At 43.7% G+C, this 288,358-nt stretch overlaps 3 protein-coding genes and 3 long non-coding RNA genes across 16 annotated transcripts in view; 2 read left to right on the top strand and 4 right to left on the bottom strand.

The window, feature by feature from the left end:
• Positions 1-73,107, bottom strand: part of zgc:172136 (uncharacterized protein LOC566376 homolog) — a 93,638-nt gene extending 20,531 nt beyond the window's left edge. For 2 of the 9 annotated variants that reach the window (XM_059986508.1, XM_059986506.1), the window contains exons 1-10: positions 72,924-73,107; positions 24,324-24,414; positions 21,073-21,152; positions 18,266-18,342; positions 12,183-12,369; positions 9,824-9,979; positions 6,607-6,672; positions 5,995-6,063; positions 4,081-4,255; positions 1,493-1,837 (exon numbers count right to left, since the gene is read on the bottom strand). In XM_059986508.1, the coding sequence (XP_059842491.1) occupies positions 1,493-1,837; positions 4,081-4,255; positions 5,995-6,063; positions 6,607-6,672; positions 9,824-9,979; positions 12,183-12,369; positions 18,266-18,342; positions 21,073-21,152; positions 24,324-24,414; positions 72,924-73,064 (1,387 nt within the window). In that variant the 5' untranslated portion in view covers positions 73,065-73,107. Of the gene's footprint in view, positions 1-1,492; positions 1,838-4,080; positions 4,256-5,994; positions 6,064-6,606; positions 6,673-9,823; positions 9,980-12,182; positions 12,370-18,265; positions 18,343-21,072; positions 21,153-24,323; positions 24,415-39,888; positions 40,097-72,559; positions 72,697-72,783 lie in introns of those variants that run through there. The other 7 variants (XM_059986509.1, XM_059986507.1, XM_059986510.1 and 4 more) reach the window with 6 other exon arrangements.
• LOC132403166 (uncharacterized) lies at positions 72,902-89,668 on the top strand. Of its 3 annotated transcripts, XR_009515198.1 has the most exons (4): positions 72,902-73,035; positions 73,638-73,727; positions 89,080-89,157; positions 89,534-89,668. It is a non-coding gene; the product is annotated as an uncharacterized LOC132403166 (long non-coding RNA). The 3 variants fall into 3 exon arrangements; XR_009515197.1 differs by lacking the exons at positions 89,080-89,157; positions 89,534-89,668 and adding an exon at positions 78,912-80,850; XR_009515196.1 differs by lacking the exons at positions 72,902-73,035; positions 89,080-89,157; positions 89,534-89,668 and adding exons at positions 73,173-73,376; positions 78,912-80,850.
• An 8,759-nt stretch (positions 89,669-98,427) lies between these two features.
• LOC132403164 (uncharacterized) lies at positions 98,428-139,606 on the bottom strand. The gene is made up of 3 exons (XR_009515195.1): positions 139,492-139,606; positions 133,530-133,634; positions 98,428-103,363 (listed from the first exon to the last, which is right to left on the bottom strand). It is a non-coding gene; the product is annotated as an uncharacterized LOC132403164 (long non-coding RNA).
• A 2,992-nt stretch (positions 139,607-142,598) lies between these two features.
• Positions 142,599-184,314, bottom strand: LOC132403163 (uncharacterized). Its single transcript, XR_009515194.1, has 3 exons — positions 184,113-184,314; positions 177,565-177,740; positions 142,599-144,955 (listed from the first exon to the last, which is right to left on the bottom strand). It is a non-coding gene; the product is annotated as an uncharacterized LOC132403163 (long non-coding RNA).
• Positions 184,315-184,343: 29 nt separating this feature from the next.
• Positions 184,344-193,810, top strand: LOC132403161 (cytochrome c oxidase assembly factor 6 homolog). Its single transcript, XM_059986505.1, has 3 exons — positions 184,344-184,544; positions 188,895-189,039; positions 190,136-193,810. The coding sequence occupies exons 1-3, from the start codon at positions 184,495-184,497 to the stop codon at positions 190,229-190,231; spliced, it is 291 nt and encodes a 96-aa protein (XP_059842488.1). The 5' UTR covers positions 184,344-184,494; the 3' UTR covers positions 190,232-193,810.
• Positions 193,811-204,709: 10,899 nt separating this feature from the next.
• On the bottom strand, positions 204,710-237,240 carry LOC132403160 (alpha-2B adrenergic receptor). Its single transcript, XM_059986504.1, has 2 exons — positions 237,169-237,240; positions 204,710-209,672 (listed from the first exon to the last, which is right to left on the bottom strand). The coding sequence occupies exons 1-2, from the start codon at positions 237,223-237,225 to the stop codon at positions 208,356-208,358; spliced, it is 1,374 nt and encodes a 457-aa protein (XP_059842487.1). The 5' UTR covers positions 237,226-237,240; the 3' UTR covers positions 204,710-208,355.
• Between the last annotated feature and the right edge of the window lie 51,118 nt (positions 237,241-288,358).

Genomic DNA, 288,358 nt, shown 5'->3' with positions numbered 1-288,358 from the left:
ATTGAGCTCATTATATCCTCAAAGAACTCCAGTAAGTTTGTCAAACAGGACCTGCTTTTGCTGAATTCATGCTGCATCTGCTAGATGGGTCCATTTATTTCCAGATATCTCGCTATTTCTTCTTTAATGGCAGCTTCAAGCATTTTCCCAACTACAGATATTAAACTAACTGGCCTATAGTTACCTGCCTTTTGCCTACATCTGTTTTTGAACAGTGTGTAACATTCGCTGTCTTACAATCCATTCAAACCTGCTTAGAGTCCAGAGACTTCTGGTAAATTATCACCAAAGTCTCTACTATAACTTATGCCATTTCTTTCAGTACCCTGGGATGCATTCCATCAGGACCAGGGGACTTGTCTATCTTCAGGCCCACAAGTTTGCTCAGCACTACCTCTTTAGTGATAGCTATTGCTTTTTAAAGTTTTCCCAATCTTCCAGCTTCCACAATCTTGTATGCATGAGCTTTTAGTTTGATGCCTTCCTTTATTTCCTTAGTTATCGATGGTGGGCTTCCCCACCCTTACTGTCCTTGCTTTTAACTACTTTGATTGAACACCGTGAAAAATCTCTTTGAAAGTCTTCCACTGTTCCTCAACTGTCCGACCATATAGCCTGTGTTCCCAGTCAACCCTTTACAACTCCTCCCTTATACCGTTGTAGTCTCCCTTGTTTAGGCATAATACACTGGCTTTAGACTGAACTATTGCACCCTCTATTTGTATGAGAAACTCAATCATACTATGACCACTCTTTCTAAGAGCATCCCTCACTACAAGATCACTAATTTTACCAGTCTTATTCAACAGAACCAGATCTAAGAAACCATGTTCCTTTATAGCTCAGTTCTGAAAGTTTATAGTTGCTGTTCAAGAAAGCTATCACCTATGCATTCCATGAAGTCCTCCTCAAGATTGCCTTGACCAACTTGATTCACCTAATCTACATACAAGTTAAAGTCCACCACGATAACTGCTGTTCCATTCTTACATGCTTTCAGATATTTCTCGGTTTATTGCTCGTGCCACTGTAATTTATTATTCAGTGGCCAATAGATAACTCCCACCAGTGATTTCCCCCCTTACTATTCCTAATCTCAAACCAGATTCAACATTCTGCTCCTGAGATCTTATATATTGTCTCACTATCACCCTGATCTCATCCTTAATTAAGAGAGCTTCCCCACCTCCCTTACCTTCCTTATTACCTGATGTCATGAGATATTTAATTCCCAGTCCTCTCCACCCTGCAACTACATTTCTGTAATGGCCACTAAATCATACTCCTTTTACTGATAATGATTTTTGCCACAAGTCCACTGACCTTGTTTCAAATACTATGGGCATTCAAATAAAGTGTCCTTACACTCATTGTGCTCTTAAAATCTAATAATCTTTGTCTCTTTTGCCCTTGACTTTTCTGCACTTCACCCTTACTTTTTTCTTTTTTAACTTATGCTTTTACTCTATCCACACTTTGCTGAACTTCTCACCAATGTCCGTACCATTATTCTCTGTCCGATATTTGTTGTTGCTCTCAATTCCTGATGTATGGGAGCTTCCACGGCTTATCATGGAACTACAAGATTGAGCCATACTGTGCACAGCTTCGCTGGACAATGGCTCATCCACTGCCATTTCTGCAGACATTCTGTATCTTGAATCTGCCTCAATTCCAGAGGTGTGTGAACTGCTGTGGCTGACCGTTGACTGACGAGAGGGACATTTCTTCCTTTCGCTTCCCTGGCTGCTCCCACTGCCATGGGAATGTGCATCTAGTCGTCCGAGATCCATCTCAAAGGTATCACTGATGTACGATTCTCTGTAGCGCTTTTTATCTGTAGAGTGAAGAATTACCTTTCATATTAATGCACAAACCATACTTCCCCAAAAGAAATGCACAATAAGTTAGTTAGGTTATTCACTGTCACAGATGATTAAAAGAGTAAACTGACAAACTTTGGAGCTGATATGTCTAATACTGAACTGATCACTGAACACAACCTAAGAGCTCACCTTCAATGACTCTACAACTCATATTCTCAGTATTATTTATTTACTTATCAATATTATTATTTTGTATTTTCACAGTTTGTCTTCTTTTGCACAGTGGTTGCTTGTCAGTTTTTCATTGATTCTATTGTATTTCTTTGTTCCACAGTGAATGCCTGCCAGAAAAATGAATCTCAGGGTTGTATATGGTGACATATACCTACTTTGATAATAAATTTACTTTGAACTTTAATTCCATGCTTTGTAAGTGGGATTACTAAATGAAACAATGGGTTCTTTGTTGCTCATTGACAGTTTATTCCTCTCCATTGATCACAGGTTCCCAGCCTGGTGACCACTGACCCCTCAGTTAATGGTAGGGGTCCATGGCATAAAAAAAAGTTGAGAACCCCTGCCATAGAAGCTGCCTGGCCTGCTGAGTTCTTCCAGCATTTTGTGTGTATTCTTTATTACTCAAGCTTTTGCTGTACTAGTTTCTTAAGAAAACAAGATAAATACACTATTATTGGCATTTGTATATTGGCTAGTTCATTGGAGATTGAAGAATTGTGTGAATTACAAGTATTACAATCATGTTACAATCAGAGAAATATACATAGCAATCAACACAAAATTCTGGAGGAACTCAGCAAGTCAGGCAGCATTTATGGAGGGGAATAAGTAGTTTCAGGTGAGACTCTTCATCAGGGCTGGAAAGGAAGATGCTGGAAGCCAGAAAATGAAGGTGGGGGGGAAGAGGGGAAAGAGATCAAAAGTTCAAAGTAAATATATGTCGCCATATACAGCCTAGAGATTCATTTTCTTGTGGGCATAATCAAAAATTCCATGATAGAATAATAACAATAATAGAATCAATGAAATATTGGTTGAAACAAGAAATAATTAACAGCAGTTTATATTCCTATCACAAGATGGCAGCAGGAGCTCAGTCAATTACGAATACTCGGTGTGGCACCATGTCACAATGATGTACAACCCAGGATTTCCATTAATGGATAACTGAAGGTTTTCGTTTTGAGTTTATAATGAAAAGGCCTGAACTATTTCATTCAGGTTTCCATTTTCAGTCCGAATACCTGGGAAATCTAGTCTTACAAAGAACAGTTTTGGTTGGACCTTTCTGTGGCTCTCTGCTTTTATTGCTGCATGCTGACCAGTCTGTCCTTGAATCTGACACTGTCCTTTGGATCTACGCCACACAGGAAAACTGAATAGCCCAAAATCAGCAGCTGAGTGGAAAAGTTACTAGAGATGCTGCCAGTGAGGTGGGTTCAGTCTTGACCTCGGTGCATTAAGTGTGGAGTTTTCATGTTCTCCCTGTGATTGTGTGGGTTTCCTCCCACAGCTCGTGTTAGTCGATTAACTGGCCATTGTAAATCACCTCTACAGTGTCTGCATAAAAGATAGTAGCTAACGTGGGTTGGAGTGGAACATGGAAACATTGAACACTACATCATACTACAGAGCCTTCTGTCCACAATGTTATGCTGAACTTCTAACCAATTCTAAGATCACTCTAATCCATCCTTCCTACATAGCCCACAATCTATGTGCTTATCTGTAAGTTACTTAAATGTTCCTAACAAATCTTCTGCCACCCAACACTCTAATCTCAGTGACCCTCTAATATCCCCCCCATACTTCCCTCCAATAACCTTAGAATGATAAACACAATAGGTAGTGCAGATGCTGGAAATCCAGAGCAATACACACAAATGCTGGAGGAACTCAGTAGGTCAGGCAGCATCTATGGAAAAGAATAAAGATTTGGCTTGAAATGTCAGCTGTTTGTTCCTCTCCATAGGTGCTGTCTGACCTGCCTAATTCCTCTAGCATTTTCTATGTGTTCACCTTAAAATTATGCCTCCTGTATTAGCCTCTTCTGCCCACAGATAAAGATTCGGGATATCCACTCTATCTATGCTCCATTTCATCTTGCACACCTCTATAAGTCACCTCTCACATTTAAATGTTAAAAATTAACCTTTTTAAGTGAGAAGCGCTCCCTACATTGTGGATCTTAATGTTGTGTTTCTCCACGCACATAATTCATCTGTTATGTTCTCACCTTCTGTTTCTTCCATTTTCCGGATCTGTTTGAGCACAGGCTGAATGTTCATATAGAGCCGGTGACTATTGCTGAGGAGCTGCAGGAGATGCTTGGATCGGAATGGACAGCCTGTGTAATAGATCAACTTTCGAGCCGAGGGCAAACCATCTGGCTGGATCTCAAATTTCTTTCCCTGGAACAAAAAAGGTATCCAAGTGTTAACTCACATACAAATCCTCTGAAATTCTGCTTTATCTCCTACTCAATTTCACGTAGGGCAGCAGGGTAGCGTAGTGCTATTAGGAGTTAGACTAACCACTATAACTTTACGGTGAACACACACTGACACTTTGGTACAAGTCTCAGGGTTTGATGGATCTAGATGGCCAGTAGTAATATTCACTTCTGGTTTAATACTTCATTGGCAGCCTTGGGCTTTCATGGAAATTTCTTCCTTAGTAACTGGTTTAATCACACCCAACAGCAACCACCTGTCTCACGTCACCATAGCAAAATGACCAAGAGCTGGATATTTGGAAAAGCTCTCAGCACACCTGGGCTTTGTTGGCAAATGAACAATGGAGGATCGGGGTTCAATTAGTTTCTACGTCTCTCTTCAGTTTCCTTTGGGTGCTCCGGTTTCATCCCACATTTTAAAGATGAACAAGTTAGTAAGCATTAGTAAGTTGTGGGCATGCTATGTTGGCTATCACTCCACCTCTGCCCATGGCTATCACTCCCTCTCTGGTCATCATTCTGCCCATATCTCAAATGGATTCATTCAGAAAACAGCTTTTAACTGTTAGAAAATGGTGAAAGGGGTGCCACAATAGAGTAGTGGTTTGCGTGATGCTACTACAGCTCAGGGCATCGGAGGTCGGAGTTCAATTCCAGCATCCTCTGTAAGCAAGTTTGTATGTTCCTTCCCATGTGCCTGTGGGTTTCCGCCCACAGTCCAAAGGTCCAAAGACATTAGTCAGTTAATTGGTTACTGTAAATTGGGGTCATCCCCAATTGTAAATGTACTGTAAATTGTATCATCAGGGTCTCTCTTCCCGCCGTTACAGACATTTACACCACACACTGCATCTGCAAAGCTAACAGCATTATGAAGGACTCCACGCACCCTTCATACAAACTCTTCTCCCTCCTGCCATCTGGCAAAAGGTACTGAAACATTCGGGCTCTCACGACCAGACTGTGTAACGGTTTCTTCCCCAAGCCTTTAGACTCCTCAATTCCCTGAGTCTAGTCTGACACCAACTTACATACACACATTCTCACAACTGAACACCCTTTGCATTTTTTGCTTATTTCTTTCTCAATTCCTGCTAAAACATTGTTTACATTTACATCATTTATTATTATATTGTAATTTGCCCTTTACAGTGCTTATTATCTTGTTCATTAATGATTGTACTATCTTGCACTGTTTTGTGCACTTTATGTAGTTCCATGTAGGTCTGAAGTCTAATCTTTGTGTTGTTTCACGTAGTCAGGTGTAGTTTTGTGTTGTTTCATGTAGCACCATGGTTCTGGAGGAACGTTGCTTCGTTTTTACTGTGTACTACAGTAGTTATGATTGAAATGACAATAAAAGTGACTTGTCCTGTGATTAGTAGGGTTAAATCAGTGGGTTACTGGTGGTGCAGCTTGAAACACTTTATCTCTAAATTAAATAAATTAATGAAGTACACTACAGAATAACAAAACCATTTAAATAAGGGAAGAAAACATTGCAAGTTTATAGTGTACTGTATACTCTTACCACAAAGGAAGAAGATTCTGGTATTTTTATTTTGCAAAGTAAAACATTTTGGAGTTATATCAAAAGAAACCACACAATGCAGGGCATTCTCTCGAGAGGTATCTCCCTGTTTAAACCAGACTTGCAGGATTCCAGCACTGGCAATACTGCATTCCTACACCTACCAGAAAGGTTAGCTTGCCAATATTTGACCAGGGAAAGTCGTACAACAAATGTCGGACATTGTGAATCTCCTGTAAACACAGTGCAAAGAGGAAGTATGTAATAAGAAGTAAATATTATGCCACAACCACATAAACATTTATGACTTCTCTAACTTCTGGTAATTTCCTCCAACCTACTACCATTCTGTACTCTGGCCTCTTACCTCTTCTCATCAACTACCTATCACCTCCCACTGGTGCCCCTCTTCCTTTCCTTTCTCCCATGAAATCCTTCTTCTTCAGCCCCTTTACCTTTTCCACCTAGCACCTCCCAGCCTCTGACTTCACCCCCCCACCTGACTTCACCTATCTAGCTCGTCCTCCTTCCACTCCCCCAACTTCTTATTCCTTATTTTGGCTTCTTCTCCCTTCCTTCCCAGTGCTGATAAAGGGTCTTGAAGCCCAAAACATGGACTCTTTATTCCTTTCCAGAGGAATGAACAGTCCTTTTCAGAGCCTGCCCTGCTGAGTTCCTCCAGCATTTTCTGTTAACTCAAAACTTATGATGTTGATTATTAGATGATTTCTAGAAGCAGTTGCATACTCAATATTAATCAACCCAGAAATTTTTACCTGATAGATATGCATGCCTTTCAAAGTGAGTCCAAGCACAACTGAGGGATGCTCTTCCTTTTTGTCCTGTAATACAATAAATTGTCAACTTAAACCAATGCAAAATGATATCTATCATTTAAAGTTGTAAAACATGCTGCAGGAAGGATACGGAGACTTTAGAGAGGGTGCAAGAAAGCTCTACCAGGATGATGTCTGGATTGGAGCGGATTAGCAATAAGGAGTGTTTGGACTAATTTAGATTGTTTTCTCTGTGTTGGAGTCTGTATGTAAAATTATCAGAGGCATAAATAATGTAAATTGAGCTTTTCCCCTAGGATAGTAATGTCAAATACTAAGGGGCATACAGTAGGTTTAAAATGAGAGGCCAAAGTTTAAAGGAGGCTTTCACGGAATGTTTTTTATACACCGAGAATGGTTAAGCACTCTGGAATGTGTTGCCAGAGTGGTAGAAGCAGATGCAATGGCAATATTTCAGTGGTATCTAGACAGGCACAGGAACAGGCAGGGAATGGAGAGATATGGACCATGTGCAGGCAGATAGAGTTAGTTTGGATTGACATGATAGTCAGCGAGACATGGTGGGCTGAATGGTAAAATGATTCTAAACAACCTTGAATCATTTCCTGTGCTGTACTATTCTATCTCCCAACATAAATTTAAGCAGCACACTAGAAAATTTCAGGAAATCTGTGCTAATCATATACATGTAGGCAAAATAAAATAATTCCATGACGCACAAGTTTTTGTAACATGTCATCATTCTCAAACCTACAGAAATTCATTTGATAAAAATTCTGTTTACATTGCATAGAAAGTATGGTAAACCAACTTTGTTTTTGCCTTGGGAAAGTTAGCTGCACCCATGTTACTGTTGATATTGAAATATTGGAATTTATCTATCTATCTATCTATCTATCTACGTACTTACTCACTTACAGATACAGCACAGAATAGGGGAATGAGTCACACCACCCATCAAGCCACTTAGGCTAGTCACAGGACAATTTACAATGACAAATTAACTGGTCCATCTTTGGACTGTGAGGGGAAACCAGAGCATCCACAGGAAACCTATGTGGTCACGGGGAGAACGTACAAACTCCTTACAGTCAGTGCCAGAAATGAACTCTGAATGCTTATGCCCGAGCTGTCATACTGAGCATTTCATTACAGTGGTGTCACCATGCTGAGTATTATATGGTATAGGTAGTTCTGTAATGCAATAATCACTTTCCCAATAAACCTCACGTTATAGAAAGTCACGATAAATCAGAATGTTCTGCAGTTGCCTTTAAAGCACACAGTTCAACGGGTTTTTCACAATCACAATTGTGCTGTAACCACTGGGGCTTATGTAATGCAAGTAATATTTCTTAATCCATCAATTACATTATAACTAACTCATGTTGTTGAAACACAGGAGCAGAACTACCTGTACCAGTCCAACCAGCCACATGCCCATCTAGATCGGTCATAATCTTTATGGTGTATAGTTATTTCCAATTGAACCCCAAATAATGAACGCCAATAATGAGCCAAAATGATTTTAAAAAAGACAATTCTGGAAAGGCATCTATGGAAAGAAAATGTAGATCTTTCATTTGAACTAGTGCTGAATTGTAAAGGATCTTCTGCTATGACTTAGGGTTTCATCCAGTTTTTACTAATAGAACATAGAACTGTACAGGCATTTTGACCAAATATACCAAATTTCAAATCTACTCTAAGATCAATCTACTCTCCCCTGCCCCAGAGCCTTCCATTTTGCTTTCATTTATTTTCAACTATTATTTAACCTACCTCAGTTCTTTTCTTTAGACATCAGGCTATTTTTAAACTTCAATTTTATCTCAAGCTCAGTTCCACCAATCCCAGACCTATATACCTAAACATATCCACCAGTGTGTATAGACATATATACTGGACCTATATACCTAAACATATCCACCAGATGCATAGACATATATACTGGACCTATATACCTAAACATATCCACCAGTGTGTATAGACATATATACTGGACCTATATACCTAAACATATCCACCAGATGCATAGACATATATACTGGACCTATATACCTAAACATATCCACCAGGGTGCATAGACATATATACTGGACCTATATACCTAAACATATCCACCAGTGTGTATAGACATATATACCAGACCTATATACCTAAACATATCCACCAGATGCATAGACATATATACTGGACCTATATACCTAAACATATCCACCAGTGTGTATAGACATATATACTGGACCTATATACCTAAACATATCCACCAGATGCATAGACATATATACTGGACCTATATACCTAAACATATCCACCAGTGTGTATAGACATTTATACTGGACCTATATACCTAAACATATCCACCAGTGTGTATAGACATATATACTGGACCTGTATACCTAAACATATCCACCAGTGTGTATAGACATATATACCAGACCTATATACCTAAACATATCCACCAGTGTGCATAGACATATATACTCAGTGGTCACAGATACCTGTACACCCACTTGTTTTATGCAAATATCTAATCAGCCAATCACATGGCAACAACCCAATGCATAAAAACATGCAGACATGATCAAGAGGTTCAGTTGTTGTTCAAACCAAACATCAGGATGGGAAAAGAAATGTGACCTAAGTGACTTTGACCATGGAGTGATTGTTGGTGCCCAACAAAGTGGTTGAACTACCTCAGAAACTGCATATTTCCTGGGATTTTCACATACAACAGTCTCTAGAATGGTGCAGTAAACAAAAAGGACATCCAGTGAGTGGCTGTTCTGTGGGTGTTAACTGAGAATAATGAGAGAGCTCAGAGGAGAATGGCCAGACTGCTTCAAGCTGACAGGAAAGCGACGGTAACTCAATAACCACATGTTACAACAGTGGTGTGCAAATGAGCATCTCTAAATACAGAACACATCGGACCTTGAAGTAGATGGGCTACAGCAGCAGAAGACCATGAATGTGCACTCAGTGGCCACTTTATTAGGTACTGGAGGTAGCTAATAAAGTGGCCACTGAGTGTATACTGCGTTTACTGAACTATACAACTGCTAGCGGAGAAAAATAATATATTTTCTTTAAAGCTTTGGTACAGATGAAATGTATTTTAATAGTAACCACTTCTCCTCCCAGTTCAGCAGTTTATTAAGACAGAATGAAATTTTAAAAAATGTTTCCTTACTTTCTGAAGCCGGTAGTAATGAACAGGCACATCCTCTAAAAGACAAGCCTCTTTAATAAACCTCAGCATCGCCTCCTTTGAAGTCAATCCACGCTGCTCTCTGTGCATTTTTGGCACGTGCTTCAAAATATACTCACAGCCCCTTTTTCTAATTACCTACATACAAGAAAGTAAACAGTATTACAATAAAAACACAAAATGCTGGCAGAACTCAGCAGGCCAGACAGCATCTATGGGAGGAGGTAGTGATGACGTTTCGGGCTGAAACCCTTCATCAGGAGTGAAGTAACATGGGATGGTGGAGAGGGGATAAGAAGTGGGGGGAGGGATGAAGTAGAGAGCTGGGAAGTGATGGGCTGAAGGGAAATGGGCTGGGGGAAGGTGGAGAATTATGGGAAATAAAAGAGAAAGAAAGGTAGAGCTGGGGGAAGATTATAGTGAGGGGGGAAAAAAGAGAGATAAAGTGAACCTGACTAAAATAATAGATAGGGATGGGGGTAAGGGGGGCAGGGGTATCAACGGAGATCTGTGAGTTGGATGTTCATGCCAGCAGGTAGGAGGCTACCTAGGCGGGAGATAAGGTATTGCTCCATCGACCTGCGTGTGGCCTCATCTTGACAGTAGAGGAGGCCATGGACAGACATGTTGGAGTGGGAGTGGTCTGTGGAATTGAAGTGTGTAGCCACAGGGAGATCCCACCACTGCTGGAGGACTGAGCGCCGGTGTTCGGCAAAACGGTCTCCCAGTCTGCGTTGGGTCTCCCCAATGTATAAATGGCCACATCGGGAGCTTTATATGGTCACAGTATATCACCCCAGTTGACTCGCAGGTGAAGTGGTGCCTCACCTGAAAGGACTGTCTGGGGCCTGGGATGGTGGTGAGGGAAGAAGTGTGGGGACAGGTGTAGCACTTCTTCCGTTTGCAGGGATGAGTGCCCGGAGGGAGGTCGGTGGGGAGGGATGGGGGGGATGAATGGACAAGGGAGTCGCGTAGGGAGCGATCCCTGCGGAAAGCTGAGAGTGGGGGGGAGGGGAAGACATGGCCGGTGGTGGGATCACGTAGGAGGTGGCGGAAGTTACGGAGGATTATACATTGAGTATTACAATATTTTATTTAAAGCTCTGAACACTACAATTAATGTGGGCAATAATAAAATAGAAAAGCTAGAGACAATCACAGGTCAGGCAACATCTGTGGAGAAAGACACAAAATTTAGGTTTTAGGTTACTGGCTCCTCATCAGCACTGGTAAAAGTTACAGACAAGAAAGGTTAAAGTTATTGGAAAACAAGCAGCTGCAGCGTTTGCTTTTGAGTTTTTATACATTGTACGCAGTATCGTAGCGTAGCGAGTACCAATTGGGTTTCCTCTCACACTCACAAAGGACATATGGGTTAGGGTAAGTGAGTTGTGGGCACACTGTGTTGGCACCAGAAGCATGCGGGCTGCCACCAACACGTCCTCAGACTGATGTATTTCACTGTATGTTTTGCTATATGCCGATAAAGCTAATTTTTTCTCCTTTGTTTGCACTAGTGAAAATATATAAAATAAAATAGAACAATGAATGCAGTTTGCTTCACTTTAAATAAGTTATTTAATTGTTTATTTGCACAAGTTCCAAAACACAAAACCTATATTGGATGCACTTTTGCCATTGGTTGTTTGTCCTTGTCCACATTGGATATTTGTTAGTATTATGTATAGTTTTCATAAATTCTATTGCATTTCTTTATTTTCCCTCAGTAACTCATATCCATAAAGATTATGGAGAGAAGTCTATCATTCAGAAACTTTAAGTACACGTATGAGCTCTCTACATACATACAACCATAAGACATAGGAGCAGAATTAGGCCATTCAGCCCATCAAGTCTGCCCCACCATTCTATCATGGCTGATTTATTTTACCTCTCAACCCCATTTTCAGTAGCATAGTGGTTAGTACAAAGCTTTATAGTACCAGTGACGTGGACTCAATTCCCACCAGGGTCTGTAAGGAGTTGGTACTTTCTCCTTGTGACCATGTGAGTTTCTTCCAAGTGCTTAGGTTGCCTCACATAGTCCAAAGACATACCGGTTGGTAGGTTAATTGGTCATTGTAAATTCTCCCATGATCAGGCTAGGGCCAAATAGGGGTTTGCTGGGTGGCGCAGCTTGAGGGCCTATCCTATTCTGTGCTGTATCTCAATAAATAAATAAATCGGTCCTCTGCCTTCTCCCCATAACCTTGATGTCCTTACTAATCAACAACTTATCAATCTCCACTTTAAATATACCCATTGACTCGTAGATGCGATGAACATTTGCACTGCTAATCATCAAACACTGACAATAATCAACCAGATGAATTATTCTTACCCATTCAGGGAAATAACACCGAGGTTCAAAGTAGCTCCCAGTGTGCACATTCTTTTTGTAATTTCCCATGTCAGCCTGCAATGCATACGCCGTAAGCAAAAAATAGGCTTCTTCTTTGCTTGTGCAGCTAGAGTTCAAGACTTGCTCTTTGAGTTGGCAATAATAGAAGTGCCTTGCCTTCTTGTCACTGTAGAAACATGGAACATCTTACCATGGTTAGTTAACAAAGTAAATAGTTGCTGATAAACTAATATTGATAGTGGTTATCTGCAGGTTAAGAAGATTTTAAATAGCAAAGATAAAACTTAGCTTTATTTGTCACGTACAGCGAAACATATAGTAAAAACTATCTTTTGTGGCAAATCAAATCAGCTAGGATTCCGCTGGCCAGCCTGTAAGTGTCGTCACACTTCTGTCACCAACATAGCTTGCCCACAACACACTAACACATCTTTGAAATGTGGGAAGAAACTGGAGCACTTGGACATGGTCATGGGATGAATGTACAAATACCTTCCAGACTGAACCTTAACTGGTTACCTATGGTGGGTGGGGACCAATTAGACAAGCTTTTCTTGTCCAGTACAATCTTCAACCTTCCTGCATGATACTTTCTGGATATCAGATAACCAATGAACATGACAGTGGCATAGCCAACAATTAGTATTATTTTTAATGGAGGAGCAGAGTTAGGCCATTTGGCCCTTCAAATCTACTTTGCCATTTCATCATGGCTGATCCATTTTGCTCTAAACCCCAATTTTCTGTCTTCTCCCCAAAGCCCTTCATGCCCTGACTAATCAAGAATCTAACAATCTCTGCTCCTGCCTTCTTTCTGTTTCCCTTCATACCCTGACTAATCAAGAACTTATCAACCTTTGCCTTGAATACTCCCAATGATTTGGTCTCCACTGCCTCCTGGAACAATAAATTCCACAGATTCACCACTCTCTGGCTAAAGAAATTCCTCCTCATCTCGATTCAAAAGGATGTCCCTCTGCTCTAAGGTTGTGTCCCCTGGTTTTAGACTCTCCTATCATAGGAAACATCCTGTCCTCATCCATAGGTTTCAATGAGGTCAGCCCTCCTTCTGAATTCCAGCAAGTTTAGGCCAAAGCCATCAAATACTCCTCATATGACAAGTCCTTCAATCCTGGAATCATTCTCCTTTGAGCTCTCTTCAAAGTCAGCACAACCTTTCTTAGATAAAGGGCCCAAAACTGCTCACAATACTCCAAGTGAGGCCTCACCAGTGCTTTATAAAGCCTCTACATTAACTCTTTGCTTTTAAATCCTTGTCCTCTTGACCATCACACTGAGCACGGGGGGCCCCCCAGGGCTGTGTGCTCAGTCCACTGCTGTTCACCCTGCTGACCCATGACTGTGCTGCAACACACAGCTCAAACCACATCATCAAGTTCGCTGATGACACGACTGTGGTGGGTCTCATCAGCAAGAACGATGAGTCAGCTTACAGAGAGGAGGTGCAGTGGCTAACGGACTGGTGCAGAGCCAACAACCTGTCTCTGAACGTGAACAAAACAAAAGAGATGGTTGTTGACTTCAGGAGGGCACGGAGCGACCACTCCCTGCTGAACATCGACAGCTCCTCGGTAGAGATGGTTAAGAGCACCAAATTTCTTGGTGTTCACCTGGCAGAGAATCTCACCTGGTCCCTCAAAACCAGTTCCATAGCAAAGAAAGCCCAGCAGCGTCTCTACATTCTGCGAAGGCTGAGGAAAGTCCATCTCCCACCCCCCCACCCTCATCACAATCTACAGGGGTTGTATTGAGAGCATCCTGAGCAGCTGCATCACTGCCTGGTTTGGAAATTGCACCATCTCAGATCGAATGACCTTGCAGCGGATAGTGAGGTCAGCTGAGAAGATCATCGGGGTCTCGCTTCCCTCCATTACAGACATTTACACTACACGCTGCATCCACAAAGCAAACAGCATTATGAAGGACCCCACGCACCCTCATACAAACTCTTCTCCCTCCTGCCATCTGGGAAAAGGCACTGAAGCATTTGGGCTCTCATGACCAGACTATGTAACAGTTTCTTCTCCCAAGCCAGGGTATTGAGGGTATTGACTCCTCAATACCCAGACACCAACTGACACCAACTTACCGCTCTCTACTGTGCCTATTGTCCGGTTTATTATTTATTGTAATGCCTGCACTGTTTTGTGCATTTTATGCAGTCCTGGGTAGGTCTGTAGTCTAGTTTTTTTCTGTGTTGTTTTTACGTAGTTCAGTATAGTTTTTGTACTGTTTCATGTAGCACCATGGTCCTGAAAAACATTGTCTCGTTTTTACTGTGTACTGTACCAGCAGTTATGGTCAAAGTGACAATAAAGAGTCACTTGACTTGATAAATACTAACTGCATTTGCCGCCTTCACCACTGACTCAACCTTCATGTTAACCTTTAATGAATCTTGCACAAGGACCCCAAAGCCCCTTTGCATCTCAGATTTTTTGAATTTTCTTTCCATTTAGAAAAATCTGCATTTTTACTTCTCCTACCAAAGCATGGCCATACAATTCCCGGCAATGTACAGTCCAGGCAGTCCTCGGGTCACGTACAAGTTCTGTTCCTGAGTCCGTCTTTAAGTCGTAACAAGTACATCCGGTATTATTTAGCATTAGTTAGTCAAACGTTTGTCTTAGTATATAGTATATATTTTACCTTTCCATGCATATAAAACTTAAGAAATGTATGTATTCCAATAATTAAACCACTGTGTTGTTTAGTAATAATTGTAGCTTTCATTGGGGCAGGGCCTTTCACATGCTCCATTATTCTCACTTTATCCGTTATCCTTTAAAATTGTTCCGATCGTTGACCGACTGTAGCCTAATGATTTTCCAATGACAGATGGCATTTCACCACTTTCTAAACACTTTATTATTTCCACTTTATTTTCAATTGCTTCCCGTCAATGGATCAGAAACACTGTGGGCGGCGGGTCCCGAGCTCTGCTGGCTCCTGAGGTCCGCTGGGTCCTAAGGACCACCGCACTGAATTCCCTGGGTCTGCACTGAGATAGGTTAAATGGGACAAGTGGGGTCTTGGTGGGTTTGGGTATTTGATCCTCCACAATATTCCACGTAGAAATTTAAACTGGAGGTGGCAGTGTTTTTTTAACAAGGTCAAGTTGCAGTCTGTCACTAGATTGAACTCGGGAACCACCATTCTCCAGCCCGGTGCTGACCTCACTGCGCACCAGCCGACCAGAACGGGGTGGGGGGGGGGGTGGTCTGGGTGAATCTTTCTAAGAAAAATTTAAGCCAAATACAAAGTTAAACACTCAATACAGTGTCAATGGCAATGACTTAAAATGGTGGACGGCGTCGTGATCTGACTTAAAATGGTGGGCAGCGTTTTCCTTCCTCGGTTCGCAAGTACGAGTTGTCTGTAAGTTGGGTGTTCGTAACTCAGGGACTACCTGTATTCCACCTGCCACTTATTTGCCCAATCTCCTAAACTGTCTGAGTCTTTCTTTAGCCTCCCTGTTTCCTCAACACTACCTGCCCCTCTACCTAATTTTTGTATCATCTGCAAACCTGGCCATAAAGCCATCAACTCCATCATCCAAATCATTGACTATGTTGTAAAAAGAAACAGTCCCAACATGGACCATTGTGGAACATCACTATTCACCACCAGTCAACCAGAAAGGGCTCCCTTTTTTCCCCACTCTTTGCCTCCTGCCAATCAGCCAATGTGCTATCCATCCACCTATCTTTCCTGCTATAACATGTTAAATAACCTCATTCTGTGGCACCTTGTTAGAGGCCTTCTGAAAAGCCAAGTACACAACATCCACCAAATCTCCTTTGTCTATCCTACTCGTTATTGCCTCAAAGAATTCCAACAGATATGTCAGGCAGGATTTTCCCTTAAAGAAACCATGCTGACTACAGTCTAAACACATGTGCCCCCATGCACCCCAAAACCAAATCTTAACAATCAACTTCAACATCTTCCCAACTACTGAGGTCAGGCTAACTTGGGGGACCGCTTTGTTGAGAACATCCACACCACCTGCCACAAGCAGGACTTCCCGGTGGCCAAACATTTTAATTGCAATTCCCATGTGCCAAGATAAGGTCACCCTCAGAGTGGAGGGGAAACACCCTATATTCAGTCTAGGTAGCCTCTAACCTGATGGTATGAAACTCAATTTACCTTTCCAGTAAACAAATTCTCCGCATCCTCTTTATTCCCCCTCTGACATTTTACCTTTTCTCACCTGCCTATTACTTTAACCAGAGTCCCTTCCTCCTTTCCTTTCTCCTATTGTCCACTCCTCTCCTATCGGATTCCTTCTTCTCCAGCCCTTGACTTTTCCCACACACCTGGCTTCACCTATCGCCTTCCAGGTAGCCTCTTTAGTTGCCTTCTGTTGGCTTTTGAAAACTTTCCAATCCTCTCACTTTGCACTAATTTTTGTATGTCCTCTCTTTGGCTTTTATGTTGGCGTTGACTTCTCCTGTCAGCCATGGTTGTGTCATCCTGCCTTTAGAATATTTCATCTTCTTTGTGATATATCTATCCTCCACTTTCTGAATCTCTCCCAGGAATTCCAGCCGTCACCGCTCTGCCATCATCCAGGCTAGTGTTCCTTTCCAATCAGATCTGGCCAGCTCCTCTCTCATACCTCCGTAATATCCTTTACTCCACTGTAATACTGACTTTAGCTTCTCCTTCTCAAACTGGATGGTGAATTTTATAATATTATGATCACTGGCCCACTACGGGTTCTTTGACCTTAAGCTCTCTGATCAATTCTTGTACATTGCGCAATACCCAATCCAGAATAGCTGATTCCCTAGTGGGCTCAACCATGAACTGCTCTAAAAAGCCATCTCGCAGGCGTTCTAGAAACTCACCCTCCTGGAATCCAGCTCCAATCTGATTTTCTTAATCTACCTGCATACTGAAATACCCCATGATTATTGTAACATTGCCCCTTTGGCATGCATTTTGTATCTCTTGTTGTAATTTGTAGGCCACATCTTTACTACTCTTTAGGGATCTGTATACACCATTTGATATGGAGGGTCACTGCACAGTACCAGAAAAAAACTGCAGAAAGCTGCAAACTCAGCAGCAAGGACATCTTCAAAAGGCGAGAACTCAAAGAGGCAGCATCCATCATTAAGGACTCCCACCACCCAGAACATGCCCTCTTCTCATTGCTACCATAAGGGAGGAGGTACAGGAGCCTGGAGACACCCGCTCAACATTTCAGCAACAGTTTCTTTCCCTCCGCCATTATACTTCTGAATAAACAATTAACCCATGTACAGCACATCACCATTTTTCCTTCTTTTTTGCTCTCTTTTTGCATTACTAATTTTATGTATACTTGTTTGTTGGTTATGTGCTGTGTCGTATGACATGAGCAATCGTCGTCTTTTCATGACCATAACTGTTCTTGGCAAATTTTTCTGCAGAAGCAGTTTGCCATTGCCTTCTTCTGGGCAGTGTGTTTACAAGCGACTCCAGCCATTATCAGTACCCTTCACAGATTGTCTGCCTGGTGTCAGTGGTCACATAACCTTGACTTGTGATATGCACCAGCTGCTCATATGATCATCCTCCACCTGCTCCCATGGCTTCACATGACCCTGATTGGGGGGCTAAGCATGCGCTACACCTTGCCCAAGGGTGACCTGCAGACCAGTGGAAGGAAGGAATGCTTTACACCTTCTTCGGTGGAGATGTATCTCCACTTCCACCCGCTACTCTTTATACATACGCTGTAAATATAAATTATATATTTTATTGTAATTTATTGGTTTTTATTAGGTATTGCAATGACCTGCTGTCACAAAACAACAAAGTTCATAACCTATGCCAGTTCTGAACCCTAAAATGTGATCCTTCCCCACCAAGCCAATTAGTCCCAAACCCTACTTTGCTTGCAACAGGTACCTGCCTCAAATTTTCAGATTTCTACTTTTATAAAACACTTAATTTGCTCTATGTTTGTTATAAGTATAAAAACAGACCCAGAAGGTAATTGTTTTTTATTTATATTTGCAAATCTGTTAAATATAGGAAGTCAATACCTTATTACTTTTCCATTTTCTACATAGTACTGCACTCTTAAACAAACGACAAATGGAGAGCCAACCTTTTCATCGTTCTGTTGGAAAAGAGGAGATGACAGAAGGAAGTGAGATTACTAGAATTTAAAATATGCCAAAATTAAAGGCTTCTTGCATTCTAACCCTCCAGAATGAGAATAGGGAGGCTGGGGCTGAAGAACCATTCTACAAAATGGTGGGTTGTCGAGATATGTTCAAGGGCAAACTATTCAACAAAACCATTGCTTCCTGGCTTGATTTAAGGACTGGTAAGGGAATGCTACAATGAGTGCTGCTGGAATGAAGCAGCATCAATCATCATGGACTCTGATCATCCAGGCCAAATTCTCTTCTCACTGCTACCATCAGGAGCGGCCTTAGGATCCATACCACCAGGTTTAGGAATCAGGAACAGTTATTACCCTTCGACCAACAGGCTCCTGACCCACAGTGGATATTTTCACTCACCTCAACACTGAACAAGTTCCATAACCAATGGCCTCACTTTCAAGGACTTTACAAACTCACGTTCTCAATATTATTAATATTTTTATTATTATTATTTGTTTTGTATCTGCACATTTCTTTTCACACACTCGTTGCCTGTCCATCTTTGTATGTAGATGTTCATTGATTCTATAGTATTTCTTTGTTCTACTGTCAATACTGGCAAGAAAATGAATTCAGGGTGATATATGGTGACATACAGTATATGTACCTTGATAATATAATAAATTTACTTTGAACTTTCACAAACAATTCACCAAAACAAGAAGTTTCTTAACTTGATTCGAAATAATCCGAGTTTAAATAATGCATGCTACGTACATAGTTTTAACACTTTACTGGCTTGTATTGATTTTCAGCCTACAGGCCTCTATGCTGTAGTCAAAAAATGATGCATCTGAACATCTCCCCTGCTGCTTGGCTCAGGAGTGGACAACAAACATGATGAGCCAGTCCCTTGTTTATACTTTGAGGATGACTGAGAAATGTGCTGCAATTTTTCAGCTGATTGGGCTGCTGACCTTGAATGACCCTTTTTTCACAATTGAGGGATGAGTGTTTGGATCAAGCTGTCAGAGAAGGCAGTGGAGGCAGATACAATGCAGGCAAATTTTGTGAAGTTTGGTTAAGTACCTTGATGGGAGGGGTACGAAGGGTTATGGTCCAGGTACAGGTCAATGGGACTAGGCAGAATAACAGTTTGGCACTGAATAGATGGGCTGAAGGGACTGTTTCTGTGCTGAGGTGCTCTATGAAATGAAGCTAGCATAGATAGGCATGAATAAGTTAGGTTGAAAGGACACACTTCTGTGCTGTACAATTCTATCATTCTATGAAATGGTAATCCCAGGGAAGTAGCCTAATTTTACTTTTAATTTACTTGATAGTTTTAATTTCTTTTTCTAGTAAATTTAGTAAATTCATTATTTTTCAGAGTTTTCATTAATATTTTGAACAATTTTAAGTGAAAAACTGTTCAGAGGTCTTTGATGGTTGAGCAGCCTCACTTAAGGACCTCAGCACCTGCCACATGGGGACCAATTAATTTCCTCAGCCAGAGGCCAGTGAACCTGTGGAATTCATTGCCACAGACTGCAGTGGCAACCAAGTCATTGGGTGTATTTAAAGTGGAGGTTGATAGGTTCTTGATTAGTCAGGGTGTCAAAGGTTACGGGGAGAAGATAGGAGAATGAAGTTGAGAGGGATAGTAAATCACCCATGATGGAATGGCAGAGCACATTGATGGGCAGAGTGGCCTCATCCTGCTTCTCTGACGTGTGGTCTTATGAACTATTTGACTTTCCCAGCTCTGCTCTGCAGGATAAGTGTAACATCCAGGGTTACAGTTCACCTAGCCATGTAAGGTCATGAAAAGTGCAATCTTTGTGATATGAGTGGTGAGATTCAGTCAGAATGGGAGGATCACTGTGTACATAATCAAAGGTGTTGTCAAAGTGAAGAATACACTCAGTGGCCACTTTATTATTACCTTGTGCACCTGGTAAAATAGCCACTGAGTGCACGTTTATGGTCTTTTGTTGCTGTAGCCCATCCACTTCAAGATTTGAGATACTCTTCTACACAGCACTATTACAACGGTGGTTATTTGAGTTACTATTGCCTTCCTGTCACCTTGAACCAGTCTGGTTGTTCTTCTCTGACCCCTCTCATTACAAGTTGTTTTTGCCCACCGAACTGTCACCCACTGGATATATTTTGTTTTTCACATCATTCTCTGTGAACTCTGGGGCAGAGGTTCTTAACTTGGGGTCCACGGATCCTCAGGGGTCTGTGATAGACTCCAAGAGGTCCATGAACTTGGATGGGAAAAAATTACATCTTTATTTTCACTAACCTCGAACTGAAATTTAGCATTTCCTTCACAGATGACCATAGGCAACAAACCACAGTAGTAGCAGTCCCTGTGACTTTGTTACTTCTGTAATCCCATGAATTACATTTTCTATATTTAAATACATTATTCTGAGAAGAGTCCATAGTCTTCACCAGACTGCCAAAGGGGTCCATGACATAGAAAAGGATAAGAACCCCTGACCTAGAGGTACATAATGAAGTGGATGGAGCATAGGTGCTCGGCGAAGCCATCTCCCAATCTATGTCGGGTCACACCAACACACACACAGACACTCAAAGTCACATGCAAAGGCATATTTGTAGATCTGTTATTTTATAAAATGAACAATGAAGGATTGTACACCAGGACACCTGAAATGCTTGAACATTTGTTGCCAAGAATGTATCAGAAAGTAAGTAAGACTTACTTTGCTTGTTTCTTTCTTCCATTCCTTGGGAAAATATTTGTTTAGCTTCTGCTCCAAGTCCATGAAAATGTGTTCATTGTCTAAAAAACATGGATGTAGTGATTAGTTATTCACTTTTAGAGTAGTTTACTGTAGATTATTTATAACAAAATCAATGGAAAATATGACCTGCATTTCACTCTGAGTTATGCAGTTTCAGATAGTACTGTGTCTGTGCTGTCAGGGCATGCCCTCTATTCACTGCTACCATCAGGAAGGAGGTACAGGAGCCTAAAGGCACACACTGAGTAGTGATTCAGGAACAGCTTCTTTTCCCTCTGCTATCCGATTTCTGAATGTGCATTGAACCCATGAAAACTACCTCACTACTTTTTTATATCTTTTTGCACTGCTGATTTAATACATATATTTACTTACTGTAATTCACAGATTTTTTTCCTCTTTATTATTTTGTGTGGAATGCTCTGCCACAGACAGCTAAGGAGGCCAAGTCCATGGCTATATTTAAAGCAGAAGTTGATAGTTTCCTGATTGGTCAGGGCATCAAAGGTTATGGGAAAAAGGCAGGTGTATGGGGTTGAGTGGGATCTGGGATAGGCCATGGTGGAATAGTGGAGCAGACTCAATGGGCTGAACAGCCTAATAATGCTTGTAGGTCTTATGTATTGTATTGTACTGCTGCCTCAGAGTTAACAAATTTCCCAACATATGCTGGTGATGTTAAACCCAAATCTGATTCTGATTGTAAAGGATGCCATTTAGTTCTCTGCTCTCTCTACAGAGCCTACAAGTTATTTTTACTCAATTATCGCACTAATTTTCTTTTGAAAATCCTGACTGACTGTTTCTGTGACCCTTACACACAATGATTCCCAGATTATAACCTCTCTGTGTATTAAACAATTTTTACTCACATCATCTGTTTCCTTTACCTAGCACTTTTGAATTATGATCCTGTTCTTGAATCAAGTGGTATTCATCCTTATAGACACTTTACTGTCCTAAACTTTCTTTTACTTTACTAAAAGCATAGCAGTTAGCACAACTTTACAGTAGCAACTGTAAGATTGGAGTTCGATTCCCACCACTGTCTGTGAGGACTTTGGACATTTCTCTCCATGACTGGCTGAGTCTCTATTCCTCCCACATTCCGAAGACATTCAGGTTAGGATTAGTGAGCTGTGGCCATGTTATGTTAGAGTTGGAGGAGTGGTGACACTTGCAGACTGCCCCCAGTACAATGCTCACACAAATGGTACATACAGTATACACATGACAAACTTTAAACTTTAACCTTTGCACTATAAGCATAATCTTGCTGATGACATGGGGCTTCATCACATGACCCTACAATATGAGGTGGAATCATCAATATGTTAATGAAGGCATTCAATTTGAACAGCATATTTCATTGGCAAATATCAACAAACTAATAAACCACAAACTGATCAGAATGTTGATGCACAGAGAACCATTCTTTTCATTTCTTTGCATTCTGAATTCCTCTGAGATCTGGAAGTTTAACCAACATTTCTTACTATCCCTGTGAAAAGATGTGGGGAGACATTTTCTTGAACCACTGCAGTCTTTGCAGTCAATGTACTCGCACAGTTCTGTTGTCAAGGAAGTTCCTGAATTTCAACCCAGCAATTATGAAGTGTTGATATATTTCCAAACCAAGATAAAGATTAAAGAGATTCAGCTTTCATTTATCACTTGTGCATTGAAACGTACAGTTAAATGCATTGTTGTGTTAAATCAAATCAGCTGGGGTTGTGCTGGGCACCCCACAAGTGTCACCACACTTCCAGTGTCAACACAGCATGCCCACAACTTACCAACACTAACCATACATATTGGACTGTGAGAAGAAACTGGCACACCTGGAGGAAACCCACGTGGTCACAGGAGAACATACAAACTCCTTACCTTGAACCCCAGTCGGTGAAAGCTGGTTCTGCAAAGCAATTGTGCTGACAAGATAGTAGTATTTCTGTATACCCCCCCCCCCCCCGCAGCATTTGCTCTTTCACAGAAACCATTGGTTTGGAAGACGCAGCTGAAATAACCCAGGTGAGTAAGTGCAGTGCATTTGGAGATGCATCATTGTATTGCAGTGAAGGAAAAGCATGTTTCGGGCCATGCAGAGGGTACCAAACAACAGGCTGTTTTATCCTGGATAGTGTTGATTTACACTGGTCGAGGCAAGTGGACAGCATTCCTACGTAGTTCTGGAGTTGTGCCTTGTCGTTGGTAGAAAGATTTGACATGTCAACGAGCGAATCACTTACCACAGGATTCTTACCAGGTCTTCTATCCCTAGTCTGTACATGTGGCTGGCTCATTAATCTGTTAGATAATAGTGACCCAGAGACAGTGACAGTGTCGTTTGCCCAGGAGACTTTTAAAAATTTCATTGCTAATGGAACCATAATGCACAGAAGACCATAAAGCCATAAGTCCCAAGAATTAGGCCATTTGGTCCAATGAGTCTACTCTGCCATTCCTCCATGGCTGATTTATTATCCCTCTCAACCCCATTCTCCAGCCCTCTCCCCGTAGCCTTTGATACCCTGACTAATCAAGAACCTATCAACCTCTGTCTTAAATATACTCAATGACTTGGCCTCTATAACTGTAGCAACAGATTCACCACCCTCTAGCTAAAGAAATTTCTCCTCTTAACTGAAAATAAAATGAAAAGACATTTTACGTTAAGATAAGGTGAATCCCAATTCTACCTGAACACTTAATTTTTCTTCTTGCTTAAGAGTATTGTAGAGGTCAAAGGTTGCATAGCAGATAGCATAATGCTTAACAGCACCAACAATCAGGATTCAATTCCCGCCCTGTCTGCAGGAAGTTTGTACTTTCTCCCCAGGTCCTTCCAATTTCATGGGTTTCCTCCCAGTTTCCAAAGACGTACGGGTTAGTGGTGGGCAAGCTGTGTTGGTGTCAGAAAGGTGGTGATACTTGTCAGCTGCACCCTCACATCCTTAGACTGTGTTGGTCGTTGAGGTAAATGACACATCTTTCAATGTACATGTGACAAAGCTAATCGTTAATCTTCAAAATGGAAGTTTCACACACATGCTTCTCTACAAAGTTATTTAAGATAAAGTGTTTCGAGATGGCCTGTTTCCCTGCTGTAATTGTCATATGGTTATATGGTTTGACAAGAACCATCACTTAGCTACCCCTTTCACTGGAAGTCTTCTCACAAAACAAAGGCTAACACTATTGCAACTTACTCTGTACCACACTCAGTCCCAAGAAGTGATCATCTCGGATCTTTAGTATGTCACAAACTTGATTGTAGAGTTGTTGAACTGTATCTTTTACCTGTAAATAAACAAGTCAGAAAAAGGAAGGCACAACACAACATTCAGCAGTTCAAAGGGTAAGCAGTATCAAGTTCCTGGGTGTTAGCATCTCTGGCCCAAGAACAGTTATATTTCATTAGAAGTTTGAGGACAACTGGTTTTGTTACCAAAGATGCAAATTACTACAGATGTGCCACAGTGAGCATTCTAACTGGTTGTATCACCATCTGGTATTCGGGGGGGGGGGGGCACTACAAAGGATCAGAAAAAACTGCAGTAAGTTGTAAACTCAACCAGCTATATCACAGGTACTAACTTCCTCAGCATCCAGAATACTTTCAAAAGGCAAAGCCTTAAAAAGGAAGCATCATCCTTAACAACTTAACGACCCAAATCACCCAGGACATGCCCTCTACTCACAGCTACCATCAGGGAGGAGGTACAGGAGCATGAAGGCACACACTCAACTTTACAGAACAGCTTCTTCCCCTCTAAATGGACAATGAATCCATGAACACTTCCTCACTATACTTCCTTCTCTTTTTTGTACTACATGTTTATTTTTTTAACATTTATAGTATTTCTTACTGTAATTTATAGATTTTATTATCATGTATTGCAATATACTGCTGCTACAAAACAATAAATTTCACAACATAGTTGGGAGATGTATGGATGGCTATGGGCCAGGTGCCGGTCGATGGGAATTGGCAGTTTAAATGTTTTGGCATGGACTAGATGGGCCAAAGGGCCTATCTCCATACTGTACTTCTCCATGACTCTGTGACATATGCTGGTGGTATTAAACCTGATTCTGATTCTGAACATTTCAAACAAGTATCCTGGACTGCCTGCTTCATGTTTAAAGTAATAATAATAGAAAATGCACAGAGCAACTGAGAAAACCTCAGTTGATAGGTTCTTGATTAGTCAGGACATCAACGGTTATGGGGAGAAGGCAGGAAAATGGGCTTGAGAGCAATAAGTCTGACAGAATCAAATGGCAGATCATACTTGATGGGCCAAATGGCCTAATTCTGCTCCCATGTCTTATTATCTTGATTAGTAAGGGCATCAAATGTTATGAGAAGCAGGAAGGATAATGGAGCTGACAAGGATAATAACTCAGCCATGATCAAATGATGGTGCAGACTCAATGGGCGAAATGGCCTATTTTGATCCATATGGTGTTATTTTGTGTGTGTGGCTCAAAATTTTCAGCATCTGCAGAAACTCTTGTGTCTGTTAAATATTGAAATTTCATGGATACCATAAATGTACCTGAAGATTGTTAAATATAGAGTAACATTATTTGATACAAATGAATTGAAGTCATAAGAGATATACAATATGGAAACCAGTCCTACAGCCAAACTTATCCATGCCAACCAAGGAGCCTTCATGAGCTCGACCTATAGGGCCTATATCCCTCTAAAACAGGGCTTCCCACCCTGGGGTCCCCAGGCCTTTTGCTTAATAGTATTGGTCCATAGCATAAAAAAAGGTTGGAAACCCCTAATTTAAAGCTTTCATATCTACGAGCTGTCCAAATGTCTTTTAAACATAATTGTACCCACCTACATCACTTTCCCTGGAAGCCTTACATTTACCACCATCTCAGTTTTACACTTGCGCACGCTAAGAATCCACTTTATTTATAACTTCCATGATTTTATAAACTCTGTTAATCTCCTTTGTTCCATAGAAAATAGTCCCAGCCTATTCAGTCTCTCCTGATAACTCAAGCTCTCCAGTACCAGCAACATCCTTGTGAATGTTTTCTGCACCCTGTCTAGGTTAATCTTTGTTCCACCTTCTTTACCACTCTCTCTATATGTGTCACCACTTTCAAGTAAAAACGTGCTTGTACCCCAATGTCTCACTGTTCCACAACATCCCCCAGGGCCCTGTGATTTACTGTATGAGTTTTTGCCCTGTTTTAACTTTCCAAACTGAAAGCAGTGTAAAGGAACAAGTGCAGCAGGGGCGGGAGCAATGGGGTAATTTTGACAAGAAGGATACACCGGGAGACACTTCCCCTCTACTGTCTTTGTCTCTACTATTAAACATTAACGAGGAAATCTGAATCACTACACTATTACCTTTCATGGGGAAATGTTTAAATCATGCTATTAAAATTAAAACTGGAATGGAATTTACTGATGGATTTGAAACAAGTGAATTAATTGCTAGTCAAGAATTAATGATAATAAGTAATGAATCTGATCATTTTTACATTGAAATTTGGTGCAGTGAACTTGGGTGATAAAACAAAACTGTATTGTTTGGCTCAAAGATGAGAAGATCTGCAAATGCTGGAAATCCAAGCCACACACACACTAAATGCTGGAGGACCTCATCAGGCCAGGCAGCATCTGTGGAAAAGAGTACAGTCAACATTTTGGGCCAAGATCCTTCATCAGGACTGGAAAAATATGTGTGTATTATATGGCAGCCCCTTGTCTGAACAGCTGTGATCCTTAGATTCAGTAATTAAGGAGCAGAAAGGTATTGAATCAATGTATTTATTCCTTACCTTGCCTGAGGGAAGGAGACAGTGAGAGAAGAGTTCCACTGAGGTTGATGACACTGAGGTGGGAATTTGTCCCATCATGCCTGGACTGGTCAAAGCCACAGCTCATTTGGTTTCCCTTTCCCAGCTTGGTCTAGGGACCTGCAGCTTACAGCTCGCCAACCCCTCTTTCCAGTTCTTTTTAAATGTGGTGAAGTCTTCTGCCTCAACCACCCTTCCAGGCAACAATTTGTAACTTCCATCTAACCCTTCCAATTAATGTAAATCTTTGGACCCTTGTAGCGGGGTGGTAGAGTTTCAATCCCCACCGATGTCTGTCTGTAAGGGGTTTGCATGTTCTCCCCATGACCATATGAGTTTCTCTGGGTGATCTGTTTTCCTCCCACATTCCAGAGATGCAAGGTTAATAAGTTTGGGCATGCTATGTTGATGCTTTTCTTTTCTTTTTCAATCTTTTTATTAGTTTTTTAAAAAAAAGAACATAACATAATATTATATTAAATAGGTTATGAATACAATAGATTTGAAATTAAATTAGTAACAAGATAACAATATCTTATTAAACTATCAGCGAAAAAGGATCATACAATATCAATCTAATCTATATTGATTATACATGAAAAGATTAAAAATAGTCATCAAAAGAAAAAAAAGTGTAAAATATAAGAAAAAATGTAAATTTAAGGAAATAATAAAAACAAATAAACCTAAACTACCATGGGCAGTAATAATAGTTTATAAGTATATGATAGTGTCAAAAACTCTGGAACTCCATACCAGAACAAGAATAATAAGAGTAAAGGTCTGGAAGAAGTCAAATTAATTCATATGGAAGTGTCGAATGAACGGTCCCCAAGTTTCTTCAAATTTAATTGATGAATCAAAAATAGTACTTCTAATTTTTTCTAAACTTAAACAAGAAATATTTTGAGAGAACCACTGAAATGTGGTAGGAGGATTTACTTCTTTCCAATTTTGTAATATAGATCTCCTGGCCATTAATGTTACAAAGGCAATCATTCGTCTAATTGGAGGGGAGAATCGACTATCATCTTCATTTGGTGTACCAAAAATTGCAGTGATAAAATGAGGTTGTAAATCAATATTCCAAATTGAGGAAATGGTAGCAAATATGTCCTTCCAATAATTATGTAAAGTAGGACATGACCAAGACATGTGGGTCAATGAAGCCACATCTAAATGACATCTGTCACATTGAGGATTAACATGAGAATAAATAAAACCGAGCAAGCTTATCTTTAGACATATGAGCTCTATGTACAACCTTAAATTGTATTAAAGCATGTTTAGCACATATAGAAGAAGAATTAACCATTTGTAAAAATTTTTCCCATTTTTCCGTTGAAATATTGTATTGGAGTTCTTTTTCCCATTCCTGTTTAATTCTACCTGATATCTCTGGTTGTATCTTCATAATCATATTATAAATAAGAGCCACTAATCTCTTCTGACAGGGATTTAAAGTAAAAATCATATCTGAAAAATCTATCAAAGTTGAATTAGGAAAGGATGGTAAAACTTTATACAAGAAGTTTCTAATTTGTAAATATCTAAAAAAATTAGATTTAGGTAATTTAAATTTGTTAGAAAGTTGATCAAAAGACATCAAACTACCTTCAGAAAAAAGATCGCGGAAGCATATTATACCTTTCCTTTTCCATATACTAAAAGCTTGATCTGTTAAAGAGGGTTTAAAGAAAAAATTAAGTTAGGGCTATCAAGAACGAAGTTTTTTAGAGTAAAAAATTTATGAAATTGAAACCAAATTCGTAATGTATGTTTGACAATAGGGTTAGATATCTGTTTATTAAGTTTAACTAAATCAACAGGGAGAGAAGAGCCAAGAACAGAAAATAAAGAATATCCTTGTGTACCATTACATTCTAAATTTACCCACTGTGGGCACAATGGTAAATCTAATTTCCAGTATAATAAATTCCGAATATTATTCGCCCAATAGTAAAATCTAAAATTGTGTAAAGCTAAACCACCATCTTTTTTAGATTTCTGTAACTGTCTTTTTCTTAATCTGGGGTTTTTATTTTGCCACACAAATGAGGAAATTTTTGAATCAATGCTATCAAAAAAAGACTTAGGAATAAAAATTGGTAAGGCTTGAAATAAATATAAAAATTTCGGTAAAATCATCATTTTAACAGCATTGATCCGACCAACCAATGATAAGGATAAAGGAGACCATCTAGTAGTAAGTTGTTGAATTTGATGAAGCATAGGTAAAAAATTCAATCTGAATAAATCTTTATATTTCTTGGTAATTTTTATACCTAAATAAATAAAATTATCAGTAACAATTTTAAATGGTATCCTGTCATTCAGTAAAGTTTGTGCATTTAAAGGGAAGAGTTCACTCTTATCCAAATTTAATTTGTAACCAGAAAAACTACCAAATTGAACCAACAAGGATAGAATAGCGGGAATAGAATTATCAGGATCAGAAATATATAACAACAAGTCATCAGCATAGAGCGATAACTTGTATAATTTCTCATTACGGGTAATACCAAAAATATTAGGAGATTCACGAATAGCAATGGCTAAAGGTTCTAATGCGATATTAAATAATAAAGGACTTAAGGGACAACCTTGTCTCGTACCACGAGATAATTGAAAAAAAGAGGATCTATAATTATTCGTAAGAACAGAAGCAACAGGTTTATAATATATTAATTTAATCCATGATATAAAATTAGAACTAAAATTAAAATTCTTCAAGGCATTAAATAAGTATGTCCATTCAACTCTATCAAAAGCTTTTTCAGCATTTAATGAAATAACACATTCTGGGGTTGTGGGTGAGGAAGTGTAAATTATATTAATCAATTTTCTAACATTAACAAAGGAGTATCGGTTCCTAATGAAACCAGTTTGATCTCCTGAAATAATCTGTGATAGTACCTTTTCTAACCTAATAGCTAAAATTTTTGTAAGAATCTTAGAGTCTACATTTAGTAATGATATAGGGCGATAGGCTGCACATAAAGTAGGGTCTTTATCTTTTTTAAGAATTAAAGAAATAGTAGCTTCATAAAAGGACTGGGGTAGTCTCTTCTTAATAAATGCATCATTAAAGATTTCACATAGCCAAGGGGAAAGCAAAGAAGAAAAAGTTTTAAAAAATTCTATAATATAACCATCAGGGCCAGGAGCTTTCCCTGAATTCATCGATGAAATAGCCTCTCGTACCTCAGCCATAGAAATAGGAGCATCAAATAAACTTCGATCTTCATCTGTCAGTTTGGGAATATTCAAATTGTTAAAAAAATTATCCACCATAGACAGATCACCATCAAATTCTGATTGATATAAAGATTTATAAAAATCTTGGAAAGTATTATTAATTTCTTTATGATCAGTAGTCAGATTACCGTCTTGTTTACGAATTTTAATAATTTGTCGCTTAGTCGAAATAGCTTTTAATTGATTAGCTAACAATTTACCAGTTCGATCACTATGGATATAAAATTGAGCCCTGGTCCTAATTAATTGATTCTCAATTGAAGAAGATAACAGTAAGCTATGTTCCATTTGCAGTTCAACTCTCTTCTTATAAAGTTCCTTGGTAGGAGTAATGGAATAAATCTTATCAATTTCTTTAATTTTATCCACCAATAAAGCTATATCTAAATATCTTTGTTTTCTTTTACCAGCAGAATATGAGATAATTCGTCCACGAATAAAAGCCTTAAAAGAGTCCCAAAGTATTCCTCTGTCAATCTCTTCGGTATAGTTTGTTGAAAAAAATAAGTCAATTTGCTGTTTTATGAAGGTAATAAATTCTGGATCTTGAAGCAAAGTAGCGTTGAGTCTCCAAGATCTAGTATTAATGAAAGAGTCCGAAATCTTGATAGATAACTTCAAAGGTGCATGATCCGAAATAGCAATAGAATCATATTTACAATCAATAACATCTGCTAATAAACGATGATCAATAAGAAAATAATCAATTCTAGAATAAATATGATATACATGTGAAAAAAATGAAAATTCTTTATCTTTAGGGTTCAAAAACCGCCATATTTCAGTAATTCCCTAATCAACCATAAACGAGTTAATAAGTAAAGCTGATCTATTCGGAAGAGTTCGAATAGGTTTAGATCTATCCATCAAAGGATTCAAACAACAATTGAAATCTCCACCCATTATCAACATATATTCATTTAGATTAGGAAGGGCAGTAAATAAACGTTTAAAAAAATCAGGGCAGTCAAAATTTGGAGCGTAAATATTAACTAAAGCCACTTTTCGGTTAAAAAGTGAACCAGTAATCAACAAAAATCTGCCCTGTGGATCAGATATAATTTCATGATGTATAAACGAAATTGAGGGGTCTATAAAAATAGACACACCCCTAATTTTAGCAGTACAATTCGAATGGAATTGTTGACCCACCAGAACCTAAAAAAGTGTTGATTATCCTCCCTCCTAATATGGGTCTCCTGTACAAAGATAATATTAGCATTTAGTCTATGGAATACTTTAAATATTTTTTTTACTTTTAATCGGATGATTTAAACCATTAGTATTCCAAGAAATAAAATTAATAGACTTATCCATCATGCTAATATTAATTGTATATATCATGAAAGGTTAAAAAAAAACACATAACCCATAATTCAGGAAGAAGGAAAAATAATACAGGAGCAACCGGAGAACATGACACCTCACCAATATTAATAATTTGAAGTCGGCCCATGAACTAAAAGCAAAAAAATAAAAAGCAAAAGCGTGAAAAAAGATCCCTCCCCCCTCCCCCCACCCCTCGAAAGAAAGCCAAGCGGCAGGCGCATAAACTAACACTAATATTACCCCCATTTCAAGATGGCAGCTCCATAAAAAGATTTTAAAAAAAACTATATAACACCCAGATTTAAATATAGGGTTGCAAAGAGAGAATATATATCAATCAGAATGAAAAAAAATAATATAATAAAACAAACGATCATTAATAAAAAAGTATAAACATTAAAATTTGAAAGTGTAATATACCTTTAAAAAAAATTCCATGTTCAAATACAAGAAAAATGACGTTTCAAAAGCAAAGACTCATGGGAAGAAGAAACGACATTTTGAAAAAGCCATATTACAAAATATAAATGTAAGTTCAGCAATCTATTAAAAAATTTAATAAAAAAAGTTATCAAAATAGGATTAAAAAAGATTTAATAGACACTACAATATATATAAAAAAAGACCAAAAAATCCAAAACATTCGTCCCATTTCCAAGTGCAGGCAAACAAATAAATGCTTACAGAAAGCAAAGTCTTATGGGAAGAAGAAACGACATCTTAAAAAAAGTAAATCCTTATTACAAAATATAAACGTGTATATCCGAAACAGAAAAAAGAATAATAAAAAAAGAGATATTATAAAAAATTAAAAGAGCATCTATAAACGATGATGATAGTAAAAAAAAAGAAACCAGACCCGTAGATCAGGATAAGAAGTTATAACCCAGCTTCATAGGTTAAAACTTAAAATAAAATGGCATCTTCTCTCCAAAAAATCTTCAGCATAACACATAGTTCAACTTGCACTAGAAGATCGATAATCTTCAACGAATTTCCTCGCTTCTTCCAGAGTATTAAAAAATTGCTGACTATTGTTGTTCAACGTAATTCTAAGATTCGCTGGATATCTTAAAGCTTGTTTAAGTCCAATCGAATGAATCTCTGCCATCACTGGTTTAAAAGCGATTCTCGCTCTCATTACTTCGAATGAATAATCTTCAACAATTCGAAATGTGTTGCTATTGTGAGAAATCATACCTTTTTTACGAGCTAATCGAATTAAAAGCTCTTTCTCCCGAGGATAATGAAGGCGAACAATCACAGCTCGTGGTTTGCCACTCGCAGCCGAAAACCTCGCAACTCTGTGAGCGCGGTCGATAACAGGTTTAGTATGCAAACCTTCACCACCGAAAATTTCCCACAATAATTTAGAGAAAAATTCAGTTAAATCACCGGACTCAACTTTTTCGGGGAACCCGATAATTCGCAAATTCTGTCTGCGAGATCGGTTTTCGAGATCAGTAATTTTAAACTTATACTGATCTATTGTTTTAGCAGTCGAATGTACCTTCTTCTCCAGCGCTTCAATTGTACGTACTTTTACACAAATTAATTTTTCAAGAGTCGTAATCTTATCTTCATGCCGCTGAATATCTGATGCCTGCGATTGAAGCTTAGTATCAAGCGATCTAACAACTCCTTCGAGTTCAGATATTTTCGTGGTAAGCTTATTTTCCAAACTTGCCAGTTTACTTTCCAATTTACTTTCTAGCCTGCTTTCCAAAGTTGCAAGTTTAGCATCCAGAAGATGAGAAATTGCGTCGATAGATAAAGGATCCTTAGACAATTTCTTGCTTGTAGCCATTTTAAGTTTGACAAGATTAAATCAAATATTGTTTTAGGAAAAAAAAGTTAATCAAAAGTATCAACTCATATGATTAGGTTCAAAAAGATTTGATTAAAGGATGATTATAGTTGAAAAAATGAAGAGCGCCTAAGAGGCAGATGCTTATGTCGCCATCTTTAAACTCCACCCCCTATGTTGGTAACACTAGCCCCCAGCACATCCTTGATCTGTGCTGGTCATCAATGCAAACAACAGATTTCACTGTATGTATCAATGTCTCATATACATGTGGAAAATAAAGCTAATCTCTAATTCATTGCTCTTGGTTTACCCTGTCTAGACCCCCTATAGTCAAGTCTTTACTCTGCTTCGGTGAAGATTGCTATTTCTTGCACTTTAAACTATTTTGAATCTTTACATTCCAGTCAAAATTATATTCAAGTTCAGATTTATCATCACCTGACTGTACATATATACAACCCTGCAGCTTGCTTACCAGGCACACACTGGAGTCGAGGACACCATTATCTTCCTGCTTCAATGGGCTTACACCCATCTGAATGAGCCAGGCAGCACTGTGAGAATCACGTTCTTTGACTTCTCCAGTGCCCTTAACACCACATAACCTGCTTTACTAGGGAGTAAGCTCACGGAGATGCAGGTGAATGTCCTCTAGTATCCTGGATTACAGACTACCTATCCAGATGGCCACCAGATGTGAGATTGCAGAGCTGTGTATCAGATACTGTGGTCAGCAGCACAGGGGCACCTCAGGAGACTGTCCTGTCCCCCTTCCTGTTCACCGTCTACACTTCAGACTTCAGATGCATCTTAGAGCCCTGTCACCTGCAGAAGTTTTCAAATGATTCGGCAGTTGTGGGCTGTATCAGCCGGGGTCAAGAGACTGAGTACAGAAGAGTGATGGACAACTTTGTTGAGTGGTGTGGGCTGAATCACCTGCAGCTCAACATCACTAAGACAAAGAAGTTGGTGGTGGACTTCAGGAAGGTGACAGCACAGTGCATTCCCACCTCCATCAAGGGAACGGATGTGGAAGTTGTCCGGGACTACAAATACCTGGGAACTTATCTGGACAATAAACTGGACTGGAGTGAAAATCCAGGGGCTCTGTACAAAAAGGGACAAAACCGACCATACTTTCAGAGGAGGCTCCGGTCTGTGGTACTATGCTGCAGATGTTCTACAACTAAGTGGTGGCCAGCATACTATTCTACACTGCAGTCTGCTGGGGCAGCAGGGTGAGAGCAGCTGATGCCGAGAAGATCGATACACTCATCAGGGAGGCTGGTTCTGTTCGGGTAGTAGGACTGGATTCCCTAGTGGTTGTGTTTGAGAGAAGGATGCCACAGATCTTTGGGCACAGCGCTCGGAAAAAGCAATGCAACTGACTTTTAACATCATAAACCAGTGAGTTATTTGTTATGTCTCCCCTCTCGCTGTGAAACAGGGACACCTCTTTCTCTCTTATTGGGGGAGAGAGAGAGCCTGTGGTATGTCGGACAAGCAGCCTCTGGGGTAACTGTAAGTCTGTGTCCTTACTGTTGCTTTGCTCACACTTGAGTGCTCGGTGGTGGGTGCCAATGCTTTTTTTTTGCCGGGGGGGGGTCGTTGCTTGCTGCCGCTTATGCATGGGAGGGAGGGGAGCTGGGGGGGGGTTACTTTGGGGTTCTAACATTTAACTGTCATTCATCCTTTGAGTGCACTCCTCTGATTTCCCCACAGAGGTGCACCTTTAATAACAGACTGATTCCACAGAGGTGCACCACTGAACACAACAGGAGATCCTTTCTCCTCATGGCTATATGACTCTACAACTCCTCCTCCTTAACTATATAAGTACATGGTTTCATTGCACATCTGTATTTTGCACTAGTACTTTTTAATGCACATTTTGTATTTTTGTAAACACAGAGTACACTGCAGATGCTGTGGTCAAATCAACATGTACAAACAGGCTGAATGAACTCAGCTGGTTGGCCCGAAACATTGACTGCTCATTTCAACGGATGTTGCCTGACCTGCTGAGTTCATCCAGCTTGTTTGTACGTGTTGTATTTTTGTAAGTTTTATCTTATCCAGGGGAAAACCATGCAGTCACAGGGAGAACACACTCACTCCTTACAGGCAGCGGCGGCAATTGGACCCCGACCACTGGTGTTGTACAGTTTTTGCAGGGAGTTGCATACTTGGAGTAAGCTGCCAAGTAGTTAAGTAGTTATGCCCACGCACAGTAGAGACACTTGCATAGATAGACGGTTTGGAGGCCTATGTTCAATGTTTGTGACAGGCCAAAGGCCTTAACTTCCATCACTTAACATATGTTTGATAGGAAAGGTTGCAAGATTTAGAGGCCAAATTCAGGTGAATGTAACTAGCTCAGAACCCACCTTACCTCTGTCAACCGAAGGGCCTTTTTTGTGCTGTTTGACAGACTGACAGACATTTGCAGGAAAATTGGACCTGGAGTGATAATGGTATGGTACAGATAAAGAACTAAATAAATAAATAAACAAACAAACAAACACAGCCAGTGACTGTTTTCCAGAGCAGAAATGGCTGATACGAGGGGGCATAATATTCAGCTGATTGCAGGGAAGTTTCAAGGTATAAGTGTCAGAGGTGTGTTCTTTCCCTCTGTGCCTTTGAACCCATGTACACTACTTCACTTTCTCTTCTTTTCTGTGTTCTTTTTGCACCAATTAATTAATTTAACTTATGTATCTATTTCTTATTGTAATTTATATGGGTTGCAATATTCTGATGCCACAAAACAACAAATTTCACAATATACATCAGTGATATTAAACCTGATTCTGATACACAGAGAGTGGTGGGTGCGTGGAGGGGTGCTGGTAAAGGCAGATACATTGGGGGCATGTAAGAATCTCTTAGTCAGGCACATAGATGATTGAAAAAAAAGAAAGGATATGTAAGAGGAAAGGGTTAGATTGATACTAGAGTTGATTATAAGATCAGCACAATATTGTGGGCTGAAGGGTCTGTAATGTTTCATGTTCTAAATAAATAAAGAGCTCTTTGAAATTATTGTGGGAGCTCACAGCATTTGATGCATAATATATACGTATCAGTATCAAACCGAAAGAACAAGATTACAGAGGACAACGGGCAGGCAAATCATTTACAGATTAAGCAAGTTATTACATGCTCAGCGAGATTTGTGGATTCTTGTAAACACACAAGGAATTGAAAGGCAACTAGTAAGTTCTCCTGATTTGCAAAAGGGCTGGGGAACAGGACAATGGAAGTCTTGCATTTGCAAAAGAGCTGGGGAACAGGACAAGGTTGCAGCTGGAATACAGTTAACACTACATACTTCTTTTGGCTGGTGTGCTCTGAGGATTCCCTGAGCTGAAAGAATATTCTTAGATCAAGATCAAGATCTGGGCTGCTTTTTAAAAAATGTTATTATTTTATTAATTGAGATAGTGTTGATTAGGCCATTTCTGCCCTTCAAGTCAGACTGCCTAGCAACCTCCCCCCCCCCCCCGCCCCAATTTAACCCTAACCTATCACAGGACAATTTACAATGACCAATTAACCTACCAACCGGTACATCTTTGGACTGTGGGAGGAAACTAGAGAAAACCCACGCGGTCATGGGGAGAACATACAAACTCCTTACCGGCAGTGACAGGAATTGAACCTGGGTTACTCTACAGTAAAGCGTTGTGCTAACCACTAGGCTGCCCTTTTTTGTTGGTCTCCAGTACACAAGAAAATAATTGTTAGTCCAGATCCAATGCAGCATAAAAGTATAATAAGCATAAAGGACACAGATATAATAAACATAATAATTATCAATGCAATTACATAGACTGACTGACTGTACATAAAGTGACTCTGGGCACAGGAGTGTCTGTGCTTAAGGTGACTGACAGGAAATGATAAAGTAGTGGTGGTGGGGAGTGTGATGGGGTGGGTTAACGGGAGGAGATGTTAATCAGCCTGATGGCTTGTGGCAAATAACTGCTTTTGAGTCTGGTGGTCCTGGTATCAATGCTGCGTAGCCTCTTCCCTGACAGGGGTGGGTGGGATCCTTGGTGATATTGTTAGGAGAGGAGATTGAGACTATACTGGCAGGCATTCTCTCAATGAACAGACTAACTTCTCAGAGGCATTGACTAGGTAACTCAGAGAAGTCATTTACCCTGCAATTAAGAGTGGTATTTTCTGGATAAGGGATTTACAGTTTAGGACTGAGCTGGGAAGCAACTTCTTAAAGGATTGTGAATGATTGGACACAATGCTTGGTGTCTGTACATATTCAAGACTGTCAAGTCTTTGCACCAAAGCATTCCAGAAGAAAAAGCAGTTGACATTAAGGTTCATTTATGATCTCCCTAAAAGTTAGAGCAGGCTTGAGAGGCTGTACAAGCCACTCCGAATCATGTTTGCTTTGCTTTTAGCCTGATACAAATTAATTATGTAATAGTTAACCTTTGCAAGTGGCGAAGTTAATTGGCTAACTAATGTTCCCCGAAAACATTTTACCTTTCACCATTAACCCATGAAAAGCCAAGGAAATGGTATATAAGGCAGCAAAAGGGAGTGGGACGTTGGATGATTGGGAAGCTTTTAAAATCCACCAAAAGCTATAAGGGAAAAGATGAAATATGAGGGCAAACTAGCCAATAATATAAAGCAGGACATCAAAAGTTTTTTCAGTTATATAAAGAGTAAAGGGGAGCTGAGGGTTGATATTGGAGCACAAAAATGATGCTGGTGAGGTAGTAATTAATGGGGGACAAAGAAATGGCAGATGAACTTTATAAGTATTTTGCATCAATAGTCACTGTGGAAGACTTTAGCAGCGTGCTTGAGGTCTGTGAGTGTCAGGGAGCAGGAGTGAGTGTCATTGCTACTACAAAGGAAAAAGTGCTAGGCAGACTCAAAGGTCTTACGGTGGATAAGTCACCTGGACAAGATGGACTACATCCCAGAGTCCTGAGAGAGGCTGCTGAAGAGATAACAGATGCAGTGACCATGATCTTTCAAGAATCACTTGATTCTGGCATGGTCTCAGAGGATTGGAAGATTGAAAATGTCACTCCACTCTTTAAGAAGGGAGGGAGGCAAAAGGAAGGAAATTATAGGCCAGTTAGCCTAACCTCAGTGGTTGGGACAGTGTTGGAGTCTATTTTTAAGGATGAGTTTTCGGGGTACTTGGAGACTAATCGAAGTCAGCATGGGAAACCTGTGAAGGGAAATCTTGCCTGACAAATCTGTTAGATTTCTTAAAGGAAGTAACAAGCAGGGTGGACAAAGGAGAGGCAGTGGATGTCAGTGGATGATAAGGTGCTACACACGAGATTGCATAACAAGATAAAATCCTGTGGCGTTACAGGAAAGATACTGGCATGGATAGAGGAATGGCTGGCAGGCAGGAGGTAGCAAGTGGGAATAAAGGAGGCTTTTTCTGGTTGGCCGTCAGTGACTAGTAGTGTTCCTCAGGAGTCAGTATTGAGACCTCTACTTTTCACATTGTTTGTCAATGATTTGGATAATGGAATTCATGGCTTTCTGGCAAAGTCTGTGGATGATACAAAGATAGATGGAGGGGTTGATAGTGCTGAGGAAGCAATGCGATTGCAGCAGGACTTCAGTGTTGGGAAATGTACGATAATGCATTTTGGTAAAGGAAACAATAGTGCAAACTATTATCTAATTGGGGAGAAGGTTCAAACACCAGAGGTGCAGAGGGATATAGGAGTCCTCGTTCAAGACTCTCAGAAGGTTAGTTTACAGGTTGAGTCTGTGGCAAAGAAGGCAGATGTAATGTCATTTATTTCAAGGTGAATAGAATATAAAAACAGGGAGATGATGCTGAGGCTTTATGAAACACTAGTCAGGCCACATTTGGAGTACTGTCAACAGTTTGGGCCTCACATCTCAGAAAGGATATGTTCCCATTGGACAGAGATCAGAGAAGGTTCACAAAGATTAATCTGGGAATGAAGGGGTCAACATATGAGGAGCGTCTGGCAGCTTTGTGCCTGTACTGACTAGAATTTAGAAGAATGTGGGGAGATCTCATTGAAACCTACTGAATGTTGAACAGACTAGGTAAAGTGAATGTGGAGAGGACGTTTCCTATGGTAGTGGTATCCAGAACTGGAAGGCACAGCCTCAAAACTGGCGGCAGCCTTTTAGAACAGAGGTAAGGAGGAATTCTTTGAGCCAGAGAGTAGTGAAAATCTGTGGATTGCTCTGCCACAGACATGGGTATATCTAAGTCAGAAGTTGATCATTTCCTGATCAGTTGGGGCATCAAAGGAAATGGTGAGAAGGCAGGTGTATGGGGTTGAGTGATATCCGTGATCAGCCACGATGGAAAGGTGAAGCAGACTTGATGGGCTGAATGGCCTGATTCTGCCTGTGGTCTTGTGACTTCTAGTTCTGGTCTCCGTGTGATTAATCAATTTATTGTGATGTGTGCCATTTCAAAATCTCAGATGATGATAATGACAGAGAATGTCTTTTTGCATAAAGCTCTTTGTGGCCAGAGAGAAATTTCTACTCACCCCAACCAGGACTTCAAGTTGTTCATTGTTTGGCAGAAGCACGGAAACAATGCGTTGGTCTGGCATCATTTTATTCCCGGACAGTTGTCTGCTCATCAGAGGCCTGTGAGAAGTCTTTGGTTGATTTAATCTCTATCTGGTTCTATGTTGTCCTCCACAAGTTCTCCTTACCGAATGTCGAACTGCATCCAGCCTGCACTCATCTAGTCTGTCAAATAACATGTTTCAGTGTTAATTAATGTAAACAGCCTGTGGACGTGTGGGACCAAACTCAATTAAAGAATCTTGACCACAGATGACGTACATCTTGCAAGTGTTACACACAGATGTAGATGCGTCTATGACCTCCAGAAAATGAAGGGATGTGGGCGTCTTTACCAGAGTTCTGGGAACAATATCAGCACAAATCTTATCCAAAGTACAGCATCATAGAGGCCAAAACAGTCAATTATTTTTCTAAAACAAAATGTAGATAATATTGCTGCCAATTTTGAAGAAACTGCAAGCCACCATGTAATACTGAACAGTGAGATGTGAGTGGTTCCAATGGCTCCTGAGTTAATGCTCTGTAAATTGTTTTATTTCATCTCAGCTACAGAACGAAGTTCATGACAGGTATAACCATATAACAATTACAGCATGGAAACAGGCCATCTCAGCCCTTCTAGTCCATGCTGAACGAAAGATATGAAACTCTGCTAATCAGGTGTGGATATGTGCAGCTTGTGCTCCAATTTATGGCAAATAATCCCAATTGCACTTTAGTCAAACACGCCATTCAGCAACTCTGAGAGTGATGGAGTGACAATATGTTGAGTTCCAACAGCAGATTGTTTGCTGCTCCAGATTCTGGTATCTGCAGCCTCTCATGCCTTCACAAGCTTGAAGAATTCTTGGTATGTTCCTACCTTTGCAGATGTCAAATTCCGTTTCACCCAATCGCTGCAGTATTTACTGCCGTCTGCCCATGGTGTTGCCTCCTGCTATGGGCTTGGTCTTTGTGGCACTTTATTATTTACCACACTACAGTTTTTCTGTAGTTTTTACACTTTATTTTGCATTGTTATTATTTTACCCTATTCTATGCACTGACCTGTACCTAATAAAGTGGCCTCTGAGTGTATGTTCTGCTGCTGTAGCCCATCCACTTCAAGATTCAATGTGTAGCTCTTCTGGACATGACTGTTGTAATGTGTGGTTATTTGAGTTACTCTCACCTTCCTGTCAGCTTGTACCAGTGTGGCCATTCTTCTCTGACCTCTCTCATTAACAAGGTATACCATTCACTGTATGTTTTTGCTTTTTCTTTGCTCCATTCTCTACAAACTCCGAAGACTGTTGTGTATGAAAATCCCAGGAGATCAGCTGTTTCTGAGATACTCAAACCACCCCATCTGGCACCAACAATCATTCCACGGACAAAGTCAATGCAATCACATTTCTTCCTCATTCTGAAGTTTGCTCTGAAGAACAACTCAACCTCTTGACCATGTCTGCATGCTTTTATGCATTGAATTGCTAACATACGATTGTTTGATTAGACATTTGCATTAACAAGCAGGTATATAGGTGTACCTAATAAAGTGGCTACTGTGTGTAGCTCAATGCACTATGTAATGATTTTATCAGTATAAACCATATGGAAGACAAGCTTCTTGCTGTATCCTGTTGCATGTGACAGTAATAAACCAATACTAATTCCAATTCTTTATTCCCAGTGAACATTAAGAAATGAAATACTTGAGGAAAGACCCAGGATAGGACTAGAGAAATATAGAGAGTTTGCAAATGCAGGCAAAGCAATATCAGAAAGTTATGGAAACACAATGCAAAATAATTTTTTTTTAATTTTGAGATTTTCAAAGCATACTAATTTATGTTGTTATCAGATAGAGATGGTGATTCGTAATTCACTCTTACTTTTCTTGGCATCACGCCATCTAGCTCTTGTACTGCACGTCAACTACATAACAAGTCCTAACTTAAGATTTGCATTCACAGGCCAAATTCCATTCTTGCTGTTCCTACAGCCTCCTCCAGCGCTGAAGTCCCAAGAGTCCCATGTCCTCCCCAATCCAGACCTTGCCATTGACCCATTCTCAGTACAGTGACAGAGTACTGGAGCATGGAAACAGACCCTTCTTGTCCATGCCATACCTGGTGCCCCCTGAACTAGTCCCAGTTACCTGTGTTTGGCCTTACGTGTACTTATCAACATTACATCTTAGTTTTTTTACATGGACCAACCATTGTTCTGAGCAGGAAATTTTTTACGTGGCCTGAAACTGAATGGCACTATAAATGTTTTTCTTTTGGAGTACGCACATCAAATGAATGCAAACCTCAACTTACAACACAAGTAAATGATGCCAGGTAGTCAAAACAACTAACAGGCACAATTGCAAAAATAAAATGATTGGATTAGATGGTGTTAGTGGATTGTTAGCAATGGACTTCCACTCCGTGTTTATTGTTACAATTTGTAACTGTGTTGTAACTTGGAAAACTGACAATGTAAATACGTTGAAGCTCTAAAATTTTGTGGTAAATGTATTATTTAGAAAATTTATATATTCAATAACACAATTAATTACAGGGTATTTCACAATTATATTAAAATCATTTTGACAGTATATCAACAGTATATAAAAGAAAATTACAGCTGTATGGCAGGAAAGGCTATGTGCATGGGAGCATTTCAGTTACTGCGTGGCCATGCATCCATACAGCTTAGAGGGAACAGCGGTACTTATCCAAATGTCTTTTAAGCATTGTTACTGTACCTGCCTGAATTACTTTCTCTTGCTTCATATATACATCAGCCTCTGCATGAAGACATTATGTCTCGGGTTCCTTATAAATCTTACCTCCTCACCCTTGATCTATGCCCCCTAGATTCTTGATGAAAAAGACTGTGCATTCACCTCATCTTTGTACGTGGAATTTCCTCCCTGAATCTCTCCATTTCCCTACCCATTTCTACGCTTTGGCATTGCTCCTTAAACCCCTCCTCTTTTATCAAGTTTCTGGCCCTCTCTCCCAATGTCTCCTTATGATATTTGCTACTATATAATACCTGTTTTTTAATTTCAAAAGTAAACTTTATTCATAACATAAAAAAATAGAGTGCACCACTTTTGCATTCAATAGTGCTCCAGTAGTAGTAATGCCATATGAATAAATCACAGGAAGCAGTCGTTCTACAAAAGCTAAAACATTGCTTTTTTCTGCAGAATGCAATACCTTCAAGCACACAAGTAGTTGAACAAACTGCCCCAATTTACTTTCTAACTCTTGTGACAATGTTTGTATGGTACAATTCCCCTGAGCGTGTTTTTTAACACTATGAGTCCTAATACATATTTAAAAGTTAATTCAGAAAGGCAATCCAGTAATCGACACACTCAGTTACAAGCAGATGTTGCCCATTTAATGACCACATCACACGGCCCAACTGGTCTATTCCAATTGCCCATGTTCAATCAATAACACTTCAAAGCCTTCCCCTCCATGTACCTAACCAAATGTCTCTTAAACACTGCAACTATGCCTGCCTCAACCACTTCCTCGTCAGCTCATTCAAGGTACTCACTAGCTTCTGTGTAAAGAAGTTGTCCCTCGGTTATCTTAAATCTTACTTCTTGTATCTTGTACCTGTACCCTCAGTTTTGGACTCGCCAAGTCTAAGTAAAAGACAAAGTACACTGCAGATGCTGTGGTCAAATCAAGACGTACAAGAAAGCTGGATGAACTCAGCAGGTCCGGCAGCATCCGTTGAAAGGAGAAGTCAAAGTTGCGGGTCGAGACCCTTCGTCAGGACTAAAGAAGGAGGGGTCAGGGGCCCTATAAAGAAGGTGGGGGGAGGGTGGAAAACCAATCAGAGGAAAGATCAAGGGGTGGGGGAGGGGAAGCAGGGAGGGGATAGGCAGGAGAGGTGAAGGAGGAATCTAAGGAGAAAGGTAATTTCCTCCCTTTCCCTTCCCCCATCCCACTTTCACTCTGTCTCCTCTTCTAGCTGCCTATCACCTCTCATGACTCTGCCTTCTTCTACTACCCATTATGCTTCCCCCTCCCCCACCCCTTGATCTTTCCTCTGATTGGTTTTCCACCCTCCCCCCTCCTTCTTTAGTCCTGACGAAGGGTCTCAACCCGAAATGTTGACTGCTTCTTTCAACAGATGCTGCCCAACCTGCTGAGTTCATCCAGCTTGTTTGTACGTCTAAGTAAAAGACTATGTCCAATTTATCCATTCATCTCATGATTTTATAAACTTCCACAAGAGGTCACCCCTCATTCTCCTACACTCTAAGGAATAAAGATCCAGTTTGACCAACTTCTCCCTAAACTCAGGCTCTCTAGTCCAGACAGCATCCTCAAAAATCTCTTTTTCACCCTCTCCAGCCCGACAATGCCTTTCCTATAACAGAGTGACTAAAATTGTACACAATACTCCAAGTGGAGCCTCAACCAAAGCTTATATAACTGCAGCATAATGCCCCTACATCTAAACTCTATGCTCACTGTCATATGGGCATTCTCTTTGTTCTATCCATTTCTCTTCCTAATCCTCTACCACTTAAACTAGACCTGTTTGTGATGAAGGGACACTGACTTTTAGGAAGAGGAAGCTGGGGAAACACACACCAGTCCTCACTGAAGGGTCAGTAGTGAGCAACTTAAAGGCATTAGTATCTTGGAGGATCTGTCCTGTGCCCAACACAGGCCTGAGATTATACTTCGCTAGGAGCTTTGGTATGTCACTGAAGACTCTTGCAAATTTCTATGCATTTGTGGTGGAGAGCATTCTGACTGGTATGGAAACTCCAATGCAAAGACTAAAGGAGGCTGCAGTGGATTACAGATTCAACCAGCTTATCACAGACACAACCCTCACCACTACTGAAGACGTTTTCAAAGAACTGCCACCCTCATTGAGGACTCTTACAATCCAGAACATGCCCTTTTCTCATTCCTACCATCAGGAAGATGGTATGGAAGATGTTAAAGACCCACGCTCAAGGATTCAGAAACAGCCTCATCCCTTCCACCATCAGACTTGTGAAGAGTCCATAAACATCCCCTTGTAGTTCATTCTTATTACACTATTTATATATTCTTGTAATGTATAGTAGTTTTATGTCTTTGCACTTTACTGATGCCACAAAACAATAAATTTCAAATTTCATGTAATCTATCTAGTGAGAGGTAATAATACACACAAGAGAATCTACAGATGCTGGAAGTCCAGAGCAATACACAAAAAATGCTGGAGGAGCTCAGCAGGTCAGGCAGCATCTAACAAAAGTCAATGTTTCATCAGTACTGGTAAGGAAAGGGGTTCAACACCAGAATAAAAAGACAGGGAAAGGGAAAAGAAGACAAGCTAGAAGGAGATAGGTGAAGACAGGTAGGTGGGAAAAGGGGAATCTGCTAAGAGAGGAGAGTGACTAGGGGAGAAAGAAGAAATAGGGGCAGCTAGTGGACGTGATAAGAGAAGAGGCCAGTGTGGGGAATAGAAGAGGGAAGGTGGTGGAGGGGGGGGGGGGGCAATTGAAAACAATATTACCAGAAGGGAAATTGATGCTCATGCCATCAGATTGAAGGCTGCACAGACTGAACACAAGGTGTTGCTGCTCCTTCACCCTAAGAGTGGCCTCATCATGGCAAAGGAGGAGGCCATGGGCTGACGTATTGGAGTGGGTATCAGGAGAGGAATTAAAATGGTTGGCCACGGAAAATTCCACTTTTGCTAGGTGGAGCAGAAGTGCCTGATCTCCTGGGATTTTCATACACACATCTGGTTTAATATCATGTGGCAGCAATACATAATAATAAAACAAATGAATTACAGTATATATATATATAATTAGATAAGTAGTGCAAGAAAACTGAGGTAGAATTAATAATTTTCCATTCACAAATCTGATAGTAGAGGGGAAGAAGTGCCCATGATGGAGCTGACTGAGTTCACAACTTTCTATAGCTTATATCGACATTGCGCAATGCCACCAACACCCCCCCCCCCGCCCCCCCATACTAGTTGATGATGCAGCCAGTTAGAACGCTCTCCAGGGTACATCTGTAGAAATTTGCTAGTGTCTTTGGTGACAAACCAAATCTCCTCAAGCTCCTAATGAAGTATAGCCACTGTTGTGCCTTCTTTGTAATTTTATTAATATGTTGGGCCCAGGATTGATCCTCAGAGATATTGATCCTCAGAGATATTGATACCCAGGAACTTGAAATTGCTCCCTCCACTTCTGTTTCCTTGATGAGGATTGTTGTGTGTTCCCTTGTCTTACCCTTCCTGGAGTCCACAATCAATTCTTTGGTCTTACTGATGTTGAGTGCAAGGTTGTTTTTGCAATACCACTCAACCAGCTGATCTATCTTGCTGCTGTATGCCTCCTCATCACCATCTGAAATTCTGCCAATAACGCAAATTTATAGATGGCATTTGAGCTGTGCCTTACCACACAGTCATGTGTGTAGAGAGAGTAGAGCAGTGAGATAAGCACCCTTCATACAAACTCTTCTCCCTCCTGCCGTCTGGGAAAAGGCTCTGAAGCATTCGGGCTCTCACGACCAGACTATGTAACAGTTTCTTCCCCCAAGCTATCAGACTCCTCAATACCCGAAGCCTGGACTGACACCTTGCCCTACTGTCCTGTTTATTATTTATTGTAATGTCTGCACAGTTTTTGTGCACTTTATGCAATTCAGTGTGGGTCTGTAGTCTAGTGTAGCTTTCACTGTGTTTATTTTTATTACGCAATTCAGTCTAGTTTTTTTGTACTGTGTCATGTAACACCATGGTCCTGAAAAACGTTGTCTCATTTTTACTATGCACTGTACCAGCAGTTATGGTCGAAATGACAATAAAAATTGACTTGACTTGACATCCCTGTGGTATGCCAATGTTGATTGTCAGCAAGGCGGAGATGTAGCTTCCAATCCACACAGATCGTGGTCTTCCGCTAAGGAAGTACAGGATCCAGTTGCAGAAGGAGGTACAGAAACCCAGGTTTTGGTGTTTTTCTATCAGACCTTTAGGACTGATTGCATTAAAAGCTGAGCTGTAGTTAATAAACAGCATCCTGACATAAGTATTAGTATTGTCCAGGTGATCCAAGGCCAACGAGACCACATCCACTGCAGACCTATTGTGGCCATAGGCAAATTGCAGTGGGTCCAGGTCCTTGCTCAGGCAGGAGATGATTCTAGCCATAACCAACCTCTTCATCACCGTAGATGTGAGTGCTATTGAACAACAGTCGTTAAGGCAGCTCACCCTGCTCTTAATGGGCACTGGTATAAACTGGAGCTGGGAAACTGACTGTCGCAATGAAAGACTGAAAATATATTTGAACACACCCAGTTGATTGGCGCAGGTTTTCAGAGCCCTACCAGCCCTCCCATCATGACCTTGAAAGGGTTCACCCTCTTGAAAGACAGCCTGAATTCAACCTCTGAAACAGAGATCACAGGGTCACCAGATGCTGCAGGGATCCTCGTAACTGTGGTTTTATTCTCCCTTTCAAAGCGAGCATAAAATATGTTGGGCTCATCGAGAAGTGAAGCATCACTGACAATCATCATGTTGGGTTTTGTTTTGTAGGCAGTAAAGGCCCGCAAGCCCTGCCTGCCAGATTTAACGTGCATCCCACTCTGCCTCTGACCTCATTCAGAGTTGTTCCTTTGCTCTTGAGGTAGCCTTCCATAGTTAGTACCTGGTCTCCTTGTATGGTCCTGGATCACCAGACCTGAATGCCACGGATCTAGCCCTCAGCAGACGTCAAACCTCCTGGTTCATCCACGGCTTTTGATTTGGGTATGTACAGTAAGTTCTCATAGGGACATACTCATCCACACAAGTTTAAAGAAGTCAGTGAGAGCTGTGGTGTACTTATTCAGACTCGAAGATGAATCCCTGAATACAGTCCAGTCCACTGACTCAAGGCAGTCATGTGCCTCTCTTCTTCGTCCCCGCTACTGGTGCTGCAGTCTTCAGTCTCTGCCGATACTCAGGGAGTAGAAGCACAGCCAGCTGATCGACTTTCTGAAGTGAGGGTGTGGAATAGCACTGTAAGCATACTTGATGGTGGTGTAGCAATGGTCCAACATGTTGTTTCCTCTGGTAGTACAAGTGATGTGTTGGTAGTAATTACTTAGAGACTTTTTCCACACTGGCCTGAATTAAATCCCCCCCCCCCTCCCAAATGATGGGGAAGGACTCAGGTGCACTGTTTCATGCCCGTTGATTACGTCGTTCAGTTTGCCTGTTTTACACTGAGGTACACTGCTACCAAGAGGATGGCTGGAAACTCCTGTGTCAAATAAAATGGACGACACTTGACCACGAGGTGTTCCAGGTTGGGTGAGTAGTACCACTCCATTTGTATACCACAGTGAGTTTATCATAATGCATAGTCCATGTCCTCTGCCTTGGAAATATTAAGCAATCCTTTCTTGGTGGTGAATTCTGAAGCCAACAAGCTGTGTCGCTGCATCTGGAATGGTGGGAGATAGCCAAGTCTCCATAAAACAAAAAAATACAACAGGTCCTAATGTCTCTCTGATACAGCAATCTCGCTCTGCAATTTTCGATTTTGTTTACCAGAGACTGTATGTTTCCCAGCTGAACAGTCAGTAGTGGGAATCAGAATCCTCATCTCCTTAAACGAAATTTTAAACCAGCATGACATCCTTTCTTCCACTATCTTAAAAGGGAACTGCATTTGCAACCAGAGACTTCCATTCAAGATTCGTCGACCTTGAGCAGCTTAAAACGATATTACTTACTGTATAGTCCATGGCTGTAGCCGTGGATTTCGGCTGTAGCAGTATAAAACAGGAGGATTTGATGATTTCCATCTGAACTGTTCACACGAGTTGCCTTTTCAATGGTGCCCCAGAAGTGAAAAAAATCTCTAGAACTTACAGTGAATGGTGCAAGAAACAAAAACCATCCAGAGAGCAGCAGTTCTGTGGGCAAAAATGCTTTGTTAATGAGAGAGATCACAGGAGATGGTCAAATTGGTTCAAACTGACAGGAAAGAGACAGTAACTCAAATAACCACACGTTACCCTGAAGTGGATGGGCTGAATGGAATGCAGCAGCAGACTATCACACTGGGCTCTACTCTTATACCACATAAAGTGACCACCGAGTGTCTTCCTCCCAACGAAATCTGACATTTCATGTACAAACTCCACAGAAAACAGTGTCTGGTCAAAAAGTCAGACGGGTTCTCTCCTTACAGAACAACTCTGGATTTAGTTTCCAACCAGCTGCTTACTTCAAAGTTGTTTTGTTTTGTGAGCAATTAAATTTAACAGGGTTTTTAAAGAACCGGAAGAAGCCCACATGTGTAAACACTGCATCTCTAGTTTCTTCAGAGTTTACAGCCACACCTGCCCAACTACTCACTGTGACCAACATCACACCACGTTAGATAAAAAGGTTGGGTTGTAGGAAAGGACAGAGATATAGAGTCAGATTTAATACCAATGACACATGTTGTGAAATTTGTTGATTTTTTCCGGCAGCAGTACAGTGCCATCATAAAAATGTAATATTCATTACAAAAGATATATGTATAAAAATATTAAATGAGGAAGTGAAAAAGACAGTAAATACACTGGGGTAGTGTTCATGGGTTCATTGTCCATTCAGAAATCTGATGGCAGAGGGGAAGAAGCTGTTCCCAAACCTTTGAGTACATTCTTCAGGCTCCTGTACCTCCTTTCTACTGACAGCATGTCCTGGGTAACAGGGGCCCTTACTGACGGATACTATCTTCTTGAGGCATCACCATAATGAATCACCTGATTAAGGAACAACAGGAATATTTCCCAAATGCATGGTCTTCAGAACCAAAAGGATTTAGAACTAAAGGTGATTTGGACTTGCTATGTTTGTTCTGCCTAATAGGGTAATGGTGCTGTAGATAGTACAACTTTGACCTCCAGTGCTGTGTTGAGTATATATATATGGTGGGGGGGGGGGAGTTGCTGGAATGGGGCAGATCAAGGGGCTGATAGGGCCAACTCTGCACTGTATCACTAAATAAATAAAATCATCAATGAGATAAAATGTGAAGCAGAGTACTAGGGAACTACTTAATTGTCTTATAACAGTGAATGACTTTCTGCTGCCTTATTCCATATTTTGCCTGCAAACAGCAGATCAGTAAGGGTTATTCAGGTCTGAGAATGGATATCAAAGTGCCCTGATCAGGTTCCACTTGGTTTCTGGTTAGTGACCAGGAGCAAAAGTTCAACTTTGTCTCTACTCTCTGGCCCAGAGAACCACAGTTTGTTGTTGAAACCCCACACAGCACCCCTCCCCAACCACCTATTCCAGGTTTTCAGTAATTAACCTCTTCTGCGGTGAAGAATGTCAGGAATGCCTAACTTGTTGGTAGACATCTCAAGATCCAAAGAATATCTATAAAAGGCTCATGTAATAAACAGTGGTGCCTACTTCAATAAACCTTTTATTTACCTTGATCACAAAACCAAATTAAGTCAGTAAACCTAAACTCAAAGGCTGCATTAATTAAGATAGCAGAGCGAACATTAAACTGCAAAGATCATTACTCCCAAGTTACAGCATATTGACCAATTTATCATGATTTCACTGATCCAAAACGCAGGAATTCACTGTAACCAAATCCCATTTGGTGTCTACCAGATGTTTGAGATTTTCATCCCTGTTCTCAGAGACAATTAATTATTTGGAGCAGGCGTCCCCAGGCTGCTGGCTTCAAGAGTATAAAGCAGTTGTGTTTGTGTCAATGAAGTTTAATAATCAGTAGATAACTTGCACTTGTTATATACTGTAAGCCTAAAGCTATCTTGGTAGTTTTGTGTGTGTACAACATGCATCAAAAGCTGGAAGAACTCAGGTCAGGCAGCATCTATGACAATGAATGAACAGTTGACATTTCAGGCTGAGACCCTACGTCAGAACGGCAGAACAGTACAGCATGGGAGCAGGCCCTTTGGCCCATGATATCTGGGCTTAACTCAATGCCAACTGAAACAAACTCCTCTATATCCCTCCATTCCCTGCATATTTACATGCCCAAGAGCCTCTTAAATGTCACTGTCATACTTGCTTCAACCATGTTTGTGGCAGCCCATTTAAGAATCAGGTTTAATAGCACTGGCGTATGTTGTACAGCAGCAGTACAAAATAATAAAACCTGTAAATTACAGCAAGTATATACTTTAAAAATTAAATTAAGTTACATTTTAGAAAGTTCAGTCACCTCCACTCCGAGTAAAAAATCTTGTTTGACACATCTCTTTTAAACCGACATTTGACATTTCTACCTTGGGAGAAACATTCTGTCTACCACATCCAAACCTCTCATAATCTTATAAATTTCTATCTGGTCTCCCATGATTTTACCATGCTCTACAATGAAACCTTTCCTTAAGAGTCTATACCCAGTCTATAGCCTCCTCTTCTGAACCCTTTCCAAAGCCTCCATCCACACACTCCCGGTAATGTGGCGACCAGAACTGCATGTGCACTGAGGTAGGACTATGTATCACCTCAGAAAATAAAGTGCCAAATCTACAGAGAAAGCACAGTACAGAAATGAGTTCAAGGTGAGTTTACTTTGTCACATGCATAGAAAGATACAGTTAAATGGATTGTTTGTGTTAATGATCAACACAATCTGAGAATGTGCATAGGGCATGATTCGCCATGATTCCAGTGACAATACAGCGTGCCCACAACTGACTAACTCTAACTCACAGCCTGCCCACAACTGACTAACTCTCACAGAGTGCCCACAATTGACTAAATCTAACTCACAGCGTGCCCACAACTGACTAACTCTAACTCACAGCATGCCCACAACTGACTAACTCACAGCGTGCCCACAACTGACTAACTAACTCACAGCGTGCCCACAACTGACTAACTCTAACTCACAGCGTGCCCACAACTGACTAAATCTAACTCACAGCCCTTTGGAGGCAACATCTTTTGAAGATGTATTTGATGGTGCAGAGGCTGGTACCCATGATGGAGCTGACTGAGATGATAACTTTCTGCAGCTTTTTCCGATCCTGTGCAATACCAGACAGTTATGCAGCCAGTTAGAATGTCCTCCACAGTGTATCTACAGATTCCATCTTCTTCAGTCCCACATGACTTCCACCTGTCACTTCCCAGTGTCTTACATCATTTCTACTCTCCCCTCCTCCCTCACCTGCCTATCAACTCCATTCCTGAATCCATCTATCAACTGCCAGCTCCTGCTCCATCCGCCCCCCACCATTTTACACAGGCTACCTCCCTTCATTTTTTCCCAATCCTGATGAAAGGTCTCAACTCAAGACATTGTCCATTTCGCTCCAAAACACTGCCTGACACGCTGAGTTCCTCCAGCTTCTTTACATTTGTTTTAGATTTATTATAACAGACTTACACACAGTAGCCACTTTCTGAGGTACAGGAGTGTAAGCCAGCGAGGTCTTAGCCCATCCACTTTGAGCTTTGACATGTTGTGCATTCAGAGATGCTCTCCTGCACACCGCTGTTGTAATGCATGCTTATTTGAATTACTGTCGCCTTCCCGTCAGCTTGAACCAGTCCGGCCATTCTCCCCGACCTCTCATTAACGAGGTATTTTTGCCCACAGAACTGCCACTCACTGGATGTTTTTTCTTCTCTCTGCACAATACTTTATAAACTCTAGAGATCGTTGTAAATGAAAATCCCACAAAATCAGCAGTTTCTGAGATACTCAAACCAGCCCGTCTGGCACCAACAATCATCCACAATCAATTACTTAGATCATATTTGTTCCCCTTTCTGATGTTTGGTCTGAAAAACAACTGAATATCTTGACCATGCCTGCATGTTTTTGTGCATTTACTTGCTGTCAAATGATTGGCTGGTATGATACTTACATTAACAAGGTGGCCACTGAGTGTATGGTGTGAAATTTGTTTTTTTACAGCAGCAGTATAGTTTTCGAATTGGCTTCACACCATAATGCAAATCTCACTGAAAGTATCTGACACACCAGCACTTGACTGAGGACATAAATATTTCTGTAAGCACAATGTCTTCGTCGATATTGAGGTCTTGCCCAGAATACGGGAGTTTCTATCCCATTTTATAGCCCATTATTATGCCAGATTCATACGAAACCACCTTTGCTACTTTGCAATTTGTCCAATTTCAGCACAGAAACTTGAAACGTTTGCACACCAAGGTGTGGAATGGAAGGCTGCAAAGGGTTACATGTAGCGAGGCGACATTAGCAATAAATACATTTAAAGTGACCAGCCACTCAAATCTTTTACAAAAAAGGCTCGCCTCTTGCACCCTGTAACATTCTCTGCATCACAGGCCTTATTCTGGAAGAAACAGTAAGACCAGAACTCACAGGGACAGAATTAGGCCATTTGGCCCATTCTGTCACGGCTGATTCAGTTACTCTCTCAGCCCAATTCTCCTGCCTTTTCCCCCTAACCTTTGACACTCTTGTTTGCCACACTGCCATCAAGTATCTATCAACCTCTAGTTTGAATATTCTCACTTACTTGGCCTCTACAGCCACCTGTGGCAATGAATTTCCAGATTCACCATCCTCTGGCTCAAGAAATTGCTCCTCAACTCCATTCTAGAGGATTCTGAGGCTGTGTCCTCTGGTCCTAGACTCTTGCATGCTTCCTAGAGGAAACACCCTCTCCACAGCAACTCCACTGAGGCCTTTCAATATTCAAAAAGTTTCAATGAGAACCCCCTCCACTGCCCCAGCCCCGGTGAGTACAGGCCCAGAGCCATCAAATACTACCCATGCATTAACCCTTTCATCCGTGGGTTCATTGTCATAAAACTATTCTGGACACTCTCCAATTTCAGCACATACTTTCTTAAATATGGGTCCCAAAACCTCTCTTGGTAACACTAGAGGAGAGAAACTTGAAATATTCAAATGACCAAAACATGGTTTTGCATAGAAGCTGTAACTGAAACTGGTATTCCCCCCCCCCCCACCCAATCAGGTTGTGCTGTTTAACTTCCAGAGGTCCAAATTCCATGCCTCGCTTATAACCTTTTCTTTTTATTCCCCTTTCCTTAATCCACCTAAATCCTGTGATGTTGCTCTAATCTTTGCCACAGTGGTTGCTTCCCAAAATGCATTCCACAGCCTTGTAATCCTTTGATTTGCCTTCTTTCAGCCAGCTCTCCAAATCTTTTCTTAAATGTTGACATAGCCTCTGCCTCGGGCAATAATTTACACACCTTACTATCAAAACCCGTGCATTTAAACCCTGTATCTCCCAAGCCAAATCATCGCCCCCCCCCCACCCCTGTAAACAGCTGGTGCAAACATGAACAAACAATTGGTTAAATGGCAAGTTACAACAGCAGGAAAGGAATGAACTGTTCGATCAGTAGACGAGACAAGCTTTTCACTGTATCTCAGTACACATGACAAGAGTAAACCACCATCAATACTAGGAACACACATAAAGTGCTGGTGGAACGCAGCAGGCCAGGCAGCATCTATAGGAAGAAGCACTGTCAATGTTTCGGGCCGAGACCCTTCATCAGGACTAACTGAAAGGAAAGATAGTAAGAGATTTGAAAGTAGGAGGGGGAGGGGGAAATGCGAAACGATAGGAGAAGACCGGGTGGGGTGAAGCTAAGAGCTGGAAAGGTGATTGGCAAAAGGGATACAGAGCTGGAGAAGGGAAAGGATCATGGGACAGGAGGCCTAGGGAGAAAGAAAGGGGGAGGGGAGCACCAGAGGGAAATGGAGAACGGGCAGAGTGATGGGCAGAGAGAGGAAAAGAAAGAGGATGGGGGGAAAAAAACTAAATATATCAGGGTTGGGGTAAGAAGGGGTGAAGGGGCATTGCTTGAATTTCCAGCATCTGCAGATTTCTTCCTGTTTGCTTTTTGACCAATACCAGGAATGTGTTTGTGAGCCCATTTCCATTTAATCTTTTAAGATTAAGTTTAGCTTTAATTGCCACATGTACATTGGAACACAGTGAAATGCATCATTTGCATCAAAAGTCGCTTACTGTACCAAAATGGTGTGCCCTCTATTTATTAACCTTGACCCTCTCATTTTTGGAACATGGGAGGAAATTAGAGGACCTGGAAAAATCCCACATGGTCACCGGGAGAACCTACAAGTTCCTTACAGACGGTGGTGGGAATCAAGCCTTAGTTGTACAGACAGTGGTGCGAACCAAACCTTGGTTTTTCAGATAGTGTGATAACACTAACTGCTCCACCTCTTCCTCAGCATAAGGCAACTCTAATCTTATTCCACTGAAAAATATTTCAGCTTCCTCCAAGTCCAGGAGAGTTCCAGAGAACCCAGACCACAGAACTTGATTTTAAATTGTGATATCTCTCACTGGCTCATTCCATGAAACAAACTAAAACTGTGCAGAGATCTAATCTGGATCACTTGCCCAAAACCAATTGTACGGCTCTAAATTAGCCTCAGCACAATTATCCCTGCCTACCAGAAAGGGCTAATCAAAACTCTTTCGATTATCACAGACCCTGTTTGACTTTTCATTTCCTGTTTGACAGCATTTTCCTACAGAGTAAATTTAAATGGAAAGGAATCCAAGTAACATATTCCCAAGGACTCTGCACAATAAATCCATGCTGGAACATAATATCTTTTATAAAGAAAGAGTAACTGAAATTTGTAAACTTCTCTAACACATTAAGCAAACCTTCTGGACAAACCAGACTTTTTTTGAAATAGTCTCATATGGATACTTAAAAAAAAAATATATATATATACATACTCTATTCATTTTCTGTTCTGTACAAGAGTTAGTTTGTTAAAGGGTTGTGTCATTTTGTAATTTTTAGAATTGATTTTAAAGTTCTCCTAATTGTTTTTAAAGCTCTCAGTGGTCTGGGACCAGAGAACATGACAGAATCATCAAACACGAGGAAATCTGCAGATGCTGGAAATTCAAACAACACACACAAAATGCTGGTGGAACACAGCAGGCCAGGCAGCATCTATAGGGAGAAGCACTGTTGAGTCTCGGCCAAAACGTTGACAGTGCTTTTTCTTATAGATGCTGCCTGGCCTGCTGTGTTCCACCAGCATTTTGTGTGTGATGACAGAATCATTTTTATTTTATAAACTTGTTCCAGCTCTCAGGTCTTTTTCCACTGATCTCTTTAATTTAAACAATTTCCCTCAAAAGGTAATTGGCAGGCCAGCTTTTCCGAATTACGCTCCTAAACTGTGGAACTCAACACCTAAAACTCTAAGGGAGACAGACTCGTCGTTGGTAAACACCAACTCCATACCTATTATTGAATCTTGCTTTTAACTAAATTTTTTTTGTCTTTTATTTGCACTGTCCCTTGTAAAGCACCTTCAACTATGTTACTGATATGAAAAGTGCTGTATGAATAAGTTACTTTTATCTTCACAACACATCGAGGCTGGGTAATGGGGAAGCAGACCCCCCTCAGCACTTTAGAGGCCAAGAAGTCACATTTTCACTGCCGGTTTCAAATGAGCTGAACAGGTGGCCTTGATCAGGAGGCCTACTCCTAACTGATGGCGACTTTTAATTAGACAGAGGTCAACTAGTTCAACTGGAGAAAGAGCTTGCTACTGACCCACTCAGGTCAAAGATGCCAGCAACTCCCAGGATGTGCCAAACTAACAGATTGCACCAGAGCAATGATAAAGATTAGCTTTATTTGTCACAAGCACATCAAAATATAAAATGATTCTATTGTGTCAAATTAATTCAGTGAAGATTGCGCTGGGCAGCCTGCAAATGTTGCCATCCTTCCAGCACCAACTCACAACCCACTAACCTTTGGAATATGGGAAGAAACCAGAGCACCACACGGTCACGTAGAGAGGCATCAGCAGCAGCGGAAGACAGGCAGTGCACCATCAAACGTGGTGAGTTCCTTCTCCTTGCGTGGGGGGTGTCTTATTTTTTAAACCACAAAAGAGAGATGGGTCTAGCAGAGTGGCCATTGTCGGAGTGGGGCTGGAGTCAGAGTGGGAACTTAGAGGCTTTGAATCGAGAAGCTTCAACGAGAAGAGGCTGAATCCAAAGAAGCAGGTAAGAAGGGTAGGATTTTCCTCTTGTTATTGCTGATTTGGTCTTGGTTGCCCATTGTACAGTGCAGGCAGGATGGCTGATATGGCAGTGGAATGCTCCTCCTGTAGGATGTGGGAATTCATGGAACCTGATGGTCTCCCTGATGACTACACCTGCAGGAAGTTCATCCAACTCCAGCTCCTGAAAGACCGCATTAAGGAGCTGGAGCTGGATGAACTAAGGATCATGCGGGAGGATGAACAATTGATAGATACGACTTTTGAGCAGGTGGTTGCACCCAGAGTGCAGAATTCAGTGAGTAGATGGGTGAACACAGAGAGACATAAAGGGAGAGAGAGAAGTCAATACAGGGCCCCCTGTGGCCATTCCCCTCAGTAACAGGTATACCACTTTGGATACTGATGAGGGGGATGACTTGTCTGGGCAAGGCAGCAGCAGCCAGACCAATAACACTGTGGTCAACTCTGAGCCTCACAAGGTTAGGGTGAAGTCAAGCAGAGCAATAGTCATAGGGGACTCAGTAGTTAGGGGGACAGATAGGAGATTCGGCAGCAGCAAAAGAGACACCAGGATAGTGTGTTGTCCCCCGGGTGTTAGGGTCTCAGATGTCTCCAATCAGTTGCGGAATATTCTTGAAGGGGAGGGTGAGCAGCTGGAGGTTGTGGCACATGTTGGTACCAATGACATAGGTAGGAGAGGGGTAGATGTCCTGTGCAGTAAGCTTAGGTAGTTAGAAAGAAGGCTGAAGAGCAGAACCTCCAGGGTGGTAATCCCCAGATTACTCCTGGTGCAAATTACTAGGGAAGGTCAGAGCTGGAAGATAGAGCAGACGAATGAGTGGCTGAGGAGATGGTGCAGGGGGCAGGGTTTTAAGTTCTTTGGAACCTTTTCTGGAGAAGAGGTGACCTGTACAAATGGGATCGGTTGCACCTGAACTGGAGGGGAACCAATATCTTGGTTGGGAGGTTCACTAATGCTGTTGGGGAGGGTTTAAGATAGATTTTCAGGGGAGTGCGAACTGAAGTGAAGAGGCAGAGGATGGGGCGGTTGGTGCACAAATAGAGACAGCTTATAGAGAGTTTGGGAGGAAGGACAAGCAGATGATAGAGCAAAGGACTCAACCAGATGGTTTGAGATGTGTCTACTTTAATGCAAGGAGTATCATAAACAAGGCGGATGAACTTAGAGCGTGGATCAATATGTGGAACTACGATGTTGTCATTACAGAGACTTGGATGTCTCGAGCAGGAATGGCTGATGAGTGTGCCAGGCTTCAGATGTTTCAGAAAGGACAGGGAGGGAGGCAAAAGATGTGTGGAGTGTCATTGCTAATCAGGGATAGTATCACAGCTGCAGGAAAGGAGGAAGTCATGGTGGGATTGTCTATTGAGCCTCTACTGGGTGTTTTTATAGACCACCAATTAGTTACAGGAACATCGAGGGAGACAGAGGAGACAAATTCTAGAACGGTGCAATAATATCAGGGTTGATGGGTGATTTTGAATTTCCTAATATTGACTGACATCTCCCTAGAGCAGTGGTTCCCAACGTGGGGCGTACACTCCACAGGGGGGTAATTTGATTTTTAAGGGGGGCAATTCGAGAATGAGTTATTAACAGTGAATTTTTTCTAGTAAGTCTGTGTGAGTATGAGTGTGTGTGCGAGTTAATACATATGTGTATATACAGTATGCATACATAAAAATACTTGTGTGTATGTACATGTGTAATTGCATATGTACTGTATATATAGTGTATCACCATCATTACAACCATCAAATGGCTTTCATAATTAACTTAATGAATTGACTGATGTAGGAAGGAACAAATGAACAAGCCCAAACGCGTAAGAAACTCATACGAGGTCGCGCCAATGCTGCTTTTTGCAGTAGCTTTCGGTTCTTGGTGGTGTGAAGGTGTGTACATTGCGTCATCTCTTTTGAACGGTGTATCTGTCCTTGCTGTAGAAACGAATCGGCATTGTTTTATTTATTTATTATTATTATTATTATTTTAATATCACTTAATGTTCTTTTTTTTTTACAATTTCTTAGTAATTTCTTCCTCAGAACTTTAACAGTTCTTTGGTTCTTTTATTTTTCTCTTTCATGAATGCCATGTTCTTTGGAAGCTTGTTTAAACCAAGTTAATGATCTTTTAGGCTTCCTCCAGGTGAATAGGAGTTCACTTTTTGAATAATAAGAATTATATATCACCACAGGGGGCATCAGGATTTTAGAGATGATTAGGTGGGGCATGGCCAAAAAAAGGTTGGGAACCACTGCCCTAGAGCAAGGGGTTTAGATGGGGTGGAGTTTGTTAGGTGTGTTCAGGAAGGTTTCTTGACACAATATGTAGATAAGCCTACAAGAGGAGAAGCTGTACTTGATCTGGTATTGGGAAATGAACTTGGTCAGGTGTCAGATCTCTCAGTGGGAGAGCATTTTGGAGATAGTGATGATAATTCTATCACCTTTACTATAGCATTGGAGAGAGATAGGAACAGACAAGTTAGGAAAGCATTTAATTCGAGTAAGGGGAAATATGAAGCTATCAGGCAGGAACTTGCAATCATAAATTGGGACAGATGTTCTCAGGGAAATGTATGGCAGAAATGTGGCAAATCTTCAGGGGAAATTTGCGTGGGGTTCTGCATAGTTACGGTCCAATGAGACAGGGAAAGGACAGTAGGGTACAGGAACAGTGGTGTACAAAAACTGTTGAAAATCTAGTCAAGAAGAAAAGCTTACGAAAGGTTCAAAAAACTAGGTAATGATAGTGATCTATTAGATTATAAGGATAGCAGGAAGGAATTTAAGAATTAAATTAGGAGACCCAGAAGGGGCCATGAGAAGGCCTTGGAGAGCAGGATTAAGGAAAACCCCAAGGCAATCTACAAATGTGAAGAGTAAGAAGATAAAACGTGAGAGAACAGGATCATTCAAGTGTGACTGTGGAAAAGTGTGTATGGAACCGGAGAATATGGGTGAGGTACTTAATGAATACTTTGCTTCAGTATTCACTATGGAAAAGCATCTTGACAATTGTAGGGATGACTTGTAGTGGACTGAAAAGCTTGAGCATGTAGACATTAACGAACAGGATGTGCTGGAGCTTTTGGAAAATATCAAGTTGGGTAAGTCTCCAGGACTGGACGAGATGTACCCCAGGCTACTGTGGGAGGTGAGGGGGCAGATTGTGGAGCCTCTGTCAATGATCTCTGCATCATCAATGGGGACAGGGGAAGTTCCAGAGGATTGGAGGGTTGCAGATGTTGTTCCCTTATTCAATAAAGGGAATAGAGATAACCCAGGAAATTACAGACCAGTGAATCTTACTTCAGTAGTTGGTAAGTCGATGGAGAAGATCCTGAGAGGTAGGATCTATGAACGTTTGGAGAGACAAAATTTTATTAGGGTTAGTCAGCATGACTTTGTCAAACGCAGGTCGTGCCTTACGAGACTGATTGAATTTTTTGAGGATGTGACTAAACACATTGATGAAGGAAGAGCAGCAGATGTAGTGTATATGGATTTCAGCAAGGCATTTGACAAGGTACCCCATGCAAGGCTTCTTGAGAAAGTAAGGAGCCATGGGATCTATGGAGACATTGCTTTGTGGATCCAGAACTGACTTGCCCACAGAAGGCAAAGAGTGGCTGTAGACGGGTCATATTCTGCATGGAGGTCGATGACCAGTGGTGTACCTCAGGGATCTGTTCTGCGACCCTTACTCTTTGTGATTTTTATAAATGACCTGGACAAGGAAGTGGACAAAGGTTAGTAAATTTGCTGATGACACAAAGGTTGGGGGTGTTGTGGATAGTGTGGAGGGCTGTCAGAGATTACAGCAGGACATTGATAGGATGCAAAAACTGGGCTGAGGAGTGGCAGATGGAGTTCAACCCAGATAGTGTGAGGTGGTTCATTTTGGTAGGTCAAATATGATGGCAGAATATAAGAATGGTAAGATTCTTGATAGTGTGGAGGAGCAGAGAGACCTTGAGGTCCATGTCAATAGGACACTCAAAGCTGCTGTGCTGATTGACAGTGTTGTTGAGAAGCTGTATGGCCTTCATCAGGTGTGGGATTGAGTTTAAGATCCATAAGGTAATGTTGCAGCTATATAGGACGCTGGTCAGACCCCACTTGGAGTACTGTGTTCAGTTCTGGTCACCTCACTACAGGAAGGGTATGGATGCTATAGAGAAAGTGTAGAGGAGATTTACAAGGATGTTGCCTGGATGGGGGAAGCATACCTTATGAGGATAGATTGAGTGAACTTAGCCTTTTCTCCTTGGAGCCATGGAGGATGAGAGGTGACCTGAAAGAGGCTTTTTCCAGGGCTGAAATGGCTAACACAAGGGGGCTTTGTTTTAAAGTACTTGGAAGTAGGTACAAGGGGGATGTCAGAGTTTTGGGTGCATGGAATGCACTGCCAGTGACAATGGTGGAAGCGGATCCAATAGGGTCTTTTAAGAGCCTCTTAGATAGGTATATGGAGCTTAGAAAAATAGAGGATTATGCGGTAGGGAAATTCTAGACAGTTTCTAGAGTAGGTTATATGGTCGGCACAACATTGTGGGCCGAAGGGTCTGTAATGTGCTGTAGGTTTCTATGTTCTATGTACCAACTCCTCAGAGACAGTGGAAGGAACTGAACCCCAATCTGTGTTGGGCTGACTACAGCGCTAGTGGAGGCCAACCAATATAATTGCCTTCCAAGTCCCTAGACGAGGAATATGAGGAAGGAAATGGCAAGAATTCAAACTTCCAAAAGATCCTCAGTGACTCATTGCACCCATAAGAGAAGAAGTGCATTGCAATGCACTGAAGAGTGGACAGCTGGTAATAACATGTCCTGGTAAGAGAAGAGGAGCATTGTGGTGTGGTGAAGAGCAGTGGACCAGTGCTGCCATCATAGACTTTGCATGTTGTCACTGGGACTGTGTGGGTTTCCTCTTAATGCTTATTTCCTCCCCCATCCCAAAGACCTGAAGATTGGTTGGTTAATTGGGCTGTAAGCTGCTCCTCAAGTAGGTGGGACTTAAAGGGTGGGTGGTGGGTGAGTTGATTGGATTGTGGGGAGAATAGGTTACAGGGAAAATTACTGGGGCAAAATTGCATTGCTCTAAGAGTCGGCATAAGACCGATGGAGCAAATGGCCTTTGATGTTCTGAGGAAGGAGGGCTATAGCATAGAAACAGGCTATTTGTCCCAGCTGGTCTGTGCCAAACTTTATCTACCTAGTTCTCTACCTATTGCATCTAGACTATAGCCCTCGATATTCATGTGCCATCTCTAAACCTCTGCTAGACAGTTGTTATCGACTTGCATCTACCAGCACTAACTACCTGTCAGTAATGGCTCTCAGGTAAAGACCACAATCATGCCCTGGGATCAGGAAAGGGGCAAATGCATGCTTTAGATTCTGAGTAACACACACACAAAATGCTAGAGCATCTCAGCAGGTCAGGCAGCATCTATGGAGAGGAAGAAAGAGTCAACATTTTGGGCTGAGAGGAATACAGAGTGTCAGCACAAAACACTGACTCTTTCTTCCTCTCCATAAATGCTGCCTGGCCTGCTGAGTGCCTCCAGCGTTTTGTGTGTGTTGCTCTGGATTCCAGTGCCTGCACAATCTGTTGATTATGATTCGATTCTGAGAAATGACAGCAGAGAAGGCAGTCTGGAAAAGCAGGAAGATAGGAGAAGCTCAGAAGATTGTGACTGCACCAAAGTGGTGAACTGATTGGCATGCAAACAAGGCTTTTCACTGTAATTCAGTGCATGTGACAATAATAAACCAATTTACCAATTTGCATTCATTATCTCCCACTGCACATGGGCAATGCTGGATGCCTGTGAGAAGAATTACGAGGCCGAGAGATAATATAGGCTCAAAGGGCAAGATATAAGATTAGCTTACAGGTGGGCAACTCACAAGCTGTCAGACTGTGTTACAGAATTACAGAAACATCATGGGTTGTGCATCGAGTTAAAAACAGCATGTGAGAAATACAAGGCGGTCTGTGCAACAAGTATACAGATCGAAACCTTAGAGACAATATACTTTGTGAAAGACGAAATAGTTTCACAACTAAAACTGAAATGCAATCATGTATAAGCGGCAGATGCTGGAACCTGGAGCAACAATCTACCAGAGAAAATCAGTAGCTCGAGCATCATCCGTGGGCAGAAAAGAATCATCTACGTTTCTGGTCAAAATCAGTCAGGACTGATACAGGCTTTAGGCCCAAAACATTCACAATTCCGACCCCCACCCCTAAAAGATGCTGGGTTCCTCCAGCACATTGTGGCGTTACTATCATACAATGTTCCCTTACTGCAGAAACAGATTCCAGTGAGTACACATTCGACAATATTTTCAAGTCCTGAAAGCAAACCATCCATTTATGGACGTTTCCGGGATATAAACATCACTGCCAATGTTGAAATTTATTGCCCATCCCCAACTTCACTTAGCTAGAGGCTGTTAGATCTTCGACTCTTAGATCTACCACACTGGTAGATCCAAGAGTCTTGCAAGGGTGGGATTGGCAGATGGCCTTCCGCGAGGAATCTGGCAAACTAGCTGGATTTAACAACTACATGATAGTTTAATGCAAACTGAAACTAATTATATTTTTTAAAACACTCAGATCTAATGAATTTCTGAATTTAAATTCCTCAGGTGCAATATGGGATTTGAACTTGTGTCTAATACACTCCAAAACTCTGGCTGTAAGTAACACAATCCTGTGAAAAGTATTAAAACTACTCCAAATCAAAAACAAATTCATTGGAACACTACAATTCCACCAAGCAGACATGTTGATGTAACTGCTTTTTCAGAACAGGGCCTCCCATGGACCAAAGCCATTAAGCAAGGGGTCTGCATGCTTCAGGTTGGGACCCCTGATTTAGAACATTGTTTTCTCTCTCTCATTGTGTGAGTCTGTTACCTGCATTTATGGAGGGCTGTCCTGGTGTACATATTCTGAGATTCCTTTCAAGTTTCCAAGGGAATTCCTGCAGAGTGGTGTGTTGGTTAGCAATATGCGAATACAGAGCCAGTTAAAGGATGAGGGATCGATTCACACCGCTGTCTGTCTGTACGTAGGTTCTCCCCATGACATTCCCAAGACCTACAGGTTAGCGTTAGTAAGTTGTGGGTATGTCTTACAAGCCTGATGACACTCAGCACAATCCTTGCTGATTTGATTTGATCCTAACAATGCATTTCACTGTATGCTTTGATGTACATGTGACAAATAAAGCTAATATTTAACCTTTCTTTTGAACTCTTAGTACAGATTCTCTTCCAATAAGTGCAGGTTACTTGTCCGATGGCAAAGTATACACATACAAAATATGGGTTCTACGGTAGCGTAGCAGTCAACGTGATGCCGTTACAGCACGAAGCATTGGAGTTCAGAGTTCAGTTTCAATATTAGCTGTAAGGAGTTCGTAAATCCTCCCTGCGGAATATGTGACTTTCCTCCAATTTCCTCCCCCAGTCCAAAGACAAACGGGTTAATCGGTGAAATGGCCGTTGTAAATTTTTCTGTGATTAGGCTCGGGTTCATGGGGAGGGGGTGCTCAAAGAGCTGGAATGGCCTATTTCCTGCTGTATCTCAGTTCATCTTGTCCCCCTCCCCCCCAAAAAACAGCTGTGCGTGAACACAAAGGAAGGTCCTGGAAACATAACATATGCACTGATTAGCTGAAGTGTGTTGACCGAGACGGAGCCCAGCGTCATTTGAACAGCAGAAGAATGTGGGTGAGCAACTGGTCCCGCTGACGTCTGCACTCAAGGTCTGTTATAAAGGCTGGGTCTCCAAACCTTGAAGGGGAAACCAGAATATCTTGGATAAATGAATGCTGTTGGTGCTGGGCTGGGAGGTAGTTCAGCTGCAAAATAAAACACGTCATCCTCCTGTTTTGCCCTGTGAACCTTATGTTCAGCAACTTGTTTACTTCATGCAACCAGTTACTTCAGCATTTCAGCAAGGGAAGGCTCGGGCCCCCAAATATGACCAAACTTCTCAGGGGGAGGGGAAACAATCCCAACCCTCCAAACACTATCTGTACTAATCTGTAATAAAGAAGATCATTGCTAACCGATGTTACCTAGGGCTCACATATGTTCACGATGAACACGACATATAGACAGTAACAACTCTGAGGGCAGCTGGTGTGTTTTGGATCTGTACAGATGGCAAGTTGTGTGTTTTGGACCTGTTCAGAGGGTACTGTCTTTTTGATTCCACTTCTGAGTTATTTCTTGAATTTAAATTCAAGAGGCTTCAGTGAGAAGAGCGAGGACAAGCTTACTCCCAGTGAGGTAAGGCTGGGTAAGTTTCTTTAATTAATTTAATTAACTTAGGAGTTGGTACTGGAGGCAGTAGATAGGGCAGTCCATTGCTCTGATTGTAGTATGTGGGAAGTCAGGGACAGCACAATTGTCCCTGACTACACCTGCAAAAGGTGCATCCAGTTGCAGCTCCTGTCAATCCGTGTTAGGGAACTGGAACTGGAGCTAGATGAACTTTGGATCATTTGGGAGGCAGTGGCAGTAATAGATCGGAGTTTCAGGGAGATAGTCACCCCTAAAAGTCAGGAGACAGGTAGTTGGGTGTCTGCCAGGAGAGGGAAGGGGAATAGACAGGAAGAGCAGAGCACTCCTGTGGCCATTCCCATCAACAAGAAGTATACTGTTTTTGATACCATTGGTGGGGACGACCTACCAAGGACAAATTGTAGTGGTTGTGTCTCTGGCACCGAGACTGGACACTCAGCTCAGAAAGGAAGGAGGGAAAAGAGGAGAGCAGTAGTGATAGGGGATTCAATAGTTAGGGGGACAGGTAAGAGGTTCTGTGGGAGTGTTTGAGTATCCCGGATGGTCTGTTACCTCCCTGGTGCCAGGGTCCGCGATATCTCAGATCGCGTTCTCAGTATTCTCAGGAGAGAGGGTGAGCAGCCAGATGTCGTGGTCCACATGGGGACCAATGACATAGATAAGAGTAGGGATGAGGTCCTGAAGAAGGAAAGTAGGGAGTTAGGAAAGAAGCTAAAAAGTAGGACCTCAAGGGTGGTAACCTCAGGATTCTGTCTGTGCCACGAGACAGAGAGGGTAGGAACAGGAAGTTATGGTAGATGAATGCATGGCTGAAGAGTTGGTACAAGGGGCAGTGGTTCAGATTTCTGGATATTTGGGATCTCTTCTGGGGAAGGTCTGACCTGTACAAAAAGGACAGGCTGCACCTGAACTGGAAGGGAACAAATATCCTGCAAGGCAGGTTTGCTAGAGCTGCTGGGGTAGGTTTAAACTAGTTTGGCAGGGGGGTGGGTATCAGAATGTGAGTGCAGAGATTAGGGTAGAAGGACAAGGGCATGGTGCTATCTGTTGGTGAGGAAGGACAGGCAGGGAACGAAACATAAATGTAGCCAGTTAGAGGGGTTGAAATGTGTCTATTTCAATGCCAGGAGTATTAGGAACAAAGGGGATAAGTTTAGAGCATGGATCAGTACGTGGAACTACTATGTTGTGGCCGTTACTGAAACTTGGCTGGAGTAAGGGCAGGATTGGCTGATACAGGTACCGAAGTTTAGGTGTTTTAAAAGGAATAGGATGGGAGGTAGAAAGTGGGGGGTGGGGGAGTAGCATTACTGGTCAGGGATAGCATCACAGCTGTAGAAATAGGAAGGGATCAATCACTGTGCTGGGAGTAGTCTATAGGTCCCCAAATACCCCTCAGGACACTGAGGAGCAGATAAGCAGGCAAATTTTAGAATGGTACAGGAAATATAGGGTTGTAATTATGGGTGATTTCAACTTCCCTCATATTGACTGGAACCTCCTGACTGAAAGAGAGATAGACGGGGTTGAATTTGTCAGGTGTGTTCAAGAAGGATTCCTGACAGAGTACGCATCAGAGTACGGCTGACGAGAGCAGAGGCCATACTGGATCTAGTTCTGGGTAATGAACCTGGTCAGGCGACAGACCTTTTGATAGGGAAGCATTTTGGTGAGAGTGACCACAACTCCCTTAGCTTCAGCATAGCTATGGATAAGGATAAAAACAGACAAAATGGGAAAGTGATTAACTGGGGAAGGGCTAACTATGAAGGTTTGAGGCAGGAACTAGAGAGAGTAAATTGGAAACAGATGTTCAAGGGTGAAAGCACAACAGTGTTGTGGAGGAAATTTAGGGACCACTTGTGCTTTGTCCCAGGATAGCTTTGTTCCACTGAGACAAGGAAAAAATGGTAGGTAAAGGGAACTGTGGCTGACAAAACATATGAGGCAACTCGTCGAGAAGAAAAAAGAAGCATATGTTAGATATAAGAAGCAGGAAGTAGCAGGGGCTCATGAGAAATATAGGGTAGCCAGGAAGGAGCTAAAGAAAGGACTTAGGAGAGCTCGAAGGGGGCATAAGAAGGCCTTGGCATGTAGGATTAAGGAGAACGCCAAGGCCTTCTATGCATATGTGAAGAACAGTAGGATGACAAGAATGAAAGTGGGACCACTAAAGGATAAAGAAGGCAACATGTGCCTGGAGGCGGAGAAGGTTGGGGAGGTCCTAAATGAATACTTTGCTTCAATATTCACAGGAGAAAAGGACCTTGATCAGGGTGAGGTCAAAATAGGACAGACCTGTGTGCTGGACAATGTGGAGATTAAGTAAGAAGTGTTGGATCTTCTTAAAAACATCAAGATTGATAGGTCCCCAGGGTCAGACGTGATATACCCCAGGTTGCTGTGGGAAGTGAGAGAAGAGATCGCTGGAGCAGCAGCTATGATCTTTGAATCTTCTTTGGCTGCAGGGGAGGTGCCAGAGGATTGGAGAATGGCAAATGTAGTTCATTTGTTTAAAATAGGTAATAGGGAGAATCCTGGGAACTATAGTGAGTCTTATGTCAGTGGTCTGCAAACTATTGGAAAGGATTCTTAAGGATAGGATCTACAAGCATTTGGAGAAGTACAGTCTACTCATGGATAGTCAACATGGCTTTGTGAAGGGAAGGTCATTCCTCACGAGCCTAATTGAGTTTTTTGAAGAGGTAACAAAAGAAATTGATGAGGGTAAAGCGGTAGATGTGGTCTACATGGAATTTAGCAAGGCATTTGACAAGGTCCCCCATGAGAGACTCATCCAGAAAGTCATGAGGCATAGGATCAGTGGAACCTTGGCTGTTTGGATAAAAAAAATTGGCTTACAGGAAGAAAGCAGAGGGTAGTTGTGGAAGGAAAGTATTCTGCCTGGAGGTCGGTGACTAGTGGAGTGCCGCAAGAATCTGACCTGGGACCCCTGCTATTTGTGATTTTTATAAATGGCCTGGATGTAGAGGTGGAAGGATGGGTGAGTAAGTCTGCAGATGACACGAAGATTGGAGGAGTTGTGGATGGAACTGTAGGTTGTCGAAGGTTACAAGAGGACATAGACAGGATGCAGAATTGGACAGAAAAGTGGCAGATGGAGTTCAATCCGGACAAGTGTGAGGTGATGCATTTTGGAAGGACAAACCAGAAGACTGATTAATGGTCAGTTACTTAAGAGTGTGGATGAACAGAGGGACCTTGGGGTTCAAATCCATACATCCCTCAAGGTCCTTGCACAGGTTGATATGATAGTTAAGAAGGCCTATGGGATGCCAGGCTTCATTAATAGGGGGATTAAGTTCAAGAGTAGAGAGGTCAAGTTGCAACTCTACAAGTCTGGTGAAACCACACCTAAGAGTTCAGTTCTAGTCATTTCATTAAAGGAAGGATCTGGAAGCTATGGAGAGGGTGCAGAGGAGATTTTCCAGGATGTTGCCTGGATTGGAAAACAAGTCTTATGAGGCAAGGTTAGCAGAGCTGGGACTTTTCTCTTTGGCGCGCAGAAGGATGAGAGGATGAGAGGATAGAGGTCTACAAGATTTTGAGAGGCAGAGATAGGGTGGATAGCCGGTACCTGTTTCCCAGGGCATGAATAGCAAACACCAGAGGGCATATGTACAAAGTTAATGGAGGGAAGCTTAGGGAAGACATCAGGGTTAAGTTTTTTTTTTACACAGAGGGTTGTGGGTGCCTGGAATGACTTGCCAGGGATGGTGGTGGAGGCTAAACTATTCAGGGTATTTAAGAGCCTCTTGGACAGGCACATGGATGAAAGAAAAATAGAAGGTTACAGGGTAGTGTGGGTTTCGTACTTTTTTAAAAGGATATATGGGTTGGCACAACATCGAGGGCTGAATGGCCTTACTGTGCTGTAGTATTCTAGTGTTCTAGTATTTGTGATGTTGGATTTGAATGTCGCTCTAAATGACCCTCATTGTATTAAGACCATATGACATAGAAGAAGAATTAGACTGTTTGGTCCATCAAGTCTGCTCAGCCATTCTATCATAGCTGATTTATTATCCCTCTCAAACCCACTCGCCTGCCTTCTCCCTGTAACTCCGAGGCTGAAAGGTGAAATATTTAAGGGGAGCGTTTGATGACCTGACTAATCAAGAACCTATCAATCTCTGCTTTAAATTCACGCAATGACTTGGCCTCCACAGACGTCTATATTAATGAATTCCACAAATTGACCACCATCTGCCAAAAGAAATTCCTCCTTATCTCCGTTCTAATGGGACATCCTTGTATTCTGAGGCTGTTCCCTCTAGTCCTAGAATCCTCCATTATAGGAAAATGGTAGAAAAGTCCTCTACAAGTTCACTCTATCTAGGCTTTTCAATATTCCATAGGTTTCAATGAGACCCTTCCTCATTCTCCAGTGATTCAAACATACACCCTTGAATTGTCAAGATTGTTCCTGTGAACCTCCTCTGGACCCTCCCCAATGCCAGCACATCAGTTTTGGACCCCTTATCTTAGACAAAGGGTTGAAAATTGCTCATATTGCTTGGAAATTAAAAGAATGTTGACTTTATACAATCATATAGTATAGATGTTGAGCTGTTTCCTGTAAAAAAGAGATATGAAAAGTGGCCAGGCATTTAATATGGAGGAGCATGGGTGTGTCTATCCTCAAAGGTTTCCAAATCTAGAATTCTCTCCCTCCGAGTAAAGGGGGCCAGCAAGAACAGTCATGAACTGAACATGAGAGAGTAAAGGGGGCCAGCAAGAACGGTCATGAACTGAACACATGAGAGTAAAGGGGGCCAGCAAGAACGGTCATGAACTGAACACAAGAGAGTAAAGGGGGCCAGCAAGAACAGTCATGAACTGAACACATGAGAGTAAAGGGGGCCAGCAAGAACGGTCATGAACTGAACACATGAGAGTAAAGGGGGCCAGCAAGAACGGTCATGAACTGAACACATGAGAGTAAAGGGGGCCAGCAAGAACGGTCATGAACTGAACACGAGAGAGTAAAGGGGGCCAGCAAGAACGGTCATGAACTGAACACATGAGAGTAAAGGGGGCCAGCAAGAACGGTCATGAACTGAACACGAGAGAGTAAAGGGGGCCAGCAAGAACGGTCATGAACTGAACACGAGAGAGTAAAGGGGGCCAGCAAGAACGGTCATGAACTGAACACGAGAGAGTAAAGGGGGCCAGCAAGAACGGTCATGAACTGAACACATGAGAGTAAAGGGGGCCAGCAAGAACGGTCATGAACTGAACACAAGAGAGTAAAGGGGGCCAGCAAGAACAGTCATGAACTGAACACATGAGAGTAAAGGGGGCCAGCAAGAACGGTCATGAACTGAACACATGAGAGTAAAGGGGGCCAGCAAGAACGGTCATGAACTGAACACATGAGAGTAAAGGGGGCCAGCAAGAACGGTCATGAACTGAACACGAGAGAGTAAAGGGGGCCAGCAAGAACGGTCATGAACTGAACACATGAGAGTAAAGGGGGCCAGCAAGAACGGTCATGAACTGAACACGAGAGAGTAAAGGGGGCCAGCAAGAACGGTCATGAACTGAACACAAGAGAGTAAAGGGGGCCAGCAAGAACGGTCATGAACTGAACACGAGAGAGTAAAGGGGGCCAGCAAGAACGGTCATGAACTGAACATGTGAAAGTAAAGGGGGCCAGCAAGAACGGTCATGAACTGAACACATGAGAGTAAAGGGGGCCAGCAAGAACGGTCATGAACTGAACATGAGAGAGTAAAGGGGGCCAGCAAGAACGGTCATGAACTGAACATGTAAAGGCTCCTAATAGGAAATTTTTACACAGCCTGAAAACTGCACAGCACTTTTACAGTTTTTGGTAATATACATACAGCACTATTAATATTTGGAATGAAAATTGAAAAATCATATTTTATTTATGAATTGAAGGGTATAATGAAATAGAGTCCAACAAAGAAAATCTTTCACCTTTCCTATACATTTTCTCATCTGTTTTTATTCCAGCTGTACATTAACAAAAGCTATGTGCGCGAGAGTATTTCAGTTACTGCGCGGCCGTACTCCCGCGCAGTATAGGGGGAAAAATGCCCCCTGCTCCAATTTGGAATTGGTTTGTTATCGTTGCATGTTCCGCGGTGTAGTGAAAAGACGGTCTTGCACACTGTTTATGCAGCTCAGATACACCGAGCATTGAGGCAATAACAATGTGGTAAAACCCGATACACTGCTCATTCCAGCGGAATTCACGCAGTTCACAGCCTTACCCGAGTTTCTGGTTGAGTAATGCCAGCACTACAGGCACCTTTGCCAACAACACGCGCCAGCGAGCGGAGCAAGCCATTGGAGAATGGGTCGAGCCTCCGCCGCCCGGACCCTGCCCAGCGAAATTAACCCTCGTACTGCCGAAGTCTCGTTTCTCATCCTTTACCACAACTGTAGAGTTACGACCAAATACATTTCTGTTTCAGCCAATAAATTATACCAAAGCTGAACGCAATAGTTCCAATAATTATAAGCGTGCTGGTCCTTGCACAGGGAATGGATCAGTTTTCTGAGTCGGGACACTGCAGTCTGCGAACATTCCAATGTTTCTTTAATCCGCAAACAAATATATAATTTTTACCTCGTTAGAGGAAGTGTTAAGCGTTCCAGAGCGTGGCATTCCATTTACATTTTTATTGACAGGAATAAGATTACAAAAAAAAACAAAAAATGTTGCAAAGATTACTCCGGGAATAACAAACAGTGACTGCAGACAATACGCGCCAGCAATCACGTTGTCGACTCATGAAGCCTTTTTTCTGAAAACCCTAATAATCTTAAACCCGACATCATCGCAAATTAAATCGACCATGTTTCGCCCCTGACGGGCTCTATACTCTGAGCCCGAACAAGTACAGTCCTAGGCAGTCAACCAAAACTTTGGGAATCGCAATCGCCGTCTCTCAACATACAATGTACGGAAATCCCACAGTCAAGATGCACTAAGTATCCTAGAGTAACATTTGCGATATCTACACCTAGTCTCACTAAGATTTCCGTTTGTATAATCACACGAATAAAAGCAAAAAAAATTCAGAACATAAATAATTTCCTCGCCTTACGGCAACAATTATCAGTTCCACCAACACAAAAAAATTAGAAATCAGTACAAATGAAAAAAGCAAATGTAAAATCGAATTAATTGCAAAACCCACCGGGTTAGCTGGGCGCACTGGCGGCAAGAGCAGTCACTGCACTAACGCTGACTTCAGCTGTGAATGCAGCCAGTGTGAAAGGTTTGACATTCACAACGCCCACCACTCCCGTTCCACTCTCAAACACGGAACACAGAGCTCGCTTACCCTTTGGATCTTAAACCCTGACGGACTCTCATTCCCCTCAATAAAATGCGTCATGCCCGGTAGAATAAGGTTTTTACCTTTTCCATAGGCGATGCCGCTGAAACCGACCACCCACTATTTATGAGGGCAGCGAGAGGATAGGAGCACGCCTCGCCCAACTCCGCTCAGTGGAAGTGCACAAATATCTCTGCGCAAATGTCAGTGTAATCTGACTCACGCGAGAGCGATCCCTGCCACTAATCCTTGGCTGCCTTGTAGAAATAGTTGCCGTCCTGCCGCAACCGGCAAGAAGCTGGGAACTTCCTGGCAGAAGAAGCGAGTTGCGACAGGTGAGATTCCAAGCTGCAGTCCCAGGCATTCCGTGTGACGAACGCTTCCTTGGCCCTTGCTGGGCACGCGCAGCAGCAGGGGCGGGGGCGCGCGTGCGCGCCCGCGGCGGCAGGACACCCGTAGCTGGATCGTGCGCGTGCACAGAGCTGAAAAATGCTCGCAAAGCGACGGAGGAGATTCAGCTAGTCTCGGTCTGAAATGTCGACTGTTCTTTGCTGCCTGACCCGCTGAATTCCTCCAGCAAGCTGGAAAGGACACAAACAAAAGGGACGTAGCCTCAGGATTCGGGGGGAGCGGATTCAGGATGGAGATGAGGAGGAACTGCTTTTCCCAAAGACGGGTGAATCTGGAATTCTCTGCCCAATGAAGCAGTGGAGGCTACCTCAGTAGATATATTTAAGACAAGGTTGGATAGATTTTTGCACAGTAGGGGAATTAAGGGTTATGGGGGAAAGGCAGGTAGGTGGAGATGAGTCCGTGGCCAGATCACCAGATCAGCCATGATCTTATTGAATGGCGGAACAGGCTGGGTGGGGGGAGGAGTGCTACTCCTGCTCCTATTTCTTAATTCTTATGCTAGCAATGTTTTCTTTAAACCTAGGGGAGACCTTTACAAAGGGACACTTCAAGGCCACACAGCATCTACGAAGAGACAGAGTAACACAGACGTGATGGTGGAGGAACTCAGCAGGTCAGGCAGCATCTATGGAGGTGGATAAACAGGGGAGGAGGGGGAGGTGAGCGAGGTAGGTGAGAGGAGGGAGGGCCACTGCACAGGATTGTAAAAGAAGAAACATGAAAATCCATCTGACTCCATCATGGGCGCCAGCCCTCTCCCCCCCCCCCCCCCCCCACCCAACATCCAGGTCACCACCTAAAGGCGATGCTCAAAAAGGTGGCATCTATCATTAAGTACCCTCATCACCCAGGACATCAGGGAGGAGAGACAGGAGCCTTAAGGCATACTCTCAACATTTTAATGGCTTCTTCCCCTTCACCATCAGAATTATGAATGGACAATGAACCTGTGACACTGCCTCACTATTTTCCCTCTCTTTTTGCACTACTTATTTAATTTATTTAGATATCCTTCTTATAGTCATTTATAGTTTATTACTGTATATTGCAACAGACTGCTGCCACAAAACAGCACATTTCATAATATATGCTGGTGATATTAAACCAGTTTCTGACTCTGATTGTGAGGATTTCAAACAATTTCTATCTGTTTTTGAATGCTGACTTAGGCAATGTTTTACTTCTGGTATTTTGAAAATAATACTGAGTTCAAGATTTGGGGTCCAGCCTGATATTTAGAAACATAGAAAAACTATGGCACAATAGAGGCCCTTCAGCCCACAATGGTGTGCCAAACATGCACTTACCTTGGAAATTACCTATAGCCCTCTATTTTTCTAAGCTTCATGTACCTATCCAGGAGACTCTTAAAAGACCCTATCGTATCCCTGTCCACCACTGTTGCTGGCAGCTTATTCCAAGCACTCACCACTCTCTGTGTAAAAAAAAACTTACCCCTGACATCTCCTCTGTACCTGCTTTCAAGCACCTTAAAACTGTGCCCTCTTATACTAGCCATTCTAGCCCTGGGAAAAAGCCTCTGACTTGATAAATGCCTCTCATTATCTTATACACATCTATCAGGTCACCTCTTGTCCTCCATCACTCCAAGGAGAAAAGGTCGAGTTCACTCAGCCTGTTCTCATAAGACATGCTCCCCAATCCAGGCAACATCCTTGTAAATCTCCTCTGAACCCTTTCTATAGTTTCCACATCCTTCCTGTAGTGAGGTGACCAGAACTGAGTACAGTACTCCAAGTGGGGTCTGACCAGGGTCCTATACAGCTGTAACATTACCTCTGGGCTCTTAAACTCAGTCCCATGGTTGATGAAGGCCAATGCAATAAGTATGCTTTCTTAACCACAGCTTTGAGTGTCCTATGTACTCAGACCCCGATCCCTCTGATCCTCCACACTGCCAAGAGTCTTACCATTAATACTATATTCTGCCATTATATTTGACCTACCAAAATGAACCACCTCATACTTATCTGGGTTGAGCTCCATCTGCCAATTCTCAGTCCAGTTTTGCATCCTATCAATATCTCACTGTAACCTTTGACAGCCCTCCACACTATCCATCACACCCCCAACCTTTGTGTCATCAGCAAATTTACTAACCCATCCCTCTACTTCCTCATCCAGGTCATTTATAAAAATCACGAAGAGAAGGGGTCCCAGAATAGATCCCTGAGGCACACCACTGGTCACTGACCTCCATGCAGAATATGACCCATCTGCAACCACTCTTTGCCTTCTGTGGGCAAGACAGTTCTGGATCCACAAAGCAAGGTCCCCTTGGATCTCATGCTTACTTACTTTCACAATAAGCCTTGCATGGGGTACCTTATCAAATGCCTTGCTGAACTCCATATACACTACACTTACTGCTCTACATTCATCAATGTGGTTAGTCACATCCTCAAAAAATTCTATCATGCTTGTAAGGCACGACCTGTCTTTGACAAAGCTAGGCTGACTATTCCTAATCATATTATGCCTCTCCAAATGTTCATAAATCCTGCCTCTCAGTATCTTTTCAATCACCTTACCAACCACTGAAGTAAGACTCACTGGTCTATAATTTCATGGGCTATCTCTACTCACTTTATTGAATAAGGGAACAACATCTGCAACCCTCCAATCCTCCGGAACTTGCCTCGTCCCCACTGATGATGCAAAAGTCATCGCCAGAGGCTCGGCAATCTCCTCCCTCGCCTCCCACAGTAGCCTGGGGTACATCTCATCCAGTCCTGGAGACTTATCCAACTTGATGTTTTTCAATAGCTCCAGCACATCCTCTTTCTTAATGTCTATATGCTCAAGCTCTTCAGTCCACTGCAAGTCATCTCTACAATTGCCAAGTTCCTTTTCGGTAGTGAATACTGAAGCAAAGTATTCATTAAGTACCTCAGCTATTTCTTCCGGTTCCATACACACTTTTACACTGTCACACTTGATTGGTCCTATTCTCTCACGTTTTATCCTCTTACTCTTCACATATTTGTAGAATTCCTTGGGGTTTTCCTTCATCCTGCTCCCCAAGGCCTTATCATGGCCCCTTCTGGTTCTCCTAATTTCATTGTTAAATTCCTTCCTACTAGCCTTATAATCTTCTAAATCGCTATCATTACCTAGTTTTTTGAACCTTTCGTAATATTTTCTTTTCTTCTTGACTAAATTTCCAACAGCCTTTGTACACCATGGTTCCTGTACCCTACTATCCTTTCCCTGTCTCATTGGAATGTATCCATGCAGAACACCAATCCCCTGAACATCTGCCACATTTCTGCCATATATTTCCTTGAGAACATCTGTCCCAATTTATGCTTCCAAGTTCCTGTCTGATAGCTTCATATTTCCCCTTACTCAAATTAAATGTTTTCCGAACTTGTCTGTTCCTATTCCTCTCCAGTGCTATGGTAAAGGAGATAGAATTGTCATCACTATCTCCAAAATGTTCTCCCACTGAGTGATCTGACACCTGACCAGGTTCATTTCCCAATACCAGATCAAGTACAGCCTCTCCTCTTGTAGGCTTATCTACATATTGTGTCAAGAAACCTTCCTGAACACACTTAACAAACTCCACCCCATCTAAACCCCTTGCTCTAGGAGATGCCAATCAATATTTGGGAAATTAAAATCTCCCACCATTACAACCCTGTTATTATTATACCCTTTCAGAAACTGTCTCCCTATCTGCTCCTTGATGTCCTTGTTACTATTGGGAGGTCTATAAAAAACACCCAGTCGAGTTATTGACCCCTTCCTGTTTCTAACTTCCACCCACTGAGACTCAGTAGACATTCCTGCATGATTTCCTCCTTTTCTGTAGCCATGACACTATCTCTGATCAGATGTGCCACGCCCCCACCTCTTTTGCGTCCTTCTCTGTCCTTTTTGAAATATCTAAAGCCTGGCACTATCGGCACCCATTTCTGCCCCTGAGCCATCCAAGTCTCTGTAATGGCCACAACATCGTAGTTTCAAGTACTGATCCACACTCTAAGCTCTTCTGCTTTGTTCATGATGCTTCTTTCATTAAAATAGACACATCTCAAACCATCTGTCTGAGCGCATCCCTTCCCTATCACCTGCCTATCCTCCCTCTCCAATCTGTCGCTGTCTCCAATCTTTCTCTATTTGTGAGCCAACAACCCCTTCCTCCGTCTCTTCAGTTCAGTTCCCACCCCCCCAGCAATTCTAGTTTAAACTCTCCCCTATAGTCTTTGAAACCTCCCCGCCAGGATATTGGTCTCCCTCAAGTGCAACCCGTAATGGGGGGTGGGGGGGTGGTGGTTCAGAACCAAGCCCAAACAGAAAACACGCTTGGCTGATGAAGGCATCTTAAAGACCAGTTCCATTCTAGATGTCAGCACACAAGGGCCATCACTGTGACCACCAGAAAACGATAATAAAATAAAACTTGTAATCTGAAACAGAAACACTCAACATGTCACGCAGCCTCTGTGGAAAGAGACCAGATTTACAGGACACCAGAGTTAGCAGGTGCAACTAGTAAAGTTGCTGCTTCATAGCTCCAGTGAGCCAGCTTCAATCCTGAACTGTCTATATGGTGTTTACACATTTTTCCTGTGATCTTCAGGGGCCCCATATCCCAGCAATATGGAGGTTGGCAAGTTATTTTGCTGCTGTAAACGGTGTGGTAGAGCAGATAAGAAGGAGGGGAGAATATAATAGACTAGCGTCACTGTCATTGAATTGCCCAGCATGGAAAGCAAGCCCTTTAGCCCAGTAGACAGAGTCGTAGAAGGCTGCAGCATAGAAACAGGTCCTTCAGCCTATCTAGTCTGTGCCAGCCTGGTTTTCTGCCTAATGCCATCTAGGTGCACTCAGACCATAGCTTTCCACACCTTTCTCATCCATGTACCTATACGAACTTCAATGTTACAACTGAACCCACATCTACCACTTCCTGTGGCAGCTCATTCCACACTCACACCACCCTCTGAGTGAAGAAGCTCCCCCTTCAGATTCCCCTTCAGTTTTCTCCCTAACCCCATAACCTCTAGTTCTTGTCTCGCCTAACCTGAGAGGAAAAAGCATTTTCCCTATCTATGCGCCTCATAATTTTGTATACAGTACCTCTATAAGATCTGTCCTCGTTCTCCTGTGCTTCAAGGAATAAAATCCTAACCTATTCAGCCTTTCCCTGTAACTCAGAGGCAATGTTGACTAAATTTCCTGAGTTAGTCCAATTTTCCTGAGCATGTTCCATATCACTCTAAACATTTCCCATCCATGGACAGGAAATGTCTTCTAAGTGTCATAATTGTACCCTTCTCAACTATTTCCTTGGGCAGCTCACTCCATGTATCAACCACCCTCAATGAGAAAAGTGTGGTAGATATGTGTTTCTTTGAAGGATTTGTCCTCTCACTTTAAACCTATGCTCTCTAGTTTTGGACTCCCCTATTTTGGGATAAAAGGTTTGTGGTTATTCACAGTTATCTGTGCTCCTTATGATTTTATAGGCGTAAATGGGAGCTTGAAGTCTGCGCAGATATGGTGAGTGTCAGGCCTGCTCTTGCCAACACCTCCCAGTATCCACCCAGCTGATTTACCTGCTTCTCATTCCAGACTCATCACCTGCAGCCTCAGTTCTCATCCACAGTCCTTGTTCACTCATTGAACTAGGTGGCCTCAGCCAGCTGCTCCTAGCCTTCATGCTCTCCCTCTGTTTTGTGGACCCTCACGGCTTATTAATATTATTATTATTATTATTAAAGTTATTGTTCACTGCTAATTCATCTGCTTTTACATTTCCTGATAGCGGGCACCTGAATCATGAAGGCCAGCACATCATACACATTCTGAACGTGTGTAAGCTTGTGTAGCATCTTTAATGGACTTTGACCTAAAGATCCCCTTGGTTTCAAAGCACTGCAAAGAGTCCTGCCATTAGCCTTAGACACCACCATCAAGTTCAAAAGTTTGTTTTGATTTCCCCAGGTGGATGTCATTAGCATGTCCAATATTTTTGCCGAAATGCCCCTTGAATTTAAGGATCAAGAATCAACTGTATTTGCCATATACAGAACATGTGTGAGGAATTTGCTGTGGTGTGTTGGTCAGGGTGTTACATGGAACAAAAAACAACAATGTTCAACAATTATAAAGAATTATACACATGTTGGCATTCACCTCTCATTTTGGCAGTCTGTGGTACTCACCTGCTTCAAGCAGGCTTCAATTATACTGGTGCCTGTAAAGAACATGGTAACCTGCCTCAAAGACTATTGTCCAGTAGCACTTACATGCACAGTGATGATGTGTTTTGAAAGGTTGGTGATGAAACATATCAACTCCAGCCTGAGGAGCAATTTAGATCCATTTCAATTTACTGTGCCTACCAGCGCAATGACTCCACAGCAGATGCCATCTCATTGGCTGCTCATTCAACCCTGGAACATCTGGACAGTAAAGATGCCATCTCATTGGCTGCTCATTCAACCCTGGAACATCTGGACAGTAAAGATGCCATCTCATTGGCTGCTCATTCAACCCTGGAACATCTGGACAGGATGCTCTTCATTGACTGCAGCTCTGCATTCAACACCATCATCCCTTCAAACTAATAAGTTTCAAGACCTTGGCCTCAATACCTCCTTGTGCAATTGGATCCTCTATTTCCTCACAAGCAAATCGGATTGGGAGCAACATCTTGTGCATAATGTCTATCAGCCAGGTACACCACTAGGCTGAGTGCTTAGCCCCCTGCTCTACTCACATTATGCCTATGACTGTAAGGCTAAAAGCTGATTTATACTTCTGCGTAGTAGCCTGTGCTGTTGTAACCATTTATGCCTGTGCGTCGGTGTGTCTGCGTCGCTCTGCAATTCACCGCCAAAACGCTAGTTGACAGTGGGATTTCTGATGGCAACTGAGTGCATCATGTTGGAGTTGGAGCTAATAAATGTTGAACAAGGGTTACTGCAAATTACTGCAACGCAGAAAAGAGAGAAGATGTCAGAGGAGATTATATGTATGACCATTGAACAGATTGAGGCAGAAGGAGGGTGAATTTTCTGTGCTTGTCTGGCCACTGAGAGACATGGACGAGGAAATGCATTTCAAATATTTTCGGATGTGGGCAGGTAGATTTGACGATTTGGTTCATTGTCTCCAACTGTTTATTTCTCATCAGTGTACATCGAAAGGAGGAAATGCAATGTTACCAAGCGGACCAATCACAGTTGTTGCGGTCTGCATTGCCGCAACGCGCAGTTACATTTTTGGAGAGGTGCGCGTCAGGCTATGGTGTAGGGTACAGTGTAGGTTACGCGGCTACGCCATACCTACAGCATTCATTTGACGCAGAAGTATAAATCAGCCTTAAGCACAGCTCCAATGTCATATTTAAGTTGGGTGTGGTCTTTCATTGATTCTATTATATTTCTTGGATTTACAGAGTATACACGCAAGAAAGCAAATCTTGTGTTGAATATGGTGACATTTATGTACGTTGGTAATAAACTTACTTTGTACTTGCTATAAAAATCAAATAAAGTTAGAGGTTAAAGGATGGTTATGTAATAAAATGTGCATAAATAAATAATAGCCAGCATGTATTTAGCATTATAAAAGTGGTCTTAAGTGTCCACATGCAGTGCAGTGACGATGGTCCTCCAGGCCATTCCAATCAGCAACTGAGCATTGATTCCATTTTTGTCAGACTGGAGTCACATTCCAGCCAGATGGTGTAACAATTACCTGAGGATACTGATTAAATCTGTGTATTTTCCTGAGATGTTGTAATCAGAAAGTTACACCTGAAATTATGTTCAGTTATGCACACTTTTGCTGGGTTTACACATACAGGGGTGATGCCAACAGGTTCAATAAATTGATTAGAAAGACTGGCTCTGTTATAGGAGTCAAATTAGACACACGGGAGGCTGTGGTAGAACAAAGGACCCTCTGGAAAATCCTTGCAATTCCAGACAATGTTCTCACCCTCTGCATGTCATCTTGGCTGAACAGAGGAACACTTTTAGTAATAGACTACTTCAACTGCGCTGTTCCAAAGAGCACCATATGAGGTTATTCTTACCCCCGGCCATTAGGCTCTATAATGAGTCAACCTATAAATGGGGAAGTGATTACCCCTTCCTGTTAGACTGTTTGAGGTAACTTATTTTATTCTTTCTGTGTCACTTCTAATATTTATATCTATGCACGTGATGCTGTGACACCAATTTCTTTTGGGATCAATAAGGTATATCTATCTATCTACTTTTTCTATCAATTGTATTTAAAAGGCTTATTTCTGCAATTGCAGACCATAAGACATAGGAGCAGAATTAGGCAATTCATCCCATCAAGTCTGCTTCACCATTCTATCATGGCTGATTTATTATCCCTCTCAATCCCAAACTCCTGCCTTCTCTCTGTAATAATCAAGAACTTATCAACCACTCCTTTAAATATACCAAATAACCTGATTTCCACAGCAATGAATTCCACAGATTCACCACCCTCAGATAAAGAAATTCCTCCTTATCTGTTCTAATGGACATCCCTCTGTTTTGAGGCTGTGCCCTTTGGTCCTAGACTCCCCCACTATAGGAAACATCCTCTTCATGTCCACTCTCTCCGGGCATTCAATGTAAGGTTTCAATGACATCCCCCCTCTCCTCCACCATTCTTCTAAAATCCAACAAGGACAGGCTCTTAGCCATCAAACACTCCTCATATGTTAATCTTTTCATGCCTGTAATTATTCTTGTGAATGTTCCTGAACCCTCTCTAATGCCAGCACAAGCTCTCTTAGAAAAGGGACCCAAATCTACTACAATACTGTACTGCCTTTGCAGGCTGACCAATCCTTACAAAGCCTTAGTGAAATTGAACATTTAAACAAAATATTATGTATGCTCAGAGGGTCAGAGCATCTGTGTAAAGGCAAAGGGCTTCTATCTCTACAGATGCTGTCTGACGTGTTGTGTGTTTTGGCTTTTATTTTAGGCTTCTGGGTTTTTTGTGTGAAATTGGGTTGGGCATGCAGTAAGAATGTTGTGGACTCCCGTAAGTCACCCCAACATAGTGCAATGGCATTCTGGGGCTCCAGTTTCACTGCATTTATGGTCAATGTTATTAGAAAGCTGTAATCTCAGAAATAACGTTAGATTGTGACAATCATAGTAAGGTACCAGGTGATATCAAATGGCATACAGGAAGCACATTGAACTGATGGTGATGGTGACTGATAGACTGATGATGATCTAACTGAGTGTAGTACTGACTGGTCATAGTAAGGTACCAGGTGATATCAAATGGCACGTGGGAAGCACATTGAACCCATTGCCACCTCAATCTTGTAATGAACAAACAATAGACAATAGGTGCAGAAGTAGACCATTCAGCCCTTCGAGCCTGCACCACCATTCTGAGATCATGGCTGATCATCTACTATCAATACCCGGTTCCTGCCTTGTCCCCATGATTCCCCTATCCATAAGATACCTATCTAGCTCCTTCTTGAAAGCATCCAGAGAACTGGCCTCCACTGCCTTCCGAGGCAGTGCATTCCAGACCCCCACAACTCTCTGGGAGAAGAAATTTTTCCTTAACTCTGTTCTAAATGACCTACCCCTTATTCTCAAACCATGCCCTCCGGTACTGGACTCTCCCAGCATCTGGAACATATTTCCTGCCTCTATCTTGTCCAATCCCTTAATAATCTTATATGTTGCAATCAGATCCCTTCTCAGTCTCCTTAATTCCAGCGTGTACAAGCCCAGTCTCTCTAACCTCTCTGCGTAAGACAGTCCGGACATCCCAGAAATTAACCTCGTGAATTTACGCTGCATTTCCTCTATGGCTAGAATGTCCTTCCTTAACCTTGGAGACCAAAACTGTACACAATACTCCAGGTGTGGTCTCACCAGGGCTCTGTACAAATGCAAAAGGATTTCCTTGCTCTTGTACTCAATTCCCTTTGTAATAAAGGCCAACATTCCATTAGCCTTCTTCACTGCCTGCTGCACTTGCTCATTCACCTTCAGTGACTGATGAACAAGGACTCCTAGATCTCTTTGTATTTCTCCCTTACCTAATTCTACACCATTCAGATAATAATCTGTCTTCCTGTTCTTACTCCCAAAGTGGATAACCTCACACTTATTCACATTAAATGTCATCTGCCAAGTATCTGCCCACTCACTCAGCCTATCCAAATCATCCTGAATTCTCCTAACATCTTCATCACATGTCACACGGCCACCCAGCTTAGTATCATCAGCAAACTTGCTGATGTTATTCTCAATGCCTTCATCTAAATCGTTGATGTAAATCGTAAACAGCTGTGACCACACTTGGTCTAATTATGCAAGGGAATGAGTTGTTATTTTTTGATAGATTCACGCAGTTTTATGGTACTGAAACGTATCAAGTTCATCACCTGATAGATCAGCTGAGCATTTTTATAGGCGTAATTCGGTTCGACCTTTAAACCTGTTCCCCAGTGCAATTTAAACAGGGCTAACTTGCACTTTAACTCACTGTTGAAAGGAAGACATGCTGCTACCAGAAGCTCACTCTAAAATCAATACAAGCTGATAATCATCAAAGATGCGCAGGTGATTAGAAGGAAATTACAACTGACAATTTGACATTTAGTGTCCGGTTGCATAACTTACTTTTTATTTAACTTCGCCTTACCCACTGTCTTACTATAATCTGTACTTACACAGTGCCACTGTTTGACAAAAGATTGAAATGCATTGCTCAACACCATTGGAATGTCGGCATGCACCATGACTAATTGTAGTGTCACAGTTCATTTTGAAATCCAGCGTAGATTTATTGGTTAACTATTAACCCTTTTAATTGCATAAATCTATATCCAGGCTGGACTGACGTACATTCCAAATAAGGTCAGATCAAAGAGAGTGGATAGTGGAGAAGGCCAATGGAAACCAGGAAGCACTTGTAGTTCCAGTTACCCAGCTGGTTGCTTAGCAACTGGACCATCAGAGGAGTTTGCTTGTTCGGACGGGTTGTCTGCACATCATTCACTGTGCACAGTTGTGGTATCTTCAGGCTAACTTGAACAGTCCATGTACATGCACTGGTGTCACTTTTTACATCTGGTGATCCCATTGTGGCCTCCTTTACATCAGTGATGTCCGAAGGTCAATTTGTTGAGCACCTTCAATCTGTCTGCTGTAACCAGGATGATCTGATGGCCAATCATTTTAACTCCACACCTACATGTGCCCACAGCCTCCTCAATGAGGCACACACAGCACTGATCGCCCCTCCCTGCCTTCTCCATCTTCCCATCACCCGTACATTCCTCCCTCCTCACCTCCATATAACCATACAACAATTACAGCACAGAAATGGGCCATCTCGGCCCTTCTAGTCCGTGCTGAATGCTTACTCTCACCTCGACCCACTGACCTGCACTCAGCCCATAACCCTCCATTCCTGTCCTGTCCATATACCTATCCAATTTATTCTTTTTGAAAATGACAAAATTGAACCTGCCTCTACAGCTTCTACTGGAAGCTTGTTCCACACAGCTACCACTTTCTGAGTAAAGAAGTTCCCCCTCGTGTTACCCCTAAACTTTTGCCCCCTAACTCTCAACTCATGTCCTCTTGTTTGAATCTCCCCTACTCTCAATGGAAAAAGCCTATCCACGTTAACTCTATCTACCCCCTCATAATTTTAAATACCTCTATCGTCCCCCCTCAACCTTCTATGCTCCAAAGAATTAAGATCTAACTTGTTCAACCTTTCTCTGTAACTTAGGTGCTGAAACCCAGGTAACATTCCAGTAAATCTCCTCTGTATTCGCTCTAATTTGTTGACATCTTTCCTATAATTTGGTGACCAGAACTGTACATAATACTCCAAATTTGAATTCACCAATGCCTTGTACAATTTTAACATTACATCCCAACTCCTATACTCAATGCTCTGATTTATAAAGGCCAGCATACCAAAAGCTTTCTTCACCACCCTATCCACATGAGATTCCACCTTCAGGAAACTATGCACCATTATTCCTAGATCACTCTGTTCTACTACATTCCTCAATGCCCTACCATTTACCATGTATGTCCTATTTTGATTATTCATAGTCACACTTATCAGCATTAAACTCCATCTGCCATCTTTCAGTCCACTCTTCTAACTGGCCTAAATCTCTCTGCAAGCTTTGAAAACCTACTTCTTTATCCACAATGCCACCTATCTTAGTATCATCTGCATACTTACTAATCCAATTTATCGCCCCATCATCCAGATCATTAATGTATATGACAAACAACATTGGACCCAGTACAGATCCCAGAGGCACACCAATAGTCACCGGCCTCCAACCTGACAAACAGTTATCCACCACTACTCTCTGGCATCTCTCATCCAGCCACTGTTGAATACATTTTACTACTTCAATATTAATACCTAACGATTGAACCTTCCTAACTAACCTTCCATGTGGAACCTTGTCAAAGGCCTTACTGAAGTCCATATAGACAACATCCACTGCTTTACCCTCATCAACTTTCCAAGTAACATCTTCAAAAAATTCAATATTTGTCAAATATGACCTTCCACGCACAAATCCATGTTGAATGCTCCTAATCAGACCCAGATAATTTTTTATATATATGTATACCACCTCTAAGAATACTTTCCATTAATTTACCCACCACTGACATCAAACTTACAGCCTGATAATTGCTAGGTTTACTCTTAGAACCATTCTTAAACAATGGAACCACATGAGCAATATGCCAATCCTCTGGCACCAACCCCGCTTCTAATGACATTTGAAATATTTCTGTCAGAGCCTCTGCTATTTCTACACTAACTTCCCTCAAGGTCCAAGGTAATATCCTGTCAGGACCCGGAGACTTATCCACTTTTATATTCTTTAAATGCGCCAGTACTTCCTCTTCTTTAATCATCATAGTTTCCATAACTCTTCTACTTGTTTCCCTTACCTGACACAATTCAATATCCTTCTCCTTAGTGAATACCGAAGAAAAGAAATTGTTCAAAATCTCCCCCATCTCTTTCGACTCCACACATAGCTGTCCACTCTGATTCTCTGAGGGACCAATTTTATCCCTCACTATCCTTTTGCTATCAATATAACTGTAGAAACCCTTTGCATTTATTTTCACCTTACTTGCCAAAGCAACCTCCTATCTTCTTTTAGCTTTTCTAATTTCTTTAAGATTCTTTTTACATTCTTTATATTCCTCGAGCACCTCATTTACTCCATGCTGCATATATTTATTGTAGATCTCTCTCTTTTTCCAAACCAAGTTTCCAATATTCCTTGAAAACCATGGCTCTCTCAAACTTCCCTTTCAATCTAACAGGAACATAAAGATTTTGTACCCTCAGAATTTCACCTTTAAATGACCTCCATTTCTCCATTACATTCTTCCCATAAAACAAATTGTCCCAATCCATTCCTTCTAAATCCTTTCCCATCTCCTCAAAGTTAGCCTTTCTCCAATCAAAAATCTCAACCCTGGGTCCAGACCTATCCTTCTGCATAATTATATTGAAACTAATGGCATTGTGATCACTGGACCCGAAGTGCTCCCCAACACATTCCTCTGTCACCTGACCTATTTCATTCCCTAACAGAAGATCCAACACTGTTCTCTAGTTGGTACCTCTATGTATTGCTACAAAAAAACTATCCTGCACACATTTTACCTCCTCCTCTTTATTCCATGATCCACTGACTTCTTCTATCAGATTCCGTCTTCTTCGGCTGTTAGTCACCTCCACCTATCCACCAACCACCTTCCAGCTTCTTACATCATTCTCATTCACTGCTCTCTCAGTGGTCTATCATCCCTCTTCATCCAGATCTACCCATCTCCTGCCAGATCTTGTTGCACCCTTCCCTTCACTAGTTTAGACCATCTCATCCCTTTCTTTCATGTGCCAGTGAAAGATCTCAACCCGAAGTTAGCTGTCCATATGCCTCTATCGATGGAGCTTGATTGCTTGACTCCTTTGTGCATTGAGCAGAGAGAGAGGTTGCTTCAGGAGGGCCACTTTAATCCTTGCAGTGGGAAGTGCCTATCAACAACTCTTTGAGGTATCTTATACAAGTTGTCCTAGCCCACCACTGTTGCCTCACAATCATCAGTAGTCAGTGTGAGAGAGCATTGTATGTCCAAGTAGCTTGAGTGAGACTCTCTGTGAATGGTTGATAGACCGGACACAAGTTATATGTGGTTTAAGAGCAAGTTTAACTATTTAAAAAGGTGGGTCATTTATTTGTATATTTCATGACTTTGGCCATTGTAAATTGTCTCCAGTTTAGGTGGATAGGAGGGGAACTAAAGAAATTCCATGGGCAGTGTGAGAGAAAGGATTACAGGTAAAGTAGGGACTGACAGGATCGCAGAGAGCCAGCATAGATTCAAAGGCCTAAGCAGCCTTCTATGTAATGAAGGAAATGAAATGTCTTGAGAAGGGGGCTATGGGGAAAAAAAAAGATGAGAGGAATCAGAGAAGGAAGAATGTAGGGGAGACTAGAAACAAAGACGAGAACTTTAAACTAATTGTTGTTTAACAAGGGGACATACAAGATGAATGGGTGTCAATGTGGATTCGGAGATTGGCTTCTACTTGCCTTGGACCAGAAATGTAACGGCACCTGCCATTCAGGGACATATCTAGTAATTGGATGGAGTGTAAGTCAATGATATTAATTAAGTCTCTGATTCTGATTGTCATCGTCAATATTCCATGATTTGATTAATTAGAAGGGCAAAGGCAGTTTGCTGTTCCTAGTGAAAATTCCAACAGCATCAAGATATACTTCTTTCATTCTTAAAGAATATTGATCTGTAGTATGCTGATTGCTGGCAGACAGCTTTGCATTTACTCAGAGACTGCACTAGATAGATTACAATCTTCTTCATTCATTTCTTTTCAATTTTTGTATGATATTGCTTGGTTTAACAAATAATGCTCATGTTCTCAATAGATTATTATTTATTTACTTATTTCATCATTATTATTTGTTTTTGCACATTGGTTGTTTGTCCTTCACATGTAGATTTTAACTGATAATATTCTGTTACTCTTTCCTACTATGACTTTCCGTAAGGAAATGAATCTCAAGGTACAATATTCTCACTGTTGAGTATGCTCCACGTCTTGTGGTGCAGGTCAGATCAGGTGGCAACCTTGCCATTTCTTTGGCATTTTGTTTATTTTTACGAGGCTGAGTTGCTGGCTGAACACTCAGCCCAGCGCAGATGGAAAGCACACAAGGAGCCAACCTGATTCAAACTGGGTCAACTCGCCTCCAAGTACAGTTCAGATGCCACTACTCCACTGGTCAGCTGACATAGATGTATTTTGATAATAAATTTACTTTGAACTTTGTAATATTGCATATATCTCTGTGCTCTGAGTCTCTAGACCAGGTGTTCCTAACCATGGACCCCTTGGTTAATGGTAGTGGTTGGGAACTCCACGCTGGACAATGTGTGCCAGTGGAGATTTACAGCATTTCACAAAACAATTCTATTTCAAGTTTTTCTCTCCAGGTTTCTTCCTTTCCTTTCCTTTCCTTTCCTGAGGCCACAGACTGATTGTCCAGTTACCAGTCACCTCTGGGTTACATATTCAAGTCAAGTCAACCTTACCAGTGAGTTTCCCCCAGCAGACCAACTTCATTCATTCAGCTACAATTGTTCAAAACAGAACTATCCCAGCATGCCATTATATTCCTTCTGGGCAGAAGATACAAATGCCTGACTGCTCGTACCACCAGGATCAAGGGCAGCTTCGATCCCCTGTTATTTATTGATATGCAGTACGGTGTAGACCCTTCCAGACCCTCAAGCCACGCGTCTCAGCAATCCCCCGATTTAATCCTATCCTAATCTCAGACAATTTACAATGACCCGTTAACCTACCAACCGGTACGTCTTTGCACCAAGGAAAGAAACTGGAGCACCCAGAGGAAACCCAGGCAGCCATGAAGACAATGTATGAGCAGCGGCGGAAAGTGAACTCAGGTAAAGAGTTGTGCTAACCGCGACATACCAGGCAGATTTTTAGAAGACTATTCAATCTTTTCTTCATATGATAAAATGGGCCCTTGTCCGTAAATTCCACCTCGTTATGACATTGCACTTCATTGTCTACCTGCACTGCACTTTCTCTGTAGCTGTTACATTTTATTCTGCATTGTTATTGTCTTATCCTCAATGCAAAGTGTAATGAATTGATCTGTATCAATAGTCTGCAAGACAATATCTCATTGACAATAATAAATCAATTCCAATTTCAATATTTGCACGATGTCATCAGCATGAAACATTTTATTTTCTATAGTTTCTCCTTCCATAGATGCTGCCTGACCTGTTGAGTTTTTCTGTTTTTTTATTATAGGAACTGTGCCTAACAACATGAGGGCCAATAACTAGAAGGCAGAGATTCAAACAGGATCAATGAAAGGTTAACACAAAGACTGACAAGCAACAAATGTGCAAAGGAAGACTATATAAATGCATAAATAAATAACATTCATCATAGAGTCTTTGAAAATGAGTTCATAGATAAGAAACATAGAAAACCTACAGCATAATACAGGCCCTTCGGCCCACAAAGTTGTGCTGAACATGTCCGTACCTTAGAAATAACTAGGCAATAACTTAGAAATTACCTTAGAAATTGTGGAATCAGTTCAGTGTTGAGGTGAGTGAAGTTATCCATGCTGTTTCAAGAGTCTGATAGTTGAGGGATAATAACTGTACCTGAACCTGGTGGGGAGATGAGATAAAATATTGTTGATTTCTACAAGTTAGTATGATCAGAAATGCACTGTTTTAAAGAATGATGGAGCAGATTCAATTTTAACTCAGCAAAAGTCATTAGAGTCACCAAGTCATGGAAAAATACAACCCAGAAACAGGCCCTTCAGCCCATCCAGTATGTGCTGAACCATTTAAACTACCTACTACCATTGACCTGCACTCGGACCATAACCCTCCATACCATGTACCCATCCAAACTTCTCTTAAAGTTGAAATCAAGCTCACATGCACCAACACACACAAAATGCTAGTGGAACACAGCAGGCCAGGCAGCATCTATAGGGAGAAGCGCTGTCGACATTTCGGGCTGAGACCTTTCAACAGGGTCCTGTGTTCCACCAGCATTTTGTGTGTGTTGCTTGAATTCCCAGCATCTGCAGATTTCCTCGTGTTTACTTTTCAAATTCACATGCACCATTTGTGCTGGCAGCTCGATCCACACTCTCATGACCCTCTGAGTGAAGAAAATACCTTTCATGTTCCCCTTACACTTTTCACCTTTCACCTTCAACTCATGACCTCTAGTTGTAGCCCTAGCCAACCTCAGTTGAAAATCATTCAGATTAGTTCTTGAAGGAAAAGAATTGAAAGTTAATAGGAAAGAAGATAGAGTGTTACTAATTGGATGGCCCTTTCAGGCTAAGTGGCTATCTTCTGAACTACGCGATGCTCATGTCAGACGAGCCAATCCAAAACTGAAGTTGGATTTTCTTCCGCTATGAGACCCATTCCAATATCCCAGGTGTGTCTCACTGAGCAATAAATATTATTGTACTAGTTGCAATGCATCACCATTTTCACTTTATGAGGCAAGGCCATTTAAATTGCACTTTAATACTTGACTCTCACAAGTATGTGATAATCACTGCATGCAACATTACGGTTATACATTTCCAGATTGTAACAATACCATTATACAGTTCTAGCATGTAACATTTACAGTTATACAGTTCTAGACTGCAACATTACAGTTATACAGTTCCAGCATGTAATGTTACGGTTATATGTTTCCAGATTGTAACAATACCATTATACAGTTCTAGCATGTAACATTACAGTTATATAGTTCCATATTGTAACGATACTATTGTACAGTTCCAGATTGTAATGTTACAGTTATACAGTTAAAGCACATAACATTACCATTGTACAGTTCCAGATTGTAACTCTACCTTCATACAGTTTCAGCATCTACTATTACCATTACAGTAATACAGTTCCAGCATGTACCATAATGCCATAAGACATAACAGCAGAATTAGGCCATTTGGCCTATCGAGTCTGCTCTGCCATTCAATCATGGCTGATCCTTTTTTCCCTTCCCCGGCCTTTCCCATAATCTTTGATGCCACGACCAATCAAGAACCCATCAAGCTCAGCCTTAAATACATCCAAAGGCCTCCACACCTGCCTGTGGTAACAAATTCACCAGCCTCTGGCTAAAGAAATTTCTCCACATCTCTATTTAAATGGACACTCCTCTATCCTGAGGCTGTGCTCTCTTGTCCTAGAATCCCCCACTATGGGAAACATTTTTCCCACAGCTACTCTGTCTAGGCCTTTCAATATTTTCGAAAGGTTTCAGTGAGATCCCTCTCATCCTTATGAATTCCAGCAAATACAGACCCAGAGCCTTCAAATGTTCCTTATATGACAACCCTTTCATTCCCAGAATCATCCTTGTGAATCTCCTCCGAACCCTCTCCAATGCCAGGACATCTTTTCTTAGGTGAGGAGCACAAAACAGTTCACAATACTCAAGGTAAGGCCTCACCAGTGCCTTCTGAGGCCTCAGCATCACATCCCTGCTCTTGTATTTTAGACCTCTTGAAATGAAAGCTAACATGGCATTTGCCTTCCTCACCACTGACTCTACCTGCAAGTTATGTCATAAGGTTGGTGGCAGACCCAAATGCAAGACAGAGTGAAGCACTAGGAACAGGACTAGGTGGATCAAGAAAGCAAGGGAACTCAGGAAGAAATGATACTGGACATTGACCCACAGGCCCTGGATGAGACTAAGATTCAGGGCCAGGGCTAGGACTAAGACTAGGAAAGCGGGACCGGGACAAGGAACTTGGAACTAGATGCCTGGGCTAGGACTCCGAGCCAGAGACTGGACAGGGACCTTGAACCTGGGTCTTGACTTGGGCTCAGACCCCAGATCTAGGCGAGGATGAGACGTGGCTACAGGACTGGACGTGGAATTCTTGCACAGGACAAGACACACAGACAGGACGAGAACACAAAGCTAGGACTTGGCTTGGACAGGACGAGGGAAATCCAGCACCGGGCTGGGCGAGGAATCTCCAGCACAGGACAAGGCTCTTGAACTAGATTTGGCTCGGCTCTTGGACTCAGCTTGGTTAGGCTCTTGGGTATGGAGCCGGGTCCCTTCCTAGGACACAGGGCCAGGATGACTGCCAAGGATTCATATGGGGACAATCCAGCACTGGGCAGGCAAGGCTTCAGAAGGAAAGGAAGGGAACAGTCCAGCATGGAATTCTTGGTTTGAAAGGTATTTATGTGCCAGCCCACAATGAGAATCAGGTGCCTCAATTAAGGCACCCAACAGAACAAGGGAGAAAACAGGAAAACCCGGAACAAGGATCGATGTACTGGACCAAGAACCAGAATGCAGACTTTACAGACCAGACCATGACTAGTTAACCTTTAGGGTGTTCTGTACAAGGGTACCTAAGTCCCTTTGCATCTCAGAATTTTGTATTTTCTCCCTGTTTAGAAAATAGTCTGCACATTTATCTCTACTACCAAAGTGCATGACCATGCATTTTCCAACATTGAGTTTCATTTGCCACTTTCTTGTCCATTCTCCTAATTTGTCTAAGCCCTTCTGCATCCTACCTGTTTCCTCAACACTACCTGCCCCTCCACTCTCACTCTCTTGAGATCCATTACTAACCCGATTTTCCCAGTCGACCTGTATGTTGAAATCTCCCATGACTATCATAGCATTGCCATTTTGGCATGCCATTTCTATTTCCTGTTATAATTTGTGGTCCACATCCCAGCTACTGTTGGAAGGCCTGTATATAACTGCCATCAGGGTCCTTTTACCTTTGCAGTTTCTTAACACAACCCACAAGGACTCAACATCCTCTGATCCTGCATCACATCTTTCTATTGATTTGATGTCATTTTTACCAGCAGAGCCACGTTATTCCCTCTCCCGATCTTCCCATCCCTACAATAACCTTGGACATTCAGCTCCCAACTACAACCATCCTTCAGCCACAATTCAGTGATGGCCACAACTCAATCTGGCAATCTGTAATAGTGCAACAAGATTATCACCTTATTTCTTATACTATATGCATTTAGATGCAACACCTTGAGTACCGTATTGGCTGCCCTTTTTGATTCTGCATCCTTAGTGCACTGATACTCATCCTGCTGGCTGCAATTATGTCCTGTGATCTGCCTGCCCTTCCTGACAGTCTGACTGCATGCTATCTTTGCTTTTTTACCATCCGTCCTATCCTAAGTCCCTTCACTCTGGTTCCTAGCCACCTGACAGATTAGTTTAAACCCTCACCAATAGCTCTAACAAACCTGCCCATGAGGATATTGGACCCCCTCCAATTCAGGTGCAACCTGTCACTTTTGTACAGGTCACACCTCCCCCAGAAGAGATCCCAATGATCCAAGAACCTGAAGCTCTGCTCCCTGCACCAGCTTCTCGGCCACACGTTAACCTGCTAAATCATCCTGTTTCTACCCTCACTGGCACATGGCACAGGCAGCAATCCAGAAATTACTACCCAGGAGGTCCTGTTTCTCAGCTTTCTACCTAGCTCTCTAAATTCTCTCTTCAGGACCTCTTCGCTTTTCCTTCCTATGTCATTGGTACCAATATGTACCAATACATTTAGCTGCTTTCACTTCCCCTCCAAAATGTTGTGGACACAATCTGAGATATCCCTGACCCTGGCACTTGGGAGGCAACATACCATCTGGGAGTCCTGTTCCCATCCACAGAATCTCCTGTCTGTTCCCCTGACTATTGAGTCCCCTATCACTACCGCTCCCCTCTTCTCCCTCTTTACCTCCTGCACCTTGGACCCATAGTCTGCCAATAACCTGGTCTCCGGGGCATTCCCCTGGGAGGTCATCCCCCACAAAAGTATCCAAAATGGTATACTTACTTTTGAGGGGTATGGCCACGGGGGTGGTCTGCGTTAACTGCCTATTCACATTTTCATTTCTGCTGACAGTCACCCAGCTACTTGCCTCCTGCAACTTCAGGGTGACTACTTCCCTATAACTTTGATCGATTATATCCTCACTCTCCCATACAAGCCAAAGGTCATCCAGTTGCTGCTCCAGATCCCTAATACAGTCTTCAAAAAGCTGATGCTGGATGCATTTCATGCAGTTTCCTGGGAGACTCCATATCCACATGAAGAACACACAACAGCCATTTACTACACTAGGTACGGTAAGAGAAATAAAAAGGGGACCTTAACAGAAACTTGCCCAGAGCCAATGCCTCTTTCGAGCCGAAGCCTAACACTTCTATTCTCATCACTGACCTACTCCCAACATTGGTAGCCCGCTTGCCCCATCTGTCCTTGTAAACAAATGTTGCCGACCTGCAAGAAATGTTGTCACCGTGGCTTGCTCCCGCTGCTGGTTGACTGTTGCAATGAGCTCAAATGCCCATGATGGTCTCCTTTTAAACAATGACCCTCCTATCACAGTAAAGTACATATGGGCCTCATATCACAGTAAAGTACAAAGGGGCCTCATATCACAGTAAATACAGATGGGCCTCATATCACAGTAAAGTACAGATAGGCCTCATATCACAGTAAATACAGATGACCCTCATATCACAGTAAATACAGATGAGCCTCGTTTCTCAAAAATGTACAAATCTTTACCCTGACCAATTTCTCAAATCAGTACCCAAAAATCTATGATACAGAATACAAGTTCTTTCTCATGAAAATGAGGTAATAGATTTTACTTCCATTTCATTTTTTGAAGTGTGCATGAATGAAGGCAGTTCACATTATGGGACAAATTTTTGGAGAATGTATCCTCCAGAACAGTGTGGACTCTTGTAGTTTCTAAATATGTTCAGATCCTGACAACAGCTTTTCCAGTCTTATTAGGTAAAATAGCTTCAAAGGCCGAAGACTTTAAATCTAGAGTGGTTCACATCTATAGTATGTGTAGAGCAACAACTTTGAAACTCATTTAAAGTTGCTAAGAAAAAAGTGACGTCCTAAAATTAACTTTGCAGAAAGCTGGAAACTATTACCAATATACCAGACTGTCCCACAAACAAGAGAAAATCTGCAGATGCTGGAATTCTGAGCAACACACAAGATGCTGGAGGAACTCTGTAGGTCAGGCAGCATCTGTGGAGAAGATGTACAGTTGACGTTTCAGGCCGAAACCCTTCAGCTGTCTCAGGAGAGATGGGCATTGTGAAAGTGTCTAGATATTGTGTACAACTCAATGTGTAGTTTTACAGCTTCCATTACTGAAGTGCGGTAGTTGGTATTTTGTATGTGACTGTTCAATTATTTAACTTGCCCAAACAACAGCATTGAGTATTTAATGATCTTTAGTTGTGTGAATAAAATTGGACGGTAGACTGTGGAAGAGACCAGCTAGGATCTAACTGAATGGAGAAAGAGACGCAAAGGTTTGAGTGACATATTCTGGTCCCCGCCTTCTTAGTGAGCAGATACTAGGTGGACTCTGTTGTTCGGGGATGACCATGGATGTTGTACCCGAGCTGTCTAATGAATTACACAAACCAGTATTCAACCAGGGCAGTACAATATGGAGAGCAAGCACCTGATAAAGGCCGATACAGTTTGACACTAGCGGTATCGCGGCAGCTGCCAGTCAGCATTGAACTCAATGTAGGACTGCTTAGGGACTCCGCCTCTGGATTTTTCCCTGGGGGTTTACTGCCAAAGTCTACCCCATGAGTGGGTACAGCCGCAAGGCAGCAGAGGTTTGAGATCAGAGTTTTCCTTCTCCTAGATGAGCTGCCAATCCCGGTTGACAAGCCCATCTCCCCGAAGCTACTGGTTAAGGCAACTTTTCCGCTTCTCCTGTCAGTAGAAACGATTCCACCAGGCTGAGCTGAGCCACACGAGAAGTCCAGAAGCTGTCAGAGGCTATTTGAGCACTGACCATTGGAAATGTTTAATAGGTGGTGGCAGTTATACCCAACTCCCTCCCCCCACCCGGCAATGATAATCTAAAAGAGCAAGTTAGTACATGATTTAGCAATTACTTCAAAATGGATCAAATGGTGCCATTTACTATCAGAGAATGTATTCAGTTTACAACCTGAAATACTTCTCTTTGCAGACATCCATGAAAAAACAGAACCCCAAGTTCCCCTCTTCCCTCCCCCCACACAAGCATCAACACGTCAGCCTCCCCCTCCCCCTGCCTGTTTCAGTGCCCATCACCCACCACCCATCACCCACCACCATCACCCACCACCCACCACTCATCACCCACCACCCATCACCCATCGCCCACCACCCAGCACCCACCACCCATCACCCACCACCCATCACCCACCACCCATCACCCATCACCCACTACCCATCACCCATCACTCACCACCCATCACCCACTACCCATCACTCACCACCATCCACCACTCATCACCCATCACTCACCACCCATCACCCACTACCCATCACTCACCACCCACCACCCATCACTCATCACTCACCAAGCAACAGCAAAGCACCTGGAGAGAGACCAAGATCTGCAGTCAATTAAAAACTATTAAGAACCCAACAGTTCAACATGCCACAAGTCCTCTCTCTCTCTCTAACAAGGGACAGAGAGACATCACCCATTTTCACAGCGAAAGGGGAGACTGGCAGTCACTGGTTCAATATTACAGTCTGTTGTGTTGCTTTTTATTCCAAGATTTGGCAGCAATTCTCCCCACCATCAAAAGAAAGAGGGGGTGCAATTGCTCAACTACGGAGTCCTCCACCTTTACATCCACTGCAATGAAATCCTGATATTCCATCTCCTGCGCACCTCAGTTGGCAACACCGGCCTGGAATCGGTCATCCACAGGGCCGCAGTCCGCACCCCGTCATCTTCCACGCCATGCCTGGAGACTGTTGGAAAGTGGCTGGTCAACCAGTTAGATCCAAGAATGGGAACTCACCGCTGAGAAATAAACCACAGTTTTAAGTGCTGTTGCGGAATGACACTCAAACTGAGAGATTTGAATCATGCATCAGATCAACATTTACTATTTATTCGAAAGGGTTTGACTCTATAAACTGTGGATCAGCTTCCAATGTCACCCTTGCATCTCATAAAATGCTGGAGGAACTCAGCAGGTCAAGCAGCATAATAATAGAAGGGGATAAACAGTCGAAGTTTCAGGCTGTGACCCTTCATTTGGACTGGAAAGGAAGGGGGAAGAAGGGAAGGTGTACAAGTTGGCAGGTGACGGGTGAAACTAGGTGACTGGGAAGGGGGGACAAAGTAAGAAGGCGGCAGGTGATAAGTGGAAGACATAAAGGGCTGAAGAAGTAAGAATCTGATAGGAGAGGACCATGGGAGAAAGGGAAAGAGTAGGGGAGCCAAAGTGGGGGGGAGGGGTGATCAGAATGTGAGGAGAAAAGGAGTGGCAAGATTGGACTCTGAATGGAGAATGTAAGGAGAGAAGGGGAGTCATTACAGGAAGTTGGAGAAATCGCTGTTCTTGCCATCAGGTTGGAGGCTACCCAGATGGAACAGGAGGTGTTGCTCCTCCACCTGATCATGGAACTAGAGGAGCAACATGTCAGAATGGAGATGACAAAGTGTGGCTGCAGGGAAATCCTGCCTGCAGTGGCAGACAGGGACCAGGAGCTCAGCTGCATTGAAGCCCAATAACAAGAGGAACGTGTTAATGCCCATACTTCAAACCTGACTGGACCGTTCCCAGCCTGCACCAGGACCTGGTGACACAAGAGACTGCAGATGTCGAAATCTAGAGCAACACACAAATAATCCAGGTTAAGGGGCTTGACCTGATGGGTTAACTGTCCTTTTGCTTTTACAGGTGAATCGCGGCCTGCTGATTTCCTCCATTGCTCACCTGCAGTGTCTGTGTTTTCATACATGTATCGGACAACAATAACTTCAACATACCATTTCAATAGTTCAGTATACACAAGGTAATTACCCATTGTGTAATCAAACTCGTCAGTCTTTCCAATGTTGCCAGGCATTCTGCTTTTGTTTATTATTATTATCGCCTGGTACTCACTCTTTATGAACCCTAAATTCATCCATTTTTAGCCTTTTAAAAAAAATCTTGATTGTGTCTTTCCTACCAAAGACAATCTGTGCTAGTGCTGGGCTGTTTTGCCATTCCACTTGCAGTGTTTTTTTTAATTTCGAATGTCTCGCTATGGTTTAACAGGTTGATAGCTGTATTGGGTTCATTTTGAAAATAACTTGTTGCCAATGTTATATTTTGCAACTTCAAAACATTAAACTAAGTTAAAGGAAGACGCACAGAGTCTGAAATGCAGGTAGGAATTTGCCTTTTACTTACAGTGATATCACGTGATTGCGTGACAATATAGGCAATTAACATACTTCTACATATAACCCATAATTAGTTATTTAAACAAACACGAATGCTTAATCTGTATATTTATATATACACAGACACACAAGATTACTCAAATATTATCGATATTTTAAATACACAACAAGGATTTATAAATATTATCAGAGACAATTGGAGACTGTGGTGAACTACATTCACGTCTCAGAGAGATGCTATTGATGGTGCATCAGAGACAAAAGATGTTAAAGCAGCAACAGAATGGCTGGGGTTAGCAATCAAAATAATTAGATTAGTGCTGGGAAAGGTCTGCAAGACAATGAACTGATCACTGAACACAACTAACACTCACTCATTCTCAAGGATTCTACAACTCATGTTCTGGGATTGATTGATTGATTTACTATCTTGCATTTGCGCAATTTGTCTTCTGTATATTGGTTGCATGTCAGACTTTATATACAGTTTTCCATTGATTCCATTGTATTTCTTTTTCTACTATGAATGCCTGCAAGAAAATGGACCTCAGGTTGTATATGGTGATGTTTACATGCTTTGATGATACATTTACTTTCACTTTGACAATGGGAAAAGATCAGAAGACCAGAACACATTGGGTGGACATGTGCACAATGGGCTGAATGGTGCCATTTGGTGCTGCATTGGTGAATGAATCTGCCTTATTATTGGTCAACAATATCAATAGCCAATCAGTGACAGAGTCGTAGAGCACAAGAACAGTCCACTCAACCCATTGAGTCTGTGCTGACCAAACGCACAGCAATGTCAAACTTCCTCGCTCTTCGACAACCTTTATTTTATTTAGAGAAAATGCGCGTGACAGGTCCTTCTGGTTCAATGAGCCACAGTGCCCAGCAACCTACATATTCACCCCGAGCCTAAACACAGGACAATTTACAATGACCATTAACCTACTAACTGGTAGGTGTTTGGACTATGGGAGGAAACGGGAGCAATGGGAGGAAACGCATGAATTTACAGGGAGTATGTACAAATTCCTTACAAACAGAGCCAGAATTGAACTCAGACTTCCTTGAGCTGCAATAGCATCTCGTTAACCGCTCTGCTACTGTGGAAATGGGACTACCTTTTAAGGAAACCTTGTTAAGCATAGATAATTGTGCTGAATAGCTTGTGAGCAAGCTATACAATGATTACTTGCATGTTCAGCATGTGGGATTCTGTTTTAAATTTTGAAAATACACTTCATTCATGATGAAAAAGTATACACAAAGGAAGAAACAGTGCAAAAAAATCTTTATATTCATGGTTGATACATTCAGGAGTATAAACTTCAAAGAGGATCAAGAAACAAACATAGCACAGGTGTATTCAGGAAGGTTTCTTGACACAATATGTAGATAAGCCTACAAGATAAGCTGTACTTGATCTGGTATTGGGAAATGAACCTGGTCAGGTGTCGTGTCTCTCATTGGGAGAGCATTTTGGAGATAGTGATCATAATTCTATCTCCTTTACAATAGCATTGGAGAGAGATAGGAACAGACAAGTTAGGACAAGTTCATCTGAGGCTTGAACCAGTGACCTTCAGGTCACTAGACCTGATGTCTTATCCACTAGGCCACGCACAAACATAGCTCAGAAAAAGCTCAGAAAAATAGAGGGCTATGTGTAACCCTAAGTAATTTCTAAAGTAAGAACATGTTTGGCACAGCATTGTGGGCCGAAGGGCCTGTGTTGTGCTGTAGGTTTTTCTATGTTCTATGGCATCATTTTCCTCATGCGGTTCCTGAGCTGATATACGCTTTAATTGTTTGAGGGGCTTCTCCACTCAACTCTGCCCCTCTAAGTGTGTACACAGAAGAAGCTGAGACAGTGGTCCTTCCCCACAGAGCCTTTGCTTTGACAGTACTGAATTTCAGTGCATCCTTTAGCATGACTTCTGCAGCCTGTCATGTGTCAATCTGTAGCATTCCCTTACGGACACCTCACTATGCTGGAAAACCAACAAGCTCTGGGCATATCAAAGGGTATCCTTCAAGTTGATGACCTTCCAGCAGCATACTGTCCGTCTCAGTGTGTATCCCGAGAGCAGCTCATAGATCAGTGTGTCCTTTGCTACAGAGGTGCTGGGAATGAACTGGGACTTCAGCAATCTCTTAGCAAATCCACAGTCCGCAAAGAGGTAGGTGACCATCTCTTCCCACTGCAGAATTTCAGAATCACAATTTCCAAACAAACTGCAATCCAAATTTGCCTGTTCTGTGGAGTCTGTTTTGCAATCTAACTACATTATACTTGAGGTGAGGTGTAATTACAGAAGACAAAGTTAATGCACATAAGCAAACCAAATGTGCCAAAACAGAAGATTGCTTGCGAAGATTCAATATCATTAATGTGTCCAACAGAATTGTGAATAAGTTATTTATGAGTTTGTTTAATAAAGATCCCACTGTGTTGACAACACCCACTGAAGCTTGTAACTCCTCCAGAGTTGTCATAGGTCTCTTGGTGGCCTCCCTCACTAGTCCCCTTCTTGCACGGTCACTCAGTTTTTGAGGACTGCCTGCTCCAGGCAGATTTACAGCTGTGTCATATTCTTTCCATTTCTTGATTGACTTAACTATACACCAAGGAATATTCATTGACTTGGAAATTTTCTTGTAACCATCTCCTGACTTGTGCTTTTCAATAACCTCTTCATGGAGTTGCTTGGAGTGTTCTTTTGTCTTTATGATGCAGTTTTTGCCAGGATACTGATTCAGTTCAACCTGCGAGCTAGAGCTGTATTTTTACTACAATCAATTGAAATACCTTGACTGCACATGATGATCTCCATTTAACTAATTATGTGACTACTAAAACCAATTGGCTGCACCAGCGATGATTTGATGTGTCATGTTAAAGGGGGCGAATACTTATGCAATCAATTACTTTGTGTTTTATATTTGTAATTATTTTGATCACTTTGTTGAAATCTGATTTCAATTTGATATGAAACAGTCTTTTTCGGTTGATCAGTGTCAAAAAAGCCACTGTGATTCAATGTTGTAAAACAATAAAACATGAAAACTTCCGAGGGGGGGGCAGGTGAATACATTTTATAGGTACTGTATGTCAGTGATAATAAACCTGATTCTGATTCCTATATGAGAGGCATCAGTCGACTGGACAGCTAGAGAAATTTTCCCAGGGTAGAAAAGGTTAATATGATGGAGCATAAATCCCCAGTGCCTGACAATGAGTTCCCTTGGACTCAGCAGGAGGTAAGTTCAGAAATTGCAGGGACAATAGCAGAGGTATTTAAGTCAACCTTAGCAATCGGTGAGATACAGGGGATTGGAGGATAGCCAGTGTTGTTCTGCTATTTAACAAAGGCTCTAAAACTAAAATAGGAAACTATAGGCCAGTGACCCTCACGTCAGTAGTGGGGAAGTTATTGGAAGGTATTCTGAGGGACTAGATATTTGAGCATTTGGATGAACATGGACTGATTAGGGATAGTCAGCTTGGCTTTGTGTCTAACCAATCTTACAGAGTTCTTTGAGGAAGTTGCCAGGAAAGTGGATAAAGGCAAGGCAGTGGATGTTGTCTACAAGGCCTTTAACAAGGTCCCATATGGGAGGCTGGTCAAGAAGGCTCAGTCGCTCAGCATTCAAGATGAGGTAGTAAATTGGATTAGACATTGGCTTTGTGGGAGAAGCCAGAGAGTGGTAATAGATGGTTGCCCCTCTGACTGGAGGCTTTGAGAGAGAAAAAAAAACAAATTGAACAAACAATAAAAACCAAGCAAACAGCATTCAGAACTGAAGTTCACAAAGCCAGGTGTTACTGCAGCCAATCCAGATGTCCACTAGTTGCCTCAGGCCAGCACAGAGGCCCCAGAGCAGTGAGCCGAATCGGTCCATATCTCACCTCCGGCACTGGCAGCATTCCTTGTAGTGAAGAGGGCTTTTCTTGTGATGAACTTGGCTACATCCATTGCTTTTTGTAGCTTTTCTTTCTTGGGCATTGGTGTTTCCATACAAGTCAGGATTCTCTCCATTGTGCATCTACGGAAGTTTTTCAAAGTTTTAGATGACAGGCCAAACCTGCACAAGCTTTTAAGAAGTTCGAGGTGCTTCTGTGCCTTCTCTGTCCTTGACAGGAAATGCTAATGGATTATCCTGTCTACCCTAGAAAAAGAAAATACCTGAAGATTTTACAAAAGAGGACACTCCTCTTGATGTATGATCCCCAATACATATTGAAAGTCTCGCTTTTATGGCAGAGGTGATCCAAAGGGAAACCAGAAAAGACCCCTCAATGCCTCAGGTCTACACGGCACCCAAAATGGTTGGAATGTGCAACAGGAATTCCAGCTCCCCCATATTAATCACTCCACAGATGAACTTGCCTAGCGAAGTAGTGTTCATGGGTTTAATATCCATTCAGAAATTGGATGTGAGTGGGGAAGAAGCTGTTTCTGAGTCGCTGAGTATGTGTGCCTTCAGGTTGATAGTAACAATAAGGAGAGGGCATGACCTGGGTGATGGGAGTCTTTCATGATGGATGGCACCTTTTTGAAGCATCACTCCTTGAAGATGTCCTGAATACTGTGGAGGCTAGGGCCCATGATGGAGCTAACTACGTTTACAATGCTCTGCAACTTGCTTCAATCCTGTGCAATAGGCTCCATCCACACCCCCCCCCAATACCAGATGGTGATGCAGCCAGTTAGAATGCTTCGATGGTATATCTGTAGAAATTTGCCAGTGTCGTTGATAACATACCAAATCTTCTCAAACTCCTAATGAAATACAGCTGCTGTCTTGCCTTCTTTGTAGCTGCATCAATCTGTTGGAATGAAAATGAATAGAATAAGACATATTACATCTGCACCATACCAACATACTGACAACTCACCAGCTCTGCTGTTCCTGGGTTATGCCTTGTGTTCATGCTTGGATCTCAAGCCCAGTCTCTGAAGGAGTGTGCAGGACAAACAGCTGAGACAAATTGAGGGCTCCTCAAACAAGGAGGTTTGATGTTTCACTCCTGAACAAGCAGCCCTGACAAAGGACCACTGAGGTGATCAAAAATGGATACTCAAAAAGATTAAGAACAGAACTAGACTACTCCACTACACAGTGGAGATTGTGTCTGGTGTCATTGGGAGATAACACATCGATCAGTTGAGGACAGCAAAGATAATTGTTAGAGAAGAAAGGTGTTCAGAGCTGTCAGAACCACTTCCTGCAGTCCCCGAGTCAACTCCTACAACCACACGGAGGAGGCATGAGATTGTTTCACAGCTACAAATTTCTCCTGCCAACAGAGTGACCCACACACCACCCCTTTCCAATCAGGAAAGATGTTATACATAAGAGTGAGAAATCCTCCACAGTGATTAAATCTTTCAGCCTGAATACTATATATATATATGTGTGTGTAGGCCTCTGTTAGTCTTGATAGACCATGGATTTGCACCTTGTAAAGTTTTTTATGGAAGACCAACAGTTGCCTAAGCTGCAAGTCTCCCCTTCCCACGCCACCGATGTTGTCCAAGGGAAGGGCATTAGAACCCATACAGCTTGGCACCGGTGTCATCGCAGATCAATGTGTGGTTAAGTGCTTTGCTCAAGGACACACACGCAGCCTCAGCCGAAGTTCGAACTAGCGACCTTCAGATAACTAGATGAATGCCTTAATCACTTGGCCACAAGCCAACACTATATGTATATATATATAGAGAGAGAGAGAGAGAGAGAGACAGAGAGCGCTAAGCAGGGAGAAGCATTGCATATTTAATATTTCAGTAATATTTGACAAATGTAAATATATTTTTGAATATGTATTCTTTGTTGTTTACATAATTCATTGTGCTATATGTAAAAGTACGTGAATGGCATATGCCATCATATCATATATGGTTATATAAGTAAAGTTAAACTAAAGTAAAAGGTAAGTCGGCATGCTTTTCCACGACTCATGTTTTTCTTTCGATTAGTTTTTGGACTGTCAAAATAGAACACAGATGATTTACTAATAGATGCTTGCATTAATGAGCAAGTGTTCCTAATAAACGTCCATCTGCACTGCCCTGTATTTTCCCATTCATTGAAGACAGGATCTGGAAGATTCAGAAATGATTTTGCTTGCTAACTTTACTCAAGGCGTGCGGAGCTGTGGCCAGTTTTGGCAGTGGAACATGTGGTGACAGTTGTGGGCTGCCCCCAGCACACCCTCAGATTGTGCTGGTTGTTCACCAATGGTGAATGTCACTATATATTTCGATGTATATGTGATAAATAAATGTGAATCTGAAATCACACACAGAAATCTTACAGAAGAAATCACCTTCAAGACAGCAAAATGTCTCATGGAAAGATTCTTATATGGATCTCGGAGTCCTTCAAGTATTTCTCTATAATGTCCATGAGCCTGCTATTCATTTTCCTACTAAATGTATATCGCCAGGGAAATGCCAATGAGGGACAACTGCTTCATTGTCCAACAGAAGAACCCCGCCAGGACCACCAGACTCAAAAACAATTATTTCCCCCAAGCCATCAGGCTGATAAACCCTTCACCCACCATTCCCAGCACCCCCACCACCACATCATACACATCACCAGGCATCACTTTACACATATACAATCAATCTATGTATTACCTATACTTCCTGTTTCATGTTTGCTCTTATTAAGTGCTTTTTTAAATTTTTATTGTATTCTTTATGCTTATCATGAAATATCTATCACCCCTCAACCATCAGGATCTTGACCAGTGTGAATAACTTCACTCACCCCAACATTGAACTGACTCTACAACCTATGCACTCACTGTTAAGGGCTCCATAACTTGAGTTCCTGATATTTATTGCTTATTTGTTTATTTTCCTTCTTTCTGTATTTGCACAGTTTAATAAATAATAATAATAAATACTTTATTGATCCTGTGGGAAATTCTTTCGTTACAACAGCAACATTTAAAACACACTTAGCAGTGTGCAGACTTAACTGATAATAAAGTACAGAATAATAACATACACAATAATAGTTTACCAATGTTCAATAATAATGTACAAAATACTAAAACAGAGACAATTGTACTATGACGAGTGTTGTCCTGTCACAGGGAGATGAACTGTTGTATATGTTTATAGCATTTGTTAGGAAAGATATTCTGTAACAATTCTTGTGACAGCAGAACTGGATGAGTCTGTTCGAAAGGATGCTCCATTGCTTATTCAGTAGGTCATGGAGAGGATGTGCCTGATTGTCCATAATGGATGACAGTTTGTTTAGTCACCTCCTCTCCACCGCTAACTCAAAAGAGTCCAAGTTTTAGCCAAGGACAGAGCCAGCCTTTTTGATGAGTTTATTCAGTCTTTTTGCATCACCAGCACTGATGCTGCTCCTCCAACATAAAGCCACAAAGGAGACTGCACTCGCTATAACAGACTGGTAAAAGATCTCCAACATCCTGCTGCACACTTTGAAGGATCTCAGCTTCCTTAGAAAATAGAGTCTGCTCATCCCCTTCTTGTAAACAGCCTTGGTTTTCCAGTCAAATCTGTTGTCGAGTTGAATACCCAAGTAGTTGTACTCCTCCACCACAACTTCTTCTCCCAGAATATATACAGGACTTGTTACAGTCCTCTTCCTCCTAAAATCAATCACCATCTTCCTGGTTTTGACCACATTGAGGGGCAGGTGTTTCCTCCCGCTCCACTCCACAAACTTGTCCACCAGTCCTCTGTACTCCAACTCCTGCCCATCTCTGATACACCCAACCACCGCAGAGTGATTAGAGAACTCCTGCAAGTGGCAAGACTCAGATTTCTACTGAAAGCCTGAGGCGTACAGTGTGAACAGAAATGGAGACAGGACAGTCCCTTGTGGTGCTCCAGTGCCGCTCATTACCACCTCAGGCAGAGAAATACCCAGCTGTACACACTGGGGTCTAGCTGTCAAGTAGTCAGTAATCCAGGGTAAGTGGATGCCCATCCTTTGCAGCTCAGAAGAAGTGAAGTCAGAGCCAAAGTAAAAGCAAAAGAGAGGGCATATAAGGAAGGCAAAGTTAGTGGGAAGATAGAGGATTGGAAGCTTTTAAAAACTTGCAGAAGGAAACTCACTAGGAAGGAAAAGATGAATTATGAAAGGGAGCTGGCAACTAATATCAAAGAATATACTAAAAGCTTTTTTAAGTATATAAAGCATAAAAGAGAGTTGAGGGTAGATTTAGGACCAATAGAAAATGATGCTGGAGATATTGCAATGAGAGACGCAGAGATGGCAGAGGAACGGAATGTGTATTTTGCATCAGTCTTCACGGTGGAAGACTGATGACCATACTGGACATTCAAGAGTGTCAGGGAAGTGAAGTTTGTACAGTGAAAATTACGACTGAGAAGGTGCTCAGGAAGCTTAATGGTCTGAAGGTGGATAAATCTCCTGGACCTGATGGAATGCACCCTCGGGTTCTGAAGGAAGTAGCTGGAGAGATTGTGGAGGCATTAACAACGATCATTGGACAGGATGACTGGAAAATTGCAAATGCTACTCCACTATTTAAGAAGGGTGGGAGGCAGCAGAAACAAACTGATACAGGGCATATGTGTATTTATTAAACAGCTGAAGCCACTAAAGAATAGTAACAAAAATTCAATGTTATTTGCTAACCTTGTTGATGTTGGGAAAAAGCTAGTTATTCATGAGAAGATGTATGTAAGTATAATAAACTTTTGTTGTTTAAAGCATTAGGTACCCTTCTTTTTATTCTACTGCATATAGGAAGCTGAACTGCTCTGGCAAACCTGATTGGGAGAATTCCTTGTTGGATTCTTGTTTTTCTTTGTATAGAACTCTAGCTTTCAAGAAGAGACAAGTTTGTGAAAAATTGAATGACAGAACCTTTTTTTTTCCCTTTCTGTAAGTGATTCTGTGACTAAAACAAGAAGTTCAACAAGGATTTTGGATTCCTTGCCTATAATTGGCTTGTGTAACGTTTTGGTTTACCTGTATTACTATAATGACACATTTAATTTGAAGGATGTTTGTATTGCAGCTAACTGTGCTGTTCTTTTGCCATCACAATACACTAGATCTGTGTAATTCAAGCACATGGCCATCATTGGGAAAATGCTGGTGAAGCTCAGCTTTGTATATTGCTTCCTAAAGTATATAAAAATAAAACTGTGCTACCAGTGAAAATTTTTTATAGCAGGTTGGATTTTGTCATTAAAAAAAATAGATAGGTATATTTGACAGGAAAGGAATGGAGGGTTATGGGCTGAGTGCAGGTCGGTGGAACTAGGTGAGAGTAAGCGTTCGGCACGGACTAGAAGGGCTGAGATGGCCTGTTTCTGTGCTGTAATTATTATATGGTTATATGGTTAGCCTGACATCAGTAGTTGGGATTTTGTTAGAATCAATTGTTAGGGATGAGATTACAGAGTATCTGGAGGCACATGACAAGATAGGCCAAAGCCAGCATGGTTTCCTGAAAGGAAAATCCTGCCTGACAAACCTACTGCAATTCTTTGAGGAAATTACAAGCAGGGTAGACAAAGGAGATGCAGTAAATGTGGTGTTCTTGGATTTTCAGAAGGCTTTTGACAAGGTGCCGCACATGAGGCTGCTTAGCAAGATAAGAGCCCATGGAATTACAGGTGATTTACTAGCTTGGGTGGAGCACTGGCTGGTTGGCAGAAACCAGAGAGTGGGAATAAAGGAATCCTATTCTGACTGAATGCCAGTTATCAGTGGAGTTCCACAGGGGTCAGTGTTGGGACCTCTGTTTTGTACGATGTATGTTAATTATTTGGATTATGGGATTTATTGGATTTGTGGCTAAATTTGCTGATGATACAAGGATAGGAGGAGGAGTGGATAGTGTTGAGGAAACGGAGATCCTGCAGAGAGACTTAGATAGTTTAAGGGAATGGGCAAAGAAGAAGTGGCAAATGAAATACAATGTTGGAAAGTGTATGGTCATGCACTTTGGTGGAAGAAATAAACAGGCAGACTATTATTTAGATGGGGAGAGAATTCAAAATGCAGAGATGCAAATGAACTTAGGAGTCCTTGTGCGGGATACCCTAAAGGTTAACCTGCAGGTTGAGTCAGTAGTGAAGAAGGTGAATGTAATGTCGGCATTCATTTCTAGAGGTGTAGAATATAAGAGCAGGGATGTGATGTTGAGGCTCTATAAGGCACTTGTGAGATCACACGTGGAGTATTGTGTGTAGTTTTGGGCTCTTTATTTTAGAAAGGATATACTGACACTGGAGAGGGTTCAGAGAAGATTCACAAGAATGATTCCAGGAATGAAAGGGTTACCATATGAGGAACGTCTGGCAGCTCTTGGGCTGTATTCCCTGGAGTTCAGGAGGATGAGGGGGGATCTCATAGAAACATTCCAAATGTTAAAAGGCCTGAACAGATTAAATATGGCAAAGTTATTTCCCATGGTAGGGGAGTCCACGACAAGAGGGATTGAAGGACATCCATTTAGAACAGAGATGCAGAGAAATTACTTTAGTCAGGGGGTGGTAAAATCTGTGGAATTTGTTGCCACGAACGGCTGTGGCGGGCAAGTCACTGGGTGCATTTAAGGCAGAGATGGATAAGTTCTTGATTAGCCAGGGCATCAAAGGGTATGGGGAGAAGGCAGGGGAGTGGGGATGACTGGAGGAATTGGATCAGCTCATGATTGAATGGTGGAGCAGACTCAATGGGCTGAATGGCCTACTTCTGCTCCTATATGGTCTAAGTGGCTGGATTGCATTGGTGACATTCTCACAATGCCAGCAGCATCATCCAGGTGGAAGTGAGCTCTCTGCAATGGAGGGGAGGAAGAAGGTTGGGAGCAGGGAGGGTGAGTGGTTTGGGCAAGTGGGGAGGGGATGGCAGGAGGTCCCGTGCTGAATCTGTTGAAAAACAAGTTCAATTCATTGGCCCTATCCAGGCAGCCCTCAATCTTCCTTCCTTTAAATGTGAAGCCAGTGATCTGCTTCATGGCCAACCAGATGTCCCTTGTGCTATTCTGCCAGAGCTTGTACTCCAGCTTCTTCTTGTCAGATTCTTTGCACTCCCTCAACTGTGCCTTCAGTTTACTCTATACTCGCCTACTCAGCTACTTCAGGCAGGCATTGACTGTGTTTTGAGTCAGCCTGGATCAGGTTACACCCATTTGTTTGTTACAACCTGACTTGCTAGTGTAGGAAATCTGAATGTTAAAGCAACTGGAACTAACTGAGTGGCCTGGGTTTTCTGGGTGCCCTGGTTTAGTCGTCAAGAGTCAATAATTCCATAATTCCTTTCTGTTCACCTGTTCAATAAAGAAAGTCCTTAAGTCTTGATACAAAGGTCTAAAAGTTGTACAGAGAGTAATCAAACCTTCTTTGTCAGAGTCACACTACTTCATGATCAAATTACAAAATGGATTGTAACACAAAGAGCTCACTTTTCAATGAGACTGAATCTATCTAAGTAACTAAAAATAGCAGCTGGGGTGCCTGGAAGACCCAATCCCAGATGGTTGTTTGCAGTAGTAAAGAGAAAGAACTGAAGGTGGTTTACAAAGAGGGAGGGATGAGGCAAGGTGAGTAGTGTGTGGTGGAAGAATGGTGGTCGTGGCACAGGCCCAGACTAATGTCGTGGGTTCTAATCCAACCATGGCATCTTCAGAATTCAAAGTCAGTTAGTGAAATCTGAACTCTATCAGTAATAATAACTGGTAGTGTATTTATTGAAAAAACTCATCTTCTGACGGGAAGGAAATCTGCTGTAGCATTCTGAAGTTTGGAGTTCAATTCCGGCACCCTCTTTAAGGAATTTGTACACTGTCCCCATGAACCATGTAGGTTACCTCCCACAGGCCAAAGATATACTGGTTGGTCAGTTAATCGATCATTGTAAATTGTCCTGTCATTAAATCGGTGGGCTGCTGGGTGTGTGGCTCGTTGGGCTGGAAGAGTCTGTTTCACACTGTATCTCTAAATAAAAATAAGACACCAGGTCATTCGGCCCATTAAGTCTGCTTCACCATTTGATCATGGCTGATTTATTTTCCCTCTCATCCCATCCTTCCATTTCACCCTTACTAGTCAAGAAGCTATCAACCTGCACTTTAAATATACCCAATGATTTGGCCTCCACAGCCAACCATGGCAATGGGTTTCATTGATCCACTGCCCTCTGGCTAAAGTAAATCTTCCTCATCTCTGTTCTAAAATGATCTCCTTCCATTCTCAGGCTATTTCTTCTGGTGTTAGACTCTCTCACTATACAAAACATGCTCTCCTCTTATGCTCTATCTAAGCCTTTCAATATTCAGAAGGTTTCAATGAGATTCCCCTCATTCCTCTAAATCCAAATCTTCTCCCCCTCTCCCTCCACCCCCCTCACACCTTAGCTGCATTTCCTCTACTGGTGGCATTTCTTCCTGGTGAAATAGATCATGATTCTGCTCCTACGTCTTATGGAGATGACTGTGGCAAGTTTTTGTGTACAGATAGTGGTGGGTGCCTGGATGCTTCTTTAAGATCGCACTTGTGAAGCAAAGCGACTACTTGCTAGTAGCAAATGTGATGTTTTGTAACTTCAAAACATTAAACTAATTGAAAGAAAGACATAGGAGTCTGGGAATGTAGGTCTAACTTTGTGTTTACTTTAAGCAAGGCGCACGTATCACGGGGTAGGGTGCTAATGTATGCAATGCACATGTTTATACATATAACCTGTATTGAATTATTTAAATGAACAAGAATGCTTAATCAAATAATATATTTACAATATTAAATTCACAACATTCCTCCCTGCTTAGCTATAAACTCCAACTCAACAGAGAATATATCACAGTATGTATATACACAGTATACATACAGACATCCACAGTGTAGTAAATTATTAAATGGTCCCATTCAGGCATGAAGATTTATTCACAGTGGAGGATTTCTTACTTTTGTGGGATAACATCTCACTTTGCTTGGCAGGTGAGACTTGTGGCTGTGAAACAATCTCAGGTTCTGGGGCCTCCAATGTGGTGGTTGTAGTTGACTCTGACACTTCAAGAAGTTGTTCTGACAGTGGTAGCCACCTTTCTTCTTCTTCTTCTAGTTTGTGCATTTTAATTTTGGGAAGGTATATTTAGTTCACTGATTAGTCCTTATTAGAAGAACTCTTATTAGTACTTCCATTGCTCCCTTTATGATGTGATCCCTCCTCTTGGTTTCTTCATCCATACACCATCTGGCGAATCCTGTTTTTGTATCTCAATTGACTCCTTTCCTTCCCCCCCAGCTGGGCTTAGCTCTTTGCATGTACTTTTATAAGCAGTTTTTTTTCCCTCTCCCGTTTGAAGTTCATGCAATAACCTTAATGCATGCAGAGTAGATTCTGGTTCTTCATACTCACAAAAGCTGAATGCTTGCAACTTTTCTGAAGTTCCGTGAACTCTCTTCCAACTTAAAACCAAGTCACAATTTGCAGGTTACTGCCTGCTTACCATACCAGAGGCCTTCTGAGAAATGTTGCCTAGAAAAGCTGTTTTAGTTGGACCACAGCTTTCATCACTTACACGATTCCTCTGAGTCGCATGGTCCTTCCTTGGTCCAATATGCTTTCCAACCAGAGTCTCACGTTGCCACCAACACAGGCATGCCCTCTGTTGGGCAACAGTTCATGGTGTTCAGCATTGTGGCATCATCTAGTACCCTTCTTAATTAACTTTCATGTGATTCTATCACAGGGGATATGGTATGCAAATGGTGGAATGAGCTCCCTGTCAATTTACAGCTGTCTCAGCCAATCACAGCCCCACTGGTCCTCTTGTTTTTTACCACAGAAAAGCCCTAATGTGGCCTGTAGGTTTTTGTATTTCACTGTTACGGATGTCATCCTCACACGAGTTACCTTTTCTCCAGTATAAATTCTTAGATGAATGTCTGCAGGCTTTACTTTGATACTTTTGGTACTTCTCAGACTCATTTCAAATGGTGCCATTTACTATTAGAGAATGTATTCAGTTTACAACCTGAAATACTTCTCTTTGCAGACATCCATGAAAAAACAGAACCCCAAAAGAATGAACGGCAGAAAATGTTAGAACCCCCAAAGCCCCCCCTCCTCCTCCCCACACAAACATCAACACATCAGCCTCCCCCTCCCCGTCCCTGCCCTTTTCAGTGCCCACCACCCACCACCCATCAACCACCACTCACACCCACCACCCATCACCCATCATCCACCACACACCAATTCAATTTAATTAATTTGTCATTCCCTTCTAGTGTAAGCTATATTGCTTATCTGAATCTGAAGTCTGCCCAGTCCTGTGTCATTCTCATCATTATCAGGTTTTTCATCAACAGCATGTTTGGGAACTTCACCTTGACCTTTATCTCTTCCCTGAGCAGTCCATTTACTTTCATCTGCCTGACGTGCTCTTTGTATGTGTCCTACTTTGTTGCATTTTCTGAATTTTCACCTTTAAACCTGCATTGGCCTGATGAGTGTGAGCCCCTGCCACAATGGTAATATAATTTGTTCAGCCAGGCAGATTTCTGTTTTGATGCTGCAATTTTGATCACCTTCACTGATATCCCTGACTGCAACTCAATTGTGTCTTTCTCTGCTGTTTCCATTGATACAGCTATTTCAGCTGCTCTTTTAAATGTAAGTTGTGTTTCAGTTAGGGGCCATTTTTGAATGTTTTCTTGTAGTAAGATTCCATGAACTAAGTGATCTCTCAGTGTATCATTAAGCCCATCACTGAACCGACCATCCTCAGACAATCTCAGTCACGTACGGTGAAATGGGCTCTCCTTTTTGATTCCTCTTATGCAACTGAATGCATTTTGCAATGAACAGTGGCTTCAGTTCTAAATGTTGCAACATTACTTTGACAGTATCAGCAAAGGTCATTTCTGCTGGTTTGATTGGAGCAGTTAAACTTCAAAGCAAACCGTAAGCCATTAAACCCAATGCACTCAGCAAAATTAGTACTTGTTTCTCATTGGCTATTTCATTTGCTTCAAAATACTGTCGACTGCCTCTCAAGCTCCAACTCAATGTCCTGTTGTGAGAGGTGGAAATGGGTAAGGCCACCTAACAGGGTGAAGGTGAAGGTGTACAGGCCAATCCCCTACACAGCAGATTACAGAAACATTGATTAACTCCAACCATCCCATCGACTTTGATGTTCCACTGGGAGTTAAGGGCCCAAGTACACATGAGCCAGTTACCCGTTGTGTAACCAAACTTGTCAATCTTTCCATCGTGGCCTGTCACCACCACAGACTCCGCTGCTGTGTCTACATACCCAAGCAGACTGTGCAATAAGTTCAACAATCATGCTCATGAGTTTGCCTGCTGCAGCTAATTACTGTTTCAATATGCTGACATTTATCTCCCTTCTATTTTCTAGTCTTGTCGAGATTCGACCAAAAGCATGTTTATGCTCCCTGCGTACCCTTGCCTTTGTCTGGGAAAGAAGACTACCATTTCTTTCTCTCTCTCTCCCTTCCTCTCCCCCTCCAGAGTTTCAGATGGTGACGAGGGGGTGTATAGGACCGAGATACATCAGCTAGTTGAGTGGTGTCACAGCAGCAACCTTGCACTCAATGTGATTAAGACTAAAGAATTGATTGTGGACTTCAAGAAGGGTAACAAGAGGGAACACACACCAGCGCTCATATAGGGATTAGAAGTACAAGGAGTGAGCAATTTTAAGTTCCTTGGTGCAATATCTCCGTGGACCTAACCTGGACCAAACATATTGATGCAGCTACAAAGAAGGCACGACAGAGTCTATATTTTATTAGGAGTTTGAGGAGATTTTGTTTGTCACCAAAGAGACCCACAAATTTCTACAGATGTACTGTGGAGAGCATTCTAACTGGCTGCATCTTCACCTGGTATGGGGGAGGGGGGGCTACTGCACAGGATCAAAATAAGCTGTTGAGAGTTGTAAATTTGGTCAGCTCCACCATAGAACAGGAACAGGCCATGTTGTGCCAAACAATGTTGAGCCGAACCAGCTAAAAAGCAAATCCAAAACACCCAAACACTAATCCCTCCTGCCTACACCATGTGCTTGATGTGCTGAATAGCCTAATTCTGCTATGTCTTATGTCCATATCCCTCCTTCTTCCTTAAATCCAAAGGTTTCAGAGGTACATTTAACGTCAGAGAAATGTATAAAATATACATCCTGAATGCTTTTTCTTCACAACCATCCACAAAAACAGAGGACTACCCCCAAAGAATGAAAGACAGTTAAACGTTAGAACCCGAAAGTCTCCCCCAACTCCCCTCCCTCCTATGCAAAAGCAGCAGCAAGCAACGATCCCTTCTCCCACTAGCAAAAAAAGGGGCATGTGCCTATTCAAAGATCTTTTAAAAGCCTCAGATGTGTTTGTCTCTATCACCAGACCAAGCAATGCATTCCAGGCACCCACCACTCTCAGTAGAAAAACATACCCCACACATCCCCCTTGAACCTACCACTTCTCACTTTCAATGCATGACCTTTAATATTAGACATTTCAACCCTGGGAAATAGATGCCCTCTGTCCAGTCTATCTCTGCCTCTCATAATCTTGGAAAACCTCTATCAGATCTCCCCTCAACTTCCAATGCTCCAGTGAAAATAACCCAAGTTTATCCAGCCTCTCGTGATAGCACATGCCCTCTACTCCAGGCAGTATTCTGGTAAAGCTCGTCTGCACCTCCTCCAAAGACTCCCATTCTTCTATGGGGGGGGGGTGACCTAAACTGTACACAAGTTTTATAAAACAACAACACAAAATGCTGGTGGAACACAGCAGGCCAGGCAGCATCTATAGGGAGAAGCGCTGTCAACGTTTTGAGCTGAGACCCTTCGTTGGGACTAACCGAAAGGAGAGACAGTAAGAGATATAAAAGTAGTGGGACTATGGGATTAATGGATTTGTGGCTAAATTTGCCAATGATACAAATATAGATGGCGAAGTGGGTTGTGTTGAGGAAATATCAATCCTGCAGAGAGATTTAGATAGTTCAGGGGAATGAGCAAAGAAGTGGCAAATGAAAATGTCATGGTCCGGACCATGAAGTCCGTGTTCCGGTTCATGGTCCCGTCCGTGTACTCCGGATTCCGGGTCTTCTGGCTGTCCATTGTTTCATTTGGGCTTAGTCACAGGCACCTGATTCTCATATTGGGGCTGGAATATAAGTGGCCCTGGGTTTGAGTGTGGTTGCTGGTTCATATTGTTGGTATCGTGTTCTTGCCTCTGTGGGGTAAGTCAGGCTGTTCTTGCTGTTACCCTATGGTGGGATCTGTCCCTTCCTGTCCTTGCCTGTGTTGGGTAAGTCAGGCTGTCTTTGCCATTACCCTGAGGCTGGACTGTTCCCTTCCTTTCCTCTGAAGCCTCTCCTGTAGCCCTGCCTGCTACCCATGCCTGTAGCCTTGCCTGTGTCCTTGCCTGTATCGCTGTCAAGTTCAGCTACCAGAGTGAGACCAGAGTCTTGCCATGCCAACAGAAGGAACTATCTATCATTGAGCTTGGAACTGTCTCTTTGTGTCCCTGTGTTTAGTTTCTGTGTATGAGTCCTGGCCCTATGTCCTGTCCCCAAGGAGGGGTCCTGACTCTGTGGAAAGCCCTGGCCCTATGTCCTGTTCCCAAGAAGGGTCCTAGCTCTGTGTTCTGTGTTCCTGTGCTCTGTGTCCAAGGCTCCATGGAGGTTCCAGTCTGTGTCCAAGGCTCTGTGGAGGTTCCAGTCCGTGTCCAAGTCCAAGTCATAGCCTAGGCCCTGAGTCCTGATCTCGTCCAGGGCTAGTGTCTGTGTCCAGCTATGCTTCTACCCACTTCTGCTTTGCTCTCCCTCGACCTAGGCTTTGTGTTCCTGCTGTCCCTCGAACAAGACCAAGTCTGAGCTTCATGTCCTCGCCCAGCCCTTGAGTCCTGCGTCCTGCTCCCATGTCCAGTCCTGTTGTCTTGCCATGTCTAGTCCTCGCCTTGATCCAGAGAAGAACCCAAGTAAAGACCCAGGTTCTGGGTCCCTGTCCAGTCTCTGGCTCGGAGTCCTTGTCCAGGTTCCTAGTTCCTCGTCCAGGTCTCACTTTCCTACTCTAGTCCTAGCCCATACCCTGTCTCCTAGTCTTGTTCAGGACCTGTGTCTTGTCCAGTGACGTTTCTTCCCCATTTTCCTTGCTTTCTTGATACACCTAGTCCTCTCCCTAGTACTTCAGTGTCTGTGTCTTTCATTTGGGTCCATTCCCATCGCCCTCCTTATGACAGAAAAATAATGTTGGAAAGTGTATGGTCATACACTTTGGTGGAAGAAATAAACAGGCAGACTATTATTTAGATGGGAAGAGAATTCAAAATGCAGAGATGCAAAGGGACTTGGGAGTCCTTGTGCAAGTTACCCTAAAGGTTAACCTCCAGGTTGAGTTGGTTGTGAAGAAGGTGAATGCAATGTTGGCATTCATTTCTAGAGGTATAGAATATAAGAGCAGGGATGTGATGTTGAGGCTCTATAAGGCACTCGTGAGACCACACTTAGAGTATTGTGTGCAGTTTTAGGCTCCTTATTTTAGAAAGGATATACTGACATTGGAGAGGATTCAGAGAAGATTCATAAGAATGATTCCAGGATTGAAAGGGTTACCATATGAGGAACATCTGGCAGCTCTTGGGCTGTATTCCCTGGAGTTCAGGAGAATGAGGGGGATCTCATAGAAATATTCCAAATGTTAAAAGACCTGCACAGATTAGATATGGCTAAGTTATTTTCCAAGATAGGGGATTCTAGGACAAGAGAGCACAACTTCAGGATTTAAGGTCGTCCATTTAGAACTGAGATGCGGAGAAATTACTTTAGTCAGAGGGTGGTAAATAAATGGAATTTATTGCCACGAGTGGCGTGGAGGCCAAGTCATTGGGTGTATTTAAGGCAGAAATAGATAGGTTCTTGATTAGCCAAGGCATAAAAGGTATGGGGTGAAGGCAGGGGTGTGGGGATGACTGGAAGAACTGGATCAGCCCATGATTGAATGGCCTACTTCTGCTCCTATATCTTATTGTCTAAGATCAAATGTAAGCTGCAAAGAATTGTAAACTCCATGGGCACCATCTCCCCAGCATACAGGACATCTTGAAAGAGCTACACCTCAAAGAGGTGGCATCCATCATTAAAGACTCCCAGCACCCAGAACATGCTCCCTTCTCACTGTTACCATCAGGGAGGAGGTGCAGGAGTCTGAAGGCACACACTCAGCGATTCAGGAACAGCTTCTTCCCCTCTGCCATCCGATTCCTGAACAGACATTGAACCCATGAACACTACCTCACTACTTTTTTTTCTCTTTTTGCACTACTTATTTAATTTAACTTTTTAAATATATACATGTATACACACTTATTCTGTAATTTACAGTTTTCATTATTATTGTGTATTGCATTGTACTGCTGCCACACAACAGCAAACTTCATGACATATGGCAGTGATGTTAAAACAGATTCTGGTTCTGCCCAAGGTGTGGTTGGGAGTCTCGGCTTGCTAAGGAGTGAATCTTTACTTCTATGTGATTTAGTGGAGGCTGAATATGTGCATCCTATCAGTGTTGATGGTCCTGCCAGGGATGCTGCATAGCCTCCTCCCTTACGGGAGTGAGACAAACTCCTTATGAGCAGGGTACATGGTTACATTATGGTTACATGACATTACTGACCCTTTCTGTACATATGTACATATGTCATTGACAGCAGTTAGGCTGGTGCCAGTGATGCACCGGGTAGTTACGACCATGCATTGCAGAGCCTTCCTATCTGCTGCAGTGCAGTTTCCATACCATGCAGCGATACGGCATGCTAGGCTGCTCTCTATTGCACAGCTGTAGCTGGATGCGAGTATGGATGTGCAAAGTTCATCTCTCTTCAGTCCCCTCAAAAAGCAGAGGCGATGGTGAGTTTTCCTGACTGTGTAGGATGTATTCAGAGACCAGGAGAGGTTGTGTGTGTTGTGCACTCCCAAGACTTTGAAGCCACTCGCAGTTTCCACTGCTGTGCTGCCTATGTAAACAGGTGTGAGTTGTTCTGAAGTTGATTACCATCTCCTGTATCTTGTTGACATTGAGGAAGAGCTTATTTGCCTAGTACCAGAACTCAAACTCTCTGAAGATTGTCTCATCATTGTTGGTGATGAGTTCCACCACTGTTGTGTCATTGGTGAACTTGACAATGTGATTAATCAAGTGTTTGTCCGTGCAGTCATGTGTGAACAGAATGTACAGCAATGGGCTCAGCACACAGCCCGGGTGGGGGCTCCCATGTTGAGGATGATGGGGAGGGAGGAGTGGTCATGCATCCTGACTATCTGAGGTCTGTTGGTTTGCAAGTTCAACACCCAATTGCACAGTGGAGTTTGACGATGTGCTGACCCAACATGTATGATTGTCTTACTTGCAGAGTTTGTCTTTTGCTTAGTTTAACATCTCATCTGAGAGACTAACCCTTTCATATTTTGTCCATGCAGTTAATCTTCCTTGAGATCTCTTGGCATCTGAACAAGTCAATTGACTGACTCCAATTCATTGGAAAATTAATGAGATAGACAGAAACTTGTAGATACAGTTAAATTTCTTATAGGTATTTCAGAAATACATAAATTAGGAGCCCACATCATAGCTGATATCTTATCCCTCTCAACCCCACTTTCTACCTTTCTCCTTGTAACCTTACTAATCAAAAACCTATAAACCTCTGTTTTAAATCAGCACTTTAAATATATATAATAACAAATTCAAAAAGCTTTTGAAGTGTTTTACAAAACTCTATATTCCAAAGTTCCAGGGGGAAGCATAACCTAAATTGACACCTTCCTGAATTCTCTAGAGTTATCCACTTTAAGCGAAGAACAAAATAGAATGATGACTGCTGACATAACTGAAGTTGAACTAAAAGCTGCAATTAGTAGGCTTAAATTAAGCAAGTCACCAGGATCAGATGGGTATACAGCAGGGTGGTACAAAGAATTTAAAAATGAGTTAATTCCTGTCTTATTCCCCACATTGAACTGGGCTCTAAAAAAGGCACAAATGCCACCCAGTTGGAAGGAAGCGATAATCTCAACTATACCGAAAGAAGGCAAGGATGAAACGGAATGAGGGTTATTCAGACCAATATCCATTCTTAATGTAGACTATAGATTATTTACCTCCATCATGGCCAAATGACTACAAGAGTTTCTACCCATACTGATACACTAGGATCAGACAGGTTTTATACAATGCCAAACACAAGACAATATACGAAGGACACTTCACATTATGGATCATATACACAAAAATAAAATCAATGCAATAGTGATAAGCGTGGATGCTGAAAAGGCATTTGATTTGGTTAATTGGAATTTTCTTTACAGAGTTTTACGTAGATTTGTTTTCCACGACACAATTATTAAAACTATACAGGCACTATGTGACAACTCTACTGCTAGGATTAAAATCAATGGATACGTATCAAATAATTTTACCCTAGAAAGGGGCACGAGACAGGGTTGTGAATGGTCACCGCTACTCTTCACATTATATCTGGAACCATTAGCTCAATACATCAGACAAAATGAAGATATCAAGGGAATTACTATTAAAGGGACAGAGCATAAATTGGCCTGTTACGCGGATGACATTTTGATCTATCTAGGGCAACCAACATACTCTTTACCTAAATTGATGCAATCCTTTGAACAATATGGTCAATCATCAGGATACAAGATCAACAGAGATAAAACCCAATTACTTTTATATAACTATAGCCCACCAGGAGAAATTGAAATTAGATATCCCTGGGCATGGCACACAGAGTCTTTCAAATATTTGAGCATCATTATGCCAAAAGATTTGAAAAAATTATCAGAATGCAATTATCAGCCTATATATAAAAAATTAAGGAAGATATAACAAGATGGAATCTAATTCCTTTTTTTAGTCTCAGTTCAAGGATTGAATCTATTAAAATAAATATACTGCCCAGACTGTTATATTTCTCAGACCCTACCAATAGAGATTAATCAAAATCATTTCAATGAATGGAACAAAATATTATCAAGATATATATGTCAAGGTAAAAGGCCAAGAGTTCGTCTCAAAACTTTGCAATTAGCCAAGGAAAAGGGGGGGATGGGGCCTACCTTCTCTTAGAGATTATTATTTTGCAGCACAGTTGAGAGCTGTGATATGCTGGTGCAACCCATCATATGACGCTCAATGGAAAAACATTGAGGAGCGAGTACTTCCCATCCCCATACGGGCAATTTTGGCTGATAACAAGCTGAAAAGGTAATTTCTTCAGCAGTTTGAACGGGGCACGACTGCACAACCGCGTGAAGGTCGGCCTCTGAGGCAGCGGGAGAGTTTAAAAAGCAACCAGATTAATGGAGCGGGCGACGGAGTAGCGGGTAAAACAGTAGGAAGGCTTTGGCTCGAGAGGCTTCTGCGAGCAGAGGCTGAGGACGAGCTTGCTCCCAGTCAGGTAAGGCCAGGTAAACTCCTTTAATTAATCCAATTAGCTTAGAAGTAGGTGTTTTTTTTCCCCTTGGCAAATCAGCCCGGACAGACGGAGGAACAGCAGGGCTCACACAGCTAACGGTTTAAAAAGTTTGTGTGTTTGGTGAAGTAAGACTGTTCCATTCCTGTAGAATTAGGTAGCATGTCTGAAGGGTTAGTGCTTTGTTCAGGGTGTCAGATGTGGGAATCCTGGGAGACCTCCAGGTGCACCGAGATGCAGCTCCACAGAGACCATGTTAGGGATCTGGAGCTGCAGCTTGATGACCTACTGCTTATTAGGGAAAGTGAAGAGGTGATAGACAGGAGCTGCAGGGAGGTAGTCCTCCCTAGGCTACAGGGGTCAGAAAACTGGGTAACTGTCAGGAGAGGAAAGGGAAATGCCCAGACAGTGGAGAGCACCCCTGTGGCTGTGGCTGTTGCTACTGGTGCCACATGCTAGCGAGGGTAAGAATAGAAGGATCAGGCAGATGAATGCATGGCTGAGAGACTGGTGCAGGGGGCAGGGCTTCAGATTCTTGGATCATTGGGATCTCTTCTGGGGGAAGTAGGACCTGTTCAAAAAGGATGGGTTACACTTGGATCCTAGGGGGACCAATATCCTGGCGGGAAGGTTTAATAGAGCTGTTAGGGAGGGTTTAAACTAATTCGGCAGGGGGATGGGAACTGGAATGATAGAGTGGAGGAGGGGGAGAACAGAAATAAATCTAAGATAGTGAAAAGTAAAGATGTCAGGGAGGTGATGGGGCAAATTTGCAGCCATTGGGATGAGTTGCAGTGCGATCAAGGCAAAAAGTACCAAATACTGGACTTAAGGTATTATGCATTATAAATGCATGCAGCACAAGGAATAAGGTGGATGATCTTGTTGTACAGTTACAGATTGGCAGGTATGATATTGTGGCCATCACTGAGACGTGGCTAAAGGACGCATGTCTCTGGGAGCTGAACGTCCAAGGATACACGGTATATCGGAAGGATAGGCAGGTAGGCAGAGGGAGTGGTGTGGCTTTATTGGTAAGAAATGATATTAAAGCATTAGAAAGAGTTGACATAGGATTGGAAGGTACAGAATCTTTATGGGTTGAGCTAAGAAATCGCAGGGGTAAAAGGACTCTGATGGCAGTTATCTACAGGACTCCAAACAGCTGCAGTGATGTGGACTACAAATTACAACAGGAAATAGAAAAGGCTTGCCAGAAGGGCAGTGTTATGATAATCATTGGGGATTTTAACATGCGAGTGGATTGGGAAAATCAGGTCGGCACTGGATCTTCAGAGAGAGAACTTGTAGAATGTCTACGAGATGGCTTTTTAGAACAGCTTGTTGTTGAGCCCACTAGGGGATCGGCTGTACTGGATTGGGTATTGTGTAATGAACCAGAAGTGATTAGAGAGATTGAGGTGAAGGAGCCCTGAGGAGGCAGTGATCATAAAATGATTGAGTTCACTGTGAAATTTGAGAAAGAGAAGCTGAAATCTGATGTCGGTATTTCAGAGGAGTAAAGGAAATTACAGTGGCATGAGAGAGGAACTGGCCAAAGTTGACTGGAAAGGGGCACTAGTGGGAGAGACAGCAGAGCAGCAGTGGCTGGAGTTTATGCGAGAAGTGAGGAAGGTGCAAGACAGATATATTTCAAAAAAGAAGAAATTTTTGAATGGAAAAGGGATGCAACCGTGACTGACAAGAGAAGTCAAAGCCGAAGTAAGAGCAAAGCAGAGGGCATACAAGGAAGCAAATATTAGTAGGAAGACAGATGATTGGGAAGTTTTTTAAAGTTTACAAAAGGAAACTAAGAAGGTCATTAAGAGGGAAAAGATGAACTATGAAAGGAAGCTAGCAAATAATATCAAAGAGGATACTAAAAGCTTTTTCAAGTATATAAAGAATAAAAGATAGGTGAGAGTAGATATAGGACTGATAGAAGATGATGCTGGAGAAGTTGTAATGGGAGATAAGGAGATGGCGAAAGAACTGAACAAGTATTTTGCATCAGTCTTCACTGAGGAAGACATCAGCAATATACCGGACATTCAAGGGTGTCAGGGAAGAGAAGTGTGCGCAGTCACAATTACAACAGAGAAAGTACTCAGGAAGCTGAATAGTCTAAGGGTAAATAAATCTAAGATCAGATGGAATGCACCCTCGTGTTCTGAAGGAAGTAGCTATGGAGATTGTAGAGGCATTAGCAATGATCTGTCAAAAGTCGATAGATTCTGACATGATTCCGGAGGATTGGAAGATTGCAAATGTCACTCTGCTATTTAAGAAGGGGGCAAGGAAGCAAAAAGGAAATTATAGACCTGTTAGCTTGACATCGGTGGTTGGGGAGTTGTTGGAGTTGATTGTCAAGGATGAGGTTATGGAGTACCTGGAGGCAAATGACAAGATATGCAGAACTCAGCATGGTTTCTTTAAAGGAAAATCCTGCCTGACAAACCTATTGCAATTATTTGAGGAAATTACAAGTAGGCGAGACAAGGGAGATGCAGTGGATGTTGTGTATTTGGATTCTCAGAAGGCCTTTGACAAGGTGCCACACATGAGGCTGCTAAACAAGATAAGAGCCCATGGAATTATGGGAAGTTACAGACAGACATACTTTATTAATCCCGAGGGAAATTGGGTTTCATTACAGTCGCACCAACCAAGAATAGAGTAGAAATACAGCAATATAAAACCATAAATAAATAAATAAGGAAATAATGCCGAGTGGAAATTAGTCCAGGACCAGGCTCAGGGTGTCCGACACTCCGAGGGAGGAGTTGTAAAGTTTGATGGCCACAGGCCGGAATGATTTCCTAAGACGCTCAGTGTTACATCTCGGTAGAATGAGTCTCTGGCTGAATGTACTCCTGTGCCTACCCAGTACATTATGGAGTGGATGGGAGACATTGTCCAAGATGGCATGCAACTTGGACAGCTTCCTCTTTTCAGGCACCACCATCAGAGAGTCCAGTTCCACCCCCACAACATCACTGGCCTTGCGAATGTGTATGAATCCACATATGTGGATAGAGCGTTGGATGATTGGCAGGAAACAGAGTGGGAATAAAGGGATCTCTGGTTGGCTGCCGGTTACAAGTGGTGTTCCACAGGGGTCCATGTTGGGGCCACTTCCTTCCATGTTGTATATCAACAATTTGGATTATGAAATAGATAGCTTTGTGGCTAAGTTTGTTAATGACACAAAGATAGGTGGAGGGGCTGGTACTGCTGAGGAAACAGAGTCTGCAGAGAGACTTGGATAGATTGGGAGAATGGGCAAAGGAGTGGCAAATGAATTACAATGTCAGAAAGTGTATGGTCATGCAGTTTGGTAGAAGAAATAAACGGGCAGACTATTATTTAAAAGGGGAGAAAATTCAAAGTTCTGAGATGCAACGGGACTTGGGAGTCCTCGTGCAGGATACCCTTAAGGTTAACCTCCAGGTTGAGTCGGTGGTGAAGAAGGCGAATGCAATGTTGGCATTCATTTCTAGAGGAATAGAGTATAAGAGCAGGGATGTGATGTTGAGGCTCTATAAGGCACTGGTAAGACTTCACTTGGAGTACTGCATGCAATTTTGGGCTCTCTATTTAAGAAAGGATGTGCTGACGTTGGAGAGGGTTCAGAGAAGATTCACTAGAATGATTCCAGGAATGAGAGGGTAAACATATGAGGAACGTTTGACTGCTCTTGGACTGTACTCCTTGGAGTTTAGAAGAATGAGGGGGGACCTCATGGAAACATTTCGAATGTTGGAAGTCATGGACAGAGTGGATGTGGCAAACTTGTTTCCCATGTTGAGGGAGTCTAGTATGAGAGGGCATGACTTAAGGATTGAAGGGTGCCCATTCAGAACAGAGATGCACAGAAATTTTTTTAGCCAGAGGGTGGTGAATCTGTGGCATTTGTTGCTATGGGCGGCAGTGGAGGTCAAGTCATTGGGTGTATTTAAGGCAGAGATTGATGGGTATCTGAGTAGCCAGGGCATCAAAGGTTATGGTGAGAAGGCAGGGGAATGAGACTAAATGGGAAAATGGATCAGTTCATGATAAAATGGTGGAGCAGACTCGATGAGCCGAATGGCTGACTTCTGCTCCTTTGTCTTATGGTCAAAGGTACATAAATACTATTGATAACCCATGGGTGAAATGAACTCTTAAAATATGGAAAACTATTAAAAAATAATATAAACTGGAGGGGGATACTGCAATTATTCAATGGTGTGCATATGACTTGGATTTTATGCCGAATAAACTGGATGCTAGATTTAAGGACTGGACAGCTAAAGGAATATATCTTTGCAATATAATGAAAGAAGGAACACTGTTCAGTTTTGAAATGCTTAAAGAGAAACACATTAGAAAAACAAGACTTTTATCAGTATTTACAGATGCGGCAGTATGTTTATAGAATGGTTAAAAATGTAACCACGGCAAGTACATGTTTGATAGAGCTATTTAGAAAAGCATATAATTGAGATAATGGTAGTAGAATCATTTCAAGCACGTATAAGGGGTTGTCAAATCTTAAAACACATTCAACTTCATACATTAAAACAAAATGGGAGAAGGAAGGAGGTGTAGCGGTGTGCTACACGCAGCGCTGAAATAATGACACGGAGTCGGTAAACTGCAATTAAAAAAGATTTTGTTCGAACTTCGCGGCCTCGCTTTAAAGCCTCCCTGATCCCACCCTCCCCGGGCGCGGATGCTGTGGGGGGCACGTATTCACAGTCCTGTCTCGGGCGCGGATGCTGTAGGGGGCACGTATTCACAGTCCTGCGCAGGCTTTTCCCCTTTGTCCTGAATGTGCAGCACAGGGTAGCGGTCCGGTGTTGTAGCCTTGTTCAGCCTGCGGTAGTCGCCGCATGGTCTCCAGCCCCCTGTCGCTTTGGGCACCATGTGCAGGGGGGAGGCCCATGGGCTGTCGGACCGCCGTATGATTCCCAATTCCTCCATCCTCTTGAACTCCTCCTTTACCAGTCGGAGCTTGTCCGGGTGAAGCCTTCGAGCACAGGCATGGAGGGGTGGTCCCTGGGTCGGGATGTGGTCCTGTACTCCGTGTCTGGGCATTGCTGTCATGAACTGCGGTGCCAGAACCGATGGGAAATCTGCCAGGATTCTGGTGGAGTCGTTGTCGGACAACGTGATGGAGTCAAGGTGTGGGGCTGGCAACCGGGCTTCACCCAGGGAGAACATTTGAAAGGTCTCGGCGTAGACCAGTCTCTGCCTCAGCAGGTCGACCAGTAGGCTGTGAGACCGCAAAAAATCTGCACCCAGAAGCAGTTGGGCTACGGCGGCCAGAGTGAAGTCCCATGTGAACCGGCTGGAGCCAAACTGTAGCTGCACCGTATGGATGTCATAGCTCCTTACTGTACTGCCGTTCATGGCCCTCGGCGGGGGGGGGATCCGGTGCCCTGTTGCGGGTGTCGTAACTCGTCGGAGGTAAGATGCTGATCTCGGCACCGGTGTTGACCAAAAAACGGTGTCCCGACCTCTTGTCCCACACATACTGGAGGCTATCCCGATGGCCAGCCACCGTAGCCATCAGTAGCGGCTGGCCCTGGCGTTTCCCGGGAACTTGCAGGGCGGGCAACAGCGGCGGGCTTCTGCGCCCCACCGCTGGTGGTAGAAGCACCATCGTTCATTGGTCTCCTCACCCCTACCTCTGGAGTTAGCGGGCTCTGTGGCCGGGCCTTGTCTGGTTTGCTGCTGGGAGCGTGGCCTGGTGATCTGTGCGACAGACGCCCCTTCTCGGCGTGGTCGCCAAAATCCTCGTCCAACAGCAGCAGGTGTATGTCCTCAGGCAGCTGCTTCAGGAACGCCTGCTCAAACATGAGGCAGGGCTTGTGTCCTCCGGCCAGAGACAACATCTCATTCATTAAAGCTGATGGAGGTCTGTCTCCCAAACCATCCAGGTGCAGTAAGCGGGCAGCTCGCTCGCGCCGTGAGAGTCTGAAAATCCTTATGAGCAGGGCTTTGAATTCCGTGTATTTGCCATCTGCTGGGGGAGACTGTATGAACTCCTCAACCTGGGCCACTGTGTCCTGGTCGAGGGAGCTCACCACGTAGAAGTAACATGTGCTCTGAGGTTATCTGCCGAACGTAGAATTGGGCTTCTGCTTGCTGGAACCATAGGTGAGGTCACAGCGTCCAGAAGCTTGGCAGTTTCAACAAAACTGCATGAACAGATGCGGCATCGGTCATCTTCGGCCCAAATATTGTTTGGGCCATCGGGGTCACCAATTGGAGCGGAGTGCTACACGCAGCACTGAAATAACGACACGGAGTCGGTAAACTGCAGTTAAAAAAGATTTTATTCGAACTTCGCGGCCTCTCTTTAAAGCCTCCCTGATCCCGCCCTCCCTGGGCCCGTTTGCTGTAGGGGGCACGTATTCACAGCCCTCGTGGGCTTTTCCCTTTGTTGGTGAAGCAGACCTGGCGCCCTTTTGGGACTGGCCTTAGTGCTGGCGCGTTGGCTATTTGTGAGTCGGTTCGAGTATGCTAGAAAGTGGGTCGCCACAGAGGGATAATTATATCTGAGGAAGAATGGACAATATGGAGATATCAATGGAAGTGTACCAGTTCACAGAAATGGAGGGAGTTCAGATGGAAAAACTTGATAAGATATTTTATTACATCCTCTCAGAAATCCCATTATGATAGTAACCTCCCTATTTGCTGGAGAAATTGTGGAAATTAAAATGCAAACCATTATCATATTTTCTGAGAGTGCCCCGTTATCAAAGACTATTGGAGTGGGATGCACAATGCCCTACAAGTCATCTTTAAATTAAGACCATATATTTTGGGTATATACTTCAAGAATGGTTTAAGAGAGATAAATATTTAATGAATATACTGCTGGTGGCTGGTAAAAAAAGACTCTTACTAGGAGATGGTTATCACAGGAGAGCCCAACTTTAAATGCATGGATGGAAATTGCAATGGATATTTACAAAATGGAGGAGATAACAGCATCTATTAATCATAAGTTGGAACAATTTGATTCATACTGGGGAAAATGGTTTAACTACATAACACCTCATAGACCTGATTTTATTCTCACCAATCAATGAATACGTTGTTAAAAAAAAATCACTCCCTACTTGTACATTGTTTTCTCCTTTCGCTTGTTCTTTCTTTCCTCTTTTCTATAAGTGTATAAATATTATGTGGAGATTTGTGGCAAATATGACTATATCAAGTCAAGTCACTTTTATTGTCATTTCAACCATAACTGCTGGTACAGTACATAGTAAAAATGAGACAACGTTTTTCAGGACCGTGGTGTTACATGACACAGTACAAAAAACTAGACTGAACTACGTAAAAGAAAACACAGAGAAAGCTACACTAGACTACAGACCTACACAGGACTGCATAAAGTGTACAAAAACAGTGCAGGCATTACAATAAATAATAAACAGGACAATAAGCCAAGGTGTCAGTCCAGGCTCTGGATATTGAGGAGTCTGATGGTTTGGGGGAAGAAACTGTTACATAGTCTGGTCGTGAGAACCCGAATACTTCGGAGCCTTTTCCCAGACAGCAGGAGGGAGAAGAGTTTGTATGAGGGGTGCATGGGGTCCTTCATAATGCTGTTTCCTTTGCGGATGCAGTGTGCAGTGTAAATGTCTGTGATGGCGGGAAGAGAGACCCCGATGATCTTCTCAGCTGACCTCACTATCCGCTGCAGGGTCTTGCGATTCGAGATGGTGCAATTTCTGAACCAGGCAGTGATGCAGCTGCTCGGGATGCTCTCAATACAACAGAATGTGATGAGGATGGGGGTGATATATATGTACAATATCTGAAATACATCTTATGGAAATGTTTGTTTGATGATAAACTTCAATAAAATAATAAATTACAAAAAAAACATATATCCAATAACATTACCTCCACAGCCGTCTGTAGTAATGAATTCCATCGATTCACCACCCACTGGCTAAAGAAATTCATCCTCATCTCTGTTCTAAAGCGATGTCCTTCTATTTCAAGGCTTTTCCTCTGGTCCTAGACACCCACACTATAGAAAACAAATGTTCCACATCCACTCATCCAGGCTTTTCAATATTCTAGGTTTCAATAAGATCTCCTGTCATTCTTCTAAATCCAGAGAGTCCAGGCCCAGTGCCACCACGCACTCTTCATACGTTAGCCATTTCATTCCTGGGCTCATTCTCATGAACCTCCTCTGCAATGCCAACTCATCCTTTTGTAGAGACAGTAAAGGACACAAAACTACTCACAATACTCAAATGTGCCTGAACAATGCCTTAAAGCTTCAAAGCCTCTGCATTACATTTATATTTTATCAATGCTTTTATCTTCTGGTCCTCTCAAAATGAATGCTAACTTTGCATTTACCTTCCTTATTACGGACTCAATCTGCAAGTTAATCTTTAGGGAATCCTGCATGAGATCTCCCAAGTACCCTTGCACCTCTGATTTCTGAATTTTTTCCATCTAGAAAATAGTCTACGTCTTTATTCCTTAACATACACTTCCTGACACTGTATTCCACCTGTCACTTCTTTGCCCATTTTCATAATCTAAGTCCTTCTGCAGACTCCCTGCTTCCTCAAAACTACCTGCCCGTCCTCCTATCTTTGTATAGTCTGTAAACTTGGCCACAAAGCCAACAATTTCATCATCCAAACCATTCCCATATAATGCAAAAAGAAGCGGTCCAAACACTGACCCCTGTGGAAGACCACTAGTCACCAGCAGCCAACCAGATGAGGCTCCCCTTATTCCCTCTCTTTGCCTCCTGCCAGTCAGCCAATCTTCTATTTGGGTGAGAATGCATGAGGCTAGGTTACTAAGTTTGCAGATGATGCTAACAAAAGTGATGTCATTAACAGTTAAGCCGGTTCTCAGTTTACAGATTGACCTTGATCAGCTGGGAAAGTGGGTTGAGGAATGGCAAAGGGAGCTTCAATTTGACTAACTCTTGAGATGTTGCATTTTAGGAAGTTCGAGTCGCAGACAGGGTGGTGATTTCAGCACGCTGGCCTTCATCAAAATCAGGTTTAATACCACTGGCATATGTTCTGAAATTTGTTGTCTTTGCGGCAGTAGTACAATGCAATACATAGTAATAGAAAAAAAACCAGTGATTTCCAGTAAAAGAATAAAAAGTAATTAGGTAGTGTTCATGGTGTCGGGACTTGAGAAACTGAGCTACAGAGAAAGGTTGAATAGGTTAGGACTTTATTCCCTGGAGCATAGAAGAATGAGGGGAGACTTGTTAGAGGTATATAAAATTATGATGTGTATAGATAGAGTGAATGCAAGCAGGCTTTTTCCACTGAGACCAGGGGAGAGAAAAAACAGGACATGGGTTAAGGGTGAAGGAGGAAAAGTTCAAAGGGAACATTGGGGGGGGGGCTTCTTCACACAGAGAGTGGTGGGAGTGTGGAATGAGCTGCCAGATGAAGTGGTAAATGCAGGCTCACATTTAACATTCAAGAAAAACTTGGACAGGTACATGGATGACAGGTGTATGGAGGGATATGGTCCAGGTGCAGGTCAGTGGGACTAGGCAGAAAAACAGTTCGGCACAGCCAAGAAGGGCCAAAAGGCCTGTTTCTGTGCTGTAATGTTCTATAGTTCTATGGTTCTATAGTTTCAATGTCCATTTAGAAATCCGATGGCTGAGGGGAAGAAGCTGTTCATGAATCACTGAATGTGTTCCTTCAGGCTTCTGTACCTCCTCCCTGATGGTAACAGTGAGTAAAGGGCATGGTCTGGACGATGAGGTTCCTTCATGATGGAATCCACAGTTTTAAGGCATTGCTCCTTGAAAATGTCCTGTATACTACAGAGGCTGGTGCCCATGATGGAGCTGACGATGTTTACAACTCTCTGCAGCTTATTTCGATCCTATGCAGTGCAAGAATTAGGATGTACATGGATCGAGAGGTTTAGACAGACAGGTACGTGGATCGGAGAGGTTTAGACGGACAGGTACGTGGATCGGAGAGGTTTAGACTGACAGGTACGTGGATCGGAGAGGTTTAGACTGACAGGTACGTGGATCGGAGAGGTTTAGACGGACAGGTACGTGGATGGAGAGGTTTAGACGGACAGGTACGTGGATCGGAGAGGTTTAGACGGACAGGTACGTGGATCGCAGAGGTTTAGATGGACAGGTACGTGGATCGTGAGGTTTAGACGGACAGGTACGTGGATCGGAGAGGTATTTGGACAGGTACATGGATCAAGAGATTTAGACAGACAGGTACATGGATCGAGAGGTTTAGACGGACAGGTACGTGGATCGGAGAGGTTTAGACGGACAGGTACGTGGATCGAGAGGTTTAGACGGACAGGTACGTGGATGGAGAGGTTTAGACTGACAGGTACGTGGATCGGAGAGGTTTAGACGGACCGGTACGTGAATCGGAGAGGTTTAGACGGACAGGTACGTGGATCGGAGGTTTAGACGGACAGGTACGTGGATCAGTGAGGTTTAGACGGACAGGTACGTGGATCAAAGAGGTATTTGGACAGGTACGTGGATCAAGAGATTTAGACGGACAAGTATGTGGATCAGAGAGGTTTAGACGGACAGGTACGTGGATCGAGAGGTTTAGACGGACAGGTACGTGCATTGGAGAGGTTTAGACGGACAGGTACGTGGATTGGAGAGGTTTAGACGGACAGGTACGTGGATCGAGAGGTTTAGATAGACAGGTACGTGCATTGGAGATGTTTAGACGGACATGTACGTGGATGGAGAGGTTTAGACGGACAGGTACGTGGATCGGAGAGGTTTAGACGGACAGGTACGTGGATCGAGAGGTTTAGACGGACAGGTACGTGGATCGGAGAGGTTTAGACGGACAGGTACGTGGATGGAGAGGTTTAGACGGACAGGTACGTGGATGGAGAGGTGAAGACGGACAGGTACGTGGATGGAGAGGTGAAGACGGACAGGTACGTGGATGGAGAGGTTTAGACGGACAGGTACATGGATCGAGAGGTTTAGACGGACAGGTACGTGGATGGAGAGGTTTAGACGGACAGGTACGTGGATCGGAGAGGTTTAGACGGACCGGTACGTGGATCGGAGAGGTTTAGACGGACAGGTACGTGGATCGGAGAGGTTTAGACGGACAGGTACGTGGATCGGAGAGGTTTAGACGGACAGGTACGTGGATCAGTGAGGTTTAGACGGACAGGTACGTGGATCAAAGAGGTATTTGGACAGGTACGTGGATCAAGAGATTTAGACGGACAGGTACGTGGATCAAGAGATTTAGACGGACAAGTACGTGGATCAGAGAGGTTTAGACGGACAGGTACGTGGATCGAGAGGTTTAGACGGACAGGTACGTAGATTGGAGAGGTTTAGACGGACAGGTACGTGGATGGAGAGGTTTAGATGGACAGGTACGTGCATTGGAGATGTTTAGACGGACATGTACGTGGATGGAGAGGTTTAGACGGACAGGTACGTGGATCAGTGAGGTTTAGACGGACAGGTACGTGGATCAAAGAGGTATTTGGACAGGTACGTGGATCAAGAGATTTAGACGGACAAGTATGTGGATCAGAGAGGTTTAGACAGACAGGTACGTGAATCGGAGAGGTTTAGACGGACAGGTACGTGGATCGGAGAGGTTTAGACGGACAGGTACGTGGATCGAGAGGTTTAGACGGACAGGTACGTGGATCGGAGAGGTTTAGACGGACAGGTACGTGGATCGGAGAGGTTTAGACGGACAGGTACGTGGATCGGAGAGGTTTAGACGGACAGGTACGTGGATCGGAGAGGTTTAGACGGACAGGTACGTGGATCAGTGAGGTTTAGACAGACAGGTACATGGATGGAGAGGTTAGACGGACAGGTACATGGATCGGAGAGGTTTAGACAGACAGGTACGTGGATCGGAGAGGTTTAGACAGACAGGTACGTGAATCGGAGAGGTTTAGACGGACAGGTACACGGATCGGAGAGGTTTAGACGGACTGGTACACGGATCGGAGAGGTTTAGACAGACTGGTACACAGATCGGAGAGGTTTAGACGGACAGGTACACGGATCGGAAAGGTTTAGACAGACTGGTACACGGATCGGAGAGATTTAGACAGACTGGTACACGGATCGGAGAGGTTTAGACGGACAGGTACACAGATCGGAGAGGTTTAGACAGACTGGTACACGGATCAGAGAGGTTTAGATGGACTGGTACATGGATTGGAGAGGTTTAGACGGACGAGTCAAATCAGCACTGCTGCAGCCATAGTCTACAAGGACAGCACTGTACAATCTTTCAAAGCTAGGGCAGTGGAGTAGGCTCAATCAGGTTTGTGGGAATGATAGTATTAAATGCTGAGCTAGAGTTGATAAATAGCATCCTGCTGTAGGTCACATGCCAGTGATAATAAACCTGATTCTGATTCTGCTATATGATTAACTCATCATTGTGCATAGACATACAGATCTGTCACAATTTTTCTCACCCACAAGGAACATCTAGTGTTCAAGTGTCCATTTTTTCTGCAGAGGGGGTTTTCCACCATCATCCAGGCAGTAGAGTACATTCCACCTCAGGCCAACGTCAGGAGCTAAGCAATGCAATAGAAATCATGAAACAGTTTTTCCAGATGTTTTCCCTATTGTTGTGGGTTATTTCAACCAGGCTATCACCTGTGGAACCAGAGCAGCGAGAAACACTTGGACACTGTTATACCACCATCAAGAATACTTACCATGTCTATACTCTGGAAAGCACTATCACCTGGCTGTATTTCTACTCCCTAAGTATAGACAGTGACTGACAGGGCACTGAAAATCTGTGCCAACCAACCAATGGTCAAAGACATCTTCAGTTTTTCACTGATGTAGTCAGAGGTTCAAAAGGGTGACAACCATACCGGCGCCCAAAAGCAGGGTGAACTTCCTCAATGACTATCACCCAGTTGCTGTCACATCTACTGTGATGGTGTTTTGAGAGGTTGGTATGGCCAGAATCAATATGTGAGAAGGCCTTGGTGAGCAGGATTAAGGAGAACCCCAGGGCATTCCATAAGTATGTGAAGAGCAAGAGGATGAGCCGTGTGAGAATAGGACCAATCACGAGTGAGAGTTGAAGCATGCAAGGAGCTGGAGGAGGTAGCAGAGGTAATTAGTGAATACTTTGCTTCAGTATTTACTACGGAAAAGGACTTTGGCAATTGTGGGGATGACCTACAGTGGACTGAAATGCTTGAGCGTATAGACATTAAGAAAAAGGATGTGTTGGAGCTGTTGAAAGTACTAAGTCAGATAAGTTGCTGGGATTAGTCAACATATATCCCAAGACACTGTGGGAAGTGAGGGACGAGATTGGTGAGTCTCTGGCGATGATCTTTGCATCATCAGCAGGGACAGGAGGAGTACCAGAGGATTGGATGTAAATGTTGCAAACGTTGTTCCCTTGTTTAAGAAAGAGAGTAGTGATAACCCAGGAAATTATAGACTAGTGAGTCTTACTTCAGTTGTGGGCAAGTTGTTGGAGAAGATCTTGAGGGGTAGGATTTATGAGCATTTGGAGAGGAATAATATGATTAGGGATAGTCAGCATGGCTTTGTCAAGGGCAGGTTGTGCCTTATGAACCTGATTGAATTCTTTGAGGATATAACAAAACACGTTGATGAAGAGAGAACAGTGTAGTAGTGTATATGGATTTCAGTAAAGCATTTGATAAGGTTTTTCGTGTGAGGCTCATTCAGAAAGTAAGGAGACATGTGTACAAGGAAACCTTGCTTTCTGGATCCAGAATTGGATTGGCCATAGAAGGCAAAGGGTGATTGTGGATGGTTCGTATTCTGCATGGAGGTTGGTGACCAGTGGTGCTCTGTGGGGATTTGTCCTGGGACCAGTCCTTTTTGTGATTTTTATAAATGACCTGGATGAGGAAGTAGAAGGGTGTAAGTTTTCTGGTGACACAAAAGTTGGGGGTGTTGTGGATAGTCTGGAAGGTTGTTAGAGGTTTCAGCGGGTCATCAATATGATGCAGAACTGGGCTGAGAAATGGCAGATGGACTTCAACCCAGATAAGTGTGATGTGGTTCATTTCAGTAGGTCAAATCTGAAGACAGAATATAATATTAATGGTAAGATTCTTAGCAGTATGGAGGATCAGCAAGATCTTGGGGTCTGTGTCCATAGGACACCCAAAGCTGCTGTGCAGGTTGACAGTGTTGCTAAAAACATAGAAAACCCTTTGGCCCACAATGCTGTGTCCAACATGTATTTACTTAGAAATTACCTCGGGTTACCCATAGCCCTCTATTTTTCTAAGCTCCCTGTACCTATCCAGGAGTCCTGAAAAGACCCTATCGTATCCTCCTCCATCACCGTTGCTGGCTCCCATTCCACACACTCACCACTCTATGCATAGAAAAACTTAGCCCTGACATCTCATCTGTACCTACTTCCAAGCACCTTAAAACTGTGTCCTGTTGCATTAGCCAATGGCCTCTGACTATCCACATGATTCCACCCCTCCCCCATTAAGGCGTTCAACCAGACTGCAAAGGACAAGAAACTGTGCAGATACAAATTTGCACTCTGGGTGTGACCACTTCAGTAAAAGTCTCAGCTATGAGGTTTGATATTTCTGAATTCATCCAATTTCCTTGGCCCGGACGGTCAGGAGCTGCAGCTGGATATATTTCTCAGACAGTCATCTGACTGCCCACATCTGCCAGGAAAAACATTACACTATCCTGACTGTCACCCTGCTGACACCAGAGTACCAAGTACTAAACCAAGTACGAAATACAGGAAATACCATTCTTACCTATGCCCCTACACTGAATCCTCTTGAGGCAGGGCCACAACACCCCAATCTTACATTTCTGCTCCAAAAGGCCACTCCACTTAACCTTACCTTCCTTTTATTGGGTCGAGTGCTCTCCAATTAGCCGATCAGTGAGACTTGCTTCTGCAGAGATCCTGCTCCTGCTTTAAGCACCCTGGGGCACTTTTCCACCCCAAAGCACTCCCAATCCTCCACCATCCTTTCCACATCTACTCTGTTTAGACCTTTCAGCATTCAAAAAGTTTCAATGAGATCCATCGCCCCCCCCCCCCGCCATCCTTCTGAATTCCAGTGAGCGCAGACACAGAGCTATCAAACGTCCCTTTCATTCCCAGAATCATTCTTGTGAACCTCCTCTGAACCCTCTTCAATGCCAGCACATCTTTTCTTAGATGAGGAGCTGTTCACAATACTCAAGATGAGGCCTCACCAGTGCTTTATAAAGCCTCAGCGTCACATCCCTGTACAATAATGCATTTTGGTAAAAGGAACAACAGTGTGACTATTATCTAAATGGGGAGAAGGTTCAAACATCAGAGGGGCAGAGGGACTTAGGAGTCCTCATGCAGGCTTCAGATAGATGGATGACCACTGGAAAAAGTAAGGTGGAGCAGGCAGTCAGTGCAGGGCTCCCCTGTGGGCTTTCCCCTCACAAACAGCTATAAGCCCTTGGATACTGTTGAGGGAGATGTTCTTTTAGCGGCTAGCTGCAGTAGAATGGTCTCTGGCTCTAAGCATCAGAGGGCATAGGATCAAACAGATAGGAGACTCAATAGTGAGAAAGACAAGTAGGAGATTCTGTGGCCGACAGAAGAGGCACCAGAATGATGCGTTGCCTCCCAGGTGCCAAGGATGTCTCTGAGAGGGTTTAGAAAATTCTCAAGGCAGAGACGAAGGTCATTGTACATGTTAGTGTAAATGAAATGGGTAGAACAAGGGGTGAGGTCCTACAAAATGGGGATGAGAAGTTAAGAATCAGGACTTTGAGGACAGCAATCTCCAGATTACTCCTCGTGCCACATGTTGGCAAGGTCAGAAATAGGATAGGGCAAATGAACATGTGGTTGAGGAGCTGGTACAGAGGGCAATTATTCAGATTCTTCAATCATTAGGATCATTTCTGGGGTTGAAGGGGCCTGTACAATAGGCAGAGATTGTACTTGAATCAGAGGAGGACCGATATCCTTGCGGGGAAATTTACCAGCACTACACATTCGGGTTTAAACTGGATTGGTAGGACAGGATCAAGTCATGGGATAACACAGCAGCCAGCAAAAGCAAGACCAGCAACTGGGAGAGTCAGGATGTAGAAATGGCAGGGAAAGGAATACTGTACTCAGTTCAAAAGCATTTATCTCAATGCTCGGGGTGGATTTTAACTTCCCCATTTTTGACTGGGTCACCTGGTCCTCATTGCTTCCCTCCCCCATCACTGGAACCTCTCCCCTCTTCCTCAACGCTAAATTCCTTATTCCCTTCCCCCACCCCCATCACTGGGACCTCCCCCTCCTCTTCGTCAATGCTAAATTCCTCATTCTCTCCCCCCCATCACTGGAACCTCCCCCCTCTTCCTCAATGCTAAATTCCTCATTCCTTCCCTCCCGTCATGGAACCTCCCCCTCTTCCTTGATGGTAAATTCCTCATTCCCTTCCCCCCCATCACTGGAATCTCCCCTTCCTCAATGCTAAATTCCTCATTCCCTCCCCCACCCCCATCACTGAAATCTTCCCCCTATTCCTCAATGCTAAATTTCTCATCGCTTCCCCTGCCCCCGATCTCTGGACCCTCCCTCCTCTTCTTCTCAGACATTCTTTAAGCCTCTTTATTGAGTGGACTTCTGACCGCAGCACCCATCAATCCCCGATTTAATCTTGCCTAATCACAGGACAGTTTACAAAGACCATTAACCTATCAACTGGTACGTCTTTGGACTGTGGGAGGAAACCAGAGCACCCAGAGGAAACCCTCACGGTCGTGGGGAGAACATACCAAACTCCTTACAGAGAGCGGTGGGAATTGAATCCCAGTTACTGGTACTGTACAGCGTTGTGCTAAACACTAGGCCATTGTGCCATCCTGATGTTATTAAAGATCTCCCGGTACCCTTTTAGAGCCATAGAGCAATATAAGAAAGAAGCAGACCCTTTGGCCCATCTTGTCCATGCTGACCAGTTTATATTGGTTTACAATCAGAGGCAAGAGATTGTGAAAAAAACATCAGGGGCAGCTTCTTCATGCATATTTGGAATAAGCTAGCAAAGATAGTGGCTGAGGCAGGCAGACACATTAGCAACGTTTAAACTTATGTGGACTGAAGACGTTTAGAGGGCTATGGGTTAAATGCAGACAAATGGGACTTGCTGACTGGGCAAGACAGTTGACACGGACATGTGGTTGAAAGGGTCTGTCTCCATGACCTCGTGACCAAGCTGGACACAGACGCATTGGTTCAAAGGGTCTGTCTCCATGACCCCATGACTAAGCTGGTCTTATCTGCCCACATTTGCTCCAGACCCTTCTAAACCCTCCCTCTCATGTAGCAGTCCAATGTTTTTACACCTGCCTCACTTTTTCCCTGGCAGCTTATTCCATTTTGTTTGGCTAAAGGATGGTAACATGAAGAAGAGTTAAAGGTACAGATCATCTACAGTCTACTTTATTAGGAAAGGAGGAGGGGTGGAATGGGCTACTGCCAGAAGAACACTGTTCTATGATGGACATCTTTCTTGTGTAGAACTGCACTGTCCTTCCTTCCTGTTCCTCCCCATCTCTATTTCAGTTTTGCCTGCTGTTCCTCCCACTCTAAACTGCTTCTCTAAAGGTCCCTTAAGGTTGACATGCTCCCACTTATGATCTCCTACCTGTGAACGGGACAGAGATCTCTCCCAGTATGTTAATGCTTCTGAAAGCATCTACGTTTCTTGACATAGTTTTGTTTTACCTATGATGTATAATTTCTTAAGTAAAATAGATATATACACCCAATGGTGGCTTCATGATGTACATCTGTACATCTGCTTGCTAATACAAATATCTAATCAGCCAATCATATGGCAGCAGCTCAGTGCATAAAAGCTTGCAGACATGGTCAAGAGGTTCAGTTGTTGTTCAGACCAAACATCAGAATGGGGAAGAAATGTGAACTAAGTGACTTTGACTGAGGAATGATTGTTGGTGTCAGACAGGGTGGTTTGAGTATCTCAGAAACTGCTGATCTCCTGGGATTTTCATGCACAACAGTCTCTAGAGTTTACAGAGAATGGTGTGACAAAATCCAGGGAGCTGCAGTTCTGTGGGTGAAAATGCATTGTTATTGAGAGAGGTCAGAGGAGATGGCCACACTGGTTCAAGCTGACAGGAAGTTGACAGTAACTCAAATAACCACGTGTTGCAACAGTGGAGTGCAGAAGAGCATCACTGAATGCACAACACATCAAACCTTGAAGTGGATGGGCTACAACAGCAGAAGACCATGAAGGTACACCCAGTAGCCACTTCATTGTACAGGAGGTGACTAATACAGTAGGCACTGAGTGTATAGATTATTCCGGCATAATTACAGTACTGGACTCGCCTGTCCATGGTAACTAAACTACTGTATTAGTTTTTACTCACAGAATAGAAAACTAAGCATCTGGAATCTTGTTTCTGCTTCACAGGACATCTGGAATGAGTGTACTTTGGTCTGAGCTTCATAAAGGGGATAGGCTCGCAGTTCAGTGCACACAAGCCTAACAAAAACCAAATGATACCATCAAATGCCTGGTCACTAAAGAATTAATTTATAACTTCATGCGATATGATCCTGCTGCTCCAGTTCTCAGACATTCTAATCAACTGGAAATTAAAGACTCAGAGCCACCTTACAAATACCCAACATTTCATGGTAGCCAAGTTATCATTAACTATTCCTTCCTTGAGTACAGCAGAGTGTAAAATTAGCTCATATCTAAACAAAACAAATGGGCATTAAATCAAATAGGGAAACTGAAGCAGTTCCAGTGACATTGTTCATTGAACAGGAACTTCAGTTCGACAGGATCTATTTTGTGTGTAAAGTACATATTTTTGTGTCATGATTAGACATGCTTTAAATTCCAAATCAGATTTACTATCACGGACAGATGATGTGAAATTTGTTTCTTTTTTTGCAGTGGTACAGTAGTGTAGATATTTTTGAAATACTATAAATCACAAAAAATAAATAAATATTGCAAAATATGGAATATGAAGTGGGTCCATGGACCACTCAGAAATCTGATAGAGGAGGTGAAGAAGTTGTTCCTAAATTGTTAATTGTGGGTCTTCAGGCTCCAGTAACTCTGCTGTGATGGTAGTAATGAGAAGAGAGCATGTCCTGGATGCTGCCCTCCTGAGGAATCACTTGTTGAAGCTGTCCACAATGATGGGATAGTTACCTCCTGACTGTGCTGGCAGAGTCTATAACCCTGTAAACCTCTTGCAATCCTGTACGTTGCAGTCTCCATACTAGGTGGTGATGTAGAAATTTCCAAGAATATTTGGTGACAGGCCAAATCTCCAGAATCTTCCAACAATGTAGAAGTGCTTTCTTCACGATTGCATTGATGCATTGTACCAAGGACAGATCCTCTGAGCAAAAACAAGGAAATCTGCAGATGCTGGAAATTCAAACAACACACACAAAATGCTGGTGGAACACAGCAGGCCAGGCAACATCTATAAGGAGAAGCACTGTCGACGTTTCGGGCCGAGACCCTTCGTCAGGGCTGACTGCGAGGAAAGACAGTAAGAGATTTGAAAGTAGTGGGTGGAGGGGGAAATGCGAAATGATAGGAAAAGACCGGAGGGGGTGGGATGAAGCCAAGAGCTGGAAAGGTGATTGGCAAAAGTGATACAGAGCTGGAGAAAGGAAAGGATCATGGGACGGGGGGCCTCGGGGAAGGTTCCCGAGCCTTCTCAAACAGCTGTTTTTTTTCTCTCTCTCTCTCTCTGCCCATCACTCTGCCTGTTCTCCATCTCCCTCTGGTGCTCCCCCCCTCCCCCTTTCTTTCTCCCGAGGCCTCCCATCCCATGATCCTTTCCCTTCTCCAGCTCTGTATCACTTTCGCCAATCACCTTTCCAGCTCTTAGCTTCATCCCACCCCCTCCGGTCTTCTCCTATCATTTTGCATTTCCCCCTCCCCCCACTACTTTCAAATCTCTTAGTATCCTCCTTTCAGTTAGTCCTGACGAAGGGTCTCGGCCCAAAACGTCGACAGTGCTTCTCCTTATAGATGCTGCCTGGCCTGCTGTGTTCCACCAGCATTTTGTGTGTATTACTGATCTTCTGAGATGTTGATGCCCAGGAACTTGAAGCTGCTCACCCTTTCCATTGCCGACGCCCTGAGTGACCACTGGTGTGTGTTCCCCTGGCTTCCCCTTTTTAATTCCACAATCAATTGGACTTAATGATTTAGCAAGGTTGTTGCAACACCACTCAACTGGCTAATCAATCTCACTCCTGTAAGCCTCCTCATCGTCATCTGAGATACTACCAACACAGTGATGTCATTGGTGAATTTATAGATGGCATGTGAGCTGTGCTGAGCCACATAGTTGTCAGCGTAGAGAGAGTAGAGCAGTGGGCTAAGCAAGTCTTCCTTGAATTGCATCCAGGTCGATAGTCCACGAAGAGATGTTATAACTGATCAGCACTGACTAGTTAAATGAATATATGGATAAAGATCCTTATTTCAGACTTAATTCCAATGGACTGTGTTCATGAATGTTTCTCATAGTGTAAAACACAGAGAAGTACCTCAATGTTCATTGTATTCAAAGACAAAGTCAAAGAAAATTTATCATCAATACATGATATATGCAACATTGAGGTTCATTTACAGGGAGATAAACAAATGCCATAGAATTGTTGTGAATTTATACATAAACACTGACAAACAGCCAATGTGCAAGCAACAAATAGTGCAAATAAAAAGAAAAAAATAATTCTGAGAATAACCTAGAACTGCCGCAAGAAAGCAACATCCTTCATCCAGACCATCTCATGGTCTCTTCTCGCTGCTGCTATCGGGCAGGAGGTACAGGAACCCTAGGTCCCACACCACCAGGTTCAGGAGCAGTTATAACCCCTCAACCATCAGGCTCCTAAACCAGTAGGGATAACTTCACTCCGAACTGATTCCATAATCTATGGACTCCTTAACAGCATGGAAAATAACATATAAAAATGGTGCACCTCACTACTTTAGATGAATAATTAAGCTCAGTGCAACATATGTGTTCAGTAGTGAGGGAGAGTACAGAGCACACTAGCATGGCAGCATGCAGGATATTCAACTGAACTTTATTGATAACCCTGCCTGTACAGTAGTGAGTGGCTAACCAAGTGGCATAGGATTAACCTATTAATTACCACTACACAAACTACCCTGATGTCAAACTCCTTACCGAGTACAGGAGTACTTGTGTGTCAGATGCTGTTGGTTTGACTGCATAATTCTTCCCTCAGAACTCAGCACGCAGAAAGGCTCACAGATTATTGTCTTGTCTCTGCAAACATATCTGCTTCCTTAAAAGAAAGACTCTACAACGGGTAGTCAAAAATTCCTAATGCATCACCAGCAACAACCTACCCCCCTACCCGTCATACAGAAAGCAGCCAGAAAAGGGCCAGTAACATCATGAAGGATCTCACCCACCCTGCTCATGGACCGTTTGTCCCATTTCCCATCAGCCACCTTCTATACAGACATTGCATCTAGCGTCACTTTATGGACATAAAATCAACCTATGTATATGTTATCAGAGAGTATGGGGTGTCCAGGAAGGGCTTGTCCTGTCCATTCTGGGGCAGATCACTCACCTTTGGTCCCCACTGGACACTTGGCTCTCACCTGTGGTTCCAAGTAGCTGATTGCATTTGACAGCGGCCACACCTCGGTACACCGCTTCGACAGATGGGCTAAACCAGGTGTCGGTAGTTGGTGACCTCATACCCCGGTGAGATGGAGACATACCTGTCCCAGCCTGCAAAGTCAGCTCTGGTGGACTGGGCAGATGAGATCTAGTGAGATCCAGTGGCCAGGAAGACAGTTCTGCAACTCTCCATGTAGAGCGAAGGGCATAACAAGACCCAGGAGACATCATGGTCATCCTCTGCAACCAAGGAAGATCCCAGTTTGTGACGCTTGTTTGAACCACTGGACCTGGACTTCAGAACTCGATGTAATGGCTTTTCCACTTTAAAAACGCTCCCGTCATTGTTGGACACAATGGACAACCACCCAGATTAGCTATCTTAAGTATTTATATTTACCTTTCCTTTCGGTTAGTCTGCAAGTCACGTTAAACAATCTTGAATCTTGGAACATTTACACAGTGAGGTGACACACTGAGAGAGTAAAGATCACAGACAGTACAACCAGAGAAAACACAAGAATGGTGGCATGAATGGAGAAAGAGGGTGACCGGGTAGACTCATTCAGGAAGTCAGGAGGCACGGGATCCAGGGAAGCTTAGCCACTGTTCTTGCATTCAGAATTGGCTTGCTACCCATAAAAGGTCGAGGGTGGATGTAGATGGAGTGAGCTCTACCTGGACCTTGGTGACGAGGGGTTCTGCAGGGATCTGTCCTGCTTTTCTTAAGAGATGACATCAGGCTTTTCCGGACCAACGAGCTCACTGCCCCAGTTATACCAATGTGACCAATTAACCTGCTAACCTGAATGCCTTTGGGACATGGGAGGAAACTAGAGCACCAAGAAGAAACCAACTGTGTCGCGGGAAGAATGTACAGACTCCGTATAGATAGCAGTGGAGCTGAACCTCTGTGACTGGTGCTGTAATAGCAGTATGCTAACTGGCTCTTTGTGATTCTCATCAATGACTTTGATGAGGAAGTGGAGGGAGGGTTCATAAGAAGACACGAAGGTTGCTGGAATTGTGGGTAATGTAGAAGGTTACAACAGGATATTGATGGGATGCAGAACTGGGCTGAGAAGTAGCCCAGAGATAGAGTTCAATCTGAAAAAGTGTGAAGTGATTCACTTTAGAAGGTGGAACATGAAGGCAGAGTGCAGGGCTAATGGCAGGACTCTTAACAGTGTGGAGGAACAGAGAGATCTTGGGGTCCATATCCACAGATCCTTCAACGTTGCCAAGTATTTTGATAGGGTTGTTAAGAAGGTGAATGCTGTGTTGGACTTCATTATTGGGGGGGTTCATTTCAAGAGCCTTGAGGTAATGTGTAGCTCAATAAAACTCTGGTTATACCACGTTTGGAGTATTGTGTTCAGTTCTGGTCACCTCATTATAGGAAGGATGTAGAAGCTTTAGAGAGGGTGCAGAGGAGATTTACCAGGATGCTGCCTGGATTAGAGAGGATAGGTTAAGTGAGCTAGAGCTTTCTCTTTGGAGAGAAGGAGGATAAGAGGTGACTTGTTGGAAGCATACAAAATGATGACAGAGTGGATAACCAGAGACTTTTTCCCAGGGTGGAAATGGTGAATACAAGGGAACATAACTTTATGGTGTTTGGAGGAAAATGTAGAGGTAGTTTTTTTATACCGAGTGGGAGGCGCTGGAAAGCACTGCCAGGGGTGGTGGTGGAGGCAGATACATTAGGGCCATTTAAGATAAGCACATGGATGATAGAAAAATTGAGGAGAACGTGCATTGGAAGCATTATATTGATCTTAGAACAGGATAAAGGATTGGCACAGCATACTGTGCTATACTGTTAATGTTAATGCAAGCAGAATCAGGGAGAATGAGGGGTGGGGCAATTCAACATTTGAAATTACATATCCATTTCATTTATTTCAATTGATATGGTGGCTTTGACATTCAAACCATTTCCAGGCATTATGTTGTATGAAGATTGAGAGTATGGACTGACGAAAAACTCCACAATTCCTCATTGTTGATTGTGTTCCATAAACCATCCAGTTGTCTCTGATTGTCTTTTGATTTTCTGCAAATTTCTTATTTTGCACAGCCTTTTTTTCCCTTCAGTGTCTGGTTTAACTTGTGTACAGCTTATGTTGTTGTCTGAGACTACACAGCTGTGACACCACTGTAAGAAAGGTTTTCACTGCACCTGTAAGCACAAGATAAAATGTCTTTTCATTCAATCATACACCTCCAAATGAAACAACTTCCTTCTGGACCAAGGTGCACAACATGGTACATATAACTCACACATAGCACTTAAAGAAAATATTACCATAAATAAATTAACAAATAATAAAACATATTCCAGGAGACTGACATTTAGCATCAGGTGCATTTACGACACAAGTTAAAAAGTAAACAGTGTAACACCAGTGGTGCTTCATACATGGTGGCAGGGAGCTTTCCCTGGGAGAAGAAACTGTATTTGTATCACATGGTACCTGCTCACATGACAACAAACCTGACTTGAGCTGACAACTGCAGTGAGAAGGCCAGAATGGGGATGATCAGACATAATGGAATAGCAGAACAGACTCAATGGGCTAAATGGCCTATTTCTGTTTCTATCTTATGGTTCCATGCAGTGGTAAGGAATGAATGGGATAACTTATTGTCATGAGTTAGATTGTACAATAGGATTAAAAACCAGAACAAGAAGGGTCTGGCCCAGAAGTTGACATCTTCAATCACTCACCACTGTTATGTTTTGTAACTCCGGAGACTAACCAGGGAGCTGGGGATATGGATCTGCTTTCAGTGAGGTGCAGACTTATGACATGATGGCATAATGACGTTTGCCATTCATGTAGTTTTACATATAACCCATCATTAAATCAGTAAACAACACAGAATGCTGAATCAAACAATATTACTCAAATATTACTGAAATATTAAGTACACAACACCATTTCCTGCTTAGATATAACCTCCAACTCAATATAGAATGCAAATTGACTCTGCTCTTTTCAACTGTTCCATTTGCCAGCTCCAGGTGACATCAGGAGAGTGGTGCAGTTCTGTCCTTAATCTTTCCAAGTGCCCACTTTTGATCCCCTCTGTAGCCCCTCTCCAGGACAGTTTGTGCAGAAGTGAAGCATCAAACCTGTTTGAGGAGCCCCAGTTTGCCTCAGCTGTTGGTACTGTATACAGTACTCCTTCTGAGACTGGGTTTACTGCCTCAGTTTGAATGTAAGGTGACTGAACCTTCTTGACCAGCGGGACCTGGTCAAATGCCTTCCTGTAAGCAATATATCCACTGCCTTGCCTTCTGCCACTTTCCTGGTAACTTCGAAAATCTCTATAAGATTGATTAGACATGCACAAAGCAGTAAAAAAATTTTTAAAAACAACATCAGAGTACACTTGCTTAAAAGGAACAGATGCTAAATGTTAAGTAGTGTTTGATGTTCTGGGCCTGTTCTTGCTGGAGTTCAGAAGGATATCATTGGAACCTACTGAACATTGAAAGGCCTGGAGAGGATGTTTCCAACAGTGGAGGATTTCAGGACTAGGAAGCACAGTCTCAGAATACAAGGGAATAACTACACTCTTTTATCATGTTAACTATTACTATTTATTTATATCTATCTTTGCACATAGAAACAGAAAAACCTACAGCACAATACAGGCCCTTCAGCCCACAAAGCTGTGTCAAACATGTTCTTACCTGAGAAATTACCTAGTGTTACCCATAGCCCTCTATTTTTCTAAGTTCCATGTACCCATCCAGGAGTGTCCCAAAAGACCCTATCGTATCAGCCTCCACCACCATCGCTGACAGCACATCCCACATACTCACCATTCTGTGCGTAAAAAACTTACCCCTGACATCTCCTCTGTACCTACTTCCCAATACCTTAAACCTGTGTCCTCTTGTGGCAACCATTTCAGCCCTAGGAAAAAGCCTCTGACTATTCACACGATCAATGCCTCTCATCATCTTAAATACTTCTATCAGGTCACCTCTCATCCTCCAGTGCTTTGTGTCATCAGCAAATTCACTATCTATCTCTCCACTTCCTCATCCAGGTCATTTATAAACAATTACGGAGAGTAGGGGTCCCAGAACAGATTCTTGACGCATACCACTGGTCACTGGCCTCCATGCAGAATATGACCCGTCTACAACCACTCTTTGTCTTCTGTAGGCAAGCCAGTTCTGGATCCACAAAGTAATGTCCTCTTGGATCCCATGCCTCCTTACTTTCTCAATAAACCTTGCATGGGGTACTGTGGTGAACTACATATACCTGTCTGGGCATGCCCCCTGCTGACTGCTCCTGTGGCTCCTCCCACAGACCCCTGTATAAAGGCGATCAAGGCCTGAGCCCGGCCTCTCAGTCTCCAGGATATAGTATGGTGGTCACTCACTGTTTGTTCCTTCTTCCAGTCAATAAAAGCAGATATCTCGCCTTACATCTCAGAATGAGTTATTGATGGTGCATCAGGTACCTTGTCAAATGTCTTGGTGAAATCCAAACACACTACATCTACTGCTTTACCTTCATCAATATGTTTAATCACATCCTCAAAAAAATTCAATCAGGCTTGTAAGGCACGACCTGCCTTTGACAAAGCCATGATGACATCCTAATTATATTCTGCCTCTCAGGATCTTCTCCATCAACTTAACAACCATTGAAGTATGACTCACTGGTCTATAATTTCCTGGGCTATCTCCACTCCCTTTCTTGAATAAGGGAACAACATCCACAACCCTCCAATCCTCCGGAACCTCTCTCATCCCCATTGATGACGTGAAAATCATCTCCAGAAGCTCAGCAATCTCCTCCCTCACTTCCCACAGTAGCCTGGGGTACATCTTATCCGTTCCCGGTGACTTATCCAACCTGATGCTTTCTAAAAGCTCCAGCACAACCTCTTTCTTAATATCTACATGCTTAAGCTTTTCAGTCCATTGTAAGTCATCCCTACGATCACCAAGATCATTTTCCATAGTGAATACTGAAGCAAAGTATTCATTAAGAACCTCAGCTATCTCCTCCAGTTCCATACACACTTTCCCACTGTCACACTTGATTGGTCCTATTCTCTTCCATCTTATCCCCTTGCTCTTCACATACTTATAGATTGCCTTGGAGTTTTCTTTAATCCTGACTGCCAAGGCCTTCTCTCCTAATTTCATTCTTAAGCTCCTTCCTGCTTGCCTTATAATCTTCTAGATCTGTTTCATTACCTAGTTTTTGGAAGCTTTCGTAAGCTTTTCTTTTCTTCTTGACCAGGCATACAACAACCTTCGTACACCATGGTTCCTGTATCCTACCATCCTTTCCCTGTCACATTGGAATATACCTATGCAGAACTCCAAGCAAATATCCCCTGAACATTTGCCACATTTCTTCCGTACATTTCCCTGAGAATATCTGTTTCCAATTTATGCTTCCAAGTTCCTGCCTGATAGCCTCATAATTCCTCTTACTCCAATTAAATGCCTAACTTGTCTGTTCCTATCTCTCTCCAATGCTATGGTAAAGGAGATAGAATTATGATTATTATCTTCAAAATGCTCTCCCACTGAGAGACCTGACACCTGATCAGATTCATTTCCCAATACCAGATCAAGTACAGCCTCTCCTCTTGTAGGCTTATCTACACATTGTGTCAAGAGACCTTCCTGAACACACCTAACAAACTCCCCCCCATCTAAACCCCTTGCTCCAGGGAGATGCCAATCAATATTTGGGAAATTAAAATCTCCCACCACGACAACCCTGTTATTATTACACCTTTCCAGTATCTGTCTCCCTATCTGCTCCTCAATGTCCCTGTTATTATTGGGTGGTCTATAAAAAACACTCAGTAGATTTATTGACTCCTTCATGTTCCTAACTTCCACCCATAGAGACTCCGTAGACAATCCCTGCATGACTTCCTCCTTTTCTGCAGCCGTGACACTGTCTCTGATCAACAGAGTCTTTTCTCTCCCTCCCTTTCCTTTCTGAAACAGCTGAAGCCTGGCACTCGAAGTAACCATTCCTGCCCCTGAGCCATCCAAGTCTCTGTAATGGCCACAACATCACAGCTCCAAGTACTGATCCACGTTCTAAGCTCATCTGCTTTGTTCATGATACTCCTCGCATTAAAATATACACATCTCAAACCATCAGCCTGAGTGTGTCCCTTTTCTATCACCTGCCTATCCTCCCTGTCGCACTGTCAACGAGCTTTCTCTATTTGTGAGCCAACTGCCTCTTCCTCTGTCTCTTTAGTTCAGTTCCCAACCCCCAGCAATTCTAGTTTAAACTCTCCCCAATAGGCTTTGCAAACCTCCCTGCCAGGATATTGGTCCCCCTGGGATTCAAATGTAACCCGTCCTTTTTGTACAGGTCACACCAAAAGATGTCCCAATGATCCAGAAATCTTAATCCCTGCCCCCTGCTCCAATCCCTCAGCCATGCATTTATCTTTCCCTTCACTATTCCTATTCTCACTCTTGCATGGCACTGGCAGTAATCCCGAGATTACTACCTTTGTGGTCCTGCTTCTCAACTTCCTTCTGAACTCCCTGTAGTCTGCTTTCAGGACCTCATCCCTTTTCCTACCTATGTCGTTGGTACCAATATGTACCACGACCTTTGGCTATTCACCTTCCTACTTCAGGATATTGTGGACGTGATCAGAAACATAGCGGACCCTGGCACCTGGGAGGCAAACTACCATCCGCGTTTCTTTCCTGTGTCCAAAGAATCGCCTGTTTGACCCCCTAACTATAGAGTCCCCTATACTGCTCCCTTCTTCATTTCCCTACCCTTCTGACCCACAGGGCCAGACTCTGTGCCAGAGGCACGGCCACTGTTGCTTCCCCCAGGTAGGCCATTTCCCCTAACAGTACTCAAAGAGGAGTACTTATTGTTAAGGTGTACAGCCACTTGGGTGCTCTCTAGCCTCTGACTCTTGGCCTTCCATCACCTGACTGTTACCTATTTATCTGTCTCACAAGGCCCTGGTGAGGTTACCTGCCTACAGCTCCTCTCTATCACCTCCTCACCCTCCCTGACCAGTTTGTTGTCCATTGATCCTGTTTACGGTTACTATGCTATAGATTTGCTAAGTATGCCCCCAGAAAAAGAATCTCAGAATTGTCTGTGGTGACATGTATGTATTCTGATAATAAATTTTACTTTGAACTTTGAGAATACAAAGACACCATTTAGAATAGAGATGAGGATGAGTTTTGTTAGCTAGAGGGTGGTGAATCATTGCCTAAGCTGGCTGTGGAGGCCAAGTCATTAATGAGAGAATGGAGAGTGACCACACTGGTTCAAACCAACAGAGAGCTCAAATAACCACAAGGTACAACAGGGGTGTTCAGATGTGGATGGGCTACAGCAGCACAAGACCACAAACATACACTCAGTGGCCACTTTGTTAGGTAAAGGAGGTACCCAATAAAGTAGAGATTGATAGGTTCTTGATTAGTAAGGGCATCATGCGTTATGGGGAGAAGGCAGGAGAAAGGAATGGGGTTCAGAGGGATAATAAATCAGCCATGATGGAACAGTGGAGCAATTTCGATGGGTCAAAAGGTCTAATTCTGTTCCTATGTGATATGGTCTTGTGGTTGAATGTATATGACATAATCCGTAATTGAAATATGCTCTTCACAGAACTGCAATGGTTTGAAGATTGACACCAAGGGCAAGTAGAGAAATTTTCGAACCACTACATTCACCCTGGGAGCTGTCAGAAGAGCTCATTCACCTGATAAATTTACCTATAAAGAACTTGTAGCATTAATGGAGGGTGATAGAGCAGAGGGAGACTTGCTTGACAATAATAAAAAGGGTGACACATTTAAAAAAAGATTAGAGGATAAAATCAACAACAATAGCAACTCACACACAATACTGAAGGAATTCAAAAAGGCAGCATCTAGGGAGGGGAATAGATAGATGATAGTTCTTTTATCGTGACTTGAAAGGAAGGGGGAAGAATCCAAAGTAAGTAAGGTGGGGGTAGAAGAGTAGTACAAGCTGGCAAGCTTAAAGCAACTTACATCTTACTGAATGGCAGGGGTTTATTCCTGCTTAAGCTCTTTGAAAGGGTGTTTAAATTCCTGAGAAATATTTCTCCTCTGAGGGCCCTCTGCCATTTGATAAGATCATGGCTGATCTGACCGTAGGCCTCAGTCCCACATTCTTTCCTGGTCTCTAACACTGCCTCTGCCTTGAAAACACCTACTGAGAGGTACAGGCCTCGTTTTGCTGTTTTTGCGTTCTGTGTTGTACTGCCGAGCATTGTGAGCCTGCTCTGTTGGTGCCAGAATGTGTGGCGATAATTGTGGACTACTCCAACACATTGTTGGGTGTCTTGGTTGCAAATGACACATTTCACCATATATTTCAATGCGTACATTTTAAATAAACTTGATTCTTAAATCTTAAGTATTAAGACACCCAAGGGTTGAGAATTTCAAAGTTTTGCAATCTTCTGAAAGAAGATTTTCTTCATCTGAGTCTTAGCTACCCAATGCTTTATACTGAGACTATGCATCTCGTTTTAGACTGCTCACTGAAGGGAACATACAGTATCTCCATTGTCAAGCCACCGCAGAATCTTCAGCGTATCAATATGATCAAGTTCATGATTATACCCATGGTATAAATATTAGAAAATTCAATTTGTAGCAGCAAGAGTACAGATTCTCATGTTACCATGGTAAAGTCAGTTCTGGTACTTCACACATCCCCAACTCCAGATCAGCAAGGAATCACGTTCTTCAGACCAAGTCTATACTGACCACCAGCTGCCAGAAAACATCAATCCCGTTTTATTCTTACCACATTCCCTTCATCTACTCCTACGGACAACTTAAAGGCCAGAAAACCGGAATACACAGAGAACATGTACAGAGTCTCAGGGGGAGATACAAACTCCACACAGACTACACCAGAAGCCACAATTACACCTGAGTCATCTGAGGCTCAAAACGTCTACAGTTTATTTCCCTTGATAGAAGCTCCTTGATTTGTGTGAGCTGCTCAAGAATTCCAGCATCTGCGGAATCCCTTGTGGCTCTTCTGAATACATCTCTGAGCCAAACAGGACGAGGAAGGAACCATTTCACCCTGGAGACAATTGCAGCATTGTGTCTGATCAGACTGATGCCTTTGCATGCTTCAGCAATGCTCCAGGTACCCAACCTCATTCACTCTGTGGGGTTGACCTGTGAATCACATGAAGCTTCCCCATATTCACTTATGAAAATGGAAGCATTGAAACTGTATGCTTCTATGTGATTTCTGTAAAAGAAGCTTATCAGTAAATAGGACGTGTCACTAATAGAAACATGTCCATCCATCATTACTGGCCCTCATCACCCAGGTCATCTCATTACTGCCAGGTAATCTCAGGGATAGCTTCATTCCCTCCACCACAGATTTCTCAACAGCCAATAAACCCTTGTGTACACAGGCAGTAAATATACTTTTTCTGTAATTTATAGATTTTTAATGTTTTATACAGTACTGCTGCTGCAAAACAACAAATTTCACACCATTTGCCAGTGATATTAAACCTGATTCTGAACTTGCGGAGACACATTACGTACAGAAGCTTAGAAAGGAGCTAGTTCCAAGTTATTAAAGTATTTCTGCACATGAAGAGAATACAGATAATTTAACAATCTCTAACCTCACAGCTACAGATCTTTGGAAAAGTTCAGAATACTGTGAGTCTTATTTAAGTGGTGAGCAAGTTGTTGGAGAAGATCCTGAGAGGCAGGATTTATGAGCATTTGGAGAGAGATAATCTGATTAGGCCTTTGTCAAGGGCAGTCTATGCCTTACAAACCTGATTGAATTCTTTGAGAATGTAACTAAACACATTGAAGGTAGAGGAGTGGATGTAGTGTATATGGATTTCAGCAAAGCATCTGATAAGGTTCTCTGTGTGAGGCTCATTCAGAAAGTAAGGAGGCATGGGATCCAAGGGGACCTTGCTTTGTGGATCCAGAATTGGCTTGCCAACTGAAGGCAAAGGGTAGTTGTAGGCAGGTCATATTCTGCATGGAGGCCGGCGACCAGTGGTGTTCTGTGGGGATCTGTTCTGGGACCTGAATAAAGAAGTAGAAGGGTGGGTTAGTAAATTTGCTGATGACACAAAGGTTGGGGGTGTTGTGGATAGTCTGAAGGTTTGTCAGTGGTTACAGTAAGACATTGTTAGGATGCAAAATTGGGCTGAGAAGTGGCAGATGGAGTTCAACCCTGAAGTGTGAAGTGGTTCATTTCAGTAGGTCAAATATTATGGCAGATATAATATTAATGATAAGACTCTTGGCAGTGTGGAGGATCAGCGAGATCTTGGGGTCCATGTCCATAAGACACTCAAAGCTGCTTGACAGGTTGACAGTGTTGTTAAGAAGGCATATGATGTGTTGGCATTTATCAAACGTGGGACTGAGTTTAAAAGCCCAGAGGCAATGTTACAGCTGTATAGGACCCTGGTCAGACCCCACTTGGAGTACTGTGCTCAGTTCTGGTCACCTCACTACAGGAAGGATGTGGAAACTATAGAAAGGGTGCAGAGGAGGTTTACAAGGATGTTGCCTGAATTGGGGAGCATGCCTTATGAGAAGAGGGTGAGTGAACTTGGCCTTTTCTCCATAGAGCGGTGGAGGATGAGAGGTATTGATCGTGTGGATAGTCAGAGGTTTTTTCCAGGGCTGAAATGGCTAACACGAGGGGGCTTAGTTTTAAAGTACTTGGAAGTAGGTACAAGGAGGATGTCAGAGGTAAGCTTTTTTACACAGCGTGGTGGGTGCGTGGAATGCACTGCAGGCGACGGTGGTGGAGGTGGATACAATAGAAAATAGACAATAGGTGCAGAAGTAGACCATTCGGCCCTTCGAGCCTGCACCGCCATTTTGAGATCATGGCTGATCATCTACTATCGATACTTGGTTCCTGCCTTGTCCCCATATCCCTTGATTCTCCTATCCATAAGATACCTATCTAGCTCCTTCTTGAAAGCATCCAGAGAATTGGCCTCCACTGTCTTCCGAGGCAGTGCATTCCAGACCCCCACAACTCTCTGGGAGAAGAGGTTTTTCCTTAACTCTGTCCTAAATGACCTACCCCTAATTCTCAAACCATGCCCTCTGGTACTGGACTCTCCCAGCATCTGGAACATATTTCCTGCATCTATCTTGTCCAATCCCTTAATAATCTTATATGTTGCAATCAGATCCCCTCTCAATCTCCTTAATTCCAGCGTGTACAAGCCCAGTCTCTCTAACCTCTCTGACAGTCTGGACATCCCAGGAATTAACCTTGTGAATCTACACTGCACTTCCTCTACAGCCAGGATGTCCTTCCTTAACCCTGGAGACCAAAACTGTACACAATAGACAATAGACAATAGGTGCAGAAGTAGACCATTCGGCCCCTCGAGTCTGCACCGCCATTCTGAGATCATGGCTGATCATTCACTATCAATACCCAGTCCCTGCCTTGTCCCCATATCCCTTGATTCCCCTATCCATCAGATATCTATCCAGCTCCTTCTTGAAAGCATCTAGAGAATTGGCCTCCACCGTCTTCTGAGGCAGTGCATTCCACACCTCCACAACTCCAGGTGTGGTCTCACCAGGGCCCTGTACAAATGCAAGAGGATTTCCTTGCTCTTGTACTCAATTCCCTTTGTAATAAAGGCCAACATTCCATTAGCCTTCTTCACTGCCTGCTGCACTTGCTCATTCACCTTCAGTGACTGATGAACAAGGACTCCTAGATCTCTTTGTATACAATAAGGTCTTTTAAGAGACTCTTAAATAGGTACATGGAGCTTAGAAAAATAGAGAGTTATGCACTAGGAAAGTTCTAAGCAGTCTCTAGAGTAGGTTACATGGTCATCATAACATTATGGGCCGAAGGGCCTGTAATGTGCTGTAGATTTCTATATTTTAGATGAAAGAAGTCAAGAGTTTCCTTCTCCTGGAATTGAGGTTCCAATGAACAACATGTTAGTCCCATGTTGAGTCAGTGTGGTAGCGGTGGGACAGGGGAATGATTTATGACAAGCACTCTATTGTGCAGTGAACAAAGCTGATCTCAGGGAAACTACCTACATAATGAAACAAGCTACAGCTACATCTCCCAATTAAAACAAGAGAATAGTTCCTGAGAGATCATGAGATGAAGATATTTACTTAAATACTTTGTCATAATATTATTACCCAATCATCATCACTTTATTTGGCCCTAACTATTTGCAACCTTGAATAAAAGATTAGATTTTAAAATATCAGTGGAAGTTGCCCTGACATTGTAAGGATAAGTATTGAAATTCAGGAGCAGACAGAACAGGGCTGGTTAGGGAAAGGTGGGTGGGAAATCTCTGTAATAACTGTGAGTGTACTGAACCATACAGAGAGCCATACTGCACACCAGCCAAGACAACTATTAATTTATTTAGTGATACAATGTGGAGTAGGTTCTACCAGTCCTTTAAGCTGTGACATCCGAGTAACCCATAACAAACAAGCCTTTGGACTGTGGGAGGAAATGGGATCACTAAGGGAAAACTAGTGCATTGCACGGGGAGAATGTACAGAGACTCCTTACAGAGGATGCAGGAATTCAACTCTGAACTCCAACACGCTGAGCTGTAATAATATGCTGCTACTTGTTTGTCTAGTGGTAATTATATAATTTGTTTGAGGATAGTATTGACCACACCACAATTGACGCGAAAGACCTTTACTGATATTCTTCAAAATGGGCATCATCTCAGAAGGACATAAAAGTGAAAAGAAATCTGGCACGATTCCATTGAGCATCACCAGTATTTAATGATGCACCGTAGAAAGCATCCTATCTGCATGCATAACAGTTTTCTCCACTCTGTTATTGGGCAAAAGATACAAAGGCTGAAAGTATCTACCACCGGTAGATCTATAGTTTTATAGCAGTAGATTCTGCTGCTATAAAAGTTCTGGACAGATGGATCCTTGACTACTCTCATTTACTTTGTTATGGACTTGCACCTTTTCCCCTAAAGCTCCTCCATGGCACTTCTCCTCTAACTGTAACACTTCATTCTGCATTTGCTTTTCCCCTCTACTACCTCAATGCACTGATGTGATGAAACGACCTGTGTGAATGGTATGCCCAACACAGTAGCACTGTGTCTCAGTACATACGTCAATAACGACCAATCTATCAACAGGGTTAGTTACAGGACTAGTATCCAGAAGACATGATCACTGATTGGGGAATATTAGGTCAAATTCAATCACAGTCACTAAGTCATTTAAATTGAATAATTTAAAGTCTTGTATTGGTAATGGCACACTAAACTGCCAAATTCTTATTAAAACCAAGCAAGTTCTCTAACGTTCTTCATGGAAAGGAAAAAAATTGTCTTTCACATGACTCCAGACCCATTCAAATGAACACTATACGACATGCTGGAGAAACTCAGCAGGCCAGGCAGCATCTGTGAAGGGAATGCTTTGGGTCAAGTCTGAGAGATAGAAGATGGAAGGGAGGGTTGGAGCTCAAGATCTTAAGTTTGGATCCTCATTCAACACCATTGGGTCAATACTGAAGATTGAAGCTCAAAAGTCAATCAGAAGTCCAGAAGCCAAGGGCCACTGGCCGAAGCCTGGATCTGTGAATCTCTGTAATTCTGCTGAGGAATTCAGAGACCCAATGTCTGTGAATCTCTGAGAAACCACTGGAGAAGTCAAAGACCCAATTTCTGTAAATCTACAAGTCCACTGGTGGGTGGAGGCTAAAGACGGTTTGTCCTGGGGTCTGTGTGTGTTTGTGGGTAGGAGGGAGAAATGGGGCTGGTTTTGTTGTTGCTTTGTTGCTTGGCATGTTCTGTTTTGTTATGTTCTGTGCTGTTCTGTCAGGTGTGGTGGGCACACTGTGCTGGCACTGGACTGCCCCCAGCATATCCTTGGGTGTGTTGGTTGTTAATATCAATGACACATTTCACTGTCTGTTTCCATGTCCATGTGATCAATAAATCTGAATAAGCTAGCAAAGCATAAGCAGATCCAGGCAAGAAGGGGTATCTGATTGGCAGATGGAGGAGGGGTATGTGATAGGCAGATGGAGGAGGGGTTTGAGATGGAGATGGAGGGGTATGTGATAGGCAGATGGAGGAGGGGTATGAGATGGAGATGAAGGAGGGGTATGTGATAGGCAGATGGAGGAGGGGTATGTGATCGGTAGATGGAGGAGGGGTATGTGATAGGCAAATGGAGGAGGGGTATGTGATCGGCAGATGGAGGAGGCATATGTGATAGGCAGATGGAGGAGGGGTAGGAGATGGAGATGGAGGAGGGGTATGTGAGGCAGATGGAGGAGGGGTGTGAAATGGAGATGGAGGAGGGGTACGTGATAGGCAGATGGAGGAGGGGTATGAGATGGAGATGGAGTGGTATGTGTTAGGCAGATGGAAGAGGAGTATGAGATGGAGATGGAGGAGGGGTACGTGATAGGCAGGTGGAGGAGGGAAAAGCAGGAATAATGACATAAACTGGAAGGTGAAAGGTGGAAGTGACAGAAGTCTGAAGATGAAGGAATCTGGAGGTAAAGGAGGTAAATGGAATCAAGTGAGAGGGGTGTGGTGGATAAATAGAAATAGAAATGAGATTCACTCTTCATTGCCCTCTGTTTGCTTAAAGACAGCCACAAAGCAAGAAACCTGAAAGAACACAATTAAAGAAAAATAAAGACCAACACCTGATGCGCAGGGAAGGAGAAAAAACACAAATCATGTAAACAATAGAAGCAAGCAACATTTTGAACCAAAATGAGACCTTAGATCCGAACCTCAGGGCAGTCCAGAGTAGACACAAAGCCTCGCTATCCGTCCATCATATTAACAGGCATGGATCATGGCAGTCGGAGCAGCCTCAGTGCCATGGAGAGAGGAGGGAACATGGTGGGAGAATGAGTGATTTCTATCTGGGCTGGCTCTTATATTATCTAAATAGCATATCTTACCTTGCACTAGAACTCAGGCCCAGCTGTGCGAAATGCATCGGGCCTAGACTTTGCCTAGTTATATTACAGCTTTATAAAACTCAAGCAATGCCGCATCTGGACTTTTGCATTAATTTCTGTTTGCCCCTTTAGAGGAAGTATGTGGAGACTTTGAAGAGGCTGCAGAATAAGTTTACCAGTAATTCTGATGAAGGGTTTCAGCCTGAAATATCAACTGTTTCTCCCCTCCATTTATTTCACCAGGATGCTGCCTGGATTAGAGGGCATGTGCTACAAGAAGAGGTCGGAGAAACTTGGGTTGTAGAGTCATCAAGTACTACAGCACAGAAACATGCCCTTCCATACCAGCCTGGTCTTTTGTCCACGTTCGACTGCCTTCCATACCCCTCTCACCATGTACCTTTTCAAACTGCTCCTAACTGTTACAGTTGACCTCGCCTCTACTACTTCCACTGGCAGGCCACTCCACACTCGCACCACTGCCATCCTTTCCCCTCAGAACAGCGTTTTCTCTAGATCAGCAGAGGCTGAGGGGCCATCTAGCACAGGTCTATAAGATTATTAGAGTTAACATCTGGTATCTTGGTCCTGGGATTGAAATGTCTAACACTAGGGTAATGCATTGAAGGTAAAAAGGTTCACTAATTTTACACAGAGTGAGCTGGGTACTTGATTTGTATGGTGGAGGGTGATGGTGGAGGGCAGAAACAATGGAGGCATTTGAGAGGCTCTTAGATTGGCACGGGAATGTGTGGAGAATGGAGGGATATGGAGAGGTTAAGTTTACTTGTGCATTTAATTACTAGTTTAATTTGTACAGCAGAATATTGTTGCACAAAGAGATCGTTCCTGTGCTGTGCTCGGCTCCAGAGGAGGTATTGTTACACAGGGCATGACCTCCACCAAGCTGCTTCTTTTTATTAGCGTGTCGCACCAGACAGTCAGCCATTTTTGTCTGGCATGGTCTCCTTTCAGATTAACCAGGTCACGGTATGAACGTTCCTGACTCGACTCTTGTATTTTTTATACAGCTCATACAAGCTCGACGCTCAACCCGGCACAGATGGAAAGCATTCTTGGGATGGCCTGACTTGGATTCGAACTCGGGAGCCTTCGCTCCGGAGTCCGGCGCTGATGCCACTGCACCACCAGCTGGCTGCTTCGATCTTTGGGTTTGTATCTGTCACATCAGACCAGCCTTTCTCAGCCCTTTTGCCCTGGAGGAATCCTTGAAATAATTTTCAGGTGTCAGGGAACCCCTGTGTAAAAACTATTATATCTACAGATCACGGTACGTTAGCATGATCAGCAAGTTGTAGATATAATAAGCCAAAAATAATTGTTAATGCTTTTTTTGAGTAGAAAGTGAATCTTTAGCCTACCGTCCTCCCCTCTGTGCAATACAGCACTCACCGATTATCAGCCTACTATCCTCCTCTCCTTTCAATACAGCGTTAACTATCAGCCTACTGTCCTCCCCTCCATATAATACAGCACTCACCAATTATCTGCCTACCATCTTCCCCTCCGTGCAATACCAATTATCAAAAACTTCCCCTATCTCATGTCAAAAACTGAGCATGGACTCAAACAAGTCAATATGGTGACTGCTCTCTGCATACTGGGCTGAGAGCCTGTTACAGTGATTTTTGGGTTTAGGTCATTTACATTTAGCAAATGGCTTTCGCCACCAGTCTTCTGTTCCTTGACAATGATTTAGTTTGTAATCATGCATTTCCTAAAAGCTGTGAATCCCAGTCCAGACGCTTCTGGCACCTGTGGGATGGTTGCGAATCAGAAGGTGTGAAGTTTGTATGTAGCTTTAAAAGAAAGCATTGTCTATACTTTGTAAATATGGAGTTGTCCTTTGTGTTTAGTAAATAAATATCGAGCCTCACGTTAGGCCAGCAGACCTTTCCACCGAAAGCGTCTCCGTATGATGCCTGCTGTACCTAGTTTTGTCAAATAAAGAAGCTGCTTTGTATCTACCAGTAACACTCTCTCCAGTGATTTCATTCACGCAACAACATTTGGTGTCAGGAGTGGGATGCCTTCGTGACCCACCGTGTGGCCAGCAATCTTAGCGGTCTAAGTGTGTGAATATTTTTCTAAAATAGCACTCACATTTGGATCTGTTCAGGTCGGTGGTACACAGGAACACGAGATATAACGAACACAGAGAGCCTAACATGTAGGTATAAAAGTGTGTGCTCATGCATGTGTGTTTATGTATGAGTGAGAACTTTGTGTGTTAATTTGCTGGGACTTTGTGAAAGGTGGTTACCGACGGTTCGGGACGCCAGAGTAGGGGCTTGTATACTCGTTCGGGGAGCTGCATTTTAGTGTATATGTTTGCAAGTGTGACGCAAAGGAATACAGCAGTTCAGGTGCTCAAAAGTGGCAGATTGTGGAGTATCTACTTTGCAGTTTTAACTATGTGCTGTTTAACTGGTACCAGTCTTTTATATTTTGTGTAGTGTGGGAATTAGTGTGGAGGAATTTCAGGGAGATGTTTTACTCAGATAGATCTACCAAAATGGTACTTATTGAGGTCAGGCAACATCAGGTTGAGAATCCTGATGATCCGAGCCAGCCATTGACCTTGATCACGACCATTCATATGCCCTTCACCCCTGGGGAGAAACAGAGCATTTTGTCAGAGTTGCCCTCACTTAAAGTCGCATGTGGGCATTCGGAATTCTGGCTCAAGCTCGAGGAAATGGTTGAAATTCACCAGATGCACCCTAAAGATATACACGTGTTGGTGAAAGCGAAGTGCCCGAGGAATATTTGGGACAGGATGGCCCGGGGTGCCGGATGGTACCTGGGCAACTGTCAGTGATGAAGAAAGATATTGTTTTTTTAAACAGAAAGTGAGACAGCGACTGGGGGGAGGTGAGAGTAACTGGGGAACGATAATGGCAGTGATTCAAAACGCTAATGAGACAGCCATGGATTATGCAGAACGTAAATATCGAGCGTATGAGGAGTATTTCGGTTTTGATAATCCATGGAGGGACGACCAAGACGTCCTCAAAATTATGAAGGAATGCCTGAGCTCAGCCCACCAGGAAGTTTTAGATCTAGGGATAACAGTGGGGTCAACCTACTTTGCAATAGTTTTGTGGGCCAGTGAGATAGACCAAAGAAAGTGAAAGAGAGATTGTAAATATAGAAAACATAGAAAATAGGTGCAGGAGTAGGCCATTCGGCCCTTTGAGCCTGCACTGCCATTCAGTATGATCATGGCTGATCATCCAACTCAGAACCCTGTACCTGCTTTCTCTCCATACCCCCTGATCCCTTTAGCCACAAGGGCCATATCTAACTTCCTCTTAAATATAGCCAATGAACCAGCCTCAACTGTTTCCTGTGGCAGAGAATTCCACAGATTCACCACTCTCTGTGTGAAGAAATTTTTCCTCATCTCAGTCCTAAAAGGCTTCCCTTTTTATCCTTAAACTGTGACCCCTCATTCTGGACTTCCCCAACATCGGGAACAGTCTTCCTGCATCTAGCCTGTCCAATCCCTTTAGAATTTTATACATTTCAATAAGATCCCCCCCTCAATCTTCTAAATTCCAGTGAGTATAAGCCTAGTCCAGGGGTCAGCAACCTTTACCACTGAAAGAGCCACTTGGACCAGTTTCCCACAGAAAAGAAAACACTGGGAGCCGCAAAACCCGTTTGACATTTAAAATGAAATAACACTGCATACAACGTTTTGTTTTGCCTTTATGCTATGTATAAACAAACTATAATGTGTTGCATTTATGAAATTGATGAACTCCTGCAGAGAAACGAAATTACATTTCTGCATGCAACAAAAACATTTTGAACTCCGAAAAAAAGACGTCGGGTTGAAGGTTACTTTTAAGTAAAATACTCAACGTCTATTTGAGTCCTTCTTGTATTTATGAAAAACGCCAAACTTAAATTTGCTGCCAGCAGCAAACCAAAACTAACGTCAGCCAGCTGTCAACCTGAAAAAAAAGGACTATTTCACTGAACAATGAAAACATATGAATATAAGTAAAATAATAGGCAATTAAAATATTTATCATACTTGTTCAGGTTGACTCACACCTGACAATACAGTCGTATTCAGTAGGGATGGATCGATGCTTAGGGGAGTGACCGGGAAGGATAATGTGTTTTTTTCCTCTCTGAACTCACTGAAGCGTTTCCCAAACGATGTTTGCATTGCGATGATTGCAGAATGTAAATACTCCGAATTTATCATGTCGTGACCTTGTTTGAACTCTCTCAAATTGGGGAAGTGAGACAATGTGCCTTTCTGTAAATCTCTGGCAAGCAACGTCAACTTGCGCTCGAATGCCAAAACATCCTCCAACATGTGCAGGGCTGTACGTCCTTACCCCGTCGAAGAGCTGTGTTCAGCGTGTTCAGGTGCGCTGTCATGTCTACCATGAAGTGTAGCTTTTCCAGCCACTCTGGCTGTTCCAGCTCAGGAAAGTTGAGCCCTTTGCTGCCCAGGAAAGTTTTCACTTCTTCCAAACACGCGACAAAGCGTTTCAGCACCTCCCCTCTGGCCAGCCAGCGATAAAAACACGTTGTAGCGGTGTGCTACATGCAGTCAGTAAACTGCAGTCAAAGATAGCTTTATTCGAACTAAACAGCCTTGCTTTTAAGCCTCCCTCAACCCGCCCCCCATGGGCGCGGATGCTGCAAAAGACACGTACTCACAAACCCCCGTAGGCTATCTCCCTTAGCCTGAACGCTGGCTAATTGTGAGCCAGTTCGGATGTGTCAGGAAATGGGTCGCCACAACGTCTTATTTAGATTGTACAAGATCACCATAATCTTCAAATTTAGATTTACATTTCAAAAACTAACAAACTAACATAAAATACATTTTAATTAAATACTGACCATGTAGTGGTGTGCTACACGCAGCGCTAAAATTACGACACGGAGTCGGTAACTGCAGTCGAAGGAAAAAACTTTATTCGAAATCTTCAGCCTCACTTTTAAGCCTCCCTCAACCTGCCCCCCATGGCGCAGAGGCTCCAAAGCTCTGTGCTCGCAACCCCCCGTAGGCTATCTAATTGTGAGTCGGTTCGGATGTGCCAGGAAAAGGGTCGCCACAACCAATTATTTCCCAAAGCAACAGGGAGCCGCAGCACAGACGTAAAAGAGCCACATGTGGCTCCGGAGCCGCGGGTTGCCGACCCCCGGCCTAGTCGATCCAGTCTTTCTTCATATGAAAGTCCTGCCATCCCAGGAATCAATCTGGTGAACCTTCTCTGTACTCCCTCTATGGCAAGAATGTCTTTCCTCAGATTAGGGGACCAAAACTGCACACAATATTCTAGGTGTGGTCTCACCAAGGCCTTGTACAACTGCGGTAGAACCTCCCTGCTCCTGTACTCAAATCCTTTTGCTATGAATGCCAACATACCATTTGCCTTTTTCACCACCTGCTGTACCTGCATGCCCACCTTCAATGACTGGTGTACAATGACACCCAGGTCTTGTTGTATCTCCCGTTTTCCTAATCAGCCACCATTCAGATAATAATCTGTTTTCCTGTTCTTGCAACCAAAGTGGATAACCTCACATTTATCCACATTAAATTGCATCTGCCACGAATTTGCCCACTCACCTAACCTATCCAAGTCACCCTGCATCCTCTTAGCATCCTCCTCACAGCTAACACCGCCGCCCAGCTTCGTGTCATCCGCAAACTTGGAGATGCTGCATTTAATTCCCTCATCTAAATTATTAATATATATTGTAAACAACTGGGGTCCCAGCACTGAGCCTTGCGGTACCCCACTAGTCACTACCTGCCATTCTGAAAAGGTCCCATTTACTCCCACTCTTTGCTTCCTGTCTGCCAACCAATTCTCTATCCACATCAATACCATACCCCCAATACCATGTGCTTTAAGTTTGCACACTAATCTCCTGTGTGGGACTTTGTCAAAAACCTTTTGAAAATCTAAGTATACCACATCCACTGGCTGTCCCCTATCCACTCTACTAGTTACATCTTCAAAAAATTCTATGACTCGTCAGACATGATTTTCCTTTCACAAATCCATGCTGACTTTGTCCGATGATTTCACCTCTTTCCAAATGTGCTGTTATCACATCTTTGATAACCGACTCTAGCATTTTCCCCACCACCGATGTCAGACTAACTGGTCTATAATTCCCCGGTTTCTCTCTCCCTCCTTTTTTAAAAAGTGGGGTTACATTAGCCACTCTCCAATCCTCAGGAACTAATCCAGAATCTAAGGAGTTTTGAAAAATTATCACTAATGCATCCAATATTTCTTGGGCTACTTCCTTAAGCACTCTGGGATGCAGACCATCTGGCCCTGGGGATTTATCTGCTTTTAATCCCTTCAATTTACCTAACACCACTTCCTTACTAACATGTATTTCCCTCAGTTCCTCCATCTCACTAAACCCTTGGTCCCTTACTATTTCCAGAAGATTATTTATGTCCTCCTTAGTGAAGACAGAACCAAAGTAGTTATTCAATTGGTCAGCCATATTTTTGTTCCCTATGATCAATTCACCTGTTTCTGACTGTAAAGGACCTACATTTGTCTTGACAAATCTTTTTCTTTTCACGTATCTATAAAAGCTTTAACAGTCAGTTTTTATGTTCCCTGCCAACTTTCTCTCATAATAATTTTTCCCTTTCCTAATTAAGCCCTTTGTCCTCCTCTGCCGGTCTCTGAATTTCTCCCAGTCCTCAGGTGTGTCGTTTTTTTTTTGCTAATTTATATGTTTCTTCTTTGGACTTGATACTATCCCTAATTTCCCTTGTCAGCCACGGGTGCACTACCTTCCCCAGTTTATTCTTTTGCCAAACTGGGATGAACAATTGTTGCAGTTCATCCATGCGATCTTTAAATGCTTGCCATTGCATATTCACCATCAACCCTTTAAGTATCATTTGCCAGTCTATCTTAGCTAATTCACGCCTCATACCTTCAAAGTTATCCTTCTTTAAGTTCAAAACCTTTGTTTCTGAATTAACTATGTCACTCTCCATCTTAATGAAGAATTCCACCATATTATGGTCACTCTTACCCAAGGGGCCTCACACGACAAGATTGCTAACTAACCCTTCCTCATTGCTCAATACCCAGTCTAGAATGGCCTGCTCTCTAGTTGGTTCCTTGACATGTTGGTTCAGAAAACCATCCCGCATACATTCCAAGAAATCCTCTTCCTCAGCACCCTTACCAATTTGGTTCACTGAATCTATATGTAGATTGAAGTCACCCATTATAACTACTGTTCCTTTATTGCACACATTTCTAATTTCCTGTTTAATGCCATACCCAACCTCACTACTACTGTTAGGTGGCCTGTACACAACTCCCACCAGCGTTTTCTGCCCCTTAGTGTTATGCAGCTCTACCCATATCGATTCCACATCCTCCAGGCTAGTGTCCTTCCTTCCTATTGCATTAATCTCCTCTCTAACCAGCAATGCTACCCCACCTCCTTTTCTTTCCTGTCTATCCCTCCTGAATATTGAATATCCCTGGATGTTGAGCTCCCATCCTTGGTCACCCTGGAGCCATGTATCTGTGATCCCAACTATATCATATTCATTAATTACTATCTGCATATTCAATTCATCCACCTTGTTACGAATGCTCCTCGCATTGACACACAAAGCCTTCAGGCTTGTTTTTACAACACTCTTAGCCCTTATACAATTATTTTGAAAAGTGGCTCTTTTTGCTTTTTGCCCTGGATTTGCCTGCGTGCCACTTTTACTTTTCACCTTAGTACTTTTTGCTTCTACCCTCATTTTACACCCCTCTGTCTCTCTGTACTTGTTCCCATCCCCCTGCCACATTAGTTTAAAGCCTCCTGGACAGCAGTAGCAAACGCTCCCCTTAGGACATTGGTTCTAGTCCAGCCCAGGTGCAGACCATCCTGTTTACACTGGTCCCACCTCCCCCAGAACTTGTTCCAATGCCCCAGAAATCTGAATCCCTCCCCCTTACACCATTTTTCAAGCCACATATTCATCTGAAATATTCTCCTATTTCTACTCTGACTAGCACATGGTACTGGTAGTAATCCAAAGATTATTATCTTTGTGGTCCTACTTTTTAGTTTATCTCCTAACTCCCTAAATTCACCTTGTAGGACCTCATCCCGTTTTTTACCTATATCGTTGGTACCTATGTGCACCACGACCACTGGCTGTTCACCCTCCCACTCCAGAATGTCCTGCAGCTGCTCAGAGACATCCTTGACCCTTGCACCAGGGAGACAACATACCATCCTGGAGTCTCGTTTGCGGCCGCAGAAACACCTATCTATTCCCCTTACAATCGAATCCCCTATCACTACAGCTTTCCCACTCCTTTTCCTTCCCTCCTGTGCTGCAGAGCCACCCATGGTGCCATGAACTTGGCTGCTGCTGCCTTCCCCTGATGAGACATCTCCCCCAACAGTATCCAAAACAGTATATCTGTTTAGGAGGGAGATGACCCCAGGGAACTCCTGCACTACCTGCCTACTGCTACACTGTCTAGTGGCCACCCATTCCCTTTCTGCCTGTGTAGCCTTTACCTGCAGGGTGGCCAACTCACTGAACGTGCTATTCACGATTTTCTCAGCATCGCGGATGCTCCAGTATGAATCCAATCGCAGCTCCAGACGCTCAATGCGGTCTGCCAGAAGCTGCAGTTGGACACACTTCCTGTACGCATAGTTGTCAGGGACACTGGAAGTATCCCTGATTTCCCACATGCTGCAGGATGAACAAACCACAGGGCCGATCTCGTAAAGTGGCAATAGTGGATGCAGCTGCTGTGATGTTCCAGATAGTTTGTTTTGCTTGCTGGCAGCCAGGGCATGAAGCAAGGAACTGCTGGAATAGAAGTGAGAGGGTAAAGGAGTTGATATGCTACAGGTGCGGCCTATTCGGATATGGTTGGAGGCAGTGTCCAAAACAGAGGAAATAAAAACAGGTGAACGTCACAGCAGACACGCAATCTCTCACCCCATCGGTGTCCAGTCTGACCAATCTGACTGTCGATCAGATCATAGAGCGAGTAAAGATGGCCGCTAGGTCAGAAAAAGATGTGGCAGTGGGCCCCACTGCCAGTGCTGGTGACACATGGATGTACACAACGGCAATGTTATGGGGATGGCAATGCAATGCAATACGTTAGTGGACACAGGGGCATCAGTATAGATAACAGACTTACTCTTGCTAACAATCAGACAGGCCATTTATATCAGGGGTGTAGGAGGGAAAACAGTGAAAGTAGAAAGAAGCGAGTCACAAATACTAGAAATTGGGGAGCGCAGCTCCCAGTGTATTTCTGGGTATGTCCAAATATCGAGAGCACTATCCTTGGAATAAACATCCTAAGGGAAGCAGGAGCTGTTATAAATTCGGGAAAGGGAGAAATCATATGGACAAGTCAGGGGCAGCGAACAGATACAACCAACAGAATACACAACCTGGCTAGCATAGTCACAGCTGCCCCGATCCCCAGAGACTGGAGCCACACACACAAAATGCTGGTGGTACGCAGCAGGCCAGGCAGCATCTATAGGGAGAAGCACTGTCACCGTTTCGGCCGAGACCCTTCGTCAGGACTAACTGAAAGAAGGGATAGTAAAAGATTTGAAAGGGGGATGGGGAAATCCAAAATGAATCTCCCGATCTCCCTCCTGGTACTTACCCTTGTAAGGTGAAAAAGTGCTATATCTGCCCTTACACTTCCTCCCTCACCACCATTCAGGGCTCCAGACAGTCCTTCCAGGTGAGGCGACACTTCACCTGTGAGTCGGCTGGTGTGGTATACTGCGTCTGGTGCTCCCGGTGTGGCCTTTTATATATTGGTGAGACCCGACGCAGACTGGGAGACCGTTTCGCTGAACACCTACGCTCGGTCCGCCAGAGAAAGCAGGATCTCCCAGTGGCCACACATTCTAATTCCACGTCCCATTCCCATTCTGATATGTCTATCCATGGCCTCCTCTACTGTGAAGATGAAGCCACACTCAGGTTGGAGGAACAACACCTTATATACCGGCTGGGTAGCCTCCAACCTGATGGCATGAACATTGACTTCTCTAACTTCGGTTAATGCCCCTCCTCCCCTTCGTACCCCCATCCCTTATTTATTTATTTGTTTATTTGTCTATTTATTTATCCATCTATTTATTTATTTATCTATCTATCTATCTATCTATTTATTTATTTATTTGTTTGTTTGTTTGTTTGTTTATTTATGATCCCTCCCCCTTTTCTCTCTCTCTCTCTGCCCCTCTCACAATCACTTCTTGCCTGCTCTCCATCTCCCTCTGGTGCTCCCCTCCCCCTTTCTTCCTTGCTAGGCCTCCTGTCCCATGATCCTTTCCCTTCTCCAGTTCTGTATCCCTTTTGCCAATCACCTTTCCAGCTCCTGTCTTCTATCATTTTCGAATTCACCCTCCTACTTTCAAATTTCTTACTATCTTTTCTTTCAGTTAGTCCTGACGAAGGGTCTCGGCCCGAAACGTCGACAGTGCTTCTTCCTATAGATGTTGCCTGGCCTGCTGCGTTCCACCAGCATTTTGCTTTATGCCACTTTGCTTTTATAAAAGACCTATATTAGTAACCTGTTTTTGCATTACAAAGAGGATTTTTGCTTTTACGGAAAATTTTCCCATATAAATTAATGGTTCTTCGAGTTATGCCTTTTTGGCTTAAGAAAGGTTTCACAGGAAAGCTCTACCTTCGTAAAGTGGGGGGGGGGGGGGAAACACCTGTACTACCAGGAATCCTGATGAGATTGTGCTCAACCCTGAACCGCACATTGGGTCTTAGCCCCTACGAATTATTGATGAGGTGAGCAATTATACTCCCTTATGGGGTAATTATGGGTTGCAGGGAGCCTGGGGCTGACAGGGATAGAATGACACAATATGTGAAAGACCCTTGTAACCAACTTAAAGTGTTGAAGGACCAAGCGAAACAACAGCAGCAAATCACTGATCAGAGAGAGCCAGAGGGAAAGGAGATAGTCCTTCCGGAGCCCGGCAACCAAGTCACGGTGAGGGTTTGCCCCCAGCTGGATAGGACCACAAATGGTACTCTTAACCAATGATACTTGTGTCTATGTGCAGACTCAGCAAGGCAGCCAGTGGAAACACTGGAATCAGGTTAAAGCATACGACTCACCCTCTTGTTGCTCCCACAGACAGATCAAGTGAACCCAGTAACCATGTAATTACAGAGAACCTAAGAGAGGAACACCAGTCGGCCATGCCAGACCTGACCACAGCTGATGAAAACATACCCGGAGGAAACGCTAAGGCAGAAAACGCTGAGAGTGTGGCAGAAAACCATGAATATCATGCTGAAGTGTGATGATGATGGGACTCTGGAATGAAGGCTGGTTGCTGAAGGTAGATGATTAGTTTTTAATAGCAGAGAATAGGAAAAGATAGTGGAAGATAGGTGGGGAGGGATTCTTAAGTTAAAGCAGAGACAGCAAGTTCCACAACTTCGATGGCATTTCAGACTGCACATGGCATCTGGAAGCAGTCACCCTCAGTCTGAATGAGGAGCTGGGCCAGTGACCGACCGGACAGATCGGAAGGGGGTGCCACCAGGGAGAGGTCCTTGCAGACGTTTACATAGAGACCACCCCAGCCCCTTCCTGTACATCAGTGAGAGAGCCTTGGGTGTTCCTGTAAAGAAAGAGTTTCAGCGACCAGAGAATGAAGGGGTTAAGACAAGGAATGTGATTAAGCTGCAATCAGCCTGCAGGGAAAGAGCCAACAGGCACACGAAAGAAGCTGAATTTCTAAAGACCTGTTCAAATTTCTGGAACAGCCTCACTGCTTAACGTTTGGTAGGTAGTGATTAGGGAATGCTAGGGTATATATTGAAGCACACAAATTGGGGGGAATTTCGAGGCAGGGCATTTTTGCTGCCCTATTTGAGTAGATCACCTAGGTTGGCCTTCCCTGGTACAAATTTATTTTTGTCCAGGAGGGCCAAGAAGAGGGACTGTTAGAATGATTTTTGGGTTTAGGTCCATAGAACCATAGAACATTACAGCACGGAAACAGGCCTTTTGGCCCTTCTTGGCTGTGCCAAACCATTTTTCTGTCTAGTGCCACTGATCTGCACCTGGACCATATCCCTCCATTCACCTCTCATCCATGTACCTGTCCAAGTTTTTCTTAAATGTTAAAAGTGAGCCCGCATTTACCACTTCATCTGGCAGCTCATTCCACACTCCCACCACTCTCCGTGTGAAGGAGCTCCCCTAACATTCCCTTTCAACATTTTCCCCTTCATCCTTAACCCATGACCTCTGGTTTTTTTCTCCCCTAGCCTCAGTGGAAAAAGCCTGCTTGCATTCACTCTATCTATACCCACCATAATTTTGTATACTTCTGTAATGCTTACGCGATCGGCTGATGTATGTCTAGGGGAAGATTCATCCACCCGCCAAACCGCGCGATGTTGTGAAATGCACACAAATACAAACTCGCACACACAATATCAAGGGCACACCATGTACGTTTACAGAGTACACTTTATAAATCTTACTAGAACTAAGTGAGTAATAACGATACAATATATATGAAAGAAAAGAAAGTAAAGAAAAGATGCCAGAACTTATCAGGGTTCAATTAGTGCACATCATTGGAGCTCAACCATCGAGTCTTCCGTCCATTCTTCGATCTTCTCTGACCTCCATGACCCGCGCACCTAGGACCACCCTCGGTGATCGACCAGCAGCGCCTCCAGCACCGTCCACCTTCCTCGTGGTCTCCTTCCTGACTCCCCAAATAACAGCTCACAGACCCACAAGAAAGAATGACATCTATCCCAAATGGTTAACAAATGAATACAATTCTCATTATCAGTAACTATAACCCAAACAAGATTCGAGAATGCTCTGCAAGAAAAAGCACTCTCTCCCCAGTTAGCATAACAAAGCAGCAGTTTTACTTTTAACAAACAAAGAAACCATTTTGATTAACATATGCACTACACTCAACCCCCCACCAACAAAAGTCATGCCCTCATGACATTAACAGAGGTCCCCAATGGTTCTTGAAAGACACAAAACCCAACCCAGGTGTAGAAAGCAGTGACATAACTGCCCAGGGAGGTAGAGATCACACTAGGTTCTCCCGGCGCAACATATGTGAACCACTCAAGGGGCTACCTACTTCTCTGAGACCTCTGTACTTCCTCTGCTGACCCCTCCGGCTCAGATACCACGGTGGACACCCCAGATGTACCTGTCGGACCCTCACCCTCTCCCTCACTGGGATCCCTGCTCACCTGAGAGCCCTCTGTCTCGTGTTCGGGTTCCACCCTCTTTCCCCCCAATGCTGGATGCACCTCAGTCTGTCCCTCAACACCCTCTCTCCTCTCACCAAACTCAGTAGTGGAAGGGCCAGGAGCCTCTTCTTCTGGTTCTGGGGTATGAGCGAACAGAAACAGGGGCCACACATCTGAATCGTCGTCTTCCGAAGCAGTATCCCTTTCCGGGGTGAGGACCGGTTCAGTCTCTTCCGCAGCAGGCTCTTCCCCCACCCTGCGCCCTCGCAGAGTCCTCGTACTAGGCGTAACCTCCCCCTCGGGCTCTTTATCCACCTGCACTGCTTGACTCAGGGACAGCAGGTGATTCCGATGGAGTACCTTCCCATCCTCTGGTCTCACCCAGTAAACAGATAGATTCAGCATCTGGCTCTCTACCACATAGGGGGTGGCTGCCCATCGATCTGCCAATTTGTGCTTACCGGGTAGTCCTAAATTCCGTAAAAGGACCCAGTCGCCTGGCAGTAATTGAGTGAACTTCACTTTCTGATCATATCTCCTCTTATTCCTCTGATTCTGCTTGGTAGCCGCCGCCTCGGCCAACTCGTACGCCATTTTCAACTCTCTCCTCATACCAGACACATACTTCAGATAGTGCTTCGCAGGTAATTCACCCGTCTCAGTCCCAAAACACAAGTCAATGGGCAACCTCGTTTCCCACCCGAACATCAGATAATAAGGCGAGTACTCTGTAGCGTCATTGCGAATACAATTGTAACAGTGAACCAATGTGTCGACTCCACTTACTTTTCTGGCCAATCTCCAGTGTACCGAGCATATCCAACCGTGTCTAGTTAAATCTCTCGGGCTGAAGATCACCCTGCAGGTGATAGAGGGTGGTCCTGGATTTCTCAACCCCAAGCATAGTCAGTAATTCATGGATAAGCCGGCTCTCAAGGTCCCGTCCCTGATCACTATGGATCCACCTGGGAAGGCCATAATGAACAAAGTATTTCTCCCATAACACCTTCACCACTGTAGTCACTTTCTGATCCTTTATGGGAAATGCTTGAGCATATCGAGTGTAACGATCGGTGATGACTAAGACATTCGCGATGTTGCTGGTGTCTGGTTCAATCGACAGGAAATCCATACACACCAGGTCCAGGGGTCCTGCACTCTGCAAGTGCAACAGAGGAGCCACCGACGCTGGCAGGGTCTTCCTCCTGATGCAACAACTGCACTTCTTACAGTATTCTTCGACCTCTCCCTCATCCGGGGCCAGTAGAACAGGTCTTTGAGTAATCCATAGGTGCCCGGAATCATCATGCAAGGCCTGGAGTACAGTCTGCCAGTACTTCTCCGGCAGGACCAGTTACCAACACCAGGGCTAATCTGGAGATGCTGTGACCTGGTACAAGACTTGGTTTTTCAACTTTAACTGAGGCCATTCCTTCAATAACAGAGGCACAGAAACGTGTTTCGCCTTCTCTGCCCACACCGTATCCCCCTTCTCTACCGCCCTCCGTACAGTGTCAAGGCCCGGGTCATTTTGCTGAGCAGCTGTCACTTCCCCTGGACGTAGTTACGGCAACAGTTTAGTCTTCAGTGCAGTCAGGTCACAGTAAACTTTGGGGCAGCACGTCATCAAAAGACCCCAGGGGGTCCACTGCTCGCTCCGGCCTTCCCCTTCCCTTGGCCTTCACAGTGATAGCAAACATCCGCATCAACATTCTTGCTTCCCGGCCAGGCTGAAATCATATACCGACAAAGCAGCCAACCACCAATGTCCTGTGGCGTCCAGTTTCACTGAAGTCAGGATATAAGTCAGAGGATTATTATCCGTTCTCACCTCAAACTTGGCTCCGTATAGATAATCGCTCAACTTGTCCACCACCGCCCATTTCAGCACCAGGAACTCTAACTTGCGACAAGCTTCGGCTGACAAATGCCACCGGTCTCAATGCACTGTCCTGTTCCTGGTACAGAACAGTCCCTAGACCCTCTCGGCTGGCATCAGTGTGCAGCACATATGGCTTCTGGGGATCGGCAAAAGCCAACACTGGGGCCTGGGTCAGTGCTCAGTTTAGGGATTGGAACGCCTCTTTACATTTATCATCTCATCTCAATCCAAGAGGCTCCACTGGGTTCCAGTATCCCCCGGTCCCTCTTCCTTGTCTTCCCCACCGATGAATAGCCACACAATAGCTGAGTCAACGGGTGACACATTTTAGCGTATCCTTTCATGAATCGCTGGTAATACCCACTGTTACGTATTCAGGCAACAATAAATATGAGTTCGGCAAGGGTTTCTTATAACAAACAACACGTTTATTAAACACAGAAAACAAACCCCCCAAAAGTAAACAAACACTACCGTAACCGGAAACAGCTGCTGAACGGCTGTTCAAACAGTTCGTAAAGTGATATTCCAAAACAGTTCTTTAAAGTGGTATTCCAAAACAGTTCTTAAAGTGATATTGCCAAAAGTTCGATATGCTCACAGTCCATTTAAAAGGAGAGACTTTACAGGACGATTTAGGTTCTCTTTCACGTCGCTTGCTTCGATCCCCGACGTCGAAATTCCCACGAAGAATTTACGAAACAGAACGGCTTAAAGGCACTGACCTTTCCTTCCTCACTATCCTCAATCCTTTCTGGTAAACCCAGGGATTAACACGAAGATAGTCAACGAAATCCTTCCAAATAAGGATCAAACAAAGGTCGCCCCCGTTTCACCGTAGAAAGCGATTCTCCTCGATCTTTAACTTCCAACCTTGAATCTTCACTCTCCTCTAATTCCCTCGAACTAACAGAATCATAAAGAACCTGTTGGCATTAACCTTTTAAACTTTAGGCATTAAATAAAAACTTCATCCTTCAACTAAACTGCGTCATCACTTCAAACACGCAGTGGCATGAAGTCAACTTGGCAAATCCAGCCACGAACTGCCCCTCCTCACAGGGTGGGGTCTACCTTTTATAACCTGAAAAAAAAACCCGTCACATGATCTCTACTGGCGGGAAAATGACGTCATTCCACCATCACAAGACCATCACCTCAAGTCCAGTACAGCTTCAACCCCAGTCACATGACAAGGGCTCCACTGTCATGTGTCACGAGTACGTAACACCACAGAACCCCAAAACCGAGCGTAGAGCGCTCACCTTCTGGGGTCTCGGCCAGGTGGTCATGGTGTCTATCGTAGTTGGATCAATCGCCACTCCCTCTCACGAAATTATGTGGTCAACATAGCTAACCGACAACTTGCACAACTGGCATTTGTCTGGGGAAAGTTTCAACCCTTCCTCCTTAAGCCGGCTTAACACCTTCAGCAGCCTCTCCTCATGTTTCTCCAAAGTAGATCCAAACACTATCAAACTGTCTGGATACACCAACACCTCCAGCAGGTTCATATCCCCCACAGTTCTCTCCATGAACCTCTGGAAGGTGGCAGGGGCTCCTGATATGCCTTGGGGCAGATAAAGGCTGTCTTCTCTTTATCGCCCTCACTCATCAGGATCTGGTAATATCCACTCCTCAAGTCCAACACACTAAACCACTTCGCTCCACTCAGGCAGGCCAGTGCGTCCTCAACCCTGGGGACGGTATACTGGTCAGGGACAGTTCGTCGGTTCAAAATCCGATAGTCCACACACATGCGTATTCTTCTGTTCTTCTTCCAGGCCACTACTATTGGGGACACACAGGGGCTTCGCGAATCAGCGATGATTCCAGCCTCCTTCAGCTTGCACAAGTGCTGCCGCACATCTTCCACTTCTGCAGGGGCCAGTCGCCACGACCTCTCTCTGAACAGGGTGTCCCCCGTCACTCAGATGGTGTGGCGAGTGTTCTTGGAGCAACCCACATCAAACTCCCCAAGAGAAAAGACAGCTTCCAACTTCAACATCTTCTCCACCAGCCTGCGTTTCCACTCCGGCAACACAGGAGAATCCCCAAAATTAAAAGCCTCAGTGGTCAGCTTTCCTTGGTTTTCCAGTCCTTCCCCTTTAGTGGCCCTCACCGGTGCACGAGACAGTACCATCACCGGGAACAAATGTGCCAGCAGCATCTCACTCTTAAAGGTGATTTCTCTCTCCATAGTGTTCCTGACACTCACGGCTATCAGCCTCACATGTACCACCGCTGGCCTCTGCACTTCGGGCCTCACCAGCACCCTGGCTGGAAAACGTGTCTCCCCCTCGAGATCGTCCGGGGCATCTACTAACAGGGCTTCGCCTGCCGGCACTCCGGGGAATCTGGGGGTCCCTATCACGAGTGCCATCTCCCCTGGTCGTATCACCTTCGGCCTCACCTGCGTACACCACACAGTCCATCATTTGCACTCCAGATTCAGCCCTTGGCGGTCACCACTTCTTCGAACACCACCCAAAACACTGGGTGTACCAAGAGGGTCTCCAGAAAGTTCTCCCCCGCCTTCTCCTTACAGGCTCCCAGAAGCCGTCCCACAAGGGGGGAGTTAGTCTCCACCAGAAGGGCAGTGCCACCGGTTTCCACCGGGTCCAGACACACCAACACCAACGTCTCAACAACTTCAGTCACTCCCACATCACCCTCCAAGAATTCCAATCTCACTGACAGGTACCCATCATACGGATAATCCCCCTCGCTCACACCCCAAATCTCCAGTGCATCGAGTGGGGTTACTGGCAAGTGCTTTAGATATTTGTTGCAGAACGACCAGTACAATAAGGTAACCTGAGATCCTGTGTTGAGGATGGCTTTTGCGTAAACTCCCTCTATTCGTAGGTACACGCTGGAACGGGGTCCCACCAGCCCAGCCGGAATAAAGGCTTGGGCTCCCGGTGGTCCCCTGGCTGATTTCTGGGAACGTGTTCTTCCAGAGACTCTAGTCCGTTCCCTCACTGAGTCTCTCCTAAGTTTCCCGACACCTCTCCCTTCTTAGTCACCCAGGGGCTTGCCCTCCACGGGACACCTTGTCTCTCACAATCCCTCCGAAAGTGTCCCTCTTCCCCACAGCTGTAGCACACCCCTGGCTGCTCACATTCCCGCCGGAAATGCCCCTCCTTCCCACAGTTAAAGCACACGCTATCCGCTGCCCCTCCTCTCCCAGGATGCCCGCCACTCCCAGCCCATTGCGCAGGCCGCCCCCCGGAGGGGGTACTCTCCCTGTCCTTCCCCTCAAGCGGGGGGTCCCTACTCCCCTGGGACCCCTTGGGTTTCTTGGTCCTCCACCCAACCACCACTTCCTGTACTGCTGAGGATTGCTCCCGAGCCTCTTTTCCAGCCCAACACTCTCTCTTCCTCCTGCATCTTTCTAATCAGCTGCCTGAATGATGGAGGGGGGCCCTTTTTATAAGACTGCTGGAGACTCCACTCCACCTTGTCCTCCTTCAGGGAACCACTGAATATCTGACTCATCCTCAGTCTAGCCACGTTGTGTGCCTTCACTACCCCCCGGCACCGCAATCCCGTAAGCATTCTCTCCAGCCGAAATATGTATTTTGAGATCTTTTCCTCCCTCTCTCTTGCTCCATGTGGTGAAACTCTGCTTAAAGCAGCCAGGGATCCCCTGACAACCCAAACACTCTCTCCAAAACTTCTAAATACTCCTCCAATGAAGCCACGGATTTTTCAACTTTCAACTCCCGGACTATTTTGGCTGCTGCACCCCTCAAACTTCCCACCAATCGCTGTCTCTTCTCCTCATCCGAGCCTGGCCACTCCTCTAACATCAGGGACATGTTTTCGATCCAGGTCTCATCCGGAGTTGTGGCCTCTTGGCCACTCCCACCAGGGAGTTAAGAGCGGCTGACAGCTCAGATGGGGGGGCGGGGCCTGGCTAAGCCTTCTCACTCCAATCCCCTCTTATTGGTTACTGGAACCTCCCCTGGGGTCAAATCCAGCTCCTCCTCCGGTGTCTCCTCACCTTCGTCCTCTGGGAGGGTGTGGAGGCCCCATGCTTACCGTCACAGGTAGTTCCAACATCCTGACGTCAGCACTCGTACGAACCAACACCCAGCTTCCCTCCATCTCTTTACCACAATTACGTGCCACCAGTTCTATCTGCCCTATACCTTTGACCAAACTCAAGCCCTGCACTAACACACCATCTGAAATGCAGAAAGCCACCCCGCTTAACACACACACATAATGCACCAGTACCTCCTCTAAATCGCACCAGTTTACAATCTTATCTCTATCCATCTCCGCACTACCTAACACTTTACACAGTTTACCGAAAATTCAATCCGAGACGAGCTCCCCACAAATGTAACACTTACGCGATCGGCTGGTGTATGTCTAGGGGAAAATTCATCCACCCGCCAAACCGCACCTCCTGTATACATGGATGTTGTGAAATGTACACAAATACAAACTCACACACACAATATCAAGCGCACACCATGCACGTTTACAGAATACACTTTATAAATCTTACTAGAACTCAGTGAGTAATAATGATACAATATATATGAAAGAAAAGAAAGTAAAGGCACCAGAATTTATCAGGGTTCAGTCAATTAGTGCACATCGTTGTGCACCATCGAGTCTTCCGTCCACTCTTCGATCTTCTCTGACCTCCATGACCCACGAACCTGGGACCACCCTCGGTGATCGACCAGCAGTGCTTCCAGCACCCATCTGCCTTCCTCGTGGTCTCCTTCCCGACTCCCTAAAAGTCCACACAATAACAGCTCACAGACCCACAAGAAAGAATAACATCTATCCGAATTGGTTAACAAATGAATACAATTCTCGTTATCAGTAACTATAACCGAAAAAAGCTTCGAGAATGGTCTGCAAGAAAAAGCACTCTCTCCCCAGTTAGCATAACAAAGAAGCATTTTTACTTTTAACAAACAAAGAGGCCATTTTGATTAACATACGCAGTACACTTCTATCAAATTTCCCCTCATTCTTCTATGCTCCAGGGAACAAAGTCCTAACCTATTCAAACTTCCTCTGTAACTTGGTTTCTCAAGTCCCTGCAACATCCTTGTAAACCTTCTCTGCAATCTTTCAACCTTATTAATATCCTTCCTGTAGTTAGGTGACCAAAACTGCACACAGTACTCCAAATTCGGCCTCCCCAATGTCTTATACAACCTCACCATAACATTCCAACTCTGAAACTCAATACTTTGATTTATAAAGGCCAATGTACCAAAAGCTCTCTTTACTACCCTATCTACCTGAGACGCCACTTTTAGGGAATTTTGTACCTGTATTCCTAGATCCCTCTGTTCTACTGCACTCCTCAGTGTCCTACCATTTACCTTGTATGTTCTACCTTGGTTTGTCCTTCCAAAGTGCACTACCTCACACTTGTCTGCATTAAACTCCATCTGCCATTTTTCCAGCTGGTCCAAGTCCCTCTGCAAGCTTTGAAAACCTTCCTCACTGTCCACTACACCTCCAATCTTTGTATCACAGCAAATTTGCTGATCCAATTTACCACATTATCATCCAGATCATTGATATAGATGATAAATAACAATGGACCCAGCACTGATCCCAGGTCACTAGTCACAGGTCTCCACTCAGAGAAGCAATCCTCCACTACCACTCTCTGGCTTCTTCCATTGATCCAACGTCTAATCAAATTTACTACCTCTCCATGTATACCTAGCAACTAAACCTTCCTAACTAACCTCCCATGCGGGACCTCGTCAAAGGCCTCACTTAAGTCCATGTAGACAACATCTACTGCCTTCCCTTCATCCAATTTCCTTGTAACCTCCTCAAAAAACTCTAATAGATTGGTTAAACATGCACAAAGCCATGCTGACTCTCCTTAATAAGCCCCTGTCTATCCAAACACTTGTAGATCCTGTCTCTTAGTACTCCTTCCAATAATTTACCTACTACTGATGTCAAACTTACCAGCCTATAATTTCCCAGATTATTTATAGAGCCTTTTTTCTTTCTTTCTTTCTAAATCTTTTTATTAGAGCCTTTTTTAAACAACAGAACAACATGAGCTAACCTTCAACCCTCCGGCACCTCACAGGTTGATACCGACATTTTAAATATCTGCTAGAGCCCCTGCAATTTCAACACTAGTCTCCTTCAAGGTCCGAAGGAATACCCTGTCAGGTCCTGAGGATTTATCTACTCTGATTTGCCTCAAGATAGCAAGCACCTCCTTTACATTGCTAATTTACATTTAGCAAATGGCTTTGGCCACCAGTCCTTGACAATGTTCCTTCTGTTCCTTGACAATGTATTGTGGATTTAGTTTGTAATAATGCATTTCCTAAAAGCTGTGAATCCCAGTCCAGAGACGCTTCTGGCACCTGTGGGATGGATGCGAATGAGAAGGTGTGAAGTTTGTATGTAGCTTCAAAAGAAGCATTGTCTATACTTTGTAATTATGGAGTTGTCCTTTGTGTTTAGATAAATAAATATCAAGCCCCACGTTGGGCCAGCAGACCTTTCCACTGAAAGTGTCTCCGTATGATGCCTGCTGTACCTTGTTTTGTTGAATAAAGAAGCTGCTTTGTATCTACCAGTAACACTCTCTCCAGTGATTTCATTCACGCAACAACAAAGCCCACCACTGCGGGCGCTAGCATTGTATGTTGCGCAAAGTTAAAAAAAATGTTTATTTGTTTTAATCACAATCTCTCACGGAAGCCCTCGTGACCTCTGGTTGAGACCCCCTGCTCCAGGCATTTTGCCAAAGGTTACCTTGTTTTAGTGATAAGAGTGTGGAATGATGCCTGCTGGCCCTTCAAACCATACCTGACAAACACGATTAACCCTGACCTAATCATGGGACAATCTACAATGACCAATGAACCTACCTGACACATCTTTGGACCTAGGGAGGAAACCACAGGACCCGCAGAAAACCCATGCATTACATGGCCGGGGGTGGGGGGGGGGAATATATGGAGACTCCTTACAGAACAGTGCCAGAAGTGAATTCTGGAACACCCCCATCAGGCATTGCACTACCCTGACACCCAAAGGTCAGCACCGCATTGTGAAGTGAAGGGACAGTACTGTTCTGTGAGACTGGAGCACACAGAGTCACAGAAAGACATGCAGTCTCAAGTGAACTCAAGTGTCTGGTGCTGCACGGCACCGTTTTCACCAGCTAAGCCACTGTACTGCTCATTTTGGAGCAGGGTAAGAGAGAGAGGGCTCCTTGCACTGAACTGCTCTGGAATGTGTTATTGTTGAGAAACAGTACATTCCAATTATGCCGAAGGTGAATTGCAAATATTCTTATCGTATTTGACAGGTGAGTCATAGATATTGCAATTGAGACATGGCTAATTATGCAACAAACCGGCTCAACTACCTGCTTTATCACAATGTTTGCAGATTATCTTCAATAGAATGTGCACATTTGCCGCCTTCTAATCAGTATGCTGTGACAAGGAACATGGAACTTCAAACAATACAGTACAGCACCACCCTATGGCCCACAATGTGCCAACCTTTTAACTTCTAATTCTTCCCTCCCACAGAGCCCTCCAGTCTTTCATCTGTCTGCCTAACAAGGGTGTTTGTAATAACTTTTCTGATCTATTTTTCTGAAGTTCAGAACTGGAGCTGGAGTTATTATCACTGAATAGGACAGTGAATGATGATCAAGAAGCCCTGTGATTCCAGAACATTTTCCAGTGAGTTGGCTAACCTCGACATAACAGTGAGGCTGAGGCAGAGTGAGGTCTAGACTTCCCATCAACTCCAGTGCTGGAATTCCTACTCCTGATGATCTCCAGGAATTCCTTCCATATCATTCATTCTTTGGACAAGGGTTATTCAGGAACAATAAGGCTATAAGCCAAAGGAGCAGATTCCAGTTTTCTCTGCCATTTTATCTTGGCTGATCTACTATCCCTCTCAACGCTGTTCTGCTGCCTTCCAACCATAACTTTTGACCTTGATAGTAATCAAGAACTTACCAATCTCAACTTTTAATACACCTGATGACTTGAACTCCACATGTCTCTGGCAATGGATTCCACAGATTCGGCATTTAATGATTGGATTGTCTCACTGAGGAGTTTCCCAGTGCATGGCTGGGAACATAAATGATGGTGGTGCAAAGCCCACTGGGTAAGAACCTTTACCTTCCCCTTACAAAGGTGGCTACACACATAAAGTGCTGGAGGAACTCAGCAGGTCAAGCAGCACCTTTGGAAAGGAATAAACAATTGACATTTCAGGCAGAGACCCTTCATCAGGACTGACAGAATCCTGATGTAGGATGTCGGCCTGGTGTTGCCTGACCTGCTGAGTTCCTCCAGCATTTTGCATTTGTTTCTCTGGATTCCCAGCATCTGCAGAATCTCCTGTGTTCATGGTGGCTTTTGGATATGGATATTGATCTGAGGCTTTTTGGAAGTCAAGAATGAGGCAGAAAACCTCAAAATTGGTTTATGGCTGTTTAGGTGTTACAGGAATGAAGAACGAACTAAATATAAAAAGGAAAAAAAATCAAGCCAAGCTAAAGTACAAGGAAAATATTAGAAAAATAACAATTCTTCACCCTAATCCAACCTGACTTTGACTCAGCTCCATTTTTAAACACAGCACCCCTGAAATTACAGCACCGAGTCTGATTCCATGAGCAGTCAGAGTACAAGCTGTCCAAGTCTGCTGATGAGACAAAAATAGATACTGAGACACTGCCATATGAGGTGGATAGACTGAGTAGGTAAGGATATGGCAATCAGAAATTGATATGGGACAGGTTGAGGGTGTGCATTTGGTAAGTGGAAGCAAACGGCAGAATTACCAGAAGAGAAAAATACTCCAAACCAGTAAATAGAGAGGAACTAGGCATTCCTGTGAATGAATTGCAAAAAGTTAGGAGGCAGGTAAATTGGTAAATTATTGTCACATGCACCAAGGTACAGTAAAAAACTTTGTTTTGCAAGCTATCCACACAGATCATACCATGATATCAGTATATTGAGGTTGTACAAGGGGAAATGGTAATAGAATGCAGAATAGTGTTATAGTTACAGAGAAAGGGTGGCGCAGGGAGACAATAAAGTGAAAGGCTATAACGAGGTAGACTGTGAGGTGAAGAATCCATCGTATCCTACAATGTCTCATAACAGTAGGATCGAAGCTCTCCCTCAGCCTGTTGGTACAAGTACTTAAGAAGGCAAATGATATTTTGGCTATTGTTGTGGAAGAGGTTGGAATACACTGGAATTTAGAAGGATGAGAGGGGATCTGATTGAATCATATAAGATTATTAAGGGATTGGACACGCTGGAGGCTGGAAGCATGTTCCTGCTGATGGGTGAGTCCAGAACTAGAGGCCACAGTTTAAGAATAAGGGGTAGACCATTTAGAACAGAGATGTGGAAAAACTTTTTCACCCAGAGAGTGGTGGATATGTGGAATGCTCTGCCCAAGAAGGCAGTGGAGGCCAAGTCTCTGGATGCATTCAAGAGAGGGTGAGAGAGAGCTCTTATAGATAGCGGGGTCAAGGGATATGGGGAGAGGGCAGGAATAGGGTACTGATTCACATCACATAACACCATGATCACAGTGAATGGTGGTGCTGGCTAGAAGGGCCAAATGGCCTACTCCTGCACCTACTGTCTATCGTCTATTATCATTTAGAATCAGCGAGAAGTTATATTACAATTACTGGATGTTGGTGAGGCCACACCTGAAGAACTGTGTAGTTTTCAAAAGAGAATATTCTTGCATTAAGAGCAATCCAAAGGGGTTCCTGGGACAACACAGTTGTCCTATCAGGAGTGACCAACTCTAAGACCACTTCCCTCCTACATAGCTCTACAATTTTCTAACACCTAAGAGTCCCTGATGTATCTGGCTCTACCATCACTCCTGGCAGTGTATTCCACACACACACCACTCTCTGTGCAAGACCCTATCTTCAGCATCCCACCCCCAATACTTTCTTCCAAATCTCTTAAAATTATGCCCCCTTGTATGGGGAAGTAAAAGTCTCTGACTATACACTTTATCTATGCCTCTTATCATCTTGTACATCTAGGAATAATGGTGCATAGTTCCCTGAAGGTGGTATCTCATGTGGATAGGGTAAGCTTTTGGTATGCTGGCCTTTATAAATAAGAGCATTGAGTATAGGAGTTGGGATGTAATGTTAACATTGTACAAGGCCGAATTTGGAGCATTGGAGTTCTGGTCACCAAATTATAGGAAAGATCTCAACAAAATAGAGAGAGTACGGAGAAGATTTACTAGAATGTTACCTGGGTTTCAGCACCTAAGTTACAGAGAAAGGTCGAACAAGTTAGGTCTCTATTCTTTGGAGCGTAGAAGGTTGAGGGGAGACTTGATAGAGATATTTAAAATTATGAGGGGGATAGGTAGAGTTGATGTGGATAGCCTTTTTCCATTGAGAGTAGGGGAGATTCAAACAAGAGGACAAGGGGCAAAAGTTTAAGGGTAAAACGAGGGGGAACTTCTTTACTCAGAGAGTGGTAGCTGTGTGGAATGAGCTTCCAGCAGAAGCGGTAGAGGCAGGTTCGATATTGTCATTTAAAGTAAAGTTGCATAGGTATATGGACAGGAAAGGAATGGAGGGTTATGGGCTGAATGCGGGCCAGTGGGACTAGGTGAGAGTAAGCGTTCGGCAAGGACTAGAAGGGCCAAGATGGCCTGTTTCCATACTGTAATTGTTACATGGTTATTATAGGACCTCCTTTAGGATAAAGATGAACTCTCAGTCTCCTCGTTATCCACCTGCACAGAACTTAGTAGCTATGTACTCTCTGTAGCTGCAACGCCATATATTCTGCATTCTGTTACTGTTTTTCCTTTTGTATTGCATTGTTGAAGCTGCATATCGAGAACTGGCATGCAAATCTCACAGAGTATCTCAGTACATGCGCCAATGATAAACCAGTTATTATGATCAGGATGTTGGCAATCTGAGAAGATTGAAACAAAATATTATTTTAAAGTCTCTGCTTGTCTTCATTTGTCCTCACCGAATTGTTATCTTTTACTTTCTATTTTTGCTAATATTCTTAGTTACCAATAACCCCAACAATTGGGGTTCATTACTCCAACTTACGCCTTGTTTCGTTCTTTGGCCACAGATGAATTGTCCTCATAATCGTCAATCTTTCGTAAATGAATGTCTTTGTTGAGAATAACCACTAAATGCCTCCATTACTTATTACCTTTCAATCTGTTTTCGCGGTGTACTTTAACCAGCTTTATACAATTTAATTCAGAAGTGAAGTCAAAGGTAGCGTCAGTTTGGCGGAGCAAGTTCTCATTATCTTGAACGGGCACGAGCAGCGCACCTGAACTTCCGGGATGGTGTTGCCTTTTTCAAAGATGACGACGCCACACGAGTCTCAAAAATAACCGGAACTGCAACCTGAGTCACGTATAATCTTTCCCCATCAGCGCGCTTTGGCCCTTATTGTGAGTTCCGGACTCAGACACAGATGTCCGCCGCCATTTTGGACCAGTCGGTGACCGGGCCGCGGGACGGAAGGTGATGCTCGTGAATACAGAACTAAACTTTGCTTAGTTTTGTGTCTAGTTTGGGGCCTTGAATTGTTGAAAAATATTCCAGCATCAGTGTTATTAAGATTTGCAGAAATGCTCGCCCTCGAACATGCCGGGAACATGCCACTAGTCAAGCAGCCGGGGAGTTCGGGCTGGGAGTGTCGGGGAGTCACAAAGGTTGGAAAGGGGAGGTGGGGGGGAATGCAAGTTACTTTAAGTGTTTCGGTCTGTTTCTCCGCAAAAGAGTGAGGTGGTGTGAGGTTCTGTGAGGTGGTGTGCGCCCTCTGCTATTTCAAGGTCCTGATTCAAGGGCTCGCATTTTTAAACACTATCAAAGTTCTTCTCCAGTTTGATCAGTCGTGGGCTGGAGATTCCCAATAACCTGAAGTTTTATAAGACATTGGTGAAGCCTAATTTGGAGTATCATTTGCAGTTTTGGTCACCTATTTACAGGGAAGTTGTAAATATGGTTGCAAGAGTACAGAGAAAATTAACAAGGATGTTGCTAGGACTTGAGGACCTGAGTTATAAGACTATATGATGTAGAAGCAGAATTAGGCCATTTGGCCCATCAGGTTTGTTCAGCCATTTCATCACGGCTGATCCATTTTCCTTCTCAGTCCAATCTCCTGCCTTCTCCCCATTTCCCTCCATGCCTCGATGAACCAAGAATCCGTCAAGCTCTGTCTGAAATATACCCATTGTCTTGGCTTCCACAGCCGATGAATCGGCACTCTGTGGCTGAAGAGATCCTCCTCATCTCTGTTTGAAAAGGATGCCCCTCTATTCCAAGGCTGTGTCCTCTGGTCTTAAACTGCCCCAGGAAACATCCTCTTCACATCCACTCTATTAAGCCTTTCAGCATTCAATGGGTTTCAATGAGGTCACCCCTCATTCTTCTAAATTCCAGTGAGTAAAGGCCCAGAGCCATCAAATATCTACATATGACAAGCCTTTCAAACATCGAATAATTTTCGTGAACCTCCTTTCAATCTCAGCGCATCCTAAGCAGCCCAAAGCAGTTCACAATATTCCAAATGAGGCCTCACCAGTGCCTTATAAAGCCTTGACATTACATGATTGCCTTTATATTCTAGTCCTCTTGAAATGAATGCTAACATTGCATTTATCTTCTTCACCACCAACTGAACCTGCAAATTAACCTTCAGGGAATCCTACATGAGGACCCTCAAGTTTCTGAATTTTCTCTTCATTTAGAAAATAGAGTACCCTTTTATTTCTTCTATCAAAGTGTATCACCATACACTTCCAACCTCTATAATGTGGAAATGTGGCAAATTTTCAGGGGATATTTGTGTGGGGTTCTGTGTAGATACGTTCCAGTGAGTCAGGGTGAAGATAGTAGGTCACAGGAACTGTGGTGTACTAAGGCTATTGTTAATCTAGTCAAGAAGAAAAGTAGAGCTTACAAAAGGTCAGAAAACTAGGTAATGATAAAGATCTAGAAGATTATAAGGCTAGCAGGAAGCAGCTTAAGAATGAAATTAGGAGAGCCAGAAGGGGCCATGAGAAGGCCTTGGTGGACAGGATTAAGGAAAACCCCAAGGCATTCTACAAGTATGTGAAGAGCAAGAGGGTAAAACGTGAGAGAATAGGACCAATCAAGTGTAACAGTGGAAAAGTGTGTAAGGAAGCAGAGGAGATAGCAGAGATACTTAATGAATACTTTGCTTCAGTATTCACTACAGCAAAGGATCTTAGTGATTGTCGGGATGACTTACAGTGGACTGAGAAGCGTGAGCATGTAGGTATTAAGAAAGAGGATGTGCTAGAGCTTTTGGAAAGCATCAAGTTGGATAAGTCACTAAGACTGGACGAGATGTACCCCAGACTACTGTGGGAGGCGAGGGAGCAGATTGCTGAGCCTCTAGCAATGACCTTTGCATCATTAATGGGGGTGGGAGAGATTCCAGATGATTGGAGGTTTGCAGATGTTATTCTTTTATTCAAGAAAGGGAGTAGAGATAGCCTATGAAATTACCTCAGTGGTTGGTAAGTTGATGGAGAAGATCCTGAGATGCAGGATTTATGAACATTTGGAGAGGCATAATATGATTAGGAATAGTCAGCGTGGCTTTGTGAAAGGTAGATCATGCCTTATGAGCCTGATTGAATTTTTTGAAGATGTGACTAAACACATTGCTGAAGGAAGAGCAGTAGATGTAGTGTATATGGATTTCTGCAGGGCATCTGACAAAGTACTCCATGAAAGGCTTATTGAGAGAGTAAGGAGGCATGGGATCCAAGGGGACATTGCTTTGTGGATCCAGGACTTGCTTGCCCACAGAAGGCAAAGAGTGATTGTAGACGGGTCATATTCTGCATGGAGGTCGGTGACCAGTGGTGTGCCTCAGGGATTTGTTCTGGGACCCCTACTCTTCAAGATTTTTATAAATGACCTGGATGAAGTGCAGGGATGAGTTAGTAAATTTGATGACACAAAGGTTGGAGGTGTTGCCGATAGTGTGGAGGGCTGTCAGAGGTTACAGCGGGACATTGATAGGATGCAAAACTGGGCTGAGAAGTGGCAGATGGAGTTCAACCCAGTTAAGTGTAAAGTGGTTCATTTTGGTAGGTCAAATATGATGGCAGAATGTAGTATTAATGGTAAGACTCTTGGCAGTGTGGAGGATCAAAGGGATCTTGAGGTCCGAGTCCATAGGATACTCAAAGCTGCTACGTAGGTTGACTCTGTGGTTAAGAAGGCATTGGGTGCATTGGCCTTCATCAATCATGGGATTGAGTTTAGGAGCTGAAAGGGAATGTTGCAGCTATTTTGGAGTCTGGTCAGACACTTGGAGTACTGTGCTCAGTTCTGGTCACCTCACTACAGGAAGGATGTGAAAATCATAGTAAAGGTGCAGTGGAGAATTACAAGGATGTTGCCTGGATTGGGGAGCATGCCTTATGAAAACAGGTTGAGTGAACTTGGCCTTTTCTCCTTGAAGCGACAGAGAATGAGAGGTGACCTAATAGAGGTGTACAAGATGATGAGAAGCATTGATTGTGTGGATAGTCAGAGGCTTTTTACCAGGACTGAAATGGCTAGCATGAGAGGGCACAGTTTTAAGGTGCTTGGAAGTAGGTAGAAAGGAGATGTTGGGGTAAGTTTATTGCTCAGAGAATGGTGAGTGCGTGCAATGGGCTGCTGGTGACGGTGGTGGAGGCGGATACGATAGGGTCTTTTAAGAAACTCCTGGACAGGTACATGGAGCTTTGAATAATAGAGGGCTATGTGTAACCTTTGGTAATTTCTAAGGTAAGGACATGTTCAGCACAGCATTGTGGGCCGAAGGGCCTGTATTGTGCTGTAGGTTTTCTATGTTCTATCAGCCACTTCTTTGCCCATTCTCCTAATCCATCCAAGAACTTCTGTGGCCACTCTACTTCTTCAGAACAACCTGTCCCTCCACCTCCCTTCCTATCATCTGTAAACTTGGCCACACAACTATTAATTCCATTATCCAAGTCATTGACAGATAGTGTAAAAAGAAGTGGTCCCAAAACAGACCACTGTGGAACACCATGTCAGCAGCAGCCAACTGGAAAAGACTCCCTATAGAAACATAGACAACCTACAGCACCATATAGGCCTTTCGGCCCACAATGCTGTGCCAAACATGTACTTACTTTAGAAATTACCTAGGGTTACACATAGCCCTCTATTTTTCTATGCTCCATGTACCTATCCAGGAGTCTCCTAAAAGACACTATCATATCTGCCTCCACCACAGTCACCGGCAGCTCATTCCATGCACTCACCACTCTCTGCATAAAAAAAGCTTACCCCTGACATTTTTTGCATCTGCTTCTGAGCACCCGAAAACTGTGCCCTCTTGTGTTAGCCATTTCAGCCCTGACTATCTACACAATCAATGCCTCTCATCATTTATCCTCTATCAGGTGTATAGAGAAGATGTGAAAGGGCAGGAGTTACACCTCTTAGCTTGAGTCTGGGAGGCCCAGAGGCAGCCCATCCTGTGGCTTGAGACCTTTCTGTGTATGTAAGTGGGTGGGGAGGGGGAAGAAAAGAGACGTGTTTTTTTTGTGTTGTTCTGCTGAACATTGTGGGCATGCTATGTCGGCACTGGAATACGTGGTGACTCTTGTAGGCTGCCCTCAGCACATCCTTGGATGGTGTTGGGTTGCTAACGCAAATTCAGATTTCACTGTATGTTTCAGTGTACACGTGATAAATCTGAATCCTTTGGCCTTGTGTGGAAAACTAACTGGTCTCTGGCTGTGACTCTACAGACTTTTTCACTGAGGCAGTCTTGGTTGTGTCAATAAATACATATTATAATTTTCCTGGTAGAATGACTGCTCCTACAGCGGAGGAGAGAAAAGTCTGTTGGGGAGCGAGGGACAAGTACTGGCAGTGTCTGGATCAGACTGACGAAGATTTTTCAGAGTGTCAGAAATTCAGAACAGTATTTGAAAACAGCTGCCCACAGCAATGGGTGAGTATTACAACTACGGAGTTTTAAGCAACAAAAATGCCCAGAACAGCTCCACGTATTTAAACATCTTCACACTACATCAGGACTTTCCTTGAGATTGTGGTGTCTTACTTGAGGGTGATTCTGTTTGCCTCCTTACTTGAGGGTGATCTGTTTGCAGCTTCAGAGATGTAAGTTTGAGAAATCCGTGATCTTTTTTCTGGAAGATCACGGATTTCTGTATTTAATTACGCTATCATTGGTGAAAATGCTTCCATTTGCTCAGCCCCAAACATTTGGAGTTCTTCCCTAATTCTGCCTCAGACACCTGACCCAAATTTGGCACACTTAGTAAGGTCCGATCAGGCTTGGTGGTAAGAGATGACGGTGAACTGGAATTGAGCTGAAGGTATTGCAAGCGGCACGAGGATGAGCACAAAATTGTGGAGGAACTGAGCAGGTCAGGCAGCATCCATGGAGAGGAATAAACAGATGAGGTTTTCAGCTGCGACTCCATCAGGACTGGAGCAGAATGGGAATAAAGGTGGGGGAGGAGGAGGAGAGCAAGCTGGCAGGTGATTGGTGAAACCAAGTGAGGGGAAAGGTGGGTATCTGAGAGAGGGAATGAAGTAAGAAGCTGGGTGGAGATAGGAGAAAGAGGCAAACGACTGAAGAAGGAATCTTTTGGGAAAGGAGGGTGGACCAGAGGCAGGTGGTGGGCTGTTGTGGAGAAGAGAAGGGGTAAGAAGGAAGCCAGAATTGGGAATGAAAAAAGAGAATTGGAGGGAGGAGTGAGAAGAAATAACACAAAGTTGGAGAAATCGATATTTATGCCATCAGGGTGGAGGTAGCTCAAATGGAATATGAGGTATTGTTCCTCCAACTCCAGTGTGGTTTCATCAGGCATATTTACGTACTGTATGTATATTTAAAGCAGAGATTGATAGGTTCCTGATTAGTCAAGGTGTCAAAGGTTACAGGGAAAAGGCAGGAGAATGGGATTGATGGAATTGCAGAGTAGTGTCGATGGGTCAAATGGCTTGATTCTGCTTCTATGTCTTACCTGTTCCTTCATTGCCTTTTGGTGATTTTTAATGGACTGCCTTTTGCTCTCCAGATCAAGTATTTCAACAAAAGAAGAGACTTTCTGAAGTACAAGGCAAAAATGGAAAGTGCAGGATATCAACCTCAGGAGAGCGGTGACAAGCTATAACCACCTGCCCAAAGAGATGGAAGTCACTCATCTTTTGGTGGCTGTTGATTGGCTGCCATGGGATCCAAGTCCAGCAGTTGAGTGCAAAAATCTGGACACTTGGCATATGTTTCCATCAGTGGTTAAGAAGTTGGAGTTGGTGGTAGTGACTGGCTATTCTTGGCAATAGCATCCTCTTTCTGAAATGTTTATGGAGTAGTTTTGCTCTCTGTTAAGATTCCCCAGTTGAAAGTGGAGAAGGGTGGTTATTAGGTGCAGTTGCTGTTTATGTCAGTGTTCTTTATAGCAAATGCATTTAGTTTCAGGTGGCGATTGGAGGAATCTTTACCCCCATTACATCACAGGTGTACTGAAATAAATGAAACTGCTGGAGACATTAAAACAGTCGGGTAATAACTATGAAGCCAGGAGAGGAGAACATTCTTGGGTTGATGCCATTTCAGAATTCTAGCTGCTGCTTTGCTTTTGTAGTTCTGCCTTCCAGAGAGAACGATACATTCGGCACTCCTTATCCACGAAAGATTGGTTCCGGGACCCCTCGCGGATACCAAAACGCAGATGTTCAAGTCCCTTATTCAACCTGTCTCAATGCAGTGGACCTTAGGACTCAGCGGAACCCCAGACCTTATTTAACCTGTCTCAGTGCGGTGGACATTAGGACCCGGTGGCGGAGCTCTGAATCTGCAGTGTTTCTGTTCACGAAAATAATCACGATCACGATTGACAATAGCCAATAGGTGCAGGAGTAAGCCATTCGGCCCTTTGAGCCAGCACCAATCTAACTCTTTCTTGAGAGCATCCAGAGAATTGGCCTCCACTGCCTTCTGAGGCAGAGCATTCCATAGATCCACAACTTTCTGGTTAAAAAATTTTTCCTGAACTCCGTTCTAAATGGCTACCCCTTATTCTTAAACTGTTCTGGTTCTGGACTCCCCCAACATTGGGAACATGTTTCCTGCCTCTAGCGTGTCCAATCCCTTAATAATCTTATATGTTTCAATCAGATTCCCTCTCATCCTTCTAAATTCCAGTGTATACAAGCCCAGTCGCTCCAATCTTCCAACATATGACAGTCCCGCCATCCCCGGAATTAACGTCGTGAATCTACGCTGCACTCCCTCAATAGCAAGAATGTCCTTCCTCAAATTTGGAGACCAGAACTGAATACAATACTCCAGGTGTGGTCTCACTAGGGCCCTGTAGAACTGCAGAAGGACCTCTTTGCTCCTATACTCAACCCCCCCTTGTTATGAAGGCCAACATGCTTTCTTCACTGCCTGCTGTACCTGCATGCTTACTTTCAGTGACTGATGAACAAGGGACACCTAGGTCTCATTGTACTTCCCCTTTTCCTAACTTAACTTGACACCATTCAGATAGTAATCTGCCTTCCTGTTCTTGCCACCAAAGTGGATAACCTCGCATTTATCCACTTTAAACTACATCTGCCATGCATCTGCCCACTCACCCAACCTGTCCAAGTCACCCTGCATTCTCCTAACATCTTCCTCATATTTCGCACTGCTACCCAGCTTTGTGTCATCTGCAAATTTGCTAATGTTACTTTTAATCCTTTCATCTAAATCATTAATGTATATTGTAAATAGCTGCGGTCCCAGCACCGAGCCTTGTGGTACCCCACTAGTCACTGCCTGCCATTCTGAAAAGGACCCGTTGATCTCTACTCTTTGTTTCCTGTCTGCCAACCAATTTTCTATCCATGTTGGTACCCTACCCCCAATACCATGTGCTCTAATTTTGCCCACTAATCTCCTATGTGGGACCTTATCAAAGGCTTTCTGAAAGTCCAGGTACACTACACCCACTGGCTGTCCCTTGTCCATTTTCATAGTTACATCCTCAAAAAATTCCAGAAGACTAGTCAAGCATGATTTTTGCTTCGTAAATCCATGCTGACTTGGACCGATCCTGTTACTGCTATCCAAATGTGCTGATATTTCATTTTTTATAATTGGCTCCAGCATCTTCCCCACCACTGATGTCAGGCTAACTGGTCTATAATTCCCTGTTTTCTCTCCCTCCTTTCTTAAAAAGTGGGATAACATTAGCTACCCTCCAATCCTCAGGAACTGATCCTGAATCTATAGAACATTAGAAATCGTGGACACATTGGTAATCATTTTCCAGAGCCAGCTCCTTAAGTACCCTGGGATGCAGACCATCAGGCTCTGGGGATTTATCAGCCTTCAGTCCCATCAGTCTACCCAACACCATTTTCTGCCTAATGTGAATTTCCTTCAGTTCCTCCGTTACCCTAGGTCCTCTGGCCACTATTACATCTGGGAGATTGTCTGTGTCTTCCCTAGTGAAGACAGATCCAAAGTACCTGTTCAACTCGTCTGCCATTTCCTTGTTCCCCATAATAAATTCACCTGTTTCTGCCTTCAAGGCCCCAACTTTGGTCTTAACTAATTTTTTCCTCTTCACATACCTAAAGAAGCTTTTACTATCCTCCTTTGTATTCTTGGCTAGCTTACCCTCGTACCTCATCTTTTCACCCCATATTGCCTTTTTAGTTATCTTCTGTTGCTCTTTAAAAGTTTACCAGTCCTCTGGCTTCCCGCTCAATCGGCTTTCCTGATTGAAAATAAAGTGGAAATAATGAAGTGATCGGAAAGAGGTGAGACGCCATCAGTCATTGGAAAAGCGTTAGGCTACAGTCGGTCAACGATCGGAACAATTTTAAAGGATAAAGTGAGAAAGGCCCTGCCCTGATGAAAGCTACAATTATTACTAAGCAACTCAGTGGTTTAATTATTGGGTTTTTGATCCTCCATATCAACCAGGCACGGATGGAGAGCACGTTCGGGAGCGATCTGTCACTGGATTGAACTTGGGAACTTTTCGATCCCGATCCACAATAACCTACACACATCCTCCCATATACTTTAAATCATTTCTAAATTACTTATAATACCTAATACAATGTAAATGCTATGTAAAATAGTTGTTTTACTGCATTGTTTAGGGAATAATGACGAAAAAGAAGTCTGTACTTGCTCGAACAACAAGTGCTGGAAGAGCACTTCTGGGTTTTCTTGATTTGTGGTTGGTTGAATTCGTGCATGTGGAACTTGCAGAGAAGGAGGGCCGACTGTATTGTGAACATCATTTACTGTCACGTTTCGCTGTTAGCGTACTTGCCATTTAATTTAGTACTGATTACAAATGTGATGTAAGGAAAACTGCAGCCAAAATCAGTACATTGTAAGTTTGCTGAATTTATTCACATCTGAATTTCAGTGACTGAGCTGCGGCCAGCCTGGTATTATTGTTCTTCTTCGTTTTCATCCTTCAAATTTGGCCTGTATTTGCAAGGGTTGGATTTGTGTTTTACAGATTTGTTCACCCTTCCAAATTGACATTGATAAGCTAAATGGTCTTTTGACTTGTGCTTTTTATTCCCAAAATACTAGCAATATTGTCCTATTGATATTTAAAAATGCCGTACTCATTAGTCTGGAAAATGTTGTTTAAGGTTAATTGCTGAGGGTCTCCATGTTATGTCTCTGCTCCCTCTGCTGGTGAACCAGTATAAAACAAACTGGATCATTTGTAGCTGAACTAGTTATTTATTTTAAGTCTCTTTGATTTTCTCTTTAACTCAGTATATTGTTGAAAACAAATCTGAATCTGAAGTATCACTTTCGAGGAGTCTCAGCTGCACAAGGTTTCACTTCAATTGAGGTCCTCTGTTGGTTGGGATCGACCATGGATGGTGCATCCCAGTCGTCTACATGTACGCAAGCCAGGGCGGTACAATACGGCGAGCAAGCTGTTGCCCACGCAGCAGGCTCCCCCTCTCCACGCAGCTGATGAATCCAAACAAATGGCAGAGACTGAAACAGTTCGGCACTAGCAGCGTTACAGGAGTTGCCAGTCAGCGATGAGCTTAACATAGGACTGTTTTGGGAACTCTGGATTCAGAATTTTTCCCTCAGGGGTTTACTCCCGGAGACTTCCCTATGACTGGATGTAGCTGTGAGGCAGCGGAGGTTTGAGATCAGAGTTTTCCTTCTAGATGAGCTGCCACCCATGATTGATGAGCCCCACTGCTCGAATGACAGGTTTTAAGGTAACAGTTACACACCTTTGCCTCCTTTCCTGTTAGTAGTAATGGTTCTGCCGGGCTTAGTAGCAGGAACTGGACTTGGTTGTCAGAGGCTATTTGAGATGCACACCATAGGGATCCTTTAATAGATAGTGGGAGCTCGTTCCCGTTACCACCCCCAGTTGTAACAACCTTAAGCCGATCACTTCAAATGGCTGTCTTTAAATAATAAAAAGTAACTAACTGCTACACACATTTGGAGGAATGCATATTCATAACATTTAAGATGCACACTGGAGGGAACACATTGGCACCAGGACATTTTGGCCCAATTAAGCAGCTACCCCAAGAAGCCAAAGTTACATGGAAATAGTTAAAAGGGAGTAAAAAAAGACAAACTGTTTAACTGTAGGGAACAAATTTGAACACCTCCGAGACTACTACAGTAGTATAAAACTATGTATTAGTTCCTAATAGTTATCAACAGAGGAAATCATCCAGTGTACACTGCTGTGTTCTTTTGATTGACTGTAAATGAACAAAATAAGTGCAGGTAATGGATTGACTTCCAGCATGAAATAGTGTTGTAATACAGCAATAAATAAGTGGTGTTAGGGCGATGATTTTTAATTTGGTCCAGTAGTGTAATCTTTTTGGCTGGTATAACCATATATAACAATTACAGCATGGAAACAGGCCATCTCAGCCCTTCTAGTCGGTGCTGAATGCTTACTCTCACCTAGTCCCACCGACCTGCACTCAGCCCATACCCTCCAATTTTTTTGTGACTTCTTGGCAAGGCTCTGAAACTCCTTTTTAAACTCAAAACAATAAAAATGATCAAAAATCACTGCTTTGGATCAGCAGAGCATTAGTCCAAATAGATAATATAACACAGGCACATGCAACTGACACTAAAAAGCATTTGTTCTAAGCACAGTGTAGTGTTTAACAGCCACACAAGTGCACGATTGACGCTAGTTACAAATCGATCATCAACATCCTCCTGTCCCAATTAAGCGACTTTGTGGCCCAAATAAACAAAGGGAATCCTGGCTATTTTCTCGATTAGTTTTCGTTCTTTTAAGAGTTGTCCCAAATAAGTGGCGGCCCTGAATAACCAATGGCCCAATTAACTGGAATCTACTGTACGTAATTAACTTTCTTCTCTGTGCTCCCACAGCAACAGTTCTTGGGGAGAAGCTCATGGTAGAGAGAGTTGTGGGACATGAGAAGGGAAGATTTAATGAATATATTAGTTATTCTGTACTAAAGAGGCAGAAAAGGATGCAAACCAAGAACGTATGATATCTCTAAATATCTGCATTATCACTAATGTATAAAATAACTCTTTGGAAGGATAGAATTGGTAATTTTCATGCAAAACTCGAATGCAAGCACTTTTACACCTTCCAGAAACCGAAATTTAATTTCTACTCTTCCTTTTTTTAGAAATCTAAAAATATTATTGCATAATTAAAGTGAAATGTGTGTTCCTGGTCTGTAATTAAAGTACGTGTCAAAAACGACCGTATGTTGACCAGTTTCTTTTTTCCATGGGGAAAAAACTTTAAAGAACTTCTTCACAACTTTAGTCGAAATAACAGGCGGAGGAAATCTTTGTGCGTGTAGGGGGTCACAAGTGCAAAGGGAATGGCACAACCACCTCTTGGCTTTTAATTTTTTAATTGGTTTACTGACCTACAAACCCTGAATACCATATTCAAGGTATATCATTGTGAGATTATAGAATGTAGAACTTTGTCCCATGATGTGCCAACCTTATTACCTACTCCAAGATCAATGGCATAATAAAGGTCCGAAGAATCATTTATTTATACGATTTAAGGTTGCTGGGTGGATTCTGTAGACAGAATATATGAAAATGTTTCAATTATGATAGAAATAAATGCTGTGTAGTTCTCAGTGTTGATCTGGAGAGAATATTTGAGTATTTTCACTGCTGATCTAAGGAGAATTACCAGCCTTAATGCTGTGTTCCTAAAGTCCCAAAAAAGTGCAAAGCACATCACAATTCACACTTTTAATTGCAACAGTGGCATGTTTTGCATCAAGACTTAGGCTAAATGAGTAATTTTGTGGTTTCTGACTTTATTGGGTTTGGGAAGTATCTGTTTCAGTTTGGAGTGAATGGATGATTACATAACCAAATATTTTCTAGCCCAGTATCAAAAGACTTCCAAGTTTGGGTTGGCAATGACATTTACACAAAGTATCATACACTCCATAGTTTAAAATCTATGTATTCTGGAGATGTAATTTTGTATACCATATACAGATAACATAAGGAATATAGGGTAAATGCAAGCAGGTCCACTGAGGTTGGGTGAGACTAGAAGTAGAGGTCATGGATTAAGGGGAATATGAGGGGAATTTCTTCATTCAGAGGGTGGTGAGAGTCTGGGATGAGCTACCATGGAAATGGTGGATGTGGGTTCAATTTCAACATTTAAGAGAAGTGTGGATGAGTACATGGAGGAAGGGCGTGGTCCAGGTGCGAGTTGATGGGACTAGACAGAATATCAGACTGGATTGGTACAGATGGGCTGAAGGGGTTGTCTGTGCTGCAGTGCTTCATGACTCTTGGCCTAAAATTTCCTCCTCCTGCTTCCCTCTTCTTAAAGAATGGAATGACATTTGCACTAGAAACATAGAAAACCTACAGCACAATACAGGCCCTTCGACCCACAAAGCTGCCAAACATGTCCTTACCTTAGAAATTACCTAGGGTTTGTCCATAACCCTCTTTTTCTCAGCTCCATGTATCCACCCAGGAGTCTCTTAGCTATCGTTTCTGCCTCCACCACCACTGCCGACAGCCCATTCCAAACACTTACCATTCTCTGTGTAAAAAAAAACTTACCCCGAGATCTCCTCTACTTTCAAGCACCTGGGAAAAAGCCTCTGACTATCCACATGATCAATGCTCCTCATCATCTTATACACCTCTATCAGGTCTCCTTTCATCCTCCATCACTCCAAGGAGAAAAGGCTGAGTTCACTCAACCTCTTTTCTCATAAGGCATGCTCCCCGATCCAAGCAATATCCTTGTAAATCTCCTCTGCACCCTTATATGGTTTCCACATCCTCCCTGCAGTGAGGTGACCAGAAGTGAGCACAGTACTCCAAGTGGGGTCTGACTGGGATCCTATATAGCTGCAACATCACCTCTTAGCTCCTAAACTCAATCCCACGATTGATGAAGGCCAATGTACCTTATGCTTTCTTAACCTCAGAGTCCACCTGCACAGCAGCTTTGAGTGTCCTGTGGACTCAGACCCCAAGATCTCTCTGATCCTCCACGCTGCCAGGAGTCTTATTAATACTATATTCTGCCTTCATATTTGATCTACCAAAGTGAACCACCTCACACTTATCTGGATTGAATTCCATCTGCCACTTCTCAGCCTAGTTTTGCATCCTATCAATATCCCACTGTAACCTCTGACAGCCCTCCACACTATCCACAACACCTCTATCCTTTGTGTCATCAGCAAATTTTACCAACCCATCCCTCCACTTCCTCATTCAGGTCATTTATAAAAATCATGAAGAGTAGGGGTCCGAGAACAGATCCCTGAGGCACACCACTGGTCACTAACCTCCATGCAGAATATGACCTGTCTACAACCACACTTTTCCTTCAGTGGGCAAGCCAGTTCTGGATCCACAAAGCAATGTCCCCTTGGATTCCATGCCTCCTTATTTCTCAATAACCCTTGCATGGGTTGATAAAATTTGCTGATGACACAAAGGATGGAGGTGTTGTGAATAGTGTGGAGGACTATCAGAGATTACAGTGGTACATTGAAAGGATGCAAAACTGGGCTGAGAAGTGGCAGATGGAGTTCAACCCAGATAAGTGTGAGGTGGTTCACTTTGGTAGGTGAAATATAATAGCAGAATATAGTATTAATGGTAAGTCTTGGCAGTGTGGAGGATCAGAGAGATCTTGGGGTCTGAGTCCACAGGACACTCAAAGCTGCTGCGAAGGTGGACTCTGAGGTTAAGAAAGCATAAGGTACATTGGCCTTCATCAAATGCCTTGCTGAAATCCATATACACTACATCTATGGCTCTATCTTCTTCAATCTGTTTAGTCACAACCTCAAAAAAAATTCATTCAGGCTCTTAAGACACAACCTACGTACACAACGCTGGAAGAACTCAGCAGGTCAGGCAGCATCCGTGAGAAAAGAGTAGCCAACGTTTTGGGCCAAGACCCTTATCAGGAATGGGGGTGGGGGGAGACACAACCTGCCTTTGACAAAGCCACGCTGACTACTCCTAATCATATTATGCCTCTCCAAATGTTCATAAGTCCTGCCTTTCAGGATCTTCATCAACTTACCAACCACAGAAGTAAGACTCACTGGTCTATAATTTCTGGGCTATCTCTACTCCCTTTCTTAAATAATAGAACAACATCCGCAACCCTCCAATCCCCCGAAACCTCACCCATTGATGATGCAAAGATCATCGCCAGAAGCTCAGGTATCTCCTCCCTCGCCTCCCACAGTAGCCTGGGGTGCATCTTGTCTGGTCCTGGTGACTTGCCCAACTTGATGCTTTCCAAAAGCTCCAGCACATCCTCATTCTTAATACCTACATGCTCAGGCTTTTCAGTTCACTGTAAGTCATCCCTACAATTGCCAAGATCCTTTTCTTAGTGTTGTGAATACTGAAGCAAAGTACTCATTACGTACCTTTGCTGTCTCCTCCAGTTCCGTAGAGACTTTTCCACTGTCACACTTGACTGGTCCTATTCTCTCACATCTTATCCTCTTGCTCTTCACATACTTGTGGAATGCCTTGGGGTTTTCCTTCATCCTGTCTGCCAAGGCCTTCTCATGGCCCCTTCTGGCTCTCCTAATTTCATTCTTAACTCCTTCCTGCTGGCCTTATAATCTAGATCTCTATCCTAGTGTTTTGAACCTTTCATAAGCTCTTCTTTTCTTCTTGACCAGATGTATATTTATATGGTTATGTGTACACCACAGTGTAATAGTAACAGGGTTGTCATGGTGGGAGATTTTAATTTCCTAAATATCAATTGGTATGTCCCTAGAGCGAGGGGTTTAGATGGGTTGGAGTTTGTTAGGTGTGTTCAGGAAGGTTTTTTGACACAGTATATAGATAAGCCTACAAGAGGAGGGGCTGTAGTTGATCTGGTATTGGGAAATGAACCTGGTCAGGTGTCAGATCTCCCAGTGGGAGAGCATTTTGGAGATAGTGATCATAATTCTATTTCCTTTGGAGAGGGATAGGAACAAACAAGTTAGGGAAACGTTTAATTGGAGTAAGGTGAAATGTGAAGCTATCAGGCAGGAACTTGGAAGCATAAATTGGGAACAGATGTTCGCAGGGAAATGTGGCAAATGTTCAGGGGATATTTGCGTAGACTTCTGCATAGGTACGTTCTAATGAGACAGGCCCATCCAAGTCTTTGTAATGGCCACAACATCAAAGCTCCAAGTACTGATCCACACTCTAAGCTCATCCACTTTGTTCATAATTCTCCTTGCATTAAAAAAGACACATCTCAAACGATCAGTCTGAGCGTGTCCTTTCTCTATCACCTGCCTATCCTTATCCCTGGCACTGTCTCCAAGCTTTCTCTACTTGTGAGTGAACCACCTCTTCCTCCATCTTTTCAGTTCAGTTCCCACCCCACTGCAATCCTAGTTTAAACTCTCCCCAATAGGATAGGGGTCCCCCTGGGATTGAAGTGCAACCCGTCCTTTTTGTACAGGTCACTCCTGCCCCAAATGAAGTCCCAATGATCCAGAAATCTGATTCCCTGCCCTCTGCTCCAATCCCTCGGCCACCCATTTATCTTCTACCCCACTCTATTCCTATACTCACTGTCGTGTGGCACAGCCAGTAATCCTGAGATCACTAGTTTTGTGGTCCTGTTTCTCAACTTCCTTCCTAACTACCTGTAGTCCGTTTTCAGGTCCTCCTCCCTTTTCCTGCCTATGTTGTTGGTATCAATATGTACCATGACCTCTGGCCATTCTCCTTCCCACTTCAGGATATCGAGGACACATTCAGAAACATCCCAGACCCTGATACCTAGGAGGCAAACTACCATCCGTGCTTTCCTGCATCCACAGAATCTCCTGGCTGACCCCCTAACTATAGAGTCCTCTATCACTGCTGCCATCCTCTTCCTTTCCCTGCCCTTCTGAGCCACAGGGCCAGACTTTGTTTCAGAGGCACAGCCACTGTTGCTTCTTTCCTCAGGCAGGCCATCCCCCTAACAGTACCCAAACAGGAGAACTTATTGTCTAGGGGTACAGCTACTGGGTTACTCTCTCCTAACTGTTACCCACTTACCTGTCTTCCCAGGCCCTGGTGTGACTACCTGCCTATAGCTCCCATCTATCAATCACCTCCTCACCCTCCCTGACCAGACAAAGGTCATCGAGCTGCATCTCTGGTTCCCTAACCTAAGGAGCTGCAGCTCAATGCACCTGATGCAGATGAGGCCATCTGGGAGGCTGGGAAACTCCCAGACTTCCCACATCTGACACTGAGCACAGAACATCAGCCTCAGACATTCTTCATGTCTGTATTCTACACAGGCAACCTACGTCTCCTCGATCTGTTTTTGTCAAAGCCCCATTGAGCCAAGGTCTTCCTACTCAGTTTCCCTCTACTCCTGCATCTGCTCTATAAACCCATCTCCTTTTAAACTCTTCTCACTGTTCTACCGGCTGGTGTCCACGCGCTTGTGCGGTCATGCTCTGATCCAGAATTTAGTGGTTCTTGAAAGATCAATAATGCCTTCACAATCTCTTCAGCCACCTCTTTCAGAATCCTGAGGTGTAGTCCATCTATTCCAAGTGACTTATCTACCTTCAGAATTTTCAGCTTCCCCAGCACCTACTCCTTAGTACTGTAATAGCAACTGTACTTACTTTTAGCCACTGATACTGTTGCATCTCTGGTATTCTGCTAGTGTCTTCCACAGTGGAGGCTGTTGCAAAATTCTTATTAAATTCGTCTGCTGTTTCTTTGTTCCCTGTTACTCCCGCTCCATTGTCATTTTCCAGTGGTTCAGTATCCACTCTCGCCTCTCTTTTGCTCTCTATATATCCGAAAACACTTACGGTATCTCTTTTATGTTATTGTCTACCTTACCTTCATATTTCATCTTTAGTCTCCTTATAGATTCTATATAAGAGCTTCCTAATCTTCTAACTTCCCACTAGTTTTTGCTGTTATTTACCTCTTACTTTGCTTACAACTTCCATCCTGCAGTCCATTTCTGATATCTCTCTCCCTCTTTTCATTTCTCTGTCTACTGGCATCTTTCATAAACCGTCCAATTCCCATTGCTATATTGATTATACCTCATGCAGCCCATTTAGTCAAAAAATGCTATTTCCTTTTCTCAGTTCCTTCATCTCCAGGACTTCACCTCTTTCAAAGAATGGGGTTTCCATTCCTCCATTGTTGATGCTGCCCTCCATTTCCCAAACATCAGCATTCACCCCATCTTCCTGCCACCTCAACAGGGATAGAGTTTCTCCAGTCCACCTACCACCCCATGTGCCTCCACAGCCAACACATCATTCTCTGCAGCTTCTGCCATCTTCAACAGGATCCCTACCACCACTCTCCACTTTCCATAGGGATTGCTCCCTCCATGATCCTTGTGCCCATTTGTCCCTCCCCACTAGTCTAACTCCTGGCACATACAGTATCTCTGTAAATGACAGAAATGCGACATCTGCCCATCCAGCTCCTCACTCCCCTCTATTAAGTGTCTCAAACAGTTATTCAGGTGAGGCAGCACTTCACATGTGAATCTGTTGTGGTTGTCAATTGTATCTGGTGCTCCCAATGTGGCCTCCTCTACATTGATGAGACCTGACATAATTGGGGGACTGCTTTGTTGAGCACTTCCAGTCCATCTGCCAGAAGTGGAATTTCCCAGTAGACAAGCATTTAAATCCCTCTCCCATTCCCGTTTAAACATGTTGGTCTATGGCCTCCACTTTTGGCACAATGAAACTACTAGCAGTAGCACTTCATATTCCATTCAGATAGCCTCCAAACTGATGACACGAATTTCAATTTCTCCTCGTAATTTTTCCCACCCCATCCCCCACTCCAGCCTCACCTGCCTATCACCTCCTCCTGGTATCCCTCCTTCTTCCCTTTCTCCCATGGTCTACTCTCTTCTATCAAATTCCTTCTTCTCCAGCCCTTTACCTTTCCCATTCACCTGACTTCACCTATCACCTTCTCCTCCATCCACACTTTTACTCTCTCATCTTCTCTCTTCCTTTCCAGTTCTGACCTGCTGAGTTCCTCCAGCATTTTGTGTGTGATGATATGCCTCTCTCTTGTTTATATGCTGTCTTTGACTTCCCTTGTCAGCCATGGTTACATCGTCCTCCTTTTAGAATCCATCTTCATCACTGGGATGTTTCTATCCTGCATCTTCTGAATTGCTCCCAGAAACTCCAGCCATTGTTGTTCTGCCACCATCCCTGTTAGTGTCTCCTTCCAATCAACTTTGGCCAGTTATTCTCTCAGGCCTCTGTAATTCCCTTTACTCTACAGTAGCATTGAGACATTTGACTTTAGTTTCTCCCTCTCAAATTGCAGGGTGAATTCTATCACATTATGATTACTGCCTACTAAGGTCTCCTTGACTTTAAGCTCCCAAATCAGATCTGGTTCATTACACAACACAATCCAGAATTGTTTCTCTCCTACTGCGCTCAACCACAAGCCATCTCAGAATCAGAATCAGGTTTAATATCACCAGCATATGTCGTGATATTTATTAATGCAATACATGATAAATATAGAAAGAAACAAAGTAAATCAATTACAGTGCACACATATATATAAATAATTAAATATAAATTAAATAAATATGCACACACATGTATATTAGTCAAATTAAAAAGTGCAGAAACATAAAAAAAAGAGTTAGTGTCCATGGGTTCAATGTTCATTTAGGAATTGGATGGCAGAGGGGAAGAAGCTGTTCCTAAATTGCTGAGTGTGTTCCTTCAAGCTTCTGTCCCTCATTGACATTCTGCAAATTTCTTCTCAGGATCCAGCATCAACTTGATATTCCCAATCTACCTGCATATTGAAATTCCCCATGACCATTATAACATTGCCCTTTTTACATGCCTTCCCTATCTCCCATTGCAATTTGTACCCTACAGCCTGGCTACTGTACGAAGGGCTGTATATTAGGGTCATTTTACTCCTGCAGTTCCTTAACTATACTCACAAAAGGATTCTACACCTTCCAATCCTATGTCACCTCTTTCTAAAGATTTGATCTCAGTTTTTACAACAGAGCCACCCCACACCCTCTGCTACTCACCTGTCCTTTCCATATAATGTGTATCCTTGGATGTTAAGCTCCCAACCATGATATTCCAGCGGCGACTCAATGATGCCCACAACGTCATACCTGCCAGTCTCTAACTGCACTGCAAGATGATCTACCCTATTCCATACACTGTGTGCATTCAAATATAACACCTTCAGTCCTGTATCCAGTGGTTGCATATTCCCTTCCCTCTCCTGACAATCACCCAGGTCCTTGCCTCCTGCAACACTGGGATGACTACTTCCCTGTAGCTCCTATCTATCAATTCCCCATTCTCCCGTATGAGCTGATGGCCATCCACTGCAGCAACAGTTCCTTAACATGGTCTCTAAGGAGCTGTAGCTTGATACACTTCGTGCAGATCAGGGAGACGAGAGGTCCCACATCTCACACGAAGGACGTAGCATTAACCTTGTACCCATTCTCACTACACCCACTATGTACTAATAAACAAGGAGGGAGAAAAAAACTTACTAGAAACACTTAGAGCTCTGCCTGTTCTCACCCAAGCCTGACCATTCCAACACTGTCCATTTCAGCAATGACCGCTCCACTTATACATGGCTTCTTTTAACTGGCCTTTGCCAAGTGCTTAATAGATTAAAAGGGGACCTGAGGGGTAAGTTTTTCACAAGGGGTGGTAAGTATATAGAAAGAATTCACAGGAAGTGGTTGAGGCAGTTATAATAGTATCTTTTAAGAAGCACATGAAGTAGTAGGTCTTCAAGCGATATGGAACAAGCACAGGAAATTGGATGTGTGGGCACCATAGTTGGCATAGTTGCCAAAGAGCTTATATATGACTTATGATTTTAATGCCAGGAATCAATCCTGTTGATATATATTAATAACCAGATATGCAAGTTAAATACAATAAATCATTGATATTAAGGATAAACAGCCTGGAGAACTAGGTAGGGAGAAACAGCAGGAATGTGGAATTGATGTACTCTTTGATTTTATTACAGGGAACCTAATCTTAATCTTGTTCAGCATGTTCATCAAATAGGTTCTTACACAAAATTAATAACAGAACATTTTAGATATTGCCACATTAGACAAGACTCAGCACAAGCATTTGAAATTTTTAAAACAATTTTATTATCAATCAAACCAGAATCAACTAAACTGTATATGGTCCCTCCAAATAGGAAAGGCACAGTGAGCTCCTTAAGCAGACATATTGTGCTGTTGGAACAAGTAAACTGCAAGGGTTAGTCTGCTCTCGTTTTCTTTTACTTCATGAGCCTGTGATCAACTGACCAAACTGCCAACAGACTACAGGCTAATGGTGGAAAAGGACAGTCATTGTTACTTTATATTTTTGGAAGTTACTACCTTTCATGTTCCACAAATTGCTCCCAGAAGTCATTAAAACCTGACTGAGCATCGTGCTCATGCAGGACAACAAAAAACTTTAAATAAAACTATTGTTTGTAAAATATTTTACAACAACAGCACCTTTAATATGGAAAAATTCAGAATGTGTTCAGTCATGAGAACAACATTTTTGTGCACAGGAAACATTCAAGGAAATTGGACGAGGTCTTGCCAGGGAAGTATTTAAACAGCAAGGCAAGAGTTTTGCACCTGTGGTTCTGGGAAATGATTATGAAAGGAGTGCTGATGAGGTACCAAACAAAAACCCAAAAAAGAGTCATGAAGGTGCTGAGATTCATGGCCTGTTGAGGATTCTGAACGAGGCTGCATATCTATGGCATCTTTCAGCCTCCCATCGTTAAGCACTAATGTGCTCTGCAGCCAGTGAGATGGGAACAGAATCTAGAGATGCTGGTACGGTAGAGTAGCAGTGAGCAGTAGCATGATGTGACCTAGATTCAATTCCTGATACTGCCTGTTAAAAAGTTTGTATGTTCTCCCTGTGACTGTGTGGGTTTCCTCCAGGTTCCTCCTACATTCCAAAGACATGAGTTAGCAGGATGTAAGTGGGTAGAGTGGGCTCGTAGAGCTGAAAGGGCTGGTATCTTTAAATAAATAACAAGATGTCAATAGTGAGTGGAGTGACATATTGAGGTAAGCAGTATTACTGAGATGGATGTAGGCAATAATGGTGTAGGTATCTCAGTCAGGGGACAATGCCGAGTGAAGGCAGATTCAGATGTGAAATAGTGGGGACATGGATGATGGTGAAGGATTGACATTGGTTAGAACCGATGCCAGTCAGAAGATGTTGTCTGCCTTGTCATGCTAAGCTGGTGGAAGTCTGAATTTAAGTCTGGCTGCCAGAGGCAGTGCTGGGGTCAAGAGGGTGCTGCAGAAAGCAGCTGATCAAGTTGGCTTTATTCCATTGAGCAAAGAAGTGAAGTTTGTCTCCACTTCTTCAATGCCCTGCCCCAATCCACCATGAAAAAAGTGCAAAATGCTCCAAGAGTTGGAAATCTAAAATTGGTTAGCATGACACTATTACAGCACCAGTGACCCAGGTACAATTCCCATTGCTGCCTGTAAGGAGTTTATACGTTCTCCCCGTGACTGCGTGGGTTTCCTCCGGTTTCCTCCCACAGTCCAAAGCTGTACCGGTGAGTAGGGTAATTGGTCACATGGTTGTAACTCGACAACAGGGGCTATATTGGACTCAAAGGGTATGTGACCACTTTGTACGTCTAAACTAATTTTTATAAAGTGAAGAGGTTGAAAATGCACAGCAAGTCAAGCAGCGTCCATGGCCAGTGAAACAGAGTTAATATTTCACGCTGACGTTAATTTTCATGGTTTCTCTCTCCGTGGATGCTGCCACACTTGCGGAATGTTTACAGAACTTTTATTCCAGTATGATTTCTGGCAGCTATAATATCTTGCAATTGTCCCATGTAAATCATAGCATCACATTTATATTTCAATTTTAAATGAATTTTCTCATTTTAAACACCAAGATTTTTTTTAAAGATATAAATAAGGTTGGTATCATATCATCCTGGGAAGTTCAGAAGAATGAGGGAGGATTTCATTGAAACCTATCAAATATTGAAAAGCCTTGGTACAGCAGATATGGAGAGGATGTTTCCTATCATGGGGGCCTAGGACCAGAGGGCACAGCCTCAGAATAGAGGGGCATCCCTTTAGAACAGAGATGAGGAGGACTTTCTTTAGCCAGAGAGTGTTGAATCTGTGGAACTTGTTGCCACAGACAGCTTTGAAGTCCAAGTCATTGGGTATATTTGAAGCAGAGTTTCATAGGTTCTTGATTAGTCAGGGCATCAAAGGTTACAGGGAGAAGGCAAGAGAATAGGGTTCAGAGGGAAAATAAATCAGCCATGATGGGCCAAATGGCCTAATTCTACTCCTCTGCCTTATGATCTTATGTGCAGAGATCCATAGTGTTAATGTGTATAATAATTCATCCTTTACAAGAAGGTTGCCTGGATTGGGGCATGCCTTGTGAAAACAGGTTGAGTGAACTCGGTCTTTTCTCCTTGGAGCGACGGAGGATGAGAGGTGACCTGATAGAGGTGTATAAGAGGATGAGAGGCACTGATCGTGTGGATAGTCAGAGGCTTTTTCCCAGGGTTGAAATGGTTGCTACAAGAGGACACAGGTTTAAGGTGCTGGGGTATAGGTACAGAGATGTCAAGGGTAAGTTTTTTTTACTCAGAGAGTGGTGAGTACGTGGGATGGGCTGCCGGCAACGGTGGTGGAGCTGGATACGATAGGGTTTTTAAAGAGACTTTTAGACAGGTTCATGGAGCTTAGAAAAATAGAGGGCTATGGATAAGCCTAGTAATTTCTAAGGTAGGGACATGTTTGGCACAACTTTGTGGGCCAAAGGGCCTGTTTTGTGCTGTAGGTTTTCTATGTTTCATCCCCTTCACTTTTGATTCCTTTGCTAAATTTGATGCAGGTGGGCAGAGGATGAATTTAATTTTCCTTCATTGTATGTGTTTTGTCTCTGATCTTTTGGTCTGTGTGATTGGAGGTGTGGAACAGCTCATTGGAGCACTTCAGTCAAAATATTGTTGTGCTGAGTTGGTTCAGACAGAGAGAAGCCTTTTTCCATTAGCAGCAGATTTAAGGAACTGTGTGGGGACAAAGTGATAAGAGGAGAGAAGAAGGCTTTATGCAGAGGGATATATGTTGTGCTATTTTCCCCCACAAGGCAGGTTAAAGCACTCAAAAGGGAAATTTGAATTCAACAAAGACCTTGGAGAGGGAGGGTAATTTACACTGTTATGGAGTAAGGGTGAGGTGACTGGACTGCTTTATAAGTGTCAGCATAGGCTCATCAGACTGAATGGTCTTACCCCGTGCAGAACTAAATCTATGCTCAAACATCGTGTAGGCAGCACACAGGGCTTTTGCTACACATACAAATGTGTGTGGTTTAGTTTCTTTCCTGGCCTCCTCAGTCGCTCCCCTACCTGGAACAAGCCTGTGGCTCAGTGTGCAGAGTTCTTAGCCCAAAATGTTGACTGTCCATTTCTTTCTATAGATACTGTCCAACTGGCTGAGCTCCTCCAGCACTTTGTGTGTGTTGATGCAGGTCTTCAGCATATGCAGACTCTCTCCTGCCTCTTTTGTGCAGCCTCTGCCTCGAGGAGCAGTAGGTGAGCCAACTGCGACTCATTGTTTTGGCATTTTAATGGAGCTGAAAATACCCCATCGGTGGCACCCAAAGTAACACACGCAGCGAGGTTAGAATCGTCTACAGGTCGACGGCATCATTTTCCACTTTAACGATGTTTCCGAATACGTAAGTGGAGGACTGCTTCTCGCCGAAAGTCTGCGAGGGCAGTACCATGTGGTCAGCCTCTGGGGGAAGTGAAGGGACCGTCAGGTAGTGTTTGGGCAAGGGCTCGCCCTGCTGTTCGCCACTGCACCCGAGTGTCCTGCCACAGGGCATGAAGACCAGCGAGGCAGCGGAGGCCGCCGGGCCGGACACTAGCAGCTCTTCTAAGGGCTGGTTGGCCCTGCTGCGGGGCAGCGAGCTGATGGAGAAGACGGAACAGGAGTGGGCCTGGAGCCCTGGCTGTCGGGGACTCAGCTGGCTGATGCCGCTCACATTGGAGCTGCTTCTGGCCGGGCCACCCGGCGGCTTGGCGTGCCGCAGGAAGCCGGTGAGTCTGGCTCCGCTGCCGCTGGTTGCCGCCCCACCCTCCTCCCGCTGCCCCAAGCCCACCTTGGCCTCCAGCCGCCGCTGCCAGTGCCGCAGCGCCTTGCGGAACCGTTTGCTGAGTAGCGCGTACAGCAGCGGGTTGATGTCTGAATTGAGCAGGGCCAGCCAGTGGGCTGCTGTCACCAAGCCGGACGGCACACTGGAGCCCCGCCGGCCGCCCGCTGCCTCCACAGCCTGCACCAGCCCCACCACCTCGTAGGGCACCCAGCAGCAGAAGAAGGCAAAGATGACCAGGAAGAGGCGGAAAGCGCCGTGGTGCTCGCGGCCCGGGCTACCAACGCCAGCGTACTTGCAGAAGATGTCTGGCGCCCGTCTCTGCAAGCCACGCTGCACTTCCCCACGACCATGCTGGGCCACGATGGGGGAGCTGAGGCTGGAGATGAGGTGAGAGAAGGTGGGCATTTCGGAGGAGGGGCCCTGACCTTCGGCCGGTGCTGGCGACCGCCGCTGCAGCTGGTTCTCGATGTCGTGGATACGTTTGGCATGGCCCCGAGCCACCCGCACAATGCGGGCGTAGCAGAAGATCATGACAGCGGCGGGCAGCAGGAAGGAGATGACGGCCATGAAGCCCGCGTAACTCAGGCTGTCATCCCATGCCACTGAGCAGCTGCGGATGGCTGGCGAGTAGCCGAAGCGACCCCAGCCCAGCAGCGGAGGGCAGCTGCTGAGCGCCGACTGCAGCCAGATCCACACCACCGTGGCGGCCGTGCGGCGCACCGTGCTCTGCGAGTTGTACTGCAAGCAGTCGATAATGGCGTGGTAGCGGTCCAGGGCGATGGCGGCCAGGGTCAGCACCGATGCCGTACAATACACTGACGAGGTGTAGCCCACGTAGAGGCACAGATCCTGCAGCCAGACAGAAACAAAATAAGGAGAGAGTGACTGTCACAGCACTGGAGACACAGGACACAGATCACACACCGGCACTGAGATACGTACACGTCCACAGGACAATAACCTCTCCTGCGACCCCTACACACACACACACACACACTCACACACTCTCTCTCTCACACACACACACACACACACACACACACACACACACACACACACACACACACAGACACACATGTACACACACACACATTCTCTCACACACACACATGTACACATCCACAGGACAATAACCTCTCCTCCGGCCCTTACACAGACACAGACACACACTCTCACACAGACACACATGTACACACACACACACACACACACACACACACACACACACACACACACACTCTCACACAGACACACATGTACACATCCACAGGACAATAACCTCTCCTCTGGCCCTTACACAGACACAGACACACACACACACACACACTCTCTCACACAGACACACATGTACACATCCACAGGACAATAACCTCTCCTCCGGCCCTTACACAGACACAGACACACACACACACACACACTCGCTCTCTGTCACACAGACACACATATACACATCCACAGGACAATAACCTCTCCTCCGACCCCTACACACACACACACACACACACACACACACACACACACACTCACACACTCACACACATGTACACATCCACAGGACAATAACCTCTCTTCCGGCCCTTACACAGACACACACACACACACACACACACACACACACACACACACACACACACACACACTCTCATATAGACACATACACTCTCATATAGACACATACATACACAGACATGGACGCAAACATGCACACACACATGGACACAGACACATACACCCATAGACTCACACAGACCCACACATGGACACAGACACATACACCCATAGACTCACACAGACCCACACATGGACACAGACACAAACACACACAGGCACAGACAAGCACAGATACATACACAGACACACGCACACACACAAACGCATACATGCGCACCAGCACCAGCACCAGCCAGGCACTCTGACAAGATAATATTCACACATACCACCAGTGAGATATTGGTAACCACGGGACAATCCCCCAACACTACAGACGTACAGGACAACGCCCTCTGTCCTCCACAAACACTTCCAGTCAGATACAGGCACATCAACATAATGAATAACCCCTTCCTCACCCACACACACAACCATGAGATACAGGCACCAGTGCCACAACTCCCCAACACTACAGCTGAAATACAATGACTCGACAGTACCCCACTGCTCCATACATACACAATAATACAAGTACAGTGACAGTAAAATACTCTTGCACCATCTACACACACCATCATATACAGGCTCTCTGACATAATACCTCCTCTGCCTCATACCTACCATCGATGAGATACTTTATGTCACCAAACAATAGATACTAGAGCGCTCCCTGAAGTACAAATCGAAGTAAATATAATAAAAATTTAAATTATAAATCAAAATTAAAAAATAGAAAAGGGAAAGTAAGGTAGTGCAAGTCAGGTCCGGATATTTGGAAGGTACGGCCCAGATCCGGGTCAGGATCCGTTCAGTGGTCTTCTCACAGTTGGAAAGAAGCTGTTCCTAAATCTGGCCAAACGAATCTTCAAGCTCCTGAACCTTCCCCCGGAGGGAAGAGGGACAAAAAGTGTGTTGGCTGGGTGGGTCGTGTCCTTGATTATCCTGGCAGCACTGCTCCGACAGTGTACGGTGTAAAGTGAGTCCAAGGATGGAAGACTGGTTTGTGGGATGTGCAGGCTATGTTCACGATCTTCTGCAGCTTCTTCTAGTTTTGGACAGGACAACTTCCATACCAGCTTGTGATGCACTCTAGAAGAATGCTTTCTATGGTACATATATAAAAATTAGTGAGGGTTTTAGAGGACAGGCCAAATTTCTTCAGCTTTCTCAGGAAGTAAAGGCGCTGGTGGGCCTTCTTGGCAGTGGGCTCTGCGTGGTTAGACCAAGTCAGGTCATTTGTGATATTCACCCCGTGGAACTTAAAGCTTTTGACCCGTTCCACCTGTGCATCACCAATGTAGATGGGGTTGTGCGGTCCGCTATTCCTTCTTAAGTCAACAGCCCCCCATTTGGTGAGGCATCGAAGTGTCCATGGTGAAACATTGCCTCAAATAAAGGGAGACAGCAGTTCTAGGTGGAAAATCCCCACTAGCTTTCTGTGAGTACAGGAACACCTACTGGGTAATTTCTCCTCCCCCCGCCCCCCAACCCCACCACTGTTCACTGAGACACGCATTCCCCTTCATCACCAACAGGGCCGTCCTCTATCACTTCCCTCCCCCCCACCCTCCCCACACCCGTCCATTCAGTCAGACAAAGAGCCACAGGGTATTCCAGCCCGGCCTGGAAACTGAACAGTGCACTACCATTTAATGAGAAGCAGTAAATTCTAGCTTTGTGACCAAAGCAAATCGTCCTGCAGTCTCTATATTAACACCACAGTAACCTTTGGTGAGAGGGCAGTTTCACTGCTACTGAGGGAGGATTAGAATTTACTCGAATGTTCTGCTGGGATTTGGCATGCGCACAGTGGGCTGAATTATCTGTGTTAAATAAATATACGCACAGGAAATTAAGAGATTGTTGTCACTTATTTCCATGGTATTTGTTGTTTTGCAGCATGATATCCTGAATATCAGAATCCTAATGCGAACTCCAGGAAACCATTCTCACTGTATTGCACTCTGTTGCATAACAGGCATTAATTTTTAATAGCATCCTGTGCTATAAATGACTGCTTAATGATCCTCCTGGCCTTAAAATAAAGTTTATCCTTTCAGATATCATGCTTAAATATTTGGTTTCCACAAATGTCTGCTGCATGTAATTACTTATCTCAGTGACTAAATCTGGATTTTTAAAATTATTTATTCAGTCACAGGAAGTGGACATAGTTGGCAGATTTCTCTCCCATAAGTATATCAGTGAACCAGATGGATTTTTTTTTAATAACTATTCTGTAATTTCATGGTTGCATTATTAATATCTTTCCTGGACATTTCTCTTGCGATCGCAAGACTGTGTTGGACATTGATAATGCAAGATACCATAGGCCTGTTTAGTGCAGAAGCAGGCGTCACGGAAGCTGTGCAGCCTTGGATGTAATTAGGACCAGGCCTCAAGCTGCTGCAGTCCAGTGCTGGAGCGATGCAGCATGGCGTCCATGTTCAGTTGGGGATTGGCCTCTCCCAACCGTGCTGCCTTCCAGTGTTCAATTGGTGGAATGACAGGCTGGATTGTGTGCATCTGTGCACTACTTGGAGATTACCATCAAACTGTGGGAGATGTCGCTTGGGGCTGTTTTTGCATGTTTGTGCTTTTTCTCACGTCAGTGACATGTCAGTCCGTGGTCTCCTCTACTGCTGTGATGAGGCACATCAACATAATGAATATGGTTGGAGGAGCAACCATATATTCTGAAAGGCTAGCTTCCAACTTGATGGCACGAGCTTCAGTTTCTCAAATTTATGGTAATTGCCCCCCCCCCCGCCTCTACCATTCCTCATTCCTGTTTCTCTCTCTCACCTTTATCCTTACCTGCCTATCACCTCCCTCTGGTGCTCCTCCCTCTTCCCTTTCTTCCATGGTCTTCTACCCTCTGCTATCAGATTTCCTCTTCTCCAGCCCTCTATCTCGTTCACTAAATCTCATCTTTTATTCTTCAGTACTGGTGACGGGTCTCAGCCGCAAATGTTGACTGTACTCTTTGCCATATATGCTGCCTGGCCTGCTGAGCTCCCCCAGCATTTTGTGTGTGTTGCTTGAATGTGCTGTGTGTGTTTGGATGTGCTGTGTATGTTTGAATAGTGACTGTGTGCCGTTTGAACGCTTTGTGTATGTTTGCATCTCGGCCCCAGAGGAACGCTGCATTTTGTGGGGTTGAATGATGTACTTGATTTGATTTTTATTCCATATTCATTTAATTACTTCAAGAACACAAAACAATGTAGAGAACAGGAACAGGACCTTTGGCCCATCATTTCTGTGCAAACCACGACGTGATACCAATCTAAAGTAAATCCAAAGCTGTATCCCTCTATTCCCTGCTTGTTCACATGTACGTTTGAACACCTCTTTGTGTTGTTATCATATCGGACCCACCATCTCCATGGTACCAATTACCCGCACCTACTACTCTCTGTTTAAAAATAAATTTATTTATATTTATTTAGCAATACAGTGCAGAACAGGTCCTACTGGTCCAACGACTGCCCTGCCCAGCAACCCACCTATTTAACAGTAGACTAATCACAGGGCAATTTATAATGACCAATTAACCTACTAACTGGTACGTCTTTGGACTGTGGTTGGAAACTGGAGTTCCCAGAGGAAACACATGCGATTCACAGGAAGGACATACAGATGGGGCCAGAAATAGAACACAGAACAGTACAACACAAGAACAGGCCATTCGGCCCACAATGTTCTGCTGAACCAGCTAAAAAATAAATCAAAAAACCCCAAAAATGAATTCCTGCTTCCTGCAGAATGTCCATATCCTTCCATCTTCCTCACATCCATGTGCCTATCCAAGTGTCTATTAAAAGCCTCTAATGTATTTGCCTCTACCACACCAGGCAGCACATTCCAGACATCCACCACTCTCTGAGTAAAAAACTTACCTCTCACATCCCCTTGAACTTACCCCTCTCACCTTCAATGCATGCCCTCTGGATTAGACATTTCTACCCTGGGGTACAAAGATATTCCCTGTCTACTCTATCTATGCCTCTCATAACTTTATAAACCTCTGTTAGACCTCTCTCAGCCTCTGCCACTCCAAAGAAAACAACCCAACTTTGTCCAGCCTTTCATGATAGCACATGCCCTCTAAACCAGGCAGCATCCTGGTGAACCTCTTCTGCGCCCTCTCCAAAGGCTCAACATCCTTCCTATAGTGGAGCAACCAGAACTGTATGCAATACTCCAGATGAGGCCTAACCAGAGCTTTATAAAGTTGCAGCTTGGACAATGTCTCCCATCCACTCCATAATGTACTGGTCACGCAGAGGATTACTTTCAGCCAGAGACTCATTCCACCGATATGCAACACTGAGCATCATAGGAAGTCATTCCTACCTGTGGCCATCAAACTTTACAACTCCTCCCTCGGAGTGTCAGACACCCTGAGCCAATAGGCTGGTCCTGGACTTATTTCCACTTGGAATAATTTACTTAATATTATTTAATTATTTATGGTTTTATATTGCTATATTTCTACACTATTCTTGGTGCGACTGTAACGAAACCCAATTTCCCTCAGGATCAATAAAGTATGTCTGTCTGTCTGTCATAAACTCTTTACCTTGAAACTCAGGCATTCCATAACCACCCTATTAACTTGTGCAGCTACTTTCAAGGAGCTATGAACTTGGATCCCAGGATCTCTCTATTCAGCAACACTGTTAAGGATCTTGCCCTTAACAGTGTACTGTCACCTTGCATTCACCCTACCAATGTGCAACACCTCACATTTATCTGGGTTAAACTCCATCTGCCATTTCTCTGCCCATATCTTCAACTGCTCTGTATTGCACTGTATTCTTTGCTAGCCTTCTACACTATCCACAACTCTACCAATCTTGGTATTATACACAGATTTACTAATCCACCCATCTACATTTTCATCCAGGTCATTTAAATACATTACAGACGTCCAAGCACAGATCCCTGTGGAACACCATGATCCAGTTCAAATAAATCCCTTCAATCACTACCCTCTGGCTTCCAAGCCAGTTCTGAATCCAAACAGTCAATCTGCCACAGACCCAAGCATCTTAGTGTTCTGGATTTTTCTCCCATGAGTGACATTGTCAACTGCTTTACTAAAATCCTTGTGGACAACATCCACTTGTGGACACCTTCACCAATGTCTCGTCATGCCTCTCCCTAAGTAGGCCACTGTTTTCCAAATGCTCATATATCCTATCCCTAAGAATTTTCTCCAGCAATTTCCCTATAACTGACTTGAGACTCACTAGCCTATAGTTCCCAGGATTTTCCCATGTTCCCTTCTTAATTAGAGGTACAGCATTAGCCACTCACTAGTATTCCACGAGCTTGCCTGTGGCTAGAGAGGCACAAAGATACTGGTCAAGGGCCCAGCAATCTCATATCTTGCTTCCCTCAATAATCTGTGGTAAATCCCATCAGGCCCTGGGGCATATCCACTTTAATACTCATTAGGAGGCTCAACACATCCTCCTCCTTGACATTGAAACACCTAACATATTTATACACTTAGCACTGATTTCCTGGTCCTCCATATCTGTTTCCTTGGTAAATACTGAAGCAAAGTACTCATTCAATACCTCACTCACATTCTCTGCATCCAAGCAAATGTTTTCCTTTTTATCCTGGAATGATCTTACCTTCTCCCTAGTTATCCTCTTGCTCTTGATGTTTGTATAGAATGCCTTAATCCCACTTGCTGAGGACTTTTCATGGCTCCTCCTGGCTTTCCTAGTTCCCCTCTTAAGTTCTTTTTATAATCATCATGTTCCCAGTTTGACCCTAACTTCCAAAGATTTACCTACTTTTCCTTCTCCTTCTTGACTAAACTCATCACTGCTTTGTATATCCAAGGTGCTCTTTCCATCCCCTCTTTCCTTCTAACAGGAAAATACCTTTCCTGTACTCTGTGCAATTAATCTTCAAACACCCTGCACATCTGATGTGGACTTGCCAGAAAAAAAACATGTTCCCAATTAGTTCCTGTCTAATTGCCTTTGTACAAACCCCATTTCCAGAAAAGTTGGGATATTTTCCAAAATGCAATAAAAACAAAAAATTGTGACATGTTAATTCACGTGAACCTTTATTTAACTGAAAAAGGTACAAAGAAAAGATTTTCAATAGTTTTACTGACTAACTTAATTGTATTTTGTAAATATGCACAAATTTAGGGAGAGGCATGACGAGACATTGGTGAAGGTGTCCACAAGTGGATGTTGTCCACAAGGATTTTAGTAAAGCAGTTGACAATGTCACTCATGGGAGAAAAATCCAGAACACTAAGATGCTTGGGTCTGTGGCAGATTGACTGTTTGGATTCAGAACTGGCTTGGAAGCCAGAGGGTAGTGATTGAAGGGATTTATTTGAACTGGATCATGGTGTTCCACAGGGATCTGTGCTTGGACGTCTGTAATGTATTTAAATGACCTGGATGAAAATGTAGATGGGTGCAACACACTCAACAAAAGTTGGTACAGAGTTAAAATAAGATTGAAAAGTGCACAGAATATTCAAGTAACACCGGTTTGGAAGACTCCACATTAAGCAGGCTAATTGGTAGCAGGTGAGGTATCATGACTGGGTATAAAAGTAGCATCCATCAAAGGCTCAGTCTTTGCAAGCAAGGATGGGTCATGGCTCATGGCTCACCCCTTTGTGCCAAAATTCGTGAGAGAATTGTTAGTCAGTTCAAAAGGAACATTTCTCAACACAAGATGCTGAGAATTTAGGTCTTTCAACATCTACAGTACATAATATTGTAAAAAGATTCAGAGAATTCAGAGACATCTCAGTGCGTAAAGGGCAAGGTCGGAAACCACTGTTGAATGCGCATGATCTTCGAGCCCTCAGGCGGCACTGCCTAAGAAACGGTCATGCTACTGTGACAATTATAGCCACCTGGGTTCGGGAGTACTTCGGACAACCATTGTCACTTAACACAGTCTGTCGCTGCATCCAGAAATGCAACTTGAAACTGTATTACACAAAGAGGAAGCCATACATAAACTCTATGCAGAAGCGCTGGCGAGTTCTCTGGGCCCGAGCTCATCTCAGATGGACTGAAAGACTGTGGTGTTGTGGTCAGATGAGTCCACATTTCAGCTAGTTTTTGGAAAAAACGGGTGTCGAGTTCTCCATGCCAAAGATGAAAACAACCATCCTGATTGTTATCAGCAAAAGGTGCAAAAGCCAGCATCTGTGATGGTATGGGGGTGCATCAGTGCCCACGGCATGGGTGAGTTTCATGTATGTGAAGGTACCATTAACTCTGAGGCATATATTAGGATTTTAGAGAGACATATGTTGCCATCAAGGCGACGTCTCTTCCCGGGATGTCCATACTTATTTCAGCAGGACAATGCCAGACCACATTCTACACGGGCTACAACAGCGTGGCTTTGTAGACACAGAGTGCGTGTGCTTGACTGGCCTGCTGCCAGTCCAGATCTATCTCCTATTCAAAATGTATGGCGCATCATGAAGAGGAGAATCAGGCAATGGAGACCATGGACTGTTGAGCAGCTGAAGTTTTATATCAAGCAAGAATGGACAAAATTTCCAATTGCAAATCTATTACTATTAGTATCCTCCATTCCAAAACGATTAAAAAGTGTTATTATAAGGAAAGGTGATATAACACAATGGTAAACATGCCTCTGTCCCAACTTTTGTTGAGTGTATTGTAGCCATCAAATTCTAAATTTGTGTATATTTACAAAATACAATTAAGTTAGTCAGTAAAACTATTGAAAATCTTTTCTTTGTACTTTTGTCAGTTAAATAAAGGTTCACGTGAATTAACATATCACAGATTTTTGTTTTTATTGCATTTTGGAAAATATACCAACTTTTCTGAAATGGGGTTTGTAATTTGCCTTACTCCAATTTAAAACTGTCCTGCAAAGACCATATGCATCCTTATCTATCGCTATCCTGAAAGTTAAGGAGTTGTGGTCACTGTTATCTAACTGTTCACCCATTGAAGGGTCAGTCACCTGGCCAGGCTCATTACCCAGCACCAGGTCCAGTACAGGCTCTCCTCTCAATGGACCATCTATATATTGGTTTAAGAAACCTTCCTGGAGACATTTAACAAATTCTGCCCCATCTAAATCCCATACACTAAGAAGGACCCAGTTTATATTAGGGAAATTGAAATCCCCCATCAACCCTATTATTTTTACACATTTCCTTAATCTGATTACGTATCTGTTCCTCAATATCCCAGTGGCTATTGGGGGGTCTATAGTACAATCTCATCAGTGTGATTGCACTGTTCCTGATTTCCACCCGTGGACTAAGTGTCTGACCCCTCCATTATGTCTCCTCTGAGTGCAACTGTGATATTGTCCCTGACTCGTTGTGCAACTCCACCCACTCTTTTACCCTCTTCTCTATCTTTTCTACATTAGTTATCCATTCCTGCCCAACTCTCAAACATGTTTCAGTAATGGCTGAAATGTCGCAGTTCCATGTATTGATCCATGCTCTAAATTCTTCAACTTTACCCATAATACTCGTCACGTTAAAATACACACTTCATACCTGTTATTTCAAATTTGCCTTTTGGTACCTTTCCTGACATCTGCCTTCTGGTCCAATCCTTCACTTACTGATTTGGCACTCTGGCTCCCAGCCCCCTGCAAAGCTAGGTTAAACCCTGATGAGTAGCATCATCAAACCTCCTGGCCATGTTATTGGTTCCCCTCCAGTAAAGGTGCAGCCAGGCCCTCTCAAACAGGTCACCCCTTCTCCAGAAAAATTCTAATGATCGAAGAACTTGAAACCGTGCCCCCTGCACCATCTCCTCACCCACTCATTCATCCGTGCTATCATCCCATTCCTACCTGCACGAGCCCGTGGCACCAGGAGTAATCTGAAGATTACTACCTTGGAGATCCTTCTCTTCAGTCTCTCTCCTAACTCTAAATACTCACTGCGTAGGACCTTTTGTGTCTATGTCACTGGTGCTAATATGCACCACAACCTCACATCCTCCCCCTTGAGAATATCCTGCAGCCTAGCATGCGGGAGGCAACACACCATCCTGATATCTCCTTAGTAGCCACTGAATCTTCCATTTGTCCCTGATAACTACTATGCTACCTGACTTTACCATTCCCTGCTGAGCCTCAGAGCTGCCCACAATGCCAACTACAGTGGCTGCTGCTGCCATGCCCTGATAGGTCATTCCCCCCCAAGTAGTATCCAAAGACGTATTCATGTTGCTAAGGTAAATTGCCACAGAGGAACTCTGCACTGTCTTCTTACCTGTCCAGGTCGTAACCTATCTACTGTCCAAAGTCTGCACTCTGGATGCAACCACCTCCTCAAATGTCTTCAGTCTTCTGGATGATCCCAAGTACATACAACTCCAGCTCCAACTCCTTGACCCGGTCAGTCAGAAGCTGAAGTTGGGTGCACTTCCTTCAGATCAGCTATTCTGAATTCCCACATCAGACAGGAAAAGCATTCCCTGTGGAACACCACCTGAATAAGTAATACTGGCATACTCAGACAATGGCTGCTCTGCTTGACCCTAGCTTCCTTTTATGTGTTGTTGAGTTTAGGCCTGACACTGACAATTACCATGCCTATGTAGCCAGGAAAAAAAATTGGCCTTACTGGAAGCTGATATTGTTTTTCTCCCCTCCCCCAACCTTTGGCAGGGCTCTGACACTGAAGTTTACCGCACCCCAGCCGCTGAAGGAGGACTGGATTTACCCAAATCTGTTCCTTTTCTCCCCTCCCCCAACCTTTGGCAGGGCTCTGACACTGAAGTTTACCGCACCCCAGTTTCCAACGCCCTGAGCTGTAATATGGTATGCTACCGTACCACCCTGAATTGCCTTACATATCTCCTTTAACTTTTCTTCTCCTACCATAAAGCTTAGTCCTCTAGTTTTTGTCCTGTGATTAAGTTAGGGTTAATCATGGTTGTGGAGTTGCTGGGGCGGCTTGACTCCAAGGGCCAACCCTGTGCTGCATCGCTAAACTAAAACTAAACTTTATCTTCTCCCAAATTACTCGAGGTAACCTACACGATACTGATGGTGAAATTCCAGCTAGCCAAGCAATGTATGTGCTGATCGAATAGTGCAATCAATCCTGCAATTAAACCATTGCAGGAAATGAGGCAATTAACAATATATATGTTTTCACTTAGAGCAAAGCAACCTGCCAGCCTAGTCATCACATGGGAGCCCAAGCATGGGAGGATGAACCCTGGGCGCCCTCCCAAGACTATGGTCGACACGTTCCTAGAAGATAGCGGCACGGCTATTGTAGATGATCTGAACACAGTGATGAGGGAGAGCGGGGAGTGGAGAGTCCGTCATCGTGCCTGAAGCCGGCTCCCCATGCCTGAGTCGACGTAGTAGTGGTAGTAAAGCAATTCAAATTTTAACCAATAACTTTCAGCACAGTAATCACTTTGTCATGATGACGAATATTTTAAGTGTTACGAAGTTTATTCATTAACTGACTGACTATTGTGAGTGGGGTAATGGATGGAAATTGGACAAAATATTAATGCTAATTTTTTTCAAAAATCCACTGCACTCTAGTCTCGTACGATACTACCACGCAGTTGGCTACAGTCATTCAGCAGGTCAATTCATTATTTACAACTTATCTTTATATGTCCCTGATGACTCTTCCTAATTTTTATTGATGCACCGCAGAAAACATTCTGCCTGGATGCATAGCAACTTGGTATGGGAACTGATTTGCACGTGACTATAGGAAACTGCAGACAGTGTGGACACAGCTCAGCTCATCACAGAAACCAGCCTCCCCTCAATGGACTCTGTCTGCACTTCTCACTGCATCATCAAAGATCCACCCACCCCAGACATTCTCTCTTCTGCCCTCTCCCATTAGGCAGAAGATACTAAAAGCCTGAAAGCACAAGGACAGCATCTATCCCACTGTTATCAGACTCTTGAATGTACCATGTACAATAAGATGAACTCTTATGATCTTGTGCTTACTGTTTCTCTGCCCTGCACTTTTTTGACAGCTTTTACACTTTATTCTGCTTTGTTATGGCTTTGTCTTTTTCTAACATAATGCTCTGTGTAATAATCTAATTGTGTAAACAGTGTTATGAGTGATGAACAGACCTGATGGTCAATGGGGTGCAGAGTTAACCATTCCCAACCCCCCTCCTGAGAACTACGAACTATTGCTGTTGCTATGCTGCTCATGAGAGAGAGAGATAAAGCCCAGGCAAGAACATCTGCAACAGATAAGAGGGGGAAGAGAGACTGTTGATTTACTGTATTATGACTCTTCCTGGATTATTTACCTTCCACTACAAGGACTTTACTTTGCATGTTAACATTCCTCAGGAGATAGCAGGAGTGGCCTGATTTGATGGACACAGTCATTCAGAGTTGATGGATAGCTGAGACCCCGTTAGTAGGGATAAAAGACAAGTCTGGAGAGACACCCTTCAGACACACCAGTGGACACTGACTGAGTGTTGGGAGCCCACAGAAAGGTGGGGGCTTCGGAGACTGAACCAGGAGATCGGTCAGTAAAGCTCACAGTGTTACAGCAGGGCCGGTGGGGACTTGTGTGTGTGTCCACTCATGCCAGAGTGACGAGTCCACCACAGAAGAACGGTCTAGCTGAAGAACAGAGGGGTCATAACTGAATGACCACAACGATACGACGGATTAAGAAAGCAACAGAAGGTTTGCCTGCCGCAGCTGTTGCTGTTACATCTCACTCTCTCACTCTCTCTCCAACGATTTCAATACAACAACCATAACTACATCAGCATTTATGAACTGAACTCTATACTTTCCTATGACAATTCATTTACCCCTAGACATCCATAGAGCTTGTTTATTATTGATTATTATTATTCCTACACTTTTAGGTTTATTACTGCTAACTTGTTTTATATGTATATTTGCATTTTTGATATTGTATTGTGTAGTTTACTAATAAACACCTTTAGTTTGGTACCACCAGACTCCAACGGATTCTTCTTTCTCTGCTGATCAGACACCCAGTTACGGGATACGTAACAACAGTGTGCAAGACACAATTTTCACTGTATCTTGGGACATATGACAATACTAAACCAAGACTAACATAGCAGCTATATATTAATTAAAGGAATTTCACCAAGGGATGAGTTGACAAAAATTGCCACATACTGGAGAAAGTGATAATAAGTTTGAATGAACATGATAAAGGAGAGGAGGTATCTGAGGGCAATGTCCAATGCTTGGGCTCCACAGAGGTGAAGGCAACAGCTTTCAGCTGTAGTGAACTGAAAGGAAATCCAGGTTACGTGATTCATCATCACTCATCATTAGTGGTTATCTGACAAAAAAAGCTAATAACCGGTGCCTAATTATTAAAATAAATCCTGTTGAGCATTACAGCTAATCTGAACCAGTTTTTATCTTAATATTGATGACTTTAGGATATTATTGGGTGCTGTGATAACTGGCCATTGGAGGGAGCTATGGTTATGATTCCCGTCAAACAGGTTCATATGGAGGAACTCTGCAGGTCAGTCTGCATATGTGCAGGGAAATGGACAGTCGATGTTTTGATTCATACCTTCATCTGGACTGATAAGAAAGGGGTTTTTAGCTGGCGTTAAAAAGTGGAAGATAAAGGCGGAACAAGAGGAGGTGGGCGATAGGCAGGATCCAGATTTGGGGGGGGGGGGGTGATAGGCAGATGAGGAAGGGGTGGGAGTGGGAATTATGTCTGAAGCTGGGAGGTGATAGGTGGAAGTGATAGATGGCTGAAGTTGAGTGTGGATCTTCAGGCTCCTGTACCTCATCCCTTAAAAGTAGTATTGTGAAGAGGGCACGTCCGTCCTGTCTTCTTCCCCAGATCCCCAGAACAATATGCCACAGGAAAGAGTCTTAAACATATTCAATTAACTCCCTGTCAGATCAAGAAATGAAAGGAGGCAAAGAGTGGGAATAAAGGGAGCTTTTTCTGATTGGCTGCTGGTGATGGTGTTCTGCAGGGGTCAGTGTTGGGACCACTTCTTTTTATGTTATATGTCAACAATTTGAATGACAAAATGGAATGCTTTGTGGCCATGTTTGCAAATGATACAGAGATAGGTGGAGGGGCAGGTAGTGTTAAGGAAGAATGCAGTCTGCAGAAAGACTTGAACAGATTGGGAGAATGGGCTAAGAAGTGGCAGATGGAATACAGGTTCAAGAAGGGTACAGTCATGCACTTTGGTAGAAGGAATAAAGATGTAGACTATTGCCTAAATGGGGAGAAAACTCAAAAGTCAGAGGCACAAGGAAAGTTGGGAGTCCTCGTGCAGGATTTTCTAAAAGTTAACTTGCAGGTTGAATCAGTGGTAAGGAAGGCAAATGCAATGTTACCAGTTATTTCAACAGGACTAGCATATAAAGGTAAGGATATAATGCCGAGGCTTTATAAGGCATTGGTCAGACCATATCAGGAATCTTCTGAGCAGTTTTGGGCTCCTTAACTAAGAAAGGATGTGCAGGCATTGGAGAGGGTACAGAGGAAATTCTGGGAATGAAATGGTTAATGTATGAGGCATTTGGTGGCTCTGTGCCTGGAGTTTGGAAGAATGAGCAGGATCTCATTGAAACATATCAAATATTGAAAGATTGAGTGGATCTTTCGAGTGGATAGAGTGGATGTGGGCAGGATGTTTCCTATAGGTGAGCCTTGGACCAAAGGGCATAGCCTCAGACTAGAGGGTTGTCCATTTAGAAGAGACATGAGGAGAAATTTCTTCAGCCAGAGGTTATGAATCTGCGGAATTTGTTTCTACAGATGTCTGTGGAGGCCAAGCCATTGGGTATATATAAATTACTGACAGCATTGTGGGCATGCCCTGCTGGACGTGGGCATGTCCTACTGGATGTGGGCATATCCTGCTGGACGTGGGCATATCCTGCTGGACGTGGGCATATCCTGCTGGATGTGGGCATATCCTGCTGGATGTGGGCATAACCTGCTGGATGTGGGCATAACCTGCTGGTGCCAGAAGCATGGCAACACTTGCAGGATGCCCTCAGTACAATCCTCGGACTCTGATGGTCATTGACACAAATGAGGCTTTCACTGTACATTTTGATACTTTGATGCATAAAGCTAATCTTTCTCTTTTTCTTTCTTTCACAGGATACAGAAGGAAGTATTACACTGCAGCTGAAGATCTGTGCTCTGAAGCTAGCAGCATCTACTAGCTCAGCCCATCTACGCAGTTACTCACAATGCCCACGTTCACAGAAGACAGACGCATTCCAGTCTTTTATAAGCAGCCTTGTAAAACAGCAATGACTGCAGTAGTTACAGAGTTCTCCAGCATAGAAACAGGGCCTTCAGCCCAGCCCAGCTTTGCCACCTGTTGTCCCATTTACCCAGTATCAGGTCGTCATTCTAGAACACAGAACAGTTCAGGTCCTTCAGCCCATGACATTGTGCCAACCTTTCAAGCTGCTCTAGGATCAATCTAACACTGCCTTCCTTATAGCGTTGTTGCAGCTGTATAGGACCCTGGTCAGACCCCACTTGGAGTACTGTTCTCAGTTCTGGTTGCCTCACTACAAGAAGGATGTGGAAGCCATAGAAAGGTGCAGAGGAGATTTACTAGGATGTTGCCTGGATTGGGGAGCATGCCTTATGAGAATAGGTTGAGTGAACTCGGCCTTTTCTCCTTGAAGCGACGGAGGATGAGAGGTGACCTGACAGAGGTGTATAAGATGACTAGAGGCATTGATCGTGTGGATAGTCAGAGGATTTTTCCCAGGGCTTAAATAGTTGCCACAGGAGGACACAGGTTTAAGGTGCTGGGGAGTAGGTACAGAGAAGATGTCAGGAGTAAGTTTTTTTACGTGAAGAGTGGTGAGTGCGTGGAATGGGCTGCTGGCAATGGTGGTGGAGGCGGATACGATAGGGTCCTTTAACAGACTCCTAGATGGCTACATGGAGCTTGGAAAAATCCAGGGCTGTTTTTGTAAACCCCAGGTGGTTCTAAGGTAGGGACATGTTTGGCACAGCTTTGTGGGCCGAAGGGCCTGTATTGTGCTGTAGGTTTTCTATGTTTCTCACATAGCCCTCCGTGTTTCTTTCAACCACCTGCTACCCAGGAGTCTCCTAATATCTACCATCACCCTTGGCATCATGTTCCATACACTCATCACTCTCTGTGTAAGAAACCTACCTCTCACAGTCCCACTTTCCTCCCACCTTTAAACGATCCCCCTTTATTAGCTATTTGTGCCCTGGGACAAAAATTCTTTTGCTGTCCCCACCCTCAATACCTCTTATCATCTTAAACACCTCTATCAACTCCCCTTTCATCCTCCTTCACTCCAAAAAGAAAGCCCTACTTGGCTCAAACTTTCTTCATAAGACATTCTCTCTATTCTAGTCAGCATCTTGGTAAATCTCTTTTGCAATCTCTCTAAAGCTTCCACATCATTCCTATAATGAAGCAACCAGAACACAACAGAATATCCAAGGTGTGTTTTAACCAGAGTTTTTACAGGCTACAACATGACCTCACTGCTCTTGAACTCAATCCCTGACTTATGAAGGGTGACAGAGCACACCCTTCTTAATCAACCTATCACCTTTGAGGGAACTCTGGGCACAAACCCCATGATCCCTCTGTTTCTCTACATTGCTAAGAAACTATCAATAACCTTGTACTCTTCCTTCAAATTCGAGCTGCCACAGTGTATCACTACATACTTCTCTGGGTGGAACTCCAGATGCACTCTTGGTCCAGCTCTGCACCCTAACAATGTCCTGTTGTAACCTACAACAACTTTCTGCAGTATCCACAACATCAATCTTTCTGTCATCTACAAACTTGCTAAGCCACCCTTCCATTTCCTTGTCCGTTATTTCTAAAACTCATAAAGAGCAGGGGTCCCAAAACAGATCCCTGGGGAGCAGCACTCGTTCTTGATCTCCAGCCAGAGTACACTCCATCTACTGCCACCCTCTGCCTTCCGACGAATGCCTGAAGAGATGGTGGAGACAGACAGCCTCACAACATTAAAGAAATATTCAGACAAGTACCTGAATCCTGTCATTAATTTTGTATTCTGCCTTCAGCTCTGAACTACTTCACACTTTTCAAGATTGAACTCCATCTGCTATTTCTCAACCTAGATCTGCATCCTGTTAATGTCCTACTGTAACCTACGACAACCTTCTACTCTATCCTCAACACTGCCAACTATCATGTCATCTATCTCTTTCAAGTTTGCAATTGTCCTTTACTTCTATGTATTCACATGATTTGGAGGCCTTTCAGATCATCTAAATTGGATGGTTACTTCACCACTTAACATAGAAGAAATAGGAGCAGAAGTCGGCTATCTGGCCCATCGAGCCTGCTCCACCATTCAATAAGATCATGACTGATCTGGCTGTGGATTCAGCTCTACCTACCTGCAATTTTCCTACAACCCTCAATTCCCCTGCTATGCAAAAATCTGTCTAACTCAGTCTTGAGTTGATAATATGAGGTAGCTTAGACCATAAGACCATAAGATATAGGAGCAGAAGTAGGCCATTTGGCCAATTGAGACTGCTCCACCATTCAATCATGGGCTGATCCAATTCTTCCAGTCATCCCCACTCCCCTGCCTTCTCCCCATACCCTTTGATGCCCTGGCTAATCAAGAACCAATCGATCTCTGCCTTAAATGCACCCAATGACTTAGCCCACACAGCCACTCATGGCAACAAATTCCACAGATTTACCACCCTCTGACTAAAGTAATTTCTCCACATCTCAGTTCTAAATGGATGTCCCTCAATCCTGAAGTTGTGCCCTTTTGTCCCAGAATCCCCTACCATGGGAAATAACTTTGCCATATCTAACCTGATCAGGCCTTTTAACATTTGGAATGTTTCTATGCAATCCCTCCTCATCCTCCTGAACTCCAGGGAATACAGCCCAAGAGCTGCCAGACGTTCCTCATATGGTAACCCTTCCATTCCTGGAATCATTCTTGTGAATCTTCTCTGAACCCTCTCCAATGTCAGTATATCCTTTCTAAAATAAGGAACCCAAAACTGCACAAAATACTCCAAGTGTGATCTCACGAGTGCCTTATAGAGCCTCAACATCACATCCCTGTTCTTATATTCTACACCTCTAGAAATGAATGCCAACCTTCTTCACAACCAACTTAACCCAGAGGTTCACCTTTAGGGTATCTTGCACAAGGACTCCCAAGTCCCTTTGCATCAGTGCATTTTGAATTCTCTCCCCATCTAAGTTATTTATATGGGAAAAATTTGTGAGCGTTCGCAGACCCAAAAACAATCTATCAAATCATGCCAAATAACACATAAAACCTAAAATAACAGTAACATATAGTAAAAGCAGGAATGATCTGATAAATACACAGCCTATATAATGTAGGAATACTTTTCTGCAATCATTGCAGCACTGTCCACCGCAGCAAAAATCTCACACAAGTGCTCTCGGCAGCACTCGCAGCAAAAACAAACGGTGCAAGCAGTCCCGGCAGAAACACACTTTCCAGTAACCTTTAAGCTATGAAGCTACCAAGTAACACATAAAAAATACACAGCCTATATAATGTAGAAATAATGTATGTACAGTGTAGTTTCACTTACCAGAATCGAGAAGACAGTGAGCACACTGATGATGGTGTGTTAGGGTGAGTTGTCGGACACTGGGTGTGTCATCTTGTCTGTTTCCATCAGGGCAGGCAGATCACCTTCTTCTACGTCTGCCTGCCTCGATGTCGAAGGTCGAGTTTCATCGTCTACTGTGGCTGATGTGGAGGGCTTGAAAAATGACAGTATGCTTGACTGCTTAGCCTCGCACATTTTTCTATCATACAGTTCATTGTAAGCACTCAAACCATCCTGAAAATAAGCCCTAAACCTACAGACCCTTTCAAAATTAAAGTTGTACTTTTCTGCAATCATTGCAGCGTTGTCAATCGCAGCGAAAATCTCATGCAATTGCTTCACGTTCTGTTCCTGGACGACTTCACTTTCGGGCTGTTCACTACTGTGTTCGGCTTCAATTGTTATCTTTTCCTCTTCATCAGCTCTTCATCTCTCAGTTCTTGGTCACGGGATACCAAAACCTCTTCAACATCATCTTCGTCAACATCCGCAAACCATTAGCTAAACTCACTATATCCTTACTTCGTTCACCACGATCGAAACTAGTTTTACACTAAGTGTAACACCCTTACGCGCTCTTTTAGGCTTTTCTGATACCTTAGAACTCATCTTGCTGTACAAAATAAATCACGGATAAATCATAAAGCACGGATGCTCACAGGCAGGTGTTTAAGCAATGCTGGCTAGAAAGCAGTTCCGGGGAGGAGCATGGCTGCTCAGCACGCGCGTTGCCTTTTTTTGTAACAGTGGGAACACCTTCTGTTAGTGAAAACAAGTAACTAATGTGGGTCTTTCATAACAGCGAGGTGTCGTAAAGCCAACATTCGAAAAATGGGGGACACCTGTAATAGCCTGCCCGTTTATTTCTTCCATCAAAGGATGTGACCATACACTTTGCAACATCGTATTTCATTTGCCACTTCTTTGCTCATTCCCTAAACTACCTAAGACTCTCTGCAGGCTCTCTATTTCCTCAACACTGCCCGTTCCTTCACCTATCTTTGTATCATCTGTAAATTTAGCCACAAATCCATTAATCCCATAGTCCCAATCATTGATATACATTGTAAAAAGCAGTGGTCCCAACACTGACCCCTGTGGAACTCCACTAGTAACAGGCAGCCAGCCAGAACAGGATCCTTTTATTCTCACTCTCTGTTTTCTACAGATCAGCCAGTGCTCCACCCATGCTAGTAACTTCCCTGTAATTCCATGGGCTCTTATCTTGCCTAGCAGCTCATATGCATCACCTTGTCAAAGGCCTTCTGAAAATCCAAGTACCCCACGTCTACTGCATCTCCTTTGTCTACCCTGCTTGTAATTTCCTCGAAGAATTGCAGTCAGGCAGGATTTTCCTTTCAGGAAACCATGCTGACTTTGGCCTTTTAGTCATGTGCCTCCAGGTACTCTGTAATCTCATCCCTAACAATCAATTCCAACAACTTCCCAACCACTGATGTCAGGCTAACTGGTCTTTCTGCTGCCTCCCACCCTTCTTATACAGCAGAGTAACATTTGCAATTTTCCAGTCATCCGGTACAATGCCAGAATCTATCAATTCTTGAAAGATCATTGTTAATGCCTCCACAATCTTTCCAGCTACTTCCTTCAGAACCCAAGGGTGTATTCCATCAGGTCCAGGAGATTTATCCACCCTCAGACCATTAAGCTTCCTGAGCACCTTCTCAGTCGTAATTTTCACTGTACAAACTTCACTTCCCTGACACTCTTGAATGTCCTGTATACTGCAGATGCCTTCCACTGTGAAGACTGATGCAAAATATGCTTTTCCCTTAGTACTATCTCTGTGTAGCAGAATGAACTGCCTGGGTGGCATGCAAGCATGGCTTTTCACTAAATCTTGCTACACATGATTATAATAAACCGATTACCAAGAAGATTGTCCACCACCACCTTGTCAAGGGCAATTAAACATGAACAACAATTGATATTACAAGTTAAACCCATATTTTAAAATTAAAATTAATTTTAAAAATTAAACTCTCTTTCTCCAACTTTGGCCTCCTGCCTGCCAGTTGCAAATCTGTCCCCAAATTTCTTGACCTCTCATCTTTGGCACTGATCCTTAAAACCTGCTTCTCCACCTGTGCCAAATATGCTTCAGAGCCCATGTCTTACAGGTTTTTGGGCACTATATTAATGCAAATTATTGTTTCAACCATGAGATTACAGGATGTTATTCTTGTGACCTCCACTGAAGGCTCTACAACCGGTAGTCAAAACTGCCAACGCATTACCAGCACCAGCCTAACCTCCATCAACGACATACAGTCTATACAGAAAGGTGCCTGATCTGACCAGCAATATCATGAAGGATCCCACCCACCCTGCTCATGAATGTTTGTCCCACTTCCATCAGGGAGGAGGGAGGAGACTACGTAGCCATTCCCATCAAGGAGTGGGGAAGCTATGTTGCATCCATGCCAGGACCACTAGACAGTTACTTTCCCCAAGCAGTAAGGCTGATCAACACCTCTACCCCACTAACCCACTTTATGTACTCCTGTAGCTAGTGCTGCTTTATGTACATACAATTAATGTATGTATGTAAGTTATCAGGTATTTATATGTAACCCCCTGGGTCGCCTCAGGCTGGCTCAGCTCGTTCTTGTCTAGGGGGAGCAGCCTTTGGCCCCGCCAAACTGGGTAATCAAACTGGGTGTGGATGCTGTGTGATGTCCCCGCCTCGCCCAAAAACAGACAGTACACCATATGCGATTAAATGAGTACAATTTATAAAGGTTACTATAACTAAGTGATTAATAACAATACAGTATATATGAAGAGAAAATTAAAGAAAAGGCGCCAAACTTATCAAAGTCCAAACCACTTCGTGCACAGCCATTGGAGCTCAATTACTGAAGTCTTCTGGCCACCATTCGATCCCCTCCGAACTCCTCGACTCGCAGCTCAGGACCCTCCGAACTCCTCGACTCTCCAAACAGCTCAGGACCCTCCGAACTCCTCGACTCTCCAAACAGCTCAGGACCCTCCGAACTCCTCGACTCTCCAAACAGCTCAGGACCCTCCGAGTGGTCAACCAAGCACATCTAGCTTCATCCCCGCCCCCTCGGAGAATCTCCCGGACCCCCCTTTGGGGTCCGATCCTCGCCCAGCTTAGAGCATTGCGTCCTCTCTCTCGACCCCCTCGCGCTGATCTGCCCAAAACCCCGTCAACAAAAGCTTACAGACTCAGAAGAAAGAACATTAATCCCCATTTGGTTTACAAAGGAATACCATTCTCGTTATCAGTAAATTAGCATTCCTGCTAGTTAACAAAAAGAAACCCTTTCCCAACAGTAACAAAGAAAAAAAGAAGAAACCCCCTTTACACTCTCCCTCCACCAAATAAAAGTCATGTCCTCATGACTACTAAATAACTCGCCACCTTTCCTGCCAACACACCGTAACCCAAGCACAAACAGTGACATCTCCTCCCCACACAGTAACCCTCATGCCCTGTTCCTCAGGCGCTACTTAGGCCAACTATCTGGGAGTTCCCTAACCCTTCTGAGGCCTCCGTACCCCCTCACCTAAACCCTTCAGGCTCGGACACAACTGGGGATACCTTGGGCCCACTACCAACTCCTCTCTCAACCTCTCACTCATGCCCCACACTACACACAGCTAACCCTCCCCGCTACACCTGACTCAATGGGAGAAGGGCCAACGGTCTCTTCCTCAATCGAGGGAAAGTCAGCAAAAGGCAGCATGTACCACACATCCAGCACATCATCCATCGAATCTGTATTCTTCCTCATTCCTGTGATCGGTAGCTGCTGTTTGATCTTCTCCAAACGGAAACACGTGGCCTGCACTGCTCCCGCAGTCTCTTCAGCCTCCTGTTCAGTATTCACTGCACTTCTCTCCAGCTTTTTCTTCCTCATGACTTCTTCCAGATCAACTTTCAGGTTTTGCAGTTCATTTGAACTGTCGATGGTCATCTTCAGGTTCCCTTCAAGCTTCCGCTTCTCTCTTCTGAGATTCGTCTGTAATTTCTTCACCTCCGCAAACTCCCCTCTCCGGGTTCTCAGTTTGCTATTACCCTCAGTCAGACAACTTTCTTCATTCTCTCCAACTTGTAAGTCTTCCGACTGGTTCCAGATCGCTTTCTCCAGTCTCTCCGTCTTCATTTCAAACTTGATTCCGTAGAGACAGTCTCTCACGAGCTGCGACCTTCACCAGCCCTGGCACGTGTCCAGAAAACACTTTAACTCGGTAGTTCTCAGCTGCTCCTGCAACGACCTCACTTCATATTCTCTTGAGGCAAATCCAAGTACCAAGAGATCATCCACATACACCAAAACTCCAAACACCTCCATCTCCCCTATGGTCTTCCACCTGCCCCGCAGGAAGGTTGCAAGGGCTCCAGATATGCCCTGTGGCATCTTTTCGGACCCGAAGACTCCTAGGGAATTTATAACGGCCGTCTTGTCCTTGTCGGCCCCACTCATCGGGATCTGGAAACATCCACTCCTCAGATCGAGCACCTTAAACCACATCGCACCATTCAGACAGGCCATCGCCTCTACGGCCCTCAGGGCCATATTCTGGTCACTGACAGTGCACCTCTTCAACGCAATACAATCCACACACACGCTGCCTACGTCTTCCATGGCTTCAGGGGCCAGTCGCCGCAACCTCTCTCTCTCCGAGGTGTCTTCAGCAGTCAACTCCCCTCTCTCGTGGTATTTCGCAGCGTCCACTAAGAGGGTCTCATCCTCAGATACTTCCCCCAGGCCGTACCACCACTGGCTCTTGTTTGAATTCGGTATCGGCCCAATGCTGCTACACACGTCCGCACAAGCAGCTCGAAACTCTGGGTGCATCGACAATGCCTCCAAACAACGCTCACCCGCCTCCTCCGGGCAGGCCCCCAAGCGCACCAGCAGGATATTGGTTCTCTCTAGAACAGAAACGCTGCCCGTCTCAACAGGGTCCGGACACATCAGCATTAACGATTCATGAACCTCAGTCTCCTCCACATTTGCCTCTAAGAACTCCATTTTCACTGACCAACAACCGTCGTCTGGATAATCACCGGCACTGGTACCCCGAATCTCCAGTGTCCTCCAGTGTCCATGTCCACGACATGTCAAGGGTAAATGCTTCCAATAACGGTTATGAAACAAACTGTACAGCAACTTAACCGGCGCCCCGGTGCCGAGGATGGCTTTAACTTGACTTCCATCCATCCGTAACAACACCTGTGCGCGTGGCCCCTCTAAGCCTTCAGGAATAGAGTCTGTTCATTTTGGGAGTTCCTTGGTACATTGCTGGGAACATGCTCCCCCAGAGACCCCAAGCCGTTCCCCCACTGGGCCTCCTCTAAGTTTCCCGACACCTCTCGAATCAACGGAACAACTGATCCCCTTGACAGATCCCCTTGGCACCACAAGCAATTTATCTGCCCCCCTAGGCAAAAAGGGATACCCTAAAAACTTCCCACCAATCTCCTGCCACGGGTATGATAAGCCCCCCAGCTGCGGCATTTGACTTCCAGTCGAACCACACACATTTTCCCACACTTTCCCAGAACTGGCAGCGGTCACTTCGAGGTAATTGCGCCTGACAGTTCTAACAAAGTCACCAGCCCGCCTACTCAAACTTTCAACCCGTCCCTGTCGCTTTTCCTCAGCCAAGCACTGCCACTCACCCAATAACTGAGGGGTCCGCTCCGCCCACGCTTCCGCCCCTTTAGGGTTGGACATTATTCCAATAACTGGGCGGAGCTCACCACTGCTGAAACATCCCAACCTGTCACTCCTCAATCTCCAAACAGTACGGACAACCCATGGTCCCACCACCATTTCGTCAGCACTAGTCGGAACTCGAACAACGACCTCCAGGCTACCAACAGCAGCCACCCCACCCAACACACACGCAGCGATCACCAGCAATCGCACACCCACAAAGGCACACCAGCTCTTCGCCGCAGACACAATTTAAATAGGGTGATCACACAGCCTCCACAGAAATCAATCCCGGACGAGCACCCCACAATGTAACCCCCTGGGTCGCCTCAGGCTCGCTCAGCTCGTTTCGTCTAGGGGGAGCAGCCTTCGGCCCCGCCAGACTGGGTAATCAGCTGGTGTGGATGCTGTGTGATGTCCCCGCCTCGCCCAAAAACAGACAGTACACCATATGCGATTAAATGAGTACAATTTATAAAGGTTACTATAACTAAGTGATTAATAACGATACAGTATATATGAAGAGAAAATTAAAGAAAAGGCTCCAAACTTATCAAAGTCCAAACCACTTCATGCACAGCCGTTGGAGCTCAATTACTGAAGTCTTCTGGCCACCATTCGATCCCCTCTGAACTCCTCGACTCTCCAAACAGCTCAGGACCCTCCGAACTCCTTGACTCTCCAAACAGCTCAGGACCCTCCGAACTCCTTGACTCTCCAAACAGCTCAGGACCCTCCGAACTCCTCGGACTCTCCAAACAGCTCAGGACCCTCCGAGTGGTCAACCAAGCACATCTAGCTTCATCCCCCCCCTCCTCGGAGAATCTCCCGGCCTCGGACCCCCCTTTGGGGTCCGATCCTCGCCCAGCTTAGAGCATTGCGTCCTCTCTCTCGACCCCCTCGCGTCGATCTGCCCAAAAGCCCATCAACAAAAGCTTACAGACTCAGAAGAAAGAACATTAATCCCCATTTGGTTTACAAAGGAATACCATTCTCGTTATCAGTAAATTAGCATTCCTGCTAGTTAACAAAAAGAAACCCTTTCCCAACAGTAACAAAGAAAAAAAGAAGAAACCCCCTTTACATATACTTATTGTGTTCTTTATCTTATTGTGTTTTTCTTTATGTGCTGCATCAGATCCAGAGTAACAATTATTTTGTTCTCCTTTATACTTGTGTACTGGAATCTTGAATATTTATCTGGAATAATGCCGTCAACCCACTTCCAGAGAAGCACTAGTCCCCCCCCACCCTCACACAGCATGTACAGGAAATCCCTGCCACCTCCACAATGAGAGTATGTAAAGTTCCTGAGAACCTGATTCTTCCTTACAGGTGATAAATACATTCTTAACAACACAACACAGGTGATCAATACGCTCTCAACAACACAACACAGGCGATCAATACACTCTTAACAACACAACACAGGTGATCAATATGCTCTCAACAACACAACACAGGCGATCAATACAATCACAACAACACAACACAGGCGATCAATACAATCACAACAACAGGACACGGGTGAGGTTTGGAGTTTTGCTGAGAGCTCTGCCGGAAGATGCTGAGGATGTTCTACGAGTCTGTGGTGGCCAGTGCTATCATGTTTGCTGTTGTGTGCAGGGGCAGCAGGCTGAGGGTAGCAGACACCAACAGAATCAACAAACTCATTCGCAAGGCCAGTGATGTTGTGGGGGTGGAACTGGACTCTCTGCATGCCATCTTGGACAATGACTCCCATCCACTGCGTAATGTACTGGTTAGGCACAGGAGTACATTCAGCCAGAGACTCATTCTACCGAGATGTAACACTGAGTGTCCTAGGAAGTCATTCTTGCCTGTGGCCATCAAACTTTACAAATCCTCCCTCGGAGTGTCAGACACCCTGAGCCAATAGGCTGGTCCTGGACTTATTTCCACTTGGCACGATTTACTTATTATTATTTATTTATTTATGGTTTTATATTGCTATATTTCTTCACTATTCTTGGTTGGTGCAGCTGTAACGAAACCTAATTTCCCCTCGGGATCAATAAATTATATCTATCTGTCTGTCTGTTGTTCACTTCTGTTTGTCCTTGCTTCATTTTCCCGAGGGGGACACAAGCTAGTATTTTGTGTTCTGTGAACCTGCCGCTGAATTAGTGATAAATGTCAAAACTTCATAGCTACAATTGTTTTCTTCTTTCGTTAAGAATTTATTTTAATGATAGAAAAGTCTTTGCAAAATCATTAAATTAATGATCAGCATTCTTTTAGATGGGGTGTCCAGGGAGGGAGCATGTCGTGTCTATTCTGGGGCAGTTCACACACCAGGCACTCAGCTCTCACCTGTACCTCCAAGTAGCTGTTTATGTGTGATAACAAGAGAAATTTGGATAGGTATATGGATGGGAGGGGTACAGAGGGCTACCGTCTGTGTGCAGGTCGATGAGACTAGACAGTATAGAATAGATGTGCCAATGGGCCTCTTTCTGTGCAGTAGTGGTCTGTGACTCTATGACAGTGGTCACACAGTGGAACATCGCTTTAACAAGCAGGCTAAACCAGGAGAGGGTAGCCAACGGGGCCACATATCCTGGTAACATAGGGACATGCCTACGCTGGCATGCAAATTCAGCTCTGCAATGCCTTGTGGAGAGCGAAGGACATGACAAAGCACAGAAGAAGTCATGGTCATTCACTGCAGCCAAGGAAGACCCCATTTGTGACGACTACTCATACCACTGGACCCTGGCTTCTGAGGTCCCATGGGTGGAAATACCTCAGAGCAATGGCTTTTCCACTTTAAAAGCTCTCCCACACTCTAGGTTTCTTTGTGCAGTATCATCAGATATGATGGACAACCAATCACATGATAATTATATTTACATATACAGCAATTATTTATCATACATGCACTATATATTTAATAAGCAAATATTAATAGCTGTGGTTTATATATTAAGTACATGTATACAATTATGTACAGGATAACATGTATATATAATCTCCTATAGATAATTGTGTGCATGTAATTTATTGTGACACACTGGGGCTGACATTGTTGTGTTTGGAGCTCATTTCAATGTCTTTTTCAAAGGATGTCCACACTGATTAAGTTGCTCCTGGGAGGGAGGTAGGATTGTTCCAGCTCTGGTAACAGGTTAGTTATGAAGAATGGAGAATATGAAGTGGGCAATATGAATGGAGAATGGTGTGTGCAAACAGAGAGTCAATGTATGGGCTGGGGTGGGGGGGCATTGCACAGCTTCGGAAAAAGCTGCAGAAAGTTGTAAACTCAGTCAGCTCCATCATGGGCACTCACCTCCCCAACGTCCAGGACATCTTCAAAAGGTGATGCCACAAGAAAGGCGATGTCCATCACTAAGGACCGCCATCACCCAGGCCATGCCCACTTCTCATTGCCACCATCATAGAACCAGAGAACATTACAGCACAGAAACAGGCCTTTTGGCCCTCCTTGGCTGTGCCGAACCATTTTTCTGCCTAGTCCCACTGACCTGCACCTGGACCATATCCCTCCATACACCTCTCATCCATGTACCTGTCCAAGTTTTTCTTGAATGTTAAAAGTGAGCCCACATTTACCACTTCATCTGGCAGCTCATTCCACACTCCTACCGCTCTCAGTGTGAAGAAGCCACCCTAATGTTCCCTTTAAATTTTTTCCCCTTCGACCTTAATCCATATCCTCTGGTTTTTTCTCCCCAACCTCAGCGGAAAAAGCCTGCTTGCATTCACTCTATCTATACCCATCATAATTTTATATACCTCTTTCAAAACTCCCCTTATTCTTCTACGCTCCAGGGAATAAAGTCCTAACCTATTCAACCTTTCTCTGTAACTCAGTTTTGCAAGTTCCGGCAACATCCTTGTAAACCTTCTCTGCACTCTTTCAACCTTATTAATATCCTTCCTGTAGTACAGGAGCGCTGAAGGCACACTCTTAAAATTTTAGGATCAGCCCCTTCCCCTCCACATCAGATTTCTGAATGGACAATGAATCCATGAACACAACCTCACTCTTTTTTTGCTCTCTTTCTGCACTACTTATGAATATATATATATACACACACACACACACACACACACAAATTATATATGTGTATGTGTGTGTGTGTGTATATATATATATATAAAATTTCTTACTGTAATTTATAGCCACAAAACAACAGTAATAAAACTGATTCTGATTCTGCTGATCCAGGAATGTATCAGGTATTTGATAGGAACACACAAGGACAACTTGTGCTGTCTACAGTTGCCGGAACAGAGCATTTGAAGGAGGTTACTCACAATTCAGTGAAGCTTGAATAAAAGGAGAGCTCTGTGGGCATTTCGACATTTCAGTGGTCCAACCAGCAGCCAGAACAGAGGACTTCAAAGTAAATAAAAATACAGAAAGGACAAGCAAGGGCGGCCATTGTTAGGAGTGGGCCAGTGGTGAGAGTTAGGCTTTGACTCAAGAAGCTGAGGCCAAAGACACAGGTTAGAAGATTTAGACTTGGTTGCCCATTGAACAGTGCAGGCAGGTGGCTGATATAGCAGTGCAATGCTCCTCCTGTAGGATGTGGGAATTCATGGAACCTGATGACTCCTCGAAATGCTCTGTTCCGGCAACTGTAGACAGCACAAGTTGTCCTTGTGTGTTCCTATCAAATACCTGATACATTCCTGTGATCAGCAGAATCAGAATCAGTTTTATTATTGTTGTTTTGTGGCTATAAATGATGACCGCAGGAAGTGCAGCCAACTCCAGTTCAAGAAAGACCGCATTAAGGAGCTGGAGCTGGATGAACTAAGGATCATCCGGGAGGCTGAGCATTTAATAGATATGGCTTTTGAGCAGGTGGTTACACCTAGAGTGCAGAATTCAGTGAGTAAATGGGTGAACACCATGAGTGGTAAAGGGAGAGAGAAGTCAGTGCAGGGCCCCCTGTGGCCATTCCCCTCAGCAACAGGTATACCCCTTTGGATATTGATGATGGGGATGACCTGTCTGGGCAAGGCAGCAGCAGCCAGACCAGTAACACTGTGGTCGACTCTGAGCTTCAGAAGGGTAGGTTGAAGTCAGGCAGAACAGTAGTCATAGGGGACCGGATAGTTAGGGGGACCGAGAGGAGATTCTGCGATAGCAAAAGAGACACCAGGATAGTGTGTTACCTCCCAGGTGCTGTGGTCCAGGATGTCTCTGAGCAGTTGCGGAATATTTTTAAAAGGGAGGGTGAGCAGCCGGAAGTTGTAGTACATGTTGGTACCAAAAACATAGGTAGGAGAGGGGTAGGTGCTCTGTGCAGTAAGTTTAGGGAGTTAGGAAGGAGGCTGAAGATCAGGACCTCCAAGGTGGTAATCTCTGCAACAAGCTAGGAAAGGTCAGAACAGAAAGATAGCACAGAAAAATGAATGGCTGAGGAGATGGTGCAAGGGCAGGGTTTCAAGTCCTTGGATTATTGGAATTTTCTTTTTAAAAAGAATAATCTTTTTATTAATTTTAAACAAACATAAATGAAACATGAATACAGAGAGTTTTAGAGTACATAATTAATAGGTTAAGTATACATTCAGATAGATTAGAATCCATATATAATAACCTCCCAAACTCATAGTAATTGTGAAAAAAGGAGTAAATAAGAAAAAAAATCCCCAAAAAAGAAAAGAAAATAAAACCTAACCATCATGGGCATTATGTCAAATATACACAGTAGCGTCAAAAACTCCGCACCTCCATCCAAATAATTAAGGATAATAGAGGAGGGTTTAGGAAAAGTCAGTTTAACTCATATGAAAATGTTGAATATATGGTCTCCAAGTTTCTTCAAATTTAACTGAAGGATCAAAGACAACACTTCTAATTTTTTCTAAGCTCAAACAAGAGATAATTTGAGAAAACCACTGAAATATAGTTGGAGGATTAATTTCTTTCCAGTTCAATAGGATAGAACTTCTAGCCATTAATGTAACAAATGCAATCATCTGTCGAGCTGAGGGGGATAAACAAATATGATCCACCATTGGTAAACCGAAAATTGCAATAATAGGATGCGGTTGCAATTTGATATTCAGAACTGTTGAAATAATACCAAAAATATCTTTCCAATAATTTTGGGAACTTTTTCTGGGGAAGATGTGACCTGTACAAGTGGGACAGGCTGCACATGAACTGGAGGGGAAGCAATATCTTGGGAGGAAGGTTTGCTAATGCTATTGGGGAGGGTTTAAACCAGATTTGTAGGGGGTTGGGAACCAAAGTGCAGAGGTAGAGGATGGGACGATTGGCGTACAAGTAGAGACAGCTCATAGTGGGTTTGTGAGGAAGGACAAGCAAATAGAAACATAGAAAACCTACAGCACAATACAGGCCCTTCGGCCCACAAAGTTGTGCCGAACATGTCCTTACCTTGAGAATTACTGTACTAGGGTTACCTCTATTTTTCTAAGCTCCACGTACCTATCCAAAAATCTCTTAAAAGACCCTATCATATCCACCTCCACCACCGTTGCCGGCAGCCCATTCCACACACTCATCACTCTCTGCGTAAAAAACTTACCCCTGACATCTCCTCTGTACCTACTCCCCAGCATCTTCAACCTATGTCCTCTAGTGGCAACCATTTCAGCCCTGGGAAAAAGCCTCTAACTATCCACACGATCAATGCCTCTCATCATCTTAAATACTTCTATCAGGTCACCTCTCATCCTCCAGTGCTTTGTGTCATCAGCAAATTCACTATCTATCTCTCCACTTCCTCATCCAGGTCATTTATAAACAATAATTTATAACTCAATAACTCAACCTGTTTTCATAAGGCATGTTCCCCAATCCAGGCAACATCCTTGTAAATCTCCTCTGCGCCCTTTCTATGGCTTCCACATCCTTCCTGTAGTGAGGTGACCAGAACTGAGCACAGTAATCCAAGTGTGGTCTGATCAGGGTCCTATATAGCTATGACATTACCACTCAGCACCTAAATTCAATTCAACGATTAATGAAGGCCAATACACCGTATAACGCTTACGCGACAAGCTGGTGTATGTCTAGGGGAAAATTCCAGCCACCCGTATATATGGCTGCAGTGGAATACATGTTAATGCAATGTTGCTCACAAAATATCAAGCTCACACCAGGTACAGTTACAGAATAGACTTTATAAATCTAATGATACAGTATATATGAAGGAAAAGAAAATAAAGAAAAGGCGCATCACTTATCAGAGTTCAGTCAATTTAGTGCACATCGTTGGAGCTCAACCATCGAACCATTCGACCCCTCTTCGCTCTCCTCCGACCTCCAAAACCCCGCACCTGGGACCACCCAAAGTGATCAACCGAGTAGTGCCGTACGCGTCCACCTTCTTTGCCGTCTTCTCCCCGACTCCCAAAAAGACCACGCAATCCCAGCTCCCAGACACACAAGAGAAAATAACATCCAACCCAATTGGTTAACAAATGAATACAATCCCCGTTATCAGCAACTTAAACCTAAACAAGCTTCAAGAAGCTTCAAGAGTGCTCTGCAAGAAAAGCACTCTCACCAGTTATCATAACAAAGAAGCAGTTTTACTTTTAACAAACGAAGAAGCCATTTTAATTAACATACGCAGTACATTCTCCGCACACCAACAAAAATCATGCCCTCATGACATTAACAGAGTTCCCCAAGGCTTCTTGCAAAACACAAAACCCAACCCAGGTGCAGAAAACAGTGATATAACTGCTCAGGGCAGTAGAGATCACACTCGGTTCTCCTGGCACTGCATATGTCAACTGCTCCGGGGGGGGGGGGGGGGGTGCCTACTTCTCTGAGACCTCCGTACCCCCTCTGCCGACCCTTCCACCTCAGACACCACGGGGGACACCCCAGATCAACCTGTCGGATCCTCACCCTCTCCCTCACTGGGATCCCTCTTCACCTGAGAACCCTCTGTCTTGCGTTCGGGTTCCACCCTCTCTCCCCACAATGCCGGCTGCACCTCAGTCTGCCCATCAACGCCCTCCATCCTCTCACCTAACTGAGTAGGGGAAGGGCCAGGAGCCTCTTCTTCCGGTACTGGGCAATTAGCGAACGGAAACAGGGGCCACACATCTAAATCATTGTCTTCCGAATCAGTATCCCCTTCCGGGGTAAGAACTGGTTCCGTCTCTTCCACAGCAGGCTTTTCCCTCGCCCCTCGCCCTCGCAGAGTCCTCGTACTAGGCGTAACCTCCCCCTCGGGCTCTTTATCCACCTGCACTGCTTGAGTCAGGGACAGCAGGTGATTCCGATGGAGTACCTTCCCATCCTCTGGTCTCACCCAGTAAACAGATAGATTCAGCATCTGGCTCTCTACCACATAGGGGGTGGCTGCCCATCGATCTGCCAACTTGTGCTTACCGGGTAGTCCTAAATTCCGTAAAAGGACCCAGTCTCCCGGCAGTAATTGAGCGAACTTCACTTTCTGATCATATCTCCTCTTATTCCTCTGATTCTGCTTGGTAGCCGCCGCCTCGGCCAACTCTCTCCTCATATCAGACACATACTTCGGATAGTGCTTCGCAGGTAATTCACCCGTCTCAGTCCCAAAACACAAGTCAATGGGCAACCTTGTTTCCCACCCGAACATCAGATAATAAGGTGAGTACTCTGTAGCGTCATTGCAAGTACAATTATAACAGTGAACCAATGTGTCGACTCCACTTACTTTTCTGGCCAATCTCCAGTGTCCCGAGCATATCCAACCGTGTCTAGTTAAATCTCTCGGGCTGAAGATCACCCTGCAGGTGATAGAGGGTGGTCCTGGATTTCTCAACCCCAAGCATAGTCAGTAATTCATGGATAAGCCGGCTCTCAAGGTCCCGTTGCTGATCACTATGGATCCACCTGGGGAGTCCATAATGAACAAAGTACTTCTCCCATAACACCTTTGCCACTGTAGTTGCTTTCTGATCCTTAGTGGGAAACGCCTGAGCATATCGAGTGTAATGATCCGTGATGACGAAGACATTCGCGATGTTGCTGGTGTCTGGCTCAATCGACAGGAAATCCATACACACCAGGTCCAGGGGTCCTGCACTCTGCAAGTGTGACAAAGGAGCCACCGACACAGGCAGGGTTTTCCTCCTGATGCAACGACTGCACTTCTTACAGTATTCTTCGACCTCCCCCCTCATCCAGGGCCAGTAGAACCGGTCTTTGAGTAATCCATAGGTGCCCGGAATCATCATGCAGTGCCTGGAGTACAGTCTTCATATACTCCTCAGGCATGACCAGCTGCCAACGCCAGAGTTGGGTTGGTCCAGAGGCGCCGTGACCCGGTACAGGACTTGGTTCTTCAACTTTAACCGAGGCCACTCCTTCAATAACAGAGGCACTGAAACATGTTTCGCCTTCTCGGCCCATGCCACATCCCCCTTCTCTACCGCCCTCCACACAGTGTCAAGGCCCAGGTCACATTGCTGAGCAGCTGCCACTTCCCCTGGACTTAGTTCCAGCAACTGTTTAGTCTTCAGTGCAGTTAGGTCACAGTAAAATTGCGGCAGGGCATCATCAAAAGCCCCCAGGGGGTCCACTGCTCACTTCGGCCTCCCCCTTTCCTTGGCCTTCACAATGATAGCAAACTGACACATGGCTTTCACACCAGGGGCAGGAATGCTCTCCCACTCCTCGTCCGTCTCCGGTTTCCCAGGCTCCCAATGTGACAAAGCATCCGCATCGACATTCTTGCTTCCCGGCTGGTACTTCAGGTTGTAATCATATTCCGACAAAGCTGCCAACCACCTGTGGCGTCCAGTTTCGCCGGTCAGGATATAAGTCAGAGGATTGTTATCAGTTCTCACCTCAAACTTGGCTCCGTATAAGTAATCGTTCAACTTGTCCACCACCACCCATTTCAGCACCAGGAACTCCAACTTGCGATAAGCTTTAGCTGACAAATGCCACCGGTCTCAATGCGCTGCCCTGTTCCTGGTACAGAACAGTCCCTAGACACGCTCGGCTGGCATCAGTGTGCAGCACATATGGCTTCTGGGGATCAGCAAAAGCCAACACTGGGGCCTGGGTCAGTGCTCAGTTTAGGGATTGGAACGCCTCTTTACATTTATCATCTCATCTCAATCCAAGAGGCTCTGCTGGGTTCCAGTATACCCCGGTCCCTCTTCCTTGTCTTCCCCACCGATGAATAGCCACACAACAGCTGAGTCAACGGGTGACACATTTTAGCGTATCCTTTCATGACTTGCTGGTAATACCCACAGAACCCCAAAAACGTGCGTAGAGTGCTCACCTTCTGGGGTCTCGGCCAGGTGGTCATGGTGTCTATCGTAGTTGGATCAGTCGCCACTCCCTCTCACGAAATTATGTGGTCAACATAGCTAACCGACAACTTGCACAACTGGCATTTGTCCGGGGAAAGTTTCAACCCTTCCTCCTTAAGCCGGCTTAACACCTTCAGCAGCCTCTCCTCATGTTTCTCCAAAGTAGATCCAAACACTATCAAACTGTCTGGATACACCAACACCTCCAGCAGGTTCATATCCCCCACAGTTCTCTCCATGAACCTCTGGAAGGTGGCAGGGGCTCCTGATATGCCTTGGAGCAGATAAAGGCTGTCTTCTCTTTATCGCCCTCACTCATCAGGATCTGGTAATATCCACTCCTCAAGTCCAACACACTAAACCACTTCGCTCCACTCAGGCAGGCCAGTGCGTCCTCAACCCTGGGGACGGTATACTGGTCAGGGACAGTTCGTCGGTTCAAAGTCCGATAGTCCACACACATGCGTATTCTTCTGTTCTTCTTCCAGGCCACTACTATTGGGGACACACAGGGGCTTCGGGACTCAGCGATGATTCCAGCCTCCTTCAGCTTGCACAAGTGCTGCCGCACGTCTTCCACTTCTGCAAGGGCCAGTCGCCACGACCTCTCTCTGAACAGGGTGTCCCCCGTCACTCAGATGGTGTGGCGAGTGCTCTTGGAGCAACCCACATCAAACTCGCCAAGAGAAAAGACAGCTTCCAACTCCAACATCTTCTCCACCAGCCTGCGTTTCCACTCCGGCAACACAGGAGAATCCCCAAAATTAAAAGCCTCAGTGGTCAGCTTTCCTTGGTTTTCCAGTCCTTCCCCTTTAGTGGCCCTCACCGGTGCACGAGACAGTACCATCACTGGGAACAAATGTGCCAGCAGCATCTCACTCTTAAAGGTGATTTCTCTCTCCATAGTGTTCCTGACACTCACGGCTATCAGCCTCACATGTACCACCGCTGGCCTCTGCACTTCGGGCCTCACCAGCAACCTGGCTGGAAAACGTGTCTCCCCCTCGAGATCGTCCGGGGCATCTACTAACAGGGCTTCGCCTGCCGGCACTCCGGGGACTCTGGGGGTCCCCATCACGAGTGCCATCTGCCCTGGTCGTATCACCTTAGGCCTCACCTGCGTACACCACACAGTCCATCATTTGCACTCTGGATCCAGCCCTTGGGGGGGTCACCCCTTCTTTGAACACCACCCAAAACACTGGGTGTACCAAAAGGGTCTCCAGGAAGTTCTCCCCCACTTTCTCCTTTCAGGTTCCCAGAAGCCGTCCCACAAGGGGGCAGTTAGTCTCCACCAGAAGGGCAGTGCCACCGGTTTCCACCGGGTCCGGACACACCAACACCAACGTCTCAACAACTTCAGACACTCTCACATCGCCCTCCGAGAATTCCAATCTCACTGACAAGTACCCATCATACGGATAATCCCCCTCACTCACACCTCAAATCTCCAGTGCGTCAAATGGGGTTACTAGCAGGTGCTTTTGGTATTTGTTGATAACAACCAGTACAATAAGGTAACCTGTGATCCTGTGTCGAGAATGGCTTTTGCGTAAACTCCCCCTATCCGTAGACACACGTTGGAATGGGGTCCCACCAGCTCAGCCAGAATAAGGGCTTGGGCTCTCGGTGGTCCCCTGGCTGATTTCTGGTAACTTGTTCCTCCAGAGACTCCAATCCATTCCCTCACTGAGTCTCTCCTAAGTTTCCCGACACCTCTCCCTTCTTAGTCACCCAGGGGCTTGCCCTCCACGGGATGCCTTGTCTCTCACAATCTCACCGAAAGTGTCCCTCCTCCCACGCACTGCAGAGGGATAGGAGCATGTTCAGGGAACATTTGCATGGCATCCAGCATCGTTATGTTCCATTGAGGCAGGGGAAGGATGGTAGGGTAAAAGAATCATGGTGTATAAAGGATGTAGAAAATTTAGTTAAGAAGAAAAAAAAGCTTATGAAAGGTTCAAGAAACTAGGTACTGTTAGACCTCGGGAAAATTACAATGGTACCAGCAAGGAGCTTAAGAATGAAATTAGGAGAGCCAGAAGGGGCCATGACAAGGTCTTGGCAAGCAGGATAAAGGCAAACTCCAAGGCATTTTACAAGTATGTGAAGAGCAAGAGGATGAGGCATGAGAGAATAGGACCAATCAGGTGCAACAGTGGCAACGTGTGCATGGATTTGGAGGAGGTAGCGGAGGTACTTAATGAATATTTTGCTTCAGCATTCACCGGTGAAAAGGACCCTGGCAAATGTGGGTATGACTTAGAGTGGACTGAAATGCTTGAGTGTAGAGACATTAAGAAAGAAGATGTACTGAAGCTGTTGAAAGGTATTGTTAAATAAGTTACCGGGACTGGACGAGATATACCCCAGGCTACTGTGGGATGCATGGGAGGAGATTTCTGAGCCTCTGGCAATGATTGTTGCATCATCAATAGGGATGGGAGAAGTACTGGAGGACTGGAGGATTGCAAATGTTGTTCTCTTGTTCAAAAAAGGGAGCAGAGATAACCCAGGAAATTGTAGAGCAGTGAGTCATACTTCAGTGGTGGGCAAGTTGTTGGAGAAGATCCTGAGAGGCAGGACTTATGAGTATTTGGAGAGACATAATCTGGTTAGGGATAGTCAGCATGCTCTTGTCAAGAGCAGGTCGTGCCTTATGAGCCTGATTGAATTCTTTGAGGATGTAACAAAACACATTGATGAAGACAGAACAATGGATGTAGGGTATATGAATTTCAGCATTTGATAAGGTTCACCTTTCTCATTCAGAAAGTAAGGAGGCATGGGATCCAAGGAGACCTTACTTTGTTGATCCAATACTGGCTTGCCACAGAAGGCAAAGGGAGGTTGGAGATGGTTTGTATTCTGCATGGAGGACAGTGACAAGTGTTGTTTGGCTGGGATCTGTTCTCAGATCCCTCTTCTTTGTGATTTTTATAAATGACCTGGATGAGGAAGTAGAGTGTGGGATAGTAACTTTGCTGATGACACAAAAGTTGAGGGTGTTATGGATAGTCTGGAGGGTTATCAGAGGTAACAGCGGGACTTTCGATAGTATGCAGAACTGGGCTGAGAAGTGGCAGATGGAGTTTAAGTCTGATGTGGCCCATTTTGGTAGGTCGAATTTTAAGACAGAATATAATATTAATGGTAAGACTCTTGGCAGTGTTGAGGATCAGCGAGATCTTGGAGTCCTTGTCTATGTCTATAGGATACTCAAAGCTGCTATGCAGTTTGACAGTGTTGTTAAGAAGGCATCTGCTGTGATAGCCTTCATCAACTGTGGGACTGAGTTCAAGTGTTGAGAGGTAATGTGAAAGGTATATAAGCTTAGTTAGACCCCACTTGGAGTACTGTGCTCAGTTCTGGTCGCCTCACTACAGGAAGGATGTGGATACTATAGAGAGAGTGCAGAGGAGATTTACAAGGATGTTGCCTGGATTGGGGCGCAAGCCTTATGAGAATAGGTTGAGTGAACTCAGCCTTTTCTCCTTGGAGTGACAGAGGATGAGAGGTGACCTGATGGAGGTGTACAAGATGATGAGAGGCATTGATCTTGTGGATAGCCAGAGGCTTTTTTCCCCAAGGCTGAAATGGCTAACAAGAGGGGGCATCATTTTAAGGTGTTTGGAAATAGGTACAAGGGGGATGTCAGAGTTAAGTTTTTTACACAGAGAATGGTGGGTGCGTGGAATGCACTGCCAGCAATGGTGGTAGAGGTGGATACAATAGGGTCTTTTTAGAGACTCTTAGATAGGTACATGGAGCTTAGTAAAATAGAGGGCTTTGTAGTAGGGAAATTCTAGGCAGTTTCTAGAGAAGGTTACATGGTTGGTACAACAGTGTGGGCTGAACATAGAACCATTTCTATGATTCTATAACTCTTTCAGAAGAATCCCAGTACAGGTGGTCCCAGGTTATGGCAGGGTTCCTCTCCTTCTGAAACCTGAGTAGTTTGTGTGTCAGAAATGTGGCTGTGAACTCAGATCCTGGGTGGCAGAAGATACCCATAGCAGCCAGAAAATCTGTACCAAAGGTCATTCAAGCTCTAATCCGTTTGTATGGGCTGTACTATGGGTGTCATAGTAACGTAGTGGCTCGCACAGTGACCTAATTGAAAACTATCGAATGGTGAATGGTGATAGAGTGGATGTGGAGAGGATGTTTCCTGTGGTGGGAGTGTCTAGGACCAGAAGACACAGCCTCAGAACAGAGGGGCATCCTTTTAGAATGGAGATGAGGTGGAATTTCTTTCGCCAGAGAGTGGTGAATCTGTGGAATTAGTTTCCACAGGCAACTGTGGAGCCCAAGTCCTCTTCTATTTAAGGTGGAGTTTGATAGATTTTTAATTGATCAGGTCATAAAGAGATACAGGGAGAAGGTAGGAGATTGGGGCTGAGAGGAAATTTGGATCAGCCATGATAAAATAGTGGAGCAGATTCGATGGACCAAAATAGCCTAATTCTGCCCCTATATTGAGTACTGTTGAGTACTGTTGTGGGGGGGGGGGTGACTTACCTGAGGGAAGCAACAGTAGCTGTGCCTTTGGCATTGAGTCTGACCCTGTGGCTCAGAAGGGTAAGGAACTGAAGAGGCTGGCAGCAGTAATAAGGGACTTTGTAGTGAGGGGGACAGATAAGTGATTCTGGATGTGGAAGAGAAACACAGATGGTAGTTTGCATCCCTGGTGCCAGGGTCTGCAATGTTTTTAAGCATGTCCACAATATCCCGAAATGGGAGTGTAAGCAGCCAGAAGTTGTGGTACATATTGGTACAATCAACATGGGTAGAAAAAGGGAAGAGGACCTGAAAACAGAATACAGGGAGTTAGGAAGGAAGCTGAAAAACAGGACCTCAAGGGTAGTAATCTCAGGATTGCTGCCTGTGCCAGGTGACAGTGAGGATAGGAATAGAATGAGGTGGCAGATAAATGCATGGTTGAAGAATTGGAGCAGGGGGCAGGGATTCAGATTTCTGGATCATTGGGACCTCTTCTGGGGCAGGTGGGACCTATACAAAAGGGACGGGTTGCACTTGAATCTGAGGGGACCAATATCCTTATGGGCAGGTTTACTAGAACTCTTGTGAGTTGTTTAAACTAATATTCCAAGGGATGGGAACCAATATGACAGAGCTGAGGATGAGCCAGCAGGTTTACGAGTAGATGAAGGGTGTAATATGAATGTAAGGAAGGACAAACCAATGATCAGGTACAAATGCAGACAGAGCAAAGAGTTAAATTGTCCACAGAGGCAAACTTCAAAAAGACAATTAATGTCTGACTGAAGGTGCTGTATTTGGATGCGTGTAGCATTCGAAATAAGGTGGATGAACTCGTAGCGCAAATAGAGATTGTTTTTTTCTGACATTGTGGGCATCACTGAGATGAAAGAAGGCTTAATATCTAAGAATATACTTTGTATCGAAAGGACAGGCAGGAGTGGCTCTGTTAGTAAGAGGTGGAATTACATCTTTAGAAAGAGGTGACATGGGGTCAGAGAATGTTGTATATTTGTGGGTGGAGTGAACAAAATGCAAGGGTAAAAAAACCATTATGGGAATCATAAGTAGTCTTCAAGTAGTAACCAAGATTCAGAGTTGAGACTGCAAAGGGAGTTGGAAAATGCATGTCATAAAGGTAATGTCACAATTATAATTAGGGTCTTCAATATGCAAGGAGATTGGGAAATCAAGTTGGTGCTGAGTTGCAAGAGGGGGAATTTGTTGAATGCTTATGCTTAGAGCGGCTTGTGCTTGGGCCAAGTTGGGGAAAGGCTATCTTAGACCCAGTGTTGTGTAATAATCCAGATCTTATCAGGGAGCTTAATGTAAAGGAACCCTCAGGAGGCAGTGATCATAATATGATTGAATTCATACTGCAATTTGAGAGGGAGTAGCACAAGTCAGATGTATCAGTATTGTAAAGGAATAAAGGGAATTACAGAAGCAATAGAGAGGAGCCTGTCCAGGTGGATTGGAGGGGGATACTGGCAGAGATAATGGCAGAGCAGAGGTGGCTGAAGTTTCTGGGAATAGTTCACAGGGTGCAGGATAGATATGGCCCACATAGGAAGAAGATCTCAAATGGCAGGGCTAGGCAATCATGGCTGACAAGGGAGGTTAAGGACTGCATAAAAGCCAAGGAAAGGGCATATAAGGTAGCAAAAGTGAGTGGGATGTTGGATGATTGGGAAGCTTTTAAAATCTAAAAAAAAAGGCAATAAAAAAGTTATAAGAAGGGAAAAGATGGCATATGAGGGCAAACTAGCCAATAATATAAAGCAGGATACTAAAACTTTCTTTTAATTTATATAAAGAGTAAAAGGGAGGTGAGAGTTGATATTGGACCACTGGAAAATGATTCTGGTGAGGTGATAATGGGGGACAAAGAAATAGCAGATGAATGTAATGAGTACTTTGCATCGGTCTTGGCTGTGGAAGACAGTAGTAGCGTGCCGGAGGTCCCTGAGTGTCGGGGAGCAGGGTGAGTGTCATTGGTATTACAAAGAAAAAAGTGCAAATTATACTCAGAGGTCTTAAGGCAGTTATGTCATCTTGACCAGAGTCAGAGAAAGGTTGACTACATCCCAGAATCCCGAGAGAGGTTGCTGAAGAGATAACAGATGCATTGACCATGATCTTTCAAGAATCATTTGATTCTGGCATGTTCCCAGAGGACTAGAAAATTGCAAATGTCACTCCACTCTTTGAAAAGGGAGGAAGACGAAAGCAAGGACATTATAGGCTAGTGTTGGATTCTATTATTAAGGATGATGTTTTGGGGTACTTGGAAACTAATGATAAAATAAGTCAAAGTCGGAATGGTTTCTGTAAAGGGAAATCTTGTCGGACAAATCTGTTACAATTCTTCGAGGAATGACCAAGCAGGGTGAACAAAGGAGAGGCAGTGGATGGAATTGATGGCCTTGGAGCAAAGTCTGCGGATGATATGAAGATAGGTGGAGGGGTAGGTAGTTCTGAGGAAGTGATGTAATTTCAGCAGGACTTCAATAAATTGGAAGAATGGGCAAAAAAAGTGGCAGATGTAATACAGTGTTGGGAAATGTATGATAATGCATTTTGGTAAAAGGAACTGAAATGCAGATTATTATCTACATGGGGAGAATGTTCAAACGCCAGAGTTGCAAAGAGACTTGGGAATCCTCATGCAAGACTCCCAGAAGGTTAATTTACAGGTTGAGTCTGTGGCAAAGAAGGCAAATGCAACATTGGCATTTATTTCAAGTGGAATAGAATACAAAAACAAAGAGATAATGCTAAGGCTTTATAAGACACTAGTCAGGTTGTACTTGGAGTATTGCCAACAGTTTTGGGCCCCATATCTCAGAAAGGATATGTTGTCTTTGGAGACAGTCCAGAGGAGGTTCACGAGGATGATTTCAGAAATGAAGGGGTTAATTTGGCATTTGGCAGGGGTTAAAAGTTGCATTTGGCAGCTTTGGACCTGTACTCACTGAAATTTAGAAGAATGGTGGTGGTGGTGGTGGGGGGGGGGGGGTAATCTCATTGAAACCTGCAAAAATGTTGAAAGGACTAGATAGGGTGGATGTGGAACATTACAGCACAGTACAGACCTTTCAGACCTCCAGCCCTCCATGTTGTGCTGACCCATATAATCCTTAAAAAAAAGTACTAAACCCACACTACCCCATAACCCTCTATTTTTCTTTCATCCATGTGCCTGCCCAAGAGGCTCTTAAATACCCCTAATGTTTTAACCTCCACAACCATCCCTGACAAGTCATTCCAGGCACTCACAACCCTGTGTGTAAAAAACTTACCCCTGATGTCTCCCCTAAACTTCCCTCCCTTAATTTTGTAAATATGCCCTCTGGTGCCCTGGGAAACAGGTACTGACTATCCACCCTATCTATGCCTCACATAATCTTGTAGACCTCTATCAAGTCATCTCTCATTCATCTACGCTCCAAAGAGAAAAGTCCTAGCTCTGTTAACCTAGCTTCATATGATTTGTTCTCCAAACCAGGCAACATCCTGGTAAATCTCCTCTGCACCCTCTCCATAGCTTCCAAGTCCTTCCTATAATGAGGTGACCAGAATTGAACACAATACTCTAAGTGCGGTCTCACCAGAGATTTGTAGAGTTGCAACATGACCTCTCTTCTCTTGAACTCAATCCCCCTGTTAATTAATCCTAGCATCCCGTAAGCCTTCTTAACTACCCTAGTAACCTGCGCAGCGACCTTGAGGGATGTATGGATTTGAACCCCAAGGTCCCTTTGTTCATCCACATTCTTAAGTAACTAACCATTAATCCTGTACTCAGTCTTCTGGTTTGTCCTTCCAAAATGCATCACCTCACACGTATCTGGATTGAACTCCTTCTGCTATTTTTCAGCCCAACTCTGCAGCCTGTCTATATCCTCTTGTAACCTTCGACAACCTGCAGCTCCATCCACAACTCCTCCAATCTTCGTGCCATCTGCAAACTTACTCACCCATCCTTTTGCCTCTACATCCAGGTCATTTATAAAAATCACAAATAGCAGGGGTCCCAGGACAGATCCCTGAGGCACTCCACTGGTCACTGACCTCCAGGCAGAATACTTTCCTTCCACAACTACCCTCTGCTTTCTTCCTTTAAGCCAATTTTTTATCCAAACAGCCAAGGTTCCACTTATCCCATGCCTCATGACTTTCTGGATGAGTCTCTCGTGAGGGACCTTGTCAAATGCCTTGCTAAAGTCTATGTAGACCACATCCACTGCCCTACCCTCATCAATTTCTTTTGTTACCTCTTCAAAAAACCTCAATCAGGTTCGTGAGGCACGATCTCCCCTTCACAAAGCCAAGTTGACTATCCATGAGTAGACTATACTCCAAATTCTCCTTTCTCCAAATGCTTGTAGATCCTATCCTTAAGAATCCTTTCCAGTAGTTTGCATACCACTGACGTAAGACTCACCGGTCTATAGTTCCTGGGTTTCTCCCTATTACCTTTTTTAAACAAGGGAACTACATTTGCCATTCCCCAGTCCTCCGGCACTTTCCCTGTAGCCAAAGAGGGTTCAAAGATCATAGCTAATGCTCCAGCGATTTCTGCTCTCAATTCCCACAATAACCAGGGGTGTATCATATCTGGCCCTGGGGATTTATCAATCTTGATGTTTTTAAGAAGATTCAGCACTTCTTCTGTAATCTCCACATTGTCCAGCACACAGGCCTGCTCTATTTCGACCTCACCCTGAACAAGATCATTTTCACTTGTGAACACTAAAGCAAAGTATTCATTTAGGACCTCCCCAACCTCCTCCGCCTCCAGACACATGTTGCCCTCTTTATCCTTTAGTGGTCCCACCTTCGTTCTCGTCATCCTCCTGTTCTTCACATATGCATAGAACACCTTGGGTTCTCCTTAATCCTACATGCCAAGGCCTTCTCATGCCCCCTTTGAGCTCTCCTAAGTCCTTTCTTTAGCTTCTTCCTGGCTACCCTATATTTCTCATGAGCCCCTCCTACATCCCTGCTTCTTACATCTAACATATGCTTCCTTTTTCCGCTTGACGAGTTGCTTCACATGTTTCGTCAGCTGCGGTTCCCTTTTCCTACCATTTTTCCTTGCCTCAGTGGGACAAACCTATGAGGAGCATTTGGCAGTTTTGGGCTTGTACTCACTGGAATTTAGATGAATGCATGGAGATCTTAGTGAAACCTACCAAATGTTGAAAGGACTAGATAGGGTGGATGTGGAAAGGATGTTTCCTATGGGGGGGGGGGGTATCCAGAACTAGAAGGCACAGCCTTAAAATTGAGGGGCAACCGTTTGAAACAAAGGTAAGGAGGAATTTTTTGAGCCAGAGTGTAGTGAATCTGTGATGCTCCACCCCAGACTGTGGTGGAGGTCAGGTCCGTGGGAGTGTTTAAGACGGAAGTTGATTGTTTCCTGATCAGTCAGGGCACCAAAAGATACCGTGAGAAGGCAGGTTTATGGGGTTTAGTGGGATCCAGGATCAGCCATGATGAAATGGTGGAGCAGACTCGATGGACTGAATGGCCTAATTCTGGTCCTATGTCTTATGGTCTTATTGCAATTTGGAACTCGGAGTTCATTCATTCTCCTGAATTCTCCCTGTGGCTGTGTGTGTGCAAAGACATACCGGTTATTATAAACTGTCCAGAGATTATTCCAGTGCACTGCTGGGTTGTTCTGCATTGTGTCTCTAAATAATAGAATAAATAAATTGGGCACTGGTGAGCTAGAGAAGATCTGCCACAATGTTATATGACCACCTGCCCATTCGTCAATATGGCCTTTTAGATTTCTGGAGCACAAGTACACTGGGCCAAATACCATGAACATCAGTGAGTGAGGTGAAACAAATTTGCACTCTTACCACTCCTATCCCTGCATGTGAATTCATTTACAAAGCATTATAAAATAAAACAGATCAAAACATGGCTGAAGGTATAGATCTTCTTTTGGAGAATCGAGACAGACAGCTCCATCAGGGCACTAGTCTCCCTACCATTGGGGACATCTTCAAGAAGCAGTGTCTTAAGTACAAAGCATTCATCCTTAAGGCCCCTTACCATCCAGGACATGCCTTTTTCTCATTACTGCCACTGAGGAGGAGGTACTGGAGCTTAAAGCCCACAGAATATTTCAGAAGCAGCTTCTTTCTCTTCCTTCCCCAGATTTCTGAAGAGTTCATGAAAACTATCTCAATCTGCCTCTATTTTCATAACTTATAGTAATTATTGTGTCTTGCACAGTACTGCTGCCACAAAACAACACATATTCAAAATAAATGTCAGATATACTAAACCTAATTTTGATTCTGACATCCTATGATTGTACAAAGATCTTTGAGTAAGATTGTTATTTATTGAAATTACTGAGTTGTTCAACTCTCATCTCCCACTTTTCCAACCCAAAACCCTCCCAGTCATCAGCTGCCATCTCACTGAGGACATTCAATCCATCTGTGGGACAAGTTTCCCATTTGCAGGTGTTGTGGAAGGCAAATACAATTTTAGCATTCATTTCAGGAGGACTAGAATATAAAAGCAAGGATGTAATGATGAGGCTTTATAAGGCACTGGTGAGGCATCAATTGGAGTATTGTGATCAGTTTTGGGCTCCTTATTTAACAAAGTATGTGCTGACATTGGAGAGGTTCAGAGGAGGTTCACCTGAGAATGATTCAGGAAACGAACAGGTTATCGTATTAGACGATAAGACATAGGAGCAGAATTAGGCCATTTGGCCCATTGAGTCTTCTCCGCCATTCCATCATAACTGATCCGTTCTTTTATATTGAAGGCTCTCTTCTAGATCTCTTTGAAACCTATTGAATGTTAAAAGGCCTAGAGAGAGTAGATGTGAAGAGAGTGTTTCTTTTGGTGGAGGAGTCTAGGATGAAAGGGCAAAGCATCAAAATAGAGGAATGTCCACTTGAACAGAAATGAGAAGGAATTTCTTCATCTGTGGAATTTATTGCCACAGGAGGCGGTGGAGGCCAGTTCACGGGGCAGAGGTTGATAGGTTCTTGGTTAGTCAAGGTGTGAAAGGTTTTGGGGAGGAGGCAAGAGAATGGGGTTGAGATAGAAATAGATTAGCCATGATGAAATGGCAGAACAGTCTCGATGGCCCAAATGGCCTAATTCTGCTCCTGTTTCTTATTATCTTACGTTTCAGATGAAGAAATTTTTGTGGTACCCCACACTTCTCTGGCATTTTTGTGCCCAGTTAACCAGTCTGGAGATGTTCAAGGGAGAGTGACTGAGGAGGAAAGGCAATGGATGACCTGATACATGGGAAAGTAAAGAGTAATGAGAGGGACCACAGGGACTTCATGTGCACAAATCCCTCAAGATAGAGAAACCTTCCTCTTTCTTCCTCACTATCAACCACACTGCCAATCATTGCAACGTTTCTTCATTTTGGCTCCTGTGTTTAAGTCTAATCAATATTGTGAGAAGTAGGGGAGCAGACATAGGTCTGTGAAACTCATTGCTCTCCAATACCAGAACACCTCCATTAACACTGTCTACACTTCCCATTGCCTCAGCAGAGCAGAAAAATTCTTCAAAGACCTTACCCAACTTGAGCTTTCTCTCTTCTCTCCTCTCCCAATGGGCAGAAGATACAAAAGTCTGAAAGCACGAACTATCAGGCTCAAGGTAGTTTCTACCCCTCTGTTATAAGACTACTGAACAGTTCCCCCATACAGTAAAATGGACTCTTGACCCCAGAACATACCTAGTTATTAGCTAACTACTGTCTGTTTGCAGTGCACTTTTTTCTGTAACTGTTACACTTTATTTTGTACTCTTATTATGCACTTTCCCTTGTACTACCATAACACATTGTGGTATGGATGATATAACATTTTTCACTGTGCCTCAGTACATGTCAGAATTTACCTATTTAACCATTGCTTTTTCTCTTAAGCAAAGCCAAGGTTTAATCATTTGCCACATGTCCGTGGGCTTTTACTTTCTTCCGTCTACTTCCTTCTTGACATTAGATTAAACTGGGTTACAGTCTCGGCATGAAGTTATTCAGCTGTGTGTGATTCACCAGCTATTTAAATATCAACATATTACTTCCTGGAGTGATTGTTATTTATTTACAAACATGAACTTCAACCCAAATAAACTATGTTAAATAATATTATAATAGAGCAGGAGAATTAAAACTTATCTCACAGAAAGATCATCTACACTCTATGGCCACTTTATTAGGTACACATGTACACTTGCTTGTTAAAGGAAGTATCAAACCAGCCAATCATGAGGCAGCAACTCAATGCATAAAAGCATGCAGACATGGTTAAGAAATCCAGTTGTTGTTCAGACCAAACATCAGAACGGGGAAGAAATTAGATCTAAGTGACTTTGATATTGGAATAATTGTTGGTGCCAGACAGGGTGGTTTCAGTATCTCAGAAATTGTTATGGTCCCACATTTTTGATCCGGTCCGTGGACTCCGGACTCCGGGTCTTGTAGTTGTCCCTCCTTTCACCCTTGAGCCCAATTAGTCACACCCGTGGATCATCGTGGCTTGTTGGGGCTCAAGGAGGCGCACCTGATGCCCATCGGCTGGCGGTGTATATAGGGGGCTCTCGGACTGAGTGGAGTTGGGGGGTTGTCCTGCTCATCCTGTTTCTCCAGCTGCCCTGATGGAGTTCCCTTTGTTAAAGATGAGTTCTTAGATTAAGTCTGGCAGTCACCCTGGACCTAGTTCCCTTCCTATCCCTTGCCTCCGTTGGGCAAGCCTAGCTGGACTGCCATTGCCCGGTGGGGGACTCTGCCCCTTTCCATCACTCGCTGCTGACGGGTTGTGCCCTGCCATCTACCCAGGTGCCCCACAACCTGCTCAGGCCCCCGTGTTCCTGCCTGGGAGGTCTGGGCCCTGCCTCGGAGTTATGCCAGTGAACTCTGGGATCCTGCCCTGTCTGAACTCTGGGATCCTGCCTTGCCTGAAATCTGGGGTCCTCCTGCCTGCCTGAACTCTGAGACCCTCTTGGAACCCCAGCATCACCTTGAACGTCACGTCCCTCACACACACCACGATCTCCACGTCTTGTCTCCCATTTAGTTGTTCCCGTCCTGCCCCTAGTGTCCTGCGCTTGGGTCCAGCCTCCTGTCCCCTTATGTCAGAAATTGCTGATCTGGGATTTTCACACACAAAAGTCTCTAGAACTTACAAAATGATACAAAAACAAAACACAGCTAGTGAGCAGGCATTCTGTGGGAGAAAATGACCTGTTAATGAGAGAGGTCAGAGGAGAATGACCAAACTGGTTCAAGCTTACAGGAACAGAATAACTCAAATAACCACGTGTTACAACGGTGGTGTACAGAAAAGCTTCTCTGAATGCACAACATGTCAAAACTTGAAGTGAATGGGCTATAGCAGTAGAAGACTATGAATATACACTCAGTGGCTACTTTATTAGGTACAGGAGGCTACTAAATGTATATAGTATGCTGCAAGACTAATGTCATCTATTACATTGATCATGTTACAACATAAATGTTGGTCGCAACACTAATATCATCTATTATATGGATCATATTTCAACATAATGCAACTTGTAACAGACTAGTCTGGCAATTTTATGGTGAAGAGATGCAAAAAGCTGCAGAGAGCAGTAGACTGAGTGCAATACATCACAGGCACAACCTTCCTCATAGAAACATAGAAACCCTACAGCCCTTCGACCCACAAAACTCTGCCGAACTTGTCCTTACCTTAGAAATTACTTAGGGTTACCCATTGCCCTCTATTTTTCTAAGCTCCATGTATCTATCCAGAAGTCTCTTAAAAGATCCTATTGTATCCGCCTCCACCAACATTGCCAGCAGCCCATTCCACGCACTCCCCACTTGCTGAGTAAAAAACTTACCTTTGTCATCTCCTCTGTACCTACTTCCAAGCACCTTAAAACTGTGCCCTCTTGTGCTAGCCATTTCAGCCGTGGGAAAAAGCCTCCAACTATTGGAGCAAGAAGGCTGCGAGTGAATGACTGATTTCAGGAGCGTAGGCTGTTTTACTACTCGGGGTAAAAGAGAGGCAAGATTGCGTAGGCATGCGATGTCAGCCAGTAGAGCGTGAAATATTTAAAAAGGAGACTGCCATATCCAGCAGGCAGCAGAGTGATAGGGCTTTGGCTCAACGTGCTTAGACAGTAATGGGACGAGGCGAGGTAGGTTTACCTGTGTTATTTGCAGAAAGGAGGAAATATGTGTGAGAGGCCAGTTTTCTGTGCTTGGAGTCAGTTGTGGGAGGTCCTGGAGTCTCCCATCCTCCCGGACGTCCATATCTGCGCCAGTTGCACCGAGCTGCAGCTCCTAAGGGATGGAGTTAGGGAACTGGAGATGCAGCTCGATAACCTTTGCCTAGTTAGGGAGAGCGAGGAGGTGATAGAAAGGAGTTATAGGCAGGTGGTCACACCGGGGCCACGGGAGACAGACAAGTGGGTCACTGATGTGACCTAACCCTGACTGAAAGGGTGCAGCAAGTGAGGCTGGGGAGCATCATCTCTAGCACCCGGACAATCAGTACCGGTGCCCCCCAGGGATGTGTGCTCTTCCCACTGCTCTTCTCCCTTTACACTAATGACTGCACCTCACAGGATCCATCTGTTAAACTCCTGAAGTTTGCAGACGACACAACTGTCAATGGCCTTATCTGAGACGGTGATGAGTCTGCATACAGAAGCGAGGTGGAACGGCTGGCCCTCTGGTGTGGTCAGAACAATCTCAGAGCTAAGTACGCTCAAGACTGTGGTCTTCAGGAGGAGCCCCCCCCCCCCCCCCAATATGCTGCCCACTCACTATACTCAACAATATTGTGTCTGCTGTGGAGACCTTCAGACTTCTGGGTGTCACAATCTCCCAGGACCTGAAGTGGACACCCAACGCGGATACTCTTATCAAAAAGGCTCAGCAGAGGCTGTATTTCCTACGTCAACTCAGGAAGTACAACCTGCCTCAGGAGCTGCTGATTCAATTCTATTCTGGAATAATCCAGTCTGTTCTCTGTTCGTCCATCACTGTCTGGTTTGGATCAGCTAACAAACAAGACAAGAATAGACTCCAAAGAACCGTCAGGGCCGCGGAAAGGATTATTGGTGTGAAGCTGCCCTCGATCCAGGACTTATACGCATCTGGAGTCAGGAAGCGAGCAAGCAGCATTGTTGTAGACCCATCACACCCTGGACATCACCAACTCCTTCCTTCTGGTAGGCGCTTTAGATCACTGTATGCCAGGACAAATAGGTACAAGAACAGTTTCTTTCTGTATGCCATCAGTCTTATGAACACCTGAATTTTAGTCTATCATAAATCAAGTCCACCTGTACATTCAATGAGGTGGACATCATTGTATATAGTTTATGATTATTTGCACTATTGTTTTTGTTTGCTTTTAATTCTGTACAGAGAGAGCTCAGGGAAACCGACATCAAATTCCCTGTATGTGTCCTCATACTTGGCAATAATAAAGGATTCTGATTCTGATTCTGTCAGAAGGGGTAAGGGGAAGAGTCAGGTACTATACTGTGCCTGTACCCTTTGACAATAAGTACCCCTGTTTGAGTACTGTTGGGGGGTACAACCTACCTGGGGGAAGAGGCAGTGGCTGGTAGGGAAAGGTAGGGAAAGGAAGAGGAAGGCAGTAGTGATAGGAAACTCTATAGTTAGGGGGTCAGACAGGCGATTTTGTGGACACAGGAAAGAAACTCGGATGGTAGTTTTCCTCCTAGGTGCCAGGGTCCTGGATGTTTCAGATCACGTCCAAGATATCCTGCAGTGGGAGGGAAAACAGCTAGAGGCAGTGGTACATATTGGTACCAAAGACACAGGTAGGAAAAGGTAAGAGGTCCTGAAAAAAAGACTACAGGGAGTTAGGAAGGAAATTGAGAAGTAGGACCACAAAGGTAGTAATCTCAGGATTACTGCCTGTGCCAGGGGACAGTGAGAATAGGAATAGAATGAGGTGGAGGATAAACGCGTGGCTGAGGGATTGGAGCAGGGGGCACTGACTCAGATTTCTGGATCATTAGGACCACTTTTGGGGCAGGTGTGACCTGTGTGATATTGGGGGACCAATATCCTGGTGGGGAGGTTTGCTAAGGCTACTGGGGAGAGTTTAAACTAGTATTGTTGGGGGGTGGGAACCAAACTGAAGAGACTAGGGAAGAGGAGGTTGGCTCACAAATAGAGAAAGCTTGTAGACAGTGCGAGAGGGAGGATAGGCAAGTGATAGAGAAGGGATGCACTCAGACCGAGGGTTTCAGATATGTCTATTTTAACTCAAGGAGTGTTGTGAACAAAGCGGATGAGCTCAGAGTGTGGATCAGTACTTGGAGCTATGATGTGGTGTCCATTATAGAGACGTGGATGGCTCAGGGACAGGATTGGTTACTTCAAGAGCCAGGTTTTAGATATTTCAGAAAGGACAGGGAGGGAGGCAAGAGGTGGGGGCATGGCACTGTTGATCACTGTAGTGTCATGGCTGCAGAAAAGGTGAACTTGCAGGGAGTGATTGTCTACAGAGTCTCTGTGGGTGGAGGTTAGGAACAGGAAGGTGTTTTTTATAGGCCACCCAATAATAACAGGGATATCAAGGAGCAGATGGGGAAACAGATCCTGGAAAGGTGTAATAATAACAGAGTTGTCATGATGGGGAACTTAAATTTCCCAAATATCGATTGGCATCTCCCTAGAGCAAGGGGTTTCGATGGAGTGGATTTTGTTAGGTGTGTTCAGGAAGGTTTCTTGACACAGTATGTAGATAAGCCTACAACAGGAGAGGCTGTACTTGATTTGGTATTGGTAAATGAACCTGGTCAGGCGTCAGATCTCTCAGTGGGAGAGCATTTTGTAGATAGTGATCATAATTCTATCTCCTTTACCATAGCATTGGAGAGAGATAGGAACAGACAAGTTAGAAAAGCGTTTAATTGGAGTAGGGGGAATTATGAGGCTATCGGGCAGGAAATTGGAAGCTTAAATTGGAAACCGATGTTCTCAGGGAAAAGTATGGAAGAAATGTGGCAAATATTCAGGGGATACTTGTGTGGAGTTCTGTATAGGTACTTTCCAATGAGACAGGGAAGTTATGGTAGGGTACAGGAACTGTGGTGTACAAAGGCTATAATAAATCTAATCAAGAAGAAAAGAAAAGCTTACAAAAGGTTCAGAGAGCTAGGTAATAGAGATCTAGAAGATTATAAAGCTACTAGGAAGGAGCTTAAGAAGGAAATTAGGAGAGCCAGAAGGGGCCATGGTAAGGGCTTGGTGGGTAGGATTAAGGAAAATACCAAGGCATTCTACAAGTATGTGAAGAGCAAGAGGATAAGGTGTGAAAGAATAGGACCTATCAAGTGTGACAGTGGGAAAGCGTGTATGGAACCGGAGGAAGTAGCAGAGGTACTTACTTCAGTATTCACGATGGAAAAGGGTTTTGGTGATTGTACTGCAGACTTGCAGCAGACTGAAAAACTTGAGCATGTAGATATTAAGAAAGAGGATATGCTGGAGCTTTTGGAAAGTATCAAGTTGGATAAGTAGCTGGGGCAGAATGAGATGTACTCCAGGCTACTGTGGGAGGCAAGGGAGGAGATTGCTGAGCCTCTGCCAATTATCTTTGTATCATCAGTGGGAATGGGAGAGGTTCCGGAGGATTGGTGAGTTGTGGTTGTTGTTCCTTTATTCAAGAAAGGGAGTAGAGACAGTCCAGGAAATTATAGACCAGCGAGTCTTAACTCAGTGGTTGGTAAGTTGATGGAGAAGATCCTGAGAGGCAGGATTTAACATGATAAGTTTTTATCTACAATTTGAGAGGGATAAGGGCAGATCAGAGGTGTCAGTGTTGCAATTAAATAAAGGAGACTGCAGAGCCATGAGGGAAGAGCTGGCCAAAGTTAAATGGGCGGATGCCCTGGCAGGAAAGACAGTGGATCAGCAGTAGCAGATATTCTTGGGGATAATACAAAAGGTGCAAAAGCAGTTCATTCCAATGAGAAGAAAGGATTCAAAGAGGGGGAAGGGGCCACAGTGGTTGACAAAGGAAGTCAGAGATTGCATAGCATTAAAGAAAAAGAAGTATGACAGGGCTAAGATGAGTGGGAATACAGATGATTGGGAAAGTTTTAAGGAACAGCAGATCTTGACTAAAAAAGCAATACGGAGAGAAAAAATCAGGTATGAGCTCAGTCTAGCCAGGAATATAAAAGGGGATAGCAAAAGCTTTTTTAGCTATGTGAAGAGAAAGAAGGTAGTTAAGAACAATGTTGGCCCCTTGAAGAATGAATTGGGAGAAATTGTTATGGGAAACAGGGAAATGGCAACAGAATTTAATGCGTACTTTAGATCTGTCTTCACCAGGCAGGACACAAGCAATCTCCCAGATATATGGATGGGCCAGGGTTGTAAGATATCAGAGGAATTGAGACAGATTGACATTAGGAAAGAAACTGTGATGAGCAGACTGGTAGGACTGAAGGCTAATAAATCCCCGGGTCCAGATGGTCTGCATCCGAGGGTTCTAAAAGAGGTGGCTCAGGAAATTGCGGATGCATTGGTAATCATTTTCCAATGTTCCTTAGATTCAGGATCAGTTCCTGAAGATTGGAGAGTGGCTAATGTTATCCCACTTTTCAAGAAGGGAGGGAAGGAGAAAACAGAGAACTATCACCCTGTTAGCCTAACATCAGTCGTGGGGAAGATGCTTGAGTCCATTATTAAGGACGAAATAGTGGCACATCTTGATGGCAGTAATAGAATTAGGCCGAGCCAGCATGGATTTACCAAGGGTAAATCATGCTTGACTAATCTGTTGGAGTTTTTTGAGGGTGTAACAGAGATGTTAGACGAGAGTAAGCCAGTGGATGTTGTGTACCTAGATTTTCAGAAGGCATTCGATAAGGTGCCACATAGGAGATTGGTGAGTAAAATCAGAGCTCATGGCATTGGGGGCAGGGTTTCAACATGGATAGAAAACTGGTTGGCAGATAGAAAGCAAAGGGTAGCAGTGAATGAGTGTTTCTCGGACTGGCTGGAGGTGACTAGTGGGGTACCACAGGGCTCTGTATTGGGACCACAGCTCTTTACGATTTATGTCAACGATTTAGATGAGGGCATTGAAAACTATATCAGCAAGTTTGCTGACGATACTAAACTGGGACATCTGTGACATGTGAAGAGGACATTAGGAGAATACAGGGAGACTTGGATAGGCTGGGTGAGTGGGCAGATACTTGGCAGATGTCATTCAATGTGAATAAATGTGAAGTTATCCACTTTGGAAGCAGGAACAAGAGGGCAGAGTATTGTCTGAATGGTGTAGAGTTAGGTAAGGGAGAAATGCAAAGAGACCTAGGAGTCCTAGTTCATCAGTCATTGAAGGTGAATGAGCAAGTGCAACAGGCAGTGAAGAGGGCAAATGGAATGTTGGCCTTTATTACAAGGGGAATTGAGTACAAGAGCAAGGATGTCCTTTTGCATTTGTACAGGGCCCTGGTGAGACCACACCATATTGTGTACAGTTTGGTACAGGTTTGAGGAAGGACATTCTGGCAATTGAGGAAGTGCAGCGTAGATTCACTAGGTTGATTCCTGGGATGGCAGGGCTGTCTTACGCAGAGAGATTGGAGAGATTGGGCTCGTACACACTGGAATTGAGGAGATTGAGAGGGGATCTGATTGAAACGTTTAAGATAATTAAAGGATTTGATAGGATTGAGGCAGGAAATATGTTCCAGATGTTGGGAGAGTCCAGAACCAGAGGGCATGGATTGAGAATAAGAGGTCAGTTATTTAAAACAGAGTTGAGGAAGAACTTCTTCTCCCAGAGAGTTGTGGAGGTGTGGAATGCACTGCCTCGGAAGACGGTGGAGGCCAATCCTCTGGATGCTTTCAAGAAGGAGCTAGATAGATATCTGATGGATAGGGGAATCAAGGGAAATGGGGATAAGGCAGGGACTGGGTATTCATAGTGAATGATCAGCCATGATCTCAGAATGGCGGTGCAGACTCGAGGGGCCAAATGGTCTACTTCTGCACCAATTGTCTATTGTCTATTGATTTATGAACATTTGGAGAGGTGTAATATGATTAGGAATAGTCAACATGGCTTTGTCAAGGGCAGGTCATGCCTTATGAGCCTGACTGAATTTTTTGAGGAACACATTGATGAAAGAAGAGCAGTAGATGTAGTGTATATAGATTTCAGCAAGGCATTTGATAAGGTACCCCAAGCAAGGCTTATTGAGAAAGTAATGAGGCATGGGATCCAAAAGAACATTGCTTTGTTGATTCAGAACTAGCTTGTCCACAGAAGGCAAAGAGTGGTTGTAGACTGGTCATATTCTGCATGGAGGTCAGTCACCAGTGGTGTGCCTCAGGGATCTGTTCTGAGACCCTTACTCTTTGTGATTTTTATAAATGACCTGGATGAGGAAGCGGAGGGATGGGTTAGTAAGTTTTCTGATGACACAAAGGTTGGAGTTGTGGAAAGTATGGAGGGCTGTCAGAGGTTAGAGCGGGACATTGATAGGATGTAAAACTGGAATGAGAGGAGGCAGATGGAGTTCAAGGTCAAATATGATGGCAGAAGATAGTATTAATGGTAAGACCCTTGGCAGTGCGGAGGATCAGAGGGATCTTGAGGTTAAGAAGGCATGCGGAATACGGAATAAGGAGGGCTGACTGTATAAGATCATGAGTGGTATTGATCATGTGGATAGTCAGAGGCTTTTTCCCAGGGCTAAAATGGTTGCCACAAGAGGACACAGGTTTAAGATGCTGTGAGTAGGTACAAAGGAGATGTCAGGGGTAAACTTTTTACTCAAAGAGAGGTGAGTGCATGGAATGGGCTGCCGGCAACGGTGGTGGTAGCGTATATGACAGGGTCTTTTAAGAGACTTTTGGATAGGTACATGGAGCTTAGAAAAACAGAGGGCTATAGGTAAGACTAGTAATTTCTAAGGTAGGGATATGTTCAGCACAACTTTGTGGGCTGAAGGGCCTGTATTGTGCTGCAGGTTTTCTATGTTTCTATGTTTTCAGTGTTTCTATCCACACGATCAATGCCTCTCATCATCTTATTCACCTCTATCAGATCACCTCTCATCCTCCGTCGCTCCAGGGAGAAAAGGCCGAGTTCACTCAACCTATTCTTATAAGGCATGCTCCTCAATTCAGGCAACATCCTTGTAAATCTCCTCTGCACCCTTTCTATGGCTTCCACTTCCTTCCTATAATGAGGCGACCATAACTGAGCACAGTACTCCAAGTGGTGTCTGACCAGGATCCCATGTAGCTGCAACATTACCACTCGGCACTTAAACTCAATCCTATGATTGATGAAGACCAATGCACCATATGCCTTCTTAACTACACAGCAGTTTTGAGTGTCCTTTGGCCTCCATGCAGAATATGACCTGTCTACAACCACTCTTTGCTTTCTGTGGGTAAGCCAGTTCTGTCCCCTTGGATCCCATGCCTCCTTACTTTCTCAATAAAATGGGATACCTTATCAAATGCCTTGCTAAAATCCTTGTACACTACATCTACGGCTCTACTTTTATCAATGTGTTTAGTCACATCCTCAAAAAATTCAATCAGGCATGATTGCCCTTGACAAAGCCATGCTGACTACTCCTAATCATATTATGCCTCTATAAATGTTCATAAATCCTGCATCTCAGGATCGTCTCCATCAACTTACCAACTACTGAAGTAGATTCACTGGTTTATAATTTCCTGGGCTATCCCTACTCCGTTTCTTGAATAAGGGAACAACATCCGCAACCGTCCAATCCTCCAGAACCTCTCCCGTCCTCATTGATGATGCAAAGATCATCGCCAGAGGCTCAGCAATCTCCTCCCTCACTTCACACAGTAGCCTGGGGTACATTCTTTCCAGTCCCGGTGACTTATCCAAATTGATGTTTTCCAAAACCTCCAGCACATCCTCTTCCTTAATATCTACATGCTCAGGCTTTTCAGTCTGCTGCAAGTCATCACTACAATTGCCAAGATCCTCTTCTGAAGTGAATACTGAAGCAAAGTATTCATTAAGTACCTCTGTCGTCTCCTCCGGTTCCATACACACTTTTTCACTGTCATGCTTGATTGGTCCTATTCTCATAGGTCTTATCCACTTGGTATTCACATACTTGTAGAATGCCTTGGGGTTTTCCTTAATCCTGTCCATCAAGGCCTTCTCATGGCCCCTTCTGGCTCTCCTAATTTCATTCTTACACCCCTTCCTGCTAGTCTTATAGTCTTCTAGAACTCTATCATCACCTAGTTTTTTGACCCTTTCGTAAGCTCTTCTTTTCTTCTTGACTAGATTTACAACAGCCTTTGCATACCACGGTTCCTGTACCCTACCATCCTTTCCTCATCTCATTGGAACGTATCTATGCAGAACCCCACGCAAGTGTCCTCTGAATATTTGTCACATTTCTTCAATTTACCTGAGAATATCTGTTTCCAATTTATGCTTCCAAGTTCCTGCTTGATCGCCTCATATTTCCCCTTACTCCAATTAAACATTTCCCTAACTTGTCTGTTCCTGTCCCTCTCCAAAGCTATGGTAAAGGAGATGGAATTGTGATTGCTATCTACAAAACGCTCTCCCACTGAGAGACCTGACACCTGACCAGGTTCATTTCCCAATATCAGCTCAAATACAGCCTTCCCTCTCGTAGGCTTATCTACATATTGTGTCAAGAAACCTTCCTGAACACATCTAACAAACTCCACTCCATCTAAATCCCTCACTTTCGGGATATTTGGGACATTAAAATCTCTCACCACAACAACCCTGTTACTACTCTCCAGAATCTGTCTCCTTATCTGCTCCTCAATGTTCCTGTTACTATTGTGTGGTCTATAAAAAACACCTAGTAGAGTTATTAACCCCTTCCTGATTTCTAATTTTCACCCACGGAGACAACCCCTCCATGACTTCCTCTTTTTCTGCAGCCGTGACACTACCTCTGATTAACAGTGCCACACCCCCACCTCTTTTGCCTCCCTCCCTGCCCTTTCTGAAACATCTAAAGCCTGGCACTTGAAGTAGCCATTCCTGTCCCTGCACTATCCAAGTCTCTGTAATGGTCACAACATCAGAGCTCCAAGCACTGATCCATGCTCTAAGCTCATTCATGATACTCCTCACGTTAAAATAGACACATCTCAAACCACTGGTCTGAGTGCATTCCTCCTCTATCACCGGCCTACCTTCCCTCTCGCACTGTCTCCAAGCTTTCTCTATTTGTGAGCCAGCCTCCCTTTCCTCCATCACTTCAGTTTGGTTCCCACCCCCCAGCAATTCTAGTTTAAAGTCTCCCCAATAGCCTTTGCAAACCTCCCCACCAGGATATTGGTCCCCCTCAGGTTCAAGTGCAACCCATCCTTTGGGACACCTGCCCCATAAGAGGTCCCAATGGTGCAGAAATCTGAATCCCTGACCTCTGCTCCAATCCCTCAGCCACACATTTATCCTCCACCTCATTCTATTCCTATACTCACTGTCACATGGCACAGGCAGTAATCCTGAGATTACTACCTTTGAGGTCCTGCTTCTCAACTTCCTTCCTAACTCCTTGTAGTCTGCTTTCAGGACCTTCTCCCTTTTTCTACCTGTCATTGGTACCAATATGTACCAATATGTTCTCCTTTCCACTTCAGGATATTGAGGACGCGATCAGAAACATCCTGGACCCTTGGACCTGGGAGGCAACTTACCATCCACCTTTCTTTCCCACGTCCACAGAATCGCCCGTCTGACCCCCTAACTATAGAGTCCCCTATACTGCTTCCTTCTTCATTTCCCTACCCTTCTGAGCCACAGGGCCGGACTCTGTGCCAGAGGTGCAGCCACTGTTGCTTCCCCCAGGTCGGCCATTTCCCCCAACAGTACTCAAAGAGGAGTACTTATTGTTAAGGGGTCATCCACTGGGGTACTCTCCAGCATCCGCTTCTTGCCCTTCCCTCTTTTGACTGTTATCCACCTCCCTGTCTCCCCAGGCCCCAGAGTGACTACTTGCCTATAACTCCTCTCTATCACCTCCTCACTCTCTCAGACCAGACGAAGGTCATTGAGCTGCATCTCCAGTTCCCTAACACAGTCCTTAAGGAGTTGCAGCTCGTCGCACCTGGCAGTGCAAACACTCAAGTCGAGTATGATGTTCTCCTAAGGGTTGTCTATTGGTGGGTTCTCAGATCCACATATTCTGGTGCAGTGTGGGCAAGAGTAAGTTGTGGCTGTGGTCAGAGGTTGGGTCTTTTGGTTGTTCAGTCTCTCCTTTCGCAGCTGCTGCTTGTTCTCTGTGGCACAGGGGAGGCCATTCCCATGTAGCATAACTCCCTCTGGAACAGATTTCCTCTAGGTCTATCTATTGTGCACAATGTCTTCCCAGTTATTAGATGTAATATTAGATTTCTTCAGGCTGATCTTGATCTTTGAAGTATTTTTTTTTACCCCCTGGGGAACTGTTGATCTTCCTTCAACTGGGAGTAAAGAATTGTTTTGGGAGCCACAAGTTAGGGATCTATCCATCGGAGTTGCTTTATCATGGTAGAGATGCTGTTGCATTGACCTCCCCTACTATACTGGTGTTAGTGTGTTAGTCCTTCCAAGTGATCCTCAGAATCCTTTGTTATTATTCCAGGGCTTTCAGGTGTCTACTGTAGGGTCCATGATTCAGCTTCATACAGTAATGTAGTAAGGACAACTGCTCTGTAGAACAGAAATTTTGTTTGCACCTGTTGGTCGTCAAAGACTCTTTTCTTTAATCTTGCAAATGCTGCACTAGCATATTCAGACAGTGGCTGATCTCTGAGTCGAATTCTGCATTTGAGGAGAGAAGGGAAGTGGTTTACATTTTAAGGATGATATCACGACTTTTCTGGATGGTTGAATAAGTGGCTGCTTACTGATATAGGACCTGTATCTTTTTCATATTAAAAATAAGACCCGGGGCTCTAAATGGCTTGGCAAAGGCATTCATGACACATTGGACGTCTTTTTCAGAGTGTGCTGTGATAGCATTGTCATCCACATACTGAAGCTCCATGATAGTGGTGGTGCCAAACTTGTTCATGGCCTTGAACTATTTGAGGTGGAAAACTCTGCCGCCCATGACAGGATTCCCTGTGGCAGGTCTTGGCCAATGTGGATGCGACTGGGGTGGATACAATGATACAGCCCCTTTTGACTCCTGTTGACAGTGTAGGCTCCAATTCAGCACCACTATTGCTGAATGCTGTTTGACTCCTGTGTGGACAGTGTAGGTTCTGATTCAGCCCCACTACTGCTGAGTTCTGTTTGACTCTTGTGTGGACAGTGTAGGCTCCTATTCAGCACCACTATTGCTGAGTGCTGTTTGTCTCCTGTTGACAGTGTAGGTTCTGATTCAGCACCACTATTGTTGAGAGCTGTGTGACTCCTGTTGACAGTGTAGGCTCCAATTCAGCACCACTATTGCTGAGTGCTGTTTGACTCCTGTGTGGACAGTGTAGGTTCTGATTCAGCCCCACTACTGCTGAGTTCTGTGGCTGACACGTCATCATGCAGAAGCCTCAGTATTCATTGGTATTCGTTAAGGCAGCCGCATCTTGATAATATACAACAGAGCTTGGCTGTGTCAGATCTATGTAGGAGGGTTGCCTTTGTTCACGGCATTTCCCTGTAATTGCTGTGCTGTGAAGGTCATGTCTATGGTACCAGTAGATGGGCAGAATGTATACTGTAATTCACAGTGTCATGTGCACAGTTCGGGACACCCTACTCCAGGAAGGAAGTGGTAGCAATCGAGAGTGTAGAAACAATTCCCCGGAATGTTGCCTGGAATGGAGGGCTCCATTTAGAACAAGAGATTGGGTTGGCTAAGAATGTTTCCTATGTAAAACGCTGAGGGATGACGTGATATACACACTCACAGAATTATGAGGGGCACAGGTCACACAGTGTTTTCTTACTTGTCAGTCACCTCCTTTTGGTGTCCCTCCTCCTTCCTGTTCTCCCATAGTCCACTCTCTTCTCCATCAGAATCCTTCTTCTCTAGCCCTTTATCTTTTTCATCTATCACCTGCCAGTTTCTCACTTCATTGCTCCCTCCCCACTCCTTCCCCATCCCCTTCCAAATTCTTACTTTGACTTCTTCTCCCTTTTTTACCAATCGTGAAGAAGGGTTTCCGCCCTGAACTCAGACTGTTCGTTCACTTCTATAGATGCTGCCTGATCTGCTGAAGCCCTCTAGCATTTTCTATGTGTTATTTTGAACTAGAGGATGCAGGTTTATGATGAAAGGGGAGAACTTAAAAGGAGGACTGAACGGCAGGTTTTCTCACACGGTCTGGTGGTTATCTAGAGTGAAGAGGTGTTGGAGAGATATAGAGATATAGAAAAGTACAGCACAGAAACAGGCCCTTTGGCCCATCCAGTCCATGCTGAAACCATTTAAACTGCCTATTCTCATCGACGGACACCGGAACATAGCCCTCCATAACCCTACCATCCATGTATCTATCCAAACTTCTCTTAAACATTGAAATTGAGTTTGCATGCGCTACTGATGCTGGCAGCTCGTTCCACACTCTCACAACCCTCTGAGTGAAGAAGTTTCCCTTATGCTCCCCTTAAACTTTTCACCTTTCACCCTCTGGTTGTAGTCCCACCCAACAAGATTTAGAAGGCAATTGGACAAGTACTTGGATAGAAAAGTAACAGAGGGATCCACAAAGCTGAAAACCTGCCTCCTACATTAATTCCTTAGCTACACATTCATCAGTCAAATCGTCCAGCTTGTAACCTCACAGGCAGTAATTAAGAGTTTACCACCCTTAAGGTCCTGCTTTTCAGCTTCTACCGAACTCCCTATATTCTCTCTTCAGGACCCCTTTTCCTGCCTTTGTCGCTAGTACCAACAAGTACCATGACTTCTGGCTGCTGTGGACCCGATATAACATGTCCCTGATCCCAGCACTTGGGAGGCAATATACTATATCATTCACATTCACAAAATCTCCTGTTTGTTCCCCTAACAGCCATGATGGAATGGCAGGGCACACTAGATGGGCCAATGGTCCTTTCTGCTCCTCTCTATGGCCTAATGCAGGTAATGGGGTGTAATGCAGACACGCACCATGGTCACCTGGATGAAGTTGGCCACAAGAGCCCATTCTGTGCTTTACACTGCTGTGATACACACTGGAAATGAAGCCAACTCCTGACTGAAGAAAATCTGCACTCCGCAGACACCCCCCTTCAGTGGGAAATGTGGAAATAATTTGTGACCATCTCAAGGTGGAAGTAGTCAAATCTACTTGGCAAGATCTCAAACCTATGGGAAAATGAAGCTGCAACTATGCTTCCAAAATTAGCCCAATGACTCTTTCCTGTTATATTTCAAAACTTCACTGCTACAGTGAATAAATCACCACTTTGGAACTAAATAGCTCACTGCTATGTGACTAAATAGATCACCAACATGGAGCTAAGTAGATCAATGCCATGCAGCTAACTAGATCAGCAGTACAGTGATTATCACTATGGAACTAAATAGATCACCAACATGGGACTAAATAGATAATTGCTTTGAGACCAAATAGATCATTGCTTTGGAACTAAAGGGATCACCACTTGTGGTACTAAATAAATCACCAATATGAGACTGAATAGATCATCACTATGAGACTAAGTCAATCATGGCTATGGACTAAAAAGATCATCACTGTGGAACTGCTATGGGACTGAGTAGATCACCAGTGTAAGACTAGACAGATCAGCACTATGGGACTAGATAGGTCATTGCAAAACAGCTAAATAGATCACCCATTTGGAACTAAATAAACCACTGCTACGGGACTGAATAGATCACCAGTGCAGGACCAAAAAGATCAAGGCTACTTGGCTACATAGATTACAGCTATGGACTAAATAGATTACCGTGATGAGATTAAATAAATCATCACTATGTGACTAAAGCAATCAAAGCCATGGACTAAACAGATCACCGCTGTGGCACTAAATAAATCACTGCAAAACGATGCATAGATCACCACTGTAGGACTGAATAGATCACCACAAAGCGATTCGATAGATCACCACTGTGGGACTGAATAGATCACCACAAAGCGATTCGATGGATCACCACTGTGGGACTAAACTGATCCCTGCTAAGGGACTAAGTAGACCATGGCTCTGTGACTATCTAGATTGTGGCCATGGACAAATAGATCACCAGGATGGGGCTGAATAGAGCACTAGTATGGGACTAAATATATTGTCAGTATGGAAATTAATAGACCACTGCTAATTGAGTGAATAAATCACCAGTGTGGGGCAGAACTGATATCAGTGTGGCACTAAACAGTTCTCTGCTGTGGAGCTAAATCGATCACCACCACTGTGACCACAAAAGATCACCAGTTTGTGATGAAACAATTGCAGCTATGTGACTACTGAGATCATGGCTATGGACTAAATAGATCACTGCTATGGGACTGAACAGATCACCATTAAGGGATGAAATAGATCACTGCTCTGTGACCAAATATATTTACAAAGTGGGACTGAAGAGATCACCAACATGGGACTAAATAGGTCACTAGTATGGAATTAAATAAATACCCACAATGGGACCAAATAGATCACTGCTATGGGACCAATAGCTCATCGCTATGGGGCTAAATAGATCACCACTATGGGGCTAAATAGATCACCAACTATGGGACCAAATAGATCATCAATATTGGACTGCATAGACAAGCACTATGGGAATAACTAGATCACTGCTCTGGGCCTAAATTGATTACCATTGTGGGACTAAATAAATCACTGGAATGGTACTAAAAAGATCACCAGTATGGAACTAATTAGATCACTGGTATGGGACTAAATAGATGCCCCTTACAGGATTAAATTGATTACTGGTATGGGTCTGAACAATCATCAGTATGATGCAAAATAGTTCACCAATATGGGACTAAATATATCACCATTATGAGACTGAGTAGATCACTGCTATTGGACTAAATCCATAATCAATGTGGGACTAAATAGATCACCAGTGAGGAACTAAATTGATCACTAGTACAGGACTAAATAGATAATCAATATGGGGTAAATAGATCACCAGTATGAGAATAACTAGATCACTTATCTGGGACTAAATAGACCACTGCTATGGGACTAAATTCATGACCAGTGTGGTACTAAATAGATCACCAGTATGGGACTAAATAGATCACCAATACAGGGCTAAATAGATCACCAGTATGGGACTAAGTAGATCACTGCTATGGGACTAAATAGATAACTGGTATTGGGCTGAGTAGATCACCAGTATGGGACTAAATAGATCACTGCTGTTCACCACAGTACAGAAAGCAATGAAATGTTTGTACATCCAATTATAATGTTGAACTCTAGGTGCATAATCAATGGTGATTCAACATAAGACACTATATTTCATATGAAATGAGTTGATGAGAAACTCAGTACTTATGTGTCCAGTATACACCCATTAGGTAGCTCCTGTACCTAATAAAGTGACCACTGAGTAATGTTCACAGCCTTCTGTTGCTGCAGCCAATCCACTTCAAGATTTGACCTGTTGCACATTCAGAGATGCTCTTCTGCATGTCACTGTTGTGATGTGTGGTTACTTGAATTACTGTCGCCATTCTGTCAGTTTGAACTAGTCTTGCCATTCTCCTCTGACCCCTCTGATTAACAAAGTATTTTTGCCCACAGAACTGCTGCTCATTGGATTTTTTTGCACCCTTCTCTGTACAGTCTAGGCAAGAGACTATTATGTGAGAAAATCCCAGGAGATCATCTGAGATACTCAAACCACCCCATCTGCCACCAACAAATATTCAACAATCAAAAACACTAAGATCACATTTCTTCCCCTTTCTGATGTTTGGCCTGAACAACAACTGAACCTCTTGACTATGTCTGCATGTTTTTATGCATTAAGAACATAAGACATGGGAGGAGAATTAGGCCATTCAGCCCATCAAGTCTTCTTCACCATTTCATCATGGCTGATCCTGGATCCCACTCAATCTGCCTTCTCGCCATAAGCTTTGATGCCCTGACCAATCAGGAAACTATCAATTTTCACTTAAAATATACCCACAGTCTTGGTTTCCATAGCTGTCTATGGCAGGGCACTCCAGTTTCACTACTCACTGGCTAAAAAAAATTCCTCCTTAAATCTGTTTCAAATACCATCTACAAATTTGCTGATGATACAGCCATTGTTGGTAGAATCTCAGATGGTGACAAAAGGAGTGACAAGAGGTGACAGATGGCACAGGAGTGAGATATGCCAACTAGTGGAGTGGAGGAGTAGCAACAACCTTGCACTCAACATCAGTAAGACAAAAGAGCTGATTGTGGACTTCAGGAAGGGTAAGACGAAAGAACACATACTAATCCTCATAGACGGATCAGAAGTGGAGAGGGTGAACAGTTTCAAGTTCCTGGGTATCTGAGGATCTAACCTGGTTCCAACGTATCGATGTAGTCATAAAGAAGGCAAGACAGTGGCTATATTTTATTAGGAGTTTGAAGAGATTTGGCATGTCAACAAGTACAGTGAAAAACTTCTATAGTTGTACCTTGGAGAATATTCTGACAGGCTGCATCACTGTCTGGTATGAAGGGGCTACTGCAAAGGACTGAAAGAAGCTGCAGAAGGTTGTAAATCTAGTCAGCTCCATTTTGGGCACCAGCCTACGAAGTACCCAGGACATCTCTAGGGAGCGGTATCTCAGAAAGGCAATGTCCATTATTAAGGACCTCCAGTACCTAGGGCATGCCATTTTCTCACTGTTACCACCAGGTAGGAGGTAAAGAAGCCTGGAGGCACACACTGAGTAATTCAAGAACAGCTTCTTCCCATCTGCCATTTGATTCCTAAATGGTCATTGAAGATTTGGACACTATTCAATATACTTAATCGATTTACTTGTTTATTTATTATTATGTTTTTTTCTCTCTCTCTGCTAGATTATGTATTGCGTTGAACTGCTGCTGCTAAGTTAACAAATTTCATGTCACATGCCGGTGATAATAAAACTGATTCTGATTCAGAGGGTTGCCCCTCAAATTTGAAGCTGTGCCCTCTAGTTCTGGATACCCCCACCATAGGAAACATCCTCTCCACATCCACCCTATCTAGTCCTTTCAACATTTTTGCAGGTTTCAATGAGATTACCCCCCCCCCCCACCACCACCACCACCATTCTTCTAAATTTCAGTGAGTACAGGTCCAAAGCTGCCAAATGCAACTTTTAACCCCTGCCAAATGCCAAATTAACCCCTTCATTCCCAGAATCATCCTCGTGAACCTCCTCTGGACTCTCTCCAATGACAACACATCCTTTGTGAGATATGGGGCCCCAAACTGTTGACAATACTCCAAGTGCAGCCTGACTAGTGTTTTATAAAGCCTCAGCAATATCTCCTTGCTTTTATATTCTATTCTCCTTGATATAATTGCCAAGATTGCATTTGCCTTCTTTACCACCGACTCAACCAGTAAATTCACCTTCTGGGACTCTTGTATGAGGACTCCTAAGTCCCTCTGCACCTTTATAGTTTGAATCTTCTCCCCATTTAGATAACAGTCTGCACTGTTGTTACTTTTAACAAAATGCATTATCATATATTTCCCAACACTGTATTCCATCTGCCACTTTTTGCCCATTCTCCCAATTTGTCTAAGTCCTGCTGCAATTACATTGCTTCCTCAACATTACGTATCCCTCCACCTATCTTTGTATCATCTGAAAACTTTGCCACAAAGCTATCAATTCCATTGACAAAGTAGCAGTCCCAATACTGAACCCTGAGGAACACCATTAGTCACTGGCAGCCAACTAGAAAAGGCCCCCTTTATTCCCACTCCTTGCCTCCTGCTTGATTGCCATTTCTCTATCCATGCCAGTATCTTTCCTGTAATACCATGGGATTTTATTTTGTTGAGCAGCCTCATGTGTGGCACCTTATCAAATACCTTCTGAAAATCCAAGTAAATGACATCCATTGCTTCTCCTTTGTCCACCCTGCTTGTTACTTCCTTGAAGAACTCTTAACAGATTTGTCAGGCAAGATTTCTCTTTACAGAAACCGTGCTGACTTTGACTTATTTTATCATTCGACTCCAAGTACCCTGAAACCTCATCCTTAATAATAGACTCCAACACACTCAGAGGTTAGTCTAATTGGCCTAAAATTTGCTTTCTTTTGCCTTCCTCCCTTCTTAAAGAGTGGAGTGACATTTGTAATTTTCCAGTCCTCCGGAACCATACCAGAATCAAATGATTCTTGAAAGATCATGACCAATGCATCCGTTATCTTGTCAGCAACCTCTTGCAGGTGACTTATCCACCTTAAGATCTTTGAATTTGCCTAGAACTTTTTCCTTTGTAACAGCAATGCTCCTGCTCCCTGACACTCATGGACCTCTGGCACACTGCTAGTGTTTTCCACAGTGAAGACAGATGCAAAGTACCCATTAAGTTCATCTGCCATTTCTTTGTCACCCATTACTACCTCACCAGCATAATTTTCCAGTGGTTCAATATTAATTCCCACCTCCCTTTTACTGAAATAAACACAGAGTTGCAGCCACGGAATTGGCTGATTAGATATTGCATTAACAACCTGGTGTACAGTTGTACTAATAAAGTGGCCACTGAGTGTTAATAATTACTTAAGACCATAATACCAGAACATATAGCAGCAGAAGTAGACCATTCAGCCCATTGAGTCTGCTCCACCATTCAATCATGGGCTGATCCAATTCTTCCAGTCATTCCCACTACCCTGCCTTCACCCCATACCCCTTGATGCCCTGGCTAATCAAGAACCTATCTATCTCTGCCTGAAATGCACCCAATGACTTAGCCTCCACAGCTGGTTGTGGCAACAAATTCCAGAGATTTACCACCCTCTGACTGAAGTAATTTCTCCACATCTCAGTTCTAAATGGGTGTCCTTCAATCCTGAAGTCATGCCCTCTTGTCGTGGACTCCCCTACCATGGGAAATAACTTTGCCATATCTAATCTGTTCAGGCCTTTTAACATTCGGAATGTTTCTATGAGATCCCCACTCATTCTCCTGAACTCCAGGGAATACAGCCCAAGAGCTGCCAGACATTCCTCATTAGGTAACCCTTTCATTCCTGGAATCATTCTCGTGAATCTTCTCTGAACCCTTTCTAATGTCAGTATATCCTTTCTAAAATAAGGAGCCTAAAGCTGCACATAATATTCCAAGTGTGGTCTCACGAGTGCCTTATAGAGCCTCAACATCACATCCTTGCTCTTATATTCTACACCCCTAGAAATGAATTCCAACTTGAGTAAGGAAAAAAAAATTCCTTTATTATTGAAAAGAAAGATACATCCATTTCCTTCACTGGTGCATTGGTTACACCTCCAATGGACTCCATCAGTAGTAAAGCACTTTGGGAACATCCCGAAGGTGGTATAAAAATGCTACATAAACGCAAGTGAACAGGAGCAGTTATCATCAAAGGGCATTTCCTGTCAACATCTTGCAGCTCCACTGCAACCTTTACTATAGAACAGCTAGGGAGAGAAAATGCTAATTTGATTCTGCCACAGTCTTTATTTAGCAAACACATCAGGGAGTTTAAAATAACTGCTTTTGGATTTGCAAATCAGGATTGATTTCTTTCAAGGATATTCTGGTTATTTCAAATGCAAGGTTACATAAAAAAGACAGACCTTTAAATTAAAATGATTTAATATTTAGAATCACAGCTCTTTCATGAAGAGAATAGTTCAAAGAATGATGACTGGTTTACGGTGATCAAATGAGTTAATTTCCATTTTTATTACCTGAGTGTCCAGGTCTTAAGGATATTTTCTCCAACTATGATCAAGCCTCTGGAGTATTTGTTTACAGTGACTGAGTAAAAATATGATTTTGTTTTTAATTGCACAGACTCCCAATTCCTTTGCCAGCAATTTGCAGCTTAAAATCTCCAATTCCATTCATCTTTCTGAAAACGCATATTCACTACCACCCTATAGCCACAGCTACAGAGGCATAATGGTTCCGATAGTCCATAGGCTTCAGCATCTGATCTGGAGGTACAAGTTCAAATCCCTTTATGGCATCTGGGTATTTAAATTATATTAATTAAATAATCAGGAATTAAATCAGCACTGATAGCAGCATTTGCAAAACTACCAATGTTATAAAATAAACCATCTGGTTCAAAGGTGCCCTATAAGAGAAGACATCTGCTGTATTTACTTACTCTGCGTATGACTGAAGTCCTCATGAATGGTTTAATAAGCCAGTCAGTTTAATGACAGGCAAGGTTTTACAACTAACATTGTCATTGCTATTGATAGCCACATTTTGTATGAATAGCATTAGATTTAGGGATCTAAACTTCTTTAAAGTTAACTATTAATTTCTGGGTACAGGTACCTAGTTATCTTACAGTGCTACAGCTCACCCTGCTCAAGCTCAAAGGATATGCTGAATTTCAATGAGCATGCTAAGAATTTTAGCATCTGTGCTGATATATTCTCAAATTAAACTGAAATAATTCACAATTCACCTTTGCCTTCAAAATGTTAAACACTTTGTGATGCATTTCTTATGTCCAAGGTGTCTACATACGTGTTGGACATGAGAAATGGTAAGACTCTTGGCAGTGTGGAGGATCAGAGGGATCTTGGGGTTTGAGTCCATCGGACACTCAAAGCTGCTGTGCAGGTTGACTCTGTGGTTAAGAAAGCATTGGCTTTCATCAATCGTGGGATTGAATTTAGGAGCTGAGAGGTAAAGTTGCAGCTGTATAGGACCCTGGTCAGACCCCACTTGGGGTTACTGTGCTCAGTTCTGGTTGCCTCACTATAGGAAGAATGTGGAAACCATAGAAAGGGTGCAGAGATTTACATGGATATTGCCTGGATTGGGGAGCACGTCTTATGAGAATAGGTTGAGTGAACTCAGCCTTTTCTCCCAGGAGCGACGGAGGATAGGGGTGACCTGATAGAGGTGTATAAGATGATGAGAGGCATTGATCATGTGGATAGTCAGAGGCTTTTTCCCCAGGGCTGAAATGGATAACACGAGAGGGCACAGTTTTAAGGTGCTTGGAAGCAGGTGCACAGGAGATGACAGGGGTAAGTTTTTTTACGCAGAGAGTGGTGAGTGCGTGGAATGGGCTGCCAGAGAGTGTGGTGAAGGCAGAAACAATAGGGTCTTTTAAGAAATGCCTGGACAGGTAAATGGAGCTTAGAAAAATAGAGGGCTATGTGTAACCCTAGGGTATTTCTAAGGTAAGGGCATGTTTGGCTCAGCTTCATGGGCCAAAGGGCTTGTATTGTGCTGTAGGTTTTCCATGTTCTATGTTTTATGTCTTATATTATGAATCCAGACTCCAATCCAGATTCATCAACTTAAACCCCTTTCTTGTATCTGCTCCAGGTCCATGGTATCCAGATTCCCCAAATCCTTGAATTCGGGCCATCTGCAGATTCCCAGTTTTACTTTCTCTACCCTTGCTACTTCCCAAGACCCCAAATGTTGACAGTCTCTCTCTGAGACCACTTCTTCCTCTACAGTCACCATAAAAACATTACTTAAAATTTAACATAAAATGGCTGATAACAGCATTTCAGACCATGCTGTCTTCTTGCTACTACATTCGGCAGAGATACAGGAGCCTTAGATCCCCACCACCAGGTTCAAGAACAGTTATCAGGCACCTGAACTAATGTGGATAACTTAACTCATTTCAACACTGAATTGATTCAACAATTTATGGACTCACTTTTAAGGGCTCTTCAACTTGTTCTCAGAATTACTTAATTATGCATGTATGTATGTACTTATTTATTTATGCATATTTGTTGTCAGTCTTTGTGTGTAGTTTTTCATTGACTCTATTGCATTTCTCTGTTCTAGAGTGAATTGCTGCTAGAAAATGAATGTCATGTAAATAATATGATGACAGACACTATGTACTTTGATAATGAGTTTGAGTTTCTCCTACAATTCTGCACTTACGTCTGCTGATAAATTTCTGGGCATACCTCTTAGATTGAGCTTTGTGACCTTATGTAGTTCTGAATCAAACTGGTTCATGAGGAATCATCTTATTGACATTTGTGCCACACAAATGCTGGTTATTATTTTTGTGTTTATATGATTTAGTTTTCCTGTAATAATGTTTGTTGTGTACTAATTAGCATCAACTGTAGATAGAGTAGTTTCCATGTGTTATACTTAGCAATTGTATGAAAGTTATCTTGGAGTTCAGGTCAGAGGTCAAAAAGATTATTCCCAAGGTTCCATTGCCTTTTGTAATTGATGGTTTTATCTTCTCAACAAGTCCTCTCCATTAGTCCCAGACACATTGTCTTTGAATGCAGGATGAACTAATCTGCTCAAGCATAGACTATTTTCATTCTAGATCATAATCTAGAAACTATGTGTTATAATTATGTGGTCTTTGTCAGTTAGTCTTTTATCAATTATGGTATTGTCTGCACTGTTGAAACTATTTGTTAACTATAACTATATGTAACTATGTGGTCTTGTAGCTTTAGTTTTGTCTGATGGGTTTGTAGGTCCTTTCCGGGGAATGTGCTAAGACGGTAGCATGATGTCGATATGCAGCAGCCTCTCCGGACTCTGGATTGGGGATTACCAAATGTTATGTGGTTTTCCTTGTGTGGTCTGTTTTGTTCTTTGTCATGATATCATTCCAGAGAACGTTGTCTCATTTTTTAACTGCGTTTGTATTTGTGGTTTATAAATGACAATAAACTGAATCTGAATAATATCACTAAGCAATCTTGTTCTAATTATTGGATGCAAAATATCTATTTGGAAATTTAGAGCAATACTCACATTGTATCTGTTCCAGTCCTGATAAAACACGGACATAGCAACAAATGGCATGACTCCTAGCCCCACCAAACAGTCGCTGACAGCCAGATTGACCAAGAACACCGAGGTGACTGAATGGAAGTGTTTGGTAACAGCAATAATCGCAATCACTAGAATGTTACCTGAAAGAGAACACATTCATTCAGTAATTTCTAGGCAGTTCAGCAAATCAATCTCTCTACAATTGATTAAATTAGATTAGCTTTACTTTATTTGTCATGCGTACATTGTAACATACAGTGAAATGTGTCATCTTGCACAAATGACCAATAAAGTCCAAGGGGCAGCCCACAAATGTTGCCACACGTCCAGTACCTCTATAACATGCCCACAACTTACTGACCCTAACTGCCTGCTTTGAAATGTGGGAGGAATTCCACGTGGTCACCGGGAGAACGTACAAACTCCTTACAGACAGCAGCAGGAATCAAACCCTGATGGTGATCACAGGTGCTGTAACCACTATGCTACCATGCCACTCACGTCAAGGACTAATGAATCAATACACTCAATGCTGACCATGCTATCTTCATAGAGAATAAAACAGGGGTCCTCTATAAAGTGAGGATGTGGACAGTTGGAATTAAGGAGGATTAGCTGATGGAGGCAGCATGGGAGACGCCTCTATAAGACCTGTATACATTAATACATGCAGACACGCATGGAATGGGGACAAGCCTTCTAAAGAAAGATTCTACATCACTGAGGGAGAGACTCTATCAAAAGTGTCCAATGTGAGATGGGTCTATCAATGCATGGCTAGAATGGAGGCTGGAGCAGACCTGCACAAGATGGATATAGGTCTGGGCAGAGGTATTTTTAGATTCTACCCCGAGGATCTGAATATTTCAATGGAATGTTTTGAGGTGGTAACAAGAACCATTGACCCAGACTGTGCCCAGGAGGAACAACCTGGAGTCCGGTTAAAAAAAAAATAAAACCAGTGAATCTCAGAGAAGCAGGCAAATTAGATCCAAAGCTAACTCACTGATGGGAATGGTTGAAGAGTGTAACTTCAGCTCAAATGCTGGTACTGTACTAGTGGACTTTCACAGAGCTCCATTCTCAGCCTGCACATTAATATTAATAAGTTAGCCCAAAATTAGGAGCCACAATTGGGAGATCTGCAATGATACAAAAATAGTTGTGTGGCCATTAGGAGGAAAGCTTTAGGCTGCAGGAAGATGGAGATAATCTCATCAACTGGACAGATAAATGGCAAACTAACATACAAAGTAATGCAAAGGGAATGGTGCAGAAATATAAAGGGAAACCCAGCAAATGTAAGGATATTAAGAGATCTGGAGATACAAAAGAAAATTGGAATTTCTACCCACGGGACACTAAAGGTAGATCAGGCTAACTAAGTGGTTAGAAAGCACTTGGGCTACTTTCCTTTACTGGACAAGCTATAGAGAATAAGGACAAGGTCTTAGGCCACAGCTTGCCTACTGCATACAGTACTGGCCACACCTAACTGGAGAGAGTGCAGAGCAGAGTTATGATGATGTTGCCAGGAAAGGAAAATTTTAGCTGGGGGAATAGACTGGACAAGCTACAGTTGTTTCCTTTGCAAAGTGGAGGCAGAGGCTAACCCTCAATTGAGGCCAGCAAAATATCTATCTGTCTAGAGGGATCTAGATTAATTAAACAGGATGGAGAGATTTTCCTTCACAAGGAGGGAGGGGTGTGGTTTGAAGTCAAGGGAGGCAGATACTTCAAGTAAAAATTGCAGCAAGAGTGGAGTGGGGTGGGTATAATGAAAAAAAAACATTCTCCACAAGTTAATCATACATGTGTGGAACTCAGCCTGAAATTAAATTGAACAGGAAAAGGTCCTTCAGCCTCCGGGGTCAATCCCACTTAACCTCGTCATGAGCATATGACAAAAGAGCAGAATTAGACCATGTGGCCCATCCAATCTGCTCTGCTATTCCTGCATGTGATCCGTGCCCCTTCATTCCCTGCCCATTCCTGTTTTTGACCCACATACCAGTTGGGGCGGAGCGTGTAACTGTCCTTGGTGGGTATGGGCGGGGGAATTCTGGTGCCAAGGGCGAGCTTTGAAGCTTTTCAGCCAATACAGCGCAAGGACAAACGCCAGTTTCCCTTTCATAACGTTGTACCCGTGGTATCTATCCTCCTTTAAATGAGCAAACCAAGAAACCGAACCCAAACTCTCCTCTGCGGCTCCACGGGAGCAGAAATCTAGGGCAGGAATCGGGCTGAGAATGAACAGCTCGGAACCTTTCAGATCTCGAGGAGATATGCCACCAAACTGATGGCAAAACAAAAATCACCGCCCGGATTACACAATAAACCTCGAAACAAGCAGTCTCAGAACATTTCTGCTGAAAGCATCTTTACCAAACGAGGCGCTTTGAGATTCTATTTCTTTTCCTAATATTAATAAATATTTCAGATTTAATTTTAATGTGGATATCGGAATTGCATCCATATATGAAATGTACACGTGTGTGCAAGTATAAATAAGCAGACATTTTACATTAATAGACATATAACACCAACCCATAGATAAATCTGCACCTCTGATTAAAGCCCCTGGCTATTGCTATTCCGATGGTAGTTTTAATACATTTTATTGTCGTTCGTCTCTCGTGACAAACTATTGTATAATGTTAACCCGCTTGAGTCCAACGCCAATGGCAGGCTTCAGCTTGCGATGAAGTGGGGGGGTGGGGGTGTCCGTTTTTAAAGGGTATAACCACGATGCAGGCACGCTTTTACAAGCAAACTCCACAACACGGCAACGAGTTACTCGGGCCAGACCTGTGATAGCAGCTACACACATCAGGACCATAATGGTTTCCAGCAGTATCTTGACCGGAACGGACGAGGAGCGGATGCCCGCCGTGTGCCCTGGCCCGCCGGCGGACTGGTTAGTAAACAGCGACGAGGCGGCACCTGCATCCATCCTGCGCAGATCAGCGGCAGAGGTCGCCGGGGTTTGAGCCCCGCTCCGCCTCCATGGTCCAGAGCAGTGAGGGCAGGAAGCAGCCGGTGTCTGACACGGTGCAGTGGAGCGGTGCCGGCTCGCAAGTAAAATCCACACTCAAGACACCCAGAATCGGGCAACCCGCTGCCTCAGATTTAAACAAACGCTGTTTTAGAACAATTGCAATAGTTGATAGCAAAAAATCTCAAAGAGATTGCCTCTTGCTCGCAGTTTCATCCTCCGCTGGATGCCCGTTTCCTACAACTCTATTTTCTCCCCTATATCGCAAGACTGTTCCCCTTCACAGACTTCTTTCAGATTCAGCGTCTGAAATGGATCAAACTCCTCCCCGTTGCCCCTCCCTCCCCCACCTCTCTCATACAAAAAACAGTTGCACTCGAAAGATACAGAATGCAAGCAAATTGGATTGAAACCAGCCCGACCCTCCCACCGGTGTCGATCACGCAGGAGAGCAGACGACGTTTACAAGGCAGACTTTCGGGTAGCTTATCTGTATGACAGAGGGGGTTAAAGGCCTTTTTTGGAACTGTGGGACTCACAGCCCAGTGCAGAGTACGGCCCCCTAGTACAATTTACTTGGACTCCTACCAGTTTAGTATTACTGCAGTCCGGGTTCATAATGTGCTCTCCTCTGCATCAGAGAGAGCATACACAGAATCGGCGGTCACTTCGCGATACACCTATGTCCAGTCCACAGCCGTGAGCCTGAACTTCTCGTCGCCTGCCCCTTTAATTCCCTGCCACTCTGACCAGTCGGACTGTGGCCTCTCGTACAAGGAGACTAGGCACAACGTAAGTTTCAGGAGCAACACCTCATCTTCCGGCTGAGCACCACGCAGCCTTCTGGAATTACTACCGAATATTCAAGCATCTGATAACGCTTTCATTGCTTATACCAGAACAGGCCATTGTTGTCGTGTTTGATATTGGCGCCATTTTCTCCCCCCACCCGCCCTCCATTCCAATAGACCTACTCTATGTCGCCCATCATTCTTCTTGGTTCAAAATTTAAAAAGATTTATTATCAAAATACATAAATGTCACCCTGAGATGCATTTTCTTGCGGGCATTTACAGTGGAACGTAGAAATACTAAAGAAAAACTACCCAATTTGACAAGCAGAGTTCAGCGGAAGATAAACCGTGCAAATATAAAGAAAATAGTATTATTTATTTACTAATTTAATAATTATTGTTACGTACCCGTGACACGTGACAGTGGTACCCTTGTCTCATGACACGGGTTGAAGCTATACTGGACTTGAGGTAATGGTCTTGTGATGGTGGAGTGATGTCATTTTCCTGCCAGTAGAGGTCACGGGACAGGTTTTTTTACAGGGTATAAAAGGAGGTCCCCTCCCTGCGAGGAGGGGCAGTTCATGGCTGGATTTGCCATGTTGACTTCATGCCACTGCGTGATTTAACGTTGTGACACAGTTTAGTTGAAAGATGAAGTTTTATCTAATGCCTAAAGTTTAAAAGGTCATTGCCAGCAGTTTCTTTATAATACTGCTAGTTGAGAGTCAGTGGAGAGTGAAGATCGGAGTTCGGGAGTTAAAAGATCGAGGAGAATCGATTTCGACGGTGAAATAGGTTCGACCTTGTTTGATCCTCATTCAGAAGGAATTCATTGACTGTTCTCGTGTTAATCCCTGTAAAATAGCAGAAAGGATTGGGAACAGTTCTGTAAAGGAAAGGTCAGTGCCTTTAAGCCGTTCCATTTGTCCATCTACGTAAATTCTTCGTGGGAAAAGTTTGATTTGGAAACCGAAGCAACACGACGTGAAAGAGAATTTAAATCGTCTTAAAAAAGTCTCTCCCTGAAATGGACTGTGAGCATTTTGAATTTTTGCAATACAACTTTGAAGAACTGTTTTTGCAACATCGCTTTAAGAACTGTTTAAGCTTCATTGTTTTAAGAACTGTTTAAGCTGCCGCACAGCAGCTGATTTCCGGTTACGTGAGTGGTTTGTTTACTTTTGGGGGGTTTGTTTTCAGTGTTTAATAAACGTGTTATTTGTTATAAAAACCCTTGTCTCACTCATATATTTATTGTTGCTTGAATCTGTAACATTATAAGAACAAGAATTGTAGAGTCCTTGAGCACGAATCTATAGGCTGTGGAATCAGTTCAGTGTTGTGGTGAGTGAAGCTATCCACACTGGTTCAGGAGCCTGATGTGTGGAATCAGTTCAGCGTTGAGGTGAGTGAAGCTATCCACACTGGTTCAGGAACCTGATGTGTGGAATCAGTTCAGTGTTGTGGTGAGTGAAGTTATCCACACTGGTTCAGGAGCCTGATGTGAGGAATCAGTTCAGTGCCGGGGTGAGTGAAGTTATCCACGCTGGTTCAGGAGCCTGATGTGTGGAATCAGTTCAGTGTTGAGGTGAGTGAAGTTATCCACACTGGTTCAGGAGCCTGATGTGTGGAATCAGTTCAGCGTTGAGGTGAGTGAAGCTATCCACACTGGTTCAGGAGCCTGATGTGTGGAATCAGTTCAGTGTTGGGGTGAGTGAAGTTATCCACACTGGTTCAGGAGCCTGATGTGTGGAATCAGTTCAGTGTTGTGGTGAGTGAAGTTATCCACACTGGTTCAGGAGCCTGATGTGAGGAATCAGTTCAATGTTGTGGTGAGTGAAGTTATCCACACTGGTTCAGGAGCCTGATGTGTGGAATCAGTTCAGTGTTGGGGTGAGTGAAGTTATCCACACTGGTTCAGGAGCCTGATGTGTGGAATCAGTTCAGTGTTGTGGTGAGTGAAGTTATCCACGCTGGTTCAGGAGCCTGATGTGTGGAATCAGTTCAGTGTTGTGCTGAGTGAAGTTATCCACACTGGTTCAGGAGCCTGATGTGTGGAATCAGTTCAGTGTTGAGGTGACTGGTTCAGGAGCCTGATGTGTGGAATCAGTTCAGTGTTGAGGTGAGTGAAGTTATCCACACTGGTTCAGGAACCTGATAGTTGAAAGGTAATTGCTCCTGAATGTGGTGGTGTGGGACCTGAGGCTCTTGTACCTCCTTCCTGATAATTGCGGGGATAACTGTTCCTGAACATGGTGGGACCCAAGGCTCCTCTACCTCCTTCCCGATAATTCCTGAACCTGGTGGTGTGGGACCTCCTTCCCGGTGGCAGCAGCGAGAAGAGCACGGTGTGGGCCCTTGAAAATTAACGCCGTTTTCTTGTGACCGCACTCCTTGTAAATGTGCGTTGCCTTCTAACTGGCCTATTCATAACATTTCCTCAGTAATCCTATCTTCAACTGCCTTTTTCAGCCCTCCCTCCCTCACTTTGAAGCTTACATCTTCTTTCTCTCTTTTGACCAAAGGTCTTCACGCAAGGAGAGGACTGTGCACATTTTTTCACCCGCCTACTGGGAGGATGTCATCAAACTTTAAAAAGGCGCAGAAAGAATTTACAATGAAGTAACGCTGAAGATAAATTCGGCAAGTTCCCGTCGGTCCTTACCAATTTTTGTCATAGAAAGTACTCCAGGTGGAAGTGTCTCGGCTTGGTGTAGAAACTGCTCTGCCCGTGACTGCAGGAACCTGCAGAGAGTTGTGGAGACAGCTCAGCACATTTTCCACTCTGTCTACAGTTGTCACTGCCTCAGTGAAGCGGCCAACTCCAGGCATTCTCTCTTCTCAGGCAGTTTGGAAGCACGTACCACCATGCTCAAAGGCAGCATCTATCCTGTTGTTATCAGACCCTCGCACAATGAAATGGACTCAGCCTCGCAATCTACCTTGGCATGAT

This window comes from Hypanus sabinus, chromosome 12 (genome assembly GCF_030144855.1).
Source record: "Hypanus sabinus isolate sHypSab1 chromosome 12, sHypSab1.hap1, whole genome shotgun sequence".
Lineage (NCBI taxonomy): Eukaryota > Metazoa > Chordata > Chondrichthyes > Myliobatiformes > Dasyatidae > Hypanus > Hypanus sabinus.
This window is presented reverse-complemented; position numbering and strand designations above follow the sequence as displayed.

Excerpts from the sequence above, each read along its gene's own strand:
- LOC132403161 (XM_059986505.1), top strand. The coding sequence starts at position 184,495 with ATGTCCGCCGCCATTTTGGACCAGTCGGTGACCGGGCCGCGGGACGGA. Across the intron at positions 184,545-188,894 it reads ACCGGGCCGCGGGACGGAAG|AATGACTGCTCCTACAGCGG; the intron begins GTGATGCTCGTG and ends TTTTCCTGGTAG. Across the intron at positions 189,040-190,135 it reads ACAGCTGCCCACAGCAATGG|ATCAAGTATTTCAACAAAAG; the intron begins GTGAGTATTACA and ends TTTGCTCTCCAG.
- LOC132403160 (XM_059986504.1), bottom strand. The coding sequence starts at position 237,225 with ATGGACATCGCCTTTCTTGTGGCATCACCTTTTGAAGATGTCCTGGAC. Across the intron at positions 209,673-237,168 it reads ATGTCCTGGACGTTGGGGAG|GATCTGTGCCTCTACGTGGG; the intron begins GTGAGTGCCCAT and ends GTCTGGCTGCAG.